The 231,891-nt window shown below is 39.7% G+C and overlaps 3 protein-coding genes across 13 annotated transcripts; 1 reads left to right on the forward strand and 2 right to left on the reverse strand.

Annotated features, from left to right (window-relative positions):
• The first annotated feature begins 61,110 nt into the window (after nucleotides 1-61,110).
• On the forward strand, nucleotides 61,111-66,731 carry YARS2 (tyrosyl-tRNA synthetase 2). Its single transcript, XM_075050902.1, has 5 exons — nucleotides 61,111-61,912; nucleotides 62,791-62,958; nucleotides 64,899-65,054; nucleotides 65,388-65,558; nucleotides 66,025-66,731. Exons 1-5 carry the CDS (start codon nucleotides 61,134-61,136, stop codon nucleotides 66,182-66,184), a joined length of 1,434 nt encoding a protein of 477 aa, XP_074907003.1. The 5' UTR covers nucleotides 61,111-61,133; the 3' UTR covers nucleotides 66,185-66,731.
• Nucleotides 66,732-70,325: 3,594 nt separating this feature from the next.
• On the reverse strand, nucleotides 70,326-110,572 carry DNM1L (dynamin 1 like). 4 transcript variants are annotated; one of them, XM_075050898.1, is made up of 20 exons: nucleotides 110,346-110,572; nucleotides 98,955-99,102; nucleotides 93,034-93,072; nucleotides 91,799-91,845; nucleotides 90,574-90,645; nucleotides 89,925-90,011; nucleotides 89,258-89,420; nucleotides 87,190-87,310; nucleotides 86,437-86,568; nucleotides 85,936-86,142; nucleotides 85,610-85,730; nucleotides 84,099-84,254; nucleotides 83,898-83,987; nucleotides 82,814-82,906; nucleotides 81,183-81,239; nucleotides 79,851-79,928; nucleotides 77,457-77,624; nucleotides 76,659-76,768; nucleotides 74,112-74,271; nucleotides 70,326-72,678 (listed from the first exon to the last, which is right to left on the reverse strand). In XM_075050898.1, exons 1-20 carry the CDS (start codon nucleotides 110,445-110,447, stop codon nucleotides 72,622-72,624), a joined length of 2,208 nt encoding a protein of 735 aa, XP_074906999.1. In that variant the 5' UTR covers nucleotides 110,448-110,572; the 3' UTR covers nucleotides 70,326-72,621. The 4 variants fall into 4 exon arrangements, with proteins under 4 accessions (XP_074906999.1, XP_074907000.1, XP_074907001.1 ...); XM_075050899.1 differs by lacking the exon at nucleotides 93,034-93,072; XM_075050900.1 differs by lacking the exon at nucleotides 79,851-79,928.
• A 14,368-nt stretch (nucleotides 110,573-124,940) lies between these two features.
• On the reverse strand, nucleotides 124,941-231,245 carry FGD4 (FYVE, RhoGEF and PH domain containing 4). 8 transcript variants are annotated; one of them, XM_075050907.1, is made up of 17 exons: nucleotides 231,094-231,245; nucleotides 159,941-160,105; nucleotides 152,690-152,870; nucleotides 149,265-149,751; nucleotides 142,726-142,815; nucleotides 140,517-140,662; nucleotides 136,484-136,640; nucleotides 135,211-135,349; nucleotides 134,222-134,280; nucleotides 133,344-133,490; nucleotides 131,667-131,839; nucleotides 130,703-130,733; nucleotides 130,440-130,535; nucleotides 129,912-130,037; nucleotides 127,271-127,411; nucleotides 125,496-125,636; nucleotides 124,941-125,313 (listed from the first exon to the last, which is right to left on the reverse strand). In XM_075050907.1, the coding sequence occupies exons 1-17, from the start codon at nucleotides 231,215-231,217 to the stop codon at nucleotides 125,056-125,058; spliced, it is 2,661 nt and encodes an 886-aa protein (XP_074907008.1). In that variant the 5' UTR covers nucleotides 231,218-231,245; the 3' UTR covers nucleotides 124,941-125,055. The 8 variants fall into 8 exon arrangements, with proteins under 8 accessions (XP_074907008.1, XP_074907011.1, XP_074907010.1 ...); XM_075050910.1 differs by lacking the exon at nucleotides 231,094-231,245 and adding an exon at nucleotides 206,769-206,885; XM_075050909.1 differs by lacking the exon at nucleotides 231,094-231,245 and adding an exon at nucleotides 198,093-198,143.
• Nucleotides 231,246-231,891: the final 646 nt, after the last annotated feature.

The following is a 231,891-nucleotide window of genomic DNA, read 5'->3' on the forward strand; positions in this document are numbered from 1 at the left end:
TATATAAATATGAAAACTCTGTGGATTGGATTATCAGCTGACATGATCTGGCATTACTCTTCTGAAATCAGGGGAGCTAAGCTACATTTAGGGCAACCAAGACTTCGGCATATGTATTTACAAGCCTTCCTGCACGAATGGAGCCCGTCCTGTACCCCCACGCTGAACTGCTGGCACGGGAGCTATTATGGCTGTTCTTACCCAGACGGGGATGTACAGTCCTTCGAGCAGAGCCCTCGCAGAGGAGATCATCAGCCTCTTCATTTCATCACTCCGGGCCAAAAGTCTAGCTCCTACCAGAAACTTAGAATGAGTGCATTGTGACATTGAGCTGTGTCCAAACATATTTCTGGATATCAGGGAGCTAAATTCTGCGGGTAGATGCACATAGTTCTCCTAGGGTTCCCGAGAAGTCCCACACGTGCGTGCAGAAGAGAACGTGTCCTGGGGAGGTGAGCAAACAACGTTGCTTTCCCATCACAGATCATTTTCATAGGTCTGTTAGTCCTCTGCATTTGCTTTGAATAACTGAGATCAAATGCATTCCACTAAGAGGTTTTAAAAATACTCTTTTTTTTTTTTAGAGGTCATTTTCAAAATACTCCAGGTCCAAAAACAACACAGGGGAAGGGAACTTACAGCACCACATGTTGAGGAAATTGTTTTTATAATTTTTTAAAATATGATAGAAAACAGACAATTAAAATCTAACTTTTTCTTCTAACAACTTGTTAACCCAAGTAACACTTCATATGCCATGAATGAATAAACACCAGGAAACCTGGACAAGTCTACTTTTACTGCCCAAAAAGTAGCGCTAGGCAAAAGTAATATAAAAAGAGTAAACCTGAATACAGAGTAGTATAGGAATGAACTGCAGTCTAAAGTTAAGGAAGGGGGCTTTTAGAAATACTCAAGCACTGGTTTAGTTCTGTGAAAATCACATGCTGTTTTAAAGAAAGAAACACCAATGCTGAGCATTTTTAAGTGCCTTACTTAGTATGTCTGTCTCCCAGTAAGATGTCCTTAAGAAGGGGATGCAAACTTTTTGAGTTGCTTCTATTGATTTGATGGTCTTAAAGGTCTTTTCCAACCTAAATGGTTCTATGATAGTGTCCCTTTAAAATCAAAGCAGTGTTCAAAAGTCACGAAGTCTATCAGACCTGGCAACAACTGAGAGCTATGAACAGGGATGAGAAACAATGACACGCCTTATTACAACTGATCTCCTACTTGTATGCAATCAAAAACATTTCAGCAGGACTCCAGAGAAAGCAAAGGATGTTAGTCAGAGAAATAATAAAGTGTTCTCTCTAATGCAAAAAATCTGTCTTTGGTCTTTGTTGTTATTAGTGAACCTACTTGCTGGGATGCAGCAAATGCGTTTTCAAGCCTTAGCCCTTCCTTTAAAAGGGCAAATTCATTTTTAAATTAAATCTAGGTACAGAGACTTAGACTTTTCTACAACAGGAGAGTGTTACTGAAGGGAAGCTGTGTAATGCTCCTGTTGGCATCAGAGTGCTCCTGCAAATGGTTTATTTTTACTTACAAGATCTGTTACAGCTTTCTCTGTACAGTATTGCGGGCCTATCAAAGCACCTGGCATCCTCTCTCTGCACCTCTCTTAACTGGTCTTTGCCAGTAAAATTTACCATGGGCCATATCACCACTGGAGATCTCAAACATAATTAGAATCATCCTTGCCATAGTCTTGGGCTTGGGAAATATAACCTCCCCACTTGTTCTTTTACAGAGAGGAGAATTGAAACCTTGAATTTAAACATACTGGGTAGCATCCAAAAAGTCTTTGGCTGAATGAGGAACTGACCCCGGGTCCCCTTATCTTGAGATAGTGTCTTAACCACAACCCAGTACAATGACATTTCACTGCTTTGTTTTAGTAGGAATGCTTAATTAGTATGGATAATGTTGTAGTAGATACCACAGAATATAGACATTAATTCATTGCCAGAGAATTAGTCATTCCTTTCCTCATTTCATCCTACCTTTTTGCTACTGTCATTGCTCCTAAATATTAGTGCTTTGTCTTCTCCCTCACTTGCTAAATAGAATTAAACTCTGGAAAATACTGCATTATATTGTGCACAGACATGGGGTTTAGGTTACCTGCCTTTTTTGTGGGATTTTTCTTTAGAGTAGGAACGTGCTATCAAGAAAGATTCAACCCTCCGTTCTGGGCCCATACAAAACTGCAGGTGTGATGAACTGGCACCATCATGAGCCATGATACAAGAATCCCAGCCCTTTCACCGGCTACTACTTAGCCTGGCAGTACGTCCTCAAAAGGCAACCCATTAAAGCTGAGGGTGTCTCGGGCTGCCTGTTGCTTGTTACCATGTTTAGCCCTTAGGGTGCCGGAAGCGTTACATTTTCCTGTCTTTAGGATTCAGGACCAAAAAGCCCAACAGTATCACTCCACAGCCCTCTTGGGGGGTGGTTCATGAGATGGCCTAATGAACACAGGCACAGTGGGAATCATGCACAAGCTATGCAGAGTGATGAGACTGATGTTTCCTAAGTTATTTCAACTCCAGCAGCTGCTCTTCCATTCTTTTACTTTAATTGCTACTGATTAAAACCTCAGTTTACATTCCTGACTCATACTCTAGACCCAGCCCATGGGGAAGATAACATGACCTTAAGGCATCGTCTGATACGAGACAAAGATCTGGAAACAGCTGCAGAAATCAGACTGGAGAAAATGCACTTCTGAGCTCAACATCAGCGTGCATCAAGGACAAGGCTTGAAGAATCAGGTGTAACTATAACCATGTGAGTTTACACCTAGCGTATTGTTTTAGATGTTGCACAGCATCTGCCCGTTGAAAACCCATCAGGGAGATTTGCTAAAATATACAAAAGACAAAAAGGCGATTATTGCAGGTAGTATACATAGATCAGGGTTTTGCCATTCTCTACAGTCATACTTTGGACATTTTAATAGGTTTGCATATGATGAGGAAATAAACCCATTTTATCTTATTTCACATGTTCAGAGCCAAAAGCATTTTATTATACACATAAGAGGTATTGTCAGCTCAGGATCAGAAATCAGAGTTTGCTTGCGTCTTTTCTTCAGCTGTGTCTTCCAGTGCTGTGTCCAGTGTGACTGTAAATAATTCAAGTTTAGGTACTTAACATTTGTTACAAATTTTTCCATTATTCAACCTAAGCTCCCATTCCCTTATTTGTATCCTATTATTCTTAGTGATCTCTCAGACCAGCCTAAATATCCACAGATAGAAAAAAAGAGGAAGCAGGCATTGCCTTACATATACTTAGCAGCTACAGTTTAGAGCCAATACTGCAAATCCCCCCCAAAGTACCAGGGCCCTCTCAACATGCCCATGCCCTTGGCCACAGAGCAGGCAGCACCATGACCGTGAGAGGGAAGAGGGACTCCAGCTGCAAATACAGTGCTCGTCATTAGGCTCTTTTATCCATGCTGACCACGTATTCCCTCCAAAATTGCACAAGGTCCTCTCCTACCTATGCCTGCGTTTTGCAGTCTCCAAGCTGTAATCAGGTCTAGGACTATGAGCCAAGCTGCCATCGCTCACAACTGGAAAGCTCTTGGCCTCAAAAGTCCCCAGCCTGCTCTTGCTTTCTGGGGCTCGGAAGGACCCCACTACTGCCTTGAATGTATTTAGACATCTGTGAGTACCTGTAACTTAAATAAGAGCTTTCAGGTCTCCCTCAGTTCTAGGGAGATTTAAGGGCATTGTCTGACCCTCAAAAATATGTCTTACTGTGTGTTCACCAGGACTTGAAATAGCCAAGCCTCAGCTAGTAGGTAAACACAGAAAAATGATGAAGAGTAAAAAGGGCTTATTTAGCTGCTGCCTAAGAGGGTAATCATCTTTCAGAAAGTTCAGAAACTTTCTGAAGCCCATGAAGGTCATAAGATAACAGGCCCCAGCCAGAATAGCTATGTTTGTCTTGGAATAACAACAAAATAAATCAGTGGTGTTGTAGTATCAGTGTTGAACTTTGCCTGGAAGGCACACTGTGCCTCAGGATACATGAGCACGCTTGAGTTTAACTCAAAACACTGGACATTGGGCATAGCCTGATTAAAAACTGTGCACAAGTTTGAACCCCATGCAACTTTTTAAGGCTGGAGAACCTTGGATGTGGAATGCAGGATGAATGATCTGTAACTGAGATTAAAACAGACTTTGTAGAAAAAAAGCTGTTAACTAAAAGTGAGGAAATGCTATAAAGAGGAAATGCGCTTTTGCATCATAAAAGTTCCCCTTTGTAATAAAAAATGTTGCTTGACAGCATAGTTGGGATGGGCTGTATGGTGCATCTGTGCTGCGGTTGCCTTTGCATTTGCATTGCAGTTACAACGTGGTAACAGGCAGGATACTGCAGAGAGAACAATGGAGGCTTTCAAAGACAACCTTGATCCCTGAGGAGGGACGGGGCAGCCATGCAGGCTGTCTGCTCTCTCTGTTTGCTAGCACATTGGATTAGGTGTGTTATCTGGCTCCTGCTTCATGCTTAAAATGAAAGCTGGGATTACAGGAATTTTAGTCTGTCTTTTTGAAAATTAAAATAAGGATGCTTAAGAAGTTTCTTCTTTCCTGATGCTAGGAAAAAAGCTTCTGTAAACATATGATACATATAGCCTTGAAATAATATTTTATTAATAGAATCATATTTGTTGTTTTAAAGGCATATGGATAAAGATTAGAGTTTTTTAAATAAAGGGAGGCTGTGATGAGAAACCCAGGCCTGGTGATGTATGTGCTGATGAAAAGGACAATCTGCAAAGTAATATTTGCAAGCAGCATTGTTGTAGTCCTTTTTTTTTTTTTTTTTAATGATACTACTACTCAGCCTGAAAATACTTAAAACCCAGAAGTCAAAAATGGGTGCTTTGGATAGCAGTAAAGTTCCTGCAGGTGTTATTGCAAAAGTTTTGGCAGAGCCTAAATGACACAGAGAGATGGAGGAAAAATTGTCTTCTGGTGTGAAAGATTGGAGCAGAGGTGTTTGAAAGAGGTGTGAGAGTCAGAGTGGTTCACTGAGGAAGGGGCAGGAAAGCCGGAGCATGGGGAGGAGGGAAGGGAGCCGGCTTCTCTCTGCTGAGAAGTGAGGGATGCCGAACCTCCGGTGAGAAGAGTTACCAGACAGGGTCAGGCAGCAAGGGCTACCCTGGCAAAAAAAGTGAGGTGGGTAGACTGTGAAGGTGAGAAAGGCCAAGCAAGCAGTGTGGAAAAGAAAGGAAAAATGTCAGAGGCTCTGAAATTCGCTTGGCAGAAAGCAAGACCATCTGGATGCCAGGTCAGAGGCACTTTCAGCACCTCCAGCAAGGAGGACTCATCTCAGGAGACCTTCACGGCAAACCCTGACAGGGTCGCACACAACCCCCTTCCCAACTTGTACGTGGAGCTAACAAGAAGCTGGAGTGGGTATTGCCAAGGTTTAAGGGCTTATTTTCTACTGTTATGAAGAAAGGTGGACAGATTCACCATTACCTGGGCTTAGGGTTGTAATTAAGTTATTGTGGCGGTAATTATGGATTAGTAGGTAGGGCACAATGAATTCTGTAGTCTAGAATATGCTCACCTATAAAAGAAGAGGTGTTTAGTACACCTGAAAGACAAGGGCCTGCGTTTTACAGCAAACTCATGTTCTTCACATCTACTGCAGTGGCTACAGATGTAGATTTGTTAAACTGGCATTAGAAAAAAAAGAGAAAAAGCATAAGAACCTGAGGTGGCCTGATCTAAACAGGTTTTTACATGTAGATGTAAAAGTTGGGCCCCACTGTTGCCACTTTGTGTATTTTTCAATAGAAAAGTGCTTTCAAATCCTACTGTTCTGACTGAGAGAGAGGGGAGAAAAAAAAAAACCAGCACCCCCAGCCTGATCCACCACAGCACAGCACTGAAGCAGCTCTGGAGGAACATTTACTGGTCCACATGGAAGTTTCGCCGTGTGACTTCAACGACGAAATGGCAGCCGCGTGGCGGATGCTCTGTCACTGCGTACGCCCGCTTTCATCGCAGGGCCAGAGAGCTGCCAGACTCACGGCAACCACCCCGGCCCACCCCCGAGCCGTGCAAGGCTCTACCCTCTGCGTATGGTCATGAAGAGGTGCCTTTTTTTTTCTCCCCGCTGCCACGGCAAAAGCGATGCTCTCCGCTAGCCCGATGCTGCACGTCGGGCTGGGTCCCCTCCAGTGCCACGCAGCGGGGACGCCCACCGGGAAGTTTTATGGAGCAGACACGTGGCCTTTGGGATGGATGGATGCTTTGGCAAGGATTGTTTGAACAAATTTTGGGGTGGGCACAACGTGGCAGGCTGTGAGGGCTCTCAGCAGCAGCGAGGCGAACGGCTGCTTTTTACCTGTTCTGTGGGCACTCGCTCCTTGGGAAAAATGCACTTAGCAGCATCGATCAAACAGTTGTGTTAACTGTGGTTGGCAAAAGCCTTGAAAAGTGCAAAAAAAAATTTCTGCTCTCAGGCTCTCCATTAAAGTCAGCAAACAGCAGGTAGTTGATTCCCAGCCAGGGAAGAAAACAAAGGTAAATAAGGTGTAGCCCTGAACAATCGTCCCTGATCTCTCATGTGTTTATACCAACCACCTGCAGCAGATGTATATTTTGCTCTGTGACTGTTTCCATTCAGATGCAGTCTGGTTGTAGGGCCTTGGCTAGAATTTTTTTCTCTGTAGACACACAGCTAAAAAAAAAAAAAATTAAAAATCAGTGTAACATCTCAAGCCAGAGAAATGTTTTAACGAAATTCTTGTTAAACATTAAATTCTTGTTAAATGCTCATGACCCTGTGGTTTGGGCAAGAAAGCACTCTCCTGACTGCTAACAGCACTACTGGCAAGGTTTCTTTCCTTCACTCCAGGCAGTCCCCAAGATGTTTAGCTCTGGCTGCAAGCAAAGCCCCAGCATGACCTGCAGCCCATAGTTTACATTGACTTGTACTGTTGTCCTTTAAGCAGAGGCATCTTTATTAGAGCGGGATAGTTTAATTTTAACATTCATGTCATTTAACAACAGCTTTTTCAGAGTAAGAAGAGGAAAGAGGAAGACGAGGAGGAAAAGAAAAGGAGGGTTTCTGTGAAGATCTTCCCAACATTTTTTCTCTTTCTGGGCCGTAACAAGAACTCTCCTCCTAAACTAAGCAAAATATGATTCTTTCCCCACCCCCTTCCAAGATAAATCCAATAATGTTTTTTGGGGAAGGCCTTTGTACAGCAGGCTTGCTGAAAACTGCACACATGCTATAAAGTACAAATCATTTTTGCTCTGGCTTAGCAGACAGTCTCTGAAGGTGACATCTCGCTGACGAGGTTGAGACCAGAAATAATCCAGCAGTCCCATCTCTGCTCCCACATCAAAGTCAGTTCCATCTCCTGTAAATTTAGCAGTGAAGTCAGGGTAACATATTGCTTACCTCCATAAAACCCAAAACCCATTCCCAGACACAGAAAAGTCAGCACAGGGTGGAGGGAAGGGAGCATCCCAAAAGAAAGGATGTTGCAAGTGTGGCTTGAGGATTTTCTTGCCAAAACAAAGTGAGCTACATCTGTTTGGGTCCTTCTTCATTACAACAGTAGCTGTGTTAATACAATGGTTGCTCATGGGTCTACAAGCTCTCCCCAGGTGGGGAGGGTTAAGGTTATAGCAGTGCAGGAAAGCCCCAGGTGCACATACACAGACACACACACTGGTGTTTTGTAGTACCTCTATATACAGTGAACTGAATCCTCCAGGGGGGTGAGAGGGAATTTTAGAACATGGGCCCTGTAAGGGATAGCCCTAAAATAAGGGATGGCTCATTGTCCATGGCAAGAGGTTTCAGAGGCTCTCAGGATTGCTTTCCAATTTGCCATTTCACTGGGAAGGGATGTAACAGCAGATGCAGCCTAGCTCACTGAAACTTTGTTCACATGCAAGATAATTTCTGAAGGGACAAGAGAGCCATGGCAAATGTCTCATGCCTATTTATTACTCCCTGAAGAGCTTTGATGGAAAGCATCTTCAGTAATATTGTTCTAGTTGTTGGAGTCCTGTATTTCCCCAAACATACTTCTCAGAAACCATACCATAATGTCTGAGGTGGTGGTTTGTGGCAATACCCCAGCTCCAGCTTTTCTGTGCAAAGTGGTATTTAAAAGCCCTGCGTGCTCATATTCCCTCGATGCCAGGTCACTTAGTTGTCACTGGCTTTCACCCATGGCTGAATTTAGCAGACCATCCCCATACTGCATCGCTTGCCATTTTCTTCTTCCTGCTGTGAATTTTTCAAACCTGTGAACCCTTCCCTGTATAACTCTGACCCTTGGAATTTGCAGGTAGGGAGATACAACAGCTTTCTCACACCTGATGTGTGCAGTACCTAGTTCTTTGCACCTGACCAATAACTGCATCCACTACAGAGATTTCACAGGATAAAATCTGTTTGGAGTCTTTTTTAAAGGCTCCTTATTTGAGACACCTGTCCCCATAAGCAGCTTCCTACCCTAAGGGCTTTTGGGGGTGTGGGAGAGGTAGTTCTGTGAAAGCCAAGCTTGTAGTGGCCAATGACACTAGAACAAGATGTGTTGACCTTCTAGTAGCATAAAGAAAATCTCTTTCTTATTCCCTAGCACAAAGCTTAGCTTCACAGCAGAGCAGTTTTCCACAGTTTTTGAATGCTTCTGTACTTCTGTGTTGTTATTCTAATCAAGCCAAAAGTTCTACCTCCATGAAATTTCATACAACCCTTACCTGAAAGGAAAAATACGTGTTGAGAAAAAAAACAACACTAACTTACAGACTTTCCTGAAATGGATCTTAAAATCATCACTACAAAAGAGCTTCCCCATATCTATTTTCAGAATCTACTGTACTTTTGCTTGAGCTTTGATTTTTCACAATGCTGACAGCTTCCTTTACCATACTTTTATCATTTTGTCATCTCCTTTCAGTATAACTCTCACATTACGGCTGTAATAGTTACCATCAGACTGGGCCAGCTCTGGAAGTTCCTTTAATCAACTCGCTAATCAGGACTTTATATGTGAGCCCCACATCAAGAAGCAGTCTGATCTCTTAAAGGACTTTGAGTCTTGCCTAGCTGATGAATGAGCAATGCACTCAACTGTGAAAAAGTTCTCAGATAAGGAGGAAACCTAACCTTGTTCATCAGGTGTTTTCACCAGCTATAATCAATAGGTGGTTTCCAGAGGGACTCAAGTCTTGGGCTCTCAGTACAACTGTTTGCATAATGTGGCACTTGTTTTCTCATTACAGTTACCACATTAATGTTAATTACCATGTTCAGTAGGTAGAAATATTAGAGGTTATCATTAGTTAAAGCACTATGACTTGGATGTATAGATTCATTTTGTTTTATGGGCCTTCATTCTTTTCTTTTTTTTTCTTTTCTTAGAGATTAAAATCAGGCAGAAAAGGTGAGAAGGATAATAATGTACTCTAGAAGTCTTCCTCATTTGAAATTTTGGAGCTTCTGTAATTAATATGATAATTTAGAGATCAGTTTTATTCTGCTTCTTTTTTTTCAACAGCTGTGAATTAGAGATGCTAGCTTACCTGGGAACTTAGGTATAAACAAGCAGTGGGTTAAAGAAGTGCCCATGGAGATTGAGCCTATATTTTTAAACATATTTAGAAACCTTGTTCCTACTTAGGTAAGGGGAATGGGAAAAGACCTGGGCCTGTGGGTAGCACTTAATAGATGACTAAGGTTTGTACTGCATCTGCCACTTAGTAAATGCTGAACAAAGCAAAAGGAAGGAACAGGTATCATAGCTCAGGAGGGAACAGCCCAAAATCGTATGAAATAACTTCATACTGAAATAATTTACTTGTTATGCCTCCAAGGCAGAATGCTACAGTAATCTGCTATTCTAACAGCAGTAATGGAGTCGGAGGTAGTTTGTTCACAAGATAAATCCTGTGTTTCTTTCTTAGTTGATGTAAAATTTAAGGAATATCTGCTAAAAGCCCCATGTCTCCGCAATAACACTGTATTGGCCAGCCTCAGTCATAGTTCTGTGAAAATATATGAACTAGTCAGCAGTAATTAATAATAGAGGAGTTAGTCCTGTCCTTACAAAACTGAGATGTGTGCCACCTTGCAGAACCCAAGCACAGAGTCCGGATACAAGATGGTTGAATAAGTGGAGGCAAGTGGTTTAGCAACCACCACCAAAGACCTCATTATAGAGGAAAACTTTACTCTGGAGTCTTCCTTTCAAGATGTTTGAGGCCTTCAGAAGTCTAGTAGCCATCATGAGTCACATAGAAAAATTGGAATTTTTATTCCTAAAGCATGTAGGCACTTTAAGAAAAAACCATATCATGCCACTTGGGAACTTAGATATTGCATATCTAAGCCTTTGCATATACAAAAGTACAGAGAAACTAACAACCTGAACTCTGTGCTCAAACTTCATTCTCTGTATAAATGTTATGGTTCAGAATGTACTGCAGGAAAAAACCAACAAGTTTTGCCTGTTCCTGAAAAGTTTACTGGATTCCTGCACCCAAAAGTAATTATTTATTGTTGCTTACTTGTTAGATCGATAAAAGGCTCTTGGCATCAGTAAAACCTTTTATGAACTAGGTGCCCTTCAAAACAACCAGTCTTCTCTGGCATCGTCTAGAAGAGCAGTGGGTGAATTAACCTCACCTTTGCCATCTCAAACACATAGGGACATAGCTCCATTCTACCCTAAAATATTCACCTCAGGTTACTTTCCAGTGACAATCCATGCCACTTCCTCAGCAAAGTACTGATGTGGTAGTTCACTGTTGTTGATGCTGCTTTTTAATGCTTTGAAAAAGCTTATTGAAAGGACTATTGTTGCACCAAGTGGAATTTGCCCAGTGTCTACTAGGAGGTATGTGAAATGAATGTACAGGGCTGTATGCCACAAAAAAAAAAAACAAAAACAAGTCAAAGACACTACCAAAGCTGTTCTTAGGGCAATGGGAATATCCATAGCAACTCAGTGTTTCAGAGCAGTGTAACAGTTTAGAAACAAAACAATCACCATTTCTGGCAATACTCACTTATCCTTGTAGAACTGGAGGCAGTAATAGCAATATCAATCAAAGCTTTTCATTAAAAAGTGCACAGTTATGTGACTGTACACCAACTTGAAAATCTGCTGCTGCTTTTTTTTTTTTTTAATAGTCCACTCTGCTTTCAGTAGATACATCAGTTTGGAAGGGAGCTGCTCTTTACTGATGTCCTGTAACAGCAGTGGACCCCATGGAGGCCTCCTGAGCATAAAGCACACGTGGATACAAGGCCATACATCACCTTCCTATCCTTGCTGAAAGAAATAAGAAAGGGAAGGTTTGTGTACCTTACAGTTATAGAATGGGCAGGCATTAGGTAAGACAGAAATGTATTGGGTTAGGATTTTTTTTCATAATACATAGTCTGTTCTTACTATTAAAAAAAATCATAAATTTTCCAGATATGTAAGTATTCCACCCACACTACAGCTCAACATGCCTCAAGTCAGCTGTATAAGCCAACTTGATGCAGACTGTCCTGTAGCCCAGACTCAGTCTCAGACCTAAGATTAGGAAAATTACACGATTGCATCTCAGCCATGTGACCAAAGACCTGGAGAAATTTTTTGGAGATCAGAAAGACCACAAGGATATGGCTAAATCTGTCATTTAACACCAGTTTTTTACAGTTTGGGTGGACTGTGAGTTCAGTGATTTGTATCTCCCTGATCTGACTTTGACCACTGAATACTTGAAGACACTTGCAAGAAGGTGAAGCTTAGAAGTGCTGTGTTGCTTTTCAAAGGTGGTAATTGGCAGATGCACAATGCACTAGTCCAGTTTAATTTTTGGAAATGTTGATTATATATATTGACATGAATTGAAAGTACCTGCCTCAGATAAAGTGCTTTCTTTTGTTCTTTCCTGATAAATTACTTTTTGATAGCTATTAAACAAACTTGGTATCAAAGAGCATCAATGCTCCGAGCAGCACTACCTGCATTTGTGAGCATTCGGACTGACTGCTATAAGCACAGCAGGTTCAGGAGTTAGTTGTGTGTTACTCCACATTCAAGGTCGAATAAGTATCAACTTTTTTTTTTTTTTTTTTTTGAGATTTATTATTTCTGACAGACAAATGTGGATTAAATATATTCAGCAGCTCCCACACATATTTATTGTAAGAGCTTCCTCATGCAATATGCTAGCTCAAGGGCACCCTTTTGCCAAGAGAGCTTTCATATCACCTAGGTTGTTTCTAGAAAGGTGTGAAATCTATTCAGGCACACCAAATTCCAATGTCTCTCTCTATATACGTGTGTGCGTTTGTGTCTACACAAATTTAGGTACATTGGTTATAAGAAGAATGACCTCAGGAATGAGGGAAAAAAGTCAAGCATTGAAAGTTAGGAAGGACCAGCAGTAAAATTACATTTTTTAGGCTGTCCTTGCATGTTTCCAGCATATGCTCTGCATTGGAACAGAAAGGAAGAGTTTAATCTTGAAATTAAATTACAATCTTAATGACAGTCTAATGTCTATGTCCACAAGAATTCACAGTACTTTACAAATAACTCAGCCTGGGTTGGCAATAGCAATTTTTGACGCTGCCTTACTGCTCACAAACACTTCATCTGGTTGAAACGCTTGGATGCCAGCTGCATATTGGCAGCAAACTAGTTCTAAAAATCAGTGCACTTTCTTTTTCTCAGCAGTATTAAAAACCACACAGGGTAATTACAGCAGTTCTGCAACTCACGCAGAACACTGAACTTGCCTGAGCCATTCTCTCACTTGAACGTGACATACCCATTACAAGTTTCATTTGGCTAGAGGCTTTATTACATTTCAACATTATGCTGAAGTTGTAGCTTCATTTCACGCTGCACAGGCCCATCCCATGCCAAGAGAGGGCCAGATGCACAGATAAATGCTGAAGTGAACTTACTTTGGCAACCCATCCCCACAATCCTGGAAGGAGGTGTTTAGGTGCCAAGTTTAGATATAAGCTTCTGCTACATTTTGAATGTCGTCATTAAAACAAGTCTGCAGTGCATTTACAACCACAAGGTGAAGTCCCATGCCAAAAGTTAACTGTAGAGACGTGAGAACATGGCATATTTACAATATTACTTTTAAATGCACTCTGCGTGGACCAGAGCAGCAGTGACTTATCTACCTACCAGCTCCACAATTCACCTGGCACCTGAAAAAATACAAATACAGTAAAACAACAAGACCCTGTTTCTCACTCACATTACAAAGGAGAATTAGAAGTGTAAACAGCTCAGGTAAACTAGACCAGCTGGTTTTTCTAGCCCGGTTTGGGCAAGGAACGCCTTGTTAGAAACAAACACTTTGTATTTCTGAATACCCTTCTCATAATGGTCATACTACTCATATATGAAAAGATAGCCTTCCAAACCATGTTTCTGCCAGAATCAGAAAAACTGCACAAGAAAATGGATTCTTTTAACATGTGAAATGTTGAAGAAGCTACTGCTCATCTAGGCCAGTTTTGAACATTTCCAGAGGGAAAACGATTTACATTGGCTGCACCAGAGATGTGTCAGCGTGTCAGAGCAACCCTCTGGCTCTCCACACAGCTAACAAGAGTTTTCCCACAAGGTGTGCGTGCATGTGTGCATACGTGTGTGTGCACGTGTGTTTGGTGGGGAGGTTGCCTAAAAGCAACATTGTCTTTATAGGCAGCCTCAGTACAGAAACCTGCACCCAGGGCTGTCACTGAAATACCGGTATGGCATTTCACTACCCGCAAGGGTGGGAACCCGCCGGTGCTGCTCTCCCCTGGGAACATAAAGCCAGGCAGGTCTGCCTGCCAGGGAGGACAGAATCCAACTGTATTTTTTAGAACTGTCTGGAGATCCTGACTGCAAACTTCTCCCAATTCATGCTCAGAGCATTCAAGGCTTTGTGCAAACGTAGCTCCTTTAATGACAGTACTGAAAACATCTTCTAAGCATTCAAGAAAACTACATTTATAACTTGGCCAGAATGGAAGAAGACAGCTTAATTAAAATAACCAGATTTTCAGAGAGAGCAATAACATTTTGTATTTCAGCTCTATAGTTTTATAGCCCTGCAGAATTATTTTAAAGAAGCTGAGATCTGCTCAGATTTCTTCTTAGGATAATATGTTCCTTTCACAGGGAATGCTCACCTTGGTGTTTATCCTAATAAAATATTCCTCATACATGTATTTCACCTGTGCTATATATTCTCTTCCAGTTCTAAACTAGAGGCCAATGAAGAAAATTTTTCCAGCAAGGCCTGTAGCATGTCCAGCTATGTAGCCATCTAAGAAGCTTGAACTGAACTAATTTCAGTGGCCTAAATGCTTTCTTCTTAGTCTCAGTACAGTATCAGAATTGGCCAAGTCAAATGCCTAAGCTCATTTTCAACTTTTCACATAGATCAGGCAGTGCTCTAAGAGGACCCTTGACCTACGTACAAAATCTTGCTAAGATAAAGGAGATGATAGGTGAAACAAGACAAATTGGACAGAAAACAAGTTAATTACTAATCTAATAAAATATATTTTGCAGTTGTTAGGGTCTAGTAAAACGTATACTTAGAATACTTCAACTGAAATAGTCTCTGGAGATAACCAATTATCTCCAGCACAAGTGGCAAGGTTCAGAAGGACCACAGGATGGTAAGCATAATGCTTATCTTTGGAGAGAGTAAAAGGCAGGCCAGGAATTTATAGACCAGTCAAAGCAATCTGATCTCTGGTATCATATATTAAGCTCCATTCTGACAATAAATAAGGACAGAGACTGAGAATGCCTAATACTGCCTGCTAAGGATTTACTAGGTGATCTCACAATGGCTTCTGTCACCCAAATTTGAAAAATGCTTCTCCCATTGAAAGTAAGCTGGAGCGACAGTACGCGAGTATACTCCCTGATTTGCCATTGCTATCACCACTGTATCTTCACACAGTCTCAACAAAAGATCGGCATCAAGCAAAAAAGGTGTCCTATGATTTAAGGTGAGATTTAATTGACTTTGAATTGAACTGAAAGAGAAAAAACAAATGGCTGAAACCAGAGTGATTGCCTGAAGGTATTATGAACCATTGGTTAATTGGACTTCGACTCTCTTTGTAAAGAACACCTCTCCAGTCTGCTCTGGTTGCTGACTAGTTTTCAACTAGTTGCAAATGGCAAGTATTTGCAATGCTTCCTTAGTGATGTTATTCAACACCTGATCATTCAGCAGTTTTATGGAGCACACAGAAGCCGAAAGCTTGGGTTGAAGGACATTCACTGTGGAGAACAAAGTAAAGGCAGGGACCCACAACAGCATCATACAGGACAGGGAAATCCTGTGTTTCATCTCATTGCTGGCTCAGAGTGTGGTTTTGCAATAGTTTAAACTTACTTAAATTGTTGCTTTTCCTCCTTCATGACTATACTTTCCCTCTGCCCTCTCTTGCATCAATTCCAACATTTATTCAACTCCTCATTCTGTTTTTCATGTTCTTTGCTGTGGCCTCTTTGAGCCTGTGTAGCTCTCCAGACAGTTTGCCTGCATGTCAGGCACATATGGCAATATTTCAGGGCAGGCACGCATGGCCAGGGGCAGGCTGAGGCTCTGCCCCGGCACATTTTGATCTGGCGTGTCAGCAACCTTGGTTATGGCTCTGATGTGCATGACCTGACGGGCACCTTACTCATCAGAGGAGGAAGACTCTTGCTGCAGTCCTCAGGAAAAATCAAGACCACAATGACAGTAACGAGATCTCTTAGTTATCCCCTTTCTTGCTATTATTTCATGCAATTGATTTGTATGTGCCTTTCAGTGAGGTCCCTGAGTCCTGTCACAGGTCTCCAGCCAGTCTCATCGCTGGCTAGTTTGTGGTGCCACACCTGCAGGTCGGGGCTTTCAAGGAACGACCGAGTGAGCCAGGTCCCTTGAAACCCAGCATTAGCTAATCAGAAGAGAAACACTCCAGGAAAAGAGTATCTCAGTGTTTGCATGCATGCCTGTCATACCACACCATCATGCTCCGTTCATGCGGTGAGCCAGGAAAGTGGGTCATAACCTTATATGTTAGAGTCTGGAAAGAGCTTCTCCCTTCCTCTTTCCTTCAGAGGACAAGAGGAGTCATCCTTTTCAAGTCTCTTCTTGCTCGAAGCTATTTGACTCAGGTCCCAGACCTGTACTTCCTCCCTAGGGAGATGAGAAAAACCAGAAGCCTTGTTGCTCGCATTGTTTCATGATCATGGATGATGTTAATTGCCCCAAAAGTAATTAATTTCAGGAAGCATTCTCTTAGATTGCCCACTGAGTCAGGAACACAACCACTAAACAAGCCATAAAGATATATATCATAGCCCATTATTTCATTAATCTTGGAAGAGCTGCAGTAGCATGCGTTACGTGCAACTCACAAACCTAAGCTGTTTGAATGTTACCTGGTAACTTAGAGCCTTGGTTCTGAACCGCTGGCCAAAGCCAGCTCCTCCTCTGGATTAGCTGAGGACTTGCATGGTGGAAAGTTGCAGCATCAGACCTCCAAGAGGGTACAGCATCTCAGCCACAGGTGGGCCATGCGCTGGTAGCCCCTAATCAAAGCAGTCATCCCACAAGAGCCAACAGGATTTAGGGAAGGAGCTAACTGAGTGTTTTGAGGCTTGAGAAAAGTGGAGGTGCCCAAGTCAAAAGCTGACCTTGTCAAGGAGGGACCTCATTAGCTACTGCCAGGACTCACTAGGATAATTTCTGTGGAGAAACAGGGACCAGCGTTTAGATCTTTATTAAAAGAAAGGGTTGTGAATCAGGCTGTGTGTTTTCCCCTCACCTATATCTGCCGGTCACGAGAAAAGCTACAATTCTGGTGTCCAAAATAACACTAACCAGTGTTACCACACTTCCCTGGTGCCCGCTCAGTCTTCTTGAACAAGCAAGAAAACAGAAAAAGCACCCAAGGGGAGCCTGCCCCAGCTGTGCAGGTTTCAGCCATTCCAGATGTGGGATGGGAAGAGGAGGTGCAGGTCTCCAAGTGCCACTGCTCACAAGGCGATCTCCTTGCTCCACGGCTGCCTGAACACAGAGGAGTTAAAAACTCGGGGTGGGGCCATATTTACACATTAGATCTGTGCCGTATGCGCTGAGTGAGGGACTGACTAACATGGTTTCCCTCCCCTGAGTCTTTGTCTATAGCTGGGATTTAGCCCCGCGAACCACAGCGTATCTACACTTGACGAGGGATATCTGATAACTCGTAGGAATAAAAGGCTGTCGGAGCTGTTTCATTTACAGCTTGCCAGCTGAACTCTGGACGGGAGAACCGCACCCATCCTCAGCTTCAGATTAAATGGGACTACTCTCATTTTCCACCTGTAATTCCCACTGAAAGTCTCTCCCGTGCTTTACTGCGGCCACAGCTTGCGTACGAGAAACCAATGCGTCCCTGCGAATCAATGCCCCACAGCAGGAGGGGAGCATTGCCCCCCTCCCGCCAACCCCATGCCCGGCACAGCCCTTCGTCGCTGCCGGGACCCACCGGCGGGGTTTGGTGGAAGGGTGCCCATGCCGGGACCCACCGGCGGGGTTTGGTGGAAGGGTGCCCAGCGCAGCAGCCAGGGGCAGGCGTTGGCCCCCGCCTGGAAGTGCCACCGCGGAGCGCGCGGTGACTCCCCTGGCACCGTCCCCGCCGCCACACTTGGCAAGCCGAGGGCTTATCCGGAGGGGCAATAATTTTCAATTGTCATCGATGAAAGGATCCGGCGTTGCCGCCGGGACTTTACGCCGGTTGCCGCCTTACTTATCACGGCGACGACAGCAGGGGATCGCCCGCAGACTGAAACTGCTCCGGGGAGGGGGACGAAGAGTCACCCCCAGGCAGCCTCACGCCCCGGGGCTGCTGCACCCCCTCCCCAGCACGCCAGACAGAGAGGGACGAGCGGTGCCCCTCTGCTCCCGTCCGCCCATTTTAGCACAAGCGGTTCGGTACCCCCGACTCTACTTGACCCTCCATAATCTTCCCTACTTGCTGGGCATGCACTCCCACTGCAGAGCAGGTCCTCAATAATATTAACCCATTTGCCCTGGAAGCGAAAGCGTGGTGATTTCTCTTATAAACCAAATCTCAATAGCATCGGGTAAAAAACCACCATTTCAAAAACCCCGGAAAAGGTTTCAATTAAGATTTACAAGAAAAGGAAAACCATCTCATTTGGGGGCAAAAAAAGTTATATTTTGGACTGAACAAAATATTTTCCTACTGCTAGTTTTTTCTTTGTTTGTATTACCACAAACGAAGGGAAGTGGAGGACACGCAAAAAAAATAAAAAGGACCAGGGATGCACAAAAGTCCCCAGTGACCTCAGAGGTAACAGACCCCAGTTAAACCTCTGCGGCTCACGTACCCTAGAAGCCCACAGAGCACATACCATCGTGTCCCTCCACAATGCAGTGTGATAGGACCAGCCAATCTCCCTTTCACAGACGGTGCTATAAATAATTAGGCCCAAGGTAACAACACAAAACAGGACTAAATGCTTCCAGAGCACTGGGAGGAGGGACTGGGCAGTCCAGGTCCTGTTCCAGTGAGCCTTTCTCGTGAAGGTGTAACATAACACTGCTGGGAGCAATAAATTTGAATTCCTGTGCTGCTGAATAGCAAATTTCCAGAGGTAACAGTTTGCTTCTTGTTAAATCCTTTAGTTAACAAAGTACCACTAACCCCACCCTTCCTTGAATAAGGCCTAGTTTCATCAGCAGGGTGGACTCATGTGTACTTTCCTAATCGTCAACACATTCATCACTTTTCCAGGAATTTTGCAAGAGGACATGTAGCAACATAAGACAGTTTTAGTGAATATGAGCTGGACCCAAGAGCATTTTGACATCAAGGTTAGTAGCCTTAACATAACAGAATCAAACTATTAAAGGCATTTAGGGTGTGGATGTAACTTGAAACATATTTAGGAAATAAAACCTGACAGGCTACCACATAACAAAGCAAGAGTATTGTTTTGGGATCTCGTGGGGCCTCTGATTCTGATAAGAAGGCGTCCAAGTAAAACAAGAGGAATTATGACAATAAAATCAATGTTTGCCGATCAAAAGTTCATGTGCAAGTACCCCTATTCCAACTGTGAAAACTATCACTAAAAAATAGCAAAAGGAAAAAATGCATTCAGCCTAATGGGGTAAATGCACTTTTAACCAAACATCTTATTCATTTTCATTATGCAACACCTTTGATAGGTGAAACTCCTCTGTGACATTTTGACAGTCCTTTCAGATGGTATTGAGCACGTGAGACTTTGTGGGGAATGAGAAAAAGCTATTGGGGCCAGAGCTGCTGTTGTTGGAACATGTTCCTGTTTGCTACAAAACAAGCACGTACAAATGAGGAGAGGAAGGAATTAAGCGAGAAAAAGACACTTTTGACCCTGGCACTCTATTCAACTTGCAATATTATTGCTGAGGAAGTAAAAACAGTTTAACTACAAACTCCCTCTGGCATACCAGCAACTAGGCTTTTAAAGGCATGATGTTAGTGCCTTGCAGCAGTTCTCTAAGAGTCACTTTGGCCAGGGAATCCAATACGGGGTGAAAAAGAGAGAGTGGGAAAGGAGAGATCGGAAAATAAAAGCAGGATGATGAGGAGCAATATGGGACCAGGAAGATGGCAAGATGGCAAGTCCAGGTTCATATACCATATATAGGTGAGTTAGCAGAAGCCAATGGGCCTCTTTGCTGGAGGGTGGGTTTTAGCTCAAGTGGACAACCTGGCTGCGTTTTGGGAACCTGAAGACCCGGGAGCAGACACTGGTCTGGCAGCCCTGAGCTCCCCAGTGACTCCCCAGATGAACAGTAGCTTATGGCCACACACAGCTTATGGAGGTGCTCCAGCCAGAGCACTTCAGTGGTATGAACCCTACAGACATCTCTTGCTTTTGTTTTTTTCTGTTGTTTATTGGGGAGTGTGGGGCGCTTTTTTTAACTTTTGGTTCTGTTTTTTTTAGTTTTCTCTTATGCCAGGTGCCTGGAAAACACCTTGACATTGTAATTTCAAATTCAGCAGACCAGTTCAAGCCTGTTGTTGCCACCCTTTTTCATGTACTTTTGTGAGTGACTGTATGTGAACAGGCTGAGCTGGACTTCATTACATTTTCCAATGTAGACTCAGGCTGCTGGTACCAAGCCAGGTGCCAAATGTCCTGGAAGGCAAGAAACTGGCTTCTGAAACTTTTGATGAATTCTAGAAAGATAGCGACTCGTTAGGGCAAGACTCCCTTCCCCAGGACTTCTTGTTAAGTGAGGAGATAACAATTGAATGGCACAGGCCACCTTTCCTTTCAGTTACACAGAATTTGGGGATATTTTGGTTAATATGGGGTATGCAAAATTGGATTCTGAGGAGAGTAAAAAGCCAGTCAAAGAAAAGAAGTAACTACAGCCAGCATGACTTGGACAGAAGGAACCTTAGCCAGGCAGACCATGGCTGAGTACCCCATGTCAAATTTATGGAGGAGGATTCCCATTTCCCATGGGGGACAGCTTGGGTCAGAAAGAAGAGAATAGGATGGAGGTCGGGGAGGTGGGCTTTTCTCTTTCCCAAGCAAGTCCACTTGGACTCAAATAATGGAAAGGCATAGCCAAACAGAGAGTTACTACCCAGCACAAGTGCTCTAATGGCTTCAGCTGGATAGAGACAAAAGATAAATAAATCACATTTCGGATGCCAGGAATGCTGTAAAAAAAAAATGCAAGCAGGAAACAATGGAAGGCTACTGGGCAGCTGCCTTATTAGCACTTCACGACTGTGAGAAGAGACCTTGAGGCTGGGCCCTTCAGCAGCATACCTGAGGGGAATGCATTTATTGTGCTTAACAAATATTACTCTTAGAGGTCACCCAGACAGATGACCTGGGAAGAAGTGAAGTGATATGATAAAATGAAAACCTCATGTTCCATTAAGATATCTGCCTCTGCAGTTGTTTTCTCTGTGCCTCGGACTGAACTGCATTTCTGTATTTATGCCAAGTAGCTTTTCCTATATCATATATCTTTGGGTTTAGCCAGACAAAGGGGAAGTAATAAATCTGAGCATATAGAACAAGGGGATAAAATGCAGAAGTTTTATATTGCTGTCCCATCAGCCAGAGAAAACATGAGATCTTGGCTCAAGCAATGATCAAGAAACACATTGAGCAGCATTAATTCCTCTCAAGTGCTTTCTTGAGAAACAGCTTCTCTTATCTTAGCCCCAAAGTTACCGCTGTTACTTGCAAATTTCTGCCTTAATCCCAGCAGAGGGATGGCTATGCTTTCAGTAGTGAAAATTTATTTGCAGAGATAATAAACTTACCATAACTGAAATGACAGATGGAACTGCTAACCTCAAAGGAAGGAAATTCACAGAACTCAAAATTTCCCATTTTAGTCATTTTTTTGCATCTCTCACTCCAGCAATTCAACCCACATTAGCACTGACAGTGGGGTCACAACACATTTGAGGCATGCTTGCACCAATACCTGAACAAGGTTTTTTGTGCTGTAAAAGCTGTTTCCTCTCTGGATTATAGGAGAAAACATGACCTGCACAACCGATGTTTCTAAAACTGATGGGAGATTAAGACTGTTTTTATATGCAGCCCAACAACAGATTTATCTAACTTTAAAATATTTAATCAAAAAGTTTTTTCCACTGAGGGCTAGCCTCTGCCTCTTCTGGTTGAAACATCTGGGTTATAACGTCCTGCGAGGAAGTCTGCATGTTGGAACTGCAGACAAAATTGTAGCCAGATAGGCACAAGCAGGCGTTGAGTGAGACTCACGGATGTGATTTACGTCAGGTGAGTGTTACTGTCACTGTGCCAGAGCAAACTGGATAGAAGCTGGTGTACTGCCCTGGCAATATCAAACAAGAGAGAGATTGCTGCTGGGCCGGACTCCCAGCACACTTCAGCTTCTCATGGCCCAGCACAGGTACTTTGAAAGCCCAAAAGGAGCAGGACGTGGCCTCTTACAATTCTGTGTGCACATATAACCTGTCCTGAAAACCTCCCTGCAAAAAATGAGCAAGGCCTTCTTGGCCAGGGGCAACCCATTGGCTCTGTCTGTTTACCTCAGTAGGAAATTGTTCCCAAAGTTGGTCTTCATTTGTTGCAAGGAACTGACTTGCAGGTCAGAGCTTTCAGTATTGATTCTGCCATCCTGTTAAAATCACATTCCTACACAGCCTGTCCAAGGAGATCTGTCATTTTAATACAGAAAAGCTACAATTCCAATTTTCACTCTCCTAAGGTCTGTGTGAAACAAAGCATGCAGTAAAATGACTGTGGTTTGCGTGGGGCACTGTATACATTTGAAAGCCGACTTTATTGTCAATACTTAAAATTGATATATATTTAATTTGCCATTTTTGCTGTACTTGAGAAACAGTAATGGGACACCCTCCCCAGGCTAATTTAATATAGTTTTGTGAACAAAGCATCTGCTTCACATCTCCAAGTAAATGAGTTTAAAGTCTTTTACAGAGTGGATTGCATTAACCTTTCTAATTATTTTCCTCCTGAGAAAGCACTTCCAGATTTCTCCTGACAACACATATTTTACTCTTGAAGCGTATTTACCACCAATAATTAAAAACAAAATGGAGCAAACACACACACACTCTTGTAAAATAGGCAGCCCAACAGCAGAACTGTGAGTGCTGAAGAGCCTCACGGCCCCATAGAGCCTCGGAGCTGCCTGTAACCACGGCTGATAACAAATTCCATCCAGCACAATATGTGTGCCAGCTACAGATTAACCAAAATAACCAAACCCCTTGAAGTTAAGGTCTGACACCAGGAATGTGTTTAGTCCTCTCATTTAAAAAGTCCAATGTTTGTGATAAAAGCAGATGCTTGATTTGCTCCAGTGGAGCACTGTCTGTGCATTCCAGCGTGGCAGAGGATCGGTATTTATCACCAAAACAACCCCAGGAACATCCATAGGATCTTTAAATGACTGAAAACAGAGTGTGTGTCCTCCCTTTCTCCCCCTACCCCAAACTGTATACAGTTCTGGTTTATGTTACTCCACAGAGCAGCTAAGGCACTGGAGTTGTGCCTTCCTATGATAAATACCGGCACGTACGTTGGGAACTCAGCATGTTCACAAAAGTGAAATGACCTGAAGTGACAGTGCAGTGAGTCACCCAGAGGCCGCTCCTTTTGAAGGGATATGGAAATCAGAGACGGCAGGCTAGAAAGGATCACCTTTCCGCTGCCTCTGTCAATGCCAGTCACATACCACTTGAATTTTTAGCTCAAATCTACGAAGGAAAAAATTCTTTCATAATGGCCACATTGAACTGAGAAACAATGGAAAACTGCTGATTTGATTCTATTGTAAAACACACAGAATTATTTTGGACTAGGCACAATAGTACTAAATTCTGTTTCAACTTGGTGTAATTATAACCGGCCATTCATATGCTGAACTTACATCAAAGAGCAATTTATTTCGAGTAATAGCGTATAATTCACCCTAACGTATGTAATTAGAAATGCAACATGTGCCCAGGCTTTCTATCAGGGAGAACGGGAAGTGCAGACCTTTGAATTCATAGTTTGTAGGAACTGCTTAATAACACAACTGGTAAAGAATAATCATCCATCACAGTGCAACAGATGAGGTAATATTAAACAACCAAACAAAAATCAAGCTGCTCAGCACAAAAGAAACCCATTATAAACACAGTGGAAATTATACATGCCAAAGCTAAATTAATTCCTGGTATAACTCCACTATTAAGGGAGGGGAAAAAAAAAAAAAAAGAAACATAAAAAATGCGCTTGAGCCTCTGTTTCTGCAGCACATGGTATTCCCAAAGACAGGCTGAAGCTGTGTCTTGGCCAGAGATGGCCACCCAACCTCTGAGGACCGCAGCCCTGGAGTAGCACCCCTCTTTTCCCCAGCTGCCCCCCTGGGATGGCCTGAGCAACAGGACCGATGGACGGCAAGGGCAGGCTGGAACCCAGCACCCACCCCCTCAGCAGGACCCCGGGGGACACCACGGTGGGAACGATTAAGGTGGCCACATCCCAGCACCACCGAGCACCTCCCCAGCTGCAGGAGCCTTCAGCAAGCCCTGAGGGGTCTCAGCATCTGGGGGGGTCTCCAGGGGTCTTGGGTCTGTGCTGCTGCTGCTTTCTGCATGGTATGGCTAGCCATGTGAAATGACGCCTTCATTTCTCCAGCAGAACCCTCCACACCCTAAGTCTTTTTCCACCCCAAAGTACTGCTGACTGGCAAGTCAGCTTGTTTTTCTCCCCAGTTTTTGCACATAGTTGGCATGACCCTTTAGGTAAGCGCTAAAAGATACAAGGACAATGCTACTGTGTACCAGGCAGCAAACAAAAATAATAAATAATCTGAAGGGAAGATGCTGACATGGAAACCTCTTTGTAAGCTGGAAAAAGCGAGTGGAATACAAATGAGCAAAAAGGCTTTCAACTGTTAAAGTGCAGTCTTATGAAAAAAACACCGCCTGCGAAATATGATGGCTTATCTGCTTCAAATAAAATAAATGAAGTAGAAATGTCACTATGAAAAAATGTTTGTATCATGTAGCACACAGGGAACAGGCACAATTCACGGCTAATGACTGCCTACCTTTCTAAGTACGTACTTTGTCCCAGTAGCTGCTGCATGGTATCTTGAGCTGGTGTGTCACTGAAGCTTTTGTAGCTGATTTATAGTCTAATAATTCTGACTGCATTTAATGGATTTACCACTTACCTTTGAATGGCTGCATTTAAATTCTTTTTATCCTGATCATTTATCAATGTTTTCTTCGATTCTGCTTTGCTATCTGTCATTCAAATCAACACTAAAATTTAACTCCAAGAAGAAAGCGGGGGGGGATATTTGTTTGCCCTGAGACACAAATGTTATCTTACCAAGGCAGCCAGTCAAGGGACTACAGTGAACAGAAAGGTTTCCCTTTGGTTTTCAATGTTTTTCTTTACTATAGTAGCCACACAAAGAAAATACAATTGTGGCAAAAGGCTGAAGAGATCCTGGTTGGACAACGACCACCTTTCTTAAATCTTTCAGGTAAAGAAAGTTTCTCTGAAGTATCTTTCCCCCAGCTGTTTTTCACCACCTGACTTGACTCTTCTGCATTCTTCCCATTCCCCATCTTCAACCTTGTTCATTCCCAGGACTTGTCATCAATTTAAGCTGAAACAATACTTCATGGAGGGCACATGGCTCTGAACATCTCCATTTCTTGTAGTTGGGAAGAAAGGCCTTTTCTGAGGCTGTTGTGACCGGACATATGGGGTGGAGAGCTCCAAAGAACCAAAAGCAACTAGTCACAGTAAGTGAATAGGTGGACTTAAAACATTTGTCAGTCCCTAGTAGATATCTCAACATGTTTTGAAGGTAAGTAGCAGTTGTTCTGGATTACCAAGCTTTCTGTAGCACTTGAAGGACCATCACAGCAGCTGCCAAAGCTGCCTGTGCTTAGTGCAGGCACCACACTTCTGGGGTTTTTGGTTTGGGTTGGTTTTTTTTTAAAAGCTGGCCTTTGAAGTTACCTCTGCTGTTCCTCTTTACTCAAAGGTGTTTGACCAAGCAAATGTCAGCAGACCATGATCCAATTCTTTGGAGGACAGATAGCAAAGAGCCAGCTGCGTTGGTTTTAGCCAGCTGGGAAAGTCTCCAACAGTGAGGTTAATCTCTCCATGCTTTGCTCTTCCTTCCTCACATGAGCTTCAGTGTACTTTAAAAGAGCTACGAGGTTGTATTTATGCATATGTATGTGTATGTGTGTGTATTTATTTTCATATACCTTTTTAAAAACAACTTTCATATATATGTGTACAGATATAACCTGAAAGGTTATATAGTAATCATGGTTATAGCTAATAAATGTTAAAAATTATATCAACTGGTTGTGCATAATAACAATATCAAAGCCACACGTGCAAGAGGCTCCTTTACCTACCACTGTTAATGAAATTGCTATTTATAGAAAACATGTTTGTTTGTGTGCTCACGATAAAAATTGAATAATGAATTTCTCAGGGTTATTTGAGGTTCACATACACAAAAAATTGAAGTGCTTACACAGCTGCACCTGAACTTCTTCCCTTTTATTTGGCAGTCAGGAGTTATCCTGGGCTCTGAAGCAGCTTGTCTTGTTTAGAATTAAAGTTAAGCAATGCAAATGGCTAACAATACCCTATAGTAGACCATAACACTAAGATACACATCGTACTGAGGAACTGTCGCCCTCCTTACTTGCAAGGTTAATTAAGCAATTGCAGACAGGGATATACAGGGCCATTGTTTGCCTGGTTTTCATGTCACTGGAGTCCCACAGAAATAAGGAGGATTGTCCATTGCCAGGTCTGTTTCAACAGGTTAAGGAAATCTTTAAGTCTCCATTACCCAAACCATGACTGAGCAGCTTCAATTTCCATGGACGTCTCCCAGCCTGCAGCTGCTGCATAGGGCTGGAATGGCAAAGGGAAGGCAAATAATGGGCCAAACCCCTCCACTTTACAGCTCTGGGGACAGGTGGGACCACGGCCATACTTTCAGCTGATAATGAGAGCGAGCGTTAGGCTGATCTTTAGCAGCCATCGCCTCCAGGAGTTCACTCCTCACATTGATGGGAAGCTTTAGGGCTTGGATTGAATCACCATGGAGAAGCTGGTATTTCTGGCTGCTCTTGGCTTGGTCTGGCCAACATCATAACTTCACAGCAAAAAACAAGGCTTCTGGGCCGACAGATGCTTCAGCCAGACGCTCGCTGCAGCTTACAGCCAGCAAAACCCACTGCTTCTTAAAAACATCATGGTTCTGGGCTATCAGTTTTTACCAGTATCAACGTAGAAGTACATTATGTAGAAGTGCTGACATGTCCTTGCAGTGCTAATAACGCCAGCTGCAATGAAGCTGATCTTGTGGTTGGCTTCAGGCAGGAGAGAAATGGCTGCCTCTTAAGGGTTGGGGGTGAGATTTAGGAACAGGCTTGTGCCAAGAACTGCAGATGAAGGTAAGCACTTTTCAGGCAACCCAGAAAATAAAATGCAGCCTTCTGAGACACCCAGCATCCCTAGATACCCTGTGTTTCACTGATGGACCTGCCTTTTCTATGCATGCCCAGTAATGCCACATTTGGGCTGCCCAGCACTTTGGGGAGCCATGTGTGGGGCTGCCCCAGGAGAGGGGACAAGCAGGGAGCTGAGGGCAACCCCCCACCCGACAGACCTCATCAAGGGGCTCAGCCCCACAGGGTACGTGGAGGGGTGAGCCAGGACCAGGGGGTCCCATCAGGAGCAAACGGAGTTGCGGCTGGAGACAGGGCTGGGCAGGGGCACCCCTGTAACGCAGGCAGGATAGGTGCCCAGGGCTGAGCTGAAAAGGGGTCCTGGACCTCGGTCAGGGTGGGGGTACCCCAGGGGAGGCTGGTAGTGCCCTCAGTGGCCAGAGAGGCTCCTAAAAGTAGGAGGCACACACAAAAAATCAGCTGTTCTGAGCCTTTAACTTCTGAATGTTACCTACCTGCATGGGTCTCAATTTTATTTCTGCAAATTCACTGTTCGGTTGCTGTCATCCCTGGACATACCAAAGTTCTCTGGCTGCACAATGGTCTTTTACTAGTGAAACTTCCCAGCACATGAAGATCTTCCCTGACAGATCTAGAAACGTCAAAACCCATGACAACACTGAAAGTCAGTGCCTAACCCAGGAGAGGAAGGCTAGGCATCTCTCCACCCGTGATACCAGGAGGCTCCCAGACCTCGCGTTACATGAGCGGAGCATGACACTGTTCACACAGCACCTGGGTTCATCCACAAGCCCAGTGTTACCAAATGCTCCAAATATCTGTTTGACCCCTCATCTGAGCAACCTGAAGCTCACGCCCACATCCTGGGTGAGAGCTGTAGGTAATGGATTTTTATGTATCATCAGAGACAGCTGATGACTCTGACACTTGTGTTTAGAGACACAGACCCAGTGCAGGGACTGATCACCAGGAGAGAGCAGACCTATCTATTCCATCTGGCGATAGAAACACCCTCCTCCCACGTGGTACCTAAATCCCTCAAGGGTGGGGTTTAAGATGCCCAAGGTTCATACCTTTTGCCATTTTTTTTCTGGTGGAGATTTAGGCACTACTGCAAGCCTGTTCATTACATAGGACTTTGTTTTACTGGGAGGATAGACAAAAAATTTTTACTGTATCAGTTTTCCCATAGACACATAAACACATAGATGTGCAGCAGGTATATAAAGCATTTCTTAAGCCTCAGCTGATAAGATCAGTTAGACATCGCATCTGTATCCAAAAAAACTCCTGTATTGTGCAAAACCCTCATCTAGTTCTTGGACTGTTCTTGCAAAAACTCTGGTATGTCTCTCCAAATAAAAATGAAACTGCAAAGATACACTTATATTCATTATTCTAAATATATTTCCTGTCATGCTGTAATTTAGACTACAGCTGTCCATCATTTTGCATTGTTTCTTCATATTCTATGACTGTCTGTATCAACTACTGCTTCACTTTGTATTTAAACTATAAATGCATTGGGCACGGACCACCTTTATTTTCCCTGTTTGTAAGTGGGCCTTGTAACAAAGTATTTCTGATAACAGAAGGAACAAGTGGTTTTCCTCTTAGTGGATCCTGCTTTGGAAACAAAGAATTTTTTTCTTACAAACCTAGCAGAAACATTAATTTTAAGGTTTCTCCTCCTCCTGAATTCCATTCAGCCTTCATTCTGATATCTCCATGATGTCTGACAAGCCAGATTAGATACAATAGCACCTCAATGCACAGCAAATCTCTAAATGTGATTAGATTAGAGGATCCTGAAATGTCTTTGGGAGCTGGTATTATCTCTTCATCATCAACCATTCACTAACCACCTGCTTTTCCACATTGTTTATAGGTATTTCAAACAGCACTGAGCTTAATATAGATCCATAAGGTATTCCAGGTGGTAATTCCTCTCCATTGTGAAAAAAATGAACATTTTTCTCTATCTTTTATGAGTATGTGCAGCTTGCCTTATCATGTATGTGGAGAAGGCTGTGACTTGTTGGGGGAACTCCCACAGCCCTAAAAGACTTCGGGTAGAATCCCACTCTATAATTTCCCCTTATCACATAGCAATACACAGGGTATGAGTAGCCTGAACAGAATGCATTGACTAGCAATTCCTGGGAAGAAAGAGCAAACACCACCCTTCCAGGAGTGGTGCAGGAATGTAAATTATTAGCTTTCAGACCACAAACCCATCAAATTAATCATCTGTGAACATCAATGACAGCTATTTATATACATGACGCAGTATAAGGGAAATAACCACCAACCTGGAATGAAAGCTGACACTGTTGTCTACATCAGGGAACATCGTATTTCATCATTTGCTTAGTGGTCACAAGCTTCCTGCTCATCAGTTTAAATATATACTGAATACCTTAAATCAGAAACAGAAATCTGCAATACAACAAACGTTCAGTACCCATGTCAAGATATGCATAAGAAAAACCAGCTACATAGTTAAGAGAAGACACAGCATCATCATATTACATACAAATGCCAAGTGCTACAAAATGTTCCAGATGTCTCACGGAATATGGAGATAAGCTATTGATAGTTAAAGTTTACTCAGTTTGAAAACTCTAGTTTGCTTAGAGTTTGAAAACCACATTTTGAGGTATAAAAGCAAGGAAGGCAAAAGGGAGTTGGAGGGAGTAAGGAGTATTTTATCATCTATACTACATCTTAAAGAAGATCTTGTCAGCCCATCTCACTGAATGTTTTAATATGTTGACTCAAAGCAGCATGACATCTTCTGATATCAGATAAAGACAAGCTAAGTTTCAGCAGGATTTATTTGGATGTTGCATTTAAGGTCAATTAGAACATACTTCAATATTAAAACATATTACAATGAAAACTACTGACTTCATTGAAACCTGACTCCCAGCTCAACAAATGCAGAACAGATAGGGAGAAGACTGGAGGAACACAGGTAGAATTCAAGTTGCTGTTCTGAATAGAGCCTGGAGAGCACTTCACTCCCACTGCCCCAAGCCCCATCCCAAGTCCCACTGAAACACCTTGGTACAGTCCAGGAAGATTTTAGATTCCAGGAAGATTTTCTGGGTTGTTCCTAGCAAGATAAGCAGAAGTATTTCAGTAAAGCTTCCTGTGGCTGCCTCTGAATGCTTAGATCCTTTTCTCTTCTCTGCCTTTTTCATATCCTACCTACGCTAATGAGCACCAAAATTTAGAGAAGAATAAAGTGGCTGCTACAGGAAGCAGTACACTAAAAATGCTCATTCACAGAGAAGAATTTACAATACAGAACACTGCGCATTTCCAAGAATGGCTTTCATTTTTCTGGAAGAAAAGGATATGGTGTGTAGTTTCTCTCCTTAGTGCTGTACTTTCAGGCTAGCAGTCATATTCTGCTCCTCTTTTCCCTTTTTAATTCTCCCTTCCCAGACACACATGCTATTCTGTACAGTCACAGTTGTCAGGGTAATGTCCAAAAACCATGGCTTAATAAAAGTGTGAAAATATCTTCTTTATTTGACACTACAGAACAATTTAACTGGACAGAAATACTACCTTATCAATTACAATCGGTACCGAGTTGAGTTAGCCTTCTGCTCATACAGCCAATTACATGGGATCTCTGAGAAATGGCTCACGTCATGTTTATATCTAACTCCTCACCCACGAGCTGGTGAATGTCACTGAAGAAAGCTGTAAGGGAAAAGCAGTAGCCACCCAGGTCCTCAAACATCATGTCCCAATGCTCACTTTCATTTCTTCAAACACCAGCCAGCTTTTAAAGTTTATTTTATGCAACCTGCCAGGAGCACAGCCTGAGGTTTGTGTGGCTGCAGGCTGTGCGGTATGTAAACAAGAATGCTGATACACGCATGCAAACAATCTCCAGAAACAGAAGAAGCTTGAGGGATCACGCACGTTTTCCCCGAAGAAATCTGCTGTTATCAGCTTTAAAGACAAAGTTTGTTTATCAACTGTACAACCAGGCAGCTTGATGTTAACAGATAGGGTTAGAGATACACCATAGCCCAAGTGCCTTTTAAAAGTATGTGCCCCTGCCAAATACAGGTCCCCATTTGTCTTAACTCTTAAATCCCATGGTCAGTATCGTGCAGAGAGCAGATCAGCCAACTGTGTCCTTTAAGCCTTAGAAACTGTGAATCTTAAATTCTGAGAGGACAAGGGCAGGCGTTTGCCAATGCCCCTGGCCTGGCAAGGTGTTTGAACTGACACGGGGCTTACAATGGCCTTGCAGAAGTAGCTGTATGTTATTTGAAATACACAGCAGTCTCAGCACACGTGGCCACAGCAGATCTGACAGCCTGAACACCCAGCTCACAGGCAGAGTTTCATCTGAAATCCTTCTGATAGAAGTTCACATCTCAGAAGTTACTTACTTTTTCCAAGCTTCCTACTGTGTTCCTCTCCTTTACATTGCTATTTATTTACTAAACCACAAACTTGCATGTATTTGAAAGATGCATTTGCTAACACACTGACTTCGCAAGGTATCATCTGATTGAAAATAAGATTTCCTATAAAGTGCTCAGAGGAAAACTGGTACCATGTCAAGAGAAGACAGCAGCAGGCTGTTATCACTTATGTGCAAATAACAAAATGTGCATAATAACTTCCCAATGTCCAAATAAATACTGTGGTGAATATAGTGACATGAGACATCTGCCAAGTCCACAATCCATTTCTTATGCTAGAAGTTTTTTAGTATATCTTATTTGAATGAGGAAAAAAAAAAAGCCCACAAACAAAAACAACAAAAAAACCCTCCACCTTCTGAAAAGGTGTAGTTTTGACTTCTACTGAAAGAAGTAACATCGAAATAGGAAATGTTTTAAAATATTTTCTCCATTACAGTGCATGGAAAACTAGTCCTTGAAAGTAAGTGTAGAAAACAGAGATGTTACTACTTCCCCTATGCCTACAAACAAGACAAATACTTTTAATTACAAGAAAGGATAAAAAAGTCTGGAAATGAATTATTTCCACCTGACATGACTGTTGATTCACTGTTGAATGCTCTTCTAATGCAGGAAAAACAAGCATCAGCCATGCCAAAAAGTGAATCAAAAACCTGGATGACAGAAGCAGACTTCAATAGAGCGAAGAAATCAGCTCTCTGGGAAATCCACACGTATGAGGTGTCCAGGTTCCTTTGGACCTCAGGAAGGTCAGGAGTTAAAGCCAGGGGAGGACTCACAGTGGGACAGTTGTATGTCACCAGTATATCCCCTTTCCTAAGATGTTTTGCCTGTAACAGCAGCTGAGTTCCTAGCATAACATCTCTCATTGACTACTAAGCCACTTAAATACAGTTATCAATTATTAGTTACATAAAAGGCATAAATTATTGATCCAGAAAATCAGCTTAGTCTTCCTTGGTTTTTGCATGAAGTCAATTAAGCAGATGTAGAGCACATATTACACACTGGCAAACAGAGTCAAACTCTGCAGTAACACTGCAAATATATTTACTTAGCTAATACCCCAGCGCCTAACCTGCGTGATCGCTACAAATACCAGCAAAATTTAGCATATCAAGCTCTTGTATTGCCACCTCGTGGCTAACGCACGTATAACTTCATTTTGTTTGGGGGGGAGAGGAGGTAAGGAATTCCTTGTGCTGCATAACAAGCTAATAAATGCTGGCATAAATCAAAGCATAATTTTAAATTTAGTTACCTTTAATAATGACACTTGGCAATGGAAAGACACTTTTCTCTGCAAGAAGAATAGAATCAAATACTAGGCGAAAACTTAAGCATAAAGTGAAAAGTTAAGTAGCCACCCCAGTTGTGATGTGTCAGTTGTGCAATCCTCACTCAGCATGGCAGTCTGTCTGGTGGGACACAATGAGAAACTTCACAATTAATCCAACTAAGTAACCCTTCTGAGGATTACTTAATAGTTTCCAAGGCCTCTGGGTGATTTGAAATTCAATTAATAGACAATTGTGGTTTACAGGAAATGTTACCTTATTTTGAGGATTAGATCCCACAATACTGTAGTGGTTGAATTTCATTATGTCCACATCTACTTGAGAATAAGGAAAGACAAAGGATCCCTGGACACAGCGAAGAACAAGGAGGAAAACATAGGTGGAGGGGTGCCTACCACTGGAAGCAACATCAGTTACTGACCAGAGAACTGTGTGGGTGCTCACCAGTCTCCACAAAGGCCTTTCATACTAGCCTTTTATATTTACTTTAATTTCACACAGCAGTTCCCTGGACTCTCCAAGTAATTTCCTTGATTACCACCAAGACTCTTGTATACCTGCACTGGCAAGCAGAGGGAGTTTCAGCTTTCACACGTGTTTTTATATTCTGAAAGCAGAATGATTTCCTCCTTCCCTTCAATGTCAGCACCATCGAGAATCCAAAATCAGACAACCAGGATAAAGGACTCATCCTTTAACAACTCAATTGGAAAAAATAACATTCTTATTCTCATTATTAGCTCTTGTTAGTTCTTGTTCTAATCTATGTTATTTATCCAAGTTTCATTGTCATGAAAACAATTAGTCTTTTGTGGCTAAGCTATTTATCACAAGGAAGGCTAAGCCTTTACTATCAGTTCTTCTTTTTTTTTTTTTTTTTTGTGCAAACACTTGCAAAATGCCTGGAAAAATCACTTGCTTACAAGGCTAATATAAATTGCTTTATGATTTATAGGAAGACAATCACACACCAAGCTTGATGATTTATAATAAAAAGGCTAAGTACCTTAATCATCTCTAACTGTATCCCCATTTCTTCTGCTTAGGCTTAGCCTGTCTTCTAATAGGATTAAGTCCTGAACACTTCCTGCTTTCCCTGGTTACATTACTGGTATCCCATAATACACCCAAGAGAGATCACCCTAGGCTTTGTCTTACTCTTTTAAGTGAATGGTTCTTAGAACAAATAATTTGACAGTTACAATATGGCAGGGTGGTGAAACAGTCATGAAAATTTTCTCAGTAATGCCACAAGCAAGTATTTTGTTAGCAAGTGATACCAACCTGGAAGCTTCTGGCAAAAAAAGATACTATATGCATATACACATTGTGTGATTATTTAAATTTCAGTGTCATTAACCTAGCATGACACTTTTTAAAAATTATACATGAAAATATACATAATTCAGTGATTAAGAAGGCCAGCTTCTGACATATACAAACATAGGCTCTGATGGGTAAGTTCTTGTATTATGCAGTGAGTTAGATGCAGTCTAACAACATTGGCTGGAAGAAAATCATAGAATCATAGAACTGTTTAAGTTGGAAAAGACCTTTAAGTTCGTGTCCAACCATTAACCTAGCACTGCCAAGTCCACCACCAAACCATGTCCCTGAGCACCACATCTACACATCTTTTAAATACCTGATGGCTCCACCACTTCCCTGGACAGCCTGTTCCAGTCATTGAAAACCCTCTTGGTGAAGAAATTCTTCCTAATATCCAAGAGAAACCTCCCCTGGCACAACTTGAGACCATTTCCTCTTGTCCTTTCAGCAGTCTAGCATTCTTCGCAAACTTCTCCTACACAAGTTCTTGCTCCATCTTTGCTGGGAGTGATGGGCACATACTTAAAACACCAGACTGGGATGCAATTACAATGGGGATTCCATTTCTGATGGTTTCACGGGTTTCTGCATGACCCAGGGAAAGTCGTCAGACTTAAATTGGGAGATGGACAGCTTTCTTCCCAAGACTTTATTTTATTTGAAAATTAAGCCTGTGCCTGACTGTTTGTGGAGAATGGAGAGATTTTGGACTTATGATACCATCAGGTTATTTTTACATAACATTTAGCTCTGTAAAGGTCCTCTTACAGGATGTCTGTAGCATGGCTTAGTCATCATATAATGAGTGGCATGTCCTTCGAAATGACAGCTACTCTTCACACCCCTGCTGCATGCATGCACACACACACTACCGTGCTACCCTGTATCAAAATCCTCTTTCTGCTGCTGCCTTCTCAGCTTCCACACTAAGCACAGAGCCTACATGGGTTTTCATACCAGTTAAGAGAGGGAAAGGGTGACATGAAGAACAGAGGTTTGTCAAAGACCTGCATGGACCTTGTGTGAGAAAAACAAATACATGCCCCGTCATAGCAACATCCACTCCAAAGGGAACACAGTCAGAGGACACATGTTGAAAACTGCAAACAAATTTATTTTTTTAATGTGACATAACTTTCAATTTAATCCCGTGCAAATCACTGATGATCACACTCTAAAGAGGCTGTGTAAAAGGATTAACTGCTAAAAGCTAACAAGCCACAAATAATAGCATTCTCACAACAATATTACAAAAATCAAGAGGATTTCCATAGTTGATTCTGGATTTGGGGTCATCCTAGAAAATCCCAGTATTGAAACTCCAGTTGAGGGAGTCTAAAGGCAAGGGCAAAAGCAGCTGTCAGCACCATAGTCTGCAAACCCCTGGCTGATTTAGAGCAAAATTATTTAGCCTGGAAAAATATGAAAGCATATTCCACATTAATTGGTCTGATGTTGCAAGGACAGAGATCAAATTTAAGTCTAAGACATGATCAACATGGCACAAAGACCAATTAAAAATGGGTATGCACCTATCAGAGGACATATAGAGAGGCCCCTGAATAAGAAACAAAATTAAACAGTATATTACACTAGAGAAAAAGGGGTAAGGAAGGAGAATGGACACACAAACACCAAATACCCCTAAGCAGAGACAAACAAGGAAATGGGGATCTAGTTACTTTTCAGCTGAAAAACATTACAGGATAAAAAAATAGATATATTGAAAAAGAAGAAGATCAAATGAAATGAAATAAATGTGAGGGAGGGTGGGAAACCGCAATAAAGGAAAAGGAAAAATCCTCATTCAAACGCTTTGACTAATCCAAAAGAGGAGCTGCAGAGGGAATGAGGACTGCAGAAAATAACCACTGCCTTCATGGCTACAGACATGGCAGAGTTAGGCATGATTAATTACCCTTTAGAGGTACAATGAAAGCAAATGCTTTTCCCACCCTTAAGCCACACACAGAAGCAACTCCCTGTAAAGCACAGCAGAAGCAATAATAAGAAAAGAGGTGGCAGAGGGATTGGTATGAGGTGTCTTCTGGAAGGGAAAGGCACGACCCGAGCGGCTGCCATCGCAATGTGATTATCCCAACACCACTGAATATACTGGGGTGCCTGGGGACGCTGGAGTCTAAAGCTTGTGTTGATGTTGTGGAGCTTTATGCTGGTTCACCATGGGCAGCAGCCACAGGCTGCCCCTGTGAAATGAAAGCAGAAGCACAGGAGACATGAATAAGGAACAATTGGCAAAAATGAGCTCTGTAACTGAATTAACTAGTTCATTGCAAAAGGAGGGATGCTAACAAGACGCAGCATCTCAGAGGTTTCAAAGAAGTAATTTGATGCAATCATTGTATCTTTTCCACTTCCAAGTTGGTGTGAGCTGCTGCTGTTCCAACAGAGCATTCCTCACCACCTACGTAATCAAAATGCTCATGTCTTGATCTCATGTTTAGCACGTGTCATGACCTCACTTAGTTTAGTTTCTTCCACCCCTCCTCTGACATGGTCATATTACAGAGACAGTTGTAATTGTAGCTAAAAATTAATATGACTTGTCCTTTTCATATTTGCTATTATCTTATTTGGACATCATTACCTTAAGGAGCTTCAGTTAATCCTCTGGATTGCTAATAAGAAAATAAAACAGCACAGTGAGTGACAAACATATAACATACGCCATTAAACAGTATGAAAGACTTTTTAAAGTAATTTTATGATTTCATATTTCTATTTTTATATTGTCTGACAGGCTTTTTTTAAATAAACTATATCACCTAGGATGTACATTAATAGTGTGCTAGAAAGCCTCTAAAAAGTGAAGCTCATTAAAAATAATTCATGTTAGCGAGCTATGTTTTGATAAAGGAAAAAATAACTCCACTAACTCGATCTCATATCAGTAAAACAGTACCGCCCCAGTTCTACAGAGATCTGCGTGCTCATATCCACTGAGATAATTGTTTGCAAGAATGAACACCAGTAGTAGTCCCAATGCACTCTATTAAATACAGCTGTGTTAATGTAGTACCAAAGTTGTGACACAATTTATGGCTGGTGATATATAAACAAATTCAAACTTAGATTTCCTGTAGCAACTCTGTTTGACTGCTTGAAACAGAATAGCACTTTCTTATTGGAAAAGAAAGTCCGTTAATGCAATACATTTCCACGTTTTAACATTGAATGCCACTTTGTAGACAAGTTCTCATGCTTTTTGGCTCACAGACCACCATGCATCCTGTGTTGCTAGTGAGAATTGTGCAGCTTTAGGAAATTATGAATTCAGAAGAGTGCAAGCTGTGACACTGCCCGCCTTGCACTACTTGTTTGGCATCGCCATTCTTGGGCCAATGCACATAAGAGGCTTCTTACCTTGCAATGGCTTAGATGTCATGCTGGGTATTTTACATCCAATCATGTTCTGATCTAGCCAGTCTCAAGAAAAGTATTTAAAATGTCTTTACTCACCAAAAAAAAGTGTTTTGCTTAGCTTAGATTTGGTGATGAATCAGGAAACACTTGTAATCACCTATGAATCATCCTATGTTTTTAATACTGTTGCAAACTGGAGTGAATTTATTAAGTTAATTCAGAAAGAGACAGTATGAACAAAAAGAGCAAGCAAGGATTATCTGAAGTCAGTGATACCTACCAGCACAAAGGGATCTAACCATCCACTCCAACTAGGCATTTACCTGAATCTACAGCAGGTAAGAACTTCCATAGTCATTGCTGACAGTTAAATGTGATACAGAATAGCAACTTCTGCTGAGTGTGAAAGCTTGCATGGGAGAACGGTACTAGGTCCCTTAGGATATAATGGCTACTTTTTTGGCTTCTAATGTGCAACGACTAAATACTCTCTTCTTGTTGGTACTATTTGGACAGTGAATAATCTAAACTTTTCTCATCCTGTACAGTATTTTCTCCTATTGCTCTCCCCATTGTACTATCACCTCTAAGATAGAATGACAAAGATTTTAACAATGTCTATGAAGTCCTTACCACGGTCTGGAAGGCAAGAGCTGCCCCTGCTAGGATATTTAGACTGTAAGACAGGCAAGCATGTAGACCCTGGATGTCTAGGAAGCCATACACATGCCTTCAGCAGAGCATGAGCTGTTCAGAAAGAGTATGTGGCTTCGCAAAGAGGGAGGAACTGCCACAGCCAACGCTGTCCCTATGTAGGTGGACAGGAGTGCAGAGCCTATTTGGGAGAGCAGGAGGGCAAGGTGGGCCCATGAAGCTCTGTCTAAAGGCTATATGCCTTGGTAGGCAGGACCTTCCCCACTTGCTGAAGGAGACGAAGGATAGTTTGTGCGCATGACCTTTCATCCCTGTCCCCTTGCCTTTCAGAGTGGCCGCAGCCATCTCTACCATCTCCATGCCAATGAGAAGTATCCTTCCCTTGGCACTCAGTCTACCTCCGGTGGCGCAAACAAGCTGGAAGCTGGCAATGCAGAAGAGGGCCCAGTCTGAAAGGGTGAAGAGTGTGCAATTCCTCCTCAGCAAAAGGAAAGCACAAGGTTTTTAGGAAGATGTCCTCAGGGAGAGGATAAAGGAACAGCAAGCCTTGAACCATGACACACGGCTTTTAACCGTCTTTAATACCACCTACATTTCTGTCTCGCAGAGGCCAAATGACTTTTGCTATATTCTTTGCTCGGATCAGTTTCAGACAGTCATGGCAGGGTGCACGTGTAGTGATGAGTTCAGCATTACACAGGTCTCTCTCAGAACTGAAAAAATACAATATTGTCACAATTACAAACGAGGTGAGTTTGCAGGAGGAATTATTTCTCTTGGAACCTAGAGTAGGTTCTTCTCTTTTTTTCTCTTCTATCACTGACCAAGGGAGGCGAGTAAGGGATCTCCAGCCCATGACAAGCAATTACTTGCAGTATGTACTGTAGGCTTGCCAACTTAGGAAATGGATCTACCTACTCTTTGTGTACTCACAACACCATAAAGACAGCAACTCTGGTTTATGAAATGTGTATTCAGGAATCATTTCACCCCCAAACCATAATCTCCTGAATATGAGAATAGGTGACAGCAGAGCATTCAGTCAACACACTGCCCACAAAGCAGTTGTCAGAAGAGGGACTGTCAGCCAGGGACGCACACAGAAGCATTTGCAACAGCACTGTCAGTCAGCAGAGAAATTTCCCATAGGCAGGAAGCTTCATGAAACTCAGTTTGTATGTGTCGAAGGAGGCAGCCCAAGTTGATCGCTCAGCTGTGACACCCTGCATTTCCAATGGCTCAGTAATACCAGAGCCCACACAGAAGCAACAGCTCTGCTCCTGGCTACTCCCGTCTCCAGCACATGTGAAGACCCCTGCCCACGACTGCCCATGGGAACTGGGCTTACATGAGGCCAGAGCCAGGGGACTAGCAGGAACCTCTGAGGCTCTGTCACATAAGTTTGCTGGGTGTATTAGAATATAAGATCACGTGGACCTAGATCTCTGTAAGATACAGTTGCACTCAGTGCTTTATAAGACTAAATTCCTTTCCATGCTATGTAACATTACTTCTCCTTTCTACACTTTGGAAATTCCCATGATAGATTACTGAGAGATCTATTTCTTCATTAATGAGGCACCCAACACCAAGACTTTTTTTGTTTAATTCCTTCAAAACATTTAATGAGTTCCTACCTCATAATAATTGCATTAGCTTCTGCACATACAATTGCATGCTGGTCAAAATCAACATCTGCTTTCTTGTAAAATAAACTATTCATTGCCCCTTTTGGATATCCACTGTAGCCCAGGGCAACCTAGAAAGAAACAACATAGAAAGAAACAAAAGGTAATGTTTTTATGGGACCTTTAGTTACTTACAGCCTAATCCAACTCCTAATAGCTGTTAATAACTTCAGTGAGAGTCCTCATGTGATGCTGTTTGGTAGTGTTTATGCAGATGTCCATTTCAAAATGATTGATTGTGGATCCTAATCATATATTTGTGTGATATGCGAAGTTTCAGAAAATCATGAATATTATTTTTCCCCAAAAGGATAATTTGTCTTAGTTTCCAGAAATACATTTCCCTATGAACATGAAATACAATGCTTATAAACAATCATCACAGGAAAAGTTGATTAGGAAGAAAAAATTAACACAAAAGAGGCTGCTAAACACAGAGTCACCAAAATGATTTGGAAAAATGTTAGCTATGTTTTCCCAGCTGTATCAATTTTGGAAACATGTAAAATAAAAATAAGCATGGAATTTCAACATGATAATAGTAACAATGTCATCAGGAACAGCAGCCCATTACATTGAAGTTTAGCAAACATAGGACTTCACGTCTTCTAACCGCTGACTGTATATTAAATAATCCATCTTCTTAATGTTCTGAGACAGAGTTAGGGAAGACAAACTTTTTTTCACAAAAAAGTTGTTTTATATTACTGCAACTCCACTAACATTTTTTAAGAGACTCCATACAATGCAAGTTAACTTCCTGATTTACATGCATAAACACAAGCCTAGTAAACTTAAAGAGCATTTCTTATGGCAGATATAGGCTTTTTAAGAACATCTCTATGCCTGATAACTTATTATATAGCAATCTTACGAGCATTATTTTCATATGACAATAGATCATGATTAGACATTTTTATAAGAAAAGCACAATTTCTTAGACCACATAAACCTTTACTTACAATGTTGCCTTCCTTGTAAATCACCGTCCCCACTCCATTATTGTTGTCTGAGAATAAACAGTCAAATAATCACAGTTATAAATTCATACACCACTATGATACTACAACAAACCTGCTGGTCAAAATGTATGACCCTTCTACTCATGCCTGCTAGTCCAGAGAGATGCAGAACACACCTGTTGGGAGAAGAGTTGCTGTTCTTTGCTCAACTGCCTCCAAAAAATATCAAATCAGTAAACTGCTAACAAGAAGGTTAACCAGATGTTAGGCTAATCAATGCACTTACATCCAGTCCTCACAGCTCTCTGCCTCCTGCAGTCCATCTCTATTGCCTTGTTTAGTGCTCTTGTGTAGAAATACCAAAACCATTAAACTTCTCCACTGCTGAGACTAGCATGCTTTCTACCATTGCAGCTCAGAAAGAGTTTAAAAACTACTTTCTCTGCCTGAACAGCAAATTCTGTTAGACCTTCCTCAAGGCACAGGCACATGCAATGACATCTACTGCCCAGGATCTCTCCCTCGCTCTTCCCCCCACAAGGGGTAACAACCCCCAAAATTTTCTTTTGTTGGAAAAGGAAAGGAAAGCTAGAAACTTTCCACTTTCTGGTGACCCAGGGGAGCAGGTGTGGGTGTGATGCTGACAGGGACTGCCTGTGATATGGCTGGGAACCATAAGACTCCACTTTTTTATCTATAAGCAAAGAGCAACTGTTACGATCATTAAAATCAATCAAGATCTGCAATGCTTTCTCTTCCATTAGAGCAGCCAAATGCTTTTAGCTAACAGTAGGAGAAGCATTGGGTAATAGTAGTAGGGATTTGGGATAAAGTGGAAAACATCTGCTTTGCTGCTGAGTGAACCCTATTCTCAACCTGCACAGGTAGGACTGAACAAAAACCAGCCTAATATCTTCAGTGTAACCAACCACAACCAGCTAGCCTAATGGACAACATGAGAAAGTAAGAGATAATTCTGTCCAGTTTTCTTTTCTTTTTACCTGTCGTAGCAGTGCTTCTTCAGTTTTGCAAACCTTTCATGCAAAAATAGGAAAGCTTGCCAAAAACCAGTGTCGGAACTGACCACTTGCCATTTGATCCCACTGAGAAACTGGCCCCAACCAGAGTCTCTTGCAATCAGCCTAAGGAGTTAGAAACCCCCACCTGGTGAGGAAGACAGGAGAAGCACGTTCCTCCTCTTCCTCCAGTTTGGCTCGCGGTACAGAAAGAGCCCAACTAAATACCTCTGCACTGTGTTTCTTTGGGTCTTACTCAGCTGTGGGGCTCACACTGGAGCAACTCTCCCTCCAGCAAAGAAACCTCCAGCTGGTAGTAATGATATGCTCCATTTTTTCTTAGGGAGATTTTTGCCCAGTTTGCACTACCAACCTTCTTCAGATAACCTGAACGTGTTTTGTAAGACAATGATGCAACATGAATTAATTTTATGACATAGGAAATGCCACTGTGATACTAAAGTTGGCTAGATATGCAGAGTTTCATGAATTACCTAACAGAATGCAATGTAATCAATTAAAGGGTTTTTTTCAGTATATTACATCTCCAGGAATATGACTAACAATTGTATAGGATTTTTCTACACTGAGTGAATTACTGAGCTAAATTTAGTAATATTAATTTACTTACCACTTCTGGATGCTAATAAATCACAGATCTGTAACGCATGGGTATATTTAGGATTATTCTTTACAGTGGATTCCTTCTCTTCTAAGATTATTATTTCTTCATCTTTGCAATCTGCCAGAGTTTTAAAACAATCCTTTGCTGTAGTAAGAATTTCTTCATACTTTTTCCGTTCGTTTTCTTTCAGGTGATCCAAGTTAAAGTGCTTTAAAACATCCGCACCAATTTCATCATCAAATACAGATGTAATTTGGATTAGATCACGATGAGAAGACACTTTTTGTTTTGAATTAAATATTTGCATCTTTCTTTGATAGTCTATTGTTGGTACATATACTGCTGCAACAACATAACTTTCTTTAAAGATGGCATTAGCATGTTTTACCAGATCACCTCCTGGGTTATTTTCTGCCATTTTAATTTCAAAATTTGGCCAGTAATACACTTGTGAGACTTGTGCTGAAAAAAGAAAATATATATGCAAGATTAATATTAAATATACTAGTGGCTGTTCTTTCCATTAATAAATGTAAAGTGATATGGAATATACTTAAGCAAGCCGCAGCTTTTCCCCCTGTTAGCAAAATAATATTAAAATATTTTTTATTAACACATTATTTTCATAGTCAAAAGGGAAACTTAATATACAATTCATGACTTTTTCCTTTCCAGGTGATTAAACTTTTGTCTCTACCTATATTTACCAAATAATAAAAATTTTCAAAACAAGGAGGTTGTTTTAAAACAAGATACAGGAAGTTATTGAAGTTATTGTAGAGGAAAAATATGTGTATCAATTAGGCATCTAAAAAACCCCAGAAAATTCAACATATAGGTAGTGTGTTATCATTTGAGAAGTACTACAGATTAACTTATCTGCAAAATATCTACCTACTTGCCTTGTTATCCTGTATACTAATACCTGAGGTGCATTTCTCATCTGATAAATGACTTAAATGGGAATGGCTGTTTTCTTTTTGTTTATTTTTTTTTCAGGATTTCCACATCCCTTGGGAGCACTCCTTTAATTTTTTCCTCTCATTTAACAAGCATCTATACAAGCTCTGGTGGCTCTTTTTTCATTTAATGACTTGCACTCTTCATGATCCATATGTTAGTAAATACCAACAATTTGTACAATGGCATTATGAATCCCATCTTAACATTCTCTGATAATCACAGCTACTTATTGTGTAAGATATTTAGCTACATCAGCTTCTGACAGTGGTCTGTATGATTCATATAGAACCAACTGAGGAAAAATGCAGAGCAAAACGGAAGAAAATAAAGAAGAGAAATGACTGGCATGACTAGTTTACCAGCCTGTGAGTATGCCACATTTGCAATCTTAGTCTAGGAGATATTTCAGTTCTGCTACTGACCTTGAACCAGCACTTTTGCACAATAATTGCAAGGCATCCGAGACATGTAAACTTCACAGCCTTTCAGTGCATTAGGAAACCTTAACAGCACTTTTGGCACAGCATGAAGTTCCTCTGTTGAGCAGCCCAGGGCAATAATCCTTTTTGGCTTGCTTGCTTCACAGACGACAATTCCAGTTTTGCAATACTGCATACACATACACAAATAAATGTACACATATACAAATGAATGCATAACCATTCAGTGAATGACAGTCCATCCAGATTATGTGTACTTAAAGTAAGAGCAATCAAAGGATCCCACAGAAAAAGAATGGCCTTTGTTGCAAAAGGATAGGGATCAGTCTAGAAACATGCTAATTCTTGCGGATTTTCAGTCAGTTCTGGTGTGTCTACAGCACATAACTCAACTGTGGTATTCTAGATCAACAGCGCAAATACTTTGACTGGAGTCCATAAAGGGCTAAGAGGTAGATAGATCTTTGGAAAGCCTGTAAGTCCGTAAAATCATGAAAAAAGTAGGGAGATGACTATCCCAATAGCTGGTCTACTGCAGACTACCAGAATGGGAGCAAGGAGTGACACGGTGCAGTTTCAAACAAATACCAACACTATTCAAAGGATACTCACGGTAGGAACCACCAGCCATCTATGTAGCTTCGAAACCTCAAACAGCTTTGATTTACCATGAATTGTTAAGAGTCTAAGCATGCAATAGATTAAAATCCTAACTGTGGGACTGTGGCCCACAAGTGAACCACACTGGGGCAGGGACACTTCTGAGGGACCACAGCCAGCAGACAACCCATGCCAGGGCAGGGCCAGCAGGAAGCATGGAGGAGCAGAGGAAAACTGGGAAAAAGTACACAGGAGCTGCAGACAAACCACCACGCACACAGCCCCAACCTCCTGCACCACCCATCGCCTCACTGGAAAAAATTGGGACCGACTGAGAGTAACCTACAGTGAAAAAAAGGGAAGTTGAGACTAGGAAGGTGGGAGGGTAGGTGTTAAGCTGTCGTGGTTTAACCCCAGCCAGCAACTAAACACCACGCAGCCGCTCACTCACTCCCCCCCCACCCAGTGGGATGGGGGAGAAAATCGGGAAAAGAAGTAAAACTCGTGGGTTGAGATAAGAACGGTTTAATAGAACAGAAAAGAAGAAACTAATAATGATAATGATAACACTAATAAAATGACAACAGTAGTAATAAAAGGATACTGAAATGTACAAATGATGCGCAGGGCAATTGCTCACCACCCGCCGACCGACACCCAGCCAGTCCCCAAGCGGCGATTCCCTGCCCCCCCTTCCCAGTTCCTAAGCTAGATGGGACGTCACATGGTATGGAATACACCGTTGTCCAGTTTGGGTCAGGTGCCCTGGCTGGGCATGAGAAGCTGAAAAATCCTTGACTATAGTCTAAACACTACTGAGCAACAACTGAAAACGTCAGTGTTATCAACATTCTTCACATACTGAACTCAAAACATAGCACTGCACCAGCTACTAGGAAGACAGTTAACTCTATCCCAGCTGAAACCAGGACATAAGCTTAAGTTCAGCCTGGGAAAAAATGGAGGAAGGATGTTTACTTTGGTGTTTAACTCCTTATATTCTCTTTTTTTTCCTCAATACCCAATTCAGGAAATAGAAGGTTGTATTTATTGGCAATAAATTCAATTAAGTAAAAATTCCCCAAGTTAAGATAATTTTGCCCACAATGCCAAGTCAGTAAGTTTAAAATCAAGATGCTGTTTGACACAGGCTTTTTTAGCCTTGCTAACAATGAATATGCTTGAGTTGACTTAACTCACGGGTTTCTGTGATTCACTTGGTGAATTTTCCATATGTAGTGCTAAAAAGATGCACAAGTCTTCTTTCTTCAGGTGTGGAACAGGAGGATCTAGAAAGAAAGAAAGAAAGGACAGAAGAGCTAATGAAAACAGTCTTGGTGAAAAAGTAGGTAATGTCATAAAATTAGTAAATAATTACTGGTAATTGGATAGAAATTATAATTATCTAGCTCTCCAGTCCTAGGTGAAAAGTTGGGGAAAAGGGTTATAAATTCTATGCATGTTGAATTAAAGAACTGTTTCTTAACAATGTATCAGAGCTCGATGAGCCAGTTACCCTGTAAAGAGCCTTATCTTTGCACTTTACCCATCAGCACATCCATTTATGCCTGTCAGTCCTCTGAGACAAATGTTAATGATCGTCCCAGGAGCTTTTGCTTGACAGAGCACAGAGGTATAGTGGATCTCTTTTATTCCTGTTGGTTTGTGGTTTTTTAATGCTATCTACTCTTTTCTGCTGGCACAGGGAATGATTTCTATTGACTTCAAGAGGGAAGAAACAGTTCCAATATCTGGAACAGCCAATTCTATTCCCCTATGTCATACCCTTCAAAATTGATCTCTTTCAACTATCATAGTACAAAACCTTCCCCTTTTATGTTACATTTTTTGCTAGGATTTCAATAGCATTAGGTAAGACGGGGGGGGGGGGGGGAGGGAAGATATAATTATGTTTACTTAAAGTAAAACTAAAATGAAAACAAACATGCTGCCAGAGAGATATGTCAGAAGTTCATGCATCGGTTCTCTGTGCTGTGTAATATCCACTCACTGTTTTCAGGACAATTACATTTATTTAACCCTGTTTAAGGAAATGAGATTAGGGAAACCAAAAACTGACAATTAGCGAAAAGTTTACTAAATTGATTTCACTTTGCCTTCATTGTCCATTCCTTCTGTTCCTCCATTGTCTTTGGAACCACTGGGTACTGGAATACAGAAAAGAAAAAGGTTGGACTAGGAATAATACATAAAAAGACATTACGTGAAGTGTAGCAGTGTATCAGCCCTCCTCCTCTCATTATCAACACTGACAGACTATCCACTGTGAGTTGGGCATCTCAGAAGCCATGACTGGTTTAGGACAATGTTGACAGTCAGGACATCAAAGTCCAGGCTCTGATATTTTATTCAGAGAGAAACTATATTCAAATGAATGGGAATTGTCCAGATATAAAATAGTTAACTGAATCTCACATAGAAATAAATACGGCTCCCCAATGGTGGTGGTAGTGACAAGGGGGTTGGGTTGGGTTTTTCTTGCTGGCATTTTTTAGAAGTTTGAATTCCACCTTTTTAACCTACAAATCCATAATGCTTTCCTCACGTACAGGATGGCCAATCCCTACACTGTCTCCTCTCCCACTTTGCTTTCACACGCAGGGCTGCCTCTTCTTGTCTTTGATACTGAGTCTCTGCTTCTTCATTTCTGCCATCCTGTCATCCTCCTTAAGCAAACTTCATCATCCTGGTTCTCACTCTTCCCATCAGTTTGATTTCATTCTACTGCAAATATACACTGTTCTCCTCAATTTTAAAATAATCTATCCCTTACTCCTCTTCAGTTACTTAGTTTTCCCCAACTTACTTGTCCATTGTATCTTCACACTCCATGAAGATGTGATCAACAACTTTTTTTGAGTTTCTATCTTCTAATTTCAGTTTTGTTCCAATTCTTGATTTGATTTCAAATCTCTATTCTCCCTCAGTAAAAGCAATGGTTCTTCGGCTTACAAATCATTAAGGTTTCAAATTTTTTTGTTCAGTTCTAAGTTTGGTTTTGCTTAAACCAAGCAAGAAGTATACAAGATTTTGTGAATTCTCAAAATGTTGTTCAGTGCTCTTAAAAATTTCTTTTTCCTGGTTGTCTAGTCTAAATAAAATTATAAGTTATTTAAGAAAATTTCAGTGTTAATGACATTATTCTGTGGTAGGTGACCTGACTCCCTAACTGGCATAACGCAGAACAGCATAAAGCCAGTGGCATGGGGAGAAGACTCAAGCCCAGTACCTCCAAAGATTTGGATATATCCATTTAAGGCTAGAAGAAATTCACAGAAAAGGCTTGAAATAAGAAAACTATAATGAAGGATGCCGATTGGTCATTTGGGGGAAAATAAAAAAAATAAGGACTAAGAGAGAGAGCAGAAACCATTAACCCCAGAATCTTGCTATGTTACTTCTCTGTCTTTTCAACTGTAACCAGTTATGGGGTCTGGCCACCTACAGACCTCAAGGGCAACATTTCTATATAATTCTGTCTTCTGCATATTCAGAAGTATTGCAGTAGAAGTGGAATCTGCAGGTCCAGATATTTATAAGGTATTGTTCCAAAGGAAGGTTGGAACAAGCAGAACTAATTTAAGGGTAACTCAATTCAACTTATAGTAATTATATGCAATTTATAACCAGATTTTTTTTTGTATTTATTACATGCTGGGGAAAGAGCTTTAAAGAAAAATACTCAGTAACATACCATGCTTCTAAATTTAAACACCGAGTAATACCAAAAGGCAGCAAATAGAACAGTACAAAAGGACAATGAAATTAATCTTAACCCTACCTGCCGTAATTTGAGTTTTGCACTGTTCCCACTGGAAAAAAAAAAACAAACAAAACCCCAATAAATTTATTTAAAGCATAAGTGAACATTTATTTAGTACTTTCCACAATTTGTCTGCTCAAATCTGTCATTATATTTAACAGCTATTAATCTATCTACTATGAAGATTTCTTGGACCATTGGACAAACATGGGTCCTCAAAGTCATTTTTGTCTATTCCAGTCCTAAAGCACTTGTTCAATAAAAAGGAAGATAAAAGTCGATTACATAGCCTACTCTCCTCTTAAGGATTACCCAGTTCATCAGTAGTCTTGTGTGTCCCAGTTCCCTCTTTTCCCAACTCAGACAGCTAACCTCCATCAGAGGTATCTAATGGATCTTGAAAAGTGAAGCAATATTTTTCTATATCATCTGCTTCCACCTCGACATGCCTTCTACCTGCTGAATAATTTTTTATTATATCTGGGAATGACTGGCTCCCAAAACTACTGATGAATTTCAAAATAATGACTGAAAAGCTCTGATGTGTATACTCAGGTGAATACATATTTACATATCATCAAATGGTTCACGAATACTCAATGTATTTTAATGAACTTTCCAACTAATGAATATGTGCTTCTTAAAAACAACAGAAAAAAAAACCCAAACAAATAAACAAGGCAAACCAGAAGGATGACACATATCAAAGCAAACTATTCCATGCTTTTATTAAATGAATGTTGAAAAATACTTTTTAGTAATACAACCCTGAGTCTAATCTTCAATATGCAAACCTACCTCATGATAGTCAAAGTTTTTCTTTAAATCATGTAGATGATCCTAAAAGAAAAAAGAAACTTAAAAGCAAACAAATAAACCAGGCACTAGCAGATTCACTGAGGTTGGGAGCCACCTCTGGAGGTCTCCAGTCCAGAGCCCCTGCTCGAGGCAGGGTGAACTGGAGCAGATCTTTTGGGAACATGTCCACTCAGGTTTTGAGTATCTCCAAGGATGGGGGCTTCACAACCTCTCTGGGCAACCTGTTCCAGCGCTCATCACCCTCACAGCAAAACAGCTTTTTCTTATATTTTAGTGGAATTTCCTGTATTTCAAATTGTGCCCAGTGCCTCTTGTCCCACCACTGGGCACCACTGAGAAGGGTCTGGCTCTGTCTTCTTTACTCCCTCCCATCAGGTGTTTATACACATGGATAAGATCCCACCTGAGCTTTCTCTTCTCTAGGCTGATCAGTCTCAGCTCTCTCAGCCTCTTCTCGTATGAGGAATGCTCCCATCACTTAATCATCTTCATGGCCGTTAGCAGGACTTGCTCTCATATGTGCCTATTTTTCTCATACCAGGGAGGCCAGAACTGGACACAGCATTCCAACTATGGCATCACCAGTGCTGAGCAGAGGACAAGGATCACCTGCCCCAACCTGCTGGCAATGCCCTGCCTAATGCAGCCCAGGAGGCAGCTGGCCTTTGCCTCAAGGGCACATTGCTGCATCCTGGTCAACCTAACCACCAGGGCCACCGGGTCCTTTTCTGCAAAGCTGCTTTCCAGTTGGTCAGCCCCAGACTGTACTGGGGCATGGGGTTATTCCTCCCCAGGTGTACAGGCTTTGCACCTCCCTTTGTTGAACTTCATGACATTACTGTTTTGCCATTTCTTCAACCTGTTGAGGTCCCTCTGAATCAACCATCTGGTGTAGCAACCACTTCTCTTAGTTTTGGATCACCTACATACTTCCCGAGGGGGCACTTTGACTCATCATCCAGGTCATTAATGACAATATTAAACAGGTTTGGTCCCATTACCACCCCAGGGGTACACCACTAGGGACTGGACTCCAGCTGGACTTTGTGCTGCTGATTACAACCCTCTTGATTCTGGCAGTTCAGGTAGTTGTCAATCCACCTCACTGTTCACTTATCTTGTCCATACTTCATCAGTTTGTCTATGAGGATGCTGTGGGAAATAGTGTTGCAAGTCTTGTTAAAGTCAAGATGAAAAACATCTACTGCTCCCTATTCATCCACCAAGCCAGTCATCTCATCACAAAAGGATGTCAGGTTAGTCAGGCATGTTTTCCCCTCCTTAAATCCATGCTAACTACTCCCAGTCACCTTCTGGACAGGTCCCATGGTGTCATATACACCCAAATTCTTTAAATATTCCATAACCACATTCTGCTCTGCTGAGGGTAAACCTTCATTGCTCCACATCTTCCCACCGGTCTTAGGCACATGGGATTCCTGAGGGCAAATCTTGGCAGTAAAAAACAAGGCAAAGAAGACTTTGAATACCTTGGCCATGGTTGTCTTTATAGGGGTAGAATTTAATCTAGAACATGGGAATTAACTGGATACTTGGGCCTGAACCAAAACTCAGACCTTTTCCATCAGAAAGATTTTTCCAAAGCCATACACAAATTATTTGATTTAAAATACATCCGAGTAAATCATGTTAAGTAATTTTGGGACTTCCCTGAAAGGAATAGTACTGCTTTGCAAACTCAGAAAATACTTGTTCTTTCCACTAAAGGGAGGGTGATATCTTGTGATGAATCTGAAAATACCTTGTTTGGCACAGACCTGTAAACAGTGAAGCCAAACTCATCAGACACTTCAAATATGAGAATGTGAGACTTAAAAAGAAGACTGTTGCATTTACCCCAAGGGATTAAAAGTTAAGTGTGTGCAACGCAGGACAGAGGTACTCCTTCATATCTGAGGTCTTAATGAAGCATGCCACAGCTCCCCTCAGCATCTATGCCCAGGTTTCCTGCATAGAGCAACCAAGACACATATCCAGGTCTCACCACCATAAAAGTTCAGGCACAACCAGAATAAGCATCCAGATGCAAAATCAGGGAGCACTCCAGAGCTCTGCCATATAGATACAGCTAAACAGGAGGCTGGACTTCCCTAGTGCAAGATCCTAAAATATATAACTTGTTCTTTTCCTGACTTTAGAAGCACTTGAGTGCAAAGATTTCCAAGGCAGAAAGCAAGCCATGAAATTTCAGCTGTATATGAGCACAAAGAATGAAGCACCTCCTAGGTGATGATCTGCTACAGTTCCTCTCCTACACAGAAGGGTAAGAACTGATATGTTTGTCTGTAAGTCAACTATAAATAAACTGACCCTCCTGCCCCCAAACGTATAATTACATTATGAGAATAAATAAATAATATTACATAAGCATACTTCTCCACTTTGTTTGGATGATTCTTTTACACAATGAATTGTCTTGATCTTCACTTGCTTCAAAAGGTTCTGACAGTCATGACAGGGAGGTTTGGTGCAGTAAAGAACATCAGTCTCCTCTATTTTGGGCTTTGATCTGAAAAATATATGTATTTGCACAATTAATTAATTTTCTGCAAAACTAAAACTAAATGTTTACATTTCTTTCAAATAATACCAGTATTTTCATTGAAGACTATTATTTCTAATTAGATTACTCTCTCTCCTCCTCCAAGTTTCCTATTTGATCTTGATTTTCCCTTCAAATAGCTGATCTTTCTTGCTTCCTCTACTTCTGTGTAGATAAAAGTGCTACCATTATGAGTCATATGGTTTTACAGACTAAAAATTCTCCAGCTATTGACAGATAGAGTCTTAAGGGCTCTGGCTGACTTGACACTACTCTTGCTAGCCTAAGGGCCACCAAAAAAGACTGCCAGGCAGAATGCTGCAGACTGTATCTTTCAAAAACTGTTTAGGGCTTCATCACAATGAGACTGGGTGATTATTTTGGCAGTGTACAAGGTGGTACCACACTTTTCTGGGGGTGGAAGAGAGGAAACGCCCATATTAAAATATTGTTTTTAAGCTCAAGAGCTTTAAAATGTTAAATCTTTGAAACTGGATTACCGAGCGAAGAACAGATGGAAAGGTCAAAGAGAAAATCCATGGTTCATCACTGACTTATTCACACTACACACTATACACATCTATTGTCACAAAGAATGCTTGCAAAGTCACTCCATTAATAGATTTGTAACAATAACCTGTACAGAAGAACATTTGCTTCAGCATGGAGAACAACTTCCCGTTTTGCAACTCCAGTCTTTTGTTTTTTTCTCCCCGCAAGGGGCAAGTTTGCAAATAATATGCCGATGGGGTATCCATTATAACCTGCCCCAAACTGCCAAAAAAACCAAATGAAACAAAATAATCAAAATCTAACAGACCCTTCCAAACATCAGCAACATTTTAACCATCTACTAATACAGCTTCAAAACCTAAATATATGCTGTCTATGTATTTCTAGGTACATATATCTTTGAAGTTTTTATAGCTATTTATATTAGATTTTTAATCAGCTTTAACACTTTGCCACGAGCATCTTACCACCCTATCACGTTAACCCTTTCAACACAGTCAAGAGCTAATTTTGCTTTTGCATCCAGTAAGGTCATTGTTCTCCATCAATTTCATCACCATCTTTCTGTCTCTCTACCTTTGCAAGCAACTTAGGATCCTCCTTTTTAGTGAGTCTCAGGGATTATTTTTTTAAAGTTAAATGATAAAATGTTATCATCACTATTAGCATATTTATTATGGGAGAATGTGTTCATGAGGGAAATTTATCTCCCTTAACTTCTTTACATGTCTACACCTGAACTAGTCACCCTAGACTCCCTTCATATTCAAGGGAGCAAACCAAGTCTACCTGGTCTATTCCAGACTCTGGATTGGGATGAATGACACTCTAGATCTCCACCAGCTATAAACAGGAACCAGGGCCAATAGCTCAGAAGTAGGCATCTACACTGCAGATGTGCAACCCTTGGAGCATTGAACAGAAATTTTGCAAGTGTTGGAGAATTCAATCTACTTACAAAATATCCATCCTGACTGTAGAGTGTACACCCCACACCTCGGTTTGGATCACCTTTTAGAAGAGAGAAAGATTTTCATGTCACTTAAAAACATACTTTTTTCATACTTAAAAACATATTTTACAGATTAACATGCTTTAGTGCTTTAATGATATGGAAACGGAAGGCATAAGTGACTGCTTGTATGTTGAAAGAATCCCTCCACACATATACATTATCTAATTCTAGACAGATACCCATACACAGTAACACAATGAGGCATAACTCCTATCAAGTACAACCAATGTCAGATTTCAGAAGAACACAACAACTTAAAATCTGACTCAAGGTATTTACTAATTGCAGAGTATTAACTTGATACAAAATCCTGATAACAGAATATAAAAGGTTATAAATACACCAAGCTCCTCCATTGAGGAGGATCTTTGCTGCTTCGCTAGAAGTCCACCTAGGTACACTAACAACATACTAAGAATGTTTAAATTTATATATATAATATTGTTTCCCCTCTCCAAAATGGATGAAGTGATACAATATTATTTTCTATGTTTCTATAATACGTGTTTCCATCTTCTGCTTTAGGTTTAAATTCAGTATTGCAACAAACATTATAAATAATAACATTAAACATTAGTGTAACAAATACATTAATGAAAAATATTTTAGCAGTTATGTTAGGAAAGCATGCCAATTTCTCTTATACCCACATATGTTGTGAAATATTTACTCTTTGCACTAGCTGAATGAATCAACGGGAATAATAAAAAATAAGCATACAGTAATTAATTCTTTATATTTGGTTATTATTCTTTATATAGTCTCACCATAACTTACCAGATCTTGCTGCTAAAAAATAACAAAGCTGCAATGCATGTCGATGAACATTGTCCTTCAGTTCTTTTTTTTCAAGCTGGGAACATTCCAGTAAAAAATCATAGCAATGAAAAGCATTTTCCATCCGTTTGAGACATGTATCTTTGCAGCTATGTATGTTATGCAGCAAACAATATTTTTCCAAGTCTTGAGTTTGACAATCAGGCAACTTAAAATTTCTGTTCAGCTGCACTTGGCATCGTATTTTTTTTGCAATCATTTTCACAGTTTCAAACCTCGTCATGGGTAAGAGCACACTGCTACTTATATGACTTCTGAGAAACATATGGTCAGCTCGTTGAGTATCTTCCTCAACCACTGAATCATCTCCCTTTTTTTCAGGAGCTATTGGCCAGTAATAGACTGAAGAAACTGAACCTAGAGACAAACACTGAAAGTCACTTAAAGTGGCATACAGTTGGGTGGGACATTCAATTGACATGTTTTTGTCTGAAATGTGTTGAATTTTCCATTGCATTGCAGTTCTGTGTATACACTGGAGTCCAAAGCCTATATAGCTACCCACAGGCTTAAACTACTCCCATTGCAATGGGATCTGAATTGAATATAGAACTCTTGAGACAACTGGTACTTCACTTTTATAAATTACCTCCCACAGTTTGCCAATTCTTTCCTAAGCAAGCAGTCTCACTTATTTCCAAGAGACTATCTGCATAAAAAACGATTACTTGACTAAGGAGGGATTTATTGGACTGAGCCATGTACAACTTTTTTCTAGACATGATGTTTAGTAGGTCATTTATGGACTTCTTATTCAGGTAGAACTGCAGTTAACACAGATTGATTAAAAATGTATTATATACCTTGAATGAGGAATGTGGTACAAGTTGTGCATGGTTTCCTGGACAAATACACAGTGCAGTCACGCAAAGAAGAGGGAAGACACCGAATGATTTGTTGTACAGCATGCAACCCATTTCTGGAGAAACTCATAACTAGGATTTTGTGTACTTTGTCTGATTCGCATATCACGATCCCAGTCTTATTGAACTGAAGAGAAAAAAAGAAAGCTTATTTTTCACAGCAGATTTGATTTTACAAGCATGCATGCTTTATACAGATTCAAAAACATGCTATAGGTTTTACCACATTGTATTACATATAACTGCTCTTTAGTCCTAAAATTTTTAGATCACAACTGCTCTTTATGAAAAGTTAATGTAAATTTAGTATGAATTGATTTTTTTATATGGGTTCTTTATAAACACTATATTAGATGTGGTAGGGAAAAAGAAGGAGACAATGGTATTAAAGTTAATAATGAGCATCCAGGTTCTTTTAATCTTCTGTACATTCATGTAACGGCAGGTATTCTAATGCCAGCTGTTGCTACAATAGTGCGAAAAGTAAATTATGCTGTTGCTGGATACAGCTCCCCTAAGGCTGGTAGATGCACTACATGGTAACAAATTAGAATCACAGAGTAACTTAGATTTGAAATGGAAACCTGGAGGTTATCTAATCCACCTCCCTGCTCAAAGCAGGGCCAACTTCAAAATTAGATCAGATTATTCAGTTCTTAGTTAGATAACAGTTTTTGTCTTCTCTGCCACAGAAGTAGTTGGAATAATCTATTCTAGGTGATCATCTATAGATTCAACTGTTCTGAAGTTCAGTAACACCTCCAGGGAATGTTTCACTGAATGCAGGTCCGCTCTGCCTGTCCCGACAGATGTCTGCATGGGAACTGAATACCTTGTGCCATTTTTCGGAAAAGAACAGCAGCTTTGGGATTCACTAACATCTTTCAAAAAGACTGTAAACATGGGGTTTTTGGGTTTGGGTTTTTTAATCCTTTAAGCCGTCATCTGATGCATTCAAGGACTTTTTGATAATGGTAGACTAACTATTGGAGATAGCAGCTAGAAAAGTAACAATATGTTCAGGATACACCTGCAGCTCTGGATGCATGCCGTAGCCTATTTTCATTACAGCAATGAATGAGAAAACAGATATTTTACATTTGATTCTAACACAGAAGAAATGACCATAAATCTGAAAATGGAAATTAATTCTAATGAAAATTATGATGATGCGATACATAGGAAAGGATATTGTAATAGAATGAGGATAATGATTTCAGAAAGACAGATATCAGCAAATTTAAGGAACTGTTAGGAAGTCTCTTGGTAAAACAATCCAAGGACTATGAGAGTCTGACTTACTAGAAGAGAAACGGGAGTAAAATATCCTGATGTAAAGGAAAAGTCAGTAACACCATGAGACCACTTTGGTTGTACCAACAGGTCTTTATCAAAACCAGAATCAGAAAAAAAGAAAGGAAGTAAAGGCAGTATGAAGAATGAGTAAAAAAAGAATAGTATAGCATGTACAGATAAAATAAGAAAGACTAAATTACTGAAAAAACACAGATGCTTTCCACTAGCAAGGAATACAAAAGGTGAGAAGAAAAGGGTATATATAAAATCGCAGGAAGAAAATAAAAGGAGGCATGGTTACATTACATAACAGGAAAGGAGAGCAAACAAGAATACAGAAAGGCTGCACAACAATAAGATGAAACCAAAACCAAGCAAAGCAAGATCCTGCTTTGGAAACACAAACTGAACAAGCAAATACAATACAGAAACATCTTCTAGCCACAAGAGTCAGGAGACTATCGTGAACTGCAGTTCACCAGACCAACAACACAATGTTACTATTGACCTCCACGTACAACAAATGTTTACAGGAATTGCAAAGCTGTAGTTACTCAATCTGAAGGAGTGTCTCATCAGGTTTTTGTCCTGCTCTAAAAAAAAATGCAAGCACACTGGAGAATCTAGGGAAGGAATCTTAAAGTTTAAAAAATAAAACAAAACAAAACAAAAAAACCCACACACCAAAAATTTAGGAGAGAGACTGAAGCTTGACATAAGAAGGTTGAGAAATCGCTCCTATAAAATAGTTTGCAGATCAGTTTAGACAAGTATCTGATAAGGGTGGTGTAATTAGACTTAATCCTGCTTCACTAGAAGAAAATGGATTAGATTATTTCAGCCCATTTCTACAATTCCATTGTTTCACATTCAAAGCTGGTTGTTATTATTAGGTCCCATACCAGATTAACTGTTTATAAATTCAGTAATATTTAAGAAGTATTTCTTAAAGTTTTTAAAAGTGTAACCATCACTGTTACTGCTATCTGCTAACTCGATCACTGTGTAGTATTTAATCTACAGTTTTATAAAACATTCTCAGACAACCTGGCATAGGAAAAGCTTTCTACACAATCAAAACAGTGTGTAGAATTGAAGATAAAATCTTTAATATTTTCATACCCAAAACTAAAATTAAGCTAGGATGGATTTTAACTGTGGAAATGAGAACACAAATAAATGATAAAATGGGAGTTTCAGTTATTTCTTTCAGAAAAGCACAATGGCCCTTAGAGTGTCTGGGACTGATTCAGCTATCGTTAAAGCACCGTCCAAGCCCAAACTGCAATGCCTGTCACTCTTGGCCTGTGAGGAAAGGACTAAGAAGCTCTGCTTAACAAGCTACCGCTGCTACAGCTGTACTTAGCGCAGAGGAAGGTTTCGGTTTTCTCTCGCCTACTGAATGTCCTTCCTAAACCGATCCTCATGTGAATGAGTTCACAGCCTACAGCTCTGCTGAGATGCATCCGAGGAAGACTCACAACACTGAAAAAGTCGGGCACACAAAGGGCAGAGTTGCATGCTGGGCTTGCTAGTACCTGTGATATGCTCTATTCTCATAACATACATGGACAAAGTATTAAAATGTCTTCAGAGACATTCACATGAAGAATTGTACTCCCTGAGTTAACAACTCCACGGAGGAAACATATTATCACTATCCATGCTGTCTAGTACCATTCCAGCTATTGACAAGGTTGTCAATTTGAATATATGAATATTCTTTTACCTGGGTGTTTCACCTGCTTTTTACCATTCCCAAAAGCAATGACAGCTCTGGCTAAATGACTGAAACTATGTGCATCACCAGGATCATCGGGAACAGAAACCGAATCGGGTTCAGTACCCACAGGGAGGACAGAGGGAGGGTAACAACTGTCTCACAAACTGATTTACTATTTTAAATCACAGGTAAACACAAAATAATCTTCACAATGTCCCTACATGTAGACAACTGAGTATCATTTTATCCCCATCTTTCAAGTAGGGAGAGCAAACACAAGACAGTGGCACTTTTCCAAGGCAATCTCTTCCCATTCCATTACAGGGTTCATTAACAGGGCATGTTGGTATGCTGCAGTGATGTGACATAATGATAGGAAGTGAAAAAATTGGTATTGATCGATACTTAGGAATCCAGTATCTTTATGTAACTTTATCAGATGCCAGTGAAAAATTTAACAGCATCCCTTATTACGAGTAACTAAAACACAAGACTAGAATGGACGACCTACCTCAGCAAGTTCACTCCCCCACAAAAGCAGGCAATTGTACAAGAGAGGTTTATAAATGTTTTGTTTGAGGGATGTCATTACATATTTTAAAGGATAATTCTCAGTAAAACAAGCAGTTAAAATATTTCCTAGCAATGATAACTTGTTACATACCTCGTCAGATGGGGCATGACACTCTGGAGACTCCTCCATAAGACGAGCTAGAAACATACACAAATCTTTCTTCTCTAAGCGTACACATGGATGACTTTCTGAACAGGGCCAAATAAAGAGGTCATAATTAGTAGGCAAATTCAAATAGGTTCATGCTACAGAAAAGACAGTGTTGACTGCTGCACTTCTGGCAATATGGGGAATGAAGGCAGAATATTTGGGTAAAGGAAAACATAGAAATATATAATTTTTTAAATTATTTTTTATTAATATACTGCACATACAGATTAAATGTCAGAAAATACAGGTAAGACAGAGAGAAGTTTGTGCTGGTGTTGCCCAAGGAGCGCACTACTTATTGCTAAGTAATGCTGAGCTCGTTAACAGCCACAAAGCAATACCATCATGCAAATAACAGATCTAATAAACCCCACAGAAACTAATACCCGAAGAAAAGCTCTGGGCTGCGGTTAAACTCCCGCTGCTCATTCTATCTACAAAGAAGTAGCCAAACTTCAGTTGCGATGTCTTGGTTTTGTATTATTTCCTAAAGCTGAAGTGATGAACCCATTTCAGTTGATTATATTGAGATGATTAACCGGAGCAAAGAGATACAAACCATCCTCCATGTCCTCGGCTCCAGAAGGTCTCCCCTTCCCAGGAAAAAAACAAGTCTTCCTTTTAACTTACTTTTGAAGCAAAGCACTGTAGTAAAAAGAATATATGTGTATGTGCGTGTATATATATATATATATATAAAAAAAAAGTATATATGAACAGTAATTTGCTTGTGTTTATTCATGTTTTAAAAACAATAAACACCCTTCACCCCACACAAATGCAAACAAAATGTAAAGGAAAATCTGGTGTCTTGTATTGCCGATCCCCTTTCTTTTTGTCAGCGCAATAAATCTTCAGAAAAACACAAACAATTTGTACCATCCCCATTAAGTATGCAACTACCAAACCAATCACAAAGTACTTCACAGCACCTTCTTATATAAAACACCTTCTTATATAAAACACCATTAGCACAAGCATTAAGCATTTCCCATTGACAGACACCTCATCACTTTAGGATTACCTCACTGATGCTTAACGGACTTCTTTTCCTTCTTTCATTATTTTCCACCAAAACATGATTTTCTTCCATCACGTTTACCCTCAGTGTGATATAACAGAATGATTCTGTACTTCACTTACCCGCAGGTCTGCTAGCAAGAAGTCTTCAATGATAGTGGCTTTCAAGTGACAAAATTAATGCTTTTATATCTTCCTTCTCTCCCGTGAGTCATAGGAGTCATGCATACTCTGTTTCGCATTTGACACCACCTTGGACCCACCCTGTCAATATTTGTGTGCCATGTAGAGAGCAGTCTGGTGAATTAGAGAAGCTGACCAGGACAACTAGGCATTGACCTACGACCACTACTCACAGGTAAATGCTCTCCCCCAAACCTAAAGGGATGAATTAAAAGAAAGATTGGTAATGGTATCATTATTTAGCACTGCTCAAATCTCTAATGAAACATCTTTCCCGGGTTATGTGAACTCACAATTAATCTAAATACCTCCTGTTTGATGATGGATATTCCCCTCTGGAAAAAGTCTGCCAATACTTACCTATGTAATCAATATACAAAGCAGGACTGTCCAAGGTTGGAAGGGCTTGTTACAAAAACGATGTCATTTGATCACTAAATGACTTATTATTATTTTCCATACTCAGTTATGCTGTTCACACGTTTTTTCTTTCTGTTTTTTTAACTACTACTGACTTCATCCTACTACAGTGCTTTAGGGAAGCATCAAAGTGTACAAAGCATACGGGATTTCCTAAGTTTTTCCAGTATCTTTTACTACTCTCACTAAATTGAAGTAGACCCATTGTTTTGTTAAACTGAAGCAGGAAGTCAGTCACAGGAGGGATGAACAGTTGGGGAAGATGCTAGAAAAATAACACCACGAATGTTGTTTTTATTGGACTGGTAGTTCCTCAGAGTGGCAGGTGACCGGTGCAAGCCCTCTCCCCGTGCTGCCATGCCCACAGAAGAGATTGACTTCAACTAACACACACCACAACTGGGAAGAATGAGGAAGTTCACGGGCAAGTAAAATACACCTGAAGACAGTGAATGCACATTCCTACAAAGTCCCACCACGGCAGCGTCTTAAACAGGCTCCGGCTTTCAAAGTTTACAAATTCTGGAGTCTGTAGGTGCGAAAGCCGCCAAGTTCCTCATTCAGGCACCCGGCGCGGTTGCTGCCAGACGCCCAACTGAAAGCCGAAGGCCCGATTTCCAAGGCACGTTATCGGAGCCTGAAGGCAGCCCGCCATCCCGGTTATTTTATTTCGGGTTGTGAAAAACCCGAAGGAGGCGGCGACACCTCCCTCCGGTTTCCGCGCGGCGCTTCCCTCACACCCCGAAGGGCCGCGGCCGATCGCTCCCGCCGCCTCACGGCGGCCCGGCCTGCGGGGGGCGCAGCGACGAAGACACGGGCGGAAGCGCGGGGCGCCCCGCCCCGCCCCGTTCCCAGCGTCCCCCGGGCAAGATGGCGGCGCCCACGCTGGGGCGGCGCGGCCTGCGCCGGGCCGTCCCCCCGCTGGTCCCGCTGCGGCGGCGAGCCCACGAGCAGCCGCGGCGGGCGCGGGGCGCCGGGGGTCTGCTGGCGGAGCTGTGCGAGCGCGGCCTCTTCCAGGAGGTGTTCCCGGCGCCGAGCGCGGAGGAGCAGCTGCCGGGGCTGCTGGAGCCGGGCCGCCCGCCCCTCACCGCCTACTGCGGCTTCGACCCCACGGCCGACTCGCTGCACGTCGGGCACCTGCTGCCCGTCATGGCGCTGCTCCACTTCCAGCGGGCCGGCCACAACGTCGTGGCCGTGGTGGGGGGGGCCACGGCCCGCCTGGGGGACCCCAGCGGCCGGCAGCGGGCGCGGGAGCCGCCGCCGGCGGAGCGGGTGAGGGCGCAGGCGCGGGCCCTGCGCGCCGGGCTGGGCCGGCTCTTCGAGAACCACCGGGAGCTCTTGGGGGCGGCGGGCGGCGAGCGGCTGGGGCGGGCGGCGCTGCTGGACAACGCCCGGTGGCTGGGCCGGCAGCCGCTGCTCGGCTTCCTCGGCGGGGCCGGCGGCCGGCTCCGCATGGGAACGCTGCTCAGCCGGCAGAGCTGCCAGGCGCGGCTGCGCAGCCCCGAGGGCATGAGCCTGGCCGAGTTCCTCTACCCGGCGCTGCAGGCCTACGACTTCCTCCACCTCCACCGCCACCACGGCTGCCGCATCCAGCTGGGGGGCGCCGACCAGATGGGCAACATCATGTCCGGCTACGAGCTCGTCACCAGGTGGGCGCCGGGGGGGCCGCGGAGCGGGGCGGGGGAGGGCGGAGGGGCGCCGGCTCTCCTCGGCCTGTGCCGCTTCCTGGCCCGGCGAGGGTCCCCCGAGCAGCGGGAGCTCCCCCGGAGAGCTGGGAGACTGCACCTTCTGGCCGCGGTTTTAAGCCGTTTCCGCGAAACGCCTGTGGATTTTTAACGGAAAGGATGGGCTCTTGCATTAGCGAACCCTAGAACCAAAAATGTCCCGAAGCGCGGGGCGAAATCGCCACCGGTCTCCCGCTGGCGTCGTCGCACCGAAGCAGGGGCAGCCGTGGTGCGCTGCTGGTAAAGGTGGTTCCGTTTCTTCTCTCGGAAGTAAGAAAGATGACGGTGAGCTTTCGCTTACCTGCCAGACTCGGCGTGAGTCTTGGAAAATCCGCAGAAGTGTACAAGCGGCTGGTCCATGAGCACGAGGCAATGCTGCTGCTTCGTGTTACACGCTTGACTGTTAGGAGACACGAGAGCATCAGCACAGAAGAAAAGCCTTGCTTACCAGCATCCCAGCCACACCAACAGCTTCAGTTAGCGCGCGGAGCGCAACACAAAACATACAGGACACCTGCATTTGCTAGTGCTGTTGCTCATGAAACTGCTTATTCAAAGTGTGTAAACTTTGTTACACGCAAAAGAACTTAAACTTTTAAGTTCAAGGTGGGGTGGGGTTTTTTTCCCTAAAGCACACTTCGCAAAACAGTGTTCTGGCATCTTTTGCCCCTCGCCCCCCTGTCTTATTTAACTGCTTTATATCAAGAATAGAATCTTACAGAATGCTTATATTTTTGTCAATTTTACCAAGAAGTGATTTATTTTTATTTTTTTAAACACTCAGTGACTCTTCTCTTTCTCAGGATGACAGGAACAGATGTGTTTGGAATTACTGTGCCTCTTATTACCAGTACTACTGGAGATAAACTGGGAAAGACTGCGGGCAATGCAGTTTGGCTAAACAGAGATAAGACTTCTCCATTTGAGCTATATCAGTTTTTTGTCAGGCAACAAGATAACATAGTTGAAAAGTAAGTACTACTTCTTCATCTTGCTTTTTGTCATTGTTTATAAAACCTGATCCTAACCGTTCTCTGTAACTGTTCCGTGTGCAACGCGAGCTACTTGCAGAAGTATATGTTAATTATAACTGTATGGTCATTAAAGAAACAGGCATGACTGGTTCATAAGTATACAGGATAGTGGAACCTGTCTCCATATGCTGGCATATGCATCATAAAATTAGAATGTGGATAAACAAAACAAGTAAAGCGCAACGCATTGTTCTACCAGTGGGGTGACTTTATCTTATGAGCTATGTTAGTTTCAGTACTGTAACATCACAGTATTGAATGAAATACAATAAGCAACTGCAGTTTAATAGATACCAATTACTACAAGTTTTTACCTAGTATGAGATATCCAGAAGCACCACATTCTAATTGCAAGAAGCTACTTAACTGGTTATAAACAAACACATAAAAGTTCAGCGTCTAGAACTGCATCACATTAAAAACTGCATATCCCTAAGCAAACTGAAATAGTGCCCTGTTAGGAAAAAGCCAGGAAGTTCCTATTTATGATTGTATTAACTGTCTAGATTAGCAGTCTTCAAATTTTTTTGATCATGTGTCCCTACCAGTAAAAAAAAATTTTGAGCATGCACTCCCAATACTTGTATATTTATTTATAGATTATATAAATGTACTACTGAAGTTCTAAAATTTTCTTCCGGCACCCCAGTGGATCATCTTGCGTACCTCCTGGGGTGCTGGCACCCCACTCTGGAGACCACTGGTCTAGATAAAAACATGCCTAGGAGACAGGTAACGCTGCCCAACTACTACTTAAAGCTGTAGCATGTACAAAGACACAATTCTGAGTAATCATTACTTAGGGTAGAGCAATTGCAATGAGCAAAACGTGGCCTTGGATTCATTGTGCTCTCTCTGAATCCATGTCAACCACACATAACTCATATTCTTACAAGTGTAAAAATATTTAAGAACATGAAAGGGTAGCAAAAATATGAGAAATACCATTTGACAGGTTGCCTTCATTGACGGCTAGCCTCCATGCTGGTGTGCCAGTTACATGGCTGAAAACAAATAGCCGATGATAGCTTTATTCAGGGCATTATGTTAATTTTAGTAAGTTGCTATATGTTCTCTTCTAAATCTGCTTTTCTTTAAGCTCCAGTATCGCTGTCAAATATGAGTCTTGATAAATCTCAGACAGGTGTTTCCCTTTTGTATTGTAACCTGTCTCATAACTCAGTTAACTCTCTCAAAGGTTTATGCCCTGATATTTCAAATTCAGGTTCTGCATCCAGACTTTTCAGACTGATAAGAAGGGCATGTGGGTACTTAGCATTAAAATGTTTCATGTCTTCAGACTTGGTAACAGTAAAAGTACCTTTTTTAATGCACTGCATTTCATACTACTGCAAGCCTATTAAAATGGGACTATGCTTAGATACGCACCTTTAAATTCTTGATTAGCCTGAATAATCTTCCTGTTGAGGTACTCATCAGTACATAGCATACTTCTGTCTCGTGATCACCACCACAGAATGGCAGTGATATTTTGCATTAGCATATTGTGCAACTACGAAGAATGTGATATAAAACATTGTTAGTTGATACACAATTGCAATAAATCCTGTAAAGTAAATGTTTCAAGAGAAAACCAAGTTGTTGATTGCAATGCAAGCTTTAAAAGAGCATTTGACACTATCTTACGTCTGAAGACGTTACCCTAAGTGGAATATTAAATAAAATGTGAGTTATCCTGGTAAGCTGAAGCATGTGGGCAAAACCAAATTGTTGTTTGAAAGGACAGAATATCTGTAATATGGATTTCTTAAATCGATTAAGAATCATTTTAGTGTAGTTAATGAAGTTTGAATGACAATGGCAGGAAGACTGTAATGATGACTATATAGTCAAAATCATTTTTTCTTTGCTGGTAGATACCTGAAACTCTTCACCTTCCTTCCTCTTGAGGAGATTGACCACATCATGGAAATGCATGCTAAAGAACCTGAAAAATGGGGCCCTCAGAAACGACTTGCTGCAGAAGTAACCAAGCTTGTTCATGGTAGAGAGGGGCTAGAATCTGCTAAAAGGTGAAGTTTGATTTGTTGAGCAGTTTTCTTTCAGATTTATTCAATGGTAATTATCCATAGATTTTCAGGGACTATTTTCATGTAGTTAGTTGTTGCTCAGCTGTTGAAAGAGAAGACTGTAGTAATTCTGTAGACTTAAAAATACATTAACAGTATATAAAAAAAATGCTGTGGGTTATAATAAAAAAAAAATCGGGGTGTACTTTAAGTACTTCGCTTACTGTGTGGACCCTCAGAAGAAGTTCGGGGGTGGGGGGGATCTGATTAGTTAGAGTAGCACTTTGTGTGAAGATGAGACTAGCACTGTATTTTGAATGATCTTGGTTCTCACAGGTGTACTAAGGCCCTTTATCACAGCAGCATGGAGGCACTGGAAGCTATGTCTGACCAAGAGTTACAGGAACTTTTTAGACAGGCTCCTTCAGCTGAATTGATGCTTGAACCTGGAATGAACATTCTTGACTTGTGTCGCAAAGCAAATGCCATTCCAGATGGACCTAGTGGGTATGTTATCACCTGTGCTCTTTGGTAATACCTCAATGTAAATAGGTTGTAGTGGTATGCTTTCAGAAGTTAAACGATTAGGACAGCAAAATCAAGTGGAAACAGGCTAGCATTCTACATACCAGCATTAAAGAAGAGGGGAGCAGGCATCCTCATTCCATTTTGAAGTGAAAGTGTAAGGTAATGCAGTCTTATGTACCTTAGCTGTAAAATCTACACCTGATGAAGGGACAGTTGAAGGCAACAGCCTAAGTTTCCTCATACCTCTCAGAAAGAATTGGAGTGGTAGAGCTAAGGTTAATTTCAGTCACTCTTGACCTGGACTGAAAGTAAAGTGCAAGAGAATTAAAATTTATTCAATTATGGATCCAACCAAAAAAACCCCTCACTGAACTTTAAATACTTAACAGCAATAAATAGCTGCTTCTTGCAATTACCAATTGTTGGTTTTGGTTTTTTTTTTAAGGTACCAGAAAATTGCAGATGGTGGAGTTTCAGTAAATGGGATTCGAGTAACTAATCCTGAGACTGTTCTTGTTCTCGGACAGCACATTCTCAAGAATGGAGTATCATTGCTTAGGATTGGAAAGAAAAATTACTACATTATAAAATGGCTGCAGTTGTGACAACAGAACCTCTCCCTGAAATGATGTATCGTTTTGACTCTGTTGCTCGAAGATGTACTTGAAGATGTTTCTATACTGTGTGTTACTACACAGCTCACAGACTGCCCACTACTACCATAGTTCGTTCTCAAAATACACCAACAGAGTTCAAATAAAGGCAGCTAAGTTATACCACTGCAGAGATTTTTAGATACTCTGCCTTATTCAAAGCACCATAAGAGGATGTGCACAAGAAGATGAAAAGAGTGATTTCAGAGTCCAAAGATGGAGATGCTTTTCCCTTCCTTTAACAACCTTCTGTATTGTAGGAGGAGTACAGTGGCCAGGTACTCTACAGCATAATCCACAGCAAGATGAGCAAAAGCATACTTGAAACCAGTACTTCTTACAGAGAATGTGTGCTACTGTCAGTTTGACTTCATTCTAACTGTAAAACCTGCATAAGTGGGTAAGGACAACCAACCTACGATCAACCTTTTTTTTTTCTGAACAGGTTTGCTTTGAAGGAAGCTGTAGAAGATTCCCAATAAATGAGTACAATGATCAAGCTGTAATATATAAGCTTCTTATTGGTTATGTATGGGGGCACAGTGCAAAAATGCTTTCCAGCCTTAATGTGGTAATAAATAGCAAATTCACTTTTTGAAACGTAAGAGTATAGAGCCTTTCAAAGGTTAAATCAGCCTCATGATTGGTAAATCCCTTTTATGCCTTCTACGTACTTAATGTGACTTACAATGTGGGTGACACCCATTCCACTTAGTCTTGTGAATTACATGGATGCATCTATACTATCTAGAATCTTTGTTGAAGTTATATCCTGGCACTAGTTCTGTGGGCTCTACACAGTCAGTTGCTGTACTGTCTACTGTCAGTTGCGTATCAGAAGAATTGAAGCATGTACGTGAAAGCTTTTTTAATTTTAGATGCCTAAGGGTTGTGGGTGAACAGCACCACAAGGATATCTGGACCAGGAAACATGTGAGGGAAGCTATAGGCTTTTGCAATTTAAAATGTCTGACCCTTCAGATAGGGCAACATGCAAAAGCTGTACTTCATAAAAGAGCAGAAAGTGATCCTACTGCTTATGGCATAGCCAACACTTGGGATCACAGCATCCTCATTTTCTTGTAAAGACAGCATGAAAGTAAGAATGTACTTTGAGAGTTGGTAGAATAGCAACACCACCACAACCCACATGTGGTTACCAAGATTATTTGTCATATAAGCCTGTATTTTAGTTACTTCGAACTGGTTAATTAACTTCTTAGAACACAGTAACATAGCTGGCAGGCTCAGAACTTTTTTCTTACAGCACCCTCCCTGCCCCAGTGCAAACACAGATGAAGCCCTCATTCTGATTTATGAGCTGATTGATTGCTTTGGGCCTTGGCTGTAGTGTTGTTCTTGAGGTTTAGGGTAACCCTCACACTTAGGCTGAAGAGAATCATTTCCTAGTCCATGAAACTGCTACAATACAGTTTTGCAGCCACAAGGGGAATGGCTTTAATCTTAGCTACCTCATCACCATCTCTGATGTTGTTAGATTAAGTCATGGCATTTCAGCTGGTTTAAAACCACCCAGCCTATGAGAAGAATAGGGAAGTTATAAGAAGTCAATCTCAGGAATCCAGATATTCTATAGTTGGGTGTGGAGTTTCTGTTGGTTTTTTTAGGTGGGTTGTCTTTGTTTGTTTTTTTTGGTTTTTTTTTTTACTTGATGTTGATCAACTTGATGTTGGCTTTATTTGCACTGTCAGTCAGGATTTCAATAGTGATAAATTACAGTGGCTTGCTGCATATACATCAGTTTCTTCAGATTATTAAACTGTAATATGGTAGCACTTTCAGTACCTCACCACATGGAGTTCTTAATACTAATTTCAGTTTCTAGATCCCACTTATCTGCCTGATAATGAGATCTCTCTATCCTAATCTCTGCTATATAAAGTAGTTGAGTCATTCCTACCTTAAAAAAAAAGCTCTACCTACCCTGTTAGCTCTCAGAAGCAATTTGTTGCTTGTTACTTTGCCTTAAGCTGCAGTAATGATCAGCACTATCCTAGAGAAAGCATATGGAGGAAAAAAAAAAAAATCACAATTTTTGACATGAAAAGGATAGAAGAAGGGAAGGGAATGTTGCGTTCATCCACTTAATAATAGAGCTGTCTCATTTCTCAAATAGCAGAACCATTATAACAATACAGAAACATGCACCCAGGAACAAAAATGTAGCAGTACACACCCATGTTAGCCTCCAGAGAAATGTAACAGATCAGATTTGACAGTTACTTTCTGGTTGCAGAAAATAAAACTCCTAGGAGTAGACTAAGTCATGTTTCATGTCTGATCTCTCCTGCCTTTTTTCCTTCAACTCCAAATGGTACAGATACACATATATCCACAAATTTCAAATATTTTTTTTAAAACCATTACTACCCACTTGGATCAAGTATTAAAAGGATTTTATTTATTTTTACAAATACAAAATAAAAAGGAAATTAAATCCTTTGCATACAAGGTTTTTAATAAGATCATAAACTCCAAGAAATTTAGTCCATGCTTCTTTTTTGACCAGCTCCTAGCAATCCACACCCTTCCCTGACTCTTTCCAAAGAAACACTTCGGAAACCACTACTTTTCATAACCATACAGGATATCACAACTGAACATTTGAACACTTAGGCCAAGAATCAAGGATGACCCAAAAAAAAAAAAAAAAAAAAATCAAGTATTCTTTCTTAGCCTGGTCTCATTTGCCATATACCCCAAAACAGGTATGTTCAGGTAATTGGAGACATAGCTTGTTCAAATGTAAACAAGTAGTAACTAATATTAAAGTATTTAACATGTCTACAAATGTATGATTTGGAGAAGTGCAAGAAGAAAAGTAATTATTTGGGCCAGACATTAGAAAAAAACCCAAAACCAAAAAAAAACATTTGGACAGTATCTAGGGACAGCAAAATCTGGGGGGCTTGAATTTAACATTATTCTGGCAGTTAGCAATGAAGAGATAAAGGCTGAAAGGGCATGCAGCAAGTAAACTAAAAGGGAGCTCTCAAGAGCATGAAAGCACCTTTGCTAGTTCAAACAGTGTCACTGGGCATAAAACCATATTCAGGTGGTCTACTCTGTTTTTCTCTTAAACTTTGAAGTATTAATCATCTAGCTCTTACCTCAGCACAAGAGTTTTACTGGCAACAAGTTAAAAAGCAGATGCATTTGAGATCTTCCATATCTACAGAAAATACCAGCTCACACTCCGTCTCATAGCTAAACGATTTCAACTGTGGAAAAAAAAAAACCCCAAAACACTCAAGATAATTCAAGTCACCAACAGGGGCACAACAGATTGGCATGTTGTTTCCCCTGCTGTATTCCATAAAGCAGGGACCTGAGTCTGCCATATCCAATCTGGCATCTATCAAAGTCAATCCTCCATAAAGCATAGAGTAAAAGCAAGTTTTATGTAAGTTTTGTTATAACTTTTGTTATAACTGTAAGAATACAGTTTGAAGCACACAGACATCCCCCTTAACCATCTATTCCACTAAGTGAAATTTGAAACCAACTACTAAAAAACCCAAGTAATTTATTGACAAACTGTTCACATAGGGATACTATGTTTTATTTACAGTAGTACCACACATAGGTCAGATATCAATGTCAAACATTTAGTAATCTAAACTTAGCTACAGTGGTTTTTCTCCCCCATGATTGTGTGTTTCACTGGAACACAAGTTATTTTAAGTTAGCTGAAATTTGTGCATTGATGACAAAAGTATTTCAAGTTTAAATTAAATAGGATTGACTAGAAAACGTTTGTAAACCTGTCTTGTCTAATCTGGGAATTTTTCAGTTGCTAAAAGCCTTCATTAGGCTTTTTTTCCATAGTTTCCCCGTAATTCATTTTAATGGTTGCAGAAACAGTAGCATTTTAAGTATTTTAGTTCAATTCCAGACAACAGATTGTTTAAAAACCATTAATAGCCACTAGCAGCCTGTCTACACTATTACTTACGCAACTAAAAATGTAGAATTGCATGAGGGCAAGTGCAAACTTACCTAAGTCTGTCTGTACAAATATAGGTAGTTGTACTATTAACTTGTAAGAGCATGTAAGTCCTGCCACCTGAACTACAAGTCAGTTCAAAACTTTATTTATGGGATAATTAACTTTGTATATTATCTGTTTATTTATTAACAGGATTGTTACAGCATGGATTTTTAAAGACTTCCATTAAGGATTACAAATCAAGTTCATTTCTTGGCACTCAAACATTACCAAATTGAAAATTTTTGTGAAACTTAAAAAAATCATAACATTTCAAAAAACAAATTAACACTGTGGAAATTTCACATGATATTACAGAGCCAGTTAACACTTGCAGGAATTTCTTAACTAAATGGAATTAATTTGCTTTATGCAACATTTGAAAACTTTACAAGTCAGAATATTTCTTCACAAGAGACTGTTGACTGAACTTTCAGAGTTAAAGCTTAGGTAGCAGTTCACTTATGGACGGCTCTACCTTGTTGAAAGCATACTTTTTAGAGGTTGAAAGTAAAAGGGAAAGAGGCATCAGGTGAATTCCAAACAGAAATGTAATGCTTTCAACAAAACTAGTAGAAGCTTTCACTGTTCACCAAAATTGATTTGAAAAGTGGCTTGCGCTTCACTACAGTCACATTTCTTAAATCTGAGAACTACCATCCCCGGATACAATGCAAGAAGTTAAAACTACTTCCTTTGTTTTCATTACACATAGAGCATACATCATGATCTTTTAGGCTGTTTAAAAATACAGAATATATTTGTGTGTTCTGCACAAGTTATTTCAGATCATGCATAAAGTATCCGCATCTGTCAGACTTAATTCCTTGTCCTTATACTGGTGCCAAACTGAAGATTACCATGAGAAAAAAACCACATTTTTAAACAGACCTTCTTGTAAACTGAGGTCTTAACAGTTTTTAAATTTTCAATCTTTAGCAGCTTAGAAAAGGAATTACATTTCTGTTAACTGATGAAATGGGGAAGGAACTGAATATGGTAATAAAAACCTCACTATATTAGCCCAATATCATAAAAGCAAGCCATGGATGTTAACAGCAGTGTCCTATTTTTCATGCAAGTTGTGTTAAAGATAAAATATCAGCAACACCATAGTAAACATTTTTACTTTATACAAAAAAGTGAATCTGCTTGAAAAGTACATGCAAGTGTGCTGGCTGGAGTTTAAATAAATTTTTATTCATAAAAATTAAAATCTTTACTTTTTAAAGGCTAGTGTGATCAATATTTACCTGTATGAATTATAAACAGAAGAAAATAACTCATCAACTTAATTTGCAACCTAAAATTCCCTAATTTTAGGATTGTCCTCAAAAAAAAAAAAAAAAAAAAAAAGAAAAAAGCTACTTACAGCACAGTAAAATTTCCTCAAAAAGTAACTGTAATCTCTGGTATAAATATTCCAATCCCACAGACTTTCTTTCATACTGACATACATTCCAAAATTTGGAAGAAGTTGTGGGGATTCCCTTTTCCCTGGCCAACTTAATCTGTTTTTAAAAGAAACACTTATTATCCCGTCACAGTTTTGAAATCTGTTTTTATTTTTCAGGTCTGCCAGGACAAATCTACTGTCGGGTGGTCCAGGGGCTTGGTCCCAGGAGGGGGGGGGGGGGGGGGGGGAAGGTGTTCTTGTACCTGATTATAAACCCCAACATTTATACACAAGCTCCAGTGCACATGAATAACTTTGCACCCACGTTTTAGTAGGCTGTTATCGTTTGCAAGCTCCAGGCTAATTCTTCCTACATGATACTCCATTAAATGAAGTTCAGAGTTTTGTCTGCAGTTTTAATGTTTGGGGGAAAAAAAATGGGGACACACATACATAGTAATACGGTAGACACCTCTACTGTGCTATAAAATTGATACCTCCATCTGTCATAGTGCATGCAATATATTGATGAAAGAAAATACTCGGTGCTCTCTTCTCTTCACAGTATTTAAACTTCTGTTGTAAAAGCAGTTTAAAACTATGCCACAAGACTACACCATCCATCTTAACCACAGGCAACCTGTTTAGCAAGTCAGGCACTGGAACTTTAATGTTTTTTTCCCCAAGTTCAAATGAGACTGTCACTGAGACAGTAGACTTGGTCTGCTTTAATTTGCACCAGAAAGCTGGTAAGGAAACATCTAGAGCCATTTATTATGTGGATTAAATACGACTTATTTTGCAAAATACAGCATATTTTTCTGTTTGCAAATCAAACCAACTGTCTTTACATGAGCAGATTTACACAGTTGCAGTACACAGATAAGAGTTCATAAATAAAAATTCTACTCCGTATACCATGCCTAGCAATTTTCAAGTCAATGTAACCTCCAACGCCTATAAATAGTGTGGCTGGTACAGTCTTCACCAAAGATGTGTCTCACGAATCTCTGCAATGATCTGACTGGCTCGCTGCAGGGCCTGCACACAGAAAGACAGAAAAGCCAAAGTTACTTAGTTTTTCTGAAGAGATTTCTCAAAGAGAACAGCAGCAGTCTGGGAAGTGTCATGTTAATCAAATTAAAGTTAATCATTTTCATTATGAAATAAGTGGTAACTACCTGCAACAACATTGCTTAACAACTCTGAAGCCTTCCATCTGCAAAAGATTAGGCAAGCGGAAAATACTACCAAGCAAAAGGTAATAGTAAAACATAGCATAGGTGTCATTAAATCATTTCTCTAGAGAGGTAAGAATTAAAAATTGAAAACTGAACTTCCAGTTAGAAGCAAAAAGAGCTCATTGTCATTGTTTTGAACAACTTTTACGTACTCAGTGTTCCAAATAACACCTCTTAACATTTGGTATTTATAAATAAATTCTCAAAAAGGGCTGGCTCACCACACACAGTTTTAATGCTTTAAACCTTCCTCAAAATAAAAAGGGAAACTGTACCTATTTTATATCGCTTTTAGCATTCTGGTGCATTCATTACAGTCTAGCCTGCTAACCTTTGCAAATTTAAAAGCTCAGAATACCAACTAATACTAACATTATTTAAAGGATTACCCCAATTTGGGAAATCTGAGCTATGAGTTTGGCCCTATAAAGTTTACAGTTTAGAAGACTGTTAACAGACACTTCCCCTCACTCAAATGTTGATTATATAATAGCAAAGCTTAAACTTGCTGCAGGTGGTCTTGGACAAGCAGTATCTCAGAGTATCCAATCTCTCAAACACGTGCTGTCTGACCACACTGCATGTGAGGGAGAAGCACCTCTTGCTACTTCTTCAGTGAGTTGAACTGGCAAAGGGACTCTTTCTATGCAGTTTAACCAAAAGCAGCGTATTTCTGATGCAGCTGATGCAGACACTGATACACCACGTAACTGAACAATGAAAAAAACAAAGAGTTCTGTAACATGGACACGTCACAAACACCCTGTCATACAGATGTACACAGGGGTCATCAGAATTGAATCCCAACAGTCCCACTGTTCGTATTATGGGTTACTGTCTAGATGCACCAGCCATTGGCCAGCAGGCTCTGTGTGAATCATACAGCACTTAAAATACTGTAAGCTTAATCCCCCAAAACAGAACTGCTGAACACTATAAAATAAAGTTAAATAAAAGCAAATTAAAAGCAATGTTATAACTCAAAATAATGCCAGATTAGAGCTTCTGCTTTATGTCCAAAATATAGTTTAAGTCACTTCTTCCCAAGTACTCAATCTACATAATACTTGCTGGTCACATATTGCTTTTAATTCCTCTAGCAGAGAGACTAATACACCGGCATACTCTTAAAAAGCAGCAAAGAAAAAAGGAAGGCAAGTCTTCAAAAAATCTCACATTTATATGGTTTCAATTTAATTAACTACTCCCATGAGCTCCTGATCTTTTTAATACCTTTAGCATGTCAGCTGCCTCTTTTCTGCGCTGTGCCATGTCCTCAGATTCTGTCAGAAGGTCATCCAACAACAAGGATTTATACAGCTGGCCTACCAGCTCACTCTGAAGAGTGTCTTTTACATGGTTCACCAGAAAATGCATCACTGCCTTTGGCACACTGCAAGCACATAAAGATTGTTTCTTCAGAATTATTCAAAACGAGTTCTGCTCTAGATTGAAGAATGCACAGTGTAATAAGTAAGCAGCTACACACAGCCTTGGCTCAGACTACCAGGAATATACCACTACTGTAAAAAAAAAACTCTCTCTCAAGTAAATGCAGTATCTTGTGCTATTTAAGAGCTGTTGAATTTCTTCCAATAGGATAGCTGCATGATATATATGAATATGTGATATACATGAATATATATATAGTGTAAAAAATAAGAATAAATTATGTTGCTCACTAGAGACCAACCCAAGTCTCCACTGTGCTAGGCATGACAAAAAGCTAAGCATTTCAACCCTAAAATCAATCTTAATGTGAGAATGAGAAAGAGGCAAAGAAAGAATGCATATATCTGATCTTACTTAGCAGATGAACTGAAAACAGGATCACTGTTCAAACACTGGGCCACATTATCTCTGATATCGAAGAGCATAATGTGAGAGCAAATTAAAACTGCAAATGGAGTTTAAGTGTGAAAAATATATGTGTCTGGAATGGGGACAGGCAGTAACCAATGAGAATCAAGAATAATCCATCAGAAAGACACTACAGAATCTGTAGAGCAACATTTTTCAGCTCTGTTGCCAGGCTAAAAACACCTGAAAGAAACCACTGCCTTAGCTCTGATTGCCATGCCACTAAGCTTCCTGAAAAAAATTCCAAGTATTGAATCTAGCTGAACCTGATTGTCTTTGGGACTTAGGATATGTGTAGCAGTACTCTTCTGAAAAAGGGAGGGAAAATATTTACATGAGTATTGACAAAATCAAATCATCATACTAATGCATACTAAAATCTGGGGATATAAACACAGCATCAAAAATTGAATTAGTGCACGTCAGGTTATTTCAGAGTAACAGTAACTGACAATAAAAATACTGATGGTTGTTCCCAACTGAGAAATAAAACATATTAGTTTAGGCAACCTTGTTGGTATAATTCTTAGCAGCAGTATTTTGCAACTAGAGTGGACTGGGAGTTGACATATCATCAGTACTGACTCATTAAGTAGCAACCACATCACTCTTCTAACATGCCCATAGCCCTACACCTAAATCAAAATAATTTTCATGGGTGATCAAGAGTTTTTGCTCATTCTTAGAGTGCTGCAATTGTCACTGCAGAATTAACTTGACAAGGACCATGCAAGTCTAAACAGCCAGACCCAAGATCAACACATCTGAACTTTTGGAATCATACTGCCAAGTTTGGCTGGGAATTTTGCCACTGTATTCTGCTGCGTTATGATTCTTTACTAGCCAGTTGTGGAAAGACTTCTGGGAAATCATGATGAGAACATATAGATCTATTAGTACTCAAGTAATTCAGTTTACATCCTCCTTTCAAACCAATACATTGCAAGTTCTCCCAAAGAAGAGGTTAAGAAAGAAGCCTAGAATATTTTGGAAGTCACCTGGCTAACAGTGAAAGCAACCCAAAACTCAGGTTCAAAGCTCTGTGGGTACAGATACCATCCAAACCATCCAAGTAAGAGCATGAATTAGTTCTGCAAGTATAATATGGGACGGACATGAGTACCATCTTCGAAAGGTATTTCCTAAAAATATTTCTGAATTAGGTGAGGATGTCCTAATACATCAAATTTATAATAGTTGAGATAGCATTTTATTTTTTTCCTTATGTATGCATATTTACTGCAAAGAATGTGAAGGGATTGTTTAGAATACACAAGGAGGTAACACTACTAGTACTAACACTGCAGTAAAATTAAGGTAAACAAAGCAATTCCTTGCCATGAAATACTAAAAATTATATTGAGGAGAATATTAGTTTACTGGATAGAATAAAACTTCTATGACCTCACTAATCTGCTCTAAACTCTGGTTTCCACACTCCTGTATTTCCCCCCAAATTTCCCATATTTTATATATATGTTAGGTCTTTCCTCAAAGACTTAAGCAAAGCTAAGTTTTACATCATTCTTCATTAAAAAAAAAAAAAAAAAGTACAACAATTTTTAAGCAAAACTTTAAAGGCATTTTCCATAGTGGAACACAGCTGAAATATTACTTTTATGCTATTTCCATCCTTATAGCTAAGTACTAGAAAACTTAGCTGCAGTAGTTCCTATTCCACCTTCCTGTTTGAAATAGGAGGAAATAGTCCATTAAAGAAAACAAGTGCTTCTTCAGGCTTCTTAATTGTGTGAAGGATCAAGTTTTACTGTTGCTGCCCCTTCTAAAAAGAAAAAAAATAATTTTTTTCTCTCTGCTTACAAACATAAGAACATGATAAAATAACAAGATTATATACATGACTCTTGAGATACCACAACATTTGTATGCCTTAAGTATTTCTAGGAAGTTTTGTTTTACCTGTCCTGAATGTTCTTCCTGACAATAAGGAAGTAAGATTTAATAAGTCGTTCAATCACTTCACAATCTCGTTGCTCACGGGCAGAAAGTTTGCGTGCAACAGGTACAGGCTATGTAAAAAAATAAAAACCACAGTTTACCAACTCTGCTCATTTGCCTAAGTAAATAAAACTCAAACTGTGGAGTCTAAAATAAACTATTGCTCTTTTAGTCTGATAGTTTGATAGATGTAACCAGTCGTGCAACAAACCTCTCAAATCTTCAGAAATAAAATTAGAGACATGTCAAAATCCAGATCTGTGAAACAAAGGTCAGAGGGCACCACTACTAATTTATTTTTTTTTAAAGCTCACTAAAAGAACTAAGCTCTCCAAACACTTAAAGGATCTCCAATCTATTTTTAACTTAAGTGTTTTTTAATGATTCTTTTCCTCTAATATAAAAATGCCAACTTCAGCAAAAAAGAGCAGGAATTTGAGTTGAGACATGAGCTGAGATTGTTTCTCTACAAAGAGCTATCTAGACAAGGAGTGCACTTGCACAGGAATTTGTGAAAGGAAGCCAGTTAGCCCAAATCATAGGCTGAAACTGGAGCCGGGGGAAGGATGAAAGATTGGGCAGGCAGGAAAGCAGAAGTGACTGGGTAGAGCTCCCTGTCCCTATAGTGGTATCTATTTACAAAGATATCATACATTAGTAGCAAAATTACAAGATCTGGATGTAATCAAAATTACAACATTCAGATGTTTTTCCTGAGCCTGAACTACAAAGAGGAGGTATTTGTCTTTCATGACTCACCACATCTAATAGGTTTACAGCATGTCCTTTTTGAGGACTAGCAGGTAGAGCTGCAGGTGGCTTGGATTTTTCCTCTGCTGATACCTCTTCCACTTTTGAAGGTTTCAGCATTCCTCTCCAGACGCCTGTTCCAGGCTCCTGAGACACATCTCCCGCTCCAGGAGCAGCCTGCACAAACAGCACAATGAAGAAACGTTGGAGAGTTAGAACTTAGGCATTGCAAAGTAGTGTCTGATCAAATCTACTATTACTGAGCTATAGGTAAGACTCACTAAAAATTAGATTTTCATATGTATATTCCCTTCATTCTATTCTTCACATTCCCCACCTTTGTTCTCCCTTTGCTGCTTACAGCTGACACAAAGTACCAGTAAAATGAAAGCTTTTAAAACTCATATTCTTCCTAATGATGGTATGAAGATGCCTCACATAAAGAAGCTCCCCAGCATTTTAAGGGTCTACAAATCACTTCTGAAATATGGAATGGTCTTCCTAAATCATTTTGCTTTTACCACTTTTACCATACATCCTTGGAGCAATACAACCTATAATATCAGGATCATTCTGAAAGTGTGTTTTGAAGATTACCACAGCTCTTGGAAGGCTTGAATTTAAATTCTTTGGTATTTTATTTAAATATAAACTGCAGCGTCTTACAATAACAGCTAAAAAAATATGCACATTTATGTTTCCAGGTACCACAGATATGAACATACTTGTGCTGCCAGACCTCAATTTACAGAAGGCTTTTTTTGTACCAAATCAAAAGAAATTAAAAATCTCCACCCTCTGGAAGTGAAGATCAGAGTTTCTGGGAAGTTCCAGACAAAGAATGATTCACTGATCTCCTGAGAAAAGGACGTAACACCCAACTCTTAAACATTAGGAATCACTGGACAAAAGAAATATTAGTAGATGGTATCCACCACATGTTAAAATTCATATTGAAAAACAAACACAAACAGTTTATTTTGATGTGGAACAGTGGTAATTTTTATTTTGTAGCTTTTCATGAAAAAACATTCAAGGTCATTCAAGGCTCTGAACTACTACTACTTATGTTTTGTTTCAGATATAGGAGGAAATAAGCTAAATTTATTTGTTGTGTTTACAATTAAAACACCACAGGCTGATCTTGAGTCTAAAAAAGTGAGAAACAAAGCACAGCAAATAGAATACTAACAGTTGCATACTAGGAGGAAACCCAGCTAAACTGTGCACATCACACATTTTATTAAAATTGCACAACTGTTCAGAGGTGCTGTAAAAAAGACACTGTAAGAATTCCAATCAACCCCTGCTAATAAGAGAGAACCATTGATGAGGAAAGCTCCACTATGTTATTTCTGATTGCAAGTCAGCTATTCAACATGCAAAAAACCCTATGCCATTCTCATTCAGTTTTACTAAGGAACCTGCTCTATCTCCAAAGTAGTTTCAGAAACAGAGCTACATTCTTTCACAAGAAAAAGTGTTGGGTATGTACCACCTAATAAAGGACAGGTTTTGTGGGAAACACAAATTAAACCAAATTTGGCAGCTTCCTGCAATTTCTTAAGTCACAACAGTATCCTCACAGTAGCTTTTGATTTCTTTTTAACGTTTGCAGCATATCAGAACCTCTAATACTCTGACGAAAATAATTGTTAAAATTCTACTCCTGACTCGATTTTGACTTTGTTCAGGACAGACTGACAGCTTTGCACTACAAGCTGAATGTGCATATGCAAAAAGCTGAAAGCCTAACTCCTCTTGGTACTACTAATACACAGACTTGTGACTACCCATCTTTTCTGACTCCAAGTGAAGGCAATTAACAAAAAAGTCTTTACAATAATGAGCTGTTATTTTAACACAAGAGACAGCACACCTAAAGTGTAAAAAACCACTGCAGAACACATTTCACAAATATAAGTAAACCAAGGACTGAACAATTACGTGAAACAACAAAAAGGAGGTTCCGTTTGAACAAAGCCTATAAGGATTCCCTGCAGGAAGCAGGAAACTCACATTTTTAGCTTATCTTCTGTCCTCCTTCTTTAACTGTCAACACATTAAAAACATGCAGTTTAACAACCATGCTGAACACTTTTGATTACAATACTGTTGCACCAAACAATCTACTGACTACAGTTTGAGGCAAATTATGCTGCATACTTGCACCACAATATAGTGCAACCAAGAGTTCAAACAGAAAGCAGTGACTTTGCCACCTAATGGCACATCTTTACCTGCCACTGCACTTACTAATATCAGTAATGCCAAGTAGACTATACTCTGCAGGGCATACTGTGTCAGTGACAGAACACTAAATACAAACTGCTTTCTGTACCATCTGCGGTGCACCACAACAGAAATGTGCATGCAGTGCTTATAGGAAAAATCAAGACAGACCTTGCCATCAGCCTCAGCAGAAGCAGCAGTAACAGTCTCCTGGGAGGCAGGTGTCAATGCACCTGGAGCTTTAGTAGACTAAGGAAGGTAAAAAATGCAGGGAGGGGAAAAAAAAATAAAATAAAATTCAACTGAAGACCACCAAATCTACCTAGCAAATTTCATACACTTTTACCTACTAGTATCTTTAAAAAAAAACAGAGAAGAAAATATTTTGAATTCGCAAGCAGAACAGTAATATAAGCAGAAAAAAAATTACAAAAAAAAAAAAGTATCTCCAAGACAGTTAAGAGACTTTTGGCTTATCTGGCCTTCAATTTCATTTCAGCTCCTACAGTGATGATATAAATACAAAGTCAATAAAAAGAAGAATCAAAGAGCACTGAAAGCAATCTCTAGATAGCTATCTTAAATTCGCAGTTCATCCATCAGCTGGCTTCTACTGATTAAAGGCAGTAATACTAGATCCATTCTGGGACTTTGTCTCACTTTTTAAGCTAACAAACTTAATGAACCAATTTCTATCAGCTGTAGTAACTCCTGTTACAACCTGTGAGGAGCTTAAACTGTATTCTGTATATTTGGATTCCAAATATGTCACATAGTATTAAATACCTAACTGTCTAAAATTCCAGCTGATTGTCAGACCATTCATTTCTATAGCCAGGCAATGTTTTCCATGACACTTGGTTCTTCCACCCATGTACTTACTTGTCATTGAACTAATCCCCAAAACCTGTTAAAACTAAGCAAGCTCCAGAGACAAAATACATGACTGGATTATGGTGATCAACTGAAAACATCACCTCTACCATTTTCTCCCAAAGAAAGCAAGATTGCAATAACTTGCAGTTTTAAAAGCCATTTGCAAAAACAAAAAAAAACCAAAAAACCCAAAACCAAACCAAAACAAACACCAAAAAACTCACCACCAAGTCACTATGTTGGCACACTGAATATTTTAAATCACTTGTGTATCTTTTGAAATCAGTGTGTCGCATGCTTAAATTTATGGCTGAAAGTTCTGACTCCATATTTAACATCTGCAGGTATTTTAAGCCTTACCTCAGATGACATTCAAGTAATAAGGGTAATATTAATGTAAATTTATAGGCAAGTCTTCAGAAATCCCAGATTTAAAACCTGCCAAAAATTGCATTTTTGGAAGAAGAAAATAACATTCCACTTCTATCTTATGAAATTGAAAGAAAAAAAATCAATACCTGGAAGCTCCCAGGACTGTTACTAGGGCAGCACACCAAAGTTTCCAATAATTAAAATTGATCAACTTTAAATGAATAAATAAATAAATAAAAATCAACATTTATTTACCTTGTCTCGTGGCCCAGTAGAAAGCAACTCCCGGGCTAACCTGTTACGCCTTTGTTCCTTTAAAAACAATCCAGCAAGACCTCAATTATGTATTACTCTGTATCAACACATATGCAAGATTCATATTTTACAGATGACTTACATTTTAGAGACAAACACTAGTAATTTCATCTCATCCAGTGGCTATAGTCATGCTATATGATCCTATGAAAACCTCAACTATTTGGATAAAACTACTCTGATTACCTGGTCAAAAGTAAATTCTCAGTATAAAAACTTTTGCAAAACTTTTTGCAACACACTCCATAATCAAAACTAGAGCCTTTAAAAAAACAAGATCAAAGCTACACAGTTTGGCTCAGCATAGATACCCTACAGGCCTCATTAAGCTTTAAATCTTCGCAGTAATCTAAAAGGATTTGATTCTGTGGCCAGCAGGGTTAACTATGATTAGCCCAAAAGGAAGGAGGCAGAATTCACTTTATAGTGAAACAGAATTTGAAGCAATCAGGACAAACAAAGATCTGATTTTTCTTGAAATTAATAATTGATTGTCCACTGAATAAGGATAAGATGTTTTACTTGCTTTGTTTCTTCAAAAATTTCAATGTCCTGTTCAGGAAAACATTGGGAAAGAACTAGTTTAAGTAACACACGATAATACGATAAACTCATATGTTCAACTTCACAAAGTCCTAATTTTTGTACTCACAGCAGTTTGCACACACATCGCTTCTGAACTAGATTCAAGAGCAGTCTACCAAGGCAAATTCAATTGCATACCCGGTCAATATAATATTTACGTATAGAAGGTAAAAGGTTAGAACTACAGAGCAGAAACTGTAACAGAAGCATTTAAAAAGAATGCTACTATGAAAGTATGTGTTGGATAAGCAGGGCAACACAAGAATATTAGTGAGCTCTTAGCCAGATGGATGAAATACTGCAACAAAATCAGATTGCAAGAAAGAATTGAGCAGATCGGTTGCAGAACAACTGCTTCTATAGGATGATGACAGCAACAACTATTATCAATCAAAGCTGAGCTTGAAAAACAGAAAGACTACTGAAATTGTAAAAGGCTTATGGGAGATTGATGGAGAAAGTATCTTAGGGAGATTGAAGTGTGGTAACACAGGGATTCAAGAACAATGCCAAAAGGAAGCAGAAATTAGAACCGGAATACAGGAAACAATATTTGTATTATCCTCTCATGAATGACAGGAACATTATACATATTGATACATTCTGTCAGAGACAAAATGCAGTTACTTCAATATTCAAGAGTATTTCACAACTTTCTATTTGAAGTTTCTCTTCCAAAAATGTCATTTAATAGCCAATACTCAATTAGGTGCCCATCTTATTTTCCAGACAGAAATACAGGCAGAATTATTTTCAGTGAAATATCAACCACTGTTCCTGAACGTAATATACAATATAAATCTAACAAATCAACAGATCACAAGATAAAAGAGTATACACCATATTTGTAATATATCATATTTTTATATTTCAAAATGTAGAACTGTGCTTCAATGAAAGAAATTGAAGCATTTGTTCTTTTACCAATTATTTAGGCTCTCACTTAAAGGAGTCAGAAGACCTTTTAAGAGGCTGTATTTTCTTACCTCTAAGTTGTTATTCATTAAACCACAGGCATCAGCAAAGTCTGGATGTTTGGTATTGATATAAGCTAACTCAATGGCCACTAAATTATGAACCTGCAATGCAATGTCATTCACAGTTAAAAAATTCAGTGAGTAAATCTAATGCTAGTGAAGAGCAATGACCTATAATGCTAGAAAGCATAGTCTAACTGTCCATAGCAAAAGACCATTCTTACTGCCCCAAAGACATTAAAGTTCTGATCCAGAAGGCAAGAAAGGAATTCATTCATTCATTGCAATACATTCAGACCTTCAGCTGTTTTGGATGTTACATCAGTTTAACTTGTTAGCTTCATCAAGCTAACCCCTCTCCAGCAATAAACAAACAAAACTCAGCAATTTAATGAGCGTAAGCTAAATAGTAATGAAGCGAGCTATATAGTCAGCCTTCAGCCACAAGCCACATACAACACTTGAACCAATGAGAGATGGCTCACTATAGAGGATAGCGAGCATACAGAACAATTTTTGCTTTTCACATCAAACATACAGAGTCAATAACTGAAACACTTTGTTTTCTCCCCAATAAGCAGCCCAAAGCAGACTTCTATATTAAAACATATTTACTCAAAGCTAGAAATTGAATTTTTAGTTCTCACTAGCCAAAGGGCATTACAAGCAAAATCAACATTTTGTGTTGAATTTATCTCCAAAACACACAGAATAAGGACAATTTCATTTTCATCATTGCATCCCATCTACAGTAAACGCACAGCTTCTGTTACAAGGGAGGAAAATATACCTATATCAGAAAGAGTAGGAGATGTTAAATCCAAGTTTTAGTAAAATTCTTCCTGGGAAATTGAAACATAGGGGACAATAAGCTGAAGAGGGTTTCCCCCATCTTGTTGGTTTTTATGTACCTATCTTCTAATATAGACGTTTCAAACTGTGTAGATACTAAAAACCTAGCTATTTAATAAATATAAGTTAAGATTCCTTTAATAATTTGGGTTCCTGACATTACAGAGCAAACAGAACCATCAAGAAAGACTCCAGAAAACACACACTTTTTCCAGCAAAACTATAGTAGATGGAAAATTACCATTTCATTTGTGACAGGAAGTCTTCTACGCAGAAGACAGGTTACTACTTCAACTATGGCATCGTGCAATTTAGGAAACCTCAATAATTCCTAAAAACAAAACAGAAATTTACTGATAAGACTTCCAGAATTTTTTAGGGAAGTTGGGGTGGGAGGACAGCCCAATAATTAGAAATATAATTCTAAAATATGCATTTTTACCTGTGTACTGTAATTACTACAATGCTGGATAATCCTCTGCATTTCTTCATGAACCAGCTCCACACAGCGCAAGCTAGGTTCTTCTAAACGTTTGATTTGCCTTTTTACCAGCAATTCAAATGAAACTTCAGGAACAAACAAGGCAGGACGGGGTCCCTAGTTCAAAAGGAGGGAAAAAGCTGCTAAATTGTGTATTAAAACAAAATGTATTTATAAGAAGTAGTATCTGATGAAGCCCAGAATAAATCAGGTCACACTGCTCGCACCCAAAAGAACACTCAGAACAGGTCTTAAAATATGTTACACGGATATTTAAATATAAAAGCTATAAAATATAAAGTTATTACCTTTAAGACAAACAGTATGGTAAATAATGATTAACCAGCATCCTTATAGAATCTTGAGGATTTCTACCCACTAATGTCACTGTAGGCTTACAACTACGAATAATTCTTTTCACATTTGTGGATTCATGTTTAAAGGAAATTTATTAAAAAGGCAAGGACATTCTCTTCCTAACTTCAGAGAGAAAAGTTACCATTATTTATTTGACAGTCCTGGGTATACAATTCTTACTGTAAGGTAGGTGGGTTTTCTGTTAAGTATAATCATAACACAGTGTCACTGATTTACAGTGTTTTGGATAATTTCCTTTATGACTATACAGACAAATGCTTAGCTACACAGGAAACATTTTTTACTTGAAATTTCCTTTTTTTGAAAATTAAATGAGCTTTAGAAACATAAATATGTGATACGTCACATAAAAACAAGACATCTCTCCTGTTACTAAATGCTGTTTTATGTTACGTTTACAGAAGGATAGAAGCATGCACACAGATCATTGCTGCAGAGTACCTAATGCGCTAGAAGTTTGAGTAATTATTGACCATGCAGAAACCTGACTGTCTGTCCACACCCAACAGAACAAAATACAAAAGCAGACAGCATCCAAAGTCAAGCTCTAAGGAGTGAACATTCTATATACTGCAAAATTTAAAAGCAAACTTACTCTGTTAATTCTTAGTAACACCAATTCCCATATTCACAAGAAACCGAACCTGTCATGTAAATACGGAACCATTGAAGAGTTGTGTCCCTTATATAGAATTAAAATATCTGAATGTGTTCTAGCCCATACATCTCAGACTGAGTCTTCATAAGTAACAGAAGCGCTTAATGCAAAATAAATGCAGAGGCAGCCTTCCATCACCATTTCTGTAATACATAATAGCTTTAGCATAGGGTTGCCAAAGCTGGGCTTGAGCTTTATTTCAGCCTGTAAATAGTAATGAGATGTAAGCATTCACCTTAAACTCATTCCATATAGGATAATGGCTGCAAATTTGGATTGCAATTAAAAGACCAAAAAGCAGGATCCAGCCTCTTCCTATTAACTCATTCAGCTGAGACCATTAATTCACAGGACTGAAGGAGCACAGATTTGTTGCAACCTTATCTTCGAATCCAATGTACAGCAACAACACTTATAAATACAGAAGAACACTCACAGTAGCATTTCTAATGGCAGTCAGAATATCAATTGTGTTAAGGCCACCCAGCGGGTCAACAGATTCTAAAGTTCTTCCAAAGGTCTCATGAAAAATGTAACAGATTCTAGCCCCACCGCATCTGAAAATAAAACAACAACTGAAGCAGCAAACAAGAAAAAAGCTCTCATTGCAAAGATTTTGTACAGTTACTTGGATTCAAACATTTTTGAGTATGTTATGCTCTAGTGTAATACTATTGCTGGCTTTCATTGGCAAGAGCCACTTGAAGATCAACTCGATCTAACTGTTCAGTCAATATTCTAGAAAAACCATTCGCTACTTACAGCTCCGAAGTCTCTATGTATTTTGCTGTTCCTTCAATAGTGTTACAATATTCTGTGGCAAATTTGGTAATAAGCTGCAATAAAGTGGCACTTTTGTCCTCAACAGGTTCCCCATAGCTGTTTAGCAGAGACTGGTACTGAGCAGCTAAGACATTGATTCTGGTTTTCAGTTCTGGCAAGCAATCCCTGATATGATGCATCAGTAGTCTAAAAATAGAAAACAGTGCCTCATTAGAAGGGACGAAAAGTTTCAGCTTTATCATCTCCATTAAAACAGAGAAGAGACAGAAAATAATCACCAAAAGAAAAACACTCAGGAAAATTACAGTAAATTCAGAAACTGAATTTGGAACCAAACAGAGTTTTCCTTAATGTATCACTGTACAGCATCAAAAGAGAAAGGAAAGATAAAAATAAATGTTTACACATATTTCTAACACACCAATTTATATCTTAAATATAAAAGCACACATTTATTTTATTTTACATAATATGTAATACCTGTTCAGTGTTCTAGCAAGATACTTGGTTCCGTTTCGATTGGCTAGGGAAGGATACTTCTTTTGAAGAAAACCATACTCATCACGAATGGAATCTGCTACACTCTTCTTATTGTTAATATCCAACTGACTCCTGAAGTTAAAAAAGACAGAGTTACACACTATTTAATAGATGCAAAGTAAAAATAGTTTACACTTCTGCTTTTCTGGACAGGACATCTGACAGCTGGTTTTTGCTTTACACACGTAACTCATCTTCCTTAGACAATGAACGTTTTTATTCGTTGTTCATGCAGCATAGTCAACAAATCAGTATGGATAGGAGCTGTACACAGGCTAAGCAACACTTTTATCAAAACTACATGAGATTTGACCTAGTTAATGCAAAAAATGAAGTGAATAGTACTATAGCCACATGCAGTTAGCACTAATACATACAAGATCTGTATGGGATCAGTGCTAATGTGAACAGCGGACCAGCAGCATCGCTCAAGCTAGAAAACAGTGGAAAGAAGTGACACTAAAGTTCTTTTAGAAGTGTCCCTACTCCTTTCTAGATTAGCAGTTGGTTGAGTGGAAGAACAACAGACAGGCTTTTGAAAAGTGAGTAAAAAGCTTCTCGCTTGCTTATTCAGAAGTTTATTTCAGCATCAAGTCACCTTATTCTTAAAACCATATTAATGGTTAAAAAAGCCAAAAGCATTACTTCATATTAACACAGTTTTAAAAATAGCATCAATGTGCCCAGACAGACCTGTTTACTACTCCAATGATGCCAAGTTTTACTGGAATCACTCTTCCCATGAGCACATCCATAGCATCAGTGCCAGCATCCATGAGATCCAGCTTTGTGATAACAGCAAGGGTTCTTCGACCTACCAGAAGGAAAACTCACTCACAGGGATGTTTTGTCTTGATCAAGCTAGCTAAAACTCATTATTCAAAAAGTTCCTCAGACAGCTGCATGAAGTTTAATACTGCAAACCAGCAAAGACTAGCGCAAGAACATGTGGTATTTGTCAATCTGGAGCCCCTTATTAACAGGAGTATAAGAAAGTACTTGGCAGGTACTGCTCCCCACACGGATCTGGTTAAAGAAACAGGTTTAGGCACCATACAGTTTGAAATTATAGTAATTACTGATTACAACAAACGTTTTTGCATGAGGTTAGAGGCGTTACTAAGCACTCGCGAAGAACACTAAAGTAAGGCAAGGCAGGGAACTCACAAGTGTGAATGGACTGAACATATTTCTAGCATATATGTAGAATCAGATGTAATGGCAATCTGTTTGGAACTATATTTGAAATACCACTACCCACTGGAGAAGCTGCTAATGGAGGCAACAGGCCCACTTCCCAGCATAGTGCATCAAATACATAACTGAAAGCCCCAAGACTGAATGGCTTGAAATCCATCCACTGAAGAAGCTTTAGGGGATTTAATTTTGCTAATGAAACATATTTTTATTGAATATGCGACTGAATGTTTTCCAAATTAAAACTAAGCTTCATATTAGACACTGTGGAGGAAAAACTGACCTAAATTCATTAAATAAGTAAATATGGCACATCTAAACAGGTAGGCTAACATGTACAGGGCTTGTATGGGACCTTAATATTTCCTGGGCTCTTGGGTCTGGAAAAAACACAGCGAGAACTTTTTCTTTAAAATATAACACACTTCTCAAGTCTAAAAATAAACCAGTACCTCAGTGAAATCAGTAGATTCTTGGGTCCTGAAACTTTCAGAATAATGCAAGTCAGAGAGTCTACCTACTTTAGTACTTCAAGTTCTCATTACATACCATTATTCCTACAGAACCTGCAACATGAGCTGCCACTCCAGATCTTTAAGGTTTAGAATTTTGGGAAGTGATCCAGAAGTCACAGCTGATCATTTTTACAAGGGTACATTAAAAGGAAAGGGTCTGCTGCCTTGAACCAGGACAATTTGACTGAGAAGACTGCCAGAAAAGGTTCTCCCTCAAGGTTACATGGCTGTGGAACACATAAAGGCTTAAGGACAGGCCAAAGCAGACTTGGGAAAACTGAAAACAAGCAAGAAATGTTACACTCTATGGGAAGAAAAAATTGAGGGTAAAGCATACCAACACCAAATTTTAGCCTAATTTCAGTATACCTATGTTTAGAGTATACTTTTCCATATCCTTTCAAATCACCAGTGCCATTAATTAGTCAATGATACTGAGAGGACTTTCTACACACAAGAAGCAGGTACCCAGTAACTTCGGATCTGTTTCAAAATCATTAGGTAAATATAAAATGATAATCCTCTTTTTAGAGTAAATCAAATCAGCCAGTTCTGTCACATAAATGCAGGGCACCAAAATGGATACTGACAACATATATTAATTTTATTCTTATTAAAAGTCACTAAACTAACAGCTAGACAGTCAATTACTAGCTGCAGGATGGCGTATTTTCTCTACTAAAAGAAACAACATTGGACAATAAAGCATGAAGTCATCATAACAGAGCTCTGTAAACTACTAAAAATCACAGAACATTCTGTAATGCTATTTTGCTGCTCTGGAAACAGAAGCGGCTCCTATGACTACTAAAACAGTTATCTGGCCTGTTCGTAAGCCAGAAATCTATTAGATATTAATTCATCACAGCATCCTCTGAGTTGCAGAGACTGCAGCAGAAAGTCTTTAAGTAAATACAGTAATTGTATTTTCTAGGAAATGCAATGACATTTGTTTCTCTTACTACTTTTTGCCCAAATGACTTATTATTTTAGGATTTAATTTTAAAAAAGAAGTTGAATTACAGGATCCAGTTGTTCTTGCTGCTTACCATCTGGATCCACCTCCCGTGCAATTTTAAGTGCTTCTGAAGTGGCCATGTCTGTGTTAGCAGCTGTAACTGCCAGAATAATTGAATTTGGGTTGCTGATGAATTGAAGGATTAGCTCTCTTATTTGAAGTTCAATGTCCTTAGGCTGATCGCCCACAGGCACCTAGAGAAAAAACAACATAGAACTGCTCAAAATGGTGTATTTATGCCGTGTGTGACCACTCATTGAAAATTCATATCCTATACCATGGTATAAAATAAAGTTTTCCAGCCCTTTCCTTCTCCCTTCACAAAAAAACATGAAAAAAACCAAGACCTTGCAAGGTATAGAAGTCAAAAACACTCTTCTCGAAATAAGAATCAATTCAAATTATTTGATACTGTAGTCAAAAAGACTTGGTATCCAAGAACCACCTGCACAACTGGCAGAGTGGGGTATGTACATGTGCACAGGCAGGGAAAGAAGTCATCTTGTCATCAGAAACCAGCACCAGAAAACCAGATCTTAAACCAGAAGATGGTGACATCTCGAATTTATGTAACCACCTACTTAACCTGAGGAAAGCTATTTATCTAACAATACAGAATAATGCCAAATAGTAAACATACACTCATTTCAAAACACACTGTTCACAATGAGTCAGAAAAAAAGCATTCCACATCTTACCTTTGTCATTCCAGGTAAATCCACAAGAGTCAGATTTACAACATTAGATGAAAAAATCTTAAGATGAATAGGTTCAGGACTGATCCCCTAGAAATATATTAATAATAAAAATTAATCACTGTACTGGATTGTTTAAATGCACCCTTTAGAAACCCAAAAGCTGTAGTTTCATACGAGAAAAAACTTTCTTTCATCATGCACCTTACAACTGAGGAAAAAAAAGCCAGCCACATCTGTCCACCAATTCCTTTGTCTTTGGAAGCAGGCATGTTTCCCCCCTCAATATAAGCATAGCAGCTTTTATATTCAGCAATTACATAGATAGGCAAGAATAGAATACTTGCTTTTATAATTACACATAAAGCCATGTATGTGGACAAATGGAAACAAGTTTAACTCAAAGTTCATTTTTTTCACTATTACTACAGAAGCTTTGAAGTAAAGCAACAGCAATTCTCTGATTTTCTTTTAGCTGAAGTCATTTATCTCACAAACACAGTGAAAAAATCTTAAGATAGCAAGCAGCACTACTGTGTTCTTCATTAGAATAGTTCAATGCTTTTCACTTCTAGCTGCCAAAACTGTTTAAGGAAGGTTTAAGGTGCAAGAGAATCTATAGCAAGACAAAGATGTACAGTGCAACATTTACCTTATTATTTCCTGAAATCCTCTCTGTTTCATTTTCAATTTCCTGACGAATTTCATCAAAATCCGTATAGATCTGAAGCACAAAAGAAAAAAATTGTTTAAAAATCAAAGACAGCATACGCTTACCTAACTACAAAATAATGCTCTCTTCTCCAAGAGATAGTGAAAAACTCTGTAACTAAGTATACAGAAGGTGAGGAAAAATAAGAACGACTATTAGCCCTTAAGCTAATGCTAACAGCAATCATCAGTGCTAAAAATTACAGAAATTGGAATCCTGGTATTTAATCTGTTGATTAATACTGTGAGATGGCAGTTATTAGCACTTACTACCCCATCAATGTCAGACAAGCTATAAAATATTTTTCACCTACAGAGAATTTCAAACACTTAATTCTACTTCTAATCTAGTTGCAATCCTTTGAAGTTAATAAACAAAATGTAGTCTGAACCCCTTCTCATCTCAAAGGGGACAAACAACAAGGACAGAGTTTCATTTCAGAACATTTCCACTCTTGTCAAATCTATTCTCCTTCCATCAATCCAAAATAACTTAGCATAGAGCTACCCTTGCACAGGTTCCCTCTGCATTCCTCTCTACATATCCTTCAATTTCTAGCACTGCCTAGAAGGTGACGAAATAAGTTTAAAGTAATAAGCACTTAAATAATTCATCTGCCAACAAAAAGATGACTGTCTGCAAGCAAAGAATTAAGCTTTGACTCTCTTATAGAAGTCCTAGGTCATCTCAGTTTCTGCTTCTCCCCCTTGATGAGCATTAGGTTTTTCCCTCCTCTTCAGCGCTTTCTAATAAACCTCTGAAGTAGCCAATGCTTCAGTGGACTGAAATGACTTGTGACTATATACTTCCTTGTCTTTGCAATTTCCATTCTAATTTCTCCAATACACACATGCACAACAAAAAAACCCCACAACAAAATAACACAAAAAGCATTAAGATAAATAACTCAGCAGAATCAATAACCCACACAACAGACAACCATTGATAAACTTTCTGTCTTGAGTTTAAAAGAATGTTTCCAGAATTTTTCTACTCATAAAAAGCAAAACAGAAAATCCTCAATACTCTGGCATATAGTATAGCAGGTAGAATAATCTTCTTTTTGGAGAAGTCAAGGGAAGAGATACAGAATTATGTGTATATATATATATTAAAAAAATAGCATATTTATGACACTGCTACTCTATCAACAGAGTAAACATACCTTATTTTTGGTGTGAAGAAATTTACCCCACTCTTCAGCATCTATCTCTGAAAACAAAGAATTGATACATGAGGAAGAGGAAGCAAATGTACAATGACATTTTTCCAAGAACCTGTTTGTTGAAAACTACAATGCTTTTTTTTTTCCCAAGCAGCAACAGAAAAATTAGTCTGCTTTCTACTGTTAGATGTAGACAGCTCAATACAAATTTATGATTCTGCTTATGATTCTGCCTATTTAAACACTGCATCTCATTACTCTTTTTCATTTGTCTCTCTTACACAAGGTCCACCTTCTTAATTGTGACTGAGCCAATCAGCTATCCTACCATATTTCAGAAATGGTCTAGTCCATTAAATATCAGCTTGCAACAGAAAACAAGAATTATTAGCAATAGCTTAAAAAAATCTGAAAAAAATACCAGCTTTTAGCATCTTTTCTTTTACCATGCAAGCAAGATCAAACTACAGCTGAAAGAAAAAGTTAGAAAAACCTGTAGAACCAAAACCAAGCAAACAGAAAATAAGTAAGAATTCTGCATAACAATGAAGTCTTAGGAGAACATGTCTCTTCCCAAATCTGCCAAGGACCGAACATCTTAACTCTTGTCAGTCACCACCGATGTCCGGAATTACTTGGGGGCTATTCAAGAGCAGTCCCAGAAACAGCAAAGGAGGTTTTGGCAATTCCTGTTTTGTAGCGCAGGCAGCAGTTTGAGTAACACTGCATAATACTCACACTTCCACAGCTAGGCTTCCAAGCATTAGTCATAAGTTCCATTTCAAATTTTTAGTTTGTGGTCATTTCCTCTCTGCTCCCTGATACAGCAATCTGCTCTAGAAGAATAGTCTACAAGAAATTTGGCCATTTGGCAAACACACTAGTTACCTATAATCACGTCATCTTTCAAAACATTTTTGCCACTCAAGTTGAATTTCAAGATACTGAGCAATAGAGATTTTTTTAAAGGATTTGGGAATTAAAAGTGCAGGAAATTCTATGAAGCAGCAACAGCACAGAAGAAAAGCAAAAATCATCTCATTCTAACGCAACAAGGTCAGAAAACTAAAAATCAACCAGATCACAAGACTCAGCAAAATAATCAATCAACACAGTAGCCAAAGTGTAAAAGTAAAAGTGTAATCAACAATAAAGTGGCATGAAATGTATGTGGTTTAGTGTATATAAGCATGCACTTTATGTGGAGGGAGGAAAAGCAAGTGGATAAAGGCAACCTTTAGAAAGGTGTCTTGGATTTTTCCATGTAGCAGGGTCTGCAGTTAAAGAGAAACAGCATTGAATGATGTTTAAAATTTTTAATCATATTTAATATAGCATTTTGTTAACTTTCAGTACCAGACTGTATTACAAAGATCACAAATGCATGCAGACAGATGTTCATGCTATTCTACTATTGATGAGAATGTGTAACATATTAACAATAGGCACAGAAATAAGATCTTAACTAAACACTGATAAATGATGCATATTAATCAGATACTCTATACAACAAAGTTTACTTGATGATGACTTTATTATTGCTGTTCATCTAATTCCAACAGCTCACAAGATTTTTATCTGAGCACAGAAAAGAGCACCATTAGGTTCTGCAAAGCTGAACTTTGGCAAAATACGTTCCTCGTCATTTACTGATGGCAAGAATGACAAAGAGTAAGGAAACATTTTTCATGTCACTGGAAATCGTATTACTGTATGGGAAAGAAATCTTAAGTTTTGTACCAGTCTTTCTAATGCTCAATTAAAAAAACTCATTATGGCAGTTCTGAGACAGATTTGAGAAGAGACAACATTAGCTATCATCCTTCTCAACTTTTAACTTTCTGAAATTATTTATGGAAATCCCATTACAAAAAAATAAACCTCTTTATTGAAGGGTTGATGAGCTTACAACTCTATATTTTTACGTGATGCTAGTACAGCACCATGGAAATGCAAGAATCAAACAAACTGGCGAAGACGTTTGACACATGCCTGTTTGGCACAAAATGCAAGTAGCACAGCAACAATCAATTCAGTTTGGAAAGCCTCGTACATCTGGGGAGTTATTTTAATGTCTTGCTTAGGTGGGCAAGTCAAAGTTTTATCATCAGTGGAAATACATTGATTTAGATGGAGTGGATCCATTAAGATAACAAATTTTTAAAACCAACTGCTTTTATCCTTACTGTTCTGCAGGCACATGAGCTATGAAGAAACCATTGTTAGGAGGCAGCTTTTGTTTGTCTTGGTTAGTAAAGAGGCAAAATTACATACCAGTCTCCAAAATAATTGCAAAATGATAGGGCTTATTAATTCCAGGTTATTAAACAGTTTTAGTTTATTTACAGTTCAGAGGAAATAAAGCAAAATGCACATACAGGAAGAAACTTCAGTATCTTCAAGATTGTATTGCTCATCCTTCCCCTCTTAAAAATTGAATCTAAGAAAGTAAACAGGCATAAAGCCAAGAAGAAAAAGATACAGCAAGGTACTGCCACCATTACATGTGAAAGGTATGGACCAAGCACTCTCCTGTTACGTCCCTCCTAAGGAGATGACATCCTCCTAGGACACACTGTTTTAGCCTTAAATGACTGAGTTTGTGCTGGCATAGGAATTTCCAGCTAGGTACTAGGCTTAGTTCTATGTATAAAGAAATGACTTGGTTTAGTATAATCTATTAACTTTTTAAAATACATATTAAAAAAGATGCATTCTAGTCAGAGGCATTGCATTTTAACTTGTTAACATCTACAGATCAAAGGAGACTGAAAATTTTTTAAGCTTTAACAAGCTACAAGTTTTCTTTGCTATATATAACACAAGAGAAGATTGAAGCCATGATAAATGGCTTAGTCCTAACCTCAGTCTTGGTGCACATAAAAAAAAAAAAAAGAAAAAAGTTAAGGAATAAATGCAGGCTCCTGATATGTACAGAAAATCTCATCTGGTCCAAGTATAAGCTTTTAGAAGTTTCATTTTATACAGCAGGGAAACTCTTGCCCCACTCTTCAGAGGAAGTCTGTACTGACACTTCTTTAATATTTGAGAAAAGTTTCCCAATAGCTCTAATTTAATGCAAAGGAGATTTTAGGAAAGGAGGAGGGATTTGCATTACTCAAAATGCAAGGACAATCAAGACAAGGAGAAAATATTTTAATTAGCCTACATTCAACAACCCAATGTTCTGGTTTACATGTAGAACATTTTTTTTATCACTAGTTTCACTGGTAAATCAGTCTTCTCCTGGTTATGTTACTTTCTGGAAGCTTTTCAGACAAAACTTTCAGGTGAATTAATCTCCTGATTATACTCAAGATTCCATACTAGATAAAAGTGTGTACAAATGACATTTTGGTCATTATAAAATTATTACAGATTGTAAGAAATTATTAAAACAGCAGCTATTAAGAATAAACAGACCCTGCCTTTCAAAAAAACATCTCCTGAATAAAGCAACAGTGTGCTTGCTTTTCTAGCTTTTCATATCTTGGAGTGAGACCTGAAAACTTTAATTGATATACTGGGAAACTAGACATGATTATGTTATTTTTCTCAGGACTGTTAACCCCTATACTGCAATGCTCCTTTAAGAAGTTCAAATACAGTACAATGCTAACTGACTTCAGTCATTCATGTATCTCTTCTCCCTTCATAAAGCAGTAGAAATGTTCTTCATAGACAATGGAAACACAAAGAAGTTGTTCAGTCATAAAAGACTACCACCACAGATGATTTCTTGCAGCAGGGCTACGAGACCTTCCCAAATACTAAAAAGGATAAAAATCAGCAAAGCATGGAGAATCTTAACTGTTTTCCTAGCTTTCTAGTTCCTATACCTTCACAGTTCCTGGACCCAGTAGACTACCATCTGAACTCTCTTCCCCCCCCCCCCCATCACCTCATCCTTTCCTAGCTCTCTAAATAAAATAAGTAATAAAAAAAATCCAACTTGTGAAAAAAAACATGTGCACATCTTCCAATCCCTTCTGTATGTTGTACCATTTTTTCCACCCTTGACGCTAACTAGATGGCAAGCTCTTTTGAGTGAAAGCTCTTTTTCTCTTGTGCTTCTACAAAGCAAAGTACAATCAAGCAGTCCACACTGTTTGGGAGCTAGGGGTAAGAGATTCCTATCTGAAGTAGAGCACAAAAAGCTGACAAAACAGTGTTGATTTAGCAAGCAACTGATCTGTATTAATTATTCCTGTGTTCCATATCAATTCTATCTGTTCAGAACAATGTTCAGGTTCCTATTCTGGAGCAAAAAAAGAACCTATAAACATTTACTAATTGACCATTCACACATTTCCTCCTCTTCTCCATTTCCTAACAAATGGATAAGCTACCAGAATAGGTCTTAGCTACAAGACCAATTTAATAATTCATGAGACCAGGCCCAGGTCTCTCGTAAACACTGCTTCTCTTGCAATTTGATAAGAGAACTCCACAGTGTGGTATCACCACATCAAACATACCATATGTGCTACTATATGTCCCATGTAGCCACTAGAGGCTAACAATAAACAACAAAAGCATAACGAGAACATTTCCTTTGCACCAAACCATACACCTCTGAAGAATATATGCACCAGTCTGAAATACCATGTTATGAAAACACAGCACTTCTTTATTTAATGGAAAATTAATCTCTCTGCTGGTTTTTGATTACCTTGAATTATTGCAGTGACCACAGTACAAGGGTTTCGCATAGCTCATCAGTGACTTTGAGGAACAGGAGAGATAATCTTTAAAGTTTCATGTTAGAAAATCAGAAGTTAGTTCAAGTGTCTGGCTGCAATTCTTTCTCAACAGGCTTTCCCAATGTGCTCCCAAGAATAAAATAAAGAATTAAAAAAAAAAAAAAAATCCAAAACCAAAAAAACCCCAAACCAACCAAACAAAAACCCTAAATTGATATGAACTGATACTCTTTGGCAGCTCACATGCATCAGAATATGTCAAAATTAAGCTGTTGGAGAGACACAATTTTTTCCCTCATAGTCATAAAGACAAGGCAATATGTAATACTAGTACATATCTAGACCAACCATTAGGATGGATAAAGGTAACAAATCACAAAACAAACCACAAAACAAAGAGGCAGTTGCATAAAAGTATCTGTGAACACAGAGAGTTCACTACCAGCACACTCAGAAAGCAGCATGCCGAGACTGATATTCTCTTGTCCAATATTCAATTTATAAAGAAGAAACCCCTCATCTGGAGAAAATCCTTTTCTGCAAGACTATGGATAGATTTACCTCTGGGAAATCCCAAACATATATCCAACCCTACCTCAACATCCAACTCATAACAAACAAAAATATGACCTGTAATAGTATAGTGACTTATTACAATGTCAGACAGCATAGCCAGGATAAGAGGTTGCCATCTTTTTTCCTTCCAAGCTACTTGATCCCATCTTCTCAGATGTAACACCACAATCTATACATATGGTAAACAAGATCAGTGACAAAACCAGACCACGATTTGCCTGAATTTTGGAGGTAGAAGAGAGGCATTTCAAACGCAACTGGTAAGTCATAAAGGTTTGTCTGTTCTTACCAAAAAACCCCACGTCTCTCTCAAAGGAACATCAAGAAGAGATTATAACATGTACATCTTACATATTGATCTCCCCCCCCAAAGATCTAAATGGGCCTTATAAATATTAATTTAGCCCAACATCCTTATGCAATAATATCATTATCCCATTTTAAATTTAAAATCTGAATCCCCAGATCAAATGCAACCCACAACAGAAAGGCTCTGCCCTGACTCAGAATACTCTAATTACAAAACCATCTTTTATACCTGTAAAGTTGCAGAGCAAAACAAAATCATATTTTATCCCACAACTCAGAATCAAGGCATTCTGAAAAGTACCAGAAACCATACACTACACAATGTAAGTAACATAAAACCACACTTAAAGAGATCAAATGCGCCACTTCTAAGAGGTTGCCCAGAGACTCTCAGAGTTCTCCACCCTTGGATGTTTTCAAGACCCAACTGGATAAAGCCCCAAGCAACCTGGTCTTGTGTTCATAGTCAGCCCTTTTTTGAGGAGGAGGTTGGACTAGGGACCTCCCGAGATCATTTCCAATCTGAATTGTCCTACAACCTCTCACAATCCAGCACACCCTAGATCGCACACTGAAAGTTCTTAATCGTTATGAACCCAAATTGTGCTCTCTGCTTGTGGCAATAATGAAAATTGGAGCTTAAACCTTTCAAATTGCACAATATTAGTAACTGTTCTTCAGAAACCAAAGGCTACAAATATTACATGAAAACAAATACTATGAAGAACTTTTTTGATACCTTGACTTACTATTGCTAATAAATTCCAAAAAGTCTGAACACAATGAGAATTAATAATTATAGCCCCAAGTTTATCACACCATCAAAAGCCCGTGTACTTTTTACTGTCTACATCAAAAAGCTAAGATTTATCTTATGATCAGAAGGTGGCTATGCCCCTGCTTCTCTTTCATAAGATCAAGAGCACTAGTTAGTATAGAATGAGCATTTAAACTCCCAAGGGGCAACTGAAATTGCTTTCTTGATCTGCCAAAGGATAATATAGAAACAATACACAAGACACAAGCTTCAAACTAGACAGCTTCAGAACATTTAAATAAGTGTTGCTTTTGATGTGCGTGGAACCTCTCAGTGCAGCCCAGTAAGGCAGCATCTGTAAGCTACAAAATGTGCCCATTAAATTGTTTGCATCTACTACAAGTTTGTTTTCATTTCTCTGTCACATACTCATCCTCTCAAGGCAAAACCTTATTTATACAGCAAAAGGGGAGGGGAAGAAAAGCACACACAAGAAAATCATGTTTTCTATACTCCAGACAATCATCATAAGTGAAATGCTTTCTTTGGCCTGCTTTTCTCAAAAGCATTTCCTAAGAACAAACAGAAAAACTTAAAACATTAAAGATATTTTGAATATCCAAAAGATTTTGACTTCATGACATTTGCTAAATGGACAGAACAGATGTGATAACAGCTGTGTTTTCTTCCAAGTAAATTTTAAAAAGCACACGCGAGTTTTAAGATTACAACTGATTTTTCAGTCAAATGAACAAGAAAGATTAAAAGTCTCTTTCCTACAAGGCAAAACACACTCTTGGATCACACTTACCATTTTCATCTCCAGCTGTTTTCCGACCATCCTCTGGGGAAACATGCACCAGCTGCAGAATAAGGGGTCTCCGGGTGACAACTCCAGTACCTCGTGGGAGCAGATCCCTCCCCACAAGACTTTCCAACACAGAACTCTTTCCACTGCTCTGAAAATTGGAATACAGCTACATGATTTTCTTAAACATCAAAATGCTGTAATATTTTAGTTTTAGCTTGCTTTCATCACTCCTGCAAACAGTGCTCTATTCTGTCCTCTACTATTCAGTGCCTGAAGGAGCATCTGATAGACTCAGAAAAATTAGTATCCTATTTAACATTTTCTACCCCAAATATTAATCTCTCCAGAAACAGTTTTGGAAAAGAAAAAATTATTTTTCTTTATAATGCTCAGAAGCAAATTCTGTGTATTCTACATCTTGCAGTAATACTTCACTCTGCAGACTAAGGAATTTAACATTCTGTTAGTATTAATATGGCCAGCTCATGTTAATACTAACAGGAGCATTATACGAAAAGATATTTACTATGTACACTTGAGTACATTAAGCTATTACAATCTTATATTCCTTTCAGTTTGGGGGGGTGTATAATGTATTATATAAGCTTCATAAGTGCAGACATTGTTTTATACTCTAAATATATTAAAAACCCCATTGTTTTATACTTTCTCCCAATCTGTGTGTGTGTGTATATATATATTTATAAGTATTTACAACTGAATTGACTGCAAACATCTGTCTATTGTGAAATACTTAAAGGTTGTGGAATTACAAATTTGCTTTGAGAGTCTACATTTAAAATGTTGTCCTGTTGCACCTCTGTATAAAATGCAGAATTGGGCTACATGGTCCAATAAGCAGCTGTGAACACATGGGTTTTATGGTAGTAGTCTTGAATCACTCTTGCTAAAACTAAAAATAAACAACAGACCCAGATGTGTCAATGTAATACTTTGAAAGTCTGACTGATAAGATTTTGGCTTTTTAATAGAACTGTATTAAACTCTTCCAGTTTTCTGCAGCTGGGAAGTCAACATGAGCATGCCATGAGAAAACCTACTCTGACAATCATTGCCATCAGCTAGGAAATGTTTCTATATTAATGCTACTACCAAACAATTATCTTAAAAAAAAAAACAAAAAACAACAACAACAAAACAAAAACCCCCAAAACCACCACCAGATGCTTCTGACAGCTAGAATGTGCATTACTGCTATACAACCTCAATTCAGCTTAGCAGTTCTGAAAGAACAGATTCAAGACTTTAAGTAAATCATAAAATGAGTACATAACCTAGCATAACATGAAATAAAAGCAGTGTTGAATATCTTTTAAATATCATACCTTTAGTGACATCTTAGGTGACCTTTCTAAAAATGAGAAACAGATCAGCAGAGATCAAGCAACACAACACTATCAGACGGCACATTTCTATGAGTGCAGTAAGACAAGACAGGAACATATCATATGAGAGCATCTGAACCTATTAAAATAGGACTTGTATGCAGAAGCACATAATAAATATTAAAAAACAAGTCCAAACCCCTAGAAAGCTTCAACAATTGACAACAAATTAAAGCTTTCTTTTCTTCTAACACTTTACTGTATAAGTATGCTTTATGGCACAAAAAAATGCTGTTTTATCATTTGTCTCAATAGGTGAATAACAAACCAATGCAGATTTTGTATATTTTTCAAAGTAAATCTAAGTCAAATTTGACAGCAGTGATGTCAACTGTCTAGAAAAAGTAGGGAGAAGGACAGGGTCACATGAAACAGAAAGATAGCCTTATTAAGATTTTTTGCTTCAAAAGACTCCCATAGAAAGTAATGAATAATTTTCTTCTTCAACTGACCTTCTCCAATCAACTTTGGGCACCTTCCATGCAAGGAGCTTATGACAGGACATTGGGCACTGAAATCTTACCAAAGAGTAACTGAAGAACAATCTGGCCAGGTCTGGAAGCCTCCCTGAGAGAGCTTCCATTGTAGAATACTGCTGAAGAATTACTGGTATTACAGAATGTGAAAAAATGTAAATTTCAGAATGACAAACAACAAACCACTTCTTAACAAACTTCATAATTTAAAACAAGTGGAATGCCTGCTCAAAAAAGATGAGACATGGTGATGGTTCATCAGTTGCACTTGGGGGGGGGGGGTGGGGAACAAAGCCACCAAGGTTTCATTTATTAAAAATCTCTTTAACATCTCTTGAGCAAGATTTCTTACACATGGGTAGAATGATCACTCAGTCTTGAAGGGCTGGAGGTGAGACTTAGGTGAAGTGGCTTCTCCTGAACATATAATCCAAGAAGAGGAGGGACAGTAATAAATAGCTAGTCCTTACCAAGAACCTCATCAAGACAGGAAATCAAAATCCATGGGACAAACTGCTGCACGCTACTGCTCATTGTTTGGTCTTTCCAAAAGAGTGGTATTGCAGGAAGTTGAGACGGGCACACACCAACCTACATATGGAACTAAACCACTATGCCTTACACCACTCCCACAGTTATCTTTGGATGTAGAACGAACGATCTGGATCCTTTGCAAATGTGAAGTCATACATTAGATGAGAGACTACAGTACTCCAAGCATCAGGAAATTTGTTTCAAATTGCATTACATTCCCTTATTAAAGCAATCTGTTCTTGAAACATAATACAGTATCTAATGATGCACTCCTTAATCTGGGCCCCATACACGTCTATTACCAAGAATTGTCTGGGAATGCGGTAAAGAAAGCAGTAAACACAAAGCTGACCTTTTTCTGCCAGTGGCGCAAAGTGAGAGATATGGGTCTGTTCAGAGTACAAATTCCATTCAGCCCGTCCTTCATAAAACAGACATAGAGAGAGACTAATACTGATGACCAAAGGTACCACAGAATTTTTAGGAGTAAGTCTGCAACAGCATCATGCTTGTTTTGTCATCTCATTGGAATGCTCGTCACGATTTTAAGCATGGACTGAAACCCATAAACTCATTTAATGACAGGTCCAGAAAAGCATTAACAAATTCTAACCTTTTGTGGCAGATCAGTCAGGTTTTCCTCTGGACTCTAATACCTGATCCTAATTTGAAATATCTAAAAGCAGTGATATCTAGAGGAACTTTATATAGATTGCTCAGAAAAAAAAAGGCAGATACAGGAACATCTTATTGTCTGTTGCTTCTTTAACCGTTGTGTCAAACTTCCATTGCTGAATGTTGAGCACTCTGCTCTGTTAGCCATCAGCTCCACAGATAAGCACCTGAGTTTGATGGACGGTAAAACCATTTTTTCCAGAAGTACTAAGATAAGATGATGCACACAGGGACTTAAATACTTTGTTTCAATACACACTGACAGTAGAAATGATGTTAATCTTATCAGCTTTCTTACTTCCTCCTTACCGGTTATATTTTCATCATTGTCAACATCATCTTCAGGTTAATCTAAAACAATCAAGGATGAAGGGCAGAACAATAGGGAAATGATTGTGTACTTACTCTCACAAATTAAAAGCTGAAATCTGTAAGAACTGTGATCCACTCCAAAAAGCCAGCATCTCTACTGTTTAACAGTCCTAATGATCTTGCTTCTGCCTCCCTGTCCTTCATTTCTTCTTTACTTGTCCCTGCATATTTCAACTGTGTGCAGTTCTTAAGTATTAAAAGGCATTTGCTCCCATCCATTACGCTAATTCTTATGAGAAAATCTGGTTTGCAACCTGCTGCTAACCACATTTTTCAAGAATTCAAAGCCGCAGACAGCAGTGCGTGACTTTATAACTGTCCAGCTTCATTAACAGCAGCAGATGTTACTTTCAAAAACACTTCAGATTTGTTGACAAGCCAAATGGAAGAGACTCTGTATTAAAAATTTTGAAGTAACACTATGCACAACTGTTCGTATTCATCCCAAACGTTTACTTCACTGGCTTTCTTATTCTTTTTCCAAGTCCTCATTAGCATTCCTAATTTTAGAAGACTTGCGCCCTATGCCCAACAGCATGCACAGATGCCTTCTCTATATCCAAAAGAGAACCCTGACGCAAATCCTCTTCCACTACTGATAGTTACCTTCCACTTTGAGCACCATCTATAGGTACAAAGGCCCAGTAGACCCTGCTGGTGAAGACCAAGGCAAAGATAGCACCAAGTGCCCCAGCCTTGTCCATATTCACTGTCACTAAATCACCTGTCATGGTCAGCAGCAAGCCTGTATTTCCCTCGTTTCTCTTTTTTCTGCTTTAACTGCTGATGCAGTGCTGGAAGTTGTTCTTGTTGCATTTGATGTCCCTTACCAGTTTCAACTCTACTGGAATGTTGCCCTTCTTAATACCATCTCTGCATATGCAGGCAGTATTTTTATATCCTTGAGCAAGCTTGTCCTCACTTCTACCTCCTGCATGAGTCTTCTGCGCTGATGCTCAGTCTTGAGTTCCCTCCACACTGCCCTCCTCACATGTCTACTCACTTTCCTGAGCATTTGTATGGACTAGTGTTTTGTGATCCAATGAGGTTGTCCTTAAAGGCATGCCAGGACTCTTGAGCTTCACTCTCCTGTAACTCACTGGACACCACCAGTTAGCTCAGTAAATAAGCCAAAGTCTGCTCTTATTCTTATGAAGTCCATGCAGCAAGAAGGCAATAAACACAAGACTCACCTGGAGTCTCACTGATGCATGAGAACCATGAGATTTTTTACAGTCATTTCTCAGACTATTGATTGTTGCATATTTCAAGTATTATTAAAATGATAATGGACTTGTATCAGCTGCAACAAATTTCAAGTCGTCTTACAAGAATCTGCTGCCTTCCTTCTATCTACCTTCAGACTTCATAATCACTTTGTGAAGCCAATGTAAAAGAAATCATCTGTGGGAAAAACCTTTAAGGAAACATGTCCAATAAACTACTGGGGAACTTCCAACAAGAAAATTGGCTCAAAGGGGTGTAAACTTTCTTCATTGCTTTTGATAGGACAAACTGATAATTTTTTTTATTATCTGATCAAATAGGAAAAAACTGCCAAGAGCTTCTGCAACACAATACAGATTTACTACAGGACAGCACAAGAAAATGAAGAGGCAGTGATATCGGTATTCCCTATGACTTTTGTAGCGGCACAACAATAACAAACATTTGAGAATGACAGTAAGGAACTACGAAGTAGGAGAGATTTCTCAGGGAGACATAATAATTCCTGAAGAATTCTCTTAAGAAAAGCAATGCATCCACTTTGACACTTGAGGCAGAATGGTGGCAATTTTGGAGTTTCTGCCATACAAGAATCATAAAAGTCCTGCTGGCTATATCATGCTCTTAGCAATATATACATATATGGTTTACTAAATTTTAATTCTATTATTGGGAAATACAAGCTAATGCATTTTTGCTGGGATCTCATCCACAGGAATATTACCCAGATAGGTGCTTTGAAAAGAAGTTCTCTGCAGTAGCTATCCTGGAAGAATTCAGTGTGTTATAACTAAAGAGCAGCAAGATTTTTTTTTCTTTCCTTGTTTTGCAAACATGAATTATTCTGAAATAAAAGGTCATGCAATTCCAGAGCAGTTCCACAAGGAAACTGCTTTGGTTAGAATAGGTATTGTGGCAAAATTTTCCTATGTGAACTAGAGACAACCCAAGCTAGGCTGGTTCTAAACAGCCAACAAATTTTAAAATGTACTTACTAATCAGAAGAGAATTTTGAAGTTATAAGCAGGCCCAATGAATTACTTTAAGACATTCTTTGAAACAGAATTATACTTCTAGAAAGATGCAGAAAAGCTAACAGGCTGATCCCAACTTGAGAAAGCAGTGAAACCAGCATAATGCACTTATGGCTGTTGCAAAATACATTTTATCTTTGAAAGATCTTGTCCAGATTACAAGACTGTTGTTCCTGCAGGCCATTCCCCAGCAGAGAGCTTTCCTGAATCAGTCAGGAAGAAACTGGAAGCCACAGGAACTCCCTCCACAACAGACAGTTTATGTACAAGTAGTAAAGAAAGCCAGAATTTGCACAGCTCAGTCAAAATTTTTCAGGTATCCTGTATTTACACCATATCTAAATGTAGATACATGCCAACCAACAGCAAATAGATAAAAGATTTGCAGACATATTCTTTCTCAATACATCAATTCCCAAAGTCCTCCAATAATTCACTTAAAAAGATACCTCATGTAATTAGAATCAACGAGTACAGAATTTCTCTAAGTTAGATCATGGAACTGCGGTATCTGAAGATCCACATTTCAAAGCCATGTAAGACTGACCTTACATAGTATTGCTTATACTACTATATTCATTATTCTTCAGTAAAATGAATCAAAAACAAAGCCAATTTGTATCTTCAAATTAAAAAAAGTTATAAACAACAGAGATTAAAAAAAAAAAAAAAAATTAAGAGAAACCCAGTCAACCTTCTGGCTACAACACGAACAAACCTGTTCCAAAAACTACACAGCCATTTTCTCTCCAGATTCTGAAATACATTCGCCAGGGCTGTCTGCTGTAACACTCTTCCTCTTAATTTTCCTGAAAAGGTGTTTCCTTTGCACTGTCCCCTGCGGACAAGATACAAGAACCATCCGTTCTAATTAAAATACAAGTTTTCCAAGAAAAGCAATTGCCAATCACAAGATGAGCAGGACCCTGGCAGCAAGAATACAAAACTAGTGAGGGGAATAAAAAAAACCCACAAACTAAAAAAAAAACAAAAAACCTTCACTGACATCCTTCTACCACTGTGCATTGTCTCCACTCTTCCAAAATAACTGGGCACTTGCAAACAATAAAATCAGTATCTTCATTTAAAAGACGCTTAAATTGCTTTCGTATTATATAGAGATTAAAGGCAGGATTACAGTTATTAGACCTATAATTTTATTTTAATTCATATAAAGTCTTAATATAAACATAGTGAAAACGCGATCCTTCCAGTCATAGAAGCCTTCAGGACCTAAAAAGTATAGCTGTTCAGAAACTGAGAGGGCACATCAGAGAAAAGAAACAGTACAACAGGAAATGTTGTTTGCACTATATAACTTTAGCAGCAAAATTTATGTCTGGTAAATGTAAACAGCTAATTAACGTCAGCCTCGCTTTGGTGCTTGTCTGAAACAGACACCAGAAGAGTCAGGGCATGATTTGACAGGAGAAAAGGATGGCGAAAAGGAAGAGAGCTGCACCCAAAACTAGATACAGTGAATGTCAGGTATCAAAGCAAACAAAAAAACAAACCAGGAGGTAAGTTTGCAAAACATTTGGGAGAAAAACCAAGCTCTCCCCAGCCAGCACTGAAGCTATGGTCTAGTTACATCCCCTTTTACAAGTGTAGATACAAATGCCTTTTTGCACCTGCTTGAAAACCCAGTAAAGATCCCTGGACCAAATAAAAAAAAACCAAGAGCAGAGGGAGGAAGACATTCCTGAGTTAAGCTTGGCATGGAGTTTTCCTAGTTGCTTAGTATAAGCTGGAGTTTCCTTCACCCAAAACTGGCTTTTTGCCAACGCAACGTAGGATACATCGAATAAAATGAATAAGCTGAAGTGGCTTAAATTTCTGTTCCCCTGACCTTCCCTGACAGGGAAAGGTCACAGAAGCTCTGTAGAGCATCTGAAGTTTAAGACCACAATGCCAGCCTCTCTCAAACCAGATGCTTTGGTAGAGCATCCACTGGATTCCTCTCCTCATCCCTGTAGCCAGGACCATACATTAGCTTCCCATTGCTGTCAGCTTCTTAACAAATGGCAAATTACCATCCTAATTGTTTAGCCTAACAGAATATATAGTTATACATATTCAAATGCTCAGGCTATCTGTTATCTCAGATCAAGAAACCTTCCTCCTTGGCAACAAAAATTGGCTTAAGTGTTGAAATATCAAACATGATACTTATTCCAAACAGCAAAAAGATAAATAAATGTATCGCTCATCTGTGAGCCAGTCACAGAGGCTAGCAAAACAGCTCTTTCAGATGGAAACATCCAACAGAACAGTCTATGTTAAATATTGTAAACTACACCTTCCCATTTAAAATCCCAAAATAGCATTAACAGAAGACCGAGCAAAAGTACTATATAAACGTACGCCTGAAAGGTCATTTAAAAATCTCATTGTGAATTTCATTAGTTGCTAGATCAATTTCACCATGATGTCTCTACTAGAATCAACACTACCAAGTGCAAATAAAGCCCACAACTTGTTTTTATAATGTCAGTATTGGAAGAACTTTGCTACAAAACTGACACTAAAGTTTGCATATAGCTAGGTCAATGACTTCTAAAAACCCAAAACAGATTCCAAGAATTAATGACCTGAAAAAAATAAAGGCAATTCATTTTTACATATCCCTTGGCAAATATTTTGTTGTTTGTTGTTTTTTTAAAATTTATTCTAAAATTCATGCCCACTTCCACAGTATAGACATTTCATTTTTGTGATAGCATCTGTGTGCCCGTAACATACAAAAGGCCATAACTAACCAAATTTCTTTTCTTCCCCTTGCCTCCTTTTATTATAGTTTTAATATGTTTGGTTGAGGCACTTCAATACCACCTTGTTATCCCTTACAAGTACGGATCACAAAGCATTTGTATAAAACACATCAGAAGGTTGGGTATTACAGTATTATTGAACAAATATTGTTTATAGAGTATTCCCAGCCTGGACATTTTTTTGCACTTCAGTAATACATTTCTAAAAATGGAACTGAAATACTGAATTGGGGAAAAAAAAATAGAACACATATCTGGGAATGGCAAAAAAACCCCTGAAATAGTGATGAAATGCTGGCAGTCTGAGGGTGTGCTTTGAGTTCTACCAGCAGGAGAGTCTTCAATTTTCTGAATAGACCCTATACTAGGATACAGAAATAACTTACACAGTATTTATGTAGAGAATGAGAAGGAATTCTTGTATGACAGAGTCACAGGAACACCACTAGAAGTGCAAGAGGCCACCTAAATGTGTAAAATTTACTGAGAAATATTTTGTAATTAGTACCAAAATCCATTTAGAAAGAGGAAAAATTGAGACACTTCAATTGCTCAGAACACAAGGTTGGTAGGAAATGAATCCCAAAACAACAGAGGGGGCCAAAGAGGACAAGGGAAACAGAGAACATTCAAAGCTAAATTAAGGATTATAAGCAGTTTCTAGTTCTACATGCTCCAGAAAAGAAAGAATTAACTTGATGCACAGAAGTAGAAATAAATGAGAACTGAAGAAAGGCACAAGCACAAAACAATAAAAGGGTAGAGAAGAAATAAAGAAGACAGATGAGAAAAATAAATAGCAAAAACTACTTTAAAAAGCATTTTTCTTCTCCTTGCTGAATATGTAGAAAAGTCATTTAGGAAAAGCAACAAGCAAACTGGAAGGAAAAAAAAAAAGCATAAATCAATTAACAGAGAGTTACAGAAATCTTAACCGGTAGCATTTGTTGCCTAGAAAGAAAAATGGAGGTGCAAATTTCAAAATCATTTGTGAATATTATTCAAAGAAGAAAAAGTAAAGACTGCATATGCCAGCAGGCTACAAACAAAACCGTGTGAACAAACTTAAAGGCCACATAGCACTTAACCAAAAATATCTCAAGAAACAAGATTATTTCAAGGCACGTTTCAAAAAACCACAGAAGCAAGCTACCAGCAGCAAAACTATCAGATCTAAGGCCATATCTGAGACATCTCCAGAAATCTGGTCTACAATAAACTAACTTCAAATGAATAAAATAATAAAAATTTAAATTATTTTAAAACTAATTGCATAAAATAACCATCTACAGAATTACTGTGTCAGTAAAGACAATTATTCCTTCCAACAACCCTGACTAAAAACAAAACAAAAAAAAACAAGATACAGCTTGCTAGACATTTTGCTATATATTTTCCTTAAATCTGTAAAGGACTTTGTTCTGGCATGCTAGGAAATATCACACTAATTCAAGGGTTTTTATGAATATACTGAATACAGCACTGAATGGATATTAATACTGATGGACAGACTATTGAGTCAAATGCATGTCAATACTGTCTTAACTCTCAGTATCTACTGTACACACTTATGAAAAGTTAACCAGGACTAAGTTGTTTAAAAGGATGATAATTAAAAATGTCACTTCAATGCATTTCATAAAATGAAACTGAAAAAAATATTGATTTTACACAGAAAAATGCCACACCTCTGCCTTGCACTTTCTGTTGCAGAACTAAACTAAAACAAAACGGGGGGGGAGAGGGGAAATACCCAGCTTGCTTATATGATTTTTAATGTAAAGGAGATTAAATGTCTTCATAAAGCGATGGACTCCTGTCAGCTACAAAAGTGCCTAATATAGCTTACCAGTGCAAAATTTCTCCCACCCAATTCGAGTACTTCAGATCTATTTTATAAAATGGCTGATATAAAGTCAATTCATCTATCTGATTTATATTGGTAAAACAGAACGACAGCCAGCTGCCTCTCAGCCAGTTCGACACTGTAGTTGCCTTTGAGCAAACCTATTCCATGCTTCAGCAATGCGCAAGCTTTAAACGTAGAGATTGTGTTTTAAGGCATGTAACGAAATCCCGGACTGCAGAGTCCTTGGTATTACTGTCTCAGGTAGGCATGCTATTATCAAGTAACATCACACACTCAATACACACTGTTAATTTCACAGAAACAAAAACAGAGAGATCCATTAACTTCAAAGTTTTAGTTGTGTTTCACGTTTCATTTTCAATACCCTTAAGACTGCTGCAGTTCTGGTCACGCATGTTCTGCTGCCAAAAGTTGTGGTGAAGAACGGCGTCCCATTTGAACGGATCTGAAAGGGCCTGAGCTCTATCTTCGAGGCCAGCGGCAACATTATCAGGCTGAGACACACACGTTGCGACTGCTACAGCCGACAAAGGCTGCCTTCGCCCCTCACCTTCGCTCCCCATCCTCCGCCAAGACAAAGAGGTCCAAACCGGCAGGAGAACTCGCAGCGAGGCGAAACGATCCACGCCTTCAAGACGCCGTTCCGCTACCACATCCCTTTTATTCGCGACGGTACTCAGAGAGGGGAAGCCAACCCGACCGGCGATGGCGGTCACGCTGAAGCACAGGGCCGGGCAGTGGGCCCACGGTGCCACCCACATGCCCGGTGTGGGGGGCCGACGTGGGGCCACGGGAGGAGCCGTGGGGGGACGCGGGGCGGCCGAGGGCGGCCGGGGCGGGCGTCCCGCCCGCCCCGGCCGCCCTCGGCCGCCCCGCGTCCCCCCGTGCCCTTGGCGGAGGCGACCGCGGGTCAGGCGGCACCGGCGGCGCGATGAGACGCCTCGACTTCGCCCTCAGGGCGGTGAAGGCCCGCGCCTCCCGTTCTGGCCCACCACCGGCGCGGCCCGGCCCTCGCCTCACGCTCACCTGCGTGCCCACCACCACGATCTGCGGCAGTTGGATGATGTCGGCCCCCACCGTGTTGAAGACATCCTGCAGCTTGTTAATGACGGGGATCAGCGCTTCCATAGCGGCGAGGGGAGGGCGAGGTGCCGCGGAAGGCGTCGGCGATGAATGGGCGCGACGGGGCAACGGCTCCTCACCGTCAGCCACCCCCTCCGCCTGCCGCCATTGGCGCCGGCCCCCGCGCGCACGGCGCGGCCTCCCAGCAGGCTGTGCGAGCCCGCCGGGCGCCGCCACGCCGCCAGGCATCATGGGAGTTGTAGTGCGGGGAGGGGAGGGGCGGGCCCGCCGGGGAGGCGCGCGCGGGCGCCCTCTGCGGCGGCCGTTGGGGTGTGTGAGGCGGCGGCCGTTGGGGTGTGTGAGGCGGCGCCGAGGCGCCGTCCCCTGCCCAGGTTCTGCTTGGCGAGCGCCCAGGGGACGAAAGCGTTTGGCGGTGGGGCAGCGTGGTGGCTGTGGTCGTGCGTTACAGGCCGTTCCCTGGTTTTGTTCTCTCTTTCGGTGCGATAGAGCTGATCCCTCACCAGTAGACGCGCAGCTCGTGTGGGGGAGGCAGGCCTCATGGCCGCCCCCGGGACGGCTGCGGGAGGCCGTTTTCAGCATGCAGCATGGAGTGGCCCCGTTTATTCAAGGCGCTGTGTTCAGGAAAACCCTTGAAAAGCAGGGAAACAACCAAACGTGTGCCCCCGCCGCTGCTTCGCCGGGTGTGGCGGCACTGCTGCCTGAATACTGCAAGGAGAGGTGCTGAATGTCAAATGGCTAGACCTTGTCGGCATCTGGTGTCACAAAGCCAAGAGAGCGGGAAAATAAAACTGCTGGGGACAGGGAGGAAGCATTATGGAGGTCTCTAAAGGGGGAGAAAAGAACCAGGGAAGATCTGGTCCTACTAACTGTGCAGCGAAAAGAGCACTCTCCCATTTCTGTTCACATATTGAGAGTTACAGTGGACACATTTAGAACAGCTATATTTATTCTGTTTGCTTTTTTGTGGATATTTTTGTTTTTACTGCAAGTCTGTCAGCTAATCTCTACATCTGGAATTTTCTCAGATGCATACTAGTAGGTTTGGTTGGGGTGTCTGGCAGGGCTTGAGAAGTGGGAAACTGTGAGATCTAATACTCAGCTGCATTACACAAAAAGAATGAAACCAGAGGATGACTTGTGATGCGAGATCACAACAAATAAGCTGTTTGATCTTTAATTGTTTTTCCACTGAGTGCATTTCCTCAAAGATAAATTATGAATACACTAGCACTGAGTTGAATTCTGGCTTCGTCCTTTCTTGTAAGCCAACAGAGTAAAAATGCTTCCGAAAGTTTCAAGTTCTGGATGGCATTAGAATTTGTATTCTTATTCTAAACAAATTAGTCTTTTCTGGTCTTCATGTCTCAAAACCCTCAAATGTTGATGGAAAGAACTTTAAAAGGAGATATGTTCTTATCTGTATATCTTTACAACAAAGTTTCTCATTCTTACCCAGGCAATTTCACACTGCATATGAGAGGGCTGTTTTGTGATAAAAGCATAAAGATGGCTAAGCAAATTGAAACACTCAAAAATCAGTGTATTCAGCACAGGGAGACAGTTAACACGTGTAAAATTTTGTGAAGAAGATCCTGAATGACCTGTTGATGAGGAATTCTTGTCATAGCCATGATTATCCAGCCATTTCACCCATTAGCTTTCAGCGTGCCGCAGCCAACTGCTCTCAGAGACCATTAATACCAGGATGCCATTTGGCATCTGCCTCTCCAGCTTCCAGGACAATAGCAAACGTGCCCTGCATTGTACACCTGACACAGCAAATACTCTTCCTAAAGGGTTTGCCATTCCCTGTCTAGCATGGAGCCTCCTTTCCTTCCCTGAGTCCCTGTAAGGAAAAGAAAAGTGTCCTGCTTTCAGCTGGGATAGAGTTAATTTTCTTTCTAGTAGCTGGTATAGTGTTATGTTTTGGATTCAGTATGAGAAGAATGTTGATAACACACTGATGTTTCTAGTTGTTTCTAAGTAGTGTTTGTACCAAGTCAAGTATTTTTCAGCTTCTCATGGCCAGCCAGCAAGAAGGCTGGAGGGGCAAAAGAAGTTGGGAGGGGACACAGCCAGGGCAGCTGACCCAAACTGGCCAAAGGGGTGTTCCATACCAGGTGATGTCATGCCTAGTGTATAAACCGGGAGGATTTGGCCGAGGGGGGGGGGGGGCAAATCGCTGCTTAGGAACTAACTGGGCATCGGTCTGTGAGCGGTGAGCAGTTGCATTGTGCATCACTTGTTTCGTATATTCCACTTCTTTTATTATTATTATTGTAATTTTTTTTCTTCCTTTCTGTCCTATTAAACTGTCTTTATCTCAACGCATGAATTTTACTTTTTTTCAGTTCTCTCCCCCATCCTACTGTGGGGGGTGGGGCGCGAGCAGCTGCGTGGTCCTTGGTTGCCAGCTGGGGCTAAACCGCAACAAAAAGAAGGAAGAAGAAAAAAAAAGCATCCCAGTTGCACAAGAATAGAAGCTGCTGGCACATAAAGTAGATAGATAACACCAGCTTATTTCTCTATGTGAATCTCTTTTCTCCTGCCTCTCCTGCCTTATCTTGCCATATGACCTCATGGACACCACTGTGAAATGGAGCAAGTGCAACCTGGTTTATATTTTAATTTAGACCAGAAGGGAGATATCTCAGAAAGAATGTAGAATTGCAAAAGAGTCAGAGAGGGACAACAGGAATGGTGAAAGGTGTGGAACAGCTTCGATATCAAGACCAACTAAGTAAGCTAGGAGTCTTCACTGTACAAAAGAAATGGCGGGGGGTAGGGAGGATTAGAGGTCTGTGTAATCATTAGCAGCCTGGAGTGGGTGGAAGACCACCAGTTTTGTTTACTCTCCCTTCCAATACAAGTATTTTGGGAGCATCTAATGAAACTAGGAGCCAGGTCAGAACAAAACAAAGACAGTAGCCCCTCGTGGGTGGGTTGGTGACCTGTTGAGCTCCTTGCCAAAGGATGTTGGAGACAGTAAAGGTTGAAGTGGATTCAGATAACATTTGGACAAGTTTAAGGAAGAGAAATGTATTGCATGTAAATAAACAGCTATGTAGGAATCAAATCTAGCTCTGGATGTTTCTGAGCAGACAATGGTTGGGAGCTGGGAGGGTATCATCCAGAAGTACTGTGTTTGCCTGCTCTGTAGTCTGTCCCAATATGGCTATTCTTAGAATTTTATCAGTATAATATTTCAAGAAACACACAGAGAAACTATCCGTTGCTGAACTGAGTTGAGATAACCTAGCCTGCCCAGCAGAGATGTCAAAAGGCCTACCAAGGGCTGGATACCCAAATGGAGAAGCACAGCACAGACGGAGGAAGTGAATTAATGAAGGAAAGCAAGAAAAAAGCACTAAAGAAGAGATAAGACTAAGAAACATCAGAATGCAAAGTTTAACACATTGTACACTTCTGGCTAAAAAGTGAGAGCTGGAAACACCTCTGCTATGAGGTGTCACGTCCTGTACCAACTTAGAAAATACAGCACTTACCCCAGCCCAGGTGAGGACTGTGCCAAAGCAATAAATGTTTCAGCAAGCAATGGGCATCTGTAGCTTTAACTCTAACTTTCCATGGCTGACTTACGTTGTACTGAGCAAGAAACTCAAAGATCTGATAAAAGGCAGTAGTAGTCAGATTGGTTATTTACTAAAAATTAATTGACATGAGGAAACAGGAACTGCCACACTGAATCTGACCTGACATCTGTCTGCCTCAGAATCTCATCTCTAAGACCGTCCAGCATCAGCCCTCTGGGGAAAATATAAAAATGCAGTAATAAGATCTTCTGATTACAAAACTGTGTATTAAATGATTTTGATATTGGTGTAAGATCTGAAGTAGACAGTTCAATATTTCTTCTGGTTTATGTTACTGGAAACTAGATTGCTTTATTTACCGTGTAATAGTTTTTTTTGTCCCATCACGCTAAATTCTTGGCTCCAATGACATCCTGTGACAGTAAATTTCATGATCTAATTATGCATAGTGCAAAAAATCAATTTGGTGTCAGTTTTAAATTTGTCATCTTCTAATTTCATTATAAGCCTCCTTGGTTTTATGTTTGAAGTCTTGAGAACAAGATTTCCAGTATTTCTTCTCCATGATATGAATTTCTTCATAGTTTTGCACATCATCTGCTTCCATTTTTGCTCAGACAGCTGGAGTCTCTTTATATTGACATGCTGACAGTAGTGGACAAGTCATTTGCCATTTAATTAATTTAAGCCAGACAAAGAGACCACAAACTAGCACCTCAGTAAAGCCTATTTCCTTGCCATCATATTTGTCTAGAGAAAGAAATATTTGATTACCACACTGAAACGTATCAAGTATGTAACACAGCATTTGCACGGCATACATAGTCATACTACTTTGTTCTGCACAAACACTATTAGCAAAATACTTCTGTAAATTACTCCTTGGTAACGTCACCTTTTGGAACCATGCAATACAGTGATTATATGGGTCTGGCAGAGCCTGATTTTTACGTGAAGCCAAACTGAATGGTGTTTTTGTATTTTCCAGAGCAACCTCATCACAGATGTAGCTATAACACTTTCTCATAGCACTTATACCAGACATCTGCACAGCGAACACCCTTAGAAGCTGTGATAAATAAATTCCTGAAATCCCTTGATGGAATGACCCTTCGTTTGGATGTTCTACACAGATTTCCCAAGCTGACGGATTCTAAAACTTGCTCTTTTTTCCAGAAGAAACAGAAATAGAGGTTTCAAATCCATAGTCCAGGGATTCTGCTGAATTGGCAAAGTGAGCTCTCCTACATGCTTCAGCTGGCTGTAACAAGGTCACAGTGCTGATGACAGGAATCCCCGAGTTACGTGTTACCTGTGCTGAGACCCAGTCTCTGACAAAACAAAATAATCCTGGGGCAGGGATGCAACTTTGCTGGACAGTATGGTGAACTAAACAACTGAGAGTTCCTTATATTGTCTCAGTCTACCCACAGGGAAGTTATTTATCTAAATTCATTGAATAGTTGGGGTGTCACACACTTCTTGTAAAACATGCTTGCAGAACTGAAAGCAGGTTTCAAGTTAAGGAAGGGGCAGGGTGCAGATGGCAATAGCCACAGGGCAAACAACAGTCAAAGTTCATCAATCAGTAACAAAGCTTGAGCACTCCGGTGTTTGTAAGACATCAGCATTTCTGACAAGGCCAATAGAGATAAAAGCTTTGGCTGGAGATGAAAATAATCGCTGTATCATTCTGAGCTGCTGTAAAACAGTGCTCCCTCACCCCCACGACTGGGGTGGTCAGACTTCTTGGAACAAAAAACACAATAGCAACAGTTGCTTCATGAATGATTTTCACCACTCCAGTGGTTTGAAGTCCAATTGTAAGGTGAAGACTTTTTACTTTAAAGGACCAAGGTTTGGGGAATAAAGGCAAAATAACCTCCTGCCTGCTATCAAGAAAGTAACTTTTTATTGGAAAACAAAATGCACACTTAGTTAGCATTCAGCTGAGGCAATATAACTAGAAAGGAAAAGAAAAAACCTTACTCCAACCAAAACTTGCTGGTATTCAGGAGCAATTGAGCTTGTATCTTCTACTTCTGGATCTAGTATTTTAAATAAGGCTATCTCTGGTGGTCTTTTTAAGATAAAATAGTATGCCAAGAGGAGCATTTTTAATTTTTTGTTTTTATAATGCATGTTTTCTTGTGCATGCTGCTTTTTATATCATGATGGGCACAATTTTAAGTTTAAATTGGAAATATAACAATCAAGCATATGTGATTTACATCACAGCCTGCATGTAAGACTAATGGATGCTTCAAGTGTATCTATTTTAAGCTTTTTAGTTCAGGTCAGGGTTGCAGTTCTGGAGCAGACACTTGATGTCTTACCTGTTGTGCTTTGCACACTTAGTTGCTTTGCATCACAGAGGTGTTTTGGAGCACATGGGTGCAAGTCTGTTCATGTGAAACAGGACTGCAAGATGCACTTCAGACAGTGAAGAGCATTCATTTAATAGGACCGCCTTAGTGCTAGTCTGAAATTGAATTCCAAAATACAACATAGGTAAGGTAGATCTTTTGTAAATGCTGTGTCCCAAAGCCTTGAGCTAAAAGATTTGGCTCCCTCTTGGGAGCCAATAAACACGTAAGGCAGAACAGGCAAAGCAGGTAGTTCTACATAGCTAGGCAATAGATCTAAACAGAATTACAGTTGAAGTCTTATCTTCTTCCGTTGCGGGGTCATTCATTTAATTTCACACTCTGGGAAGGCTCCTCTATTCAGTAGCAATCAGAGTCCAGAACCCATTTCCCTGAAGTGGGGACCCTTACCTAGCGTTTGGAAAAATGAGTTGGGCGTACTGTGTTAAAACATGTTCAAAAGAGAGCACAAACATCCACCCTGACTTCAGAACACAAGCTCACAAAGTCAGAGATACAAGTTCGGTGTCCAGTGGACTCAAGAGTTTATTTCCATATTTCCCATGCAAGAGTGCTGCGACTGCCTGGCTCACAGCCAGGAGTCGGAAGGGGTGGAAGAGAACACAAGGCTACGAGAGGCCAAAGAAAGAGAGGGTAATCCTGGCTGGATTCTGCTCCCAAGGCGATATCTGGTTCTTGAGCCATGAGCTATTTTAATATTACAAATGCATAAACCAAATCTAGAAACCTCTGGAATCTTCAGGTTAAGTAGGGTGGTACTCAGTAAAACTATTGTGAAGAAGTTTTGGGATCTAGAAATCCATCTGCAGCCCACTAAGTCTCACCCTAGATTCTTAGCTAAAGCTGTATTCCATAGGCAGATGCTTCTGACAGTGATTTCCTTCATTTAGCAAACAAAAATATATTGAGATTTGGTGGTTGAAATTTTTAATGAATTCCCTTGAAAAGATCCTCATGGTTGGAGACTACATGAGTTCTAACTAATGATAAGAATCATTAAAAAGAAACAAAAAAGAAAAAAAAAACAAGTTCAGAGAGTGTAGCTAACAACTGGAAAACTAACCTGGGTATGTGATGGATTCTTCCCAACCTAAGACTTTAAATCAGGGAAAGTAATTTGAAAACTATGCTGTAACACAAAGAAATGTAACAGTTTGAGATAGAGAGCAGGTGGCACATACTGCTCATGACACCACAGCATTACGTTTTTGAGACAGAAACAGAAAGCAGCAACACAGACATGGGGTAGACCTCAAGCAAATAAACTCAGCTGGGTGTATCCTAATTTACCATGTGAACAAGGGCTGATAAAGCTTAATATTGCCAGAGCTGCCTAATGCGCAGGGCCAAGGAGGCAGAGGGTGAGCGGCTCCAAGACCAAACGGTCACAGTCATGAGGATCCCTCCGCTTGTTCATTAGATACCACAGGACCCCCCAGAGCAATTCCTTTAAAGCGAACAAGCTCCAAGTATTATGTTTACCAAAGGCAGGCACGCCATTTCTCTCGTGTGAGGAAACTCATACAATGCCAAGAACAACTCTCCGGTAACGAGGCAGTGTTAGTCAGGCTCTTGGGGAGAGCCAGAGGAGATGACGCCCACCACTTACTTACCAGCCCTGTACTTGATGGGCTCCTGGGCAATTTGCTACCACGTAGAAGTATCAGTGCTTATTAAACCCGCTGATATAAAGGAATTAAGTAGGAGCTGTGATTACAGATTTCCTGTAGTTTCAATTTTATAATCGTATTTTCTTATTAAAGCACATTTCAGGGTAAATTCTGTTATTTTTGTCTCCATGTAGAAGGCATTGTGTTGTGTTTCATGAGGAAAATAATGGTGCTGGAACAGAGTTAATCACAAGGGGAAAAAAATAATCAAAAAAATTAGTGGAAAAATTATCTAAATGGAGAGGGAAGCATTACTTTCATCAGTACCTATTTCAACTACCAATTTGTTTACTGTGTTTGCAAAGAGAAGAAAAAGTAGAAACTAAACAAAATTCTTGTACGCAACTCCTTCCAGGAACGAACAAGTAATACAGTAATTTTTCTTCTCTATCTTTTGGGGGAAGTCTTTTCTGCAACTTTGTGCCCACCTGCAGAAGAATACCAAGAATAAATCAGATACAGGCAAAACAGGTTTACTGTGTACACGATGGAAATTGGAGGCAACTGCAAATGGTTCTGTCTGGTAAAGGACACTTAAAAAAGGTGTAGCTGCAGTTTAAGTGGCACTTCCATAAACTGAATGTATGCTTAGCTAGCGAATGAATTTAAAGAATCAAAGTTGCCTATGCTTAGGATCATGATCCAGCTAATTACCTGATCATTTTTGCTTTGCAGCACCACTTTGAGTGCACAAGAGATTATGCTGAGCAGCTGCTCAATGTTTTGTTTCATCCTTTTGTTCAGAGCAGTGCCTGAGTAATAGTAAGAAAGACGTGGGGCTACACTGAATATGTTCCTTTCTTTCTGCACTTTTCTATGGGGGTGGCAATGTAGAAGCCCATAAAGTACTCTCTCTCATAATGTCCTGGTCACATGAGAGAACATTATTATTCCCATTATAGATATCTGGATTTAAACTGTGAAGGATTGCAGAGACCACGTCTTTTATCTTCCCAACCTAAGATGTCATGGCATTATATACAGCCCTTTATATATTCAGAATATCTTCCACTGACTTCGCAGTACTTGTGAGTAGCCAGCACTTCAGCAAATTAGATACCAGTGTTCCAAAACAGATAGGTCCTTACAGTCACACACAATTGGAAATGCAGTTTAAAGATCTCATTAGCAAAGTAAACAGTATGTGGACCCCCCAAAAAAGTCAATCAGCAATACTTATTTAATGATGCTTTTATTTTACAGGATACAAATTTATTTTCTTTTTAAGTACTCAACAGGAATTAAAGTGCTTAATTTTTACAATTCTCCACCCACCTTATGACCAAATATACATATATTACAGAAAATATATACAATATCTGAAAATTTTTTACATTCATATATTTCTTGACCATAAAAATGACCACTTACATTTGCACAACTTAAAACGGCATTTATATTTCACCTTTTTAATATTCCTCACTTTATTGCAAAACCAGAACAAATTTACACCTCTTCCAAATATTAGTATTTTTTTAAAAAAGCGTTTTTGCAATTAAACCCAGAAATGTTTCCATAATGAAGGGGAATTAACATGTGTAGCCTGTAATTCTGATGTCAAACATTACAACTGATCCAGCTCCTATTAAAATTAATGTATTAATCTGCCTTGGGAGCTGCAGAATAGAAAACATGCTAATAGAAAAAACCCAATACTTCTATTGCAAACTGTTCCCTATATGCAACAAATCTGGCTTCTTTCTTAAAAATACTGGGGCACATACATGCAAAAATACTTTGATATATTTCCCCCTTTCTGAATGTTTTCACCATAAATAGTTAATGGATCTACAAGGATGCACTATAAGCTGAAGCAGACTGGTGTTACGCAGCGGCTGAAAACATGTTTTATTCAAAGAAATCTGCCTGAAGATTTTAGTACAGAAAAACCACATTCTACATTCACTTGTGCTAGGAAGAGGAAGGGGTGAAAGCAAAATGCCATAGTTGAGTCTGGGAGGAATTTAATCATGAGGTTTTAAAGGAAGCAGATTGAATGTCTTACTGAATTGAGCGTGTTTGGTTGTTTGTTTTTTTTTAAATTAGGCTGAAATAGTAAACATGCCACAAAAGTAGATCTACTTCTGTTGATTATTTCTTCTGAAAAGCTTACTCAACACGGTCACTATACATTATATTCTGAATGCAGCACAGTGTATTTTTTGATTGTAAAATACTGCTTGAAAACAGGTCATCTGAATAATAGTCTCAAATATATAAATACACATATATACATATACACACACATACATATGCATATGTGTATATATACACACATATACAATCATTAAGTTAACATTATGTTCTATTAAAGGAAAAGGATTTAGGAAACAGCAGATTAAAACTCCTATGCAAGGAACATACTTCACTACAGTCCCATGGGTCCGAACTAGCTAGGTAAATTCCTCCTACCAATAGGGCCACAGACTGGAGAAAAAAACGTAACTCCATACATTTCATTTCAGATTTCAAATAACAGTACACCACAGACTAAGAATGATGCCCATTTCACCAATAGATTTATCTTGAGGGTAGTCAATTCTGCCACAAAATTATTTCTCTTCTCCAATGTTTTGGTTTTTTTTTTTGATATGTATTTCCAGCTGTTTACATTCATCCCTACATCAGTTATCTCCAGCTGAAACCCATCTGGAGTTCAACTGAGCACTGTGATTCCAGATGAGACATAGTAAGTCAGCAGCGCTCAAACTGGTGAAATCTTGATTTTCCACAAGTGTCTTTATATAATGTAAGGCAGATTCTACATGAATTTAAGTCACTGAAGGTGTAATAGCTCCAGCAGATCTATGCTAGTTTACACCAGCTAAAGATCTCTAAATTTATGGAGAAAGCTCCTTTTTTATTGCTTAGAATTATTTCTACATGGAATGTTTATTTCTTTCCTGAAAGCCTTTCCTTCAGTAAAAAGAACCACTACCCTCTGTTCATTTTATTTAATCTTGTCTTGAAATGAAAAGCTGACCAGTTTTTATACTAGCTACGTGGAGATGTAGGTTTAAAAAAAAACCAACAAACCAACAAAACCCAAAGAACCTGTCAAGTGTTTCCACATCTTTCCCACTTATTTTTATATATACATATATATTATTTTTTTTTCCTCCTGACTCCACTTGGAACTCTTTAGAGTGTAATTCTGTAACCTCATCTAAAATTTACTCAGGTGGTAGTGTATTTATTCTACATTTAATCAGTGCCTTGGCTACATCCATAATTTAAAAATATGAAGAATAAAAATCCTCTTTTCTATGAAACGGATTTAGAATCTTTGAGGAGATTTATAAAGCACTTTGAGATGGTTTTGCATAAAAAGGTGCCACTATATATTACATGCATTAAAGTGGTTTAATATTCTACTCCAAATAGAAGAGAATGTTTTGTATTCTCAGTGTCTACTTTGCACATAAAAATTAAATACATTTTGGAATAAACAAAACTACTCCGTGTTAAGGGATTTGAAAGTAGTAGATGCTATAGGTTTTACAGCAGATCTTCAACCAAGCAGGAGTACCCGATACCAGAAAACAATTTTTAGAGGATTTGGAAGAATGGTGCAGACATGCAGATATCATGATACACTATTTTTCCATGATAGGGGAAAAATATTAAGTCATTTTGAAAAATATATTAGTATGTTCAAAACATATTCACGATAAAACTAAGCCGTTGTTCTGGTTGAACGCAGATAAAAACACACAAGATAACTTTTGGTCTGCTTTAAATTGCACAGAAGACTGATCACTTTTAAAGTGAGAAACAAGCATTTCTTGAACACAAGAATCGCAAAGCTTAAATAATTCAGCAGAGCCATTCACATACATTCATGTATTATGAATGAAGGCTCAGTTATAGTTTATTCCTTACACACACAGCTTTGTGCTAATAAATGTAATGCCTTTTTTTTTTTTTTTAAGAATTTAACAGCTAAAGTGGGAACACCCTATACCTTGTTAGAATGATGGTTTAAATTTGACTGCTTTCATCATGATACTTAAGCCACAGCAGTTACTATTTTCAGTTTGTTCCTCTGCAGTCATAATTTACAATTTAGAGTTTTGGATGCTGTAGGAGGGCTTGTCTGTGGAGAATGGAGTAAAACAGTTAGGGTGGTTAAATCTAGAAGCAACTTCTCCATCTTCTGATCTCCTTTAATATTGGTGGTACATACTTTTCCTACAAAATACACACAGAACCATACATTTGAGTGCCAAGACATTCTGACTCAGAAGAGAACAATTCTGACCAGGCAATTGATTCTGAGAACATGAAATAGGTTTCATTAGGGTCAATAAAATATCCCGTGCTATAAAAACTTTAATGGCTAAGAGCAAACACGAGGCTAACATCCAAATAAATAACTCCCAATGCTAACTTTGTTTCAAATTGTTTATGCCCAAATGCAGGGCTTCATCTGGGAGATACTGAAACCATTCAAGCGGCTTCAGCTACTCAGTACCACTATAACAATAAGGCAGCCCAGAAATTGCTGCTTCTCATCATTTCCCTAATCATTTAGCTGGAATAGGTCTTCCTACTTGGCTCAGAATTAAGTTTGCAGGAGCTTAGAAAATAGAGCGTACTACACGAATACAGTCACACCATCATATTATTTTCAGTACAGCTCAGTCCGTCTTATCTGGGAACTCCTTTAAGGCAACTTCTCCCCTTACACTCAACAACTTGAGCATGTTTTTATACATTGGGGTGCGGTAAGATGACTCTCCAGATACCACAATTGCAACTGAGACTTTTTTAGAAGATACCCACTTTCAGGAGATGACCATGAAAGAAAGTTAGCCATGGAGAGTTCTTCTTGCTTACCTGAATGTTCCCTCATCCCTCGCCAAGGTACACACAAGACAACACATACTAGCTAGAGAGACCTTGGCGAAGATTTGGTGGTACTCAAAAAGGGCTTGAGCTGCCCGTAACTAAAGGTAAATACAGCTGACAGTAGAAGTAACTTAAAATCTCTTATAGAATTACAGAAGAGCTTGCACATCAAATAAAAGTGATACTAGGGTTACATGCAGAATAATCTGGACACGTGGAGCACCTGAGGAAGAACTGAGAACTGACATGCACAAAGTCAGTTGTAGAGTTAGTACTCTACAATGCCACATCCTGATATTTACTAACACTAGTGTAAAGCTTAGAAGTCTGAAGGCCATGGTAGATTTTGGATTTGTGGAGGTGAGAGCAAAATCCAGCCCACTAACATTAAGTTGCATGACATTCTTCTTACCAAAGAATGATAGACACTACGTACTCATGTATGCCTGACACTAAAAACAGAGTTTACTTTAACAATCCCTTGTTAAATGTTAAATGAGGTTTGTTTTTGTTTTTCCCCTATAGTGTCACAGAAAGAGTAAAGTGGGAGTGGGAGTTCAGTGAATATTTTGTTTGGAAAGCTCATTATAAAAAAGCAACAATTTAACTCTGCCCTCCTGCCGCTAACAAAACTGGACTTGAACCTGAGCTCTTCAGCTTGACATGATTTAAAATAGATCGCAGTTATATTGAGCAGTAAGACTCCTGAATGTTCTTATGCCAAGTTGATTGTAGAAGCTACACATTTTCCTTCCTTTGAGGGGTCAGAGAAGGAAAGATAGCAATGATTTTAATTGTCTACTTGATAGTCAATCATTACCTCTGAATTTGTCATTTCATCCAAGGATGTTACCGGAAGAATTTTAGGGAGGTAATTTGCCTCTATGTATAAAAACCCTAATAGGAATGGAAGTTCATAAGGGACTTAATACTGTAAGGCCAACAAGTCTTTATTCCCATAAGCTGAATGCAAATAATGTCAGTTAATGCATCTTGAGATTTGCAGGCTCAGACCTCATACTCAATTCGTATAAAGCAGGCTCCACTTTACAACAATAATCCTTGAAGATTGTTTTCATAAATAAGTATTACAGTATCTAATCTTCTGCAAAAATTAAAATATTTAAGTTCAAAATGTTCTTTTGTTCCAATAACCATAATAGCATATAGGTTACTAGAATCTGTTGGTTTTCTCAAACCACATACTGCATTTGAGTAACGAACTACTGCACTCTTAAAAGATAACAGTGATAGGACACTGAAGAAACGTGACTACTCTTTTAAACACAACTGGAATTATTTGTCCATTGCATGCCACTTACATTACTGCTATTTTTTTAATGCATAAAAATATCAAGATCATTAAATGTCAGCTATTAAAACAAATCACTGAACAGTATTTGTTAATTTAGGACTGTTTAATTTCAAATAGAAAACATGCTTTTTAAATAAATTATCCACTAATAGGAACCCAGTATCATGAAATCAGAGCAAAAATCAAGTATTGTACATTTTTAATACTGTACATATAATATATATTTTCTCATATTTTAGGTATTCATTTCTAGATTGAAAATTATTAGATTGTTTCCTTGATAAATTGAAACTTTAAAAGCCAATATACCTGTGAAAGCAATTTGCATTAATTAAAAAGAGACAAGTGAATACAACATATGTACAGATCTGTGGAATTCAATCTATAAACTACATACATTAAACCAAACTGTCCCTGCATATTTAACTACAGATCTATTTTGGCAATGTGGAGGTATATCTTTTATCCTGTTGCGAGTCCTAACGTGTAAGTAGGAAGCTTCAATATTTGCATTCTTAATGAAAGTAGCAAATGTTAACCAAAGAGCAACTGGATTTTCAAAAAAATTTGCATCATGACAAACAAGTAGTACAGTAAAGTTAGTAAGCATTTTTAATAGCATTCACATTTTTAAAAAAATTCTCTGAAATGGACCTGTACATCACTTTTATTGGCAGAACATAAATATAAGAAAAAGATCCCTAAGAAGACCAGAATTTTTCCCAAACATAAAGTGCTAAGATGTGTACGGTAGTAAGAAGTTTCTTTTTTTCTTTTTTTCTTTTTTTTTTTCTTGATTGAGCAAAGAAAGGTTAACACAAAGGTTAACCACAAATTCAATTGAAATCTTTTAAAAATACCATATGTTCTTCAGTTTCAGCATTCAGATGTTTTAGAAGATTCAGGTTGCTCTTCTAAATTCACTTGCAGTTCATTTTGACATTCTGGTGTCTCACCTTTGACAGCTAAATGGATAACTTTTAGCCATTTCTGTTTTAGTTCCTCATTGTCTGCAGCAAAGCTGTGCACAGACTTAGACTGGGTCAGTTTGAAGCTGTGCGGGAGGTCAGCACTTCTTGGAGTGTCATCTACTGTATAGCCCAGAAGTGGAATTGTAGCCAGAGCTTTAACATCCTAAGAAGAAGGAGAAGTTCTTGATTAAGAACAGCCAACTAATCTGCCTGCTACCTCTCATTTACTATACAGGTTGGTGAAAACACCTGGGTCTTTCCTCCATTCCCAAGCTATTTGACTTCTTTTCCTCAGATGTCAGTGACAATAATTACTAGAATCTTTTCCATTTCCTCTGTACATACCTGGGGAGCACCATACATGTACAGCACAAGAGCTTCCTGTTTAGGTATAACACACCATGCTTTCTGCCAGGGCTTTGATTTTTCCATGTACTGAAGAAAGCTACATATGACACTATTTCCAGAGACTTCTGCAGATTCAATCTAGGAGATAGTATAAAACATAAAAACAAAAATAAACTTCCCTTAAATACAGACTAATAACATACAGAACAGAAAAGTAGAAAATCATCACCATTCATATCAAATCTTGGATAGCATCTGCAAAAGAGCTTGAGCAAATATCCAAATAAGATCACAAAGGACTGGATTTATGGAGAATATTTATATATTACATACATACAATCACAACATGTACTCCCTTAACATGTGTAATCTATTCCTTCTTTCATCAATAGTTTTTGATTTTACACTTCTAGATCACTCTAAATTTCATTTTGCCACAACAGCTAGCCTTTCTCGGTATCGTAGTATCTACAACAATGTCTGATTGCTAAAATAACATCATGTTAGGCATTGAAGTGCTACTAACTATCCAATATGACAATAACTCTATTTTGGCAGTCAAAATATTATGACAGGATCAGATGCAAACACATTTCTAAGAATAACAAGAATGCAAGCACTAATCCCAGAGAAAAAGATTGGGTGAATTGCTTAAAATCTGAAGAGAGAGTGACATGCTACTCATATTAAATAGTGATCCTGAGAAGATCAGAAAGAACAGAAAATGATTATATGTTAAAATTGGCTTGCATCAATTTTTTTCCTCTTCCAGTAGTGATGCTGTCTGTATGCTGCAACATGGTACCAACCACTCCGTTGTCATGAGATCTGGCATGCAGACAGGCGTTTCTAAGAGACTCTATAGCTTCTTCAGCTACCTTAAAAAAGCCATCATGCCAAGAAACAGCAGCCTCTTGACTATAAGGTAAGCTAGTGGAGTTCTGTGTGCCTTACTTTTTCTCATTTAAGAGTGTAGTCAAGCTGACATGGATTAAGAACTGTATATGGAATTACAATCTGTATCTTATTTTTGCCTTCTTTTTCTGTTGGTATTTAGCTTAAGGGTCAATCCTTCTCTACTACATCCCAAGATAAATATATGTCTTGACAAAGTTAGGATGATATTTCTCTAATGTATGTCATGTGTTTTTAAAGGGCCTATAAAGGGGGATTTAAGAAATGTGGTTAATTGTAATTCTAAGATGCCTATTTCTCCCCCAATCACAAGAGAAACATGGTTCTTTATTGTCTGACTGAGACCTTGAATTTTTATATGTCAAAAGCTGAGAGCAACTTGATTTAAAGGTACATTGTATATACTGATCAAAACAGTATCTTACTATTCAGACTCTGAATAGCAAAATTCTCCCCCATTGCCCTCTCCTCCATCTCCAGTTCTTTCAATTTGGGTGTATGTTTTCAAGTACCATTGTAGCAGCAGTGGGGTTTGTTGCTATGACAGCTTAAGTGCAGAAGAAAACTGAAGATTTATATGGAAAGCTAACGTTTTATCACATTAACTGATGTAACTGGAGTGAAGCAAACAAGCTCTAAGGTTCAAAATTCCCCCTTTAAAAAAAAGTTCTAAGAAACAAAACAGTATCGTGAAAGATGAATGGTAAAAACTAAAATCTATTGGATGGCATGAATTTGGTCCACACGCTTTATTTCTCAAACAGAAAATAGCCCTGCAAGAATGCTGCCATTTTTCACCTGCTGATTAGCCAAAACTGTTTCCAACTATGCACATATAGTATTTTTAAATTACATACCTCCAAGATGCCTTTCTTCTTCTTTTCTTCACTATCTGTACAACCAATTATAACATGATAGCAGTCCTTACAGACTTTGTTCAATTTATTGCCATCATATTCGAGATGTGCCTTGTAATCAGAACATTTCCAGCAAACCACCTTAGAAACAAAAAAGATAACATACATATAAAATTTAAGTATTGATAAAACTTTACAGAAACAGAATTGGACTAAAAATTAGTATTATTTTACCTACTTAGTAATATATCGTTTGATTATACAGAACAAGAAAGATAATGTGTTTATGACATGTCAGCAACAACTTAATTGAAAATAATGATTTTCCAAATTTGTACCACTGCTTCTTAACTAGAAGTGCTTTTTATTATTTACCTGGTGGAACTTTGTACTTTGCACAAAATCACATTAGGCTTTCAATTTTATCTGTAGGTTAAAGTTAGGAATAGAATCAGAATATAGCACAAGCCGTGCTGCAGGAAGAAAATCCTCTGGTTTCTTTAGATGCCAACTTGAAAAGGTGTATTTACCATTTTGTTTTCTACATAACCTCAGAAATGTACAACTGAGATGCACTTTTAATGATAAAAAAATTTTAATAAAATCAGAAATGGCTAATTTTTTAACCTGCTAATAGATATTAAATTTAAAGTTTTAGAATCTGTTCATAAGTACACAGAATAAATAAACCAGTATCACACTAATTTTTCTTCTCTCTCTCTCTCTAACTGAAATGCAAGAGAGATCTGGGAGAAGTTCTTTCATTAAATTTTTTTTCCACCGAACTACTCTTTCAGGTGAAAAACATGCCCTGCATAAAAAAATATGAATGTAGTTATCTCAAGAAAGAAAGGTACACAAATGGAATTGAACCACTAAAACACCTGAACAAAATTATATTGTGGACCAGGGCTCTGTAGTACTAATCTAGATCACTACCTTCAACTAGTATCTCTAGAGAATACTAGTTAAGTATTCCCAATTAGTCACTGCTGGAAAGACACCATCACTGACCCAAATAAATTCTCATTTAAAAATTTTAAAATTAAAAATTAAAGTGCAAGGAGATGTGGTGGAACTACAATAGAAGGAAGTAGTTAGAAGACTAAACAAAACGTGGAATAAGAAGGAAGGCTGTGATCTTAAGATTAACAGAGGAGTTAAAACAGAATGATCTGGAAAAAAACCAACAGATGACATCTGTATAATCAGTAAATCAGAGATTCTGAAAAAGTCTCTGGAGTCCTGCAAAGCACAAAAGTAGCACTGTGAATGCAGTAAGCCTTCATACCACATAAAAACATTATAAAGAAATCATACAAGAGAACCTGTAAGACAAAGATTAAACCTGGGCTTGCACTACCACCTGCTGGAGAAAGGTAGAGCTGCTGGATGGCAAGAAAAGCAAGAACAGTATGTTTGCTCATCTTCTAGTAATTTCTGAAAATTCTCAAATCATATCACTATATCATAGTCATTTTAAAGAGGCATACGTGTGCTGGTTTTGGCTGGGATAGAGTTAATTTTCTTCATAGTTGCTAGTATGGGGCTATGTTTTGGATTTGTGCTGCAAACAGTGTTGATAACACAGGGATGTTTTCATAACTGCTGAGCAGTGCTCACCCAGAGCCAAGGCCTTTTCTGCTCCTCACCCCACCCCACCAGCGAGGAGGCTGGGGGGGCACAAGGAGTTGGAGGGGACACAGCCGGGACAGCTGACCCCGACTGACCCGAGGGATATTCCAGACCATAGGACGTCATGCTCAGCATATAAAGCTGGGGAAGAAGAAGGAAGGGGGGGACATTCGGAGTGATGGCATTTTGTCTTCCCAAGTCCCCGTTAGGTGTGCTGGAGCCCTGCTTTCCTGGAGATGGCTGAACAGCTGCCCGCCCATGGGAAGTGGGAAATGGATTCCTTGGTTTGCTTTGATTGCATGCACAGCTTTTGCTTTACCTGTTAAACTGTCTTGATCTCAGCCCACGAGTTTTCTCACTTTTACCCTTCTGATTCTCTCCCCCATCCCACCGGAGGGGAGTGAGCAAGCAGCTACATAGGGCTCAGTTGCCAGCTGGGGTTAAAGCACGACAATATGTTACCGTAGCACCATACATGGAAAGCAGCAGTAATACTCTCTTCCCTTTCTAACCTTCTCTCCTTCCCTGATGCTTCACGCATGTTCAGACAGTTACACACTGAACCCAGCTGGGAACAGCTCCAAGTCAATCCATTGAGAAAGTTTTAACTGCAGGTCTTTGTGGTCTTCTAGTGAAGAGGAGAGAGAAGGCAGCAGAATGGGAGGAGGCGGCATCCAGTGCTGCCAGGGATAACGCTGGCTTACGCCAGTTTAACGTGGTCTTGAAACTTGAGATCAGTGGAGGCCACTCAGGAGTAACAGTGTAGTATGGCCAGGGGCTTGGGACATTTTACACAAAAACACATCTTCCTCTGCTCTAAATTACTTCCAAATTTACCATGACAACTAAAGCAGACAGAGGATCCTTTGTGGTATGCTATCCACAGCTTCTGCTTCCAGCCACAAGCACAGCAGCAAACTCCGCGGCATAACAAGCAGCCACCAGAAGTAGAAGACCCATTTGCAAGCCTGCTCACCGGCTACGGCAGCTAGGGTTTCACACTTACGTGTCCACACGCTCGGCAGTGGTGCCTTCTCCTTGTCAGTGCATTAAAGGGCTCCTTGCATTTCATGCACATGGTTACTTCGTTGTCTCGTATCCACCTCGGTGCTCTCTTTCCAAGCTCAGCGTTCTGAAGGGGGGCCGGGGGAAGATGGGCGAATAAAAAGAGTCAGTATAAAAAGTTGTGCAATACTTTAAATAGAGAAAATAATTATTCTCTTCCTCTAGAAAGGAAATGGCAAAACACAGCTCCAGACACATTTTGAAATCTATACAAGAAATAACAAAGAACCCAGTTAAAATCATTATGCATCACTGAAAGGGTATTCTGTTATGCATTTCAAGAAAAAAAAAAGAGGCTTGTTTATAAGATTTGGCATTATAAAGAAAAACAATTACCAATAAAATGACTACTTTGTAATTCCTCTTGAGGAATGATGAGCTTGAAAACAAAGTTTCTGCCAAACTTTTTCCAGTTATTGAAGAACAAAATGGGTACTAAGAAGGTTGCAAAGGAATAATGGCAACTTACAGAAACCTCAACAGGTATGTCTTCATATTCTTTAGCAATAGCGTTTCTGAAAGTTTCATTCCTCTGCTGAAAAGCTTCTATAGTATTCTGAAGGGCCTAAGGAAACAATGGAAAAATTCTTCAAACATATTACATTTCAAACGGACTCTCTGCATTCTGACCTGTTACTGTTCAGCAGAGGGAAGCTACAGCCAGAAAATATTACTTTTTTGATTGCTTCAGTGAAAAAGAGTTTAGAAAATAAAGAATGTAGATGAATTTACCTTTATCCATTCTTCCTTATCTTGTTCAGAACTAAAAGAAATATTTGACACATTAGTCCAAAACTAGTTCAGGAAACATTATCTCACTATCAACAACTTCTTGCAAAAGCCAAGCTTCTGAAGTAATTCTCAGGAATTTAAATTTAAACAATACTAATTGTTAACTGTCCAACTTAAAATAAACAAACCAAACCAAACCAGAAAACAAAAGCAGGTCCAAAAGGAGAGGTGGAGCACCCCACTGTATTTGAAGTGGGGCAGTCTAGATGGGGAAGGCTTAGTCTAGGCAATGCAAAAAGCAGCAATGGGAAGGTAACCCAGAAAGAGGAGGATACAAGGACTAATAAGGAAAGCAGAAAAGTGCTAGTCAGAAGAGTGCAAATGGAGGAAAAGGACTCAAGAACTAACAGGAGCAGAGTAAGTTTGACACCTGGGACCAGAGGAAAACAAGTAGACTGGAAACAGGCCTGAGGAATGGAGGAAAGCAGGTGCCCATCTACCACTGCAGAAAACTATGTTCTGTGGACATAAACCCACCAGGGTGGAGAGTTTTGCTGGGTGGGCACACCCTGAGGTGAACAGGCTTATTTGTACCAAGGTGGCTCAGCTGTCAGAGGCAGCAGCACTGCCCAGAGATTAACACACTCAGTGTCCCAAAACACTTAAGTTGGATGGATTGCCTTTGCATCAGTTAGGTATGCTGCTTTCAATTTTCCAGCCAGCCCATTCGCAGCTATCTTAGGTATTTCTGCAAAGTAAGGCAATGCACTCACTATACACTGTAGATGCATCTTCTACTCCAAGAGATTCTTGGACTGACAATTTATGATTTTTGGCAGCCTAGGCTATTTTCAAAACACCGATATTAAGATGAAGCCTGCTGCATCTTTCTCCAAATCTATTAGTCCAATCTTTTGTGTGTACATGTTTAATCCTCCAAAAACTAGGTAAAAAAGCTACTTACCTGGCCTGCAACTCCAGTGTTCGCTCTTTTCCAGACACTTGAAAAGTGTGTGGATATTCTTCATTATGAGTTTCTATAATCTTCATACCATCTATGCCGACTCTGGTTCGAACTGAGAACTTTGATCCTACCAGGCTGAATTTGGGGACGCAGTAGAGCAACATATTGTTAAACTGGGGAAAAAATAAACACATGGCTTTGCATTAACAAAAACACAGATACAGCCACGGTTTCTACGGAGAGCTGGAAAATATTGCAAAGCTAGACTTAGTGGGTGAGAAAGCAGGTTTTTTCCTCCTCAGTTGATATACAAGAAGACCAAAGCTCTAATGCAAGACAACGTCTTTTTCTTATTTGTTTAGAAATAAGATTAAAGGACAGTTTCAGTGGATATAAGAATAATTGCTCTGTATATGCAGCAGTCTTCATAGCATTTATTATCAACTGTACTCAGACTGGATATTTTATACCACTGTAAACCTTTTGTTAGAAAAACCCATTCTTATGTCCCAATTCTGCAAAACCTACTCTAAAGTGCAGAATAAGAACTCTTTTCTTCAGTGTACACATTTGTATTTACTCTGTACCAAAACCATTTGGTTTTGTAGAAGTTGTAACTAATATTATTTGAGGACATAATTCGTCTTTTCTCCAAGACAGAAGAACATTCTTAGAGTTTTTATTCACTGAAAGCCTCGATATCACAGGGAAAAAAAAAAAGAAAAAAAACCCATGAGCAAGACAAATATATATTCCTTTATTAAAGATTAGAACTTTAAATAATGTTTAAATGTCTAACACCCCAGCCTAGAAGCAGTTATTAAATCAGATCTATAGTTTTAATTTTCTCACATTTTTCCCCTCACATTCTTCTCAAAATTAATTATTAAAAAGAGAAACTCACTTCAGTTAAATCCTATTTCATAGACATCTTGTCTAACCTATTGCCTAGTCTATATCACAGATGCAGCACATTTGAACTTGTCACCTCTCATAAGAGGCGCACATCATTTTAATCAGCTGTCTAGCCCCATTTTGAGGTGTTACTATTCAATGATTTCTCCTTTTGTTTGAAGCACAGATAAGCAGTTGTGCCTCAACAACCCGCTACTAGTCTTTATTAACCAGAAGATATGCAATGCCAGAGGCGCATAAGCAAAAATGTATTAGCAATTTTTAATGCATGGAAGCAATGAACTACATCAAACCTTTTCCAAGGGAGTTATAAGGGAGCTATAAGGGAGCGTGGCTGTAGTTTGTTAGTTCCAAGACAGGACATAGGCACCTGACAAGAGGATGACCTGCAACGATAACAAGCTCCCACAGGACCATGAGGCTTACAATCTGTCTGGACTAAAATCCTAAGCTTTTACATTTCAGTTTCATGAGAATGTCAAAGTTCTTGTGCTCTAGGACCTGCATTTATAATCAACAGCCACTTATTTAAACATGAGTTGCTGGACACTGGTTCCATTTATCTAAAACCATGTATTCTGTTCTAAATGGTGTTTTCAAGCCTTTCTGTAAGCAGTATAAGGTTTACTCATGCTCTAATATCACTAGTGGAAAGGCAGCGACATCAACTAGAGAGGATTTCTCTCTCTCTTTGGTAGTCCTTTCAAGTCCAGAAAGGTATACAGCCACTCCTGTCCTGCAAACACAGGCTACCGTACTTACTAGGAAAAGATACCGTTCTTGAGCAGACGTATTGCGAGCAGCGAGTTTAAGGATCTGTCCTTCTTTTATCAGTTCATTTGAAGGGTTCACAATGTCTTCCTCTTCTCCCAGCATCTCATATATCTCTAACAATTTCTTTAGATTCTCCTTCACAGTGAAAATACAGTTATAAAACTTATTAATTAAAAGCACAGATCTTTAAGCATGTTTAAATGAAATGATGGGAGTTTGCATAAGTCTGGAGAATGTTAGCTGTGAAAAACATGTCTACACCCGGTATGTATGGTCAGCCATACAGATTGATTAATTTGGTTGATACACTAACAAGTAGTTTTAAAAATGTTATCTCCTTTGTAATTTTACAAATGCAGTTATACATGCGGCCTGCATTATTTCTTCTCCAAAATAGAATCATAGAATCGTTTAGGTTGGAAAAGACCTTTAAGGTCATCAAGTCCAACCGAGTCCAACCATCAACCCAACACCACCATGCCCACTAAACTAAAATATCTCACATACTTAACGAAGTATCTATCATGCCAGCCCAATACGGTAGAGAAACAGTAAATACTCTTTACAAACATTATCCTTCCCACTGATAGAAACAGATGAAACAAGGTTAAGAGTCCAGCGCAGTATCAGCTACTCGAGCCAGGAGAGGAACCCAGTCTGTCCCATTTTCCATTCAAGAGAATTAAGTGCAATGCCAGATTTTCTCTATCATTCCTGGAGCTGTATAAATACATTAAGTAGGAGCAATCACTTGGACCCAGGAAACCCATTTTTGCCATTTTAGGGAAGATTTGCAATTCACACTCCTAGCTTCACCAAATACTCAAATACATTAAAAAGTGAACAGGAGAACAAGGATCATTTACCATTTTTCTTATTGCACTATTCGAGTGACTTGCTGCAGTGGATATAATTTCCAGGGACTCTAGACAGAAGAAAAAGAAAAAAGTAAAACCAAAAAGCTGCATTTTTACATATTTATATATTACACAGAACAAAAAAATGAATCATTCTACAAAATTGTAATTTTTATGTAAATTACACACTACAATAAATTTCTTAAACTATCAATAAAAAGTAACCAAGGTAAAGTAGAAAGCATAAGAAAGGCAGCTACGAAATAGAAATGATGATCTGGAAAGATCAGAAGAGAATTATTGCAGATTACTTTAGAGCTTCAGCATTTAGAATCACATTTTTTGTGACATGAACAGTCATGGTTCTCTCCCCTCTTTTCTCAAAGTGGTCCAGAATGTGAAACTATATTTTTTAGTTGAAACAACTCGTATTACAAATATTTGCAGTAATAGTACTCACAATGAAATATTTGCAAAAAATTATCTGGCAAGTAATTTTGAACAATCCATGGAAATATCTTGAACTGTTCTTGTGTAAATACAGAGAAGAATAAATTTAAAAATGGGCTGTTCTTTTTCCCTACAGGAGCTTAAAAATACAATAATGAGTCTAATTCCACTTTTTTACAAACAAGAGACATACATTCCAAATGTGCATAAAGCAAACCAAAATGCCAACAAATCCAAAGAAACCACAGAAAAACCACAACCTCTGATCATCCACAAAGCAAAGAACTCAAAACCTGTGTGCAAAAACTAAAGCAAAACGTATGTGTTCCAGGAGAATACTAAAGGCTTTATAGGTTTTATATTAACTTCATCCAATATTCAAACAGATTTTTTTTTCAAAGAATCCTACAACTACACTGAAGAAATTCTATCATTCTTTTCAGAGGGACTTTGCTTTCTCACTTTATTTTTCCTGAAAATAGCTTTACTTTACAGTATCCTCTTACTAATATCTTATTACAGCTCTTTAATGGCTAGAAGATATTTACTTTCAGCATCTTTCCAGTCTAGAGAATCCTGAGGCAATTTCCTTAGGTAGTCCTTTAGAAGCATCTCGTAGCGTGGAATGCGTTGTACTGGTTCTAGCATGTGATGTTGCAATGTCAAATTTCCACACACTTTTTCCTTCTAAAAAATTGTAAACATATTTCAATGTAGTAGGCAAAAATGTTATTAGGATATAGTAAAATAAAAGTTATGATTGATAAAAGATAAATAATGTATTTTGAAACATGCATGATAGACCTTCTGAAAGAAAATCGAACTACTTAACTGAACCAAATAATTAGAAATTCTTCCCTAAAAAGAATTGTAAAAAGAGTTCTCTAAGTATCCAGTAGAATTCACAAATAAAAGTCCTACCAAAAAACCCTCCCAAAGTCCAGTGTATTTTAACTTAGTTTTGGAACAACTCAGAAAGAAGAATTACAACTGAATTAGTAAGAACAGTTCATGACCACGTATTAGAAAACAGTTCTTAAAATATACCTTTATAGCACATTTATCCATCTGAGAAGCAATTGCTTTCTTGTGTGTGACACCCCCCCCCCCCCGAAAAGTTTTAAGATGCATATTCATTTTCATAATCTTAGATGCAAGTAAAAGATTACATTAAAATACACATAGTTGTCTTCTCTGGCTTAGAATCACAAGACCCTACAGAGCAGTAAAATTTAAGCAGAAATACCTAATCCTGTTTCTAGCTGCTCAGTCTGCAGCAGGAAGACCCATACCTACCAATTCACAGAGAAACCTACAGGGAGCACTAGAGGGTATAAAACGCACCTTGGAAAAGAATGGTACATTGCTTAGCTGTTAAGCTTTCTTCACCTTTTGTGGCTCAGCATTTAGGATTATATACTTACTTCCAAAGTGTAGTGTTCTGCATAACAGCACTTGGTGTGAGCCAACAGAGTACCTATGGCTTCAGTGCAAGGATCTACAGTTGCACTGATAGGTCACTTTATCCTAAAACTGTATTCACTTTTGGTATCTACAACAAAATATATTTTTTTAGTCTTCTCATGTTTCAACCTTTATACTTTGGTCCTCTATTTTGCAGTGGAAAGTCTGGATTTGTGTGGGTATTTGTGCACATATGGAGGGAGAAAGAGAAGAAACAGAATGCAGTGTGAAGTGGACAAACCCAACAACCCTTAATTCTAAGGGATTTGGTATTTAGTTTTCTCTTTAATCCTTTTTTCACCCACAAACCTACATATTTTTATACATGCTTATATTACTTGGAGATCTCCCCATTACCTGAATATCCTGAATAATGAATTTGAATTGAGGTGACCGTTCAGTCCACGTTTTCACCAATTCCATTGCATTATCGAAATTCTTCACATACTCTCCATACATCTTGAGGAAAGGAGCTAACTTTTGCAGAATATCTCCAATTCTGGGGGTGGTAGTCCTGCAAAGTAAGAGGGCGGAATCTCAGAGCAAACAGGAAAGAAAAAAAGTCACACAAGGTTATAAAATGGTTTCAAAAGTTTAATAGAGAATCCTTCTGTTAGGGATCACCTCATATAGAGTTCCAACGTAACAATTAAAATTGACCAGAATTAACATAGAAAGAGTGTTTGTATCCTCTTTGGTGATGTATAAGCATTATAGATCATGTAGAGCACTAAAGAAAGAAAAGCTATCTATAATGAAAAACTTGAAAGGTTTTGTTTACAAAACATGGCCTAATTTATTTTATTTGCAGTTCCTTAAAACTACATTATCTTCTTCTGACCATACTTTACCCTCTAAATATCTAACCTGTGGTTTTGTTTGAGGACTAAATCCATACTGTACAGCTTCCCTTCTGTGCCTTATATAAATACATGTATTTACAACTTTTTAAAATCATTATTTATCTAAGAAAACCTATGAAGTAGAGAGAAACCCTTGGGTTCCACTCTTTTGTGAGACCTTTCCTACATCTTTCATACTGATAGCATCTTCAAATAAAACAGAGTAGTAAAGAAACTGATGGAGAGGTGGAGAGAAGCTGCACTCTTGACGCACACAAAGAAAGCGGAACGGCACACATGCATCTCCGAGAACTACAATATGAAACATGTTTCACATTTTGTTTTCAAGGACAGACTCAGCGACTGTATCAGTATCTCTGGATTTCTGAAAGTCTGAAATCAGTGTTGTGGTACTGGTCTAAAGTGAAGCAATCTACTGCAATTACTTTAGCAGTCTGCTGCAACACACCACTTCTCCAAGAGAAAAGCTGTGCAGAAGGGAAAAGTTGTTTGAATAGTGAATATTGCCAGGACTGGCAAGGGCTGGTCCAGCTCCAGCTGCCTCCGGGGGAGCAGAGGGTACTCGTGTAAGACCTGGCAGAGGTCTGAGCTACTGCTGGGCCTTGCAACTAGAGAAGGGGACAAGACAGAGTGGGAAGTGGGTCTCTGAAATCACCAAGGCTCTCCACCCTTAATTAGCTTCACGTATTTGTTCAACTCTACATATGCAAGCAGACAAATACACTTTCAAAGGCAAGATAACAATTTAAAACACAAACCCTCTCCTTTGATCCACTGAATGCTATTTCCTTGGGTTGTCATTTTATTGCAATGCAGCATACTTTTACACTGAAAATAAAATACAAATCATGCCAATTCCAACAGAACCGAAGAAATTATGAACACATTCCTAAAGGTCAGCAGAAAAAACACAAAGACATTGAAGTTTTCTGATGAATTTAACAGATAAGTAATTATAAAACTTTGCAATTAAAAAAAAAGTTAAAGCAGAAAAGACTGTGGCAATCCTTTGTATCTAAAGAAACTGGTACAAAAAAAGAATACTTCTACTTAACTGTTTCAGAACCATTACTAGACAGCCATTAAAAGAAAATGTTAAAACTTTTATAAACAAAGAAGTAGGAACAGCTTGCTATGCCTGCTCCTTGGATACCTACAGCAGCTCTTTTACACAGAGTGCTGCAATTTCACTGTCTCTGAAGATAAAAAAATGTCACAACTACTTTTCATGCAGGGCCTTTTTATGTCCAAAGACTGAGGCCGTAACCACACAAATTTGTCATCATTTCAGGTAAGAAAGACAAGATCCACGTCACACAAAGAGCTCTGAAAGAATAGGAAGGACAGGGAAAATTGAAGAAAGCAGAACCTTCTGAGAGCAGCATCCTCCCTTGAGGGACTAACAAGTAACTAGTTCATCTTGCTCAAACACTATGCACCATGAGCCAAAATATGAAGTTCTATTAAATGCTGTCAGGTCCAGGACAGTTCCTGTTCTCTTGGACAGAGAGATCAGAAAGAGAACTATTACCATGGACCCAAATCAGCACTGCACTATTGCCAGACAACACAGATAGCATCATTATATGGTCAAGAAATAGGACTTCACATTGCAACGCAGGTCCAGAAACACTTTGTATTTCTGTGTTATCAGACCACAACAGTATTCACTTTTGCATTCTAAAAGCTCAAACATGAAATCACTGACTTACTAATCATGATTTGTAGCATCTCATTTAAAACTATCATGGCTGCAACAAGAGTAAGCAAAGGCCTATAAAAATCACAGCACAGCAAAGGCGACTACAGAACGACTGCTTTCTCTTCCAATACACAAGCTAACAGGCATCCAACAAAACTGAAAGTTTCAGTTTCAAAGCAAAACAAATCATATGAGTAGGTCACCTCTGTAATTGCCACACATTCCAAAACTTTGTGTTGAAAGAGTGAAATAATTTCTTCACCACCACTCCCCACCCCGAGCCTATCACACTGTGTTCTTAATATTCTTCCCCAGGTATCTGCTATTGGTCATCTTCGGGTACAAAAGACAGAGTTAGATGGGTATTTTATTTGATGTGGGATCACTGTTATGCTCTGTTATGCTCTTTTCATGGGAAATATATTGCAACAAGGCTGTTTCCGGTGTTTTCAAGCCATATGTTGTAAAAGAGATATTCAGCTCCAGCTGTTGCTCAAGTCATTCAAAATGCAACTGCCAGACAATTTCATTTCCACCAGATAAGCTTAGATTCACACTGCATTTTCTGCTAAAAAAGAAGAATCTGCTTCTGATCTGCTTTCCCAGTTTCAAAAGCTATATATTTTTACCTTAAGTTTTCAAAACAAACCACAACTCGGGGAAAGTGTCAGCAATTTTTAGCCAGCTATCTTTGTTAGAAACTAAAGAACAATAGAAGATCTACATAAACCTACCAATAGAACATACTTAAGTATTTTTTATGTCCACTTAAGGGAACTGCTGAGGAAAGTGAACTTTCTATCTGGCAGAAGCTGTTTTTTCAAACACTGGTGATGGAGACAGAAAATTATCCCAGATTTTTCTTTCAGGAATGATCAGAAATTGTTCTCTTCAACTGCACCCTTTCTTCTAACTCCTTCTAAAAGCATAATGTTATAAGGAAATTTAAACAAGCTGTCTCAGGTACAGCACAGAGGTTGTTTCCAAGCAATGTGGGAAAGATAATATCCTTACGATGCAATTTATTAGTTTTGCACTAACAAAGTTCATCTGCAAAAGCACTTTTCAACCTTTGAAGCTATATAATTATACACACATTATGAGTGTGTAATTTAGCATTTTGCAAATACATAAGGTAATGCAACCCATCCTCTGTGCTCTGTAAACTGTTTAGAGCAAAATTTTAAGAGTACATCACAAATTTAATTTCAAATATATACAGCACTGACGTAATGTAGCGTAAACTGCTTTTTAAACAACGTCAGACTAAGTTAAACTCCACCTTTCATGAATATGCACTCTATTTTAATCCAGGCATTCATATTTCCTATCAGATTTTTTTTCAATTGATCAGAAGAAAAGGGTGGATTTACCTTACATGGTCATTTTGCAAGGAACATAATTTAAGGTGCAAACTTTGCTACATTCCATGATGCTTAGGTTCTGCGTACTTTCTTGCATTACAAACTATACAGGGCTACCAGATGTTTGTGCATGGGAACTATTCAATTTTAATAGAATAATAGTGCAATGAATTCACCAGGTATCGCAATTTCAGTCTGAACCTCTAATGCAGCAAGGCATCTAATCATGAGTAATCTCACTGGATTCAGCTAGATACATGTCCTTTATTTTGAGCAAATGATGCAAGTCCTCTACTGAGTCAGATCCTGATGAAGAGTGGAAGAGCAGATGTTCTCCTACCCACACTACTTCCTGGGCTGGGAGCACTTAATTATGAAGGTACCTTCCCTACCTCAACCCTCTGACAGAGTTTCTACAGACGCAGTTTTAGTAGTATTTTAGCCAGTGAATCACCTCTTACCATTCTTGCATTCTTTTCTCAAGTTCTGGAAGTAAGAATTTACTGTGGAAGGCATTTATTGATGAGATGTTAGAAAAGATTTTGTTAATCACTTCAGCTGGAAATGAACCTCTGTTGGCTTCCTCAAGGAGTCTGGAATAGAATACCTGCAATACAGAAAAAGAGCCCAAACCTATCAGCCCATTATCTTTAATCAATGGAAGACCACCTATCCACCCCTCCAACTGAGGCAAGATTCATATTTAGTAAAATAGACAGGTAATGACAAACTCATTTATTGTCTTACCCTCACCAGAAGTTAAAAGCTTCTCCTCTCCTTACACCCCACTTATTTTCTTGTGAGCCAGGAAAGCACTGCAGGCAGAGCAGATGTAAGGAAGGCCAAACTGAAGTAGTGCCATTTTGAATTGACTCCAGGCACCTTGACTGTTTTAACAGCTAGATCATCTCAGCTTTCCCAGTCTTCCAGCCGTATTTTCCACTCTTGCTTTCTTTTCAGTTAGCGTGATGTCTGATCACCATTAGCCCAACCACTCTCCTTTTATGCTGTATCCCCTTATCCTTTTGAAATCAAAGTAGCTGGCAGATTATGAGCAGTCCCCACATACCATTTAAAACACAAAAGGGACCCAGTTCTGACTGGACTCTACTACAGTCTCTTTAAAAAAAAAATACTCTTTCCCCAGCAGCAGGCTTTACCTGACTAGATGCAGCTACAAAAGGCTAGAGACATGTGCAGCTGTTAACGTGCACACCACATAAGACAGTGCTTATGGGGAGCTATGGTCCCTTTATCTCCCTCTCCCATGCTTGACCAGACTGCATCTCCCTAGAAAGGGCTTCAGAAGTTTGGGTAAGCACTTGGGAAAGAAGAAAAAAGTCTGAAGACAGGAACTTTGATAATCCCAACTGAGACAGCAAAAGTGTCTTAAAAGGAAAAAAGGCATACACTTTCACATATACTTTAAAACATGCTCACTTTGTTGCATCTCAGAGAGGACAGCTAGTTAATTTTGACAAGTTACTTCAAAGACTATAATGGTTACATAACTTTTTAACCAAGTTTAGAAACATAACAGTTGCTTCCCCGTCTTCCGCTTTCCTCTCGTTAGCAGCAGTTGAGCAGCTGTGCTTGAAACTAATTTTTCAGAACTCTGTCCAGTTAATATTTGGAAAACAGGCATAGGAGTAATGCGCTTAGGATCGCATCAAGGAAAATTACCCCTCAGAAAAAACTATGAATGAAGTAAACATTTTCCTTTTTTATTTTTAAACTTCTCTAAACCAAAGCTCTTTTTTCTGCAATATTTTGTCTTTCAAAACACACCATATATCCATCTCAATGTGGGTCTACTAGGTAAATCCACTTTCATGAGGACAATTACTTAGATCCCCAAGTAGCCTGAACAATTATTGTTATCAGTTGAGACTTTTTACTTTTCATCAACTGTTTTTAGAAGACGTACACATTAGACCTGAGAAATTTAAACAGCGATGTCTGAGAAAAATATCATGGAGTAAGGCAATGCAAAGCTATAGGTATCCAGGTAAAATGGATATAAGTGTTATGTGAGAAAGTAAACACCAATTAAAAAGGAAAATACTCAAGAACTACAGACTTTCACATTTAGGAAATATATATCAGTTTGATTCTACAGAGCGCAAGAATTCAGTCCTTTCATTGCAAGAAGAGTAATTTCTGTTCACTTCAATTGGATTTAGTCTAAACGTATAGTGGGAAAATAGGGGATATACAGTTTAGAATGCGCATCTTCCTAGGTTCTTTGGCACTAAAGAAAAATTGTGATGAGGTGGCTCAAATTTGAAAGATTTGGTAATTTTCTAGTGGGTTGGCAATTTCAGTGTTATAAAACAATACCCTTCTCCATTTCACCAGAAGCCAAGAAATTGTTATACACCCTCTTTGTTGGAAAGGCTACCAGTATGCACTGCTATTGCTTATGGTGACATCTATGCGCAGAGAACATATTGCATTAATATCCACAAAATTCTAATATTTTAAAAAATGTAGCGTTCTTTAAATAGAAACACAGGCAAAGTTATGTGGCAAAAGCAAATGACTGACTGGAAAAGTCAGCAAAATGTGAAAAACACACTACCTCTTATGTAACTTATATAAAAACTTATGCATAGCCATTCAAGTGAGTTCAGGGCAAGACAATAAAAACAAATTCAAGAAAAAATGTACCCCATCTAGGAGGTCAAGTCGGCTAACGTAGGCTTTTTCTGTTTGCAGAAGTTCACTGGCAATTTTGTGACGTTTCTGTTCATCTGTCTCCTGGAGGAAAATAAGAAGAGCTCTTAGGATACTGGAGAAAACGTAATGTAATACTAAAAAAATGTCAAAAAGACATATGATTTCCTTACAGTCCAAAAAGCAACTGAAATCCAAGTTTTACATTTAGTAATAGACACCTCATTTTGAAAAAGACAAACTTTCCAGCAGTTTAATCAACAAATACAGAAATCAAAGAAGGATAAAAATCAAACTGCAGAGCAAAAATCAAAGCCTAAAACATTTAATATTTCCCAGTTTGTACAGGGATCTTTGCCAGAGCACCAGCTCCCTGCTTAACGGATCAGCTCACATCCTGGTAATCGAGTACCACTGACCTTTCAGAGCTGGAAGAACTGATTTGCAGAGTAAGAGGGAACAGATGGGATTAGTTGGTGTTCGCCCCCGCCCCCCGTTTCAAAAGTTATTTGAACTGCATGTTCTTTGCATCACAGAATTGTTGAAAAATACCACACAAAATGTTTTATGTTCATCAATACACTCATTGCTGATTAACTGTTGATGCAATTAGAGGACTCCTTTGCTAGGTCTTTATGTAAGTCACTTTTATTTCTTAAGGGAAGTTTTTACTTTAAAGTCTTTCATTCCACAAAATATATTTTTGATTCTTCTGCTGAACAGAAACTTAAAACATTCATTCAAATTTCAATATTAAACTAAATGTTAGAATATAAAATTATGAACTGCTATGAGAAATTACTTCAAAACAAACAATGAAAGCACAGCCTTCTACAGTACTAAAACACTAGAGAAATCCCTCATGCTCACAAATGTCACGTTCAACAAAATGACACTTCCATTACAAGATTTTTTTCTTCCAGATCTAGTGCTAGCACTGAAAAGTGTTCACATCTAATGACAACCCAGTCTTTCCTAAGTAAATGGCAGTCTTATCATGGTGCTTATAGGAAAGTAATGGTTTTCTAGACAAACCATAGAAAGTCTTCATAAAGAAAAATAAAGAGGAGAGCTTGAAAGAGTTATTTCTGATTTCAAACTGCACACTGCTTCCCACAAGAGTATGATAAACATTTGCAAGTACATTTATAAAGATGGTTTGCAGCATACTGAATGCTAAAGTACAGTCTTTTCATTTAAAGGACTTCAGTGGCTTTTTTCCCCTTTTCAGTATTCAATAAGTATTCCAAATTTGAACACATTTCAATTCTAATCTGCAGTGTTAACAGTCACACTGCTACACGGCAAGCCTCCTCCCTAAATACAGGCTTTCAATAGTGACTTCAAAGCTGTTCATTAAATCTGTTTAAATCAGCATAGCAACCACAGTAACCTACAGAATAGCATTTTAAGTGCTGTCAAGAGACATTGCAGGGAGCTGGAGGATTAGCTATTACAGCTACAGCATACCATTTAGTGCAGCCATTTACAAGGGATCTCACATGTGGACTTGAGGCACAAAACCACAAGGCTACTGATTCCTCAGCAATTTTATTTTGGCTTCTCTCCCCAAAACCCCACTTTGTCCCAGAAGCACAGCTACAGAATCAATCTGCAATTTTCAGAAGATTACTTGAACTAATTAAGAGAGGGGAAAATCATGCATAGCATACTCAAAAATACCACACAAAATAAGCAATTCAGAAAAAACATTTAATCCTCACTCCTAAATCCCTCTTACTCTCCCACTATACTCTGACCCCAGCTTTCCCATCCTCTCAGTATCAACCTTACAAATCTTCCTAATTTTTAAACCTCAGTCTCCTTTCTATATCAATCGCACTACCTGACACAGGAATCTTCTACATGGGAAAAAAACCCACACCACTGATAAGCTATCTTTTAATCACAGTGGCACATTCTTATTCCAGCATAAGAACGTCCACCTATAGGGTTATACCAGTGCAAGAATAAAATTGTATCACTAATTTCCTTTTAGGGAAGACCTCTGTTTCCCACCTCACCATCTCAGTATCTGCCCATGTTACATGAACGCCCAGCTGTGTTTTCTACTACTAGCTCCATCCTCCTCACCACTCATTCGCCCACTTCAGTGTCTTCTATCCAAAGAAAAGCCCCTGGTTTCCACAAGGTCACTCCAGTTTCCTTCTTGTCACAAACAACAGGTCATGGGTTATTTTGTTAAATTGTGGCATCTGTCTCCTGAGGAGCTTTTCCTGATGGAAGTGGCGGCCACTGGTCCTGAGCACACGGGGTGAATTTGGACCAGATGCATGGGTGGACACATGAGTCCTGGCCATGCTGTGCTACACAGCAAGGCACATTTGGTGGAAAGACTCACCATTGTGCAAAGCCAGTGCTGCAGCTGGCGTATGTGGGTGTGTATACAGATATATATTTATTTTCTGCTTTCAGGGAATTCATGCGCAGCCATCCCAGCTCCGCCACGCACACACCACACCGTGCTGCACCTCTAGCTGCACCTTTACCCCCAGCTGCCCGCCCACCCCCACCTTGAAGCAGGCTCGCAGGGAGCAGCCAAGCCATGGGCTCAGGGCAGGCAGAGCCCAAGAAGGGGCTCAGCTTCTGCAGACCCAGGTTTGGCTATTCCAAGTAGCAGGAAACAACTCTTACAACGTAATTTGGAAAGAAATCCTGAATGATGTTTGTGACAGTGACAATGACACAGAGCCATTCCTTACTAGAGCTTCAACAAAACAGCCTTAAAAAAACCTTGTAGAGATAATGGAGGAAAATTCTTAAAAGAAAAATCTTTTAAAACCATAGAAAACATTAAGTTAGTATTCAACTTCTGAGAACTTCAATGCTTCTCTAAAGAACTACTGTATCAAATCTAATCATTAACAGTAAAAGGGAATTTTAATTCTCTTTCAAGTTACAAGTTAAGCTTTATTTTCACAGGATATAACTGTAAATGCACAAATCTCTTCTCACAAGTAGGATAAGATAATAGAAATGAAACTATACCTAACAACATGATAGTGATGCTGAATAATATTCACTCCTATTTAGGTGTAGCCCTTGCCCCAAAGGCTTTGCAGTAATATATTAAGCAACACAGATGGGGTGAGAGATACAGAGTATGAACAAATATCATTCAATCCATGTTGTGCTTGTTTGTTTGTAATGCTGAGTTTGGTCTCAAGTAAGAGTGGGGATTTTCTCTTCTAAAACCATTCATGTCATAGCTGCTTCATGATCTAAAGCTTTCTTCCCTAAGTATTGGGAATATAAATGTAAATTTGCAGCAGAATTTAAGATTTCCTTTAATCTCTTGAGTCCTCAGTTTCTGAAATCAAGGAAAGTGCTAAGCTGTGCAAGACCTGCAATGAAAATCCTGAGTGCTACTATCAGTGTCTGGCATATTAACTCTGTGCAATGGTCTATTGCACAAATGATGGGTGAGTTTCTTGCACAGCAACCAAGAAAAGCAGTAAAGATCCTGGTACCCCTAACGAAGTGATTCTTCTCAAGAGGATCTCCACGTTTATATTGGGTGCTAAAGATACACAGCTTTGTTCGTGATTTACTATTGCTGAAGACCACCATTAAATTGTAGAACCAGGAGGAAGCTGGTAGAAGCTCTCAAGTGTTGCAACAGTAAAAGATTTCTTGGCAGAAAGTTAACTTTGCAACAAAGTTTCACCCTATTTAAATCAAACCTTCACCTTACATTTACAAATACACATCTCCATGAGGTTTTGCATCTGAAACATCAGAGCCCCACCATTGCCATTAAGAGAAGACATCAAGTAAGGACTTTAATAAAGATGCACAATGGATTCTTCTCCATCTGTGGCATGCATGCAGTCTATATCCCCATTTCCTACCAGTCTCACAACAAATACCAAAGCATTTGTCTTCTTGTCTTCAGTTAGCACTAGCAGCAGATTTCTCACAAGATGTTATTCAGGAAGTTAATTGATTGGGGTGTTCTTGTACTATTCGGCCACCGCGTTTTAGGTAAACCAACTTTTATGACAGAAGGTGCTTCTGCTGCAAGGCAAGAAACTTTTCACTTTTAATTGTCTTTTTGCTTGTGATATTTGTGGTTTGTTACTATCAAATTAATTCAGTAAATAAGAAAAATAAAGCATACTCTACTTTGGTCATTTGGGGAAAATGTTTCAGAACCCTGCCAAATTTAGTGAGTTTTGTCTCAACTTTTCCAGAACCTCCAATAATAATCTGACTTTAGTCAGATCTATAGTCGTAAGGGGAAAAAAATAATTGTAAGAGCAACATTATTTCAAAATAAGCTTTCTTTTCTGAGTCTAAAAAGTAATTTCTGCTCTAGTTTTGCACCATTCCCCAATTTAATTCACCCTTTCCAGCAGTGGACTTGGTTTACTTCTGCTGTACATGTATGCATTTACAAAGAGATAGCATCGCTTTTTTTCTCTTCCCTGAATTAGGAAATATGGCATGCAAGAGACAAAGAAGATACTTTGCATCAGTATCAAAATACATATATCAAATGCATAATTTAAAGTTTGTCTATGACTCACATGCATCTGCTCCTATTGCTTTTACTCAATTGTACCTACACTTGCTTAATTAAAAAGGGCAGAAGAGTGCTGTTAGTCTGTGCAATGCAACTTCAACTGGACTGCATCCCAGTTTTAAGATTCTTTACTAAGTGGGCGCTTAGCAGAATCACAGAATGTCTAAATGCTCTTACTTCTTCCCAATGCCTGCTTGGATGCAGAAACAGCTTAAAGCTCTACCAGACCTCTCCTGTTCCTCATCACTCTCCCCCTATTCCAGACAGCATGGCAGCAGCTACTTAGACCTCCACAGGGCTGATTTCAATCTCTAGGTTGCATTAATCCAAACTAAATCAGTGTTTGATTTTGTAAAGCATGGCCCTTAGATCAGTCTGTGGTAGACATGCTTCTCAACCTCACTGGACTAAAGGGGATGTCCTTGTATCGCAAGCAGGCTGGTATCTCAGAAAGCACTGCTGTGACCCACTTCAGTTTTACAGATGCAGTTCGCTCCCAACACTGACCCAAGAGTCATCCTGCATGGGTGTGGTTTGTTTTGGTTTTTTACCCTTCAAGCACCAGCAAACAATATATCTCACAGCAGTCACATTACACCTCACAATCTGACTCTTGGTCAATATAGGACAGATCACATGTGTTGGTTGCTGCAGGTCAAAGACAGATTTTTGATGAGATTCCTGCCATTAACATTTGCCCAGTTCCTTCCTGGACTTTACAACAGAAGTGCCTCCCATTTCTGCTTTTTCCTGAAAATGCTGCCAGCACCTTACTGCATGACTTGGATTCAAGCTTAACATCGCTGCCCATGGAGCGTTCAGCACTTTATTGGCACAGAGAGGGGAAACAGGCATTACTGAACAGGAGATAGAAACATAATGACAGGTGTGGCAGGTTAAAGGTGCCTTGGACAGCAACCAGGCTCATGTTTAGATGGGAATAATAATGTTCATTCATTACTGGCAAAAACAACCCTTAAAACAAACAAGAAAATCCACACAAACCAGCCCCTTCTTGTCGTTACCCAGGATATTTTATCCTATAATACATGAGAATTTGAGACCCACCTTTCCCACACACGGAATTTCCCCTCAAGCGTGTATGTTCGTGACCCTTAGCTAACCAAACTCCAGGGCTTGGAGAGATCTGTAGTTAACTGATGCAGGAGTACTCCTGACAAGCAGTGATGAGCTTTATCGGTGCTCAGCTGTTCGTTAGGCTCTGCAGTGAAGAGGAAGGCCAGGAGGGTCCGCTCCAGCCCCCCTGCCATGACTCACACATGGCACAGCTGGACCAGAACTGTTAATGATGTTCACTGGCCACCAATGAATGCTTCAGCATGAGAAGGCAAACTGCATGATCAAACTTTTAGAAGTGGAAATATGCACAATTTTTGAGCAATTAATTTCCCAAGACAGATTTTCTTCCACCCACTTAGTTCCCTTAATTATTTAAAGCCTTCCTTACGAGGAAGCTCAAATGCATCATGATATAAGTTGTTCTTGCTAACAAGGCGTATATTTAGTATACTCTGAACCTTGTGTCTATCTGATAGCTAGCAGACTGCCACTGCCTTTCCAGCTTTGACTTGACAACTACATCCAAGTTAAGTATTCACATGACTGTTCCGCCTGAAGCCCTGTTTCTGCAGTTTACTACACATGGAATTTTATTTTATATACACCACTAACATGTGTCCCTTGTAGTCTGGCGCAGCTGAAGCACAGTGCTGAACATGTACACATATTTCAGTTTCACTTTTTTTTAAAACTCAAGATAGCTTAGGCGAAGAAGGAGAGAAGGGAAGCAGTAAAGGGGGGAAAAGGCAAGCAAAACTTTTTTTTTCCTGTCTTTTCTTTCAGAGAAAAAAACCAAAAGATTTTCAACATTCTGACCTGCTCTTGGAAGCTTATTTTTGTAAATAAAAAGTAAGAGAAAATACACAAAGTAGTAATATAGCAAGAACAAAACAATTTCTCTTTTTACCTTTGTTTCTACAGGTTGATCTTGCTTACTCATTTCCTCAGTTGGTTCTTCCTTCACATTAGTATTAATTTCTAGAGTTTCATTTTCAGATGGGAGCAGTGTATCACTGCTTGGAGTCCTGTAGCAGCTGTTAAGCATCTGTCCTTCACAGGCAGTCACACTTTGCAATGACTCTCTGGAAGTACTTTCTCTTTCCCCATTTATCAAGCTGCTGTCGATGGCATTATCTGGAACCAGGGTGGATATAGCAGAGCCACGATCTGGTAGTCTCCTGTCCTCATCTTCCGTCTGGTCTTGTGCTACTACTCCGTTGGCTGTGTGTAGCTGTACAACCTGAGTTTTGTCGGTATTACTGTTTCCCTGTTTTTGTAGTGGGTGCTGGGAGGGGAGTTTTGGCTGAGGTGATGGTGTTGACCCATATCTTCCTTGAGATTTAGAAATGTGGAGAACAGAGGAATCTTTCTTCAAATCACTAGGATTTAACGGGCTAAAAACACCAAACAAACAAAACATAGATGAGAGAAAAGTTAAACATGGTGTTATAGAAAACCCCTGGTATGGGGAGTAGGAGAGTTGCACCATATAACCAATTCCGCCCAAACCATTTTTTCCTGTATTAATATTAGGAAGTTCAGACCACCAAGACTTGAACAGCATTATTCTATTGAAACCCACGCAAACATGCATCTCTTATGCGAAACCCGGAGTGCCACCCATATTGATTCATTACATCCTCATGTGTCTTGAATCTCACTTTTAAAATGGAAGTCAGCATTATCAGCTACACATAACAAAGGGAACTCAGGCACCAATACATGAAGCAACTTGCCCAAAGAGTCCCAGCAGATTATTGGCAGAAATGGAGACAGACTCATGGTCTCCCAAGTCCCAGTCCGATGCTTAAACTAACAAGCAGCCTGTTCCCTAATTGCTGTTTAATTATACAAAATGCATGAAAAACATCCAAGAACATTTAGCATCCCTCTCCTTAGTTCAGCATATTACAAGAGGAGCTTTAAATTTTTACCCTATTTCTTCCCCCAGTTTCCTTATTTAGCAGTGTTCTTTCATCACGCTGCATCTTTTCTGAAGGTTTTTTCCTCTACATTTTATCTCTGCTTTAAACATGTTATCCCTTGTTCATACCTTTCACTATCTCTTTCTCTGTTTTATTTTTGAGATTTTGAATTTTAGGCCAATATAAATGGTAGCCTACTCTGTAAAAGTGCTTGGCTTCATTATAGTTTAAAAAAAAATAAAAATTGGAACCAAAATAAAACCTATACATTTTTGACTGAAGTACATTTAACAAGCCATATTCAACTTGCAAAACAATACCATGACTGTCCTCTAACATACTGTTCCTACTATGGACCATTAATCTTCGGGAAAGATGAAGACTACTTATAAACTGTATGTTTACTCCTTATTTATAAGATGGTTTACACAAATATTGTAAATGTATTCTGCACTTTCGTACACAGAGCTCAAAAAATATCTTACACTAGCTTCGTCTTCTTCCATCATAGAAAAAAAAATTAATCAGTTTTCCTTTAGTTGTGTAAAGATTATGCCTTTTTTAAAAAATAAGCTTAACTCCAAGACAGAATTAATTTACGCTTTTCAATTGCATGCACACTGCAAAGAGGTTTAATTAACTTTTTGCCATGCCCACATATTTGTGGGCTATACAGACTAATGAAAATAAGTTATCATAATTGACAATCACAGTTTGCAGTTCATGAACATGCTACCTAGTCATGTGAAGACCAATAATTAAAAGCGAAGTTCACCTTCCTGGAAGACACACATTTTGTGAGCTGAGCTCATTCAAAAAACAGGAATTGCTTCCACGGCCACAGCAGGGTATTCCAGAACTTGGCATGCTAATTATGGAAGTTTCTTATAAGCAGAGATCATAGAGTTGAGGAGAATTTAATCATCAGACAGACATTATTGGGTGTACTTAATGAATGTTGTTGGCCAAAAAGCAACTCAGCTTCCCCTAGTTCCCAAAACAAAATGTCCCTACTTTTAGAAGTCTACAATAAGGAAGTTTTCCTTTATTTCTTTATAGCTTCCTTTATTTGCATAATATTGAAAAAGTTCCTGTACAATGCAGCAGGCATGTCTAGGAGGAAGAAACGTAGGGCCCATTGGTGTAGGGCACAATGAACCTGCAGAGTTTCCTTTCAGAAAGGTTAAAATTGTTTTTCTAAGGGTACTACACTGTTAAAAAGACTTGGGTGATGCTTTGGAGGAAGACTGGAAAACAAAGTGACAACAGGACTATAGAGACCTGTGCTAGAAGAATTCACAGGACCTCCAGTGCTGCAGCAATTTCTTTTTCCCATCTTTGAGCAGCTGTCATGACAGAGTGCAATTAAGTCTCTGCCTAATGACAGAAGTTTCCTACAGATGAAGCTCTGAAATGATTTCTGTTCCACTAGACAAACATATTGCAATGCTCAGCTGCTTCTGTATAAGGGATTAAGTTTCCCCCATCTTAAGGGGAAATTCTTTCAATGAAAGTCTTAATACTCTGGCTCATCAGAAGGACATGCTCTGTTGTACACCATGTATTCACTCCTGTACGGGGCATCCCTTCAGAACATTAGTATCCCGAGGAAACACAAGAAAACCATGTCCCAAATTTGCAACACTCAACTGTCACTGGATTGTTTCCTGAGCTGTTCCTCTGTCACGGGCTTTCTGGAGGGTTGCTCTCTTTATACAGAGCAGATATATTCAGAACTTAGGTTCCAGAGCTTATAATGCTTGTCATGTACATCTAATTAAAGACACACAAGTAACACTATTTTGCGAAAGCAGAATTCACTGTGGCTCATGTTTCTCAAAGTTCCAAATGTTTCCTGTAAAAGGCAGTATCAAAACTCATGAACACCAAGCTACTCCACCAAAATCAAGTACTACAAAGCAAACAGTTCAGACAATGTATGCCATATCAATACAAATAACTCATACAGTTCACCCTCTCCACATGAATGATATGAACCGGTTAAGACAGTATAAAGGGAAAATAAGGATTTCAGGTTTCTCTATTTGCTTATAAAAGTAAATATTTTTTTTCTGCAAGAACAAAATAATTTAAGATTAGCTCCAATGTTTCATTCTAAAATCAGCACTTATTTTGAATTGCTGACATTTTTCAGGATGTTTTAAAAATGTTACAAGTTTGTTTTTTAAAGAAAAATTAAGACTAGCACCCCATGAAAAAGCACACCTTGTACAGGCCAAACATACAATTGGCTTGCACCATTTCAAAATGTGCAGTTTTGCCATCAACTCCTCTGGCAGGGATGGGTTTGAGCATTACCGCGGTACCAATGATCTTCCTCACAGGTTCAAGTTCCAACAATCCACACACAACAGAGTTACAAACCAATTCAAATTCTATTACATACCTGCCTCCCTCAAAACGATTGATAAGATCTGACACTTTACTGGACTTTTCCTTTGCGACACTAGAAACAGGGGTGGGTGTCTCTTCCTCCATTCTTGGTTTCTGATTTGATAAAGCTTTATGCCTAGGGGTTTGGTATGTAACAGGTGACACCTTCTGCAGATGAATTGGCTTTGGAGGCACTGCAAACAACAACAACAACAACAACAACAACAATCAATCGCTCATGAACTGTTCCTTTGAGCTGCCAGAACATATATGAGATTTTTGCTTAACTACAGTAATGAAGAAGAGACGGTCTTGGCTTCACTTAACCTTAAAGTTGCTTTATGAGTACAGGGACTTCATACAGTTTTTTATGCACTGTCTGGTATCAGGCAGGCACCTTGCTATATTTCTTGGATAAAAGCCAAACCACGTGCTACTTGAACAAGCTAGAAAATTAGGGGGTTTTCTTGTTTTGTTTTTTTGGGGGGGGGGGGGGGGGATTGTTTGTTTGTTTTTTATAGTGTACTGTAGTAAACACATATGTGGCCTTCATTAAATGCAGGTTTTATTGTAAAAAAGAATTAAGCATAATCAAAGGATATAGCTGTGCTGTGGAGCTCAAGAGAGATTTAAATTGCTGCCCCAAAACTCTGGTGCTCTCGTTCTTTATATTCTCCCTCATGACCTCAATAGTCGGTGTAAAAGGTTTTTGCCTTCAGCTTTGAGCTTCCTTTACTCAGTGAACCTCTGTCTATTTATACTGCTGAAAACCTGGTCTCTTGAAAATATTTTTTATTCTTCTTTCTTTTTCTCCGTCCCTACCGTAAGTGCTTCTAATTAGATTGTTAATGATCAGCCACTGTTTAATACAGCAGTGACTAGAACACAAAAGACAAGGTGACACATAAAGCAACTAAAGTCACAAGTGCTGGGGATCTTTAACCTGTATCCCTTTACACGACTGTGAAGCATTTGTGGGCAGCAAAAGCATTTCACAGACAGGGTCTGAATGTGTTCCACTATCAGAGCAACGCACCTCCCGCTCCATCAAAAAGAGACTTAATGGAAAGGTCCTTAATTCCCAAGAAAATAACTCTGTTCGTTCCCACACACACTCCCAAAACATATTGTGGGGAGAAGTGAAAGCATTTGATATGAAATTGAAAAATAAAGACTATATCTGCGCTTTAATAAAAGGCAGGCATAAATCAGCAGGAGTAGGCCATGCCCTGCCAGGGGAACCAGCAGCCCCAGGGGCACAGACCTGCCAGGGAGCAAACACAAAGGGGAGGACAGGAACTGGCATTAGGAATCACATGCAACTCTCACAGTAGAAAAATAAGCACTAGTACAAGATACGCAATAGATGGATGCGAAAAAGCCATGTTCCCTGCATCGCTGACTCTAGAATAGCTTGCTGACTTACCCTGGAAAACCTGCACACTGCAGGAATTAGCTTAAATCCCATCAACTGACATTTGAAAGAGTTGTTGAAAAAATTCCTGCAAATATACTATCACCGACTATGATAAACTTGAAGGAACACTTGATTAAGGGCGACTTTCCATCTCTACCTTTCGTTAAATTTATAGGAGGTAACATTCATCTGTGCTTCCAGTAACCTAATTGCACTTAAATGGGATTATAGTGATTGCTGCAGTCTGAAAAGTACCAGGAGGGACTCTACGAAGAAATGAATGTATCGCAAAAAGCTTTAGACTTCAACCATATCAACTACAAATGCTGATAAATGAAATAATCAGAGGGAGAAGAAGAGCATTACTGTAGATCAGATGCTTTTACTGTGTATATGTGTATCTTTGGTCCTTTCAAGCTTTACTTTATATTTATTAACATAAGCAAAAAAGCAAGTTTGGGGAAGGATGCAGCGCAGAAAGGATGACTTAAAACTACTGTAATTTTCAAGCAGTTACAGTGCAATCCTGAAACAAGCAGAATATGAAATTGTGTAACTGCTGAGTATCTGTAGTAATTGAAGCCCCTCCTGAGAAGCCGCATACATTTGCTCAGCTGCAGCTGCAGTGCAGTGGAGCAGCTTTCCCTATATTCCCTCTTCTCAGCGAGTTTGGAGAAGGTCTGGCAGAATTAGGCCAATGAGCATCAGATAATTGTCCAAGCGCTGAATAGCTTGCTGCACTGACAAAGGCGATGGGACAGCTGAAAAAGGCGACACAAGCAGGCTGGGAAAAAGCAGGACACATAATTGAGCATGGGCACTGCCATTCCCTCGGGGAGGAGATGGAAGGGAAAGGGGACACTGGGTGGATTTACTGACCAGCACTACGCTAGTTTGTAGAAACACTTCTTACTCTTGCAATGGATTTTGTATAACCTGCGATCCTGTGAATTCTCTTCTTTATTAGACTTGTATATCTCTTAAATTCTTTTGTACATCTCATAAAATGTTAATAGTCTCACAAGGATATATTAAAACTACTAAACTGGAGGGAATTAATACTAAACTGGAGGGAATTAATGTCTACTGATAAAGCAGAAGGAATTAGTTGGAAGCTATTTTTATACTGGATCCACTGGGACAAAAATTAAATTCTAGGACATTCTGTGGAGGTGTCGCACACTTTTGTGGCTATTACTGAAAAAAGCCCAGCTTAGCAGCATTTCAGTAGGGCAGCACAAGGAACCTCTGGTCAAACTGGACAATCCCAGTATATTGAAAATCCCTACAATGTCTTCAGAGGAGAACCACAAACCAGCCGTGCCAATTCACTAATGTAAGATATTTTCTTCTTTACTCCCCATTACCATCTAACAGACAGCATTTACCCTAATCATCTGCTCCTGTAGCTACTGTAAGTTTTAGAAATAGAGCAATGGGAAAAGGATAGTCACAAGACTGATGAAAAGAAAAGAACCAGTAGTGTAAAAAAACCTGCAAACCTTCCTGTAAGGTCAGCCTTGTTAACAGGGATTATGGAAAACAAATTCCATTAATTCTCTCCTCAATGTACTTCTGTAGTGTTTTGTTTTAATCAGATTATTTTTTAATGTGCACACAGCAAGGATCTTAAAGAAAAAAAAAAGAGAAAAGACTGGCCCATTGTAATACCCTGCATAATACAGAGCTCTGTTGGGAGTCTATAAATACTCTTGTCTCTATACTGTAGAATTTTGAAGTCATTAGGAGATACGAACTGCATATTCTGCCCAAAGAAAACCCCTCAGTATACTCAGGTAGCTGCTACTATATAACACTAGCCAAAACACCTAATCAAGAATTAAGCTGCAGTGCCTAGTTGTGTATTCAACTTTGTACATGTGCATAAGGAAATGGGAGGATGCATCTAACTTCTGCTGGTTAAAAACACTGCTACACTTTGATTCAATGAAAATACACAGTTAAAATTTCCTGTGGTAAGCAACTACAGCTCTCCTGGCTAAGTCATCCTTCATCACCTCCTTGCATACTTCATCATCTTCAGGAAGATCAAATGAGCACAGCTGGATAGATACCAAAGATTTACACTCCCAAGAACAGTACAAAATAACTAGTAACCAAGACTCAGCAGAAAGAGAGGAAAGTCATCTCCTCTTTAGAATGTACATTTCTACATTTTTATATCACATCAGAACAAGTATCTTCCAATAATGTATTAAGAAAGAAGACCAATAATAACAAGATGTGCTTTGTTCTCTCATTTCTCTTCTTTCTGGAGATAATGTTTGGGATTTAGCAGTTTTGTAGATAAGAGAGACATTGCTACATGTCTCTCCAAGCACCATTGAGATTGGAGAAGTCTAGCTAGAAACAGCTCTCAGTGTTAGTTCAATTCACCTTTAATTGTAGAAGTTTCATTTGCCAGAGAAGTACAGTCTAGATCCCTGGCGTTTAAGAGGTCTTTCAGCTTTTCTGGGCCTAGGCCACTGAATACCTTCAAAACCACAGACTATATTATAATTAACTGAGAAAGGAGGACAGAATTGATGCTACATAGGAGGTAGCTGAAACTGACTGCTGAAGTCTACGTGTTGAATGCTTTGCATCCATACCATTTCACAGTAGCACAAACCAGGCCGTCTTCTGGAGTGGAAAATCATCTCCAACCCAAACAAAAATTCCTCTTCAGCCTCAGCAGGAGATTCACAAGTACTCCTAAGCACTCATTAGAAAAATTTAAATGAGCAACTGATGCACAGTCTTGAACTGACATGACACTTCACTGCTTTGAAGAAGTGTTGACATTTCAACATATTTTCTATTCTACAATAAAACTGCCTGGTACAGACAACAGTTTCATTGCCCAGTATTTAGTAATTGGACATCATATAAAACTCATGCAAGAGGTTCAAAGAGTAGGCAATAGAATAAACTAGAAAAAACTGTTCAATTTGTACATGTCCCTCTACATGCATTCTGCTATTGCTAGGTTCAGATCGCTGCCCAAATATTTGTAGGTAAGGGCAAATTTCAAATTATCTAACAACTTGCTTCATCTCTCATGCATCATATTTGCCTTGGAACTCAGTAGCGTATTTTGCTATTTCCAGTGACCACCTCTAGTCCGTATTAGTCCATGTTATCACAGAATGCACTGCATTGATGCAAAGGTGGAGCACCATGTTTCGCAGCTGGTACAGACTGTGACTACTTTTCTCCACAGTCCTGATTTCTTTGCTTAACTTCCTCATCGGCTTTCAGTCAGTTTCAGGCTTTGTTCCAAATTTGCAAAGATTTTCATGAATCAAACTGTACTCAACACAGAAATCTGACATATGAATTGCTAAATTGTTGATGGAAGGAATTACTGGGGAACAAAAATTGCTCTTTTACTGTCAGTGTATCAGACAGATAGTTTGTTTTCTCCTTGAAATGCCTGGGGAAAAAAATGAAAATGAAAAGAAAGAATTTTATATTGGATTCTGTGCAGAAATTTATTCACTTGATCTAGCTACCTTAAGTGATCTGTTTCCAAATATTTAACTGCTTCTCAGAGACCACGTACAGACAAAACAGGTTCAGAGTCCAGGGTTCAGTTCAAGTGCAGGACTTTGGACATTTTTGCTCTATATTAAAGCTCCATTTCCTCCGTTAAAGCTAAGTTTACTAAAAATAGCTGTACCCCACTCGCAATGCAACCTCAAAGTCATCTTTATATCTCTCATTTTAATTATATACATCATGGTAGGTTAGACGAAGGTCATTTTGCAGTTAGTTCATCAACAATCAGATATACTGGCATTACAATTCAGGTCTGTCATCTCATTTCCTTTCACCATGAAAGGACAGTTAGTATTTGCATGACTAGAACAACCATTTGTATAAAACATTTCCTGCCACTATAAACCAAAAATGTTTCTGTACCTGTACATCAAAAGCTGTCTAAAAAAAAAATCAGCAACCACATTTAAACCAATAAACTAGAGCACTTTAGTTTGCTTGGATCGTTTGGACTCCCAAAGGCTTATCTTATTCATTCTATTTTGTTTTGCTTCCATTAAATAAAAAGGCCAAAAAGATATACTACATAACTTCAATATGATGCACATATTTAATAGAAATAAATGGAGAAAGACATAGACCCATGAACAAAGCAGGCACAAAACACTGTTTACAACAGTATTATTGAATATAATCTATACAGCTGCATTTCTTAGACTGCAACACTATTCCTGGCTATGCCACATTTTGGAGCAAGCAATTTTGACAAGCACAGAAGTCATGGCTAGGGAAGAGCAACAACAGCTGCGTAACTACTTGAATGAATGGAGTCCAATAATATCCAACTCCTAATTTATCTAACAGCTGAAATTTATAATAAGTGGGCTGGCTTTGTTTTTGTAAGGCTTAAAATCTTTTTATTGATTTCCTATGTCTATTTATCCATTAACAGATTTCTAAAATATTTTTCCTAGGAAGAACACATGTTCTCATGTTAACTTAGTTTCAGAGAACACGTTTCAGAGACCTAGGAACTGGTGCAGAAGGACTACTCAGATAAGTAATGTTTACATATGACTGATAAAAACATCTTAGTTCAGTGAACAGCACTGGCAAAATTTCTATAAAAACAAACAATACAAAACCCACAGCTTTATTTTGCTCTCATTTTCCCTAAGTAAACAAAACTTTCTTGACACCCCAATAAATTTCTTCCCTCCTTAACTCTAAGATGACCTTGGGACCGATGCAAAATTTTTCAATATGTATTTTCCATTAATTGATACAGATACTGTTAAATCCACTACATGATGACTCTATGCAATTCTAGTTTCTCTATGTGATTAGATGTGATCCAGTTTTCTATAAGTTTTCTATAAGTAATTCTAGCTTCTGTCACATCAGCAATGTATCTTAGAATCCAATTCACTGAGGAGGATCATAGTATCTGTCTCCTAAACTCACTCTTTTTGTTTAACTTTTGAAATGAATGAAGTTCCTATTGCATGTCACTCCTAAAAGACATCAGTCCAGGTTCACTTTGAATCCAAGATTTCCAGAAGATACTGACTCTGTTGTGATCAGCCTCAGCAGAATCATCAATATTCCTGAGAAGACCACATAAAAAGATGGCTTGAGGTTTAGATGTACAAAGTCAACATGTAGGTTGACCTATTTAGCTTCTAAAAGTGAAGATACTGTTTATGGACAGAAAGAAAGAAAATCTGCTTCTACTCTGCAGACATTATTGGTCAGCTTTTACTGCGTAAACACGAAGTTCCCAACTTTCCACATACTTCTGCAGGAGGGCTCCTCTCGAGCTCTGCTAGGACCCCAAAGGCCCTGAATATCTTCCCCACTACCCCTGCCTTGAAGCCAGCCTGCCAAACACTGCAATTCAAAAACAGAATCAAAACCTTCCAGCTCAAATACAGTAATTCTTTTGAAAAATAAGCCCTGGCAATAGTTTGACACAAACAAGAGGCTTACACACATTCTCCCATCTCTACCTACTAGCCACTTCTTGGGCAGAGAACGAATTTAACACTTGCTGCCTGGCAGTAAGTGCACAACAAATTACTAGACATTTGAGATAAAAAGTGTAGCTAGACCTATGAGCTTGTAACATATCAGTAAGTCCAACTTTTCTTCTGAGAACCTGTTTCAGCAAAATACTATCAGAAATTACAGATTCATAAAGCATTTACAGAACACTGGTATTTCAGTAGCAAGCTTTTATCCCACTACTTTCTTTCTGACAAATACAATTCTTACAAGGTGCTCTATTTCTCTTAAAGTCTGAGATGAAGAACAACTTCCCTAACAAAAATATTTGAGACTACTTACCTTGTGGCTTTGGATTTGAAGCTGAACGTGGGGACTGTTTGACTGGCACACTTCCATTTATTCCCTGAGCCGCTTCATTGTGTACATTCTGCTCAACTAGCCTGGTTGTGGCACTCGCTGTACAAGATCTAGACAATATTAAGGACTTTGGACAGATGCTGCTGCCTGAAAAACAAATACATATAAAAAAACAAGAGTTAGAAACAGGATTAAATATAAGGTAGAATGACTATAAACACATTTATTAAGTGCTAACACTTCTCTACAAGAAAATTAGAATACTCGTCTTCCCTTTAAGAGTGTCTCATCCTAAAAACACACTTGGCCTTTCGCTGAAGTTTATTGTGTTGTTTAAACCTTGAAGAGCTGGATATGAAAAAAGACTTCCACCATGACCAGCCTAAGCTCTTCTATAGAAAGATTGCAATCTCTAACAGACTTTATCCTATCTGAATTGTCAATGTGTTTGTTCAACAGAAGAACTATAGAAAAAAACAGCATTTTTGTTCAGCCATTCTATTTCTGTATTCAAAGGGTTCACAAAATGCTATACATTCAAATAGTTTATTTTATTACAGAAGGTAGCATCCAAAAATTAGCTAAACATATTACAACTTTTTTGTAGGAAAGGGTTCCTATTTTAAGTTAAAAAAAAAGAAAAAAGAGCAAAGCACAAAGCCAGCTGACTCTCCTATTTCATTTCCTCCTAGCAGAATGGAATTTATTCTGATTAAGAGGATCAATATGCTGCTACTGGTAAGAAAGCTGGAAGAAAATATAAAGCAACACATATTCAAACAATGGAAATGGTAATAAAAGCACTTGGCCCAGATAAAAAGCATCCTTTAACATCCTTGGAAATCTGAGCCCTGGTTTCTAGCCAATGAAAGATATTACCTTCCAGGTGACATAGACAAGAAAATTGTGGCAGAAATACAAGTCTGTGGTGAAAATTCCTGTATCTAGTGTATTGTATGTAAGTGTATTATAACAAAAGCCTCAAACACGTAATTTTCAGCACATTACAAAAATACCAAATACTTGCTCCACAATCAGCAGCACGCATTTCAGTAGGTCTGTCCATTTAAGTAAGCAGTAACACAGTCTACCTTTTAGAAACACAGTTGTCACCATGTAAGTACAACTTAAAATCCCATTAGATACGCAGAAAGTCAGACATGCTGCAAAAACCTGCAGCGTTTACTGGGCTGATCCTATTGTGATTATTTCCGACCTGATTAAAGAAATACTTGCGTATTACTGCTATTCCTATGCGTTCTAATAACTGAGAAATTTTACTTGAAGTCAGAAATGCAATGTGCAACAAAATACTACCGGCCAGTTACTGTGTTGACTAGTATATGGTTAATACCACCTCTTATAATTGGGGATGATTAAATACACTGAAGAATAGAGAAAGGTGGGGAAAGATTTTAAAAAAAAAAAAACTTAAAATGGGGGCAGGCAAGAACGTAAGCAAGAAAGAGGAGGTAATAAATAACTAACAGAAAAGAGAAATAAACACTGTAAATTTGATAAGTACTTAATTATTTTGCTTATCATCTGCAAGGAAATGAGAAGCTAGAATGCTTGCAAACATGCTTGCATCTGCAAGAATGTTTGAAGCGAGGCGACGCATTATCTATTTTTTCAGAGCATTCTAATTAGAAACAACTTGGAGCCATGAACATTTACACAAACATAATCAGCCAGCTTGAAATGCCAGTAACATGAAAAAAAATGGCTTCTTTATATTCACAAAAGGTTAAACTAGTGTTTTAGTATTGGATAGGTCCTCCATCAACAGTTCCACAAGCTTCAGGAAGACAATCTCAACACCATTAGGTCTCTGTTATATTTTTTGTCAGTCCCAATTGTAGCACATAGTGCATCTACACTGTTCCAGCACTGTCTAATCTTTACTGCTATTGTGATCCCGCTCTTAATCATACATTCTGAATGAAAGAAATGCAGCATTTCTGAATGTAACCAAAGTCTATGGGAAAAGAGTCATTCTCTTGTGACTGCCAGGAGGCAAAAGTTAAGTCACACATTACTCTTAAAATTATATAGCTATGTATAACTAGTGTGTTGAGTCCCAAGAAGAACTGCCCTAATGGTTGTGGTCTTGATGTGCTACTGGTAGATCTTTTCATGTAAGATCAGTGCAAAGCTTCACCCTTCCTCCTCATCCCCAGATATAGGTGGAGGTTCAGCTAATAGTCTATCTACCAAAGCATTGGGTTAGCCACAGTAACCTAGCCATACAATCTCCTGGTCAGTTCAGAAGAGTGCTAAGTAGCACTGACGCTAAAAGAGGCTAATTCAACCCAACCACTTACTCACCCATCAACTTACCAAACACTACAGGAGCTGTAGCAAGGCCAGGACAAGAGTGAGCAGCTTCCTGAGCGCAAACAAGAAGGCAGAAAGCAGCCTCTCACCTGGGCAGTTACAACAAGAGATTTGTTGAGGCCTGAGCAGGAAATCTACTAAATTGGGTCATGGATTTTGCCCACAATTGTGTCCAAACCTGCCCTCAAAACTAAGTTTCTAGTAACTTGGTACCTACCCTTCACAGGTTTGTCCTGTTTGTGAGAGGAACCAACATGTTACTAAAAGGCTTATACTGCAGATTCATACCTAAACACATTTTAAGAATAAATGGACTAAGCCCAAACTACTTGACAATCCGGAGTAAGGAGGAGGAGCGTAGGAAGTCTGGACGTCCAAGTTTCTCTCATGGGGGGGGGGGGGGGGGGGGGGGGGAATCTATCTTCCTCCAAATTCTATTAAATGCTATCCTCTCAAGTTAATTACATATTTGTGTTTTGATGTATCTTTACCTCTCCCATCACAGTGATGATAGAGATGTGAATGCTTTGCAGCTGCAGAATAGTACAAAAACTTCATACTGATATTCTGTTCTGTGCAAATGAGCTCTAAGGGTTAAACATCAGGCCAGCCTTTACTGTGGTGAACCACTGCTCAAATACTGCAAACAGTTGATAACCCAATGCTGTAAAAAGAGAAAAAAAAAAACCCAAACCAAAAAAAACTTTTGCTGAAGTCAGGAGGGGTGTCTCACTGAGGAAATTGTTTTTCTTTCTGCAAGAAGGTGCTGGCCAGAAAAATAAAAGGCAAATATCTGAAGATTTAGAATTATCTTTGAAAAGTGGAATCTTGGCAAAGTGTAGGACATAGATCAGGTTCTATTAAAGGATTAGTTCAGATACATATGCTGGCAAAATGCAAAAATCTAGGGGTTTTTTCCTGCAAAGCTATTCTCCAGAAACAGGCAAAAATATTCTAAGTTCAACAGAAGAAGGTAGACAACTTTCTGGGAATAATGAAGATGTAAAGCATTTAAGACTGTTATTTCTCAGTGCATGAGAACATTCCTAGAACTACCAAACAAATATTATCCTCCCTTTCATAGCATTTATTGCATGAAGTAAATAAATCTTGCAAGTCAATATGGTAGGTATAAATTGTAGATGGCAAAAAGCTATTGATACTGCTCTTTTGGTTCAATGACCCCTGTGAACTCAAAACATCTGATGGTGAAGTTAAAGAGATGAAACAATGTTGCACTTAAAACTCACAGGCCAAACACTTGCTACACAATAATTGCTAAGAACTAAAAAACATTCAACTTCTTGGTACATATGCTACCTTAGATAGAAACACAGAGCAGAGGTTTCCAAAATGTGGTATGCATAACACCGAGTACGTGAACCACTTGCAACAATACACAGAGCAGTAATACAGAAGGAGAACTGAAACAAACTTCGGCAAGTTTAACCGTGCAGAACACACAAAAGATATTCTAAGAGAAACAACTCTGACTTTTTGAAATAATTTCATTCCTAATAAACTAAGGTGGGTTATGCAGAGCGTCAGTGATCAAATCCATCTCGAAGCAGGTACGTACCTGTATCTGCTTGGTTTAAGATGAGACATTACTGCACTGGTTTGGGTGGGTATTCACGAGACTCCAACATTCAGTGTTGCCTTTTCTATGCTTTGTCAAGCTTTACAGTTGTTCAGGTTGGAAGAAACCATGCATCTTTCCCACAGCACCTTTCATTTTTAGACTGAAACAAAACTTGTAGTAACTGCTACTAAAGAACTACAGTTTGCCAAGTTACCAACTATAGATGCCACCACATTTACATAGGTTACCTGCTTCAAGATATAAAGTCCGAGCTTTGAAGCACAGAAATATTAACAAAATAAGATTTATCAATAATCTCCTGATCTCAGTCTCAGTATACTGTATATCATGCAAAGTAAAGGACTGAATGGCGAATTTCACGTTCACTACAAATGTCCTGCCAACACTGGCTACAGCAGGCAGACTCAGTGTGCCTTAGTCTGTTGTCCTGTCTGGCTGTGATCTTTGTTCTTTTGGCCCTGATCTAATAGTCATTTCCATGCGGGCAGACCTGCACATCTGCTGTGAATCTTATTAAAATGAGTAAGTCAGCAGTTAATGGGATTATCTTTCAAAGTTTGTCTAAATTTTGGATTAGCACAATAACATAACACGCACTGCTGGTGCTGTTCCAATAAAACAAAAAGCACTGTACAGGACTTCAAATAGCTTTTTCCCCAGACTGAGCCCAAAAAAACTATTTCCTTAGAAGTAATTATGGTTTCTCCATGCAACATGCACTGACTACAGTGCATTCTGCACCAGAGAGGGCACATTCTGGAGTCAGGAATATGGAGAGGCAATGTGAGGAAAGGAAATGCAAAGCAAGTAAAAAAAAAAACACCTTCAGCATGTGGAGTCTTTAAAATCAAAGTTAATTTGATAGAAGTCCAAGTGGTTTACACTATGAATGTTAACGTCATGTAAAATAGAACAGAAGAAGGAACAGTGGACAGCTTTTTAAAATTTTATTAAAAAGGCACAGTTTTGACCCTTCTGAGACCAAGGGCCCCTGCAATCACCACCTTCTACACCTTTTCCCTACAGGACCACTGCTTTTATACTGTCATCCACAGTCCAGCAGTGCCACCGCTCACTAATCACCCAGTTTTTGGAGGTGACTGGTGGTCAAATCGATGCTGAGGCACCTTAAGGACAGAGGAGCTGGAGGGTTGCTGACAGCCACAGGGGTGGAATTACAGAGCACTGCTCACGAGACAGGTTGTGAAGGCTGCAAGCCCCAGAGATAATGCATGACAACCTTAGTCCTGGCCATAGCTGCTGTGGCTTTCTACTCCAACCTCTTCCCCCATCGCAGGGAGGACAGGCAGCAAGCCTTCAGGCCTTGCTACTGACCGAGCAGCTGCTTCAAGCCGGCAGGACCCCCAGAAACCTGCCACCACTGCTCCCCCCGCCGCGGCGCAGCAGGGCTGCTGGAGGGAGCGGGCAGAACTGCCCAGCGCAGCGGCCGAAGCACGCCGGTGTCTCCCTTCACTGGAAATTGCTGATTTTGAATGAGCTGCCAATGTGCAGCTTGTGGTTTGAAAGCAGTAGCTTATGACTGAGGTCCTCTGCCAAAAACACAGCATCTCTTACACTAAGGTTCTTATGAGTCACCTACACTCATACACACTGGGATAATGGCTTTGCTAATGGTAGTCATTTGTCAACTATTTAATGAATAATAGAGGTTTCTTATATGAACAGAGACAAGCAACTGTTCAAGCCACATCTCCAGAAAGACATATGATTGAAGGGAGAGAGCTCTGAGCATGAGGAGCTCTGTTTACAGGAACCAAGCACGGCTCTTTCACATACTTAGTTCCTGTATTACAAAACATTCCCTCAAACCCTTCTTTTCACTTTGGTCTTTGAACATGTATTATCAAGCCCAAAATCTAAAGACAAAATATGCAATAGTGTTCTTTTACTTATAGAGACTTTTCATGGCTTTTTTTCTGTAAAATAACGTCAATATCTCTTTTGGCAATTTTGGACAATATTTTTTCTTTCTTTTTATTAAGCCTATCTACAAGACTTAAGGGTGACCACAGTTCCTGACCCTACAAGCCATGTACCATGAGCTTCATGTAGTTAAGAACCACAGGGTTACCACCAAAAAAACACCGAGAAAGAAAACAGGTACAGTAAGTAGCAGCAGCTTCATCGCTCCAGGATAAGGCAGGGAAAGTTGATCTTGTAACCAGTCAGTTACCTTGCTGTTGCTGTCTCATTTCTACACCAGGTAGCTTCAGGTAATTCCTCCCTCCTTGTCAGCACAGCCTTTTGCCAGTGCCATCACACGATGGCAACTTTCGGTTCAAGAACTGCTTCTCACGTGGCCGTATCTCACAAAGTCACGGGACCGTCCTGACTACGTACGTCAACCTCTTTTCCCATCGCCATCACGGGAGCACTGGTGAGCCCCGTATCCGAGGGTCACTTCCTCCTCTTCCCACGAGCTCTTTACAGCTTCCTACGCGTTTGATGAAGGAAGGGGCTGAGTAAGGTCTGTGTGGCTTTCTTGAGTTCCTGCTGCATTAATAGCCATTTTGATTATGGACCCGAGCACAAGAAAAAATGAACAGGACGCACCTCCACCGAGTTTTCCCCAAACTATTTTTCCCTTTTAGTTTTCTGTGTAGAGCTGTGTGAGGTGAGCAATGTCCCCTCGAGTATTACTTTATTTAACACTGACATTTTTTCACTGAGGTTTTAATTGACACCAGTGTGTTTTGCACAGATGGCAATCATCATTTTTCAAATGTCCCGAGCTCCTACTTACTAAATAAGACACCGCATTTGTATAAGCAGGCTCACTGATCACAGAAGAATCACTTGTCTGAGCAAGGGCTGCAGCACTGAGCCCTATGTGTTTCTTTTGCTTTATTTGTCAAGTCCTAAGATGATTTATTTTCTTTGTCTTATCACATATCAGATAAACAGCATGACACCATGCTGGGCAGCACAGTCTAACTTCTTACTGAGGCACTGCTGGGGTCACGTGAAGGAAAAATGTAGGTGATTGTATCAAACCACTGGAAGGACATATTAACATATACTTACCAGGCAAGTGCAGCGATACCCAGACAATGACAAAAAGACCTCCCCTTCTATAATTGGTAAGCCATTATAAAATAACAGTGTTTAAGATTTTTAGACAAATATTAAGGTTTTTAAAAAAATTGATAAATTTGGTCTAACTAGAAATGTCACCATTTTGCTTAGCATACACTGCTTCAGAAGACTTCTCTAACAAGTCAGTCACTGATGTTTTCAACTTCTACTCTGCCTAGTTATTTCTGTACAGTTATTTTGTATTCACCTCAACTCAACTTAGAGCTATTTTAAAAAAATATCTGTATGCTTTGAGACATGAAATCAGCTGCTTCTGTTGATAAAAGGACTAAGAGAAGCGTTTTTAGAAACAGGATGCTAAAAAAAAAAAACCAAAACTCAAACAAAAAAAAAAGGAGGAAAAAAAACCTAATTACAGAACATTGAAACTGTAACTGACCTATTATTTCAGAAAATCTGAGCAGAAGTTGTATAAACATACACACTCATAGCATTCAAGTAATTTAAAGATATAAATACATAATATAATATATATCCAAAATGCAGAACAGCCAAAGATCCAAACAGAAGTCAATTATTCAATACAAGCCAATAAAATTATCACTGATAGATGGAAACTGCTTCCCACATCCAACCACTGAGGCAGTCCGTGCGTCCGGCCAGCATCTGACAACCCAAAGCCCGGCCAGCAGCCAGCTGTCACGGACAGAGTTTTTCCACCCATTCCCCTCCCTCCTCCTGGCTGCCTGCTCCCACCACTTTCTGTGCATCAGTGCTGGCATGCATTTAGTCCCAGGATGCAGTCCGGGAAAATTAAGCAATCAGAAACGTAACCCCGCAAAAAAAATAAAGCAGCCAGTTTCACGCATTCGTTCACCTTAGATGCACTGGAGCTCGGGCAAAGATGCTAATTTATTGATGGGGAAAGGAAGACAAGACTCCCTTTCTAGAAGCAAGTAGCCACTAGATAATGTTAATTCTGTTGAATCACATCTCAATGGGGTTGGAGCAAACGGGGGGGGGATATCAAAAAAATATTCTCTAAAAACACGTGGCTCGAAATTTAAAGTAATATGCCCTAATCAAAGAACAGGCTGCAGGGTATTAACTGCACGATAGCATCACAACAGGCTACCAGGCACTACTCCCTGTTATGTGAAAGATTAAAAGTAAATATAAAATCATGAACTTGATGAAGAACAAAGCGTGGCTGGAGAGAAACACGCAGTTGCTCGTCCCTGACAGCAGCAGCAGCGGTGCAGCTGTGCGGCACTCCGGCTGCTCGGTGGCGAATGCCTTTCCTCCCCCAAGCCAGGGGCAGGCAGCCTGCTGTCAGGCTCCCCAAGCACTTCAGTCCCCCTGCCAAGTAATTAACAACCATCATCTACAAAACACAGAAAAACAAGCAGCTCCCTGGGAATGCTCACTGCACCAAAACAGAAATATAAAGAACCCAAAGCTGGACACTTCACAAGAATTCAAGTGCTTCCTGCTTTTGACCTGGTTGGGAGGAAAAAAGAAAAAAAAAAAAAAAAAAAAAGGAAGAATAGCCACAAAAAGCCTGGTTTAAGTACATTTAGGGCCTTCCTGTGAAATCATTCAAGAAGGACCTTCCTTGTCCAGTCCCTTTAAAGCCTACCATAATTATGCCAGCTTTTACATTGTCTCTTGTCCATAAGGAACAAAAGAGGGATCACCATTTCACCCTAACTCATCGCTTCATAACCATCCTTATGGAAGGACGTCAAATACAAGTTGCCTGGAATCCAAATGGGGAAAAATCCCTTAGCCCTAAATTGCCAGAGATGACCACTGTTCACACTGTCCACCGAGTTCACTCCAGATTGACAGACCTGCACATCTGTACAATTGCCTCTTGAACATTATACAGATTGAAACAGCTTTACATTTTACTCTATGAACTGGATGAGAGGCACAAATTCAGAACTATTCTATTGTTTAGTCCTCTTTCCCCTCTTTTCCAGACACCCATTTGAAATATACTTTTTTTAAAAGAAAAACAAACAAAGAAAAAAACCCCTGTATTATGAATTTAAAATGTCATTTCATAAAATTTCTGAAGTTGGAGAATTAAAATAATTTTTTATGCAGTCTTGGATGATTATTTACTGTACTGTTCCAAAAAGCTTGACAGTCATACGAATATTTATCTTCGAGTGTGCAAATGGATAGGAAATGTTTTTAAAAAAAAAAAAAAAAAAAGTCATGCAATGTAAAAATACATTAAAGCCAACTACATTTCAGGAAGAGAAATAATTTTGCAATAGCTCAAGTTTTGTCCACTTTGCAAACATTTTGAAAATGAAAATGCTTGAAGGCCCCAGGACAGACCAAAAAAAAGGCTGCTCAAACCCTAACTGCAGCTACCCAGACAGGCTGAGACAGCCCCCCCAGCAAGAGGAGAAAGTTTTATCCCCTCCATCCTTCCACATCCCCATAGCTCCCGCCGCTCACGTCTTACCAGCTTTAACACTCGTTAGGTTTCTCTCTAGGCCAGTGTAATCCCCTGCAGCTAGCGGGCAAGCGGATGGTAGTTTTATCCCAGGAGTTTTGTGCTGTGTGAGTGAGCTGAATTGGCTCGTGGATGAGACCAAAAGTCTGCAAAAGTCCCAGGGAGGGACTGGGCAGTCTTTTGGCAGTAACTGCCCACTGGATCACTTGACCTATTGACAGAACTGCAGCCCAACAAAATATTGCTGAGTCCTATGCAGTATTTACTGTTTTCCTTAGAGCCTTAGTTTTTGGCATCAGAACAAAGAGTATCAAAATATTCATTAAAAAAGGCGGATGGCTTCCATGTTGGGGAACAAAGTTTTCCAAAATGGAGAGGAAATAAAATCTATGAAATTACTCTTAAAACATAACATTTGTTAAAGGCTAAACATTTAATTTCTTTTATAAAACAAGGTTTGGCAATATTCCAATCCTTCCCCACCTTACATGACCTAACCCAGCTGTTGTCTCCCCTTCTTTTTCTTTCCCTTTTTTTAAGTGACAGGACATGATTGTAAGGGCTTTTCTACAAGCAAGCAAGAGCAGTCACGATGTGTTAAATATTTTATGGCAATCTAAAGGAAAGATTTTATTTCCTAACTACCTATCCTTCTCAAGGTCAAGCATTGCCTGTCAAGCTGTAAGGAACACACAGGCACTACATTTCCAAACTCTTAATGTTAAAGGAATTTAAAACTTTTGTTTTAGAATAATTATAAACCTGGCGGGGGCGGGGGGGTACGAGACGGAGAAGAGGAACATTCCATAACTATTTTGAATTTTTAGTGAAGACTCAACAAATTCACTGGGTTTACAACCACTGATGGAAACTATTAGGCTGTGTCTCTGTCTACCACATAAAAGACTAACATAAGACTCGGGGTGCTGCAGTCACAAAGCAAAGCATAGTGATGGTACTAATGAAAACACTTAAGTCTCTGTTAACTTCTGGGTCACAGTGTTGCTGAACCTTTCAAAATTATGTTGCCTGAAATCAGTTTTTCAGTGATGCTTTCCCCCTATAGTGAATACTACTAAAAAAAAAAAAAAATCTATAAAGCTGAGTCTTCAAAAACATCAAAGCTCCAGAAAAGGTACATTCTACATACTTCCCGTATTTGTTAGGGACCTTCAGTACTTGAAAAAAACTGTTTTGCTCAGGCACCTGGATACAGTCTCAACTGCACATTGTGATAGCAATGAATAAACTGCCATGTGAATTTATACCTTCCTGTAGGCACTGTCCCTTCAGGTATGCTATTCCCCTCTCACCCATTCCCAGCAGTCAGTACTGGAAGGATTTCTTTGTTTCGGACTGGAGGCAGCCAGTGCTTCAGCAAGCAACTCACTGCTTCTCTCAGATACTATTTATGAGTGTCCAGGGATATCTGTCCACTCGATTTCAAACCCACGCAGGTGGAACTACTTGCTGTCACCTTGTCTGTGCGTACTGCCTATATCCATGTCTCCTACACCATTCTGAGGAGGTGACGTTAGGAGGTATCTATATGCTATTCCACAGGTTGGTAGAAGCTCACCCCTTCTTACACTTCAAGCCAGGTATTTGCACCATAGGCCACTCCTGCATTAACTGCTTTCATACAACTTCTAACCAGAGCCTGGGAAATACACTGCCTCGAAAATACCATGATAGTATAACCTCTGTCACCTTAAAGCACGTATAAATATATTTGTACTTCATATATTTGATCTCAAAAAAAAAAAAAAAATCAAAGATCACAGCTTCACCAATATATTTGGCATTGTCCTGGTTTCAGCTGGGATAGAGTTAATTGTCTTCCTAGTAGCTGGTATAGTGCTATGTTTTGGGTTCAGCATGAGAAGAAAGTTGATAGCACCAACTGAAAACATCAGTGTGTTAAGTAGTGTTTAGACTAAGTCAGGGATTTTTCAGCTTCTCATGCCCAGCCAGCAAAAAGGCTGGAGGGGCACAAGAAGTTGAATGGAGGGGACACAGCCAGGGCAGCTGACCCAAACTGGCTAAAGGGGTATTCCATACCAGGTGATGTCATGCCCAGTATATAAACTGGGGGGGAGTGTGGCTGGGGGGAATCACCACTCGGGAACTAACTGGGCATTGGTCAGCGGGTGGTGAGCAATTGCATTGTGCATCACTTGTATATTCCAATCCTTTTATTATTACTATTGTCATTTTATTAGTGTTATTCTTATCATTATTACTTTCTTTGTTTCTGTTCTATTAAACTATTCTTATCTCAACCCACAAGTTTTACTTTTTCTTTTTTTTTCTGATTCTCTCCTCCATCCCACTGAGGGGGATGCAGGGACTGAGTGAGCAGCTGCGTGGTGCTTAGTTGCTGGCTGGGGTTAAACCACGACAGACATTCAGACTGCCACTGAAATATGTAAATATGCTGTAGGCCTCTGCAAAGCAAACTAACGCAAAGTAAGCCAAAGGGCAAGAAGGAAGATGAGTTGTAATACTGAGAATAGTAGTTATGGCACCACACTGAACTTCCTGAAAATCCATAAGGGTTTAATGTTACATTTACAGGAAAAGAATATGCATTACAGATCCTAGAAAACAGATCTTAAGAGCTAGACCAGTGAAAAAAAGTTTTCTACATCCACATGTAGATTCTTCTCAGGATACAGCAAAATGATACCGAAAGAGTGGAAGGAAAGGTGTGATTCCCATCCTTTTGGTTGATTATGAAAAGCTAGAGGGAGAAGGGCAATTTCACACTTGATCATAAAACAGATAAGGAGCCAACAGAATGATTTTAAGACAAGTATCCTTTGTACCCAAGAAAAATCAGATGCCCACAAGTACTGAAATCAGGAGAGCTGGGGTAAAGCTATTTGCATGCATCTACTCCAAGCTTCTTTAGCAAATCTCTTAAACTCACTCAGCCAGTAACTCTCTTCCCTCTATTTAGTCTCAGAGGGCTTTCCAGAGTGAGACCAGCATTCTGAACCCAAATCTTCCACAGATCTGTTTCATCTCTCTCTCTGTGGAAAACTTAATTCAGAATATTTAGTATCTTATATTAAGCTGTTGCGGATGGGTAAGCCTTTTAATTTAACTTACCCTAACTTGAACTTTTTTCAGAACTGAAAAATGTACTCACTTACAAGTGAAGCAGTATTTGCAATTGTATTCTTAAAAGTTCAGTTACGAGTATATTTGAAATGAAAAAAATCCAAACCTTTCACTGGATGGTGCAATAAAAGAAAACATTCTTTAACTCTGGAAGCCAATTCTGTACGTTAAATGTAGTGTAAGCATCAGTTAAATGGATTATTGCAACATTATACATCAAAAGCTGAGTATAAGTCAGAAGCGTACACGTAATTCCTAAAACAATGAGAGATATAATTCTTGGAACCAATGCTTACTTATAGAAATGTCCTATAGAAGCCTTACAGCTATAAACAGAGCTCGATGAATCTGGCAAATAAGCCAGGAACAGAAACCACTTATAAACATCACAAAACTGATTTGCTTTTAAGAAAGTCTCTAGCTGGTGAAAGCAGCAGCAAAATGAGCCAAAAGCAGCAGCAAAATGAGCGGAGTTCTCAGTGTGGCAGATGCATCAGGCAGGCAGTTCAAAGACTGCAAGCTCATTTACTGAGAATAGGAGGAAAAAGCCACCAGAGAATTCCAGCTGTATTGCATCACAAGGCAGCTGGATGTTCACCGGTTTATTTGCTTCAAATGAGAAAGTTTAACTCTTGGTGTCTCAGGACACAAATACACCCCAAGTCTTGAAGAGATTAAGTTTTAACAGAGGCATCCCGTTCAGTCTTACCTGGTTCAGAAGACATTGTTTATAAATATAATCCAGTACCACTGCACGAGGAATTGATTTCGCAATGGTAATAACCCTGACAGGCTCACATATATCCTATTTACAAGACCTATAAGTTGCCAGAAAGGACTTCTCATCAGATGTTCCGTATATGCCGACAGTTTACATACTAGGTTTTCAATTACACTGTGCTCCTCCTCTTTGAAGGCAAGCCTGTTTCGAGAGGAAAAACGTAAGCATGCAAACCAGTCCACTTAGAGAAGAGTGAAGTCTGTTCACTATTAAAAAGGAAAAACAAAGAAATCAGCTTATGTAACCTACAAACCGCTCGAGAAAGGAGGAGAAGGAGGAGGAGGAGGAGGAGGGACTACTCTAAGTTGTTTTGTCTAATGCCTCGGTTACTACAAAAGTTTTGCATTTGCTCTTTGAAATTAAAGCAGTATCAAGGTTAAAGGACAAGTTAGTACATTTCTCTGGTTGGTACTTTGTTCTCCCTTTATACTGCACAATGCTCATTTCTAATGATATTTTTCATTGCATAACCTGTATTTAAATTTATACCTAGAATGAAGTAAATACAACATGCAGGATACCAGAGCAGTGACCAAAAGAAGTCCACATTAAAGAATTGTCATGAAAACATTAACTTATTTGGCACAGATTAAAATTCACTGGAATAATTTAAAATCAATTTTTAAATGGCATGAACTAGATATTGTGCTCCAGGGTAGAATACAAAGATATTAGTGTGAATTCTGAACTGTGAAAACGCGCATTTTTAAAAAGCAAAAGGATTAGCTGAAAAGAGAAGTAACTGAAAGTAATTTCTTTTATTGTTCACAGTTCTCGCACCATGTGATCCCTGGCTGGCACACTTTCATCCCAGCAGGAGAAAGAAACTGGGATTTAAATCCAGCCCTGTCAATTCGGATAATATGAATCAGAATATAGCAGCCAGCTTGTCATTCGCTGCAGCTGAGGTCATCTTCAACCACTGCGTTGGTCCAAACCACAGCTCCCTACAGCCCCTTCCACCACCAGCCGCTCATAGTCCTCACATTCAAGGCTATACAGAAGCACAGCACTGCAGAGCTTCTTTGAAGGACGAGCACCAAGGGTTACAGGGAACACACTTGCAAAACAATCCATTGTTATGAATATCTGTTTTTCACTGAGGAGACAACCCTCTGGAATAGGGCAGCTAATTATTTCCTTTCTATTACAGATGTTGAACAGAGGGGGTATTGCCAAAAACAGTAAAAACAACTATTTTCCTCCAGTTATTTCAACAGTTTGGTGCATTTTTCTTGAGATGAGCAGATGCAAGTTCCGTGCATATGGATTTGAAATCTAAATGGAAACCATTTTTTGCACTTTAACCAAGATTTGCATGTGTTGTTTTTGTTTTGAGCATTTATTTTTAAGCTGCTGGCCTAGCAACTTGCACTTCCCCATCCTTTGTACTTCTAGCAAGTAATCCCAGGTTCCTTAAAGACGCATACAAATTTTATTCACCAACACATCATTAAAACAAAAAATAACAGTAGATGAGTTTCATAACCAGACTAAGAGAACTCCAATGCACAGGTTAGATTTCTATTTTGAAGTTCACCTCCAGGAGTTCAAAGCTTGTCCCCTTGCTTGGGCTTCCACATGAAGTACATCTACAACGGAACACCTTCTCTCTCCAGAAAAGCTTTTGCAGAGAAGATAAAGTTTCTGCTCAGTTTCCCATATTTGAAACAAACCACTTTGCCCACCCACCCAGCCTGGTTCGTCCACCTGCCAGTGAGGCTTTGTCAGCCTTTCTTCAGCCTGGTATACTCTTCCCAACCCAGGAAAACCACTGATAATGCCTGTCATACATGACAGATTTTAAATTCAGATGTAATCAGCAATACAATTTTCAATTTTCACACAAGCAACATAGTAAGTTAGAAAACTGTAAGACAAATGGCTACAAAATAATACAAGAAGCAATTAGTTCAGCTAAGCAGCTACATAAATGCTAGTTACTGACCATTGTAAGCAAAAAGAGAAGAGAAGGGATCACACAAGGAAAAGCAGCAGCCGGACAGAAAATCAAGTCTCCCTTTTGGGAAAACATATATAATAACTGTGACAAACTTTGTAACATGATGCATGTGGGAGGGATGACATTTGAGCTACCAGACTCTGCTCTCTGTCCATCCCTGCTGCACGGGACAAGGCAGAGAACAGGCAAGAGGTCAGAGCTCCAACCAGCCCCAAAAGGTCCTCCCTGGACCACACAGGCAAACCCCTGGCTCACAACAGCCCACGGAGAGTAACCACAGCTCTGCTACCGCTCAAGCGGAGAGAAGGAATTTTACACACAAGAAGGAAACTCTGGATTTTATTTCATTTCCAGGAGGAGCAACCTTAAAACAGGTATAAGGAAGTTGTCAAAGCCCATCTTTAAAACACATGCTTAACTCCTCCTTCTTAAAAACAAAAGGTAGAATATTAATTGTTTTATCTTTATTTGATTAGCTAGCAGATAAGGGGATTTGGGAGAGATTAAAACCAATACAATGGGGACATCTCATTAACCAATTCCCCTGGTTTCACATGAGTTTTATATCCAACTTCGCTTACTCTAGGAGCAGAAACGTGCAAAGTACAAACAGCACAATATAGTTATATGGGCAAGTATTAGTTGAAAACTCATTGACAATAGGTGCAGCTATGTCTTAGCTGTCACCATAACATGCCTATGAACTTTTCTTTAAAGTTAATTAAAAAATAAAGCTAGTTTTATTAAACTTCTCTAAAAAGTAGATGAAGAGGCATGGAGAAAAACTAGTTAAGTAAAACATTCTCATCAGTGGGTAATTAAAATCATGCTACTAAGATGAGTAGTTGCTGTCATTTAGTATGAATAAAATAACTACAGAAACTAAAACCAGCACGTTTTTAGTCCAGAGACTTGCACAGTAGACTAGTTCTATGAAACTAAGTTACCTCAAATCAAAATTCTTGGTTCATGTATAACTTCACCACTCCAATAATTAGAAGTTTTTACAAACATCTCACAATAAATACACTGCACTTTGTTTTCCACCTCCAAGCATTCTTCAAACTAAACGTCACAAGCTTTCTCTCAGTATTTTCCCTATTTTGCAGATAAGGGGACTCAAAGTATGTGCCTGACTCATTTGCATATTATTAATGTGATGAAGCTGGAGTTGAGAAGGAAGTCACATAAGTACTGTTAGGAAACCTGGCTAAACATTACAGAGCTACATGGGCAGCATGCCACACTGAAACACACCCCCCAAAAAAAATTAGTTCATGTGACGGTGAATCACAGCCCAGCCTGATCAGTATGGCTGACTTCAGCAGGCTCCTCCTTACTGCAGACTCACTTCAGGCACAAAGTGTTTGACGAGGTTTGCTGAGGATGTTGCATCAGGACACGATATGAAGATTCTGCAAGCCAGTGACGGAGACTGATTTTTGTCCCATCCAAAGGATCAGTAACCCACATATCGCCCTAGCACAGAATGCAGCATGAGCACTTCTGAATTTCAGTGTATCAGTACGCTGCACTGAAAGCACCCCCAACTTTTTTCCATGTGAGAGACCTTTAGACTTCTCAATGAGTCCGAGAGAGATGTAAAACCACAACTAAGTCGGCACCTTTCACAGGGCTCCCATAAAGTAGGTGTGGTTGACTCACACTTATCTACCCCCCTCCTTTCTTCCTTACTCCCCAGTAATTCAAAACCACAGCAGTTTGGTCCTGGGCAAAAATGAAAGCATGCTTTGTCCTTACCCCAAAATAGTTTCTGAGGTGCTATTAAAAGCTTCTCTCAAAAGCCCGGCAGTAGTCTGCAGAGGGGTTCAACTTGGCTCCCAGCTGTTCTTCGGGCAATGGGATTAGCTACTGAGACACCACACACCCTTGTCCCAAAGTGACCCCCACTTCTGTCAGACCTTCCATGTGCTTCACTTTTCATGATTCTTGGGATAGTCTAAAACCAGTAACAGTAAGTGATTTTATGCAGAAGGAAGGCTGGATATAAACCATACCTTAAAAAACCCAAAATATTCCAAAGCACACAACTTGCTAAATACTGTAGTTTTGAACAGATACTTCTGTAACAAGGAAAAAAAAAAAAAAAAAGTCTGAAAATTCACTTGGGGTGCAGGCACACAAAACAAAGGACACCTTTGGAACTGCAGATATGCAGAAGCATACATTGGTCTAGGTCAAAATCTGGGAGAAAGCTGCACTGCCCCAGGCATACTAAACAGAAGCTGACCATCTGCCCTTCCTACCTGCGCCTTCTTGCTGTACTGAAGTGATGACTGTCCTCTACTTTATTTCTGAGCACTGTGCAAAGAGCTCAAGCAAGACCTACCACTGGTGCTTTGTGGCTTCTTTTGATTGTAACTGAGGACACAGTGGGGGCTTCCTGCCTCTTATCACCATGGGCAGAGAGTAAAACTGCAGACCTTCTAGACCCTTCACCAGCTTTGTTGCCCTTCTCTGGACACACTCCAGCACCTCAAGGTCTTTCTTGTAGTGAGGAGCCCAAAACTGAACACAGTACTCAGATGCAGCCTCACCAGTGCCCAGTACAGGGGGACAAGCACCCCCCTGCTCCTGCTGGCCACACTATTTCTGATACAGGCCAGGATGCCGTTGGCCTTCTTGGCCACCTGGGCACACTGCTGGCTCATATTCAGCTGGCTGTTGACCAGCACCCCCAGGTCCTTTTCTGCCTGGCAGCTTTCCAGCCACTCCTCCCCAAGCCTGTAGCGCTGCATGGGGTTGGTGTGACCCAAGTGCAGGACCTGGCGCTCACCCTTGCTGAACCTCATACAATTGGCCCCGGCCCATCGATCCAGCCTGCCCAGATCCCTCTGTAGAGCCTTCCTACCCTCCAGGAGATCGACCCTCCCTCCCAACTTGGTGTCATCTGCAAACTTGCTGAGGGTGCACTCTATCAATGATCTGGATGAGGGGATCAAGATATTAAACAGAACCGGCCCCAATACTGAGCCCTGGGAAACACCGCTTGTGACCTGCCGCTAGCTGGATTTAACTCCATTCACCACAACCCTCTGGGCTCGTCCATCCAGCCAGTTTTTTACTGAGCGAAGAGTACACCCATCCAAGCCATGAGCAGCCAGTTTCTCCAGGAGAATGCTGTGAGGAACGGTGTCAAAAGCATTACTAAAGTCTACATAGACAACATCCACAGCCTTTTCCTCATCCGCTAAGCGGGTTACCTTGTCATAGAAGGAGATCAGGTTGGTCAGGCAGGACCTGCCTTTCATAAACCCAAGCTGACTGGGCCTGATCACCTGGTTGTCCTGTACGTGCCACGTGAGGACACTCGAGATGATCTGCTCCATAACTTTCCCCAGCACCAAGGTCAGACTGACAGGCCTGTAGTTGCCCAGATCCTCCTTCCAGCCCTTCCTGTAGACAGGTGTCACATTTGCTAACCTCCAGTCAACTGGGACCTCCCCGGTTAGCCAGGACTGCTGGTAAATGATTGAAAGCGGCTTAGTTAGCACTTCGCCAACTCCCTCACTACTGTGGGGTGGATCCCATCCAACCCCATAGACTTGTGTGTGTCTAAGTAGTGCAGCAGGTCGCTAACCATTTCCCCTTGGATTATGGGGGCTTCATTCTGCTCCCCATCGCTGTCTTCCAGCTCAGGGGGCCAGGTACCCAGAGAACAACTGGTCTTACTATTGAAGGCTGAGGTAAAAGCTGCATTAAGTACCTCAGCCTTTTCCTCATCCTTTGTCACTATGTTTCCCCCCACATCCAATAAAGGATGGAGATTCTCCTTAGCCCTCCTTTTTTTGCTAATGTATTTATGGAAACATTTTTTATTGTCTTTTATGGCAGTTGCGAGATTAGTTCTAATTGGGCTTTGGCCCTTCTAATTTTCTCCCCGCATAACCTCATGACATCTTTGTAGTCCTCCTGAGTTGCCTGTCCCTTCTTCCAGAGGTCATAAACTCTCCTTTTTTTTTTCCCGAGTTCCAGCAAAAGCTCTCTGTTCAGCCATGCCAGTGTTCTTCCCCGCCAACTTGCCCTTTGGCATATGGGGATAGCCTGCTCCTGCAACTTTAAGATTTCCTTTTTGAAGAATATCCAGCCTTCCTGGACTCCTTTGACCTTCAGGACTGCCTCCCAAGGGACTCTGTCAACCAGTCTCCTAAAACAGGCCAAAGTCGGTCCTCCAGAAGTCCAAGGTAGCAGTTCTGCTGTCCCCCCTCCTTACTTTTCCAAGAATCAAAACTCTATCATTTCATGATCACTATGCCCAAGATGGCCTCCAACCATCACATCACCCACAAGTCCTTCTCTATTCACAAACAACAGGTCCAGTGGGGCACCTTCCATAATTGGCTCACTTGCCAGCTGTGTCAAGAAGTTATCTTCACACTCCAGGAACCTCATAAACTGTTTCCTCTCCTTTGTATTGTATTTCCAGCAGACATCTAGTAAATTGAAGTCCCCCAGAAGAACAAGGGCTAGCGATTATGAGACTTCTCCCAGCTGCTTATAGAATATTTCATCTGCCTCTTCATCCTGGTTGGGTGGTCTATAACAGAATCCCACCATAATATCTGCGCCTTGTTGGCCTTTCCCCTCTTATCCATAAACGCTCAACCCTATCGTCACCATCATTAAGCTCTAGACAATCAAAACACTCCCTAACACACAGGGCTACCCCACTGCCCCTCCTTCCTTACCTACCCCTTCTGAAGAGTTTATAGCCATCCGTTGCAGCACGCCAGTTGTGCGAGTCATCCCTCCATGTTTCTGTGATGGCAACTATATCATAGTTTTCCTACAGCACAATGGCTTCCAGCTCCTCCTGTTTGCTGCCCATGCTGCATGCATTGGTGTAAATGCACTTCAATTGGGCTACTGATCCCGCCACCTTTTTGGCGGGAGAAGCCCTAATTCCTGCACAACCATTCTCAGGCACTTCCATGGTTTCTAACACATCAATAATCCTTGTGTCTGTTGCCACATGGACCTCCATCCCCCACCTCCACTGAGACAGCAGACTGAAGGACCTCACTAGCACACCGTCCCTCAAACACTGGTGTGCCACCCCCAGGCTTCTCTCTAGTGAGCCTGGTTTTATTCCTTACACTGGATCTTGTCGGGCACTGCAGCAAGCCCATTCAGCCTGCTATCTGCCAGAAATGCATTTATTTTCTTTTGGATTGTTCTGTTAACTTAGCAGGCTGAGGTAACCCATGGGCTCAGATAAGCATCAGTGTCAAGAGAAGGAGAAAGTGAGAGAGAAGAACAAAATCCTTCCAGGAAGCAGACCTAGTTATTTGCTGTCTTGTTAAGCTGCATCCTTCAAGCTTTGCCACAGAGGCATGTAAGGAAGGAAGAAACAGCTGTAGGACAACTCAAGATTTTCAGGTATGTAATGAATAAAAAGATGGGGAAAAGATGTCTAGATTAAGCAAATTACCTACAGAAACAAGTGACCACCAGGAAAAGGAGGGAGGAGGAAAAGTCCACGCAGAAGGGGGCTAGGTGGGGAGGGAGTTTAGGAATGGATATTCAAGACTACTGCAACAAGGAAAAGTAACAATAGTACCTTAAAAAGATGGGTAACTAGCCCCAACAAAGTGAGAAATGCTATGGGTGACTCTGGATCTGCAGACCAAACAGAAACAAGCTTCTTGAAATGGCAATCTCCCTCCCAGTTCTGAAATCAAAAACTCTTCCACCACTCCCTCCCCTAGCTCTCCTGGTTCACTTGCAAGGAGATTTCGTACAAGCAATCACAAGGCAGGTGTGAAGAACAACTACCACGCCATAATTAGAAAGTAAATAGCAGTATTTTTCCATCTTTTTTTTTTTCTTTTTTTCCAGCTCACCTGTATCACATGCCCCAAAGAGAAAGCCTATGGCTGCACAAAAACCCAAAGGACACATAATAAAAGTTCTTAGGGGAAAAGCCTGCCTTTTTGTCCCACGTTTGTACAGCATTTGTCATTGTAGCACCTTGGTGTCTGCAATTTAGTCCAAGCATAAGAGTAATACAAGCAACTACAAAAATCTCCAAATAATTAAATGGTTGTAGTTCTACAAAATCAAAAAACTATATTAAAGATCATTGAGCACCACATCACTGACATATGTTCTACTAGCGTTTACAAAAGGAGTGTTTTTGCTATGGCAATTGTATGTTTTATACTAACCATATAAAGTTGTTTTTCTGTAGCTTAAAGTATTTCCCATACTTAAAAAAAATAATCCAGGAACCTGTGGTTTGTTATTCAATTAATCTTCTCTAGCAAAGAAAGATCAGCTATTGTTAAAGTATTTTTGGTTTTAGATGGGGGAAGTGGTCAAAGGCTTTGCCTTTATCAAACTGGGTTTGATTTGCCAATTCTCCTGTTTAAAAACATAGCTTAACAGTTCACTGTTTCTTATACCTCCTTTTTATACATATATATATTACAAAATTGAGAGAAAGCTTCATGTTATGGTTTAGGGAAGAGGAAATTACTATTTATAGTGTTATCCATTCTATTACACTAACACACAGTTAGCAAATAAATACAAAGAGAAGACCCTCTGGCCCTGCAGCTCTGCCTTTTCTCACATCGTCTTCGTTGCTTTCTCCTTCCCATGCCTTCCCCCTTGAGAATGCTGTTTCTTCAGGCCTCCCGCCTCCACCGCAGCTGCTGCCTCTTCCCCAGCGGCAGTATTACCTCCGACAGTGCCATTCCCGCTTGCCGCTGTGCTCTCCTGCCAGCCAGGACATAGAGCTAGACCAGCAGAGCTGGGTGGTGCTAGGCCAGGAAAGCAGCTCTGGTGCCCCACCAGTTGGGGACCATATTGTAGCTGTTACTACAGAAACCCACACCCTTCTTTAAGGAAAAGTAGAAAAAAGGTAAGAGGAAAAAGCTTGTGACCTACCTTAATAGTGTTGCGCCACCCGTCTTCATCCACCTTCACAGATTAAATGTATCACTCATATAACATCTTTGCAAAACAGCTTAAGAGCATACATTCTCATTTTCCAGTTAATTTAGTTTTTGGTCACATACACAAAACACACTCGTGCCCCCCAAAACCCCCACAACCCAAGCCAGGAAGACCACCACACAGGATTTTCCTTAGATTCAGCAGTACAATGAAAGGCTGAATCCATAACTTAATTACCCCTGTCACATTAGAAATCCAAACAGCACAGAGACTCACAAGTGAAACAGGTCAGAACGCAGTGACTGTGATTTTGCTTCCATATAAAAAACAAGTTTGGGCAGTGATAGATGCTAAAAATAAAGTACAAATTATTCTTGGTTTGAGTTAATAAAAAACAGGATGGAAGATTCACAATAAACACCAGAGTAGAATATATCAGTACATTTCTGGAGTAGATAAGAGCATACGAACAGTGGTCCAGAAAAAAAAATAAAAAACGATTCAATCAAATATTCTGTGTCTGAAAAGAAGCAGTAGCAAATGTTTGGGTAACCTACAGTAGAAGGCAGCAAACACACAATGATCTTTCCCCTCAATCCCCATGGCTTCCAGCATCAGTTGTTTAGGGATCACACACATCAGCAGATGCATTTGTGCAACTGTATTTTACCAGCTCCTGGAAATTCACCATGAATTTGTTTAGTCTTTTTCTGAATCCCATTTATATTTCTTGCACAGAATATGTGACAATACGGGCATTTTCAATCTAGTATTAACTACCTGAACTCTGACTCCATGCTTCTGGGGAAGAGAAACTTGGTGGCACAACACATTTGCCCCTTCCCCTTCCACCCTTCTCTGTCCTCCCTGTCACATTACAAAAAGCATCAGACTAACTTTCTCCAGAACACATCAGTTCCTAAAAATCATAGAATCATAGAATGGTTTGGGTGGGAAGGGACCTTTAAAGATCATCTTTAAAGTTCAGCTCGCCTGCATGGGAAGGGACATCTTTCACTAGATCAGGTCTCAGGACAAAGAATTCCAGTATCTGTTCACGACTATTTCCTTCTACCTCAAATATATAAACAGCTTTAGTCTCCTAACTTTGTCCTGTTAGATTCAATTTAATCTAGTACATATAGGATTGTCAGCAAATCGGGACTTTCTTTACAGAGCTTTTTCCTCCCTGCCATTCATACATAGTACCGCTTTTTTCCAGTCCATCCAGCCTTGCATATCTCAAGCGACCAGAGAAAAGTAATCAAAAGGAATTCCTCAAATCAATTTCTTTCAAAAAAGGAAGGTAACAATATAGACAGGGGTTACAAATACAAGAGTGTAGAAGTGTATTTCAGCTTTTGGTGCAATAAGGGTGCAAGATCAGAGACAGTTGTGACTCTGTTTTACATAGTGAAGTTGTGCTGATAGTTAAACACAGCCTTCACAGAGACCGCATCTACACTAATGAAACTATAATTTCCTTTAAATTATTGCTATCCACACCCCAGACCTCATCAGCCAGACAGTAATAGCTTTTCATCATTTATTTTAACACAAAAGCAATCAATAAGCTTTTCCCCACAGTTCTTGAACTGCTATCTATGAACTCTAAAAACCTAGAATCAGAGATGATACCAGCTATAAAACAGACACGGACAAGTTTCCTTGTTGCCTTTCTTACAGAAAAGGATTCTAAAATGCTACCCGATTTTGCAATAGACTGGATTAAAGCAGGTTCAGTGATCTACAAAGAAAATCTTATTCCATCAAAACACGACAAATAGACCACAGTCTCAAAGAACTGTAAGTAGATCACGTGTGATTGAGCAGCTTTTCCCTCTCATCACGACTGTGTCCTATGCATTGTTTTGCACTGAAAATGCCTATATCAGATTGCAGAAATATCACACTTCTACTCACACAAGCTGAAGACATTCCACAGAAGACATACACACACATAAAAAAAAGCCCTCAATTAACAACTGAAGTTTTACTCCTGTGTTAAGCACCAAGCAAAAAAGCATTCTATAGTTTTCAGAATTTTTCAACAGTAGGAAAATTCTGGAATATTCTCAGTCAAACCAGAGAAACATCAACAATAAGACAAGTAACATCAGCAATAAGACAAGTCTGGAAAATTTAAGTCAATTATTTAGAAAGATGATGTTTTACAATCAATAAAACCAGCTTTATAAACATATACAAGCACGCGCACGCACACACACACACACACACACACAAAAATGCAAGCAGTAATTAACCTGTTATGGCGGAGACCAGGCCACGGCTTGCAGAACAAGTGGTAAAATGGGGAAAAATTGGTGCACAAGGTGCTTCAACTACAGTGTTCTAGACTAAGTTTTTAAAAAGAGCATTCATCCAAAATAACAGGATGCTAGCAGACAGCAGAGGGGTGCAGCATTGCCCTCTTCACTAAGGGCAAACAGTACTCACACTGCTAACTGTATTTCATCGAATTAGATTTTAACTGTTGTGTTTCAATTCTTAGGTAAAGCCTTAATTCCACCACTAAATCTTCCATTTTATTTTGGCATATATAGCAGCTATCTAAGAGATTGTTTGTAGCAGCTTCCACAGTTAAAACTGACTTACGCACAGAAATCTTGACAAGCCAAGGGACAAAAACACTTGCCAGCTGCATTACAGTGGGTGGCCAAGACATAACAGCAACATAAGGCCCCAAGCAATGGTGTGAACAAGAGCTACTGGAGAGAACAGACATTAAAACTGCCTTGGCACTTAGAACTGCCAGAGAACTATTACAGCTGTAAAGAAAAGTAGCACAGGATCTTTAAAGAAAGGCAACAGGTAATCTTATATTACCTATGAACCCTTATGATATTTTAGGGAGCTTAACAACAGGTATATAATACTTGACCATGTTGAATGCTAGTAAAACTAGCATCAAATTATTTATTCTAGGTAATAGATCTCAGTCTCAATGTAACTGCTGCAAGCGTGATATGGGAAGCCATCAAACTATTTTGAATTACAGAAAAGGCACTTCATGCTTTCACTCATCTTCCTGAGCATCAGTGACCTCCTTAAGAAACGGAAGGGGAAAAAAAAGTTAACTTGTGTAGGAAATGGGACAGGACTGTAGAAGCACGCAAGAGATGCTGGGACTGAGAAGATACTAGGAAGAAAACTTCCAAGTGATAAGTTCAGGTCATGCCCTGCAGGAATAACTCATTACAGAATCAACTTGTTCTTTCAAGTAATATTACAAGCTCTTGAGCTAATTTTCCTTCTACTACTCAAACAGTAGCTATGTTTGACACCACTCCAGGGAATACACTACACCACCACCCATGGCACTACTCAATGCCTGCAAAACAAAACCTTTAGCTGCAGAAGAGACTGGAATTCAGGTCTTCTGAAGCCTCAATCCCCAGTCCATGAACCTTTGCTAAAAAGGCTGGCACAATACTTTGTTTCAATCTTAGCTATCAAATCTAAACCAGATACTCAGAACTGTAACAACCACAACACTACTTATTTGGGCACCTGAACATGGATTTTTTTTTTTTTTTTTTTCAATAAGTGTTACTACAAATGTGAGTGGGACAGACAAGTTGCAACACTCTTCAATACCAGGGTTAGCTGCATCTATACGATCTTCATGAAGGTAAAGTGCTTCTGTGGTGGTGGGAAAACCACAGCAGCAAAGTACAGTCCACAGGATACACAAGCCAGCAGATGTCTACAGATAGTCAAGAACAAGCATAAAAAAAGCTCCAGTGAAGGATCCTCCAAAGATCAGTAGTTGGAAAAGGACTTCTATTTGCCATCTACCAGGACTAGACTATTCTTCCCTCCGATTCAAAATTTGGCTGCTTTGGGTTTCCTTTCCTCTGAAGCACTGGAGACTGGTTGTGGCTATTGAGTCCAGGTAAGTAGCATGCTAACAGTAGAGCGCATTTCTCAAGTGCCTGCTTAAGTTTTCTGCTAACAGTGATCTCATGACATTGTCAATGACTTCAGTCTTTCTTGCTGGGTTTCTGAAGCATAGTATAACATTGGCTTTGGGTCATTTACTACAGTTTAAAGTTTTCTTTAAAGTTTGTTTCCCATAGCCAGTAACAGTCCGTAATTCTCAGTGTGCCAGAAGAAAAGTCTACTGAACATCTAAATGAGACTTAAGTTTTATGGCTGCCTGTGACTGAGGAGGGCGGGGGAAAAACCCCCACAAACTCCTCAGTGACCTAACAGCTCCTTCCAGTCCTGAGCTCCACATTCCCAAATGTACTCGAGTACTCACTTTTCCCAGATATTCATCAAAAAGTAAACAATGCCCATGTTTCTATCAGTCAAGTTAAGCAGTAAGTCAGTTAAGTCAGTATAAGTCAGTTAAATAGTAATTTTACACTTAAAATGAACAGCTTATTATTGCATATAGTAAAAAAAACCAGATGAACTGAGAAAAAAAACTTAGAAATAATTCCACTTCAAGATACTCTGTTGCTGGCATGCAGTCGTTTATCCCCACCCTGTTCTTCTCCCAACTGCAAACAAGGATTACCTGGGAGGAATGTTTTCTGAGGTCATTTGCAGACCAGCTCCGAGTCTTCTGGTTCTTCAACTAGGAAGGACAAAAGTACTTCTGTACTAAATGTAAGCCCCTCTAGGAAAGACTGAAAAAACCTGCCACAACTCATAGACCTGTCATTAATGTGCACATTGCCAGTCCCTCACATTTTGTTACTTACAGTCTCACTGCACCGATGTAGTACAGTGATCTGTTTTAGAAGAAATTCAACAAATTTGATGTTTTCTAAAATCTGGTACAGCAATTTCTAGCATCGTGAAAAAAGTGTTAATGCCTGCGTTTTGTCCCCACCCATACAAAGCATAAAAGACGCAAGCAATTTTACATGACTAGGGCCCAGCAAACAGACCAACAGCAGCAGTGCCTGTGTCAGCAGGTTTATCCTCCCACACCCAGCATCCTGAGGACTCCATTATTTCATGGGAGCTGCAAAGAGAACAGTTTGTAAACAGGCACCAGGACTTTCCAAAACAGTTGACCCTTCAGAGGGAGCTGCAGGCTTTAACCTTCAAATAGCCACGCTGCTATAAGGAGGCACTACAGAGCCTGGGCTTTTTTGTTTGTTTGTTTTAATGTTCAGAATACACAAGTAAACAGCACAAAAAAAAAGTGTATTGAAAACTCAGCATGTTTAAAAGCTCTGCCAAGTAGCAGCCTGAACACAATGTATAAATAAATCCAAGTCATGTCAAACAGCATTCCACAGTCATGTGTCAAGTGAAAAGCAGAAAGACTTGTCTGTTTGAAGAAAACAATTGTGACCATTTATATGCAAGCCAGCTTCCTATATATTGACTCAGGATTTTACCATTTAATGACAAGTTTCCTGAAAGCTTAGTATGTACAGATATTATAAACAAGATTATGATGAGCCCACTGTATACTAGGTTGTATTTCTAGACACTATTTAGTTGGGAGCTCATTCAAAATGGTTTTTTTTGTGAGATGATCTACCTAAATTGAGCTTACCCTCTTAAAAACAAATCACTACTCAGTATGACCCATCACCTCTGCTGGCCCCAAAGCCTGTGTTTTAGAATAAATCTCCTTCAAGTGATCATGTAGCAGATTACACTGACCCTCATTTGTTTGCATTAAGCATAAACATCAGAGCCACTTGTAATAATCCACCAAAGATAGAAAAAAAAATCTTAAAAAAAATAATCATTAATTTCAAACAGACATTTACCAGTTCCTCTGTTACATGGAAATGGGATGTCTACTATGAGAGGCCAGATGCTCAAATGGATTAAAGAGTGTCTAGCCTTTAAATCCTGCATCCACAAATCAACGCTGACCTAGTGACCTAAAGTAAAAATTAATAAGAAAAAAAAAATAGTACTCAACAACCACATAAAAACTATTCAAGAAGGAAATAAAAAAAATTGTTTGCTCAAGACTATTTGGATATTTACACGGTGCTCATCATAGAATATAATAAGAGCTGGAGAATGCCAAACGTGAAGTCTCCTATTTATCCTTGAAACAGGTTTAGCAAAGGCAGTGGAAAAGCAAGCTTCTCAGCACACCATCAACTAGCGATCAGGAGAAATCACCTCTGGAAGGGGTATACAAGCCATTACATTATGTCGATATGATTGTTGCTCTCTGTGAAGACTTGCCAATGAGACATTAATTCACAACCACAGCGACAGCAAATCCTGCAGGCAACAGCTACCTTACTAGAAACAGACTGGGGAACAGAAACATATCCCACACCAGCTACTATGAATAACCTTGGGGCAGTTGTCCTGCCTTTCCCTCCAGCTAGGTTCAGCATAGGGTCTGAAGGGTGAAAGTCTGATCTCTTTTCAAGCACAAAAGCCAATCTGCCTCCTGTGCTCTTTTTAACAACAGAATTACAGACCTGCAACTTGCATGTGTGAACAAGTGCACTGCAGCCTATTAAAAGCAAGTTTTGCATAAATCACCCACTTCAGGGCCATGTAATACTTAAATTCTGGAGAAGGAAGCAGTTAAAAAAAAAAGGTTCTTTTTAATTACAAGATGATACGGCTTCTATTAAGAGTGCTCACCCCGTTCCACCAACATGTGAGTGTGACATGATGTCTGAAAGGACTTCAGGTATATATACCAGGCTCACACAAGCACAGGAAAAGCTCATACACTACAAACAGGTAAAGTAGTCCAAGAAATTAACCCCCCCCTCAACCTCACACACACGCACTTTTGTTAGGGACCAAGATTTGGAAAGCATCTTGTAGGTTAAAAATTCATCCTAGTCAAATATGTTGCAGTCGTGACTTATTAACTCCATTGGTAACTTTGCTCCCAGACTCCAACGCACTGACATTTTAAGTGCATAAAAGCAGAGGGCAGATCGGTGGGATTAGGACTGACACAGTTTTAATTAAAAGCCTCTAGTGGTGTCCTCCCCTGTACCAAATAAAAATGGCAGTCCTGGCAAGAAGGATGCAGCGTAAGAGCTTTATTTCAAAAGGGAAAGACCATACGTGACTAAAAATATCTGCTGAAGTAACATTTTGTCTATTTGGGCTACAAATCAATTTTAATGCCCCTCGTTTAAGTCAGTAAATTGAACTGCACACAAATGTTCATCATGCATTTATTAGGAAAAAATTTAATACTCCTAGCTACTACAGCACAACAAAAAATGTCTTTTATAGGACACAAAAGCCTTACAAGCATATATTTCTAATTTTATTTTCCCCTTTAAATGAAATCCTGCCATCAAAACAGTCACAATATTTGCAGAGTATCCTGAAAACTCATGTCTCCATACAATTAAGTTCTATAAGAGAAAGAGTCCGAAATGTTTGGTCAGTTGGGGAGTTGGAAAGAGGGGCAGAGGGTGGGAACGAAGAGTGGAAAACCTGCTCCTGCATTCTGCCTCCCTTACACTGCTTCCTCTGAGCAAACTGCATAAAACACCCTAAACATCTATTGTATCGCCAGCTCTGTTTGAACATTTTCCCCTCATCTCACCCTTCATGCCAGCACAAAAACCACACATGTATCACATCCAAAAAGAAATCACTCAGACAAAAAGCAATCAGCGTGAAAAGGTATGTAAATCAAACAGATTTGGCAGCGAACAGCATTTCATAAAGAAGAGAGATACAAATTGCTCCATTTGTGTCAGTTTGGCCAGTTATTGTTCTGACTTACTACTTTAACAACCCCAAATTAAACTGCTTGAACTGAAACAGACAAACAAAGATCTTTAAAATACAATTCCCCCCCACACCCTCTTAACAATAAGCATTATTTCCGTGGTGCTACCATCCTTAAATCATAAAGCCACTGCACCAATTAAAAATTACCTACCTACGTACATAATGAATTTAGTACTGACCTTGCGAAAAGCTTACTCCTCTTGGCTAGAAATCATTAATAGTTTTGGTAAAATCCTTTTATGTGCTCCTCCAGCTAGCTAATTCCAGCCTTCCATTAACGCACTCCATTGCAGATAATTGCCGACAGCACACGCTCCCCTGCTTTTGCTGGTTCCCAACCCAGCAAGGATAATCACATTCCAGCGGGGAGCGAACAGATGGCAGCCTCCATGGTAACCAGTCCTCCCCAGCTAGTGGTAGCACTGGGAGACTCTCGGGGACTGGGCAACAAGCGCTCTTTGTGCTTCAGCCTCGCAAAGCCTTAGTGAAGGGAGAGCCAGCTCCTAACGCTCACTGGGCATGCCTAGCAGGTGCCTTGCCTTCGCAAGCAGGCAGAACACCTTCACAAAAGCTTGAGACCAGGTTTAACCTTGACGCTGCCTATTCCCGCCTCGCGCAGGGGGGAGCGGGGGGTGAAACACATGCTAAGATGGAGGTGAAGCTAGCGAGAGTTTTCATTTACTATTAAGACAGAGGGCTCAGAGAAAGTAGCGGATGACTGTTTTTCCCTGACAAGATTGTTTTCTGAAGGCAGTCTTATTTCCCCCGAATGCATTTGATTTCAGCACGATGGGAACGTTTGCTGCCTGATCTCTATCTCCCGGACCTTGAAATTGCTCCCCTCAAGAATACCGTAATCTCCCAGCCTGGGTTTTCCTCAACAGGAACTGCGCAGCCCCTTGCTTTTGGTCTTAGGGCTTCTGCCAGGCTTATCTGCTCCACATCTGCCGAGACCAATGCTGATTCAGCAGCAGGCAAAACTGCTGTCTCTCTCTGCTGCACAACCAGACTGCCGGGGGGGCGTGTCTGGAAAAGCCTTTTTTTGCATCAAAGCTGTGCCTGAAACCACTGCTCTCACCGGGCCAAATCCTGCGCAGCTACACACCTACACCAGCTTGGTGAAATTCCCACCAACATCATCTGGAGGGGAAAGGGAAGTGGCTTTTCTTAACCAACCGATAATGATCTTGTCTGCAAAGTAGAAAGAGCTTTGAAAGAACATATTAAGGCTTTAAATACTGATGACTTGCACAGCACCACGTCTCAAAATATTTAAGGTTCAAACCACTGGATGTGAAAAAGCACGCAGCACGGTAGTCTGTGGACTGACTCTGTTGACGCATTCAAACTTTCTCTCCCTCACTCTCAAAACCACGCAGCACATATGACTAACAGTGCGTCAAAAAAACGTGGGTAATTTTACTCAGCTGAGCCAAATTTGGACTTCAAGTTCCTACATGCTAACTTAGGTCTGCTGAGTTATTCTTTTGAAAAAGGGAAAATGGCTTCCTTTCACCCTTAATGGCACCTTTGATCTTGTAGTTGGTCCTGCAGGGCAGTTTGTTCCTGTAAAAGACTGAAAAACCCTGTGCTGGAACCTATCATTACAAAAACACCCATCTTTTTCCTCTGTGTGGCTCCAGGCAGAGAGTTCAGTAATTTTCTTCCCCCCACCCCCAAATTTTCAGTTTTCCTCATCCTCACTGCATAAGGAAGTTAGTTTCATTTCACACCAAGCACAGTTAAGTTTTTCATGCATTGGTGAGAGACACCACTATTAAACTGCTTGCGCATTAACACTGGAAGCCCCTCAGATCGCTGCAGACAGGGCTTAAGTACCCATAAGCCATAGGAGAGTCCCCACCACGGAAATCACGGCAGCTAAAGAGGACCCAGACTTCAGAGGAGACTCACACAGCTCACAAGGGTGCTGCGGGTACCAGTGACAGGCATGGGACCAAACCCAAGTCTGCCAACTTCCCCTCCAGGACTAGTAGATCATTCTGACTCATGCTGCCAATTTAAACCCAATTTATTCCTCTAAATAAGCAATCTTTACATCACCAAAAATTTCTTAAGCAACCATGGACACCAAACCTAATCATCCATCAGCAACAAGGGTAAAATAATGTAAGGAAGGAAGCCAATTTCCTATTTAACTTGCCAATTGTTAATAATAAAAACTTTTCAGCATTTAGGCGTTATGAAACACATCGATAGCATTTCTTGGTTTGCCTCTTAAAAATAAAGACCATGGCTCAGAAATTAGTTTTAATATACTAATAGATTTTACATATTTATGCACTTCTGGAAAAAACCTCTAGCAATTACAATTCTTGGCAGACAGACTGACTTCAGAATTACAGGGATTCAAGTTCAGTTTCAGATTGTTTTTTTTACTTCATGAAAGACACCTCCTACGAAGTAATCTCCTAGATTTATGTTAATTCTAACTTTGTATTAAAAAAAATATGGTGTCGTTTACTGAAATATTATAAGCAATTTTGGCATTGGAAAACCTGTTCCAGACACTGACAAAAATACTTAGACCGTCTGTTTTTGAACAAGTACTAGCTGTACTCTTGATAGGAGGATTGCTAGCAGAATAAAGGCAACAGCAGCCTGAATCCATTTCAGCTTCTTACTTGGAATCTCTGTAATTCTTAATTCTGATTTTACACAGATACAATGCAAAAATTTGAATAAACTAGATGGAGCAGCCATCACACAAAGAAAGGGGCAATAGGATGCACTACAAATTTTGGCAGAAGCAATAGGTAAGTTACTTTTTTAGTGTTGCTCCATGTATCCTCTGTACATCTGACAAATGTGTCAATCAAACTACTTGAAAAGGAGAGGAAAACAGCACATCCAAAATTCTTTTGAGGAGGGGTGGACAAGGGAAAGGAAACTTAGCCATCTCCTCTTATTCTTTGGCCCAGTCTGAGACAGATAGGAGTTAAGGAATAAATTGTTTTTAGCTGGAAGGTATTAATGAAAAATAAACAACAAGCTGACATCCTGCCTCCTGAATTGATTCCACTGAAGGAATTGTCTTTTGTAACGATGACACCATGTGCTTCAGCTTTTTCCAGTCCCAGCTGCTATCTGATAGACCAAGACTTTGGTATTTTACTCAAGTTGATGGAGACTCAAACTAGGCTTTAGAAATGTATGCTTTTCAAATTGGATATGTTATTTTTTTTGGTGATGACCGCTTAAAATCTGTTCATCCAGAACAAGTTACGTGGGTTTAGAATAAGGCATATTGCCAGAAGTTAGTCTCCATTCTCTGCATAAGATTTGAAAGCTTTATTTATAAAGCCAACCACAGCATCTAAGTAAACGGCACATATGCCTCACACATGCACGGTTTTGAACTTTTGCCCATTTCTCATACCTGTTTTTAGAGTTCTAGTAAAACAACCTTTGTACCAACTGTATGTTACTGTCAGAGACAAAGCAATACAACAGACCATTGATCTGCTCTATTATAGTATCACCTTTGTTTCTAAACAGAAAGCAACTTCAACATAATATGTATGTATTTCTTTTAACTTGATACCATCTGCTATTGAGGAAGTTCACTTCAAGGGAAACAGGATGTCTACATTTTTAAGAGTATAAAAAAAATATTCTGTAAGCAATGGTAAAGGTTGAAATGTGTAAAACTTCCTCTTGTCCAGAATCCCAAGAATTAACATATCGTGATAAGCACAGAAGGGCTAAGGCTTCCACACCGGTCCTTTAAGATCCCTTTGTACGCCAGAGATGTTCTTCCAGTCTTACCTCAATTGGCTGTTTTCTTAAATTAAAAAAACATGGTACTTTGCAGAAGGAAAGCAATGAATTAAGCCCTGCAGACAGCAAATGCTTCCTCAGCAGCACCTCTGCAGTTACAAAGCAAATGGAGACCTCATGCCTGGAGAGTTGCACTCCCCTTGTTTCCCAAATGTTTTCAGATCCCACGGTTTTGCATCGGCACATGCTTCCTCAATGTCACAAGAAACAAGACTATGGAGTTTCTTCTTCTTTCACAGGGTGCCCATGTAGCCTGGGAGCTTGCGCACGCTGGGCGTGGGAGAAAGGGCAGGGACTGTTTTGTTCTTACGGCCACTGTTTGATTAAGTAATGTCAATGTTTTGAGTGATAAACCTTTCCCTTCCAAACTGTTACTGCTTACAAAAGTGGGATTCACAGAAGGGAGATGAGCTATCTACTTCTCACCAGTTCAGTGACACGGACTGTCGCCATCCATTGCAGCAATCATTCTTCCAATATTACAACAGCTGTTTCTGTGGATGTTTATTTTTGGCAACTATCATTAAAGGACAACAAAGAAACATGGACAGAGCTTGTACTAGGCCATCTTAGTGACCTATTTGGTGTACAAGCCTGAAAGTTATCCTTCCTTCATAGGCAGTCCTCCAGAATAACTTTCAAGTTATGAAATTAAATTCCTTATAGAAGTAGAAAAAATAAAACTTCTGCTGTTATGTCTCCAAAGATAGTTATTTTCAGGTCAGGAACAGCACCAGCCCAATACACTGAAACACTCATTCCATAAACTGGAATTACTCTAGTTTCCAAATACTTTACGGCACCTCTCCCACTGAGCTGTACTAGTAGTGCCTCCAAGTTAGTAATGCCTGTAGAAAAGGACATTATTTTTTCTTTAAAGCCAACAACAAAGCACATCTAGAGTTAGTCAAGCACATTGATTAATATAATTTTAAAGTATTATGGAAAGTAAATTATGTAAAAAGCAATTTAAAAATAAATAATCCATCAAGCCAAAGACCCTAGATTAGAACTCCTTTCTCTAGTAAGGACAATCCTCTTGGAAATTGATGATCACAAAGAAACGGTTAGTTAATAGGATTTTTTGTAAACATTGAATATTCGTATGTCAGTAGTAAAATGTAGTGCACGGAAGAGTTGTTAAGGAGAATGTAGGATAGCACAGCCTCCCTGAAGAGGATACTGCAGCTCAGGCCTTGCACATACAAGGCATGAGACAGCTCATATTGATGGTACCTATCCAGAAGCAAGAGGTCTGGAGCTGCTTTTGCAAGATGTGCATGAACAGAGAGAAAGGGAAAGCCAACATCAAGGGGCTTACATTCCAACAGCAGAATAAACTGTGGCACTAATGCCTTTCAATCCATTTGCATTCAATAAAAAAGTAAGAGGGATGACAAAAGAAGAGCTGGATTTTAGCTGAAAACTCAGTTTGTCAAGGTAGGACAATTCAGTTCAGTGTCTGGAAGCATCCAACAATAAGGCACAGCAACCACCAGACATGTCTGATTATTTCTGCAATTGCACAGAGTGTTTCCATGGAAAAGCAGCAGCCTCCTAGGTTTGACATTCAGCGTCTGACAGCTGAACCAGCCAAAGCTCAGACATGCAAGGCTTAAAAAGAGATTGCAGACAGCTCTTTGGACGTGGTTCTGAGCAATGCAAGAGTAAAACCATCTCTGAGGGACAGCCTAACCCCAGGGGCTCTGCCCTCTGCTCTTTATTTACCAGTTAAGATCCCAATGAAAGCAGAATAGACATCAGAGTGTAGCACATGGGTAGGAATTGTGGCCACAGGGCTTTCCTTTCTCTTTAGGCTTTACTAACAGTTTCTGAGAAGTCTGGATGGGAACCGCAGGACTGCTCTTCTATACTCTGGTTTGGACAACTCCCACCAGGACTTGTAAACAAAGACAGAAATGGTGTGTCTGAAGAAGAATGGCCTGTAGGTTCTCTTCACTATAAAGTATCCTTAAGTAAAAACCACGAACAGTAGGAGAGTAAGGAAATGTAAAGAAACCATGCTACCATAAAATAATTAAAGATGTTATAGGTGTTGAGTGTGCTAGTCTCCTTCATGCAGATACAGGAAGTTCTCATATTTCATCAATTAAACTTGGGAATAAAAAAAGTTGTTATCACTCCAGAACTTTAATTTATGCTTCATAGAGGTGATCTGAGGTACAGCAGGAGCTGTGGTATTTAAGCTGTACTAAATAGTACATCAGCATCCTTGTGCTTTAGCCCACTGCAGGTGGCTAACCTATTAGTGGCAAAGAACCCAGAAAAACTCTTAAAACACAGTTAGCAGACCCACTCACATAATTCACATTGATTCGATTTAAATTCCTCTCCAAACTCAGCAGACACCACTTTGCCACAGATTTCTAAGATCTAGAAACACCTGTGTTAGATCCAACACAAACACTTTTCTGAGCAACCTGTAACAGCTTTCTGACTGAATAACAGATCACTTTTACAAAACACCTTGCTTTTCCCTAGCCTGAAGCTCTTCCAGCAGGTCAACAGATCAGCCAGCAGTAAACTGCCTAAAGAAACCAGGCTTGGGTATTTGATCAGGCAATCGCGGAGGATGCCCCATCCATGCCCACAGCTGACAGCACTGCCAAGAGGAAGCAAACGCAGTATTGCAGGATTTAATGGCAGCTGTGAAGGTCACACCAACAAAAGCTAAAAATTCCGCCTACCTCCCATGCCAGCTCGCACAAGTGAGTTAGCTTTTTTAAGATGCAAATTTATAGTACCACTTAGGCTGACAGTAACTGTCTGTTTCTTTGAGTCACCCCAAATATTCCTGGTTTTATTTTGTATATATTTCAATGGCTCAAAAGTTCTCTTTGTAGTCTACCTCCTCCCACAAGGATGAGCAGCCAGTTTCACAGCTGCAAAAAAATGAAGGCTTTGGCAGAGACTATTTAGAAGGGGGTCTTGGTCACAGTTGGGGTTTCCAGGTGGACCCATGACAGATATATGGCATTAGAGGCATACAGCACAAAACCACAGGTTATCTCTTTTACAGATTATTTGCAATATAAGTAATAGGCCCAGGGTAGCCTATTACTGTATAGCATTTCATTTGCAGTAAGAATATCATGGAGGCTTTTATTATTATTATCATACAACACAACAAAGAGGGAGCCATAGCTTTCAAGGATTTTATTCTTTTGCTACAAGGGGCGGGGGAAGGATATTAGCACATGGGGTCACTCCAATACCTTGAGAGATCTAGACTTTTCATAGTTTGTCTTTAACTGCAGAAGTACTTACTACACATAAGGATAAGGAAAAAATTAAACAACATAAATCAAGACATGCCTACAAAGAAAGACTCCTACACATTCTGAGAAATGACTGACTGACATATATACGTACAAAGTGGAACTAATAAACTGATCTTGCTCACCAAAAAAACCTTTGGAAACACTTTTGAAATTTTGATTGTCTTTGCTATAGCACTGGTGAGCTCATGGAGTCAAAATCACACAGTAAAAACAGGGGTGAATATTTAACTGCATTTCTATGTCCCTCAACTAATACAATATAGTGCAAACACATATATATAGTGTATATATACACTACAACGAAATACTCTCCATCCAGTCTGCCTGTACTTACATTTTAAACAGCTAGAATACAGGCACTCTAGTAGATATAAGTACTATCTAAACTTTACTTTCAAGAAAACAGAAGATTTGGTGATGCACTGCTAGCTAATGATGTGGGTGGGCTGTAGTGACATGCACCACTTCCCTCCCATCCATAGTCTCAAAGATCATCACTATTCTCAGACTGCATGTGACAGAATAATAGGAAGGAAAGGTTAGGAAAGTGTCAGAAAATAAGTTCAAATTTGAACACAAATCCATCGTGTGCTGTGAGGAAGGTCACAAGATTCAGCTTCTCATTGTGGGGATAGCCGCCTTGGATCAACACACTCGAGTTCTGCTTCCGCTGCTGCTCATCCTAGCGATGAGAATTCAGTTCAGTGCAACTGCCCTTGGATGCTGACAGATGACTTCTCCTTCCTCAATGACGGCAAGAAACATACTTTCTTATTGATATTAGCAGAAAAACTAGATCTAGACTACAGAATGCACTCCTGCACAGACAAGTTTGATCACAGGCTACTGGAGAACTTACTTGACTCCTGCTGTCTTCTAATTCTTTAAAAGATATCTTAAGTATATCAGCTACAGGCCAGGATGAGAAAACTATGTGTATCTTTATTTTCAAATATTCCTGAGACTCGCCCACAGGTCACAAATTTACTTCAAAAACAGTAAACTATTAAAAAAAACAGGCAAAAAGAGGTTTACTTACAGCTACCCATGCCTTATATAGGAACGTCATTACCGTGAGCAGAAATCCTTACATTCCAATGTTTTCGTGCAAGTAACTCTACCCATCTAGGAGACAGTCCTTAAACTGGGCATAGAATGAACATTATCAACTCATTATATATAAAAGGAAGTTCTGAATTTCATAACTTACTGACATAGCTCAGGAAATAAGCAACAAGAAATATTTCAACACATACTTACAGCAGATTGTGCGAGTGGGCACTTAAAGAAAATGTTTCTTTAAAAAGAAATAAAATCCTTACAGGTCAAGATTCACTTGACTCAGTGCCATCAATAACAAGAACTCTATAGCTGTGTTCTATTCCACATTATATAAGCTACATTCCAGTCACATCTTTAAGACCTTTTAAGAACACTCACTTCTTAAGAAAATAATGGGCAGCTCTGGCAATGCAGAATGGCTGTCACTCAATGTAGAAGAGCAGTTCTGTGTTTTAGTTTGTGAAGAACTAGAAACACATGAATAAATTCAGACAAAGGATTTGTGTAAGATGCTTCCACTTGTAGTCTCACTACTCTTTTCATTGTATTAAACTGTCTAATAGTGAGTTATTTATTATCTTCCAGTACTAGGAAACTCATAAACAGGACAATCTTATCATTTGCATTTGGTGCTCTTTCATTTTTACTTCTCATCTTTGTGGTCTTTATACCCAACTTCAGCAGAAAGCCTCCGAGCCTTCTACTGCTACACGTTTGAGCCACGCAAAATTCAGCATAGAAACACATAAGCAGGGACTGCCAAAACCTTCTGACTCTTTTCTGCATTAAGTATTACATTACTGAAGTGGTATTAGAGAATTTTCAGGCAGAATAAAAGACTTGACATTTTCCAACACACCAACATAATGAACCCATATGACAAAATCCCATGGCATCAGGCAGACATGATGCCAGCAGCTTTCCTTAGAAAGTTTTCTAGATAACCACCCATACTCACCCATCACACTACCTGCTCCACACAGCTTCTTTAGAAGTCCACTAAATACTCCACTGCTCATTTTTGGGTACATTACATGCAGAAAAAAAACCCTATTTCAACAGATTTCCAAAGACACAACGTGTCAGCTACGTCATACAAACGACCATGTGTAACTAATTAACTGCCTCTTTCAGACAGTCTTCCTTTGAAGTTGTAATGTGTGAATCCTTTTAGAAGCACAACTCACAGGCCATCAGCTGCAGAAAAGGATTACTTGAAAAACCAGTTAGTATCACTATCTCCCAATATATTAGAAGTCCCAACTCCTGGCAACAGAAGAATAATCATAGCAAATCAGAGGTGACACATGAAAGAGTATTGCAGCCCTCATATTGGGAAAAGTTTGAAATCATAAAAAAGTGACAAATTAAGCAAATAATAAGACAAAATCTTTTACAGTAGTTTTGGGGGTTTGGGTTTTTGATATTTTATTTTGAGAAACTACTGAAGACCTTGTTGACTTTCACAACAGTAAGATACAATCATAATGCAAAGCAGAAAAAACAAATGGATAAATGCCTGCAATGTCAAGATGAATTGCCCCATACATGCTAAGGGTCCCTGCAAAACAGTGCCTTTCACAAACAGCTGCACTAGGAGGACTCCAGTGACACCCACTGGAGTAACTCCTCCTCAAATCGATTTTTTAAAACAGGAGGCACTCTGAGCTAAAATAAAAAGTGGAGCATGTATCTACCACACTATTGCTTCATGAAGTGTGAAAATTTAGATTTCAGAAAATTGTCATTTAATGATAAGACAGTTCTAGAAAGACACGAATGGAAGAAATAGTAGGAGACTACACAGTCTGATGCTCAGCCATGAAGTGTAATTGGTATGCCTAGTCCATCCTGGGAAGATGGCTGTGACAAGACTACATCGTCAAATGCATGCACTACACCTACCTCAGCCTAACAGAAGAGAAAGAAAAATACAGTGCAGCCAGACAGTTCAGCTAATGAATTTATGAATAGTTTTTTAATGGTTCTTCACTAGAAAGCCATCTGATGCTACTAGCATAAGTCAACCACTCTCTCATTTTCTCCTAACTACTAGCTGGGCTAAGATCCTCAGCATTCCCAGAGAAAAAGGAGTTTAAACATAATCATCTCTAATGCTGTCCACTATCTCACCCAGAAACTCTTCTCACCGTTTCCTTCAAGCCCTGAAACTAGTATTCGAAGGCTCAGTATGAATTATAATGATCTTTTTGGTCATGTTATTTCTACCAACTTCCTGCAACTTTAACAGCAGACACACTGAATTTTCACACTCTTTTTCTTCCTGCAACTTCAGGTTATAGAAGGAAGTGATAGCTGAACAGAAATGAATGAAACAAAAAAATTTGCTTTTCATTTTGCAGAGTTACATTTGATTTCAGCACTATAACCATTAGGAGTGATTGCTGTCATCAACAGGAAAACACCTGCATCCGACAGTCTACAAAGAACACTTACTCATCTGGACCACAATTAGAATTCAGTAGCATTATATCATTTATTACACTGCCATTTATTTAAACTTCTATTATTTTATTTAAGCTTCCATTAAGCCTTTTATGACAAATAATTAAGGCTGCACTGTAAGACAGTGACTTTTTTTGTCTCTTCAAATAGACAATTTCTATTATTTCAGTAAATTGTAATCTAATTTTAAGGCAATCCTATACTATGATGGTACACAATATAGCAAAATCTATAGTCTAATAGGTTTCAGATTCAGCTATTAATCAGTCACTCTATTCCATAACAAGTAGAGACTTTAATAAATTGTGACATTCATACCTGGAAGCTACAAAACAGAGACAGAGAACCCCAGAAGAAATTTTTAAAGCAGTCCTACATGATCCAAAAGAAATAACCTCCAAAATGCACCCACTCCTCAACTCAGAGTAGATTTAGCACATCCAAATTCAAGACACTCAGTTGTCAAACCAAAGGCATCTACATTTGTGATTTATCAAAAGTGATGCTAAAAATGGATATAAATACTTCAGTTGACTCAACACAACACAGAATCAGGGGAAGACTGCCAAACTGACCACAACTGTGTTCCTCTGAACACAATATACATCCTGTACATTTACCACCTCCCTCTAAAGCAGCAGCTGGCAGATAGAAATACCTATGTTGCTTATTGAACGGAGTGAGAGACTGCTCAACATTTTATTTCAAAAAGAGAAATTCAACCATTTTGTTTTCACCAAGAGCTCAGGACACACTAAAGAAATAACTGTGACTGGAGTCTCCTTCAGCTATTTAGACCATGAGGACACTGTAAACCACAAGAAGCCTTACTGTCTTCCTCAGCAATCTCTCTGGAGATTTGAGGGATTATGTTGTTTAGATTTGAGAGCAGAAAGATCTGAGAAGTTCTCTTGGGATACACAGGAAGCCTACATGAGTACAGCACATGATGGCAAACATTCTTGCTATTTTCCTTCCCCCCTCTGAAAGCACCTATCTTCATCGAATTTTGAAACTAAAGTCTGCCAAGGGCCTGTATTTTAGGAAGACTACCAACCTCTAACCCCAATTAAGCAAAAATGTTATGTGTGTTCAGAGGAATTTTTCCATGTTCACACCACGTCTCTCCTATTTCCAGGGCAATAACAAAACAATAGCTATGTTTGATTATATTCAATAAACTTACTTTTTTTAATAAACAACCAAGATGAATGAGTATTCCCTTTTTAGATGTTGTCACTCATGCACTACATCACAGCTAAGGGACAAAGCCTCAGGTATTCAAGAAACAGTTGCTTTCCAGAATTGTAGACTCATCTACCCAACATCCAATTTCAGTAAAACAGCCAGTAAGAAAAAAAAAAAAAGCTAACTCCTTGCAACAGAAAATTTTGATAATAAAAACTGAAGCTCATCCAGTCCATCATTTGGTTCACAGGTTTGCAAGCAAGAAAGCTAAAGGAAAAGAGGAGCTGCTAGAGAATACTGATGTGCACATTAAGTGGAGAAGCTTGTTTTCATTTCAGAGGAGGTGAGGGTTGGGGGGCAGTGGGGAGGCTGTTTGTTGGTTTGGTTTTTAAATCTAAAACAAGCCAGGCCCTGCAGAGTTATTATTTATCATGTTCAAATCACATCAGGTTGTCAACATCTGATTGTCCGTACACTTGTATGTTCTGTGTATGTCCCTCTAAATTAAAATGGTGAATTATACTGATCAGCAGTGGCAGCACACAAGACTTTTTCATGCAGCAAGACCCAAGTAAACTGGAAATAGCTCACAGAGCTAAACAAGCACAAAAGCTTTTTAAGTTTACTTCATGCCAAAACCTTTGTGCTATCTACATTACTATTCAGCAAATACACACTGGAAATTTTTTTAAAATTTGTTTTTAAATACAGAAGTGTTTAGGTGATCAATGCCATAAAAAACAACAACAACAACAAAAAACAACAAAACAACAACAAAAAACCACAAAAACCCAACCCACTTTCATTTGGGTCCCTCTCCCTTTACTACAGATTCTGAACAAATGTCCTGCATTTTGCCAAGTCCATGGCCACATACACGCATGACTCTGCCTCACCATTTTGGAGTGCAAACATTGCTACTTATTCTTTAGCTGCTTCCTAATCTTTTTACGGTTTAGGACATCCTCATCATGACTTTGAAATCAGTTGCACATGGAAAGATGTAATGCAGCCAGAAGAGCTCTGTGGTATACGATCACACCTTTAAAAAATCATAATAAAAAAATAAAGCCTTTACAAACCACAAAAAGAAAACCAAACCCAAACAAACAAAAAAAAACAACCAAAACCAACCCAGTCAGCTCTGCCTTTTCCAAGGATTTCTTTGATCTTTTCTGAACAGGACTCGAACATATTTATGGTATTGCAACATGTCCTAGGCTTTTCATTTGTCAGAATAGATTGTTGAGTCTTTCTATCAATTACCATGACTGACTGGAGATGGGTGGGTGTGTGTGTGTGTGTGTGTGTAAATGATGACTTATCTCTTCCAGAACTGAAATTATTTGTCTGTATGATGATATTCTTATAAAAGACTTTCAAAGCGCATGCCTGAAGCTGGGCAATCAATTAAAAAAATCAAGCTACTAAATACCCAGCTATAACAGGCTTGTATTTGCTGCTCCCATTTGAGGAATCCACTTTTGCAAGAGTTGGATCCTAAAGCGCATTATCGTCTTATCTGGCATTTTATTATGTACCTGGACACCTAGAAGGAAAAATGAAAAATGACTGTTCAAGAAGAAATTTTATATTAAGTCTATAGTTCCTTCAGGACAGACCACCTCAGTAACCAAAAGACTAAGGAAGATGTCTCAAGGTATAATATGACATACTATATGATACATTCAATGAGTACATAATTGAATAACTTCCTTACAAAATGAAGATATAGAAGGCAAATAAAATCATCCACAGGAGAAAAGCTCTTGCAGCTAAGGTGCTGAAGTAGAGGGAGCATGAATTACAACTACAACAGCCTGCATGGTTTCTTTTGCTATCCAAGACAAAGAAGTTTGTGCTTCTTTCTTTTCTGTAGGAGGCAAAACAACTACTTTATCTGCCTTACACAGAACAGCAGCCAATGACAAAGACTATTTCAGTAAGAGCTTCTTCAGTTCAGCCCCCTCCCATCATACATATTCTTACTGTCTTACAGCAGTAAGACAATCACTTCCCTAAGTGTTAGTACATAGTATTGAATGAAGTAAGAAAAAAATAAAAGAAAAGGAAACAGTCTGTATGCTTTGGGCCATTTATTTTTCCAGCTAAGCAGTCAGGCATCTACACTCTTACAGGAACATTTGCAGATCACAACAGGCAATCTAACAAGTGTTGTCAGACCCCATCTGGTTCAAGCCGCTCTTCCCCCTACCTCAGCTCATACAGTAACTTAGTTTTGAAGGAACCTCTAAGGTCATCTGCCCTGCTCAGAGTAGGGCCAGCTTAGATCAAGTTGCTCAAGGCCTTGGCAGTTGAGCTCTGGGTGCCTCCAAGGATGGAGATCTCGCAGGCCCTCTGGACACCCCTTCCAGTGTTTGACCACCCTGATGCCAAATTTTTCTTCCCCTGATGTGTAGTTGGAATTTCACTTGTTGCAGTTGCATCTGTTGCCTCTTATGCTAACATTGTTCATGTCTAAGAGTCTGTCTCCATCACCTCTGTATCCCCCCATTAGGTGACAGAAAATAGTAGTTACTCCATAGATGTCTCTTCTGGACAAACCCAGTTCTGTCAGGGTCTTATGTCATACGTGTCAGACCCCGCTCATACTTGCTCCAGTTCGTCAGCATCTTCCTTGCACCAGGGAGCCCAGAACTGGACACAGTATTCCAGATGTGGTTTGACAGGTACAGAACCGTCACTGGAAGACTCACTTGCCTTGACCTGCTGCAGTTGGTCCTGTTTCACCACAAGGGCACACTGCCGACTCACATTCCTCCTCTTCACCAGCTCCCCATGTCCTTTTCTGCAGCACTGCTCTCCAACCACCAGCCTGTACTATTGCACTGAGATTTTCCAACCCAGATACTAAAACTTCCATTTGTCCATGATGAACTGCATGAGGTTTCTCTCAATCCGTTTTTCCAGCCTGACAAAGTCCTTCTGAAAAGCATCCCTACACTACCTATATCAACTGCTTCCACCCCATTTAGTATCATCCACAAACTTGCTGAGAATGCCCTCCTGTCCCTTGTCCAGGTAGTTAATGACAACATGGAACAGTATCAGCCCCAGTATTAACCCAGGAAAAAGGAATTCCTCTCCTTTCCCTCTCTTCCAGGCAATAATTGCAATTTGGCTGGCCTATCAATTGACCAGTGTCCTCCAGAGGACTACTAAAATTGCTTTGGGAGCCAGAGCCATCCCCAGAATCACTGTCTGACCATCTTGTCCCTACCCAAAGGGCAACACTCCAAAAATGTTAAGTACAGTAGGATGACGTGGCTCCTCCTCCAAGCTCAAACACCACAGTTTAAATTATACTCCAAGTAAAGCAATTTCCACAGTGTTAAAGTACCACAAGAATGTCATCAGTAACTGTTAGTCACTATCTTTCTTCATCTGCTGAGTTTCAAGTGTTTTAAGTTTTTCTCTGCCCTGAACTGTTTGTGTATGTGACAAAGAAAATATAAACAAGAAAGAGCCAAGAAGAACTTTGCAAAACTGTTTCCGTGGGTTTCTTTCCCAAAAGGTCCTTTGAAGAGTTTTGGAGTTCAATAACTTCATAGAATGGAAAGAATTTTTACATTTTTGGTGTATGAAGGCATGGCACAACTATTTGTATAAAAATAATACTAAATGTCAGATTAACGTGTTAGGTTTGGATTCTTTGTCTTTTATTTGGGGGGGGAAGCAAGGTTGGGATTAGAAAGAAGCAGGAAAGCATAAATAATAGCAATATCGATTTATCATTATTCACAGAAAATAAGTGTGCATACAATTTCCATGGATGTAGCGCACCACCACCCTGGATTTTAGCTAAAGTCAGAAGCCAATTCCCTGGAAGATCACATGTGTCATGAATTTGGAAACTAACAATACTCACAGCTGCTAAAATATCCCATAAAACAACGCAGTTCATACCTCAGAAAAAACTAATTTGGACTCTTTCACTCATCTGGAATTCTTACTTAAGTCTAACTATTAATTCTTAAATAGTTTATTGAGGGTAGAGAGGAATAACTTACAGGAGTAGTCTGGGGCAATAGAAAGATTCATCTTAGACAAGAGATCATAGATTATCAAGACCATACTACAAAAAACATGTAAAAGTTAGTTTAATAAACCCTTTGATTCAGAAAGGTGGCTTCACCTTTTATGAGATAAATGAGCTCCATTAAAAACTAGAATGGACCACAGGGAACGTTAATCTTTCAAAGAAGAAAGTTCACACTACCACAGTGTCGTCCTCACATCCAAGTGCACAAACAGTTTACAGATATCTGCGTTTGTCTTAGAGATGCTTTGAACCAAGAAAACAGGAAGCTATCTGTGACAAAACCTGGGAAACACTGCAAGCCAAACAGGAATTAATGAAGGAATTACTATATTATATCCTACATGGAGAATTTAAAACATCAAAAATTCCATGACAAAAGAAAACAAGTCTGATAGTAAGCTACTGAATTACTTCAAGAAATCCGAGTTCAAATTCTTTGGCTCTACAATGAATTTTTTGTCCTCAACTTATTCTTTAATTCTCTGTGCAGACTTCTGTGTGGGTAACCATAGCATTAATAATCCCACTGACTACGAATGTACAAGGAGGAAACAATCAGTAATTACTTGAGGCTGTGCAGATACTTATGAAGCAAGAAAAATGAACTCGCAGTTCTGGATGGCACCCATGGTGTTTTTAAGCAGCTACATGAGGGGGTGTGGGGGAAAGTGACACAGGAATCAAAATAAAAATCAGACTTTGTTCTAATATGGAATGGAGGAAACTGCTTTCCCATTACAGGACAAACAAATATCATCAACAGCCTGACACAAAAGGAAAGAGGAAAACAACAGGAAAACTTGCCAGCTGGGGAAAGCAGTAGTCAATTGCCAAAGATCATTTTAGGGCTGCAGCTGCTTGCCCCTGCCAAGTTTAAAGAGTTAGCTGTTCTAAAAGTATATTCGAAAAATGTCACCAGGGAGTTTAAGTACTGACCTTGTAAGGAAAAATTCCATGGAGAAGAGAGCAACTTCCAGGATACCAGGGATTTTGTTAAAAGTCATCTCCTGATTTCCCAGGTTCATCATCAAAACAGCTATTCCAAAAATGCAACTAATGTTGCTTTTTTCCTGCTCACATCTCTACCCACAGAGTTGCCAGTCTCCCATGTGCCCATTTGAATTCAGTTCCGCACATCCCACTCCAAAGGGAACAACTTCTAAACTGAGAACGTTGCTACTACTGTATCATCACAAATCTATTTTTATTGGGTGATGCATGATGCTTCTGGGAAGACAGCAGATATAAAATTTCCCTGAGTATTTTAAGATTATTCATGTACAGGGCTCTCAGCACTGCTCTCTCTTGAGATTTTACAGAAGCATTACTGATAAGCATACTTCCAAGTATTTTAGGACTGAAAAGGGCTAAATCCAGTAAAAAAGCAACCCAAGAAAAAGTATCAAGGTTTTCCCCACATAATAGTGTGCTTGCAACTAAACTATAAAAGTATGACTTTTTTTTCAGATTTTTTTTTTTTTTTAAACAATCGGTCTGGATGGCATAGCATTGATATCAAAAGTGACGTGAAGGATGATCAAACCACCTTTGTGATATTTCTGAGTGTTTAACAGGAACCCCCTCAAACAGATGATAAAGGAAAAGGAAGAAGTGATGCAAAGGTGCCCAAATGTACAAAAAAAGTAATTCATTATGTAACATCTGCACTTAGGTTTCAAATATATCTCATACAGCATCAGTTGGAAAAAGCATAGCAAAAAGACAGGTGCAGGAAGAAACCCAGATCCACAAGCACAGTGTCATGTCCTTTAACACCCCCAGGACCAGCTGACACTTATTTTAACCACTCAAGACAACCAGGAAACATTTATTCCTGCCTATAAACTTTTAGCCAGAAGTTCTGCTACCCGTTCTCTTGAATCGGAAGCAACCGAATGATCTAAAATTTACCAGTTCTGAGGGAACAGGCAGATGTAATTTTGTTCCTCTGTAGTTACAAGGGTGACCAGTATGTGTGGGGAGCTGCTCCACACTGAAGGTGGTTATTTGCCAGAAGACTAGATGACTATCATCAGGTATTGTTATAAAAGCTTAAATATCTATGTAACAAGCATGACAATAAGTAGAAGCCACTGGAAACAACAAACATTATACTAAAAAAGGGGCAAAATTCTACTGCTACCTGACAGTTCATTATTTTATAGCATTCCGCTCCACCATTATCACAACAGAAGGAATTCAATCATGGTTATTGTATTTCACTGCTGTTTCAGAGCAATCAGCATGGCTGTTAGTTTCAGCGATGGTCAGACAAATCTCTAAGGCGGTATACACTTCCTGCTGAAAGAGCGGCCAGCCAGCCGTTTACTTTTCTATTTGTAGAACAAACTGGCCCACAAAACAGGAACCTCAAAATCCTACTTCAGCCTCAAGAATCATATCTAGGCACACAGAATGAGAGAGAAAAACTAAAGACACAACAGGACACCAAAGAGGTTTGTCATAAGTACAGAGTGCCTTGACTACATTTGAGAGCAACTTAAAAAAAAAGAATTTAACATTCCCACTGCACAAGTCAGTTAAAAAATGCCTTCTTAACAGAAGATGTGTTTCTTAGCCAATCCTTTCCTCTGGTACACATACATATAAAACAATGATATTTAAAAGTTCAAGTGTCAAGATGTGCAAGAGATCAAAGAAAGTTTATGAAGTTTACAGTTATCTATCAAACACTTGCTGTATCTTCCAAAGGTATGAAGATAAGAATACGTATCTGGAATAAATTCAAGACAAAGAAGGAAGTTTTAAAAATAAACCTAATTACACATGCTGACATTGGCTCACCAGTTTCATTCTGACTATTACAGAGAAATAAAGTTTGGTTTTCGTTGTCTGGGGTTTTTTTGATAAACTGGACACAAGTCAAGTTTCACAAAGAAACAAGCTGTTCTCTGATCACTGGGAACCTCCACTACATAAAGACTGTATTTCATCAGAATTGATTTGCGTTGCAGTTAGTGCTGCATACCACAGTCTATGCTCCACAGATCTCACAGTTACAGTGCAGTCTGATGCAAAAAAATGACCAAGAGCTGGGACTTCACGAACTATGGCAGACAACTCAGATAAAGGGACTTCCAATAGTCGCAGGAGGTCAGGAGAGAACATTAACTTTTAAGCCTGCCAGTGCCTTGTACAAAGCAATATCTGGCAAGCCCTGAACCGGATCATTAAAGGAATCGGAAGTAAAGACAACGGGAAAAAAAGGGAGGGGGAAAGCTCATGACAGAATCACCTTAGTAGACTGACCTTTCTGGAAAGGTTGCCACCAGGAGGATCAGAGGGCCATCAGCTGCACAGAAGGAGCAGGCTGGCTGCTTTCACACCTTCTACAACAGCTTGGGGAAGGGCGCAGCAGCAACTGAGGCTGAGTACGGAAACTGAAAGGTATTGAGCTGTAAGTCTAAAAACTGAACAAACTTGGCATATTTCCCATTGTGTATAAATAAGCCAGAAAGACGAGAACGTTAGAACTCCACATGATTCATTTGGGTTCTGACAATAAATAGCGTGCAAGCATGTTTAGCTGCCGAATTCAATCAAAGTAGAACCTACATGTTTGCTTCCAAACCAAACTTCAAAGGAGATAAGTCATTCTACACAGAAAGGACAACTGCTAGACTGTCTACCTTCTTACCTACTCCACTTACCCTATCACCTCACACATAACCTTTTCTGTTCTCTTTTATCCGTTCTTCCAATCCGCTCTACCTCAATACACTCCTTTCCTTTGCTGCATGTCTGTCTGAGTATCAGCACTCTCCTCCACATAGAAGCACATGAACACACTCTACATCCTACTCACACTACTAACCCCGCACTTCTTCCTCCACAGCCTGCAGCCCATGGAAGAAAGGGTGGAAGAAGTATGGCAAAAGCAACACTTAAGCCTCTTGCAAAGGCCTTGCTGAGCAGACTGCAGAATAGCAATGCAACGCAGGATTTACAAGGTACTTAAAACCTGCACTCTGTGCTTGGAAAGAACTTGCATTTTTCCTTTCCATCCCTTTTTCCTTCTTAAAGCACATTACAGCTACAAACTTCAGCTAACAACTGTGGTGTTTACAGTTTTACCCGAGACTGTTGCAGGCCCTGGGGTCATATACCTGACTAATGCCAAAACTGAATATTTCTGGGTTCACTGTCAAAGTTAATACAGAGATAATACGTGCTTATTACTAAGAATTCTGAAGTCCCATTTGATAAGTTTACAAAAGAAGTGAATATAGGATTGGCACAAGCGGACATTTTTACAGTTTTCTGAATGTAGGTAGCTTGGTTCATCCCAGTTACTTTAGACACACAAGAAGCAGCTTAGGAAGAAGGGAAGGGGTTTTTTTATGCGTAACAGACAACACTTCTACTAGAAACAATATCAGTCAACTCTGCTTTGTTCTTTGGATTTACAAAAACAAAACTGAACTCACTCTCCTCCCCCTATGCCTGGCTTCTGTAAAATTTACAGAATGGGAATTAGCAATATAATTTTAATATACTTTCTTCTAAGCAAACATTTTCCATTGAAAATGGTATTTCATACTCAGAACATCAGTTCTTTCCACTGTGTTCCCAGAACTCCTGTAAGAACACAAACGCCTTGTTTAAAGCATCATTTTCTTCCCTCCTTACTTCAAAGCACACACAGTCCCGTTGAAGGAGGGCTTCATGGTTCCATCAAGGCAGCAGAGAGGAAGCATCTAAACCTAAATAAGGCTTTTCATCTGTCAAACAGTACAAACAGATAGACCCAATATAGCTCATTCTTTAGTCATACAAGACTTGTGCTTTGAGGTTACGCTTTCCCAAACAAGGCCCCAGCTGCACTTAAAGTTAAGTACTGCAAGCAGATTTACCAGAGAGAGAAAGAGGGAAAAATCAGCCTGAACTGCAACATTCAATTTTGGTGAAGTTCAGTGTACTCAAAAGCTTGACTTCCTACCCTTTTTTCTCTCCCCAGCCGTACCAGTGTAAAAGACACCTCTCCTATAGCCCCTGCTTGGCTGAATTCACAACCTTCTATCTGTGAACACAGAAGCAATATTTGGAGTAGCCTCCACATTAAGATCAAGATCACACCATACTAAGTTCAGTGCAGAAAACATAAAGGACTGTAAACATCAGAACAAACATCTACAAAACAAGCCATTGATAAATACAGGTCTAGAACTGGTTTCAACATACCAGCAGCTCAACCCCACTAAAGTTTACGTGGGCATCCTGTAAACATTACAGCAAAGAAGTTTTAAATGTCTGTCAGATTAGGCTGGCAATCTAAAGCTCACCATTAGCACCAGTGGTCTGTCACTGCACCATCTTGCAACTATCAAGTTAGAGCAGTCCTGACAGAAGTCATTTCCAAAAATTCTTTTCCATTAAAATACTAGCAATATTTTAAATGGTCATTGTTCTCAGTATTAATTAAGAAAGAAAATATTTTAAATATCTGAAGCTTTTTTAAAGAATAAAAAAAAGTGAATCCATATACGTCAACGTAGGCTTGCAAGTGACAGAGTCGGGAACCATGAACACTGCAAGCCCAGGAATCAGCAGGAAGGGACATTTTGCTCTGGGAGTACTGCACTATATCATGACCTTACCTAGCATGTTTATACACTGCTCTAAGAGTTTCTGAGGACAGCCTTGGTCACTACCAAATCATGCTAATAAACATAACAACCAGGATAAATTGAAGAAGCAGAATTTGGGTTTTGTACTAGTTCTTCTTGTTCACAGCAGTGTACCTACCTTGAATAAAACTGGTCAAAATGATTTACTAATGTTTCATAGAGGAATTCCTGAAAGTTCACACTTTCATTTACCTTGCTCCAAAAGGAAAAAAGTAGCAGCTTTTCTCTTTCATGGGAAAATGAACAGCTCTCCATCTTTGGTACTTTCTTCTGTAACTGTGGAACTAAACAGTGTAACAGAGACCTCAGTGACACATTCTTCATCTCAAGCCAGATTTAGAATAGCCTTAAAAGAAATGCCATGCCAAGACTCATTTTCTAATAGAAACCCTTTCTCCATCTTTGATCCTGGCAAACTCGCTCTGACAGCTACAATAAAGAAGAGGTTACTGCCACAAGCCGACTATTCTGATCACCTCCTAGAAGCTGGCATCCCAGAAAAAAAAGCAGAAAAAGAGTTCATGGGAACAGCACAAATAAAGGAGTGGACAAAATGCAAATTCAAGGGCAGTACCATGCCTGACTACTGCATAGGCGTCCCATACAGTTAACGGAATTACACGGCAGCAATCTTTCTCAGAGAGTTTTTTACATCACTTGAAGAATGTCTAAAGCTTGTCTGCCAAACACCTCATATTTCATTTATCCTACCACAGCAGCAAGCAGTTCACAGATTAAATACTTCTCCTTCAAGTTATGAGGTGTAAAACCCTGTTAGGCTGAACAAAAATCAAAGCTACGTTTAAAAATAAAGTGAAAATTGTTCTTAAAAGGCAGCAATTAGAGCTTGTAAATCCCACCAAAAAAACCTTGTAATTGCGCATACTTGCAATGTATCCAGACATAGCCCTTGCAGTCATAAATGTCTTCCATTTTTCTTGCACTACTTCTGGCAGTTTGAGAAAACAGGGGGTTTAGTCTTAAACAAAGCATGCCAATTATTCCATGGATGAGCCATGCAAGCAGAGAGCGGCTGCTGTCACAGGTCAATAAGGCACTGCAGGAAGGGCAGCACTGCTCTGCTCCCCCTTCAAAGACAGATCACAAGCACTGCCTTCATTAACAAGTATTGACGACTGTCTCTAATTACTGCATTCTAGACCTCACATTTTCACTGCAGCACAAACCTCAGCTGTCTGCAGATGCCATTTGCCCAGGTTACATTTTGCTCTTACTGACAATTTAACACTCTGAAAAGCTGCAGGCAAACTTTTTTTAATAGATGATATGTACTTCTGTTGGATTTCCAAAAATAGCCACAATACCTAGGAATGTACTTACCGTTACTGATCTTTCAAATTATATACCAGAATCTGTTGGTTTGCCTAAAGTTAGAAATACAAATCCAGTATTTAGACTTGTAAATTAGTGAACTGGTTTTCAGAAGAGCTCAAACTCAGCACCTCAGAAAAACAGGCTATTTAGCTATTACATTTGAACAGAAAATCCTGGCTGTAGAATGGAACACTTTCCACCTTGCTCTCACAACTCTCTGATTAACCACACTGAGCAATACTTCTGCTTTCCCTATGCATGATTTAGAAACAGACAATCAATCCTAATTAACTACAGGCAGGAATTTAAAAGGCTATTTTAATTCTCTATAACACTGTCAGCAGAATAGAATACAGTTTAAATCTTTTTTATTATTATTTTTGCTTTTTAATGTTTGTAGGTAAACAAATCCCCAACTACTTTTTCACTTAAGTATCCACTACACTAAATATCTGCCTTAAGTAAAAATGCACTGTGGAAAATTATGACACCCATACCATACCCTTATTCTGAAGCACTTTTGTCTGTTCACAGTAATTTATTTACTTACCAGTGAAGACATCTAAGAGCATTTGTTAAGAAATTATGGATTCATTTCTTCTCCTTAGGTCAAAAGATATTTCTCTCTACACCTAACTGACTTCCTGCTCACAACCTCAACACCAACACCCAAGGTGGCTGCACATCTACGCGCTGAAGGGCTCGCTTCCTTTTGTGGCTTTCAAGGCTAAAATGATGAAGAGCTTTTGTTCACCAGAATACTGCACTTTTTCAGTTACTTTATGAATATACTGTTTTTTCAAAGTGAGAGCTTTGCTCCTGCCTTCTGATATATCCTCTCATACTAATTTGCTCCTATCTAGGGACTCACAGGAAGATGCCAAGAACCAACACAAACTCAGAACACCTCCCCTTCACTCTTACTGTTGCACTCTGCATGTGTAACATGCTCCAGAAAGTAGATACTTAAGCGAACATTAAAAGTCTGTCTGGATGGACAGAAAACACACTTCTGTGGCTACCAGAAGAATATATTGTTAGACTGCACTTCACCATTCCTTACAGAGCAGTTTTGTTGCCTGCTGAGCCCTGCCTATCATTTCTATAGGAAAGCCTGAGCTGACATCAGTAACAAGTGGGATTTTTGTCGCCCATACCTGAGGGCCACGTCTTTCTAAGATGCCTAATCCTTGCCAGTTTATCTTTAAAGCAAGGCATCCACAGTGAAAATACTTAAGAGATTGTCATAAATACGCTTTAACTTACTCCAGGTATTTGGCTGAAGGAAGAGTCATTTTCATAGGAAATCCAGGACACAAAAGAGACCACAGCTTCCAGTAATTTCTTCTCAGTTTCACAAGTATTATAGTAATGAGATCATATCAAACAGTTTTGGAATAGCCCTGCAGCTGAAACATCTTGTATTCATTGTACACGAGGTCAATGTTTTTGCAGGATGTCCCTTCACCACAATGCTGTCGAAGCAGTCTCAGTATTAGCAGAGCAGTCCAAAAGTGATAACCAGCTAAGTAGTTCTGGTTTCTCTAACTTAACAGTCTGTGGTGTGAAAACACCCTAAAAATATATATAGAAACATCACCTTCAATCTTGTGCACCATAGTCTTTTTGAGTGGTTTATACAGCAACATGAAACTTTAAAACTTATTGTCCAATAAGATAGAGGTATCAATCTAATAATAATAGTAGCTGCTTCCTGCTTTTTGAAAGGATAGGGAGTGCTACTGATTCTTTAAGGTTTCTTCTGCATAGAAGACAATTCAGGAAGTAAAACTATACCCATCATACAGACTACAACAAATAGGTCAAAAATATTTTATGAAAGGAAATATTTGCAAAACCTTTGAAGGCTGATGATTTGCTCCTGAGATGAAAAATACATATCCAAATGAGAACATTACAAAGGAAGAAATAAGTTGTAAAGAGTCTCAATCCTTTCAAAACTGTATTATTACCTGCTATAATACAGAGCTGCTTGAAAATAAAATCAAAATTTAGGTATTATATTAGCAACACAGACCCAGTATCTGATCAAAATCTTGGGTATCTACAATAGGTTGCTTTGGTTTTTAAAAAATTAAACCATGAAAATATTTCTACTTGGAATATCAAGACACTTATTTCAATGAGACCAAAAAAATACAGGTTTTCCATCTCACTTGAAAAATAGCCCACAGTTCTCCCTTAAAATCCCAGAAATCTAACAGCAGCCAGACAATGCCCAACTGCAGACAAATAGAAGATTTCAGTCGTGTGAAATGGTCAGCCAATGGTGCCATTGATCTCAGATTGCTCCATGACATCTTGAGAATTATGTTCACCGTCCTGAGGGCTACTGCTGATTGCTCAGCGCGATAATTTAGTAAAACCAGGGCTGACTTTCCCAGTCAGGTCAATGATTTGAAGTGGGCAACAAGATATACTTGGGATAGATGAAGTACAATTTTTAAGTGGCTTTAGTATAGTGGCACACTTAATTCAAAACCTTGGGTCAGATGTTTTTACTAATTTTGGACATGATATAGTTCAGGAACCAGTTTTTTGGCCTACAATTTGACAAAACAGTCCTAGGGATCATTTGTTCTTTTTTAGATGGAAGCACACTTGACAAGTACATCTGCTTATGTCCAAAAAATATAGCCATTAGCTTGTACATCATTTCTTGTTATGCTGCTCAGTCATAAGGAGGGGGGACAGGACAGAAAGTTGCTGAGACAAATTTATTTTTCCAACCATCAGCAGATTCACTGACAGATTCAGAGCTGGATTCACTAAGCTGTCGGAGCAGTCTCTGAAGGCAACTGTGAAGAGCTAAGTTACTTAGAGCCTGGAAAAATGAGAAGAAGGTTGCATTTGCACTTGCTTTTTTGTAAGGGCATCTGTTGCCATGGAAGCAGAAAGCAAAACCAAGTTTTAGAAAGGCTCCCCTATTCAGTGTAAGTAACTGCACTCCACGTATGAAAAGGATGGTGCAGGAATTAAAGCAAAAGGAATTCTGACCACTAAAAGGTTAAGAGTCTTTCACCGCAATAATCATCTTTATCCATTTCCATAGGCAGTTTATCCTCAATTCCAAATTTTTGTTGTTGATTTCCAGCTCCAAGTTAGCCACTCACAAAGAAAGAAATAGGCAGGTAAATTGCTCTGTTTTCATTCTAGACTTTGAACTAAGAATAGAAAACTAACATGCTAAGCTACTGCTAAATACAACCATTTTATGATTAATCACAGATTAATCTGTGAAAGGGAGATCTTTTGAATGAATTCTGTGGGAACCAAACCTATGTTCTACCTGGTCATATTTCTTTCACCTTGAACATAAAAAAGACCAGGTCTGATTAGATATAAATATACAGCTGATAGGATAGAAATCCCCTTACCTTTCATATCACATGGCCAATTTACTCAGCACAACCATTTCTATTGAATCATAGCATTACCAGGCACAGAGTATTTGCAAAGGATTCACAATTAAACTAAACTTTAGAGAAACTAAACCTGGTTTACTGGTTGTAGGTCAGTTATCAAGAGTTTCAAAGAGTTCAAAAAAGTTCAATGTATGAACATTCATCTTGAATGCAGTTCTTTTCCATGTCAGCCAGTTTTCCATTTTGTTAAAAGCTACATCAAGTGAGCAGCTTCATCTGAACATACATATAAAAGAAGACATAGGGAAGTATGCAAAACAGTTTGATAACAGACAGATGGGATGATGACAGCACTCAGAGACATCTGGACCTGCTGTAATCCATTAGAGAGCATGTTCCTTCATACAGTCACAAGCACTCCATATACAACCGATACCACTCTGGTTCCACCAAGGAAGCAATTTATTATTCTTTTTTTAGTAGAAGTTGGTGGAGAACTCAGTGAGCTGCCATGAGGGAAGCAAGGTGATTTTAAATTCAAATGTGAAGTCAAAGAAACTACTGCATGGACTTTGCCTGCCTGTTTTGAGCCTATGAAGAGCAGGATCCCTACCTAAGCTTGTGTACCGACATGGAGTTAAATATTTATCTGTCAAGACTTGCCTACATATTGTCGGATCTCATACAACGTTTTACTGATATTTGTCAATAAAGAGCAATATGCAGCTGCTCATATTTTAAGTTTCCACAGGTACCATGTACTAATATTGAATTTTCACATTTTCAACACAGCAAGGCACAATTCTGCGTGTAGATCAAAACAGTTGAAGTTTTGAAAGATACTGAAGTTGAATAAAATTACTTAAATATGAATTACCTTAACTTTAAATTACCTTAACTGAAGTTGAATAAAATTCAGCTTTAAATTTCAAAACTCAGATTCTTGTCATATGTATAAAGTTAGTGTGTAAAATTACCTTCATTTTAACCTCTGAGGAGATTAAAGCACACAGGTGTGCTTTTATTTCTTTTTTTTAATTCAAATACCTAAATTAGAATTAATAGAAAAAGTCCACACCTGTCTTCTATTTAATATCAGATAAGTGAATCAGAGAGGACATGCAGACATTCTCCACAATCCGCTAATCAGGAAACAAACATTATGCATCTTTTCAGAAAGTTATTTTGCCTGTATATTCCTAAATGTGTCTGCTAAGCCCTAATTAGGGAACAGGATAATATTAAAAAAAAAAAAAAAAACAAAACCAAAAAACACCCCACCCGACAAACCCCAAAACCCACACCTTCCAAGTTAATAAGGAACAACTAGTAGGAGAGTTGGCTTTACTCTTCGTATGGTGTTTTTGCTAAGGAAAAGTAACCACAGGGAGCGATGAGTTGAAGGAAGAAACAAACCAGTCTAAGGACACACCAAGAAAACCTTCTCATTGACTCAACATGTTGTGCAAAAAGGATCTTCAACTTATTTCTTTTACTTTATAATCATTGTAGGAACCCCAACAGCAGAATCAAAAAAGGCAGCCTATAGTAGTTTGCTGCTAAATTAAATTCTTGGCAGTGAATTCTTTGATAATTTATTATTGTACCCAGCTGATCTGTATCTCATCATGCTATGTAACATATAAGCAAAATAAGAGATGATTATCCTGCAAAAGAGATTATTGTATTTCCATTATTCTTTCCGCTTGTTCGGAACAGAAAGAGCTTGTTTTCTTTCTACACAGTCCTGAGGAGGCCGTGAAGAGCATGGGAACAGGAGGAGAATCTCAGTGGACTAGGCTCCAGTGCCACGCAAGCACTCACATGCTGGTACCTCGAGACCCTGCGGAAGGCAGCAGCTGAGGCAGTCACTGTCCTTCAGATCACCTGCAGAAAAATCAGCCAGAGAGCGCGCTGCCAACTGCATGGCGCAGATAAAAGCATGGCTGAAGTGACCATCTGAAAAGGTAAAATTTCAACTTGAGACAACATTTGAGGCTCTTGATATATTTCCAGATTTGATTGCTGTAGTAATAGACAAGTGCAATTCACTCTGCTGAGTTATCACAGATTTTTAATGAAGTCAGGTAATCAAAACTGACATGAAATTCTGACTGCTAGAAACTTGCCTATAATCTATTAAATTCTCTTACAGTATCAGACATGCATTATTACCTTCAACATAAAAATTCACTCAGTTTACATTTTCTACACAAATTCAATATGGTATGTAAAAGAAAAACTAGCTTTGTCATCCATAGAAAATATTCCAAAGCCAATACTAAAACACTGGAGACTTGGTTGTCAGTCTGCTACCTTTGGCCTCATGCTTGCAGTAGCCACTGTGCTAACAAAGTAGGCAGGCAGCATTACTTAAACATACCTGAGGGCGGATAATCCTGAAGAACAACCTCAGTTTGTGTAGTCTTTTTCTGTGCTACTCCATAAACGTATGGCAAACATGGTTATTTCCAACACAAGACAAAAAGCATTAACTGAAAGCCTCTGAATGAACTGGAGTTAAAAAAATCAAGTTAGATGTGGCTAAGAGGCATTGCTCCTGACCTTTACTTGCTCATATGAAGAACAGTAAAACAGACTTAACGTCAGTTAAAAAAAAAAATATTAAAAAAAAAAATCACATTATACAATTGAAGGTTTAATACTTGAAGGTATTAACCATTCCCAAATGCTTATGTCCAAACTGTATCCATATCCAACCATATCCTAATACTTAGGTCCAGTACAGTCTATCAAATTACATTAGGGATTAGATTGGCCCCCTGCTGTTTTATACATAGGGAATATTTTTAGATTACCAATAAAACTGCCTTGGAAGAACCACCTATACTGCAATGCCCATGACAAACCCAAAGCACTGAGAAATCAGGCCCTTGGCTACAACAGTGCAGCACAGCAGCTGGCTGAAGCAGCCTGTGCAGTAAGAGCGCTGTGAGCTGGCAGACACCTAGCATTAGACAGATTCTCCTCAGAGACCTTTATATTTTCTTAATCACAATTTTCAATTCCTTATTTTCTACTTTAGCTTTTGCAGGTGTTCTTATTTTCCAGGAACTTTTAGGTAATATTTGTGTGGATTGCCATTATGTCCCAAATGGTTAAACACTGACCCAATCCCAAATGGTTAAACACTGACCCAATGTTGTTTGTAAAATCAAAAATAATTTTTAAAAGTTTTTAAAAAAATCCTATTTTTCCCCAGTACAGTAGTTTCTGTCTGTGGCAAGCCGCCTAAATCCTTTTAAACAACACCACAGCAAAAAAGAAAACCACCCAAAATATGGGTATCAGACCTCTTTATCAGACCTTACATAAGAATGAAGTCTTTCAATTGACCTGCAAAGTTACAGTTTCTCAGATTGATCTCCAACTTGCTAAAAGATTTTAACTCAAGTTATTTTTTTAAAAAGTCATGTTTTCCACAACAGAATTAAAAACAACCAACCAAAAAACCACACAACCAACCCACACTAACAGGAACCATCCTACAGTTAAGGACCATACTCCCCAAATAATTAATTATATAATCATAATTTCAACAGCTGATCATTCAGTGGTGTAACATCCACATATAGAAAAAAAGATAGGGGAAGAAGACAGTACATTCCACACAAAAACATAGATGATTTGCTTCTATTTACTTGAATATGTCATTCAAGAGCTTATGGTAAAAATGGAGGTTCTTCTTCATTAGCACAGGATTACCCAGTTTTACCCTATGCAGCTTGTTAGCAGCTGCTGCAAAGCAGTTCAGAAGTTTTCATTTAAAGTTTAACATGCTTACCAGCTATCAGAATTCTCCTGCCTTCTCTCAATGTAAGCCCACACACCAAGAAAAATAAAAAAGAAAAAAATCCTTAGGATAAAGAGTCCTTTCAGCACCATGCAGTCAGCTTGCAGTCCTCTCTCCTCACTTCCAGTTACTAAATAGCTTCTGCTTTTCTAACCCCTTGTGTACCATACCTGGAAAAAACCCTTATCAGAAAGCCGAGTCTGCTTCTACACCCTGAGCCACTGTAAACATTGTATTTTAACTTCAAACAACCTGCCCTTCCACATGTACCAAAAAAAAATTTAAAAATGCAACTGTAGTACTTCAGACACCTCAGCTCTGTGTATTTCAGTTTCCAGCTCTGCTAGCCTTACATTTAGTGTTGCCTGTCATCTCACCAACTATAAGCACGCAGTCCTTGTCAATCTTAGCAAGGAGGATATATTCTCACTTTTCATATGTAAAAAGCATTTTTGCTTCCTGAAACTAAAGCTAACATTTGACAGCAAACAGCTACTTTATTTAATTTCTTGAGGAAGCAAAAATACTTAAGAGAAATTCCTCCATTTCCATCCCAAACTATAGATTCAGAGTGGTACGTGGGCGCAAAGGCAGCCCAAATATTAGCGACATGAAGGACTACTTCAGAATGAACATATGGGAAGCAGAGAGAGGCAGAAGTGGTTTTTTTCTTTCGATACGTACTTTTGTACTAGCAAACAGAGCTCAGCAGAGCAGTGTGGAAAATAGAAGACTAAATATATGCATTCCCATAGTCTTCACAGAGCACAAGTAATCTACTTCTGCTCAGGTCTCTAATCTCCTTCCCTGGAACAAAAGAAAGTAAATAGTGAAAGATGTAGGTGTTTGGGGTTTTTTTAAGCCAGCATTGATGTGAGCAATAGCACTCTATGCCACAGGGCAGCAGAGGGAATTGGATTTTATTTTTATTTTTTTTATCTGCAGCAATCTCTCTCCAAAATGTCACTAACAGAGAATTTCTGTAATTTTTTCCTGATCTGTATGTAGAGTATACCAAGAACCTCCAGGCCAAAGGAAATAATCAGAAAGCCTGGTGCTGCAAAGGGGCACTTCTGACACTTGCTGAGCCTGAACAACATAACTTGAATTTTCATCTGCAGTGCTGTATAGTTGCTTCTCTGCAAGTGAGGGTTTGGATTCTGTAACGTCACCATATCTGAGTATTCATTACATCACGCCTAGACACATTAACTGGAAAAGAGTTATGTTAAACTGCTGTGCCCCAAAGCCGTTGGCCATGCAGATCAAGCAGCTTACTAACCCAGTCTTCCAGACACTGGCCATTTTTCTCTGTCAGCTTTAAAACCACTTTCCTTTTTGAAAGGACTATGTAAATATTCTCTCAGAAAACTATGGTGAATGTCATGATTTTTAGAGAATAAGAGTCTGAATTATTTGTATCAAAGAAGTTTTATAAGACTGTGAAGTCTTTCTGATGTCTCACGTAAGACGATCATGGTCCTGCTCACAGTTGTCAAATACCACATGCTACTTCAGACAAACGCTGAACATGTATGCCTTGACCCCAGCAGAACAGAAGCAATCAATAAGGACTTGGCAAATGCTTTTAAACATCACTCTTTAACCCTGTGAGGAAAAAGGTAATCTGACAATTTGAGATGCATGAGACACCTCTAGAAATACTCTCCAGTTTTCTAAATGAGGTAAATATTTAAATCACTGAATCATAAGACATGCACAACATTACCTAATCCCTTTTTCCCCCCCTTTTTCATTTAGAACCTATCACCTTCCTATCTCAACATTTTCTGTAAGTTACATGAGGCACAAAAAATAATTAAGATTAGTTTTAATCAGGATCCAGTTCACACAACTGCTGAATGGCATTTAGGAAATAACAAAGAGGACATAATATTCACGGTGGTAAGACACATGTTATGTACCACATTCCAACATCCTGATATTACTCAGATTTTTAAATGGTAAGCCTACCCTTCTATTGCAGCTCAACTGCATTTGCTGAAAACAACCAAAAAAAACCCACATAAGACTAGTTAATTACACAGTTGGTATCAGCCACATGAGAAAAGCAGAAATTATACTGTTAAAAGTTACCAGTTGTTGAAACCAGAAAGTAATAATTCTCCACAGTTAGGATGAACAGACACTTGTTTGTTTAAGCTCTATCAAAATCCTTGGAAGAGGTAACTCATTTGAGTTTTGAAGTTCCTTTAAATTCCGTATTAATACACACAATGTTAATAATGTTCTCATTTCTATGAGCAAAAAGCTTTTAATATATCCTGTGCACAAGCAGTCTTTATACAGAAAATAAAGAAGATAAACACTTAAAGGGACAATTCTCCACACTGAAGTTGAATGCCAAGGGCAGCCCACGCCAATACTAGCCAGGTCTCTTGCTGGCTATACACAGCATTTAGGATGGACTTTTTTCTCCCCCTTTGACTGTGTGTCAGGAATGTTATTCTGAAGATGCCCTGTGTTCTTGATACAGGACAGGGAGAGGATATAAGGAAGTTTAGAAATAGACTATGTGCACAACCAGCCACTTGGGTTGTTGCGTTTTGACTCGCTTACATCTTTCCATTCAACCTCACCACAAAAGCCACCGTAAAGCACTATGGCAATTACCTCCTGCTACCTGACCTAGCTTGGCAGTCTCTAAACAGCGTGTGAACAGCCAGCTTAGGCATTAGCATGCCCTTCATTTGTAAACCTGGTCGGCATATTTGTCCTCTGGATAAGATACAGACTAATAAGTTATAAAGAACACTGTTTACTGCATTATCATGCATAACTCAAGAGAGTGTGAAGGTAATTACAAAGCAACAGTTGGGTCATATTACCAGAACCTGATGAAAGTCAATTTAAGATTCTGCGTTAAACACCACTCAATTTTATAAAATGGAAAATTATTTTTAGTAGTAAATAGCTGCAACTTGCTTTCAAATTTAAAATGCATCTTATTAAAATTCACATAGTTCTACATTTAGAATTAAAATAAGCCAAAGCACAAATGCTGAATAATTTTATGCACTGATTGCAATTCTCATTTTATTGTATATACTACAAAAATCAGGTGTTTTGCAAAGCCTCCCCTAGAGCCACATTTTCACCGGAGAATTTCCAAGCTGTTGTTTTAAAGACATAAATGCCCTCTTTTTAAAGAATTAAGAAGTTATAGTCTTTCAAAGGGCAAATAAAAAGGATCCCCAAGAACTCTTGAAAACCATCCTCAGGTGTCTGTCACCCCGCATAACTTTCTTGAATGCTATAGTACTGCTAGCCCATAGGAGAACAGTTGAAGTACAAAAGGATCGTACCTTCACAGACGTAATGTAATTTCTTAATGATGAGAGTTAGTGTCAGACTGAATGAAAAGGAATGTACAGTACGCTTGTGTTAAGACAGGGACATTTTGGCAAGAGTCAAGTGAAGGAAAGGCTAGCAGTATAACTGCATAAAACTGAAAAAAATTTCAATTCTATCAAAAACAATTTATTTCTTCTGTATCACTGACTTTGTTTTGATTCTTAAATCACCAATTCTGAAGATGAATGTAATTAGCCAGTAAGTTTCATTTCCTAACTCAATTACTGATGTTAATACAAATAACACATACATTAATATTCAATTAAGAAACTGAAGTATCACAGACAAGATAGCGAATGGTGGTACGTGAGAGTGAAGAGGAAGAACATTCTAATTACTAACTGCAAGAAGCTGTCATCAAGCCCTTCTGATACAGGACAAAACAAAAAGAAACTTATCTCCAAATATTATTTGCTTTAGCGATTTTACAGTTCAGGTAATTTCTAGGTTTTTTTTTAAGTCTGCTGTAGACCCTAACTTTGATTATTTTATTCAAAACACCTGCTTCCCAGTGGAAGAGAACTTAGGAGTCTGAAACAGCTTAAGCAACTGAATGCCTCAGCGTCATCGGCAGATAAAGGCTACCAATACAACCCTTCAGTAAATAAATAAAAAATCACCCTGCCCTGGCACACTAGCTGGACCTCAAGGACTCGACAGTCCCCGCAAGGCGCCGCGGCCGGTCGGGTCAGGATCCTGAGCCAGAAGCCGAAGCAGCGGCAGGGAGCTCCGCGCTCTCTCCCTCCCTCTCCTACCTCCAGAAGCCACCGGGCACGGGCAGGAGGGTCCGCTCTCAAGCTTTCCAGACCGAGGCCTCTCACGCTTCACAGACACGGAAGGTGTACCAAAGACGCAGTGATAAACTTCTCTATTGGCTTTTGCTTCGAGTGCCGCGAAGTCCCCAAAGGGATCGCGCAGAAGCCCCACCAAGAACCCGCCGGCCCAGAGGAAGGGCGCAGCACTACAGCAGGGCCGCGGGCAGCGGCCCCCCTACCGCAGCGCTGGCGCCCGGGGCAGCCGAGGCCCCGCGGGTGTCACGTACGGGGGAGCCGGACGGAGGTACAACGTAATCCTACAGCTACGAGGCGGGGTGCCCTTACGGCAGCTGGAAGTCCCCAGCGTGAGGGCTCGGTCACAACAGCAACCAACAGAACCAAAAGCCTGGCACAGAAACATCACCTGCTCAACTAATAAAAAGCCAAATCCTTAAAAAGGCCAGAAGAAATCCAGCCACTGGATCAGCCAGGATTATTTTTAACTGTCGGTCACCATTTTCTCTCCCCGATCTCACCTACATCGGGGCACGCAAGCACCTGTTTGAGAGGGAGGGCAAGTGCCCGCAGTGACTCACCAGGGGAAGGCTAGACCTGTAAGTGAGCTGCATCATCATCTCTGCCGCAAGACAGCGTTTGTTCAGAAGTCAGGAATAAATCACAGGATTCCACATCTCACATTACAGCTCCACCACATTTTTCCTTCTTTGCAGGCAATTTAACTTATTTTACACTAAGAGCTGTGATGTGCTTAGCACTAATACTAAGTAACACTGTTTCATTGCTCTGCCCTACCTTCTACTGAGCGTCTTTTGCCTCCAATTTTAATCCATTTTATGCTCCATTTTACTGAGTTTCTGTGTAATCAGAGGCGTCAAATTGCTCTGAAACTCATTAAAAATATATGTCTTTACATGTCTGGCTTTGCAGACTACTGTAGCAGTTTAGTTTTTCTCCCCTTCTTCCTTTACTCATTTCCCTGTATCTTCTGATACCGCCTTACTGCCGTGTATTTGTGCGCTGGGACCACATCTTGATTTTTAACTTGGTTCATCAACATTTCAAAGCCCCGTCCTCCCTTTCCTACATTAGTTTCAAAAGTCATTTCTTCTGCTAAAGCCATCTCTCTTAAAATGCTACTTCCAAGGCAGCTAGCTGAAGAAACCACTAAAAATTCCCCTTTCAATTTCCTCCTTTTACTTGCTTGGGTTATTGACAAAACTACAGCTCTGGGGATACCCTCTCTAAACAGAATTCTCTCTCCCCTCATCAGAAGTACAGAAGTTTGTTGATAACGGCCTGAATATATCGAGCTGTCCACAGCTACACATTTGATTAAAATGTTTTGACCATCAAGAGCTGGAGGCAAAGTTTATTAATAGATTTAACATGATGGAAGGGATCACTGTGATCATCTAAGTCTAACTATTCATCCTGGATCACCTTATGTTCAGGAGAGATATTACATACAATATCCCATACTGGAACAGAAAGCCATTTTTCCCCCCTCATAGAAACAGGAGTCTCAGCTACAAGATTTGCAGTCAGTAATTTGATCAAGATGTTGAACTGACAATAACATTTTAAAGAAAATCTACCCAGCATTAACGGAACTAGAGGAGAAAGCCCACAAGTATCTTGTTTTAAAATTTGCTTGCTTCATATTTTTCCTTTCCCTCTGACAAATCCCTCATCCTGGGAAAATAATTTGTCTTACACAGCAAATGCATAACACTACTTTAAGACATAACAGTGCAAAATACAGCAGTTGGAGTGCTTTATCACAGATCACACTGTACCCAAGACATACTGAGAAACAGCATCAAATACTGCCCAGTTATGAATGGGATTTTGACTGAAATGCTGGGAGATGAGATAGTTCCTCACCATGACTTAAGAACTGGGTGAAAAGTCTGACCGCTGCAGTTTTAAGCGGCACAGGTACTGACAGACAAGGGACAAAATAATAGCCAAGAGCAAATCATATTTTTTTTTGAAATAAACAGCTTCTTTTCTCAGTATTTGTGTTTTACTGGTTGCCCAAAAGTAACACATTCCTCAAGCAAGCTCTCCTTTTCCAATTCATAAATCTCCCAACCGTATTTGTTACTTTATCTGCAAAAGCAACCTGCTCCTGTGATTTTGTACAGCAAACTAATTTGTATTGTGTGTGCAAACTACTACTTTCCCAATTTCAACTATGCCTAAAACCATTTCAGGAATGGCATTTACCAGCACCTCTGCAATTCTGCCCTCTTGGTATATTCTAAAGAGGTCTCTCCAACAAGGAGCAGACTTATGTTATTTTCGGCAAATCCACGTCAAACTGTAACTCTTCTTTGAAATACCTTGTGTATTGTCACTAGTAAGTCAAGCAAGGAATACAAATTCTAATTTATTTAGGGAAATCGCCATCCTGATCACCAGGAAGTCATTATTACAAGACCAACAACAATTACTGGGTAAAGTAGACATTGTTAGGCAAGGGCTAAATAAACACACCAAGCCAACCCAAGATACAAGTGTAAGTGACTTCAGTCTTGGATAGTCTATGAACCCAACAGTACACTCTTATTGGCTTTAAAGGGATTATTTTGATCCTAAATATTTGAAGGAGAAGTGGGGGAAGAAGAGAATAAGAAAACATTATAATTCCTGGCACTTTCACGTAACACATTTGCTTCAATGGGAGGCACATGGGATTAATTTGGCCCACAGAAACAGGAAGCGCTCTAACAACAGACAGGAAAATGTATTTTCATGCAAGGTCTGCATAAAGCAATTTTTTATACTTTACTTTCCCTCATTTTTGAAGGGAGAGGAATATTTTGAAGCAGTTTCCTATATATTCAGCTTCTTCTCTCAGCATTTTTAAGTATCAGCTCTCCTTAATAAATCTCAGCTTCAGAAAAGTTTCAAAAACCCTGCATTCACCAGAAAGGCATGTAAGGCAATCAGTTCTCTTTTGCAGTGGTCTCTAATGCATCTACAGATTCAAATCACTAATTAGCCCTAATGATCATATCGATTTTCCCTGAGCACACTGTACAGGAACAAAATTTTCAATCACTCCAGACCAGTCAACAAAATGCAGTGGGTAACACAAAGCCAGAACCAAGGAGAATGCTAGTCCAAAGTTAATTATTTTCAAAAATAAAACAAAAACAACAACAAAAACTATCAGGCAGGGCATAGTTGTTGTTCTAGCTTTTAAAGAATAAATGCCTGAACAATAAATACATTTTTCATAGACTAGAACAGCATGCTATTAGAGTCTCACTTAGTTATCTCCCACTGCAAGATGGAAACCCAAAAGACTACTGAAGTTTTGTTAACATAATCCCATAAAATCATATCCATTTAACAGGCAGAGATACAGCAGTAGCAGCAGGGAACTATTTTTTTTTCCTGTCAGTGTTTGCAGACACCTTGCTGCAGTGAATGCTGTCCTGAATGCAAATTACCTCAGCTCCCTAAGAGGCACACTGCAATGTCTGAGACTGCCAATATACAGTACAATGCCAGCAGACTTATATTTAGGAGCAAGGGAACAGAAGAAAACAGTCCAGAAAGAGTACAAATTTGTATTTAAGTGAACAAAGCCAAGAAACCAGTGCAAGATTTGAATGGCACAAAAGTTAACCTAGTCTTTGTGCAGCAAGGACAGAGGTGACTGTACTGATGGCAGAAATGTTTTTTCTTGCTATGAAAGTGAGTTACTGTGTCCTTGTGTTCTGAGCTATCTAAATCAAGTTGACTAAGTGGAGATACAACCTTCTAGGATAGCTTAATCCCATGCAGAATCAAAGTAGTGCCACACTCACACCTTGCAGAGCTCTTGGCTTGTGAAAGGTGCTGAACAAGCAAGCAGCAGCCTACACCTGCTTCTTGGCAGATAGCTAATTTTGAGTTAACATGCATTCATGCATTTGAAGTAAAGATTTGTTCGAGTTACTATCAACTCTGAATTCTAATGTAGCAGAAAAAACAGACACCAAATCCACATTAGTTATTCCCTTCAAAACCAGATTATTAATCATGCTACTCCACTGAACGCTTTCTCTAAACTGTCTCCAGGTATTAGCCTCGATATTTTCCAGCCATTTCAAAGTATCTCTGAAGATTCAAGTACTCTTTTGTCCAAAACATTAATTTAATGTTAACTTCTAATAGGAAATAATTTTTGCTTTGTCCTGTAAGCAGTTAAACACACCAAGCTTTTTCAAACTCAAATGTTAATAAAATTCAATTGCAATTTTGCATGACAATGAACCTGAATAACTTGGACTACAGGATGTTGAAGAGCAGAAAGATTTCTCTGCTAGAAGTCAGAAACTTAGATTGCAATGCACAACAAAAGACTGATGCTGTAACAGACACCCTAAGTAGCCCACTTCAACATTAGAAATGTTTTCAAACACCACCAAGAATGGAAACACTCCCTGATCTTCTGCCTCCCAGCAGAGAAAACCTGCGATCTTCTGCCTCCCAGCAGAGAAAACCTGCGATATTCCCTACTTCATCAGGCCAGTGTCAAAGGCTGCAAGGAAACTATTGAGTGTACAGGAATTATAACAGGTCTTATTTAGTCTTTGCAATAATTAACACTGAATTTACTAGTCTGAGAAGAGTTCTGATATGCCTGCCATATAAATAATGCAGATTTTCTCTGATGCATTTATAAGCAAATGTGGCTCACGTAACACATCTAGTTTCTCCAGTTGCTTTCCAGATACAGATCTGAGACAATTGCCAGTGTCCTGCCCCCAAGCAGTAACGTAAGCAAGTGGCATATTTCACAACACTTGGCAGAGACAAGGACTAGAGATGTGTGGGCTACACTAACTCCTCCTTTCCCCTAAGGTTTTCAAGGGGGTCAAAGCCATCCTCCTGCATTAGAAAAACCCTTTAAAATCCAGTTAGCATTTTGTAAGCCAGAAAAGTGTAAACACCTGTGCTTTTTTGCCTTTTTTTTTTTTTTAAATAGGAGAAAGAACACACCCAGCTTTATGTTGCGCTGGGGGATTAAAGTTTATACTTGCAGAATCAAGGCAGTCTGATCACCTTTTGTCAGCAGCAGAAGCAAATGCAGTCGCATTCTGACTACAAAGAAAAGAGAGGGAGACTACGAAGCTACGCTGGGATTATAGGATGCTGGACTGCACGCCGCGGTGGCCACTGCCAACAGGAGGAGCAGATAGGGAGCCAAAGTCCCGCTAAAAGAAAAGAAATTGTATACGCAAGGTTTCTTCACCGCATTTTCTAGGAGAAATGGATTACGAATGAAAAAAAGGGAGGACTTACATACCTACATGAGAAAAGCCTAAAATCATCACCAAGTCTTCCTTTTATTTCCCACATCTTTGGGATTCATTTCCTTATCTTAATTTTGTGAGTTTTTCATACTGCAATCATATTTAGCAATCATGATGCAAGAAAGTACTATGAAGCTGGTTATTGCAGTGCAGGGACATTTGAGAAGCAGCACATTGCTCTTGTTGCAGCCCTCACAACCTTCCTGCCATCCAAAAGCCACAAGAAGAATGATCACACTGAAAAGGTATGCATCGCACATACGTTTAGTAAATAAATGTCACCCCATGGAGGGTGAAAAGAGCAACAATCAAAGACAGTGGATGAGTATGAAACTGTTAAAAAACACAGGGTTCCTATTGTTAGTGTACCTCTGTTAGAGGAGGATGAAATCCATTAAGTCTGCATTCTACAAATACAACTGCCAATTCCTCTTTCCTGATGTAAACATGGAAGTAAAGCCTTGGGGAAAAAAAAAAAAATCCCACCAATAAAAAATTGTGGATTCAGGCACTTATCCATAAGTCACTACACATTAAAGCTAAAACAAAGCACACTATGAACAGCATTGTGATAGTCTGTTCTTATCTGTGCATACTCATTGCTAAATTAAGCAGGCCTCGTTCCCCGGGAATGGGTGAAAAGACACTCCCCAAGCAAAACAACCCGTCGCTTATATTTGACATGTTGTCATTCCCAACAATATAACAAGTGTATGTCAGAGATTTCAAGCTTTATTTCGTCAACTTTGCCCTTCCACATCCATAAAACCAAGCTCCCGTGACAACACAAGCACGAGCACAGGACTTCACACCCGCTGTCACACCACAGAGTCGCCGGGTTTAGACATATAAATGGGCGTGTGCGTTAACTTGCTCATAAGCAATAACTTTCCGACGTTTGGAGTTCACGACAGCTTATTTTTACAGCACGGCCAAGGTAACACAGATAACCAGCCTAAGCTGCAGTGCTGCGCTGATGTGGCAGCAGCTGCCTCCTGAAGCGTAACGTGTCGAACGGGTCCAACGCGGGGTTCGTCGCGGAGGGGGGGGGCAAAGAAAGAGGCATCGGGGAGGGGCAGGCGTGAGGTACAGGTCTGTCGGGGGGGGGGGGGGGACACACGACTACTCTCCTGCCAGCCTGAGGGCTGCCCAAAATAAAACTTGAGAACACTTCGTGCCGAGATGGGGGCTGAGGGTATGAGCTGAGCTCCGGCTACCCCCCGCCCCAGCTCAGCCCCTCCGAGAAGCGGCTCCGCAGCCGCCCCGGCCGCCGGCGGGGGCACTGGTGCAAGCCCTCACCGCAACGGGCACGCACGGCCGAAGTTGATTAAGCGAGCCTTCCCCCCCCTCCCCGGCTCTGAGGAGGAAACCCCACCTTCCATTTACACAAACCGCCCGCCGCCGGGCGAACAGGCGGAGGAAGCCCGCGGGAGTCTGCCCGCACCGAACCCGCACGGCGGAGCGACCCGCGCAGGACGGCGCTGCCGCCTTCCCCGCTCCCCCCCGGGGCAAGCCGGCCCCGGGTCCCGTCCCGTCCCGTCCCCCCGGCGGTGGGGCTCTTCCGCGCCCCCCCCCCCCGCAGCGCTGCGGCCGAAGGAACCGTTGGGGCCGTTACCTGCGAGCGTCCTCCGGGCGGGGGGCCCCGCGGGCCGGGTGGGCGCTGCTCCGCTGGAGGCGGCGGGGCTGGATTTCCTGCGGATAGCCGCCCGCCTGAAGTGCGCGCCCTCGGCTCCGCTCATCCTCGGGGGGGGGGGGGGGGAAGAGAGAGAGAGACAGAGTGAGGGAGAAGCCGCGGGGTCCTGGGCGCCCCTCCTCGACCCGGGGCCGGCACAGCCCCGAGGGCAGCGCCGCCCTCCCGCGCCGCAGCCGGCCCCTCACCTGCCCGCCGCTCCCCGCCCCTTCCCTCCCCCGACAGCACCTTGCCCGGCCGCCTCCTCCCGCCGCCCCGACCGGACCGGACCGGACCGGACCGGAGCTGCGCGGCAACTTCCCCGCGCCGGACACCCGCGGCGCAAGTTCCCTCCCGCCCCGGGCCGCGCAGGGAAGTGGGTGCCGCCGCCGCCGCACCTGCTCTGCTTCCTCCCGGCCGGTGCTGAGCCGCCCCGGCCCCGGCCCTGAGGGCGGCTGGGCCGGCCGGGCTCGTTGCCTGGGCCCGCGGGTAACCCCGCCGCGCCCCGCTCGGGGACAGCCCCACCGCCTTGGTGTGCGGCCGCCTCTCACCGCTCGCCTCCGAAAAGCCGTCCCTGGAAGGGGAGGCCCCATTCCTGTGAGATTTATCTGTGTCCGTAGAAGTTGGCCGTATTGCGGTCCTCCTGTTCCAAGGAGAAAACTCAAAGGCGTCCGAGTCCTAGCACTTAGTGAGTTTCCATGCCAGGAACCGAGCTGCAATACTTGCATCAATAGTACTTCCAGC

Source organism: Buteo buteo, chromosome 19, assembly GCF_964188355.1.
Source record: "Buteo buteo chromosome 19, bButBut1.hap1.1, whole genome shotgun sequence".
Classification (NCBI taxonomy): Eukaryota; Metazoa; Chordata; class Aves; order Accipitriformes; family Accipitridae; genus Buteo; species Buteo buteo.

Coding starts and splice junctions, on each gene's coding strand:
- YARS2 (XM_075050902.1), top strand. CDS start 61,134: ATGGCGGCGCCCACGCTGGGGCGGCGCGGCCTGCGCCGGGCCGTCCCC. Junction 62,959..64,898: donor CAAGATAACATAGTTGAAAA/GTAAGTACTACT, acceptor CTTTGCTGGTAG/ATACCTGAAACTCTTCACCT. Junction 65,055..65,387: donor GGGCTAGAATCTGCTAAAAG/GTGAAGTTTGAT, acceptor TGGTTCTCACAG/GTGTACTAAGGCCCTTTATC.
- DNM1L (XM_075050898.1), bottom strand. CDS start 110,447: ATGGAAGCGCTGATCCCCGTCATTAACAAGCTGCAGGATGTCTTCAAC. Junction 89,421..89,924: donor ATTTACCTGGAATGACAAAG/GTAAGATGTGGA, acceptor TTTTTTCTCTAG/GTGCCTGTGGGCGATCAGCC. Junction 76,769..77,456: donor CTGTAAACCTATTAGATGTG/GTGAGTCATGAA, acceptor TTTTTTACATAG/CCTGTACCTGTTGCACGCAA.
- FGD4 (XM_075050907.1), bottom strand. CDS start 231,217: ATGAGCGGAGCCGAGGGCGCGCACTTCAGGCGGGCGGCTATCCGCAGG. Junction 140,663..142,725: donor GACTTGACCTCCTAGATGGG/GTACATTTTTTC, acceptor TCTGTATTGCAG/GTATTCTATTCCAGACTCCT. Junction 130,038..130,439: donor ACATACCTGTTGAGGTTTCT/GTAAGTTGCCAT, acceptor GCCCCCCTTCAG/AACGCTGAGCTTGGAAAGAG.